Source organism: Hemicordylus capensis, chromosome 6, assembly GCF_027244095.1.
Source record: "Hemicordylus capensis ecotype Gifberg chromosome 6, rHemCap1.1.pri, whole genome shotgun sequence".
NCBI lineage: Eukaryota > Metazoa > Chordata > Lepidosauria > Squamata > Cordylidae > Hemicordylus > Hemicordylus capensis.
Genome location: NC_069662.1, coordinates 132,673,243 through 132,952,797, shown reverse-complemented (window position 1 = coordinate 132,952,797; position 279,555 = coordinate 132,673,243). Strand labels below are relative to the sequence as shown.

Genomic DNA, 279,555 nt, shown 5'->3' with positions numbered 1-279,555 from the left:
CTTTAAGGCTCTCCTGGAGGCAAATAATCCTCTTAATCCACAGGGAGCACATTCCACAACCTAGGGGCCACAACTGAGAAGGCACAATGCCAGCTTGCCACCAGATGAAATGCTGAAACAATGGATATCCTGGTGGCAAAATAATGCACAGCAGTATAGGGTTATTGCGGACTTGCGAGGCAGCCCCAGCGCTGCAGGAAACAAATGGTGGTGAAATCAGCCAATGCCGTTCCTCCCATTGTTGCAAATGCCGATGTACAATCAATCCATCTTTATTACAGTCACAGACCAGGGAGATCAAACAGCCAATAATCATCCATGTACACATATCAACTACCTCTGATATCAAGACTCAATGGACTGTCAATTGCAGGGGAGGGATGCTTTAGAACAAGAGTAAGCATTAGAACAGGAGATCTCTCTGGCCCTACAGGCAGCTCTCAGCTGTTTAAAATAGCTATCCGGGCTTTGGGGCTTGTTTCTGCCTCCCTAGTCAAATTGGCTGGCTGAGTAGGGCCACAGTTGTGCTGTTTTTAATCTTCATCTCTGACTGCTGAGTTGTTTCTCTCCCATTATTTTTTCTCCAGCTTCTTCCCACACAAAGCAGTATCTCTTGTTCCCCTCCTGTCCTACAGCTAAAACCTTGTGAAATCCAGGGGTTGTCAATGTAAACTTTTGTGCATTCTGTAACTAGCTCTGCAGCTATCCTCCCCAAGCCACCATCTTGGTAGCTCCAACACACAGTGGCTCCTGGCCTCCTTAAGTCTGTTTCCCTCTGCCTTACAATACATGTGTGTAGCCTATGGCTACAGAGCCAGGAACATGTATGCTGAAGATCTTTTCCCCCCAGTACATCTCCACTGCCACATTTGAACAACTGTCTTCAAAACTAACCCTGTTGGATAAAAAGGAGTATTGGTGACTCACTGTGAAGGCGGCTTCTTGCTGCTGGATTGGAGGACATTCATTTGGGTTATCCTTCCTCATGTGCTCCAGAGGCAAGACTAGAGTTAATAAGCGGTGAGGCATTATAAGCCCCAGGAAAGGTAACCCCTCCCAGTTTTGATCAGGCAAGTGTAAATACAGAATGGTAGAATGAACAACAGAAAGAAATCAGAACCAGTAGATGCAGGCACCTGGACAAGTGGGTCGATATCCTCCAATCCAGCAGCAAGCAGCAGCCTTCAGTGAGTGACCAATGCTCCTTTGACTAAGTGTGACCAACACTTCAATGTTGGCAAGTGTAAAGTGATGCACATTGGGACGAAAAACCCCAACTTCAAGTCTACGCTGATGGGATCTGAGATGTCGGTGACAGACCAGGAGAGGGATCTTGGGGTCGTGGTGGACAGCTTGTTGAAAGTGTCAACTCAATGTGTGGCAGCTGTGAAAAAGGCCAATTCCATGCTAGGGATCATTAGGAAGGGGATTGAAAATAGAACGGCTAATATTATAATGCCCCTATACAAAACTATGGTGCGACCACACTTGGAGTACTGCGTACAATTCTAGTCATCACATTTTTTAAAGGACATTGTAGAACTGGAAAAGGTGCAGAAGAGGGCAACCAAGATGATCAGGGGCCTAGAGCACCTTTCTTATGAGGCAAGACTACAACACCTGGGGCTTTTTAGTTTAGAAAAAAGACGACTGCGGGGAGACATGATAGAGATCTATAAAATCATGCATAGTGTGGAGAAAGTGGATAGAGAGAAATTCTTCTCCCTCTCCCATAACACTAGAACCAGGGATCAACCTATGAAATTGATTGCCAGGAAATTTAGGACCAAAAAACGGAAGTACTTTTTCACACAACATATAATCAACTTGTGGAATTCTCTGCCACAAGATGTGACAGCCAACAACCTGGATGGCTTTAAGAGGGGTTTGGTTAACTTCATGGAAGAGATGTCTATCAAGAGCTACTAGTCAGAGGGCTGTGGGCCACCTCCAGCCTCAGAGGCAGGATGCCTCTGAGTACCAGTTGCAGGGGAGTAACAGCAGGAGAGAGGGCATGCCTGTCTGTGGCTTCCAGTGGCATCTGGTGGGCCACTGTGCAAAACAGGATGCTGGTCTAGATGAGCCTTGCGCCTGATCCAGCAGGGCTGTTCTTATGTTATGTTCTTTCTCTGTTGCTGGAGGACATCTCACATGGGACATGCCACAGCTAGGAAGCCCAAGTGGGAGCATCCACATCTGCTGGGTTGCAAGAACTTGTTGAAGCACTTGTCTGCCAAAGGCTGCCTGGGAGGTGTGATGCAGATGGAATTTATAATGTCTAGTGCAAGTTGGAGACTTCCAAGTAGCCAATGCAGATTTCCCCATGGGGCCATTAGTGGAAAAAGCAGCAGAAGTAACAGCAGACTGGTTGAGTGCACCATGACCTTGAGAGAAGGCCTCAGATTCTGTATTTCATAGGCTAATGCTATACACACTTTAATCCATCTAGTACTGCACCCGTCAGATCCAGAGTTATTGTTCCGTTCCTTCCTCCCAGCCACCACCAGCCCTTACCATCACTAGATGGCTGTAGAATCCTGAGAAATTTGTATAGGTCCCACGAAGGGAACCTGTGCACCACTGATGGTGCCTAGAGCATAGCCCCTCTTAAGAAGTGTTTGAGATGGGGGTGAGAAGTCAACGCGTTCTTGTTGGATTTAGAAAGTAGAGGCACCAGGGCCGCTGCCTGTTGTTTCAATGTGTTAGCTTGAAGTCTCTGATCCAGGCCTTCCTGCAGGAAGAGTAGCAACTCAGGAAGGCCACAATGGTCCAGATGGAAGTTGTGTCCTTGACACCAGTGTAGGAACACCCACCGTATACATAGGTAGATAGAGTCTGTGGAATCCCTCCTTGAAGCAAGAATAGTGTCCAAGACTTTTGTCACATAACCACAGCAACTCAAGATGCCACATTCAGTTGCCATAAGGTAAGCCTGAACCATGCCAGGTCATGGTGAAAGTCTTGCCCCTGTTGAAGATCCTTCAACAGGTTACTGGAAGGAACCAGGGTCCCTCTACTGCCAGGTGTAAAATATCTACATACCAGGGGCAGCATGGCCAGTACAGTGCCATGAGGATCACTTGGGCCTTTAGCAGCTGAATCCGGAGGAGGAGCCTGCTGATAACTAGAACCGGCAGAAAAGCATAGAGTAGAACCTCTGGCCATTGGTATGAGAGGGTGTCCACGGCCTCTGCGGCCGCTCAAGGAAAATGAGTGAAAAATTGTTGGAGTTTCACATTGGCTGGAGAGGTGAAGAGATCTAACTCAGGGCTGGCCAAGAACTTGGGTCAAAAACTCCAAGGAGCTCAGGCTCCATTTTGACAAGTGAACCTCTGTCCAGATGAGTCAGTCCACCTTAGTGTTTAGACCTGCTTACATGATTAGTGATGACAGGTGAGACTCCCCAATAAAGTAGAAGGGTTGCCTCCAGGTGGAGAGATCTTGACTTGGCGATTCACCTGAGCTTTCGCCATTATGTTGCCTGTGTGGACAAGTACATGTTGGTGTTGTAGCAGTGGCTGGAAGGTTCTTCGGGCTAGCCAGATGACTCTGAATTCCTGCTAGTTTATGTTCTGCCTCCATTCTAGAGGCAGTAAGGTGTAGACAGTAGACCCCAACCCAATAGGCTGGCATCTGTGATCACTATTATCTTTGGGGGATCCAGAAACATCTTGCCCTAATCTAGATGTGACAGACGAGTCCACCAAAACAGAAACTACAGTACTGGAGGCAGGAGCTCCACCTTTGTCATAAGGCATTGGGTAATTTGAGCCTGGAAGGGGTGAAGAAACCATTGCAACACCTGGAGGTGGAAGTGTGCCCAAAGAACTGCTTCCATCGAGGCTACCATGAGTCCCAGAAGTTTGGCTAATAGCAGTAGCAGCACCTTTGTGATGATGAGAGTTGCTGTATCAGACACATCTTTAAGATATACTCTGGCGGTAATAGAAGACGATCTTTTGATGTGTCTATGATCACCCCTAGGTGATGGAGGCTCATGGATGGTATTAGGTGGCCCTCTCATGTCCACAAGGAAGCCATAGTTGGACAGTGCAGTGTCATGTCATCTGCACATCCCACCAACTTGCCTCCAAGGATAATTTTATGAGGTCGTCGAGGTAAGCAATAGCCCGTATCTTTTGTAGCTGGAGTGTGCCACCAGTGGTGCCAGGACTTTTATGAATACCCAAGGCATATTCCATTCCACCGGGCTGATGACAGCCCAAACGGAAGCGTAATGCAAGCCTGCATACCTGAAGTGGAGCACATGACAGCTTGCCTGGTGGACTAGTATGTGCAGGTAAGCTTCTGTCAGGTCCACAGAAGCCAGGCAATATGGTATGAAGAGCCTCTGCTATGGAGTGAAGGATCTCCATCCTTTATTTCCTGTCTTGTAAATATCTGTTTAGGTATTTGAAGTCTAAAACTGCCTTTAGCAAGCTATCTTTTTTGGTCACAGGGGAAATGACTTGACTAGCAAGCCAGAGGTTGCCAGTTCAAATCCCTGCTGGTATGTTTCCCAGACTATGGGAAACACCAATACCGGGCAGCAGCAATATAGGAAGGTGATGAAAGGCATCATCGCATACTGCGCAGGAGATGGCAATGGTAACTCCCTCCTCTATTCTACCAAAAAGAAAACCACAGGGCTCTGTGGTCGCTAGGAGTCGACACCCGACTCGACAGCACACTTTACCTTAAAGTAAAATAGAATAAATGCCTTTGCCCCTTTGGTGCACTGGAAAGTTCTGTTGCTGCTATGGAGATGAGGTGTTGAATAGCACTGAAAAGGTTTGTGTGCTTGGTAGGTGATTTTGATCAAGGAGTGGGAAGGAAGTGGTTGTTGGGGACTGCACTCAGCTCTAATTTTTAACCATGCTCTATTATACTCAGAACCCACTTGTTAGATCTGCTTGACTCCCAGGCATGGAAGAAATGTGATAGGCGACCTCCCACGCCTAGTCTGGGTGAGTCAGAAAGACTGTCTGGGTTTAGGTTGAGTCCCAAAACCCTGATAGGGTTGATTTGGTTGTCCATTGGCAGGGCACTGCTTGTTCCAATAGGGACGTTGTGGACGACTGTCCCTGTCCCAAGGTCTGAAAGGGGTACAGAAGGGATGAAAGGATTGTATGGACCTATTCATCTATCCTGTATTCCCTACATGGGAGTGCCTTTTTTTCTTTTGTCTCTACGAGCACCTCCTGGAGGGCCTCAACCCTGAATAGCTTCGTAGACGTGTATGGCACAGCTGCCAGGTTGTTGCGTGAGACAGGTTATTGCATGAGACAGGTTATTGCATGAGAGCAGGTGAAACACCTGCTAGTGCTTAAGCCATAATGAACACCTGGCCACCACCACTCAAGCTCAGCTAATGTGAATCTAATTGAATCTAGTGCATTATAAACACCTGAGTTTTTAGATTTAACCGTATTTGGTGTTGCCTGGCTAAATCTGTGGGAGGGAACTGTAAGGCCTGGCCTTCCAAGGTTTTAAAATTGTTTAAGTATTTTAACTGGTTTTAAATGGTTTTGAATTGTTTTTATATATTTTTAAGCAGTGTGTTTTAAATTGCATGTTTGTTTTTATGTCTTTTTAAACTTGTACACCACCCAGAGCCTTTGGACGGGGTGGTCTATAAATGTAATAAATAACCAATCAATCATCCCCCTGGCCACTAGGGGGTGGAAGGAGGAGTTCCTTTTGTGGTTGGGAGGGGTGCTCCCACCCCTCCCAACCTTGGGTGGGTCAGCTGGCCCCTTTGGAACCTTGATGGACTCAGCAGGCCCCTGTGGAGGATGGTTGGCCCCAGTTGTTGAAGGAGTCTGGGGCCTGTGCGGGCATTTGCAAGGCTGCGCAGGCGGGGCCACTGGGCTTGCTGGCTCCTCCACAGCGTCTGGTGGCTCCATTGGGGAGGTGGAGGAAACCACCAGCAACCGGGCGCTCCCAGTGCCAGGGGTGCAATCCTCTTACTCTTCTTCAGGCCCCAAGGGCTTTCCATTGGGTCAAGGGATTCAGTTCCTCCTCCTCCTCCTGTTTCCAGCGGCACCAGCAAGGACCATGTGGTCATCGATGGGCCTGCTGCCTGAGAGCGAGCGATTGCGCTCCTTCTCGAAGGAGGGAAGAGCGGGTTTCTCTTCTTTCCTTTGGGCACTAAAGCGTGCCTTAGTCAATTTGATTGCTCTACAGCGAAGGAGAAAAAGGAAACAAACTTTTTGAGTAGATGTTTTTTTTAAAGTGGTGAAGAGAATGGAGAAGGAACACTCTGGCTGGAAAGCCAGGAGTTAAAAAAAAGACAAAGACAAAGAGAAGGAGGAGGCTGTAAAGAAGGTCAGAAATGCAGAGAAGGCTTTCCTGGAGGACAAAAGGCTAGCTATATCTGGAGCAACCACAGGACTGGAAGAACTGGGCAGGGGGATACCCTTCCTGGGACTTATAAAGCCTCAAGCTAATTAACTGGAGCACATGAGGAAGGATAATCCACGTGAAATGTCCCCTTCTGACAGCAGAGAAGAGCTGTTCTGTTTAAAGATGATATTTTGGCTGCTACAGTTGCGCCCAACCAGGGCGGGACTGGGGGCACTGAGAGGGCAGGGGAATTTATGTGAGGAGGGCGCCAGGTTTATTATTTATTGATTGATTGATTTTATTTTTATATCGCCCTTCCAAAATGGCTCAGGGCAGTTTACAATTTTTTAAGCAGAATGGGTGGGTTTCACCATACTTTTTTGGTTTCATTTAATAATTATTTTTTTTCTGTTAACTTTTTATATCTGACCTCTGTTTTCTGTTACTTATAGGTTACTATAAATATTTCAAATGAAGTATCACTTGTAACTATTAAGAAGCACAATTCTATACTAATAAAATAGTTTAGATATATGTGTTCCTATGTAATCCAGTTCCTGCAAGTTTGTTAGAAAATGAAGTGGGTGGCATCTTAATAGCACTACAATAGCACTGTTTTAAGTTCCCTCTCCCCACCAATTTCCACAGGAAGCCTGCCCTCTCAGCCCTCAGCCCTATACACCTACCCAAGAGAGGAAAATTATTTTCAGTTCCTAACAATATATATAGCTTCATAGAATTTCAAAGCATTTAAGCATATCATTGCAGAGAAATGGGGGTGAAGAGAAATGACGGCAGGGGGAGAAAATAAATAACTGGTGGAAGGGAGTGGATAAAGAGGAGAGGAGAGCCTCACATCATGGCCAGGTACCCCAGCCAGGCCAACCAGCTCTGATTCCTTCCCTCTCCAAGCAGGGACTCCCCTCCAGCCTTGCTCCTTCCCCATCCAGCCTTCTGAGGCAGAAGTCTGAGATGTGTGTCTATACAATACAGAAAGAAAAGACACCATTTTGATTTCAAATAGGACAGCAGAATGTCATATATAGAGTAACCCCAATTTTGTAGAATTTAAAGACAACCAATCATGGTACATAAGAACAGCCCTGCTGGATCAGCCCCCAAATGGCCCATCTAGTCCTGTTTCGCACAGTGGCCCACCAGATGCCTCTGGAAGCCACAGGCAGGAGCTGAGGGCATGCCTTCTCTCCTGCAACTGGGATTCAGAGGCAAAGGAGTTTCATGGGCAAAGGGGTTTTAAAAATGAGTTTCTTGTGAACTGATTTGCAAAGCCTTGTTTTGAAGCAAGTGTACAAAAATAGACTTTTGGTGGGGGAGCCTGCTAGAAGCACAGAGCAAAATAAAATAAAAATGTTTAAAAGGGGAAACATGTTGAGAGAGCCATTTTGTCGTCTTTTGTTATTTAAGCCATTTTGAGAACTTTGTTGCTTGAAAAAGCTGCATATCAATATTTTTAATAAGGGTGGTGGTGGGGAGAAAGAAACCCACACACAGAGACCAGATTAGAGATAGGGGCAGGAACAAAAAGAACATTTTTTAAAAATATTATTATTATTATTATTATTATTACACCTGTTAGAGTATTGCTCCTCCCCCCTGCCATACCATTCTTTTCAAAGCTCTTAATACTTTTGCTTGACTAATTTCCTCACAAAAAGTATACTGTAGGGATGAGGATTTTTCTTAAGTTTGCACTCGAGCAGTTAAGCTTCACACACAGACTTCTGTAGCCTGTACAAAACACACACGGTTCCTGCGGGGGTGGGGAGAGCCAACACGGTACAATCAGCAAATAGTTGGGGTTTTTCTTACCAAATGTGTTGCTTGCATTTCCTTCTTGAACAAGACCAAGCAGCTTGGCGGGCTCTGTAATTACAAATGGGGGGGGGGGGAGGAGCACAAGACAGACTCCAGAAGAACCAATCGGGCTGGGAGAAACATTAACCCTTGCATTACTCTCTGCTACTGCCGATCTCCGTGAAACTCCACATTCATTCAGAGGGCGTGCAAATACACTCTTGCACCCTCCTGGCAGAATGCAGAGCAGACAGAGAGGGAAGGGAAGCCGCCCGATTGAAACAGCAGCCTGTCTCTGGCTGCAGAGATTCCCTGCAAGAGATTCCTTGCAGAGAGAGGCAAGCGCTGGCGGGAGGGAGCTCAGGAAGAGGGCGGAGGGCGCAAATCCAGAGGAAGCAGGGCGCAGAGGCGAGGGGTGCACCCGGCATCCGGCAGGCCAGTCTGAGCCTGCGCCCAGCCATAACATACTGCACCTGCCAAAGATTGCATAAACGTGCCACTCTGTGTAAACACACCTCACTGTATTTCATTAAAAACTTTATTGATATTCCAGCAGGTCATAAAGACATAAATGTTTAATTACGAATCCACACAGGAGTAAAGCTATACATGCTAAGTAGTTAAGTCATTTGTCATGTCCTTTATTCTTCTTGGTTCAGAGCTGAGTGATGCTGTAAAAAGGTATTCTCTCTAGTGCCTGAAACACCTTCAGTACAACAAACACCAATCACATTAAGTTCATACATACAGAGATCTCAGATGGTGAGGTGGGCAACAAGATTCATTTTAATCAGTAATTCTAAACATTCACCTATTAAACTGCAGAAAATGTCAAATTTCTAAAAGATACAGGAAATGTGTCAGTTCTTAAAATACTTGACACCTTCCAAGGCATGTATATGGTGCTCATAATCCATAACCTTTAGTTTAATCTTAGAGCATTACAATATGGCAAGTTTTACAAGTCATAATGATGTCAATTTTTACAGTCCTCAGTGAATCTCAACCCTGGTTTTTTCGTTTTTAATAGTGTAAAGGACAAGACAGATTGCTCCTATTCCTAATCAATCTATGTGTATCAAAAGGTGGCAGGTAATTTATGAACCAACCCAAGATTAGTTTTGTACACACATTAACTTTTATTTCCAAATTGACTATGTTTGAATTGTGGGGCTTATCCAAGTTTAAAAAGTTAGAAATATTAAGAAAGACAGGATAAGAATTCTAAGAGAAACATTTTCACATTTCCTCACAATACTACTGCCCGTGACCAGCTCTTCTTTAATCATCTTTGCATAACTAAAGAAGCATTTCTCTACAGTTTAGTTGGAGAAAGTTGCGTCTCAGAATGTGATCTCCTTTGGTATCTAATAAGTGGGTTTTGGGGAGTATGGATCATAGTTGAGTAGTTTATGGTAGGAAAATATCCATCCACCAAATCAAATTCATACAAACGCAGAAGAGTTGACCAAATAGTCTTAATTTGAACGTAAGCAAAGTTCTCTCCAATACACCGGTGACGACCTAGAATGAAAACCACAGGAGGAGACTAAAGTATATGAATATGACAAATATTTATACACCACTTTTCAATAAAAGTCCCCAAAGCAGTTTAGATAGGTATCAATAAATAAAATGGCTCCCTGTCTCCCAAAGAGCTCACAATCTAAAAAGGAAATATACGATAGACACCAGCAACAGCCACGGGAGGGATGCTGTGCTGGGAATGGATAGGGACAATTGCTCTTCCCCTGCTAAATAAAGAGAATCGCCACTTTTAAAAGGTGCCTCTTTGCTCTTTTAGCAGGGATAGTTAAGTAAACCAAGTCAAGTAAATCACTTGACTTAACACTACAGTTTATAAGCATATTCTATCTACTATGCTTATGGCCAGGAATTCAATGATTTGCTATAACTGTGGCTTAAAAAGGTAAAGTGTACCATCAAGTCGATTTCTACTCCTGGCGCCCACAGAGCTCTGTGGTTGTCTTTGGTAGACTACAGGAGGGGTTTACCATTGCCATCTCCTGCGCAGGATGAGATGCTGCCTTTCAGCACCTCCCGATACCGCTGCTGCCCAATATAGGTGCTTCCCATAGTCTGGGAAACATACCAGCGTGATTTGAACCAGCAAGCTTCTATCTCATGAGACATTCAAAGGCCTGGCCAGCTCCCTGGCAATCAGAACTCAAAATTATGGTGTTAAGAATCATAAGAATATGTTGCTCGATTCTTAGCCAGCAAGACAGATCTTCCACTTAGGTTAGCATGAAAACACAGACATGCATTCATTTAGGAGGAAGTGTCTAAAACAAACTGCAAAGCAGATTTTATTTTAAATATTTCTTGTTTAAAACCCCAATAGTGGTAATGCTATAACAACTGTAAAGTTAATTTAGGGCACACTTAATATAACCAACTTACCAGCACCAAATGGTACATATGCAAACTTCTCTCCGGCTGCAAGGTTTTCTTGGATGTAGCGGTCTGGTTTGAACTCTAAGCTTTCTGCCCAACAGTCCTTAAGTCTATGATTGACAGTTGGAGATACACAAACTTGGTGACCAGGTGGAATTGTATAGCCAGCTACAGTCTAAAAGCAACAATTTTTAATAAAGAAATGTTTATACACTGTTCTGCTAAAGATCACAAATTCACAGTTGTCCTTCAAATTCAGTTTTGTAAAGGCTTTTAATATTTTACATTAGTTAACATCTTTAAATGTTAAGCTGCCAATTATTTATGGAATTCATAAACAATCCTCTCCTGTGCTGTACCTACCTAGAAATGAACACAGACACAGCTGGAAAAATACTGAGGATTGAAGTCTACATTAAATAAGCCCCAGAGTACCCAGCACTCTACAAACTCACTAGCACTAGCAGCACTCTGCCCACTCTCACTAGCACTCTGCCCAGCAGCATTCACTGAAAAAGTGAAAAAAGGGGGTGAGAACTTTATTTTATGCCTCAGTCATCATTACATGTTATTATGTATAAACTGAAAATAAACTTCACAACTTCCCTATTTGGAGCTACTCTTGTGTATTTTTTCATACATTGTTCCTGGTTTCATACACCACTAAATTTAAACAAAGGTTCTTACTTGGGGAGTTCTAGCCATTCTCATCATAGTCATTATAGGAGGTCGAAGTCGCAAGGTTTCTTTCAAGCAATGGTCCAGCAAACTCATATCCTTGAGCTACAAATAAGATGGGCCTTGTTAGTTTCCTATATATTCAAAATATTTAACATGTTTGTGTAACATTATGGTAGTTTCCTACTGAAAACTCCTGCAGTTAGCCAGCCATAATTTGTGCTCTAATTATAAAGCTAAACACCACCTATTATAATTAAAGGAGAACAGAGCATTGGTTACTCACCGTGAAGGCTCCTTCTTGCTGCGAGGTCCAAGGGCGTCTGACTGATGGGTTATCTTGACCCACATGACTTCAAGAGGCAGGACAATGCAATTAGCAAAGCTTTAAGTTCGGGAGGAGCAGGCCCCTCTGCAGTTCTTTTAGTACCAGAAGCAACAGGTACAACGATGCGAAGCCATGTCTGGTAAACTAGGTGAAAAAACGAGTCAAAAAACGCATCCAAAACAGGAAAAAATGCCAACTAGGCCAACCTACAGTAAACACATGGCAGAATAAGGCACAACCTGATACCTGGATGGTAGGAGCTGGCACAAGGGAGGGTCAAGACACCCTTGGACCTCTCAGCAAGAAGGAGCTTTCACGGTGAGTAACCAATGCTCCGTTCTCTGCTGCTATAGGTCTGAGGACGTCTGACTGATGGGACATACCAAAGCTCCAGTACCAATAGGGAGGGTACCAGCAACTACCGTGCAGGGAGCACCTGCTGGAGGATGCACCTCCCGAACGCTGCCTGGGCAGATGCATACATATCTAGTTTATAATGTCTGGTAAAGGTAGAGGGGGCCCGCCAGGTCACCGCTCGGCAGATATCCTGGATGGGGGCGTTGGTAGAGAAGGCCGCTGAGGTGGCCACTGAACTGGTAGAATGGGCCAAAACCTTGGTGGGTGCCCTAAGGCCTTGGGATTCATATGCCAGAGAAATGCACACCTTAAGCCACCTAGCTAAGGTGGCGGGTGTCACTGGCTGGCCCATAGATAGTGGTAGAAAGGACACGAATAGGGACTCGGAAGTCCAAATCTGTTTGGTCCGCTTTATGTAGGCTTTTAAGCATCTGCGGACGTCCAGCTTATGCCACACTTTCTCAGCCGGGTGAGGGCAAAAGGAAGGTAGCACTACATCTTGGGACATGTGAAAAGGGGATGCTACCTTCGGGCGAAAAAAGGGGTCTGAGATTAACCTCACAGAGTCCTCAGAAAAAATGCAGAGGTTCTTGTGAACGGAAAGAGCCCGGAGCTCAGAAACTCTGCGCGCAGAGGTAATGGCTACTAGAAATGCGAGCTTCAGTGAGAGTATGCGTAAGGATATATAGGACAAGGGTTCGAAGGGGAGACCCTGGAGGGCCTTGAGAACAGTATGTAGCTTCCAGGTGGGAAAGCGATGAACCACCGGAGGGAACAGGAGAGTGGCACCCTGTAGAAAACGTCTCAGGTATGGATGGCGCCGGCCGGCACCCTTATATGTATCCGGAATTAGACCCACGAGGGAAGAAGCTTGGCGTTTCAGGGTATTTGCAGAGAGGCCCTTGTCCAGACCGTATTGCAAGAACTGGAGAAGGTGAGAGATGGAGGCTGAGCCTCTCGGAACCCCATGACAGTCTGACCAGCGTAGGAAGGCTCTCCACGTAGATTGAAATATCCGGTTGGTGGACGAACGTCTGGAGGCTAGCATAGTGTTTAAGACTGATGCCGAGTATCCATGGTGCTTCAGGAGGCGCCGTTCAGTTTCCAGGTGGCTAGCTTTAACCAGCCTGGATCCGGATGAGAAACCAGACCCTGCTGTAGAAGATCTGGTCGAACAGGCAGTGACAGGTGAGGTTCCGAGGCAAGGTTGAGAAGCTCTGCAAACCACGGCCTCCGTGGCCAGTACGGGGCCACCACGACAATCTGGGCTCAAAGGAGTTTTACTCTGCGAAGGATCCTCGCCAGAAGAGGGGTGGGAGGGAAGGCATAGAGGAGGCCCCGCGGCCATGGTGCCAAGAGAGCATCCACTGCTTCCGCCTGGCGGCAGGAAAACCTCATGAAGAAGTGGGGTAGATGAGTGTTGGCAGGTGTTGCAAATAGGTCCACTAGAGGAAATCCGAAGCGTTCCGTGATGAGAAGAAAGATCTCCGGATGCAGCCGCCACTCCCCTGGGAGGAGGTCCGAGCGGCTCAGCCAGTCCGCTACAGTATTCAGATCCTCCTGCACGTGGTGTGCCATCAAGGATGCTACGTGGAGTTCCGCCCAGTGGAACAGTAACGTCGTCTCCACCTGGACGGACCGGGACCTGGTACCTCCTTGTCGATTCATGTGGGCCTTTGCCGTGGTATTATCCATGCGGATCAGTACGTGGTGGTGAAGCAGAGAGGCCTCAAACTCCTGTAGGGCTAGGTGAATGGCTTTGAGTTCTAGCCAGTTTATACTGTGTCGACGTTCTTATGCCGACCATTTTCCTTGTGCAGAGAGGTGTTGACAGTGAGCTCCCCAACCAACGATGATCCTGGGGGTGGTCTAGGAACTCCTTTCCCATCGATAGGTGTGGGGTGGTGATACATCACTGTAGGGAATGCCGAACCGCTTGGGGAAGGCTCACCTGTCTGCTGGACTTGACCGCTATGTCTGCATGAAATGGAAGGAGGAACCATTGCAGGAGCCTCAGGTAGGAACGTCGCCAGGGGATGGATTGTAGGCTTGCTACCATCAGGCCTAGGAGTCTGGACAGGGCCATGATAGGAGTGTGATTGGATTTCAGGACCTGGCGTACTTCTGTTTCCAGGGTATGTCTTCAGTCCCTAAGCAGGAAGAGCCTGTCCAGCTGAGTGTCTATCAGGACTCCTAGGTGGAGAATCTGGTGCGCTGGTAGCAGTTGACTCTTTGCCTTGTTTATGCCAAACCCGTGAGCGTTGAGCATGTGGGGGGTGGTCTGTAGGTCCACCAGGGCAGACTGGCATGACTTCAGCCGAAGAAGAAGGTCGTCCAGATACCAAAAGATCCTCACACCCTGAAGTCTGAGGTGCGCTATCACAGGGGCCAGGACCTTCGTGAAAATGTGTGGGGCTGAGAGACCAAAAAGGAGAGCTTTGTACTGGTAGTGCACTCCTGCATACAGAAAGCGGAGGAGATAGCGACTGTCCCGGTGAATGGGCATGTGTAAGTAGGCCTCCTTGAGGTCTATGGACATGAGCAGATCTAGGTGATGCAGCGCCTCTGTGATGGATCTCAGGGATTCCATGCGGAAGGTGCGCTTGCGGACGAAGTGGTTGACGTGCTTCGGGTCCAGTACTGCGCGCAACGACCCGTCTTTCTTGGGCACGGTAAAGATGATCGAGTAGACGCCCAGACCTTGTTAATGGACTGGCACTGGTTCTATGGCGCCGATGGCCTGAAGGTGACGAATTGCCTCTTGAAGGCCCTGGCATTTCTGTTTTGTGTTTGGGGGAGGGTGTAGGAAGAAACCTGTGGGGGTGTTGGCTGGACAGTTCTATGGAGTAGCCCTCCCTTACGGTGGAGAGCACCCACGGATCTGATGTGGTGGCCTCCCAAGTGTGCCAGTGAGAGGAGAGGCAACCACCTAGGGGTACCTCTCCCGCCCCTTCATGTCTGCTGTTTAGGTTGCTTGGATTGGGATGAGAAGGAGGCCCGGTTCCCAAACTGCTGTCTAGAAGTTCTGGCTCTACCCCAGTAGGGGCGATGAGCCCTTGACCCCCTGTCCCTGCCCACGAAGGATGATCAAAAGGACTGAAAGTACCGTCTGCCCTGGGGACGGTTCTGTTTTTTTGGCTGCAGAGGGCATAGCCCTTTTCTTGTCCTTAAGATTCGATAAGGACCTCATTGAGAGCCGCATCCCCAAACAGCTTTTGACCATCATATGGGACAGAAGCCAAATTTGTCTTAGATGTGGCATCTACTTGCCAGTATTTAATAGGGGTGTGCAATTCGGATTGTCTGTGTTTCGATTTGTAACCGAATCGAAACAGCCCTGATTAGATTTGGATCCGAATCTGACCCATCCAAATCACCCCAAATTCAATTCGGATCCGAATCGCGGCTGATCCGAATCGAATCGATTCGGGTTTTGGATCTGTCCTATTATTTTCCCCCAATTTCCAACTTCCATTTTTTTAAAAAAGCTAAGCTCTAGCCCTTATATAAGTGGAGTTATGGAGCAAAATGTGTGGTCACTGTTTTTTAAGTGTTCGGATTCTTTGGTGTATAATAACTTTCACTCAATGAATCCTTATGAGGATTCAGTACACACCTTCATTTCTTCTATTCATTTTGACTGTCTTTTAGACAGTGTCAATTGTCAACTGCCATGTGCCAACTACACCCCACTCCCACCCACAAGGTAGTGAGGTAGTACTCAGTTTAAGATAAGTGCCTAATGGGTGGAGGATACCACCCCAATTGCAGAGGAATTGGACAAAGGGCTGATTTTGGGTGAATTGTTGAAGGTTTAGTGTCTTTGAGGCAGATTTGGGGCATAAAGTGGAATCTGGGGTGAAAGGGTGTGGTGAGGTGGTAGTGCCTAATGGGTGGAGGCTACCACCCAAATTGCAGAGGGATTGGGCAGAGGGCTGGTTTTTGGTGAATAGTTGAAATTTACTCATCTTTAAGGTTTTCCCCTATAAGGTATAATGGAGGTTTCAGCAGCCCCACAAGTGCACTTGGAGGGCGCTGGGGTGGCCCAGAGTGAGTGGTGGTGTAGTGCACATAGGGTGCCAGCCACTCCCATGGGATTGCTAACACATGGGGTACAGGGTTCTGTTTCTGAGGTGGTCTGAGTATAGATTCTATGGTAGCAAATGAGAGTGGATTCATGGTTTGTATTGAAAAATCTCATTTGTAATAATAATAATAATAATAATAATAATAATAATAATAATAATTTGCTACCAGAGAATCTACCTCTGTTGTTTCTAACAGAACCCTGAACCCCATGGGCTAGAAACCCATGGGGATGGCTGGCACCCTCTGTTCACTACACCACCACTCACTCTGGGCCACCCCAGCACCCCCCAAGTACAGTTATGGGGCTGCTGAAACCTACATGATTTCCTATAGAAAACTTCAACAATTCACCAAAAACCAGCCCTTTGCCCAATCCTTCTGCAATTTGGTTGGTAGCTTCTACCCATTAGGCACTTAACTTAAACTGAGTAGTACCTCACTGCCTTGCGGGTGGGAGTGGGGTGTAGTTGGCACATGGCAGTTGACAATTGGCACTGTCTAAAAGACAGTCAAAATGAATAGAAGAAATGAAGGTGTGTAATGAATCCTCATAAGGATTCATTGAGTGAAAGTTATTATACACCAAAGAATCCAAACACTTAAAAAATAGTGACCACACATTTTGCTCCATAACTCCACTTCTATAAGGGCTAGAGCTTACCTTTTTTAAAAAAATGAAAGCTGGGAATCTGGGGAGATTAATAGGAAAGATCTGAAACCTGAATCGATTTGAATCGAATCAGCCGCGATTCGATTTGTACCCTAATCTAGCCAATGGACCAGAGGAGTGATTTGTTTTGTCTCCGAATCACCCGAATCAGCTAGATTCGGGTACAAATCGATTTGTATCCGAATCGATTCGCACATCCCTAGTATTTAAGCCATAAGTGATGCCTGCCTACCACAGGGGCAGTAGCTGCCTTAGCGGCAAAACGCAGGCCATCCAGGGTGGCATCTGCCATGAATGCTTGCGCCTTATGCAATTTTAAGAGCGTCTGGCGCAGTCTGACTGAGTCTGAGGGAGGATCTTGTATCAAATCATCCAGCCAGATAAGGGAAGCCCGAGCTACCATAGAGGCTGCCGCCAAGGTCCTCATGCATAAGGCTGAAGAATCATGAATGCGTTTTAGGGACCCCTCCATGCGTCTGTCCGCCGGGTCCTTGAGGGCAGACTCACCATCTCTGGACAGGACCGAACCAGAAATCAATTGGACCATGGGCACATCTGTAGGAGGCGTATTGAATATTTCGCTACCCTCTTGCTGGAAGGTGTACAATGTGTTAGCCACAGCAGTAGCTGTTTTAAAGGAGGTGGAAAGCGACCACTCAGCCTTGGCCGCTTCCACAAACTGCTTAGGCAGTGGGAGAGAAATAACAGACTGCTTGGAGCCGGGGGAAACTAAAGCACTTTTACCAGTTGGTTGGGCCTCCTGAGAGGCAGGAGGGGCAAGCCCCAGGGCCATTACAGTTTTGGACATCAGGGGGGCCAACTCTGGGGTTTGAAAAAGCCTGAGGGGCGCCTCAGGAGAGTCTAGTTCAAGAGAGTCAGGCCATTCGCCCTCAGAACAAGGGTGGTCCTGGTCCTCATGGCCTATAGGATTTGCTGGGTGGATGGGATCCCCAGGAGAGCCAGGAGTTTGTCTTAGAGCCACACCCTGGGCAGTCTTGCTAGCCAAGTTCACCATATCCCTGAGGGAAGTGAGCCCGGGGAAAGGGGACCCTTGATCAGAGCCCTCGGAGGAGTGGGCAATGCTTTCCCGCTGCCTGGACCTGGATCTGGACTTTTTGGATTTTTTTAATATGTTTTTTCTTTTTCCTTGCCTATTTAGGGGCAGGAGTTTCAGAAGGTGATGATTCAGCACTGGAAGAGGCCCTGGAGGACTGCCTAGAGTGCTTACGCCTTTTTGATTGCAAGGCATCATATTTTTCAAAAGTGGTGGAGAGAAGATTCTTTATCCACAATCCCCATGAGGTAAGCATATCAGATGGCAACTGCGTTAGAGTTCTAGAAGAAGGGCTGCACGGGGTTGGGCTAGATGATCCCAAGGGGTACCCCGTTGAAGGGTCAGCAGATTGACTAGGCCCTGCATAGGCCGCGCTCATCACCTCCTGCTGGGCTGAAGCGGTGCTCTTGGTGACCACCCATTGCTGTGGCTGTGCCCTGGGAAGCACAGTATCTGCAGCCATGTCCTCTCCTACCGCTGCCAGCCTTGCCGAGGCTTTGTTGTTGTGCGGGCGCGGATGCCATTCCGGCGGGTCTGTGATTTGATGAGGGCCTGGGAGGTTCTGGGGTCGGTGTTCTTGAGGCCGGCTGCCCTGGAGCGTCTGGGAGCGGCAGGAGGGAGCCGGGGAACGCCGAGGCAGGAGCTCTCCCCAGCCCGCTTCCCCGCTCAGCAGCTGACCGCTAGAGGGAGCTGGAACGCCGCCAAACAGCTGACCGGTGGCATTCTCTGGCTCCGGAAGAGCTGCGGGCTGCAAGCAAACCGCCCACAACTGCAGGCTCTTAAGAGGGGTCGCGGGTGGCAGTGGAGGCAAATGGGCAGCCAAGGAAGACCCCCCCTCAGAACGCATACATGTAGTACTCTGGGGGTCTTGCCATTAAATTGTGGCCCAGGAGAAGCGGGGGGGGGGACAAAAAAGCGGGAGCTGGAAAGAGAAAACGAAAGTAGCAGCGCTGAGTGCTGAGGAGTCTGCCTGGAGTCTTTTGCAGGACAAAAAGAACTGCAGAGGGGCCTGCTCCTCCCGAACATAAAGCTTTGCTAATCACATTGTCCTGCCTCTTGGAGTTATGTGGGTCAAGATAACCCATCAATCAGACGCCCTTGGACCTATAGCAGCAGAGAAAGGAGAACCAGACATGACTTTACACACACTGGCCCTACATGGTGTGTGCAATGTTTGTTTTAAGTTAACAGTAACTATGGGGGGGGTGGAGCAATCTAGATCAAAGCACTAGAATGGGGGCGGGGAGGGAATTTAACCCTTTCACACAGCCAGTCCAGACACACATACAACTCGCCAAACACACTCAGAACTATTATTTCAGAACAAAAAAAACCCACTCAGAACAAAAAAACCCCCAAAGACAGGCCCAAATGACAGGTTTAAGTCACATCTAGTTTTCATAAATGGTATTTTCTACCTGTGTCTAAGAATGTGTGTACTAGTTTGGTGTGTTGAGAATATCTGCACCCATGAACATTATAATTCCAGTGTGGTGTTAGTGTGGTGCAGTGGTTAGAGTGTTGGACTAGGACAGGGGAGATCGGAGTTCTAATCCCCATTCAGCCATGAAACTAACTGGGTGACTCTGGGCCAGTCATTTATCTCTCAGCCTAACCTACCACACAGGGTTGTTGTGAGGATAAGCATAACCATGTACAGTTGCTCTGGGCTCCTTGGAAGAGTGGGATATAAATGTAAAAAATGAAACTAATTTTACATTTTAATGCATGTACACCCATTGTAAAGCAAGCTTCCTAAAATGTGCTTTATGTCATGACCTTTCCTATATGCATGCATGTCTTAAGTTATTTTCATTAATTACTTCTATTAATGGAGGGCCATTTTTTTATTTTAGCTGCAATCCCATGCATAATTACTTGGAAGCATGTCCTGTTGTGTTCATTGGGGCTTACACCCAATCATTCATAGCACTGGGATATGTATAATATATGTATATATGTAGTATGCATAGAACGTTATCTAGAAAGTTATGCACATTTAAACAGTCACTTTCCTCAGCAACATACACAGAAGTGGCAATTAGGAAAGAACTTAATCCCAATTGTACACATTTTCCTGAGAAAAGCAATGAAATGTGCAGGTATGTTATAATTTCTGAGTAGCTTTTGACTAAAAGGAAAGCCTGGAATACAACAACATATTTAATCCTACTCTAATTTTGATCACAGTATCAGTAGCGGAAGAACAATCTCAGACTTTGTTCTAAAGCTTGTAACACTTCTCAGTATCTGCTGGCCCAACATAGTAATCATTCCACAGCTGCTTTGATTAGGAATACATATTCACAAGGAATTAAAGATTGAAAGCTGCCAGAATGGTTTCAGAAGAAAACTTGTATTCTCGACTCCTTCCAACTATAAGACAATTTACAAATACACCACAACAGACATATTGAAGAGGAGGAATTACAAAATCTACAAACCTGGTCATAGTTTAATGGAGGCAAGTCTTTTCCACACACTGCTTTCTGCTCAGCATAACATCGCTCCTGGATGGATTTGTCTCTAGCCAAAAAGAAGCCAAGCCAAGTACTTGTAGTTGAAGATGTATGTTGGCCTGCTAACAGCAGGCCAATAAGCAATCCAGCTATTTCATCATCTGTCAGACACCGCCCATCTCTAGATTAAAAAAAAAAGTTATGTCATTTATGCACTCAAATATACTAATCTCATGCAGAATAAGAAAGTATCGTCACAGATTGGGCACAATCTCTTTTGCGGTTTTTCATTCCTTGTCAAACAAATTCAGATAATTAGAATCAAGTAAAACACACACTATAATTTCAGGATTGCTAAGAGAAGCTTAGTGCCACCTAATGGCACAGCGGGGAAATGCTTGACTAATAAGCAGGTTGCCGGTTCCAGTCCCTGCTGGTACTATATCAGCAGCGATATAGGAAGATGCTGAAAGGCATCATCTCATCCTGCACGGAAGGAGGCAATGGTAAACCCCTCCTGTATTCCAGCAAAAGAAAACAACAGGGCTCTGTGGGCGCCAGGAGTCAAAATCGACTTGACAGCACACTTTTCCTTTTAAGAGAAGCTTAAATATATCCAGTGAAGAGGTCTTCCAAGGTTTAACACACAGTCTTTAGCTAAATCCTACCCATAGGCAATCCTGGCTAATTAACTTCCTGTCGATCCTAGAGGCATTTGGGAAATACCTTCAACTACAGGATGGGCTCTGATTACGGTGGAAAACTGATAGCTTCTGACCATTTGAGGACATGATTGCATCAGAGAAGTCCCCCTTCACCTGTCCGCCATCTTTCCCTGAGTTAAGAACCAACCCGGAGAGGTTTGTAAAAAGAAAAGACTTTTAAAAACCAGTTTTATTCAAGTACTGCAGACTGCTTCCGACTGAGGCTTTCTAGCTTTTTTAGATACATTTAAGAATACATTAATTAGCAGATTTAAAAAGTAGGTTGTCTTAGGCATGTTTAAATGTTTATAGAGTATTTTGCAATGCCCTAGGTAGAATGGGCATAGACTAGTGTTTCTTATTTCAATTATATTGCAAGTAACTATAATAAAACACTATCAGAAATATGCAAAATACAAAGAAATATAGATTCTAATGCAAAGTCTGACTAAACTTCCCTTTTCTCTTCAACTCACCAAACTCCAGTTGAGAATTCAAGTTTCCTACCCTCCTGTCTTTCAAGGATCTGCAAAGTTATTATCCTGCAGCCATCCTGGATGGCCACATGTCATTCTCCCTAACAAAGAACTGCCATTCCTGTTCCAAGAATTCCCCACAACTGCTCTCTAGGTTGCACCCACCTGGTGTACTGATTGGCTGCCCTATAGTTCACCAGCATGTCAGTCAAGCCACGGGTTCACTCCCTGTTAACTCTTTAGGGGAGGGGGGGCTGATCACTACAAGGACAAATACTTCAAGTAGTGGGCCTGCACTCCAAAGTTCTAGTTAGATCAGAAACACCATAGTTTGGCAAGTAGTAAAGTGTCTCCAGTCTAACACAGCGACCTGTTCCCAGATGCACTTTGAGAAATATCTGCACATTTGCACAAAAATGCAAGACCATCAGAGGTCCAGTGTTCCCTCTAAGGCATGCACATGTGCGTGCACACACAAGTTTTTAAAATGTTAGTTCAGTTAATTTTAGATCCCACTCAGGTTGAATCAGGAAGGCCCCATTCTGCATGCATGTGCGCACACACTGCCTTGATGCTGCCACCCAGAACAAAAATCATTCTGTGCCCAGATGAAAAAAATTATAGGGAACACTGCAAAGGTCCACTGCAAGCCTGCGGCAGCACAGGTAAATTGGCATCAACCATGTTAACACTGCTCAACATGCCAGTCACTTGTTTTCCATTTTTGACAAGCATACATTACATTTTTTAAAAAAGAGAGAGAGTCAGACTGGCATCAAACTAGATGTCTGCATTCAGCACCCAAGGCAGATAACTCCTCTGTTTTGTTTTTAAAGTGAAATACCAGCCCTGGGTATATGACTTGGACCTGGACTAATTTCTGTTTTAAATATATGTCTGACTAGAGTCCTATCGTAATGTTAAGTGGACAAATTAAAATTGTTTGTATGTGTTAGTTCCCAAATGTATGCATATATATTTATCTATCTAAAATATGTACAAACAATTTAAAGTTAACATTTCCCATTTTGTGTTTATCCAGTATTGGAATGGCAAGTGCAGCCATATGGATTGTTCCCAGTGGAAAAAAAATACCATACAGGCAAACCTTGCTATCCGCAGCTTTGCATATCCACAGTTGGGTAATTAACACTCAAACCCGGAATACGTGGCCAAAAAAGGGTTCTAAAAGGAACCTTTTCATGTATCCGCAGTGTCGGGGTGGCCATTTTCTGAAAATGAACAATTTTTGCCTTGGTTTTTAACAACAAAATGTATCATTTCCCCCCACGATTTTTTGTGGAAAAATGGGGGACTTGGGTGGCATTCCTGGACTGCAGTAGGGCACATTTTTCCCTTTGGGGGGTGTTTTCCACTGATTTTTGCTTTAAAAAATCTTCCCACAGCTGTAAATAAAATAAAAACCCAATAACTCGAATAAATTAAAGAAAAAGATATAAAACAAGACACAATCAGCAGTATAAATAAAGCAGCAGAGTCAATAGAATGAGGATCTTTAAAACTATAAGAATTCAGCAAAATCAAAAGCAAAGTAAAGCAGAATAAAAATATCTGAAGAGCTCGTTTAGAATACTGAGCATGAGGGCTTGATGTACCTTCCTAGAGAGAGTTCCATAACCACAGCACCATCACAGAAATAATGCAAAAAACCATCTAGCCTAGGTCCATTGTGTGGGTGGGTGGCGAAGAAAAGGAATATCAGCAGTATAAAGACTGCAGAGATTTAGGTCAGTGACCTATAGTTACAATTAATGCATAGTGCCCTCTACTCTAGGAATTATGTCTGTAGATGCTCTTGCCTACCAGTCACATTCTTACTATTCCACATACTTGTAAGTAACATCCAGAAGCGTCTGAAGCATGTCGTCCTCTCTTCTCAAAGACTGACGCCGTTTCTGGATTACTTCATAGAAAATAGCTTTTACTTTATTGTGGGCTCTATCTCTGCGCCTGAAATGTAAAAGCATCTATGTATGTAACATTGAAGAAGAATTGTAAATACTTATCAGGTCTGTAGGAGAACAATTTTGAGTGACCAAAGTATGTTGCTTGAATTGTTAAAGCCAGTCAAAAAAAAAGAACCGCAGTAAGTAGCCAGACTGTCAGCTTAGCACGTGGTCCAACACCTGCCCAGGTATGACGTTCACTTGGGCAAGTCACCACCTCTCAGCCTAACATTCAGAACAGGCTTACTGAGATGCTGAACTGGCACTCCTAAAATACACTCCTCCTTACAGACAGGGTGAATACAAACTTAACAAAAATAAAATGAGAATCTAATACAAGAGTCTCCCTTGCTCCTTTTTACCATCCTATGACACAGTTTGCTTTCAATGAGCCAGTTGTCATCCAGTCCCCGACAGTCTGTGTCAAAGGCTGCACACTAAATGCTTGTTCAAATTTATTCTTCTGTCGCACATTCTGACAATACCTTCAAGGTGTGGAAGTCCCCCCTACATTGGTAAGGTCAGAAACCCTAGGTCACACAGAAGGATCCAAAACATTCCCCCTTCCCTTACTGCCAAAATTTAACTCTTCCCCTCCTGAAGACCAGGGCAACAGTGGCCTAGGAAGCAGCAGAACTATGGACTCCTCAGTCGGACTCTTGACATTATCTCCATAGCATTGGAAGGAGCTGCACTGCATAAAGGTAGCATCCAAAGGAGCCTGAATCAGGACTGATACATAGAAAATGCTGCTGCTGCCACCACTAAAACTGATGGCAAAGTAAACAAACACTAGGAAATCAATGCTATCAATGCTATATATTTTGGGAAGATCAAGTCTAACAATCTATTTTGTACTGGTATCACAGCAAAGCATTAAGTACTAAAGTTAAGCATCAGCATGGCAAATTTACAGAAAAAGTATTGATGCTTTTGAACTTTGGTGCTGGAGAAGACTTTTGAAGATACCATGGACAGCCAGGAAAACAAACAAATGGATCATAGAACAAATCAATCCAGAATTTTCCTCAAGGCACAAATGGACCAGGGTCAAACTATTATACAGGTGAAACTCGGAAAATTAGAATATCGTGCAAAAGTCCATTAATTTCAGTAATGCAAATTAAAAGGTGAAACTGATATATGAGACAGACACATTACATGCAAAGCGAGATAAGTCAAGCCTTAATTTGTTATAATTGTGATGATCATGGCGTACAGCCCATGAAAACCCCAAATCCACAATCTCAGAAAATTAGATTACATGGAACCAAGAAGACAAGGATTGAAGAATAGAACAATATTGGACCTCTGAAAAGTATACACAGTGTACTGTGCTTGATTGGCCAGCAAACTCGCCCGACCTGACCCCATAGAGAATCTGTGGGGCATTGCCAAGAGAAGGATGAGAGATATGAGAAAAAACAATGCAGAATTGCTGAAGGCCGCTAATGAAGCATCCTGGTCTTCCATAATACCTCATCAGTGCCACAGGCTGATAGCATCCATGCCACGCCGCATTGAGGCAGTAATGGCTGCAAAAGGGGCCCAAACCAAGTACTGAATACATATGCATGCTTATACTTTTCAGAGGTCCGATATTGTTCTATTCTTCAATCCTTGTCTTCTTGGTTCCATGTAATATTCTAATTTTCTGAGATTGTGGATTTGGGGTTTTCATGAGCTGTACGCCATGATCATCACAATTATAACAAATTAAGGCTTGACTTATCTCGCTTTGCATGTAATGCGTCTGTCTCATATATCAGTTTCACCTTTTAATTTGCATTACTGAAATTAATGGACTTTTGCACGATATTCTAATTTTCCGAGTTTCACCTGTACTTCGGACACATTATGTGAAGACACATCTCCCTTGAGAAGTCCATAATGTTGAAGGAAAGAGGAGAAGAGGACAACCAGCAGCAAAGTGGATGGATTTGATTATGACAGCAATGAATGCTCCACTGAGAGACCTTAAAGACCATGTTGAAGACAGATCATCCTGGAGAAAATCTATCTATGTGGTAGCTCAGAGTTGACATCAACTTGACTGCACTTAATCAAATTTATTCCAAAGTACTGTACTACTGCAGATGTCTTAAGATAATCAAAGGATCAGGAGCAGGTTGCAGGATCATATAGACCTTTCCCATCAGTCACCAACTGTCTCTCATGCAAGTTTCTCCTTCCTCTGAGCGGCCTTAAAGGAAAGGGGTATATCCATACCAACTGAGCACGATTACTAACCCTAAGGAGATTAAACCTTCACTTCAGAATCATAAATAACTAAACCATGAAAAATTCTCACCTATCCACTTGTTCAGGATTCCTGAGAAGGAGCTGCCGTATTTTACTTTTGCTCTACTGCCTAACTGCATCTTATTTCAGAACTGCAAGCATGATCCAGCCATAGTCCCATTTGTTTATTGTTGGCATTTATAGACCACCCCTCAAAGCTGTTTGCATCAAAGCATTCCAAACATAAGCATCCACAAAAACACATCCACCACGAGGCAGGAAATAGATGTTTCAAGTGCTAGATCTTTCCATATGAGCTCATCTGATGGGCTGCGTGGGTCTTTCCTCTCCTCAGAACAAGATGGTCCTTCAGAGAGCTCTGAGGTAGCAGCTGAGGGGAGGAAGAGGCCACCTCAGCTGGATCCTGGGGAACTGGATGATGGCATCTGCCCAGACTGCACTTGTCTCTCCTAGGAGCAAGATGGTCCCAGTAGCTCTGTGGTGGCAGCTAGGGGAGGGAGGATTCATGATTAAGAGGTAATCACAGTCAATGCTAAAAGGAGGGATTTGTGATGAACAAAGCAGTACACAGTCACTCAGCCCACTAAAGGGACTGGGAGCCTTGAAAACTTATTTATATTTACTTGGGAAACAGATTTTTATGACGTATCTATCATACATACATTCATTCAATAAGTTACATTTTCAACTGCTTGAGTGGTTTAGTACCTGAAGCTGGGCAAAGGCAGCCATCCTGGCAAAAGCCAAGCAGCATGGGTAAATCCTCCATCTAGGTCGGCATACAGTTGAGCCACCTTTTCATCGAGAATGCTTCTAATCTCCTTCCCATGTAAACAATGACTCGCTGTCAAAATGATTAGTTCTGAAAGTGCCTGAAACATGTCTGTGGAATGAAGAGGAAAACTGGTAACAAATTAGAGTGTTAAACCTTACAATAATTTAATTATCTACAAAATTAAATGAATCTGATGAACAGAAAAGGTCTAAATATCTGTATGGATTTAACTATTCGATCGCTGCTTTAGGAGAAACAGAACAGGAATTTCCTACCAAAAAAAGTATGCATGGGGGTGAGGGTTCATCTTTTTTTAGCCTACTTTCCAGTAGGCTTATAAGATCACCCGGCATTGTGTCTGTCCCATCAGCTTTGCAATGTCTGGACCAATATGAGCTATATTTGACTACAGTTGTAAGGACACATAGAGACACCTCAATGGCGTAGTTTGTGGTGATGTCATCCACCCCAATTCAAGATGGCGGATGCATAAATGTTTGAGGCACAAGTGGGCTAACTTGTGAACCGCCTAACCGATTTGGACCAAATTTGCTACAGCTGTAGGGACACCTCAACAGCATAGATTGTGATGATGTCATCCACCCCAATTCAAGATGGGGAACATGTGAACATTTGATGCGCAAGTTGGATAACTTGTAGACTGTCTCACTGATTTGAATCACATTTGGTACAGTTGTAGTGAATGACACATAGGGACACCTCATCAGTGTAGTTTGTGATGATGCCATTCACTCCAATCCAAGATGGCAGACGCATAAACGTTTGAGGTGTAAGAGGGCTAATTTGTGGATCGTCTAAACAATCTGGACCAAATTTGCTACAGTTGTAGTGAGTGACCCACAGGGACACCTCAAGGCCATAGTTTGTAATGATGTCATCCACCCCCGCTTCAAGATGGCAGATGCATGAATGTTTGAGGTGCCAGTGAGCTAACTTGTGAATTGCCTGACCAATCTGGACCAAATTTAGTCCAGCTGTAGTGATAGTGAAAGAAAAGTAGGCAGATTAGTTCTTACTAGAACTTGTTTCTTTCACACTGTCACAGAGAAAGATCCCAAATGGAGACATTTCCACCAGTTGGTCTTAAGCAAACAAATACTACACACATACACACACACACACACACACTTACTTGGAACCACCCAAAAAAAAACCCCCACCAAAAAAAAAACAAAAAACACCAACCAGCACAGCAGCAGCCCAACAAAACAGCAAATAACATCACAGATAAAAATTATATCATTACTTCCCAACAAAACAGATTCAACTTGATGCCTAGAAGACAATCTAAGTGATTATCTGACTAGGTGACTGGTGACTATGCTTAGGGAGGCCATTCTCATCATGGCATCATCACAGAAGAGGTCCAATCCCTAGTGCCCCTTCCCACCAAACTTCTAGAAGTGGTGGTTCCTGGAGAAGGATCTCACCAAAAGAGCTCAAACAGGTTACACTCAATTTGGGAAAGACAAGGAACCTGAATCAAAAGCCTAGATATGCGGAACCTCAAAACCAAACACTGATTCTTGTGTGTAGACACATATTTTTGTGAACATTCCATCAGAACTGAAAATGAGTATCAAGCATTATTAGAATGAATTTCTAATAATGGTCTATCAATGGCTACCAGTCGGAGGGCTGTGAGCCACCTCCAGCCTCAAAGGCAGGATGCCTCTGAGTACCAGTTGCAGGGGAGTAATGGCAGGAGAGAGGGCACGCCCTCAACTCCTGTCTGTGGCTTCCAGCGGCATCTGGTGGGCCACTGTGCGAAACAGGATGCTGGACTAGATGGGCCTTGGGCCTGATCAAGCAGGGCTGTTCTTATGTTCTTAGCAAATTATCGCTGGATCTTGATCCATGTGCATTTTCTGTTACAACAGAACATGTTCCAGGCACTCCTTCCACAGGAAAAAGTTCTAAAGTCACTTAGTGGGTAAAAATAGTATATCAGAGGTATGCCATATCAATGCAAGAATAGGTTCTGAAAATACTTTCAAACGAAGCATCAACTCAGACCAAATTAAAAGAGAAATTCACAACCAGTTTTGAGAGAGAGAGAATGTATATTTATTTATTTATTTTTATATTTGGTCTGGCCACCTCTATCTTCCAAGTAGGGGCATGCACAGACCGTGATCCAAATTTGGATCAGTCTCTGGTCCAGCAAAGTGATTCGGTCCAGTTTGGCCGAACCGCGGACCAGTCCAGCAGTTCGCGGCAGCAAGCAGCACCTTTAAAAGTAAAGCTGCTCCAGGCAGCTTCTTGCTGTGGCAGCACTGCCCCCAGCAGCCTTCCTCACACTGCTACTCCATCAGGTGAGTGACAGAGCCACACCATCACCGCACACAGGCTGCTGTTGGGAGTGCCACCACAGGGGGAAGCTGCCTGGAGCAGCAATCATGTGGGTAAGGACCTGCGGCTTTACTTTTAAAGGTGCTGCTCACTGCCGCCCTCCGCCCAGCACTACCTCAAACATAGATTATCAGATTATGTACTTACTTCTTTCTCCACTCTCTCCCCAAGCTTTAAAGTATTCCTCAGTTTCTTTTTCAATGATTGGTACATGGTTTTTAAATTGGCCAACATTCAGCCCAGTTTTTAGCATTTTCTTCTGTTCCAAAAATACCTTTAAGAATAAGCAAAGTCATAATTATAGAACATGAAGTTTTCGCTTGTATCCTTTATCCATGACCTAGACAAAGTTAAGCACTTTTAGATCCCATTTATTGGAGAGTCAGACTTTGAAAACTTTTGTGTTTAAAAGCGGTATATAGTATTGTTAATAATAATAAATGTTGGAACTATCTCTAATTAGCTGATTTGCATTTAAATAAGCATTATTGCAACACTGTTGGTTTAACTGTTACAGCTCAATAGCACTGTCAAAGCACAGAAGCCAGGGTACTGTGACTCAATACTATAACATAAAAAGGGGTCTAAATTAAGGACTGCAAGGTGGGCCTTCTTGTTGTCTTCCTTTGCACATAAATATGCATCTGGAAAGAACAAAATATTTAATCCTACATCTGTGCAACAGCTGCAGGGAAACTATGTGCACATCTGCCTTTACACTTTTCAGCAGACCAAATGCTACACAAGTTTGGCAAGCTGTCTAATTATTAGCAAGCCCAACTGTAATTTCTATTTAAGTCACAATTTCAAGCAAGTCTGGTATAGAAAAATCACAGCCTTTTCAGTTGCAGATAATTCATATGCTTGATCAGCAAGATCAGAAATAACAGCTCTGTTCAGGTCAAGGTATATATACCTGAATATACCTTAACACAAAGAACTCCAGAATAAGAGGCAGGCAAGATATAAATTAATTTACTTCTCAGTATATTAGATCAGGGTTTCTTAACCTTGGGCCCCCAGATGTTGTTGGACTACAACTCCCTGAATCCCCAGACATGGCCTTTGTGGCTGGGGATTCTGGGAGTTGTAGTACAACAACATCTGGGGGCCCAAGGTTAAGAAACCCTGTATTAGATTTTATCACTATATAAACGTGTGTATATACCTGTGCATAGATATACACACTTAAACTCACTGATATCAGTGGAACTCTGTGCTAGACTGCACCCACTAGTTAGGATAAATATACAAATATTTCACAGCAGTTGTTTGCAGGTTGAGAAACTCCAATGCATACATAGAGCTCTGAGGCTTGAAAGGGCTTTCCTCATTCATTTCAATGGGAGGAGGCACTGATGGATGTGCAAATATTTAAAGATCAAAGTGTGCAGCTCCTCACTCTACTGGAACCCAACAGGGAACAAGTCATTCAGTCCTTCATTTTTCAGCAGTGGCATGCTAGCCAGCCAATATGGAAACCTCTCCTCACCATAGTTCCATGCACACATTTTTCTTTAGGGAAACCATTTTAATATGAAAATAGAGTGTCTATAAAGAGGCACCAAACAATTTCTTGCTGAAGGTACTAAATTAATAGAATAGTAAATTATACAATGTCAACAGTAAATTAATACAATGTATGCCGACATATGGTATCAGTCATTTCAGAGCTGGTGATCATTCAGCGCTATTCTGACTGCTGCTTTTCTGGTTTCTACAACTAAATCCAATAATGTTATTAGCTTGAATGTTTCCAGTTGGACCATTCTGAGATAACTGAGGCTGTTTCTGTTCTTTTTGTTACTGTGACAGCCTGTTGCATGACAGTTGCATTTAGCTGTGATGCCACAGCTAAAAAAACTAATAAAACTGTTTCAGTCAACAATATACGTACTGGGTTAGGTACATCATACGCTACTCCTTTGCCAAAAACGGGTGTGGTTAACCGTGAATACACATCCTCTGCATTCATATCTTCATTTTTACTATTGAAGAGGAGAGCAGCAGCATCACTGCCCACAAGATAGGTAAATGTCTTTCCCACCATAGTGAAGCTAAATACAGGACCATACTGTAGAGAGGGGGAAACAAGTGTTAGAAAACAGAGGAAAGTCAGAAAAACTGTAGAAGCAGGGGCAGAGCCACCATTGGGCGAACGGGTTCAAAGAACCCGGGCCGCCAATGGAAAAGGCCGCCAAAGCCCCATGGCTCGGGCTCCAGAGGAGCCCAGAGCGAACTCCACGCCCAATCTAGCAATTAAGTATTGCCAAATGAATTCACCAGTATATCATTTGTTGTACAAATGTTTATTGTTGTTGTTCTTGTTGACATATTTTAATAAGGGTGCATCATGTATTTATTAAGGAACAACCTCCTTGACTATTCCCCTTAGATATTCTAGGGAAAATGCAGTACAGGTGAATTCCATCATCCATGGGGCACATGCAAAGGGGGAGTGGCCTGAGCTGCCAAGAGCCTGAACAAGCTCTCAGCACATCATTTCAGGCAGCGTCAGCTGGCTGATAGGACATTTTCCCCTTTCTCTTCCCTCCAGAGGGGAAGAGGAAGGGAAAAACATTCTATTGGGCAGTTTGTGCTGCCTGAAATAACTAGCAGATAGTTCGCCCGGGCTCTCGGCAGCCTGGGAGTGGGAGGGGGGAGTTTGCTCTGGGCTCCTCTGGAGCCCAAGCCATGAACCCGTGTGCATGACATAAAGAGCACGGGTGAACAGAGGGGGCTGCCGAGCGGGGCTGGACGCAGGCCACCGTTCGGCTGGCTCCACGCCTGTGTAGAAGAATGGCAATAACAGTGAGAATTTCAAATAACACACAACTCATATATCATCATAATCAACAAAAGCTGGTTCAATAAAGCATCACCTGATTAATCTACTGTGCTTAATAGTACAGTGGTCCCTCTACTTACGAAATTAATCCGTTCCGAATGCACATTTGTAAGTCGAAAAGTTCGTAAGTCGAAAAGCGGTTTCCCATAGGAATGCATTGGGAACGGATTAATGCGTTCCGGAGCCTAGAAAAAAGACCCAGACCCCCAGTAAGGCTTGCAAACTGCACAGGAACATTTCTTTTCAAGAATAAACAGGCAGTAAACAGGCAGGCAAGTCAAGGAAACCGCATGTAAAATTCGTAAGTCGAGGAAACCCCATCTAAAAATTTGTAAGTCGAGGAAACCGGATCTAAAACCGGATCTAAAACTGCCGTTTGTAACTCGAAAAATACTTATGTCAAGTAGTTCGTAAGTCTAGGGACCACTGTACTTAAATGCCAGGAATGATGAGCTCAACTTGTCAAATAGGCTTGCTGTCAACGGCTAGGAATACCCCAAGTTCAAACAAATGTAATAAAATCCTAGAAAGTCATAGTTATGTGAGACAAATACCAAGCTCAAATATTCAGAATAATTCTATCACTAAAGAATCACCAAGTTTACATTGCTAATATACAGGTAAACCTCGCAATTCGTGGACTCAGCATCCACGGATGGGTAACTGACACCTGACCTCAGCATACACAGGGGGAAAGGGGTTTTAAAGGGTTAATTCCTGCGTATCCATGGTTTCAGGGTGCTGGGAAATTGCCTCGGAGGTCATTTCTGGCCACTATTTTAAGGAAAGGAGTCATTTTGTGGCTCATCTGTTGTTTTAAATCCCCCAAGGAAAATCATGAGGAAATGGCAATTTTAGATGTTGGGGGGGGGGGCGCATTGTGGGACAGCTGCAAACTGGTGAAGCACAGCAGGGTACATTGTTTCCATTATTTCCACCCTTTTCCATCATTTTCTTCATGTTTTTGAAGCCTCAGGGAACCTAAGCCCCCACACCCCGCCCCACTGACTTAATGCCCCATTATTTGCGATTCTATCATCCATGGTTGTAGCAGAGAATGGAAGCCCCATGGATGATGGGATTCACCTGTACTGCATTTTCCCTAGAATATCTAAGGGGAATAGCCAAGGAGGATGTTCCTTAATAAATACATGATGCACCCATATTAAATTATGTCAACAAGAACAACAAACATTTGTACAACAAATGATATACTGGTGAATTCATTTGGCAATACTTAATTGCTAGATTGGCTACTGATACATTACAATTACATAACTTTGGGATGCTCTGTATTCTGCATTAGGCTTTGTTTGTAATGAAGTTCTTTTCTTTGTTTTGTTTTTTAAAATGTTATAATGCTATGAAGAATTTTCAATTAAAAATATATTTTTTAAAGCATTTACATTACTAATGCTTAAACTCACCTTGTCATATGCACTTTCTAAAAATTCGATAGGACTTTTCCCAAATGCAACTGCATGTCCAAAGAAGGGAATATTTGATGAAATATAAGGTGGATACTCCTGCAGAAGACAAATAAGCAACATTTTTGCTAAGTCTTGTAAAAAACAGTCCCCAGTAAATAGACTGCATGGCACCATCAGAGGGGAAGGTTAAAAAAAAAAAGCCAAACTGTAAGGTCCTCAGCATCATCAGTGAGGTCGCCATGATCAGGTGGGATCAACTGCTATTGGGCTCCTCTCTCCTAGAACTATCGCCTGTACAGTGTATTGATATTGGGGACATACAATAGGAAGAGAACCACAATAATCCCACAATGTATCCTACTGTGTTCGCAAAAGTCTACAGATGGGTGTTCAGAGTAAATTAAAAGTGAGAAATTATCCAGGAGCTTGCGGGGGGCGGGTGGGAGTTCTCCTGCAACATTAGTACGGTATTTTTTACAACAGTCCAGAAATGCTAATCTGTAAATAACTGACACAGTTTCTACTTCATTCATACTAAAACTTATTTTAGTAATTTTAATAATTTGTTTTAATAACTGTTGTATGCTGTTTTTATTATGTATTTTAATCATGTGTTTTCTAAATATTTTATATTGTGTACACTGCCTAGAGATGTACATATCAGGCAGTATAAAAATATGATGAATAAATAAATTTGTTATGGGGCAAATTGTTTTTTATTATTATTAGCATTATTGTTAGCATTAGCATTATTAAGGAAGCCTGACATCCATGCAAATTGTGATTTCACTACAAATGTTATATTGGCCTAAATATTACCTGAATGCTAAAATCCTGTGTATACTTATATGGGAGTAAGCCTGTTTAGATAGTTTTGAACTGCGCAGAACATGTGGGTGTATAATTTATGCAGGTACAATACTGCCTGTTTTGTTAAGGTAAGATATAAAAACTTAATTACACTATTATAAACCCTGAACATTCTTTTGGTCATAACATTCAAACCATTTATCCAATCCACCTTAAATTTGGCATTGGGCAACAGGTGTCATCTGCCCAGATTTGATGCAAATCTATTGAGAAATGAAAGATATACACAAGCTTGGAAATTGACCTCTAAGAAGCTCTTTTTAAACCTATATTTGACCAAGGGTGACCTAACCCACCAACCCTTGACTTTTTAAATTTTAAAATCCAGATCCATAGAACAGTATGAACTTATGTCATGGGGACATAGGAAGCTCCCTTATACCAAGTCAGATAATGGTCCATCTAGCTCAGTATTGTCTACACCAGGCATCCCCAAACTTCGGCCCTCCAGATATTGCTGAACTACAACTTCCAGCATACCCAGCCACAAAAAATTGTGTCTAGGGATGCTGGGAGTTGTAGTTCAGCAACATCTGGAGGGCCACAGTATGGGGATGCCTGGTCTACACTGACTGACAGTGTCTTCTCCAAGGTTTCAGGTAAGAGTCTTTCCCAGCCCTACATGGAGATGGAGGGATTTAACCTGGGACTTTCTGTATGCAAAGCAGATGCTTTGGGGCAGGGGGAAGTTGAGTATTTCTTTTGTTATTAACCTTTGAAATCTCCATTATAACAGGGTAATCAACTGAGAGTGCACATCACAGAGCATGTGAATAGCCTGATTGATTCTTCCCTGTAGCAATCTTTTCATGCAGTAAATAGGCTGCTGCCTGCCTTCATCCTTAGCTGTGTGGACCAGCTGAGCCACCATATCAAGTTTGAGCGGGGTGTCTAACTTGACCTTTGTTCAGATCAGAGATTGCTGGCTTACTGAGCCTCTTGTGTCTGCAGCTGTTTACTCCAGGGTAAGTCCTACTGTTAATGTGGGGCTGTGAAGTAATGGAGATCTCTCTGTAAAAATAGGGGAAACCTCTTAACTAGGATGTGGAGTGGGAGTAACAAAACAATCGCTGTAAAAATGAGGTGGGAATGATGGAAAGATCATTTTTTAAAACTTGGCAGGGAGACAGTTCAAAATGAGAGGGAAGATAATGGAAAGATCCTCTTAAAAATGAAGGATGAGAAGCAACAGTAAGATTAAAAGATCGGGGAGGAATTCTTGTTTAAAGTGAGGAAAATACCCATACCTTGCTCTAACCAGAACATTCCCTGTATTAATATAACTTCTCTACAACATCCCACAGGTTATGGGATCTGCTGAAAATGGGGTGGGGGGAGACCAAGAACCCCATCTCCCTTACTTTTTAAATGGTACAGCAAGGCAGGGTTTGACAGATCCCAGGCACCAGGGAGCCATGGTGCCTAGAAATGTAACAGTGGGACCTAGACTAGGATATTCAGAGGTAGAATTATTTAATAAAACTTTTGTCTCAGAGAGCCCCGTTTCTGTTCTAAGTATTTTACTTGTAAACGGGAGAAAGAGAGGCCCATTTACCCTCCCTGCTCCACAATGTCTGTCACTAAATCTGGTAATTTTTTCATGTGTGTGGCTCTTAAATATTTGGGCTGGCTGTTAGATCTAAATAAAATTTGTGGAGATCTGTGCCAAGAAAGAGATCGTAACTATGAAGCAGGAGCCTGAGGTTTAGAGGAAAGAAGTGTATTGTGCATGCTCGAAGACAATGTTTTCAGGTTTTACATTGTAGTACTTTGTGCCAGCCTTTCTTTCTAGTCTACTAGCACCATTAAGTGGTAGTCATAAGAACAGCCCTGCTGGATCAGGCCCAAGACCCATCTAATCCAGCATCCTGTTCCACACAGTGGCCCACCAATGCCTCTGAGAAACCCACAGCCTTAATCTCTTGCAGGGAAAGAGACACACCAATAAGCATTTAATAAAGGCTTTATTAAAACAACATTAGCGACCAAATAGCAGTGTGGAGGAAGTATCAGTAATTCCTTCTAAAAAGTTGCTAATGTATGTTGATATTGATACCTATCTGTAATGTACCCAGCATTAGTTCTCTGAGCACAATTTATATCTTTTTGGATTGCTATCTATTTTTCTTCTGGGGAAAGGAACATATGGAATATGTATGTATCTATATTTATTTATCTATCTTTTTAATAAATGTATAAAATTTAAAATAATATTTAAAAATCAGCACAGATTAAAATACACAAAACAATTAAAACAGTAGCATAAAACAGAAATAAAAATATTGCATAAAACAATTATAAAAAGAAATTATCTGTATATTTAATTCTCTTACGGCCGACTGCATTGGGAACTGTGTGGGGATGTGTCGGGATGGCGAACGGCGGCGGGAGAAAGGAACATTGGTCTTACCATGAAGGGTTCTTTTTCCCTGTAGTAGGAGATCCTCAGGATGAGTAGGAGATCCTCAGGATGGGTAGTGAACTGAGCATGCTCGAGACAGAACTGGACCACGTGACTTGTTTGTGGGCGTAGCCTCCTCCGTCCTAACCCCAGTTCCAGGGCTGTTGAGCGAGGTGGTATGTTGAGTGGAGAGAGCTCTGTGTAAGTACTCTGTAAGCTGTAGGTAAAGAAAAAAGTGGGAAGAACTCGGACAAGAGGTTAGAGAATAAGACAGACAAGTGCAAAAAACAGCCTAGGAGTCTACTCCTGAGGGACTGCCTCCGTCCCCAATCAGGCCCATCCTTCAGTTGGCCCCGTTAACCATCTGTGCAGCTCTACCTCCCGAAAATATATCCGGGTGGGGCTGAGGATCTCCTACTACAGGGAAAAAGAACCCTTCACAGTAAGACCAATGTTCCTTTTTCCCCTGAGTAGGAGATCCTCAGGATGGGACATGCCCAAGCTGAAGACACTAATCCCTGGGATGGGAAGGATGTATTCAAACCCCTTGTCAAAGCACTATGCGCCCCAAGGCTGCCTGTGCCGCTGAGTGGTCAGAACCTTATAGTGCCTAGGGGAACGGAGCAGCGGAAGGCCAAGTGCTGCTGCCCTGCAGATCTCCGATAGTGGGACGGGCTGAAAAAAGGGCACAAAGGTAGCTGTGCCTCTGGTCGATCGCGCCATGAACCGAATGTTGAGATCTGAGTAGGCCAGGTGAATGCATGATCCGATCCTGCCAGTCGAGGTGCCCTTAGAAACTCTGTTCCCCAAAGAGGAGAGACGGAAAAAGACAAGGAGGGTGTTGGACTTGTGAATGTGTCTGGTGCGATGAACGCCAAGCCCTGGGCCCATCAGGCTTGTGCTACAATCATTCCCCTGGCTGGACAGGGGAAAGGCAGAATGAAGGAAGAATGTCAACTCTGGATCTATGAAAGTGAGAATTGACATTTTTGGAGGGAGGTGGTGTTCAGGCCATGGTGCACTGCATCTAGCTGGAAGGTGCAATATAACTTCTGTGCCAAGAGGGTACCTAGCTCAGAAACCCTTGAGGCAAGGTAATAGCTACCAGGAAGAGGGCCTTATAAGACAAGAGCTTCAGTGGACTGGTAGCAATGGGCTCGAAGGAGTCCTTCGTGAGAGCATTTAGGAACTCAGTTGAAGTTCCAGGCAAAGAACGCCTGACTAGAGAGGAGATAGGTGTGTCGCTCCCCCAGGAATTTGTAAGAGAGTGGGCGCAGGTTCGGTTGGCCCAAGTCAGTGGAAGAAAAAATGGCAAAACCAAGGCTAGTGAGGAGGCTTGGTGCCTCAGGGTGCTTGGTTGCAGAGGAAGGTCTAGGCCAGCCTGGAGAAAGGTGAGGACCTTAGGCACCCCTGTGGGGAGTGGATCTCTCTTTGTGAGATCAACCCTCTGCGGAAGGCGAGCCAGGAGGCTTGATATATTCAATTGGTTGATTGGTGTCTGAAGCCAGAATGGTGTCTTAGACCTGTAGTATCTATCTTTTTCTTTCTTTCTTTCTTTCTTCCTTTCTTCCTTTCTTCCTTTCTTCCTTTCAGACAATACATACCCATAATAGTAAGACCGATACATAAAAACATCCATTAACCATCCTTCCAGATATGTAAGTAATTAGATGGAGGAGAATAATTACAATTATCTTGATTTGTGAACAGAATAAAACTGACCAGATCCTAAAGAAAAATCAGGAGAATTAGCTTGATCTGTTCGAAGATGAATAATATGAGTCAATTTTCCCCAGATATGGTAATGTGCCACAAAGACTGGTGCCAAGAAGTCAACAACATAGTTTTATGCTTCCAATGTAGTGCAATGGAAAATCCAGCCTCAGTTAACATAAAAACTATAAGCTCCTTAGGTGATAATGTCAAACTAACTTCCGAAAATATATGTAATAGAGCCAACTCTGCCCAAAAGCAGAACAAGACCAGCATAAACGGAGTATGTGCCCCTATCACAACAGCCATTCCAACATCATGGGGACCGACTCTGATTGATGTGGGCTGCTCTAGAAGGGGTCAAATACCACCTGAGAGAGAGCTTAACAAAATACTCTCTAATTCAGGAAGAGGTAGAAAACACCAGCTTCCATTTTGGTATTCCTTTCCACAGTAAGTCGCTAATAGTTTGCTGTAGGTCATTTTCCCAAGCCAACTTAAGGCCGGTTAATGGATCAGATGATTGGCTTATTAAAATCTCCTATAATCTAGAAATCAGGCTCTTAAGAGTCTTCTGAAGCCTTTAATATTAATTCCACAAACATAGTCAAACTCCTATTAGCTTGCTTAACTATATCAGGATGTAAAATAGAGGAGTGAAACTGAAGAAAATTTAACCAAGAGCAATGCTTATTCATAAACTTCTCCCAAAATGGTTCTAATCAATTGGCGTATTGAAATAATAAAAATCCTTTAATCTATTGTGTGACACCTCCCAGACATCAAGTAATCGGGAGGGAAAGTCAAAAGTTGGAAATTTGGGATGACTACAAATGGTTAACAAGCGGAAATATGGGAGGGCAAAAATTTTATGCCAAATCCCCCAGATCTTAAAGGTGGTACTTAAGGTGGATTTGTAACAGATTTAGAACTCTTAATAAATTCAAATATCAATAACTGGTTGTTGAAATTACCAAGATGTTCCTCGGGAACCTTCATCCTCACCCAGAACTTTTCCAGGTCTACTATTAACCACAAAATATCCCTAAGATGCGAGGCTTCATAGTAGGCCATTAAGTTTAGAACTCCGATACCATCCTGTTATACTTCCCTATATAATACACTATTACGAAATCTGAACCTTCTGGCAGAAAAGCATCTTTGTGGCCCTTGGCCACTAAGTCCGCGCACTCAGCCTCCCGGCAGAGAGCTGTACCAATGGAATTGGTGTGAAGTAGTGTCGCCTGTAAGGGTGATAGGGAACCGGACCAACTACGGGGGACCCATTGGGCTCTCTGTGAGGAGAAGACATAACCTACTCTTATCCTACTCTTATCCCAGACCAAAAACTGGGTCTAAGTGGGACCAAAAGGGGTAGCTCCTACAAATGGAGCAGTAATCAAAGGAAACATAGAATAATCGTCAGCATTTCAGGTCTTAAGCCAAGATGACCTGTATACAGCCACGCCCACTGCTATGGCTCGACTGTGTACAATCTAAGCTATACTTGGCTCTAAGAGCAGCAGTCTTGTTCATTTAGTTAATGCCCTGGTGAAACCTTAGGCCGGTCGGGAGGAACCATCTTGAACAGTGTCTTGGTCCAGAGTCGAACGCTCGAGCAAGATGGGGTTGGTGGTGCATAACTTGAAGGATGTGGCTGAAGGTGTCTCGGACCTTCAAGAGAAGGGAATGTCAGTGCCTGTCGTCCTGGGGCTAGAGAGGTCCCTGTCCTATGAGTGTAGGAGACCAATTGAGCCCCCGGAAGGGACAACCTTAGGCATGGCAAAAGGTTTTGAGGGGTCCCTGGGACTGGAAATGTTGCTTGGGGAGGTCAACCATCGGTTTGGCTGAGGCAGAGCGCTGCCACTCCGCACACATCACCCTGCGAAATAGAGGGGGGAATGTAACTGTGGATGTTACCGGATCAGCTGCAGGGAAAACTTGTTAGTCCAGGGGCGAAGACGGCTCTGCAGTTTCCGACGGGGAGACCACACTGATTGTGCACTGCGCCTTAGACAGTAAAACCTTCCGAGTTCTGTAGGGAAAACTTGTTAGTCAATGGGCGAAGACGTCTCTGCAGTTTCCGACGGGGAGACAGCACTGATTGTGCGCTGCGCCTTAGACAGGAAAACCTTCTGAGTTCTGCTAAGGGAAAAAGTCTGGCAGAGTTAGAAATGGGCGGCATCACATCCCCCCCGATAATTCCCCTTCCTCCTTGTCTGGCTCCAATGGCCCAGTAGGGTCCAGAGGCAGCGACTGCAAGGAGCCCCTTTTTCTGACTGATGGTCAGGTGGTTACTGGGCTGTAGGCCTCCCTGGTCTTTGGGAAAGGAGAGGGTATGAGGTGATGCCTTTCAGGCTCTTCGTAAATCACTGGTAACTGTATAGCTACCCGCGGGGATTTGAGCTGGCACCCTTCTGCCTGTTAATCAAGCATTCCCCTGCTGCACCACTTGAGGTGACTGGGGGGAAGGGAAAAGGGGAATGGTGCAAGTTGACCCGGTGTGAGACCGGAAGGCCGCCTTATTAGTATTATTATTACATTTATATCTCGCTCTTCTTCCAAGGAGCCCAGAGCGGTGTACTACATACTTAAATTTCTCTCTCACAACAACCCTGTGAGGTAGGCCAGGCTGAGCAAGAAGTGACTGGCCCAGAGTCACCCAGCTAGAATCATGGCTGAATGGGGATTTGAACTCGGGTCTGCCCGGTCCTAGTCCAGCACTCTAACCACTAAACCACACTGGCTCCACTAGGAAGCATGGGGTGTTAACAACTCCTGTTCCACCAGCAGGGGTCGGAGGAAGAGGGGAAAGAATCCCTGCGCCTTCTCTTGGTTTTGCATGACAAAAAATCTGGGCATACACCAACCACGCTCATATAGAGGGGAAAAACCCTGAGTCATGGGCTGGATTCAAACAAGGGTGGAAACAACTTGGGAGTCACGCGTGTCCCTGCGTGTAAGGGGTGAGGCCCCCGCAGAACTGGTAAGGGCCATGCTAGGAGAGTAGCAAGCGAGGCTGTAGGTGGCTCAATGGAAAACTTTCATATCTTACAGCACTCAGTCTCCCATTCAAATGCAAACCATGGTGGACCCTGCTTAGCAAAGGGGAAAAATTCATGACTGCTGCCACAAGACCACTTTCCTCCCACTGCTCCGAAAAAACTCACACAGCCATTGAGAATCCTGGGTGAGAAAAGGTCTATACTTACAGCCGTGACTGCTGAGGCTGTGCGGGGAGCGTGTGAGCAATCCATCATGCAGCGTGGAGGGAATGCGCGGACCAGCCGGTTCCCCCTCAAACGCTGAGGCCCCAATGGCCGGAGGATGAGACGCCAGGATAGTGCCCACCGGGCTCTGGTCATCTCCCTCAAAGCGAAGGCAGGGAACGTGTGATCAATCCATCATGCAGCGTGGAGGGAATGCGCGGACCAGCCGGTTCCCCCTCAAACGCTGAGGCCCCAATGGCTGGAGGATGAGACGCCAGGATAGTGCCCACCGGGCTCTGGTCATCTCCCTCAAAGCGAAGGCAGGGAACGTGTGATCAATCCATCATGCAGCGTGGAGGGAATGCGCGGACCAGCCGGTTCCCCCTCAAACGCTGAGGCCCCAATGGCCGGAGGATGAGATGCCAGGATAGTGCCCACCGGGCTCTGGTCATCTCCCTCAAAGCGAAGGCAGGGAACGTGTGATCAATCCATCATGCAGCGTGGAGGGAATGCGCGGACCAGCCGGTTCCCCCTCAAACACTGAGGCCCCAATGGCCGGAGGATGAGATGCCAGGATAGTGCCCAACGGGCTCTGGTCATCTCCCTCAAAGCGAAGGCGCTTGTTTGATCCAGCCTTCCACTTGGCGCCATTTGGTTGCTTTCGCTTTTGATTTCCAGCTGGCCACCTGAATCAACAGGCGCTCCCTTAAAAGTACGTTGGAAGGACTCACTCAGGCTGGCGCCTCTATTTCTTGGCGTCCACTGCGCCTGGACCTCTTGGGGGTTTTGGCTAAGTGCCCCCCCAAGGTCCCTGTCCCCATTATCTGAGCCTGAGGCTGCAGGGGGAATCTGAAGCAGTCATGCTGGACTAAGGCGCGGCAACAACAAGAGCTGAGAAAACACGTGCAGCTGAGAAGCCTGAGCCCTGAAAGAGTTCTTCTGACCAGGACCCCTCCAAACAAATGCAAATACTTTAGTAAGCAGCCAATCAAGCCGAATGCAAGCTAAAAGGATTAACTTGAGTAGGAAATTTTATCTGATTATTTGTTTGTTTGCTGGCTCCAAATAGAGGCAGCTCCCTTCCCCACCCTTGCAGAGCCAAGAGGAGAGGGGGGGGGGAACCACCAGGCAGGCACAGACCGAAGAGTTGTGACTCCTGTTTCCCTCAATAGCCAGAGGCTGGTCATTAAGGAGAATAAATAAAACAAACTGAAGCAAAGGCTTAACTGCATGAGCTCTCTCCTAAAATGTCCTATCCCGAGCAAGACAGAACTGGAACTGGGGTTAGGACGGAGGAGGCTACGCCCACAAACATGTCATGTGGTCCAGTTCTGTCTCGAGCATGCTCAGTTCACTACCCATCCTGAGGATCTCCTACTCATCCTGAGGATCTCCTACTCAGGGGAAAAAGTGGTTAGCAAGGCATCGGCAGAGTTGGGGAAAAGGAGGAAGGAGGAAACTGGACCCCTGTGAGGTAAACGTACCCAAGGAGCTTGTCCGAGGGCACAGAGACAAAAGACATCCGGTCTCAAGGAGCGTCCTCAAGGAGCAAGAGGAAATTTGGGGGCTGGGGGCATCTGGGAGGGGACGACTGGGGCCGGTAGCGATGACATGAGGGCCCGCAAAACAAAGACTGAGGGAACGCAAAAAGGCAAGCGAAGAACGCTGCGAAGTTTGCGTGCTTGGCAGCAGTGGGAAATGGGGTGCCCGGCAGAGGGCGGCGGCAGGGAGAGGAGACTGGGGCAGAGGGCGGCAGCGGGGAGAGGAGACTGGGGCAGAAGGGGTGGGGGAGGTGGGCAGAAAGTGGGGGGAGTGTACTGCTGCACAGATGCTCTGTGCAGGTTTAGCTAGTTAAGATTGATTCTAATTAAAAGCCTGTGAGAACAGGTGAGTCTTGTGGGTCTTCTTGAAAACAAAGAGAGAAGGAAATGCTCTTATTTCACCAGGGAGCATATTCCAAAGCCCCAGGGCAGCCATAAAGGAAGCGCGATCCCAAGTCAGCACCAGACAAGCTGGTGGCAACTGTAACTGGACCTCTCCAGAAGATCGTAACAGGAGGCAGTCTTTTAAATACCCTGGACGCAAACCATTAAGGGTTTTATAGCACCCAGAAACATATTGGCAGCCAGTGCAGCTCCCTTAAAACTGGTGTTATGTGGTCCCTTCAAGTTGTCCCAGAGACCAATCTGGCTGCCAGATTCTGTACCAATTGTAGTTTCCAGACTATGTACAAAGGCAGCCGCATGTAGAGTGCATTACAGTAGTTGAGCCTGGAGGTTACCAGCATACGTACCACTGGTAAGGTCATTTACCTCCAGAAATGGACATAGCTGTCGTATCAGCTGAAGCCGATAAAAAGCACTCCTGGCCAGTGCCTCAACCTGAGAAATCAGGGACAGCTTTGGGTCCAGGAACACTCCCAAGCTACATACCTGATCTTTCAGGGGGACTGCAACCCCAACCAGAACAGGCAGATCTAAACCAAGAGGAAGAGCTGGGGAAAGTTGTAGGAGCTGCTGGAGGGGTTTGAACATCTGCCTCCCTCCTGCCTGCTGTTTGGCCTGAGAGACTTAGGTTGGGAACATCCTTCTGGGACTGCAGAAGCTGATTCTCGTAGGCCTTGCTACCTCCTTCCTACCTGAAGCCTGCAGAATGCTCCTTTCCCTTCTTGAGTGGGTCATTGTGGCCAGCTAGGCCCTGCTGGAGAGAGCAGTGGGGGTGTGGCTCGCCCAGCTATAAAGCCAGGGCTGGGGCAGTGGTGCAGCTGCTGGCTGCAGCTGCCTGCGAGGCTGGCTGCCAAAGGGGGCTGGACTTTGGGGGTGGGACTGAGGATTAGGGTGGGATGTTGGGCTTCTGGATCTCCTCAATATATTGTTGATTCTGTTAACTCTTTCCTTGAAATAGTTTAGCCTTTCAAGATTGTTAAATATATTGTTTTGTTTTTTTTATTGTGACCTTATTGTGATTTTGCTGTGATTTATTATGACTTTATTATGAGTTTGTTAAATTTTGTTTTTATTTTGTTATGGTTTGTGCACTGCCCAGAGTCATTATGAGTTGGGCAGTATATAAATGTAAAAAATAATAAATATCTCAGGTCCCAACCCCACACAGTCAGTACCTCTGTATGATTTGGATTCAACTTCAGGTTGTTATCCCTCATCCAGCCCATTACTGCCTCAAGCAGTATTTGAGAGCAGTGGTCTCTCTTTTTTCATCTCTATGCAGAAAGAGTTTTGTTCTGGGCAGCAGTATCAAGGCAATGTGTGCGCATGTGCATTCAGAATAGGGCCTTCCTGATTCAACCTGAGCAGGATCTAAAATGAACTGAGTGGACATCCAAGTACTTGTGAGAGGGAACAGTGATTTGAGAGAAAATATGCCATTTCTCCATGTCGACATGAAGAAATAGATCTAGGTGTCATCAGCACACTGATGACACCCAGCACCAAACCTCCTGATGGTCTCTCCCAGTGGTTTCATGTAGATGTTAAAAAGCGTTGGAGACAGTATGGAGTCTTGTGGAACTCCACACTTTAGTTCTCGCTTTGCAGAACAGCATTCTCCAAGCAGCACCATCTGGAATCTAACAGAGAGGTAGGAACGGAACCACTATATAACAGTGCCATCCAATCCCACCTCCCTTAGGCAGTCCAGAAGGATACCATGGTTGATGGTATTCAAAAGCCACAGAGAGATCCAAAAGGATCAGCAAAGTCACACTCCCTCTGTCGATAGCCAGTTGGAGATCATCCATCAGGCTGACCATGGCAGTCTCAACCCCATAGCCCACACAAAAGCCAGTTTGAAATGAGTCTAGATAATGTGGATCATCCAAAACTGCCTGGAGTTGAGAGGCCACCACCCACTCAATCACCTTGCCCAACCATGGAAGACTGAAAACAGGTTTGTAATTAGCCAACTCCGAGGGATCCAATGCAGGTTTTTTCAAAAGTGGTCTAATAATAGCCTCCTTAAGGCATCCTGCCCTCCCTCAGAGAAACATTTATAATATTTACCAGACCCTCTCTGATAATATAATTACTAGATGAGATAAGCCAAGCTGGACAAGGGTCAAGAGAACAGGTTGTAGGATGCACAGTCCAAAGCAGTTTGTCCAGCTCCTCAGGAGTCTCAAACTGAAAATGATCCAATCTAATTGCATAAGAGGAGTTGCTGGACACCTCCACAGTAGACCCTTCAGTAGCTGTGGAATCCAGCTCAGCCCGAATCAGAGAAATTTTATTCGCAAAAAAAGTCATTTAAAACATCACAGCGAGTGACCAATGCTTCCAAGTTTAAATTCAAGGCAAATTGTGGCAGATAAGTCTTCCGTAAGACTTATCTGCCACACCAAATCATATCCTGATGCTGACTCTATGTAGCCTTTAGCTGCACAGTGTAGTAATAGAGTGTAAACCTGAAAATCTGGTCACTGCTCAGCCGTGAAGCTCACTCACTATAATTATTGCTCCAATTACAAGAGGCCAGTGTTGTGTGCCCCCCGCCTTAAATACTATATTAAGAAGATGATGCGAGGAATGATATAACTTGGGGTGTATTAGAAGGTGAAGCTTTTAGGTTTCATTTCAGGCCCCCTACCTATTTTTCTACAGTTCAAGCACTACTCAACTGCCTAACACATGGGATTGTTGCAAGAACAACAGATAACCATCCATATGCACTCACCCTGGATTCCTTAGAAGAAAAGTGGGATTCAAATTTAATATAGCTATATAATTAATTCTCTTAGCTGGTGTGTGTCCAGGATTTGGCGACGGAACTCTGGCGACATGCTGCAAGAGTTTCGGTGGAGTGAGGAGGAGAGGGGGAAGAAAGTGCCGGCGGTAGTCAGCCAGCAAAAGGATGGGGGGAGGCAAAGAATGGGGGGAGAGAAAAGCAGCGGAGGGCAGTGGGCAGGGGGAAGAGAAAAGTGGCGGCGGCGGGAGGGGGAGAGAAAAGCCACGGCAGGCGGATGGGAGGGAGAAAAAGATGGTGGCAGGGCCTTTCTTGGCCACCCACCGCGGCTCTGTGGGGGGGGGGGGAACGGGAGGGGAGGGGAAGAGAGGAGAGACCGGGGCAGGAGGAAGGAAGAGGGGGAAACAGCCGGCCCCAAAGCACCGCACAGATGCTCTGTGCAGGGTCAGCTAGTTATAAGAATATTTCACCTAACCTCCCCCCACCCTCTCACCCACCCACCCAAAACAACCTGACCTCAGATATTAGCTCTTATCCTGGCTGTTACGACTCCTTTTCTGAATTTTATTTTAGCAGACCAGAATGACCTTAGGTCTTACAATATGGCCAAGTTTTGCTTTCTAGCTAGTAACATTCGTTCAGAGCTTAATAAGAACTAATATCTTATGAGGTCCATCACTGCATTAGTTATTCAATTTCTCTTTGCTTTGCTCACTTCTTAGTCAATGTCATTCTATTTTTAGTTTTATTATAGGTTGGACTATTGTTTTATTATTATAGTATTAACTTTTAGCAGTTATTATACTAAGTAATCTTACAGAGAGTTTGTAGTTATAGGTTGTTTGAACTGTTTCTCTGTTTGCTTGGCTGGTCAAAGACCATAATAAAGACTATTCTATTCACAAAACAACCACCCATAAACACTCAAAGCATCATTCTAAGACCACATGCTTAGATCCCTTTGTTTGGTCAATATTGAGGACTCCCTCCAAGGTCCCTTCAGGGCCACCCAGAGGATTTATGGAGCCCAGGGCAGGTATGATGTTGGGGGCACTCTAAAAGAACTCATACATCAGTGTACATGGAGGCCATACATGAGAATTCTCGCATTTAGCTGTTCCTTATCTAGTTTATAATGGTCTGGGTCTACATTTTAGGGATGTGCACAAACAGAATCTGCATTCTGTTTTGAGCTCGGAAGGGAATGCAAAATCCCTAGATCGTTCCATCACAGCAACTAGTTGAATCAGTTGTTCTAATGGAACAACCCCATTCCAAGTCAGAACGTTCTGAGCGCCATTTTGGATTCCAAAATATTGCTCTTCTGGCCTCTGCACATGCACAGCAGCCTTTTGAGTGGTAGTGCTGACCACACAAATGGCTTCCGCATGTACAGAGGCCAGAAGAACATCATCTTGGAATCTAAAATGGCACTCGGAACACTCTGATGTTCTGAGTCAGAACAGGGTCTTTCTGTTCCAAGCTTGAAACAGGCGCTTCATTTGAAAGGTGTTTGTTTCCGAACTCAGAACACGTGAAATGCCATGTTTCAAGTCAGAACATTCCGAGATTGGAACGTTCTGCACATCCCTACTACATTTTGCAACCCAATGTAATAATAATGCTAATAATAATAAACAATTTGCCCCATAACAAACTGTTCTCAAATTGCAGCAGATAAGTCTTCAGTAAGACCGACGTCTGCAACACCAAATTATATCCTGATGCTATCTCCACATACTCTGTGCCAGCACATACATCATGGTGTAGAAATATAGTGTGAACTTATGTCACAGAAATCTGGGTTCCACTCCCTGCTCAGCCATGAAACTCACTCACTATCATTAGTACTCAAATTACAGGGGGCCAGGGGTGTGTGTCCCCCCCCCCCACCCTTAGCTATTAAGAAGGTGATGCAAGGAATGATATAACTTGGGGTGCTTTAGAAGGTGGAGCTTTTAGGTTTCATTACAGGCCCCCTACCTATTTTCCCATAGTTCAAGCATTGCTCAACAGCCTAACTCACAGGATTATTGCAAGAACAAGACATAACCATCCTTATGCACCCCACCCTGCTTTCCTTAGAAGATAAGTGGGATTCAGATTTAATACATTATAGAAATATTCCACCTCATCTCCCCGCCCCCACCCAAAAAACCCTTTACCTTCCTGGGCTCTTCCTGCCCAGTTTAACATGGTCTGGTCTGGGTTAGGGATGTGCACAAACCTGTTTGGAGGCCCTTCTACAGGCCCGCAGACAGGTTTGAACACAGGGCCGGTTCGAAGTTCAAAGGCCCCAGGGTTGGCTCTTTAAGGAGAGGGAGAGGGTGCCCTTATCCCTCCTGCCGCTTCCCCCCCCCGACATATTTTTTTTTTGTAAAAACCTTCGGGGCAGCAACATACTTCCCTGCTGCCCCGTTGCCCTCAACGGCCGTTAGTGGCTGGAAGTACTGGGCTCATGCACATGCACAGCAACCATTTACATGGTGCTGCTGACCACACGAATAGCTTCCGCATGTGTGAGGCCAGAAGAGCACCATTTTGGAATGGTGCTCAGAACACTCAGAATATTTCAAGTTGGAATCGTTCTGTTCCAAGCTTGGAACAGGCCCTTCATTTGAAGAGGGCTCTGCTCCAAACTCGGAACACAAGAAACGGCCTGTCCCACAGGGCAGCAGGGCATATTCCCAGTGTGCCCCATCCATGGGGTGCCCCTGTGCCCTGCCATACTCACCAGCAGTGAATATTCCCACCCTTAAGTACCCATTCTGCTCAAAACCCGGCGCCCTCTCCACATACATTCCACTGCCCTCTCAGTCCGGCCCTGGGCAGAACATTCCGAGGTCGGTACATTTTGCAACTCAATGCTATCTTTATTTATTTGTTTATTGTTAAATTTATATGCCACCTTTACCTTATACTATGATAAACCATTCCCTCTCTCCCCGCCCTTTAACTGAAACCTTTGTTGAAAACTGTGGCAGGGCTGTAGCAGAGATTAACAGCAAGCATAGGAGCTGAGGCAGGGGAGCCTTGGTTTGGCGACGGGCAGATTGCCCCAGTTGCCCCACCTTCTGGGCAGCCTTGGGTCCCTTCAAACCTCCACACCACACACCCATTTCTAAAATGAGGGTCAAGACTCCTTGCTAGGGAAACTGAGCCCTGTTCTAGGAACAAGAGGGGAGCGGCACACTACAGCCCTCTGCACGCGCTCAGCAGCCGCGATCCCTTTTCTTTACCACGGCATCCTTCTCAGGGCCGGCAGCGACTACGCCCCCCGCCTACCGTTTCCTCCTCGTGCCCACCCTTTCTGCGAAGAGACGCGACCCACCCGCCGCAGCCCTCTCAACCATAGCCCTCTCTGAGATGATGGAGCCGCGCCCCGCCTGCCACTTACCTGCCCGGCGCCGGGCTGATGTCGGCTGCGGGAGCTCAACTGCAGCAAGTAGCCCAAGCTGAGCACGAAGGCGGAGAGGGCCAGCAGCAGCGAGAAGGAGCAGCCGCCACTACCACCAGCGCCCGCAACTTTCTCCAGCAGGGAGCTGCCAACCTCCAGCAAGCTTGGTCCCTCCATCCTCGCCTCGGGCGAACAACAGGCGCGATTCCACCACCGGCCTACAAAGGCACTCCGGCTGCAGCATCCGAGCCGGCTGCTGGCTGCGAGGAGGGGCCGGGGGAGCGGAGCGGGGGGCGTGGCCTCTTCCGTGCCGCCTGTGCTGGGCCGATCTCTGCCCATCTGACGACCTCTGCAGGGCAGCCAATCAGCGAGCGAGCGGCAACGAGGTGACCGCGACAGCGAAGTCGGATTGGCGAAGACAACAGCTCGGAAGCGTTAGAGGCAGGAGAAAGGCTAGAGTGGAGAGCAGACATGATGTTGTCTGCTCAAGATGTTGTCCTTGCGGCTATCGTATGGCTTTGGGGATGTTTCCCTCGAAGGGTTACCGACCTGGCTGGCCAGATGGTTTGAACCTCTGCAACTGCCCTCATCCGGTCTGTGGCTGGGGACGAGGGGAGCTGCAGTCCAACCATATCTGGGGACCCAACAGCCCTGCCCTAGAGACCAGGGTTCAGTAGGATCCCTGTAGATCTCTTCCAGAGGAGGGCTCTTACTAGGAGGGCTGCTTCTAGTAACTCTTCCAGCCCTCCAGGACTGCCCTCTAGGAACTGGAATCAATATCCAGGTAACTATTGAAAGAAGACCTGGAGATGGGGACTTTCCAGACTGCTAGCTGTAGTGCGGGACGAAGTGGTCTAACGTCAGACAACTTTGGACAAGAGTAGAAATAAACGCTTTCAGGCATACAGCAATTCGGAGTAAAGCTGGGACCATTTATATTCCTATATATCTTCTTATTAGGTTTGGCTTAGTTCCCCCCAACCCCAAGCAGGGATTGTTCATGCTGCTGCATGTTCTCCATGCCTTCCTTCTGGTCCATCTGTGGCCAATGGGATTGCAGAGCAAGCTCCATCCTATTCAAATGTGTAAGTAGAGAAGAAGCAGGTATGTGGTGGAGACCCTGCATTCTTTTAAACCTTTGCTATTTAAATATAAGTCTGACTTTAAATAATAATAATAACAATAATTAATTTGCCATGGGTCTTGCACAAGCCAAAGCTAAGCCAACTACAGGGGCTACCATCTAGAGCGAGCTATAAGGTTGTTGTTTTTCATATAGAGGTCAATGGAATTTAGAAAGAATTCTTAAGTTGGGAAGGGCTAGCTATGGAGCTCTGAAACCAGGCACAGTTGTAGCACAGGGTAGCGGAATTCTGTGTACTAAATTTGAAGCTGATTGGTCAATTTGATTGATTTTTAATATTTTTTTAAGACATGAAGGTATTTCACTTCTTTGGGTTTTTTATTGTTATTATTTCCCCGTTGGTCTTGCATAAGACTGCAGTCGCCCAGCAGATGGAAGGCTTGCACAAGATCAGAAATACAAATATTACTTTTTTAAAAATAATTTCTAAAAATATATTTATATACATATTTTAAAAACAAAAATGAATGAACAGAAGTTGACTCCAGGGCATAGGGAACAAGTGTGCCCAGAGTCACTGCTATCATGTCAGCTGATACTTGGCAAAGCCAGACCTCCATCTCATCTTGATCTGCTTTATCCACGGGGTCTCTCCTCATATCAGAATCGTTTTCCACAGAATGATGGTGTATCCCAGGAAAACATTTTAGAAAGTGCAGCTATTTTTGGACACAGATATTTTGAGTTACGCTCCATTCGTAAAGATAAAACCTGAATAATTACTCTTGCTATATGAACAGTACGTTGCTGTCTCAGTACTGAATTCGGGCTAAATCCTGCCCTCATATGAACACCCCAAGCCTCACCATGCAAAAGTCCCGTGCAGAAAAGCTCCTTGATACTTTAATGGCTTGATATTGTGAACAATATTGGAAAACCGTACTGGAGGAAAAAACCATCTCCAGGGATAGCTTCTGCTAGATTTAGTAACCTCATGGGTTAGACTTGTATGGCACCATATTCTTATTATGACATACTATGTCATAATACTGTGTTGTAGTGTGTTGTAGTGTGTGTGTGTGTGCGCGCACATGTGTGCCCTGAGAGGAAGGCATGAAAGGAGGCACCCAGGCCAGGGGAGAGCTTAACGTCAGCCCCATAGAGACCAACTCTGGCCTTTGAGGACTGTTGGGACAGCCCCTCTCCCTCCTTCCTGGGAGTACTGAAAGACCAGTGTGCCCTGAGAGGAAGGCAAGAAAGGAGGCACCCAGGCCAGGGAGCTCTTGTCTTCAGCTCCTGAAAAGACCAACAGCCTGAGACGTTTTATTAAACTTCTGTAATTTGCTTCAATATTGTAAACCACTTTGGGTGCCTTGGTCAATGCAGAAAGGCGGTATTAAAATGTTGTAAATAAATGTGTGTTTGCCACTGATGTCTGTGAACACACACACACACACGCACCATTTTTACTCACTTTCTACAGCTTTCTCCAAAAGCCAGTCCAATGGCCTGGAAAAAGCAAACGTTCTGCCAGATATTTCTATGCATTGTAAGTGGTGTGTCCTCCCTATCGTTGTCTGAGGATTGCATCAACATGGCTGGCTGTTTCTCCTTGCCAGGTCAGAGAGTCAGTAGCTGCAGCATTGGACTTTCACCAGGGAGGCCTGTGTTCAAATCCATTCAGTACACAGGGCGACCCTGGGCCGGCCAGTCAGTCTCTCTCTCTCTCTCAGCCTAACCAACTTACCTGGATTGTACTGAGGATACACTGCCCTGAGTTCCATGGAGGAAGGGACAGCTGGTCCTGTAGCAAGCATGACTTGTCCCCTTAGCTAAGCAGGGCCCACCCTGCTTGCATATGAATGGGAGACTAGAAGTATGAGCACTGTAAGATATTCCCCTCAGCGGGTGTAGCCGCTCTGGGAAGAGCAGAGGGCTTTAAGTTCCCTCCCTGGCTTTAGGGATGTGCACGGACCTGTTTGGAGGACCTTTTAGGGGCGGCAGCGTACCTCCTTGCTGCCCTGTTGCCTTCCTCGGTCGGAAGTACTTCCGGCCGAGGAGGGCAACGGGACGGTAGGGAAGTATGCTGCCGCCCCGAAGGCTTTTAACAGTAACCAGCGCCAGTAGGGGGAATGCTGAGGGAGCGGGAAAGCGCACTCTCCCCCGCCCTTAAGGAGGCACCCCTACCCCTTCGAACTGCGGTTCCGTGCACATCCCTACCTGGCTTCTCCAAGATAGGGCTGTGAGAGATTCCTGCATGCAGCCTTGGAGAAGCCACTGCCAGTCTGTGAAAACAATACTGAGCTAGACAGACCAATGGTCTGACTCAGTATACGGCAGCTTCCTATGTTCCTATGAATGCTAAATACAGCATTCATTAGGCTCACTAGAACAAATGAGATAATTTGGGCTCCATAATATTGGTTTTCTTAATTAAATCTTGAGAAGAAAACAAGAACAGTGCACTAATTGTTTATTAAAAGATAGGTACTAGCCACTGTTCCCTCTAAGACATGCACACGTGTGTGTGCTCACAACTTTTTGGATGTCCACTCAGTTCATTTTGGATCCCGCTCAGGCTGAATCAGGAAGGCCCCACCCTGAATGCATGTGCACACACATTGCCTTGATACTGCTGCACAGAACAAAACTCATTCTGTACAGCGATGAAAAAAATTAGAGGGACCAATGGTACTAGCTTGTAAGAAGTTGTACATCATGTTCCAGGAAGTTGTTCTCCTAGGAAGAGTTATACTAAAAAAAAACCCCAAGATTTTAATTAAATCTTTTAATTAAAATATTACAAAATAGCCTTTTGAAATTTCTTGCAGTGTTCACACATGCAGAAGCCTCATTCCCCATTGTAGTGGTACATCTTAGTCAGGTAAATATTTCCATGTAGCTTCATTCAATTTGCACATTATGAGTTTTCAAAACCAAAACCAAATTACTTTTAAAGGCTAATTTCAGCTCACAGGAGTTTTTATTGAAAGCAATAATAAGTTTATTGTAAATTCCTGACTCCATGTGAGTTAACTTTATTCATTTTAAGTACCAAACAACTGCGCTTAAAATATTATTTGCTTTTTAGAACTTTACAACTCTTGAACAGAGTTTTAATGCTTTCACTTTGTTGGTTAAATAATACATGTCAGCCATGGTTAGCACTCTAATCAACTGGTCTGTCATTGCAGTAGAGGACAGATCTTGGTTTTCAGTTTTCCAGAAGTTCAATGCCTCAGTTACTTTATCTTCTAATACCATCTCCCTAATAGAAATATATGCAGAGAAAATGCTTAAGAACACAATAAGAGTCCTGCTCGATCAGACCAAAGGTATCCAGCACCCTGCTTCTCCCACTGGCCCACCTTTTGACATAATGTAATGTGTGCCATCAAGTCAGTGTCGGCCCTCTATGGTCGTCTTTGGTAAAATACAGAAGGGGTTTACCATTGCCATCTCCCACGCAGTATGAGATGATGCCTTTCAGCACCTTCCTATCTCTCTGCTGCCCAATATTGTGTTTCCCATGGTCTGGGAAACATACCAGTGGGGATTCGAACCGGCAACCTCTGGCTTGGTAGTCAAGCCATTTCCCCAATGCGTCATAAGGTGGCTCTCACCTTTCGACATAATTCAGTTTAATTAAGCTGTTAAGGGTAAAGTGTGCCATCGAGTCCCACACAGTATGAGATGATGTCTTTCAGCATTTTATTATATTGCTGCTGCCTGAAATAGATGTTTCCCATAGTCTGGGAAACATACCAGCACGGATTCGAACTGGCAGCCTCTGGATTGCTAGTCAAGTCATTTCCCCACTGCGGGGAAATTAAACCACCAAACACGGCTGAATTAAAGGAAGATAAAATACAATATTGTAATATTTCCTGCCTGATTTCTTTGAATAGACAAAAGATTGTTAATATTCCTCAGTGGTCAACAAGTTTCTTTTTAGGAGAGCCTCGTCATACAAGGATATGTCTGGAATATTTTGGAATGGGTAAGTCACCAAAGTTCCCTGATGTTTCATTCATACTAGCTTATCCTGCGCAGAGCATCAGAGCATCTGCACGCTAGTACTTGATTACCCCCCTTACCTCAGAGATCTCTCCACCCTCATCTGAGCTGCACTCCTGCTCCTCCTCCTCCTCCTCCATACCTTTACTCCATCCCCCTCACCTCTCTTGGTCGTGGCTGCAGCATTGCTGGTGCCTATTGGCCAAGCTGCAGCCTCCTATCTCCAGAGACCTCCCCACCCTAGCCCCGCTCCGGTTCCTCCCCACAGGAGCATCAGCAGTGGTTGATCGGGCCCTTCCTCACTGCCGCCACCACCATGGCCATTCCCTCAGGCTGCTGACAGGCCCTGGCCCGTTCGTTGCCTGCCTGGCTCCCTCTGAAAATGGCCTTGGTAACCCCAAACAGCAGTAGTGGTTGACTGGACTCTTCCTTGCTGGCAGTGCCACCATGGCCGCTCATTTCCCTCAGGCTGCTGATAGGCTCGGGCCCGTCCCTCACCCTTCCTTCTGTCTCTCTTCCCCTCCACTCGCTCTTCCCTACTCTTTCTTCCCCTTCCCTTCATGTTTTCGTTCGCTGTTTGTCTGTCTGTCTCTCTCTCTCTCTCTCCCTCCCTCCCTGAGTTAACAGATCTTGTTCATCATGTTTCCTCATCTAATTCATACAACAGCAACCTCCTCCTGAAGGGGCTCTTTCCTCCCTCACAACCCCTCTCTTCACAGACCCCTGCCTGCTATCCTTTTATTTATTATTTATTTATTACATTTATAAACCGCCCCATCCAGAGGCTCTGGGCGGTGTACAACAACTTTAAAAAGACATAAAAACACACAATTCAAAACACAGTGTTAAAAACAATATAAAAACAATTAAAAAACAATTAAAACCATTTAAAGCCAATTAAAATATTTTTAAAAAACAACAACACTTTACAAGCCTTGGAAGACCAGGCCAAACAAATGAATTTATATTCCTTTCCTCTACAATCAAGAACATCTTCCAACTAGTAACCGTTGCATTCCAACTGACCTTAATCATCACAGGCTTCTCCTTATCTGCATATGGAATCCCCACTGCCCAATCACCACGGTGCCACAGGCTCCTCCTCCCTATCTGCATATGGAATCCCCACTGCCCAATCACCATGATGCTTCTGCTCTCACAGGCTCCTTCTCCCTATCTTCATATGGAATCCCCACTGGCCAATTAAGTGCTTCTTGACTGCAAACTCTCGCGAGAGCTGCCCCACACAGGATTAGCCACGGGTATGCCTTAGAGAATTAAATATATAGAAGATATTTGTCAATACATATATTTCCAGTACCATATATTTCCAGGATCTCTTCTCTAAAAGAGGCCAAACCTAGTAAATGCTGCCCCTGGAATTTCTCACCATGTGGGGAAATAGTGAACATGTAACAATATTGTGAGGAGAAAAAATCCTGAGTGGAATTTATCACTAACCTGTTACTTTCAATAGATTTTATCACAGCACTTTTCAGCTGCAGTTTTTGGCAAAAAAATTCAAAATGTTCAAAGGGTATATTGCTAGCAATCGTCTTCAGTATGTTATCCAAGATCTTCTCTAGAACAAGCACATTGCAAATGTTACAGGACAGCACATTTATACAACCACTTTTATACAAGATGTTCAGACTTGGAACACATTCTAAGGAACTTTGCTTTTTAAAACACTAGCAGTAGCATTAACTCTGTATTGTGATGAGAGAGAAAGGATAAAACACTAGATACCCCAAAAATTCTGGTTTCTTAATATAACCAGAAATGTTTAGACTGAGACAGCTAGAAGTTACTAACACACAGTTATTTAGAAATCTGTTCCACTGCCGGAAATTATTTTATTTATTTGAAATATTTTTATACCACCCCAAACTTACATTTCTGGGTGGTTTACAGTAAAACAATACAAATTACAACAGAATAAAAGGTTAAAGTATGTATGCATGTATTAAACCATCTCTGTTCATGGTGCTCTACAAGAAAGGAAAAGCTGGGGGGAAATATTCTATTACTGCATGTACACATACCTTGGTTTAGTTAGAGTATGGTGACTAATAGGGGATTGGGCCAAGTCTTCATAGAGGTGGTGACCTTTAAGGAGAGACTTAAAGGAAATAATAAGAGTTGGCATCTCACCTCAACACAGAGAAGTTCAGAGAGACGGCTCCAGGCATAAGGGGCAGCAGGAGAACAAGGTTGGAGAGAGACTGACAAATCTAGGGATTACATGATCTTCAGAGACGTGGGCAGATATATTACAGAGAAAAAAATGTCATAATATTTGGGGGACTCACTGCTAGAAATCTATGCAAAACTTACCATCTCTTTCATCAGCACTTTCTAAGTAGCGTGTTATAGGGAGTAGTTGTTTTCCTTTGCAGACTTCCAATGGAGGTCTAACTAGATCATTTCTATCAAAATTTATATTCCTCAGTAACAGAAGATGGTGCAGATCACTAGGTAGATGCAGCAATTTATTTTCTGAAAAAATAAACACAGATAATTATATTTGCATGTTGTTACTCTGGAAATGACTGGCCACAAATCAGCAACTGAACTTTCCTCTCACTGTTAGCAGCCGTGGATATATTTCTGTGAAAGGAGTGTCTATTCAGGAAGCAGTTAAAGGACAATGTATAAAATAATCTGCTAAATTTCTTTTTTGGCTTCTGTCTTTATTATGTGTATTATAACATTTTCATTGGATATATCAGGTTATGGAAGATTGAATGTGATCTTTGGCTTAGTCCAGAAATCAGTTTTTCCTATGCATTTTAGTCTATACTGTTAATTGACTCACACATTTGCACACATCAGCACTTATTCTCAGGTGAAAATAACATGTAACTCATCTGTGCTTGGCAATATATATTGGTGTGGACATAACAAACAAGCAATGGTTTCATAGTCAGGCCTGACCCTCAGGCTCATGCACAAATAAAAACTGGTAATCACTTCAGAGTGTGGTTCCCGATTCTAGTTTACACACAAACTGCAGTTTGGCTTCCTCATACTGAACAGTTTGTCATGAACCAACAAGTCAGATTGGGAATCTGAACAAAGGTTGGAAGGAAAGAGGGCACCAGCCTGACACTCAAACCCAGTGTCCAAACCATGGCTTGAACATTACAGCTGAACCAGCTCACTGAGATATGTTGATGTGCAAGAAGTCAGTGTGTGGCATGGGACAACAGATATTTGGGGAAATGCAGCTTTGCTGTAATATGCACTTTCCCGAAGCCATTTGAAGTTAGAAAAGTGCAGTGAATGGGGAGAGGGTGCATGTACGTGTGTGTGTGTGTGTGTGTGTGTGTGTGCGCGCATGCACACTTATGTAATGGAAAACTGCAGGAACAGTTACTACATAATAGGCAGTGGTTTCAAGATGGATGCTTTCTGTTCAAGGGTGTAATTTATATTATTTGACTTTCCTTCTAGCATGGAGAATGAGTGTCGCTGATAAAACAGTGCTAGGGAAAACTTTGTCCCCGGTGCCCTTCAGTGGTTCAGCCCTGATTTGAACTGGGGCCTTCTGTGGCTATTTGCCAGTCATGGAACTCCATTAACTGGTCTTGTTATGCCCTTAATCTGTGTGCTCACGCATGGTTATTAAAAAAAAATTGTTTAAAAACACAAAAAACTAGGAGAGCAGCAGAAAGTGAACTCAACTGTAATGAGCAAGCACCCCCACTCTAGGATATGCTATAACATCATCCAATTTCTTCTCCCCTAAATTGCAGGGGGGGTAGAATAAGGTGATTTTCTGAGGAAATGCAAGACTCGGAAAATCCCATGCATCCCTCCAATACACTGTCTCTGGCATCCCCTCACCCTTCAAGAATCCACTCTTCCCCGCTCCCTTTTACTTACAGTCCACAGGCAGCTAGTGGGGGAAACACCAACTTCTCTGGAAACCGTGCTAACTTCTGTGGCTTGTCAAACAAGCAGGTGACTTCCCCCAGCACTATGTAGCCTCCTCCCACAGGGATCCTTAGGATTTGTAGTATTTCCAAAAGCTACAAAGAGGAGGGTGAGGGGTTGCTGGAGATTGTCCTGGAGACAAGAGTATTGCTGGTGAATTTCCCCAAATGGAGAAGAATATTGGGTGCTCAGAGATAATCTCTTTGTTATTTCTTTTGAACACCCAACATTGTATTCAGAGACCAAACCTAGATAATTTCACCATCATAATTACTCATATAACTTTTCCGCTGGGCTACCATACAGGGATCAGAATGAGTAAAACACACACTTCTGGATGCAACTGGATGCAAGCTTCTAACTGCAACAGAGAACCATTTTGTGCCTTCAACTAAAGCCAGTCTTCACATGGAAGCTTAGTTTTGCACTGGTACCATTCTCCCTGGATTAGAGTTGTGTTGTTTTTGTGGCTGCATGTTCCTATATCATATTGGACATTTAAATGCTTACCTCTTAGATTCAGATGCTGCAAATTCTGGAGAGATGAAAAACTCAAGGGGAGCTTAATTAAACAATTGTCATTTGCTATTAAGGTGACTAAACTTTTCATTTCCCCTATGCCTTCTGGTAACTCTTGCAATTCATTATAAGATACATCAAGCTCTTTAAGATTTTTCAGCTTTGATATCAGTTCTGAAAGTTGTTTTAACTGAGAATAAAGGAACAAAATAGTTACAGCAGTGCCACACACATTCATACAGAGAGGCTATACAGTGATCCCTTTCTCACAATTTGTGAGAAAAGGCTTGAAATGGGAGGGGAGGAAACCTCAAAAAGCTTACCTCCCGTGCGAACGATCCTCACTGTTGGTCTGGACATGGAGATCACATGCCCATACATGCAGCTGCAGTCTCGGGCAGTGCATAAGGATGTGCGAACTGACTCAACTTTGAGCCAGTTTAACAGTGAACTGGTCCGGCTCAAGGCCAGTTTTGGGGTTCTACAGTTTTTTTTAAAAAAATTAACACCGCTGGGTTCGGTGGCCTCAAGGGGTGCTGCCACGGCTGGTGGGGGTGTCTCTGTGTGGTTCAGCTGGGGCTGGCAGACGATTAAAAAATGGGGCTAAGGGAGTGCTAGCTCCCTTAACCCCGTTTAAGAGGATGGCTCGCTTGGCAGGTTTGCCACCAAAGCACCGCCAGGATCAAGCATGATCCCAGCCTGCTTTTGCCTGCACGTGACAACAGCCTCATTATATGTGAAGACTCAAACCCACAGTGGCTCCTTGCTCTGACGTACCAGATAGATAGGCAGTTTCAATTCTGCACAAAAGATGGACCTGTAAGATAATTGTCCAGATCTGCAAATAAGCTGATGAAATAATAGGCCAGAGTATGTTATGTGATATAGTCTGATCCACGGAAAAGCTTCCAGGTCAGACTTAGTCTACGGTCTGCATGTGGGTAGCTTTTCCTCCTACCTTACTTCCACCCAATCACTTCTACCCAGGTTTCTCTCTTACCTTGCTTCCACACAACCAAACATTGGGAGCACACTCAGCTCCCAAACCTGGGTAGGAAACAGGTTTTGATTGTGTGAATGACCTCAGTCTTTTCTAAGAAAGCTGAACATAATTGGAGAGAGGCATTGCTTCCTATGGTATATGTATATATTTATTCTGTTCCACCACCACCACTGCTGCTGCTGCTGCTGCTGATCAAACAGATTTTGCAGGGTTTTGTACACATCAGGGGCAAGTGTACACATCAGGAGTAGGATTCCTTTTTTCAAACTTTTCAGAAGTAGAATTATTCTTTCCGGAATAAGAATAGTGGCTTACACCCAGATTTAGTGCTTGGGAAATACTTCTACTCATGCACACAGGAGAGTGACAGTTTATTCCCAGCCCTCAGGGACATTTTTTTGAGGAGGCGCAAGTGACTACAAAGAGAGGCAGAACTGCCAAAAACTGCCTTTCCACTCAGCATGAATAGAAGCACTCCCACACACAACTCTTCATTTGGTTGTCAGCCAGTATTTCTCCAGCCTAGCAACATTTTATGTCATAACTGGTGTCCTGTAATGCACTTTCTAGTCCAGAGAATGTAATTATATTGCAAATCATAGTTTTTATTTAAATTATATAGAAATAATACACAGCTTTGACTGGCTAATAGCAATAGTGGAGAAGAACACACATGTTGGTCTCACAGAATTCTGCTCTGCAAACCAGCTAGGCTGGAGTACTTTATTTAAAAACATTTTGCTTCACTCACTTCCTTGGGAGTGAACTAATTTAGACCTATATTCTGGACCTGTTTTTGCAGATAAGAAATGCTCTTCCCTGACACACAGAGATGTCATCACTGTTTCACTAAGCACACTCTGCATGTATCTTATTACAATGGAAGCAAGCAGCCTTCCTTTTCCCATCCAATATCTCATAGAATTCTGGGTAATTTGGAGTTAGTTAACTCTTCTTTCCAATCACATGTGAAAGGACTCTTTTTCAGTGTGATATTAGCATGTGTTGTTTACATTATGGTTAATACCATATTTAGCTGAATCCAAGACTACATTTTTTCCAGATTCTTTTATATTAGAAATTGAGGGGTCATCTTAAATTCAGACTCTTCTTCCTTTCGGGTAAATACAACGGCAACCTGTACTTAAGCTCTATACTAAAAGGGGGTCATCTTAAATACAGAGTAATCTTCTATTCAGATAAATGTGGTATGTCAAACAATTACAGAGAGTGTTACTTTAATAAGATAGAACCAGGGTGGCCCAAGATAATTATTTTTACATTTATATCCCACTCTTTCTCTAAGGAGCCCAGAATGGTATATGTGTTTATGCTTATCCTCACAACAATCCTGTGAGGTAGGTTTGCAAAGCCTTAGGTGGAGCACCACACACTGCCTTTCCTTATGACCCTGGTGGGGGCCAAATCCCTTTCAAAAACCAACAATTGCAAACTTTGAGAGAAGCAGGGGTGGCAAAGGAGGAAGGTTGCCTGCAGCCTCCTCTTCTTTCCTCCTACTTCTTGCAAGCTCTGCAAGGAGTATGAGGAGAGGCGCTTCATGAAAAGCCCATATTGGCCCTGAAGAGCTGTTCTGATGGCATCCTGTCGCCTCATTGAGAGTCATCTGATCGCCCTTCTAGTGCCCCAATAATCTGCTGCTTAAGACAACTGCCTCACCTTGCCTAATGAAAAGGTCATTCCTGAACATAACTATAGCATAAAATGGAGGCTGTGACCTAGGGCTTGATCGTTCTTCAATCTGCACAAGAATGTTTTGATCACGATGCACCTCTAAATGCTGAAGAGAACAAGGTAGTCTCTCTTGGTGTGGAGATCTGTGTAGTGTGAGCCCTTAGGGACATATTTCTGGGTGGCACAGAGGGCTTTCTTGGGGGAGGGGGAGAGGGGAGGGGGGAATTGCCCCTTTCCTGTTGTACTGGTACAGTTAGTTGAGAAGTTCTGTTAGGCTTTTCTCTTGCTGCAGTAGTGCATCCTTGCTCTGTATGTCAGCCCCTGTGTTGAACATAATGGAGCTTTTCTCATGATCAGGGAGAAGAGTGGGTTTGATTCACCCTCCCCACAGACAACTGAGCTCTTTTCCCTGGACAGGCAGATTGCCTGCCCAGACCGGCTGCGCTCCAGGCAGCTCTGGGGTCAGGCTGCTGGGATGTGCCACCTCCATGCCCTGCCCCGCCCTATCCCCCCCCCGGGAGCTCCGATAATGCATTGTGCAAGTGTGCGATGCATTATGGGGGTCCTTCTACCTCCACCCAAGTGTGTCAGCTGTGACTGACACAATTACAAAAATGAGGTTAAGGGAACGCTCACTCCCTTAACCTCATTTAAGAGGATGGCTACTTAGGTGGGTTTGCCGCTGTGTAGCTGCCAGGATTGGGCCCAATCCCAGCGGTTCACATGTGCGTGTAAAATCAGGCTGGGCTCCCTTAGCCCAGTTTTGCACGCTCATGTGACTAGTCTCAATGTGTAATTTGGTCTAGGTGTTGTTGGAGATGAACTTCCAGTGCATCGACCTTTTGCACCACTGTCCTAATGACCACTAGGGGCATTGGGAGTAGAGACAGTGAGTCAGGGTCTCCCTGTCTGTCCCTACTCTATGACCCCTGAACTGACTCTGCAGCACTTCCTGTGCTGAGTCACAATCCTTCCTTTCCTCCTAGAGAGCAGATGGAAACATCTCTCTCTCTCCTTACCTATCCACTATGTAGTCCTTTAGATTAGAGATAGGTCTTTCCTATCTAAGTGTATTTAACCAATAAATGTTTAGTATTTAGTCACACAAGGATCTCCATGTGTTTTCTCTAAATAGCTGCAATATCCAAACCATCCTCTGCTACCTACTCTGTAACTGGAGTGTGTGCTCATTCCTTAGTGCTCTGCTGTTTTACCTATTGTGGGTAAAAATCAACAACCTCTAACAGGTGTGTGTAGGATTGAACGAATCCTAACCTTGTTTTTCTGCTTTTATGAATACAGTATAAACTTTGTTACAAAAGGGGTTGGTTTAGACTTTAAAACAAAACCCCACCATAAATGTTAAGTGATGTATGGCAGATACAGTTACCTTTTAAATTCCATCTTACCTTTAACCCATTGCTTTGGCACAATGTTAACTTCTCCAATGATGCAAGGTAGCATATTTCAGTTGGAAATGATTGAAATTCATTGTTAGACAGATTTAGTTCCGTTAGTTCTTGCAGATGATTGATATCTGAGGGGATTAATGGTATCTTATTCTCTGAAAGATCCAGCGTCTTAAGTCGATGTAGTGCACACAGCTCTCCAGGAAACAAAATAAATTTGTTGTGGTGTAAGAGCAGAACCCGAAGATACTTCATTTTTTGCACATGTGCCGGAATACTGCTTATTGCATTGTAACTTAAGTCTAAGTAACTTAGCTTGTTAAGAGTGCATAGATGTATGGAAAATGAGGGGAATTTGTTCCGACTTAAATTAAGATGCTTCAGGCTTTTAATGAATGAAATTTCAGTAGTTATTTCTGAAATGTGATTTCCACTGAGATTTAGGTGTTTAAGCGCATACAGCGCACACAGTCCAATTGGAAAGAAAGACAACTTGTTGTAACTCAGGTCAACTGTAGTGATTTCTGTACAACTTTTTATTTCAACAGGGATGTACATTAATGCATTTCCTGATACTTCAATAACCGAGAGATCTTTAAATAATGCTATTTGTTCATCTAACAATATCAACTGGTTTCTGCTTATGTAAAGTTCCCTTAAATATTTTAGTTTGTACAGGTTTGGGGGAAGTTTCTTTAACTGGTTGTCATTAAGATTGAGCTGTTCCATCATGATACAATGGCAAATACTATCTGTTATGCTTTTGAATAAGTTTTTGGCAAGATTGAGTTCCCGAAGATCCTGCAAGTTCTCTACTAGATCTGATAGAGTTTCCAGCAGGTTATCATTCAGTCTCAATTTCTCTAAATGTATCAACTGAAAGAGCTGTACAGGCAAAAATGTAAGCTTGTTGTGACTCAGTGTAAGTTCTTTTAATGTTTTGAGCTCTTTAATCTCCTTTGGTAAACTTTGGATCTGATTTTCTGCCAAGCTGAGCTTGCTTAGATTTGGAAGGTAACAGAGAACCTTAGGGAATATTGAAATCTGGCTAGAATTTAAGAAGAACATATTCATTTTTTTCATGTTAATCATAGTCTCTGGCAGCGTTAGTTTATTTCCACTGAGATCTAAAATTTCCAGGCTTTCAAGTTTTTCTAAAGCAGAAGGAAACACTTGAACATTATTATACCTCATCAAAAGGCACCTAAGACTTGAAAGGTTTGAAAAAACATCAGAGATGGATGAGATTTCATTGTGACCTATGTTTAAAGTTCTAAGTTTTGGAAGCAGAGATATTTCAGGAGGCAATGATGTTAACTGATTTCCTTCCATGGATAATATTTCCAGGTTTTTCAATAACTTTATTCCTTTTGGTATGATTTTAATTTCATTGTTGTTTAAGTACAAATATTTTAACATTTTTGTATCAAAGACCCCTGTGGGCATTTCAGTCACTCCTCTAGAATTTAATTGAACAGTGAAGTCATCAATCATCATTTCTGACAGCATATCTGCTGATATCTTTTCAGGCACTCTAGCATTTTCTATAGATTGTAATAAGCTTCTTTTTACTTGCCCTTCTAAAAAATCTGGAGGAATATCACTTATTCCCTCAGCATACAGATATGCAAGGAGTTCAGGATCCCTTGTATCAGGTGTTAAAACTGTTGACACATCTTTATGCTTTTCCAGTTTCTCTTTGGAATGCAAAATATCTTTTTCTGAACCTTTTGTAGAAACCTCTAAAGAGCTTTCTGCCAGTATGAGGCCGTCCTGGAATTCACTTGATTTTTCCTCATCCAATGTACTCATTGATGAACTCAATATTGTTTCAAAAAATGACCGTGATTTTCTGGTATCTGGTTTTGAATCTGTATCAGAGACTTCTGAGGTGACTTTTTCCATTCCACTTGCATTAGAACTAGATCTATTTTTATCCTGGTTTTCTTTAGGCAATGTACTTGGTGATTTTTCAATTGTATTAAGTTGTTCATTTGATTGTGTTCCACCATTGCCAGTATTACTTTCAGAAGCCTTTGGAAAGACTTCATCCACTCCTTCCTCTTTTTCATCAGACATACTTTCCAAAAATAATGTTTCAGTCAGTAAGTTCACAGGTCTTAATAGGTTCTTTCCAGCATTTTCTCAAAAACAAAGCACCAAAAAGGAGCGTGAAAAATGTACATAGCAGATGATTAAGAAACAGAAGTCAAAGTGATGTAGTGAAACAAGCTAATATAGATCTAAAACATTTACCACACAAATCTCATTCATTTTGAAGAATAATGCATGTTTAGAAACCTAGTGTACCAACGTTTTGAAAATCTTACTTATTATTTCCTTATATTAATCAATACATTGTTTCAAGTGCCCAAATTACAAGCCTATGGCAAAATGGCAAAATATTTGCCTAGAGAGCAATTAATTTCTCTCTTGTTATTACTAAAAACCAATATAAACTGCAAGAACAGTTCCTTCATAATACCTGACAGGATTCCCAACTGCCACTGGCATTTGAAGTGGGAGTTCCATCCTGGCACCCTGCTCATTTCTCTCTTATAACTGGCAAGCACTTACTCAGGTGCAGCCAATCTTTATAATTAACCTTCACAACTTGTAAGCACATCTAAGAGAAGGAGTATCTTTGGCAAACAGCAAAGACTCCTGTTGAAACTTAAAAACTAACAAATGTATTTCAACATAAGTTAATGGGTTAGAATTGACTTCATTGGATGTATGATGTTGGTTGACAGGTATGTATACACATACCTGGGGAAAGAGAAAGAGAACACCGTGAACAGTGGAGTGAAAGAGCTATGGATGGAAGAGGTACAGTAGTGAGTAAATTGTTTTAATGTTGGCTGCTTTTAACTTTCTAATTTAAATTGTATATAAACCACCTAGAGATCTATATATCAGGTAGTGTATACATGTGATAAATAAAGAAAATTAACATGCAAGAAATAGATGATTCACAACAGCAGTAATAGGAGATTGCAGGGGAGTTGCAGGGGAGTAACAGCAGGAGAGAGGATATGCCCTCAACTCCTGCCTGTGGCTTCCAGCGACATCTGGTGGGCCACTGTGCGCTGGACTAGATGGGCCTTGCGCCTGATCCAGCAGGGCTGTTCTTATGTTCTTAGATAAAATTGTCTTACTGGCTATGCTAAGTTAAGAAACCATGGTTTCCCGTTAAAGCCTCAAGGGTGGGACCCAGACCTGTGAACACTGAGAACCAAATGTCTATGGAAAAGAATGTAAGAGTTACTGTGGGTGACCATTCTTAAGTGAAACTGAATAAAGACATTGGTAACAGCAATAATAGGTGATAATACAGTCTTCATGGCTGAATGAAGTTACTTTGACTCTCTGGCCAATGTTGATATTTTCATCAGATATTTCTTCTGATTTGCTATCCCTTTATGACAATTTATTATTATTATCTATATATTTAATTCTCTTATGCTGACTGCATTGGGAACTGCGTAGGATGTGGGGATGCATCTGGATGCCTGGTGGAACATTGCCTTGGGAGGGAACGGTGGCAGGGAGAGAGGCAGGCGGGAGAGAGCGGTTAGCAAGGCATCGGCAGAGTTGGGGGAAAGAAGGAAGGAGGAAAACTAAAGAGGAAAGGAGGAAACCGGACCCCTGTGAGGACCCAAGGATCTTGGCTGAGGGCACAGAGACAACGAACACCCGATCTCAAGGAGCGTCCTCAAGCAGCGTCCTCAAGGAGCGGGAGGAAATTCGGTGGTTGGGGGCAGCTGGGAGGGGACGGCTGGGGCTGGCAGCAATTTATTTATTTATTTATTTATTTATTAAAACTTGTATACCGCCCTTCCAAAAGGCTCAGGGCGGTTTACATTAAAATACCATTAAAATCAATTAAAAATTAAAGCAGAAATTATAAAACAGCACAAAACAATAATTAACAATTGAAACATCATAAAACAACAATTAAATAGCCAAAACAATTTAAAAACAAGTTTTAAAAAGCTGACAAAGCTTGGTAGGAGAGATGTGTTTTCAGAAGTTTTTTTTAAATTGCTAGAGATGGGGAGGCTCTTATCCCAGCAGGGAGTGCATTCCACAGTCTTGGGGCAGCAACCAAGAAGGCCCGTCTCTCCCTGTGTAGCCACCAAATGAGTTGGTGGCAACTGGAGACAGACCTCCTCAAGTGACCTCAATGGGCGATGACATGAGGTACTGCAAAACGAAGACTGAGGGACCGCAAAACAGCAAGTGTATCTGCCGTGAAGTTTGCCTGCTTTGCAGTGGTGGGGTGCCTGGCAGAAGTGGGGGGGGGAGAGAAGGCTGGGACAGAAGGCGATGGGGGAGGAGACTGAGGCAGAAGGGGCAGGGGAAGTAGGCAGAAGGTGGGGGGAGTGTACTGCCACACAGATTCTCTGTGCTGGTTCAGCTAGTTATTATTATTTCTTGTTTGCACAGTCAAACAGGTGTTATTGACATGTTTGTTTTAGTCAGACATTGAGTCCTTCCCAAGGACCTAGGATGCCAGAATTTTGTTATCAATATTGTTGTTGTTATAGGTATCGCCGCAAAATGTAGGCTGTTCCCAGTAAAGTGTTTTTTTGTAGTTGGCTGATGGCGATTTCTGTAGCCCCTATGGTGTTGAGGTGTTCTTCAAGATATTTTGGAATTGCACCTAGGGCACCAATGACTACTGGCATTATTTTGGTCTTTTTCTGCCACAGCCTTTCAATTTTGATTTGTAGATCTTTATATTTTGTTATTTTTTCTGTTTCTTTTTCTTATATTCTGCTGTCACTTGGTATTGCTATGTCGATTATTTTGATTTGTTTTTCTTTCTTCTGGACTACAGTTATATCTGGTGTATTGTGTGGCAGATGTTTGTCTGTTTGTAGTCAGAAGTCCCATAATACTTTTACATCTTCGTTTTTGACAACTCTTTCAATTTTATGGTCCCACCAATTTTTGGCTACAGGTAGCTTGTATTTTTTGCAGATGTTCCAGTGTATCATCCCTGCTACTTTGTCATGCCTTTGTTTGTAGTCAGCCTGTGCGATCTTTTTACAACAGCTGATTAGGTGGTCCACTGTTTCATCTGCTTCTTTACAGAGGTGGCACTTGCTATTTGTTGTTTATTTTTCTACTTTTGGTCTTATTGCATTTGTTCTTAGTGCCTGTTCCTGTGCAGCCAGTATTAAACCCTCTTTTTCTTTCTTCAAGTTGCCTGTCTTGAGCCACTGCCAGGTCTTGGTGATGTTTGATTTTCCACTTATATTGTGCAAATATTGACCATGCAATGGCTTATTTTTCCATTTTTCTGCTTGGTTCTTGATTTGTTCTTTCTTGTAGGCCTGCTTTGTTTCACTGGTGTTGAATAGTTTCTCGTTATTGACCATTTTAAGTGCATCTTCTTCACTGTCCTTTATATATTCTTCAAGGCCTCTTTTCTCCTCCTCTACTGTTTGATGGACTTGCAGCATTCCTCTTTCACCTGAGCTGCGAGGGAGGTATAGCCTATCTACATCATTGCGGGGGTGCAGAGCATGATTGATGGTCATTATTTTCCTGGTCTTACAATCTAGCATCTCTAGCTCTGCCTGGGTCCAGTCTATTATTCCTGCACTGTATCTGATAATAGCTATAGCCCAGGTGTTTATGGCTTGTATGGTGTTCCCGCCATTGTGTTTGGACTTGAGGATTTATAGAACTCTCCTGATGTATTCACTTCCAATTTTTCTTTTAACTTCAGTGTGTGCAATGTTATCAGCCTGGAGAATGCCCAAGTATTTGTAATGTAGAATGCCCAAGTATTAGTAATTAATTAAGTTGTTATTATTATTATTATTATTATTATTATTATTATTAGTTACACAGTCAGACAGGTGTTATTGACTGGTTTGTTTTATCCAGACATTGAGTGCTTCCCAAGGAGCTGGGATGGCTGAATTTTATTATCAATATTGTTGCTGTTATTATTATAATAGATATCTTCGTAGAATATAGGCTGTTCCCAGTAAAGCTGCTTTTTGTAATTGGCTGATGGTCATTTCTGTGGCCCCTATGGTGTTGAGGTGCTTTTCAATGTGTTTTGGAATTGCACCTAGGGCGCCAATTACTACTGGGATTCTTGTGCCACAGCCTTTCAATTTGTAGATCTTTGTGATTTGTTATTTTTTCTATTTCATTTTCTTCTATTCTGCTATCACTTGGTATTGCTATGTCGGTTATTTTAACTTGTTTTTCTTTCTTCTCGATTACAGTTTGTCTAGTTTGTCATCGGAAGTCCCATAATATTTTTGAATCTTCATTTTCTACAACTTTTTCAATCTTATGGTCCTGCCAATTTTTGGCCACAGGTAATAAATAAATAATAATAATAATATTTACATTTTATATTGTGCTCTTCCTCCAAGGAGCCCAGAGCGGTGTACTACATACTTAAGTTTCTCCTCACAACAACCTTGTGAAGAAGGTTAGGTTGAGAGAGAAGTGACCAGTCCAGAGTCACCCAGCAAGTATCATAGCTGAAAGGAGATTTGAACTCGGGTCTCCCCGGACCTAGTCCAGCACTCTAACCACTACACCACGCTGGCTCTCACTAGACTGGAAGATAGAATTACCTGGGAAGTTTTAGGGATTTTGGAGGATTTGTTGACTCTAAGGCTTCCTGGAGAGATCCCCGAGCCCGGGGTGCTGCGGCACTGCAGCAACACATGAGCAAAAAGCTGAGGTAAACGGAGCAATCACTCTGTTAACCTTGTCTAAGCGGAGGGGTATTTATGACCGTTAGCTGCTGGGAGTCATGTGGCTCCCGTTGCAGCACACAATTGCCCCAAAGCAGGGTAGGCTCCCTTAGCCCACTTTGGGGCAATCGTGAGAATAGCCTCATGGTCACTCACACCCACTGACACACCACCGTCAGCTTGCCCCCACTCTGGCCAACCCCCAAACCAGATATGTCACAGTCTGCCCATTAGTTCTGTTGACACATATGACACACACCACTTGGCCTATGATGATGATGAACTGGTGCCCTGAAGCCGAGCACCAACTGGAGGCTGTGGTGGAGCAAGCAGGAGGTTTGATTTTTTGTGTTTTAGTGTTAACTTTTGTTCCAAGCAGACATGTACATATGTGGCCCATGATGATTGTGGACTGGTGCCCTGACATGTGTCAGCCAGGCATGCTGTCAGCCTCTAAGGCTTAGGCAGATCCAGGAAGAAAGGTTGAGTGGCTTTAATGCCTAGATAGGGAATGTGGAAAGGGGCTGAAAAGGGAGAAAAGCAATGGTACCCAGTTTGAGAGTCTCAGGAATGCTGAAGAGAGGCTATATGTTTTGGGGTGACAGGGAGCCTTATGCAGATTCCTATGGAGATAGGATGCGGTGGCCATGCTTCCCTCCTCACCAGACTCCCAAAGCTACTCTTAGCTTTAGTTCTGAACACTGTTCTTTTCCTGGACTCTTTTCTCTCAAACAAAAGTTATAGCAGACCAAGTACCTCTGTAGGAGTGCCAAGGGGGTGTACAGATAGTCACATTTCTGGACCCTGTAACACTATGAGTCTACTACTAGTTTTGCTTGGTTGATGTATGCACTACATAACAGTTAGATTGCCAAATAAATGTCATAATTACATTACAATAATCTTACAATTTAATAATTTATTGTGATGCATTGTTTCCCAAGTTCAAGGTGTCAGAGAAATAACACTGCACAAGAATTAGTGCTTCCAGTTCGATGTCATCAGGTCACTCTGCCCAGCGAACATCCTAGCTCTCATTTATAACTCATAATCTGTGGAAGATCATTGGGAGGAATCCTGTTGCTGTGGTTCAGAGGCTGACATACCCATTAACATAGCCCATGGGCTATGGCTATACCCTATATTGGGCTATATTGTGGCCAATATTGTGGAATGGGCTATATTGCACCCTATATTAACAAAAGGGAGGTCTGAGGATCATGTAGCTGCTTTGCAAATATCTATCATGCTTATGCCCGACATATGAGCTGCTGAAATGGCCATAGCTCTAGTAGAGTGTGCCTTGACTCTAGAAGGAGGCTTGACATGTTGAAGTCATTCACACTATCACAAACTGTGTTCTACCCGGGTTTGGGAACTGTGTGCTCCCATCCTCTGGTTGTGTGGAAGCAAGGAAGAAGGAAAACCTGGGTAACTTTTCTACTACTACTAGCCAGTGCTATAGTCTCTGCCTTGAAATAGTCTGTACCTCTTCCTTCCCTTTATAGATCATTTATCTGACTTTCTGAATAGGGATATGCAGAACCTGGTTTGATTTGAACTTGCCCGGTTCGAGCTTGAACAGGACTGGCCCCGTCCAAGTTTGAACTCAACTGGGCCCAGTTCAGATTGCATTGGTTTGGCCCGGTTTGAGCGCCTTGCTCAAAGGAGAATCTGGTAAGGATTGCAAGCAAAGGGGGATTTCCTCCCTAAAAAGGCTCCCCAGCAGTAGTGGTCCATGCCGGCAGCAGCCCCTCTCAACCCCACCAGTGCTCCCCTCGTGCACCTCTCCATGCCTGCACGGCAGCCGGAACTAGGCCACCCGCCAACCTGCAGTGTGAGAGGGTAGAACCGGCAGGGCCAAGAGGGGCCACCACAGCCTGTAAGGTACGCTCTCACCCACCCTCTGAACTTTTTTAGGTAAAGAATCTCCCTTTGCTTGTAAAGGGGAATCCTTACCAGATGCCCCTTTACAAGCAAGGTGCTCGAACCAGGTTGACCCAGTTCAACAGCACGAACTGAACCGCCAGCTAATTCTAATGAAATGGTTAATGGACTGGCAGTTCGGCTCCGCTGCCAGTTCTATGCACACCCTTATTTCTAAGCTCCTTCGTTCTGACCATAAAGCACAACATGGACCTTCTGACATCTAAGGAGTGCACTGACTTCTCCAAAGGAATAGAAGGGTTCATGAAAAAGGAAGATAAGACTATGCCTTGGTTCAAGTGGAATTTTGGGACCACTGTGGGTCTGAAGGTTGGATCTGTCCTTAGGATGACTTTGAGGCTGTTCTCACACACACCCTAACCCAGGCTATGGAAGCCCAGCCTGGGTTAGGCTGCATGTGAGAGCTGCTGGAATTGGGCCCAATCCTGGTGAGGCAGTATCACCTAGCCCGGCTTTTAGCTGGGGTTAAAGTTTTGAGCAGGCCCTTAACCTGGACTCCGGGATCATGTGTTCACTGGGGCTGCATTTGGCCCCAGGGGAAACAGAGACAGGCTCCTAGAATGCCTGTCTTCTGGAGGAATCCCCCAACACACCGTGCATGTCACACAGTGCATTTTGGGATATCTGTAGGCCAGGACAAGTCCTGGCCTCCAGAGTTCATCTGAAAGTGTGATCCTTGCTTCCAGAAATGTTCCAGCAATTGTCCGGAGGGGAGATGAGTTGGACCAGCCTGTCCCCCGCCCCCCCCCCCCCGGTCACCTGAATGGCCCCTTTGTTTGGAAAGAACATTGTGTAAGGGGAGTCAACCCTGAGGGCTGTTTGTTCACTGAGTCTCCTTGCCGATGCAATGACAACCAAGTATGTGGTTTTTTAAGTGAACAACCACACTTAAGGAGATGAGAAGGGCTAGCAGTTCAAATGAAGGCTCTGTAATTGTGGATACAACGAATGAAATGCTCCAAGGTTCAGTAGGCTTTCTGACTGGTGGAAATAGGTTACTGATTCCTTTCAGGAATCTTTTTGAGTCAGGGTGAGAGAATACAGAGCATGCATTCCATCTAGGATGTCTTGCTGAGAGTGCAAAAATATGAGGCATTGGATAGGCCTGAGTTTTTTTTAGAGTTGTCAAATAAAAGGATTCAGCAAATAGAAGCCTTATAGGGATCAAATTCTTTAGCAGCAGCATACTGTGTGAATCTCTTCCATTTTCATTTATAGTTACATCTTGTTCATTCCTTTCATTTAGGAGGAAGCCATCTAAAAGTTCAGTCTCCAAGCTGTCAGGTTCAGCATCTGGATACTGTAATAGAAGATCTGAGCAGCTCCCTGAGCTAACACATAATGGACCTATGTCACCTGAATAAATTTATGAAAACAAGAAAATTCAGAATGCTATCCTTGCAGGATATCCTTTTGAGGAGGTTGAGACTGGGGACTGAAGGTCTTTTAAAAGGAGGTTCTCCAGTAGGGAAGACGGGTTGAGCCCAGTCCTTGGTGGAATTTTTCGAGATTGCCCTTTAGTTTCTTTGACTTCCAGAGTCTGTACTCTTCAAAATCCTAAGGGAGGTCCAGGAGATGGCAGATAGTATGAATCTCTGAAACCTCTTGGGTAGCCAGGGTCCAATGTGCCCAGAGAGCTCCAGTAGTCTATAGGGTGCATTATGGTTGAATAATGTGGAGCGGAGTGGTGGAACCTTTCCCTCTAGCAATAGGTTGGTGTGTAAGATGGAGAGGGCATGGACAGGCAAGGCTTCGGACTCCTAATCTTAATCCCGTTCATGCATGGAAAATCCCCTAAAGGTGGATCCTGAGTTGGTAGAGAGCGTAGATCCCTTTAGCAATCCCAAACGTTTTTGGAGTCAAGTTGTTTGGTATTGTTACCTTTGGGGAAGTTTCCTTCAAAGAGAGACATCTGCTTGAATCAGGCCTGTTGTCATGGCCTGAATTAGTGAGTTATCTGGTAACACATCCACCACTATAGGGGAGGTGCTATAGAGGTGCCAGTCACATTTTTCTGAGGGCTCACTTGGTGAGCCTTGTTTGCTGGCATCAGGATCAGTATTGGGTCAGATCAGATGGGGTGTCAATGGCATCGGTAGTACAACCAATGCACAGTGGTTGTGAAAGTCACGGTGGCCGATCTTGATGGCATCAGCATCAAGGCTGATGTTTCAAATGATCCCGTAGCATCCAAAGAGGTCTGAAAGCTCTCCAGCTCTTTTTGGACCGTTGTCGGAGAGAATTATGTGGGGATCGCATCGAGGTCAACATCATCTGTGTTGACAATCCCGATGGTCATCAGCATCAAAGTTCAATAAACAAGTCATGTTTGTCAGAGGAAGGGAGAGTTCCCCAGCAAGAAGTACGCTTCTTAAAAGTCTTTTAAATGTCTATTAGAACAATAACTGAAACAAAATCTAAAGAGCAAACTTAAAAGGTCAGTTGTCCGAAAAGACAGAGTAAAATAGCCTTGTATTCTTTCAGGAACTGAGGAAAGAGAAGCAAATCTTTCACAAGGTAAACACCATTGTGGTTGGGAAGGAATTGAGAAGACACCCTCCTGCCAAAGACAACAGTCGTGCCTCACGTACGATTTGGAGGAATTGAAGAGTACCTCAAGAAGCTATGGCATTCTCTCACAGAAATTACTGTGCAGGCACAGAACCCATTTTGTGAGGGAAAATAGATCACCTCAAAGATCAACTGTTAGGGTAAAAACCAATAACATTTTAAAATGCAAAAAAAGATCAACTGTTAGGTGAACTTTAAAAAACAACTCAACCAGGTCACTACTGCAAATCTGTTTATTTGATAGTAGTAATAAATAAGAACATTGCAATTATGTATGTTTAAGTGAAACATAAGCAGTAAAACCTATATACATGCATGAAGCGCTATGGTATACAGTTCCTGGATGTTAAATAACAACCGTATTTATTATTATTTATTTAAAAACTCAGCTCAGAACAGCTGCGGGGGGTTGCTTCAGGTATAGGCAATACAATTCAGTACCATTTGCAAATACAGCTCATTTGCCAGTAGAATAAAGCACATATTCTGCAGATATGTTTAATTTCAGTAGTGAACCTTCTTGATGGTATTTCAGCTTTTTAATGGTTGGTTTTTGGGGGGGTTTGTTTTGTTTTTTTAAGGTTACTGCTCTTCTTGGAGCCAAGACTTTATTCATGGGAGAAACTTACAGGAATGCCCTCATGAATTAAATTGTAATATCAGAAGCATTCCTATACCCTTCATCATACAAGATTAATTTTGATTCATAAAGGCACAGACATGAGTATGCATACTAAAATCAACAATAATGGCTTATTCAACAGAATATTTTTTTAAGCAAAAACCAACTAAAGTCTAAGCTTTATACAAATATATATATTTAAAAATCTGTTGTTCATAAACAAAATAAATTATATATATAAAACTAACATTTTGTAAGTATAAAAATGCAATAAGTACACAACACATTGGACCCAATTAAAGGTGGACAGTCTCCATACAGTATTCCAAATCAATATACAATAGTGGTGTGCACAGAACTGGCGCCTGCCAGTTCGGTGGGGGCGGGATATCTTTAAGGTTGGGGGAGGGTGCTCTTACCCCTTCCGTTGAGTTTCCCCTGTACGTGCACACACACCAGGCACTTCCAGTCTGAGGAGACACCGGGGCAGCATGGAGGTACACTGCCACCTCGTCAGATTGTTTTAAAAGACAGTGCTGGCGGGGGAAACACAGCGGGAGGAGTAAGAGCACCCATCCACATCCTTAAAGATATCCCCCTCCCACCTTCGAACCAGCTGAACCGCCAGACATTCAAACCAGTTCATGCACACCCCTAATATACAGCAGTATATATTTTGTTATATCTTATACCCATTATTTTCAGTTAAGTGATGAAGAAACTCCAATTAAAAATAAAATAAGTCAGATTTGAATGAGCTCTATACACAAGTGTATAACATTCACAACATTCATTAGGAGGATTTGCTGATTTCCCTTTCTGGCGTCAACCACTTGCACAGGATTCAATGCTGCTCTGGAGGGCTACCCATGCTGTCAGCATCCCCCCCCCTTTTAAGAGCTGCACTGGGAAGGGAGTGAGAAATGCCTGGTGTGTATATGTTGTTTAATCCCAGCCATGGAGTTCAGTTTGTAATTATTAAATTGCACTATGCTCAATATAGGATGCTTACTGCCTACTACAAGTTACTGTATGTACATTAATCCAAGACTTGCAAGTTTTTGATGTTAGTAATAAGGGGGCGATCTTAAATTCAGAGTCCTCATTTGGTAAATAGAGGTAAAACCTGTATTTTTTTAAGGGGCTTGTCTTAAATTCAGAGTCATCTTATCTTTGGGTAAATATGGTATGTTTCTGTAAATTTCATGACATTTTTCTGATTATGCTGTATGGTAATTGTACTCATGTGCAACAACAGAAGAATGTTGACAATGTATCCGGAACAACAGTATACCTGGTTTTCTTTAATACTGGTCCAACTGAATGTATATACATGCTTTCTACACAAAATAAGGGCTGACATCCAGAATAATGATGTGCATGTGGAAGAACATTCCACATATAAAACGGGCAATGAGCGATTTTTGCTAAGCCCCCCTTTCAACTGCAGCGCACTGTGCCTCCTGAAAATATGTCACTGAAGAAACCTATTTCTGGGCAGGCCTAGTGGGCTGCAGAGAAAGGGCAAAATGGTGAACAGCACCTCTCCCCTGTTGCACACACAGAATGTTTTTCCACACATGCAGTGGTAATCTGGATGTCAGCCATGATTTCATCTCATGGCTTTGCAAATGAAACCTCTGAAAGGTTATAGCAAAACAACTGCAATACAGTTTTACAAACAAACAATACAACTTCCATTGTATTGAACATATTTCAGTCTGTACAACTCACACACATGCAAGGCTTTTATTTATAATACTTTGGGTTTTGCTTCACACAAATCACTGCAGAACCATTTTCAATTTATTTCAGTTGCTTCTTTCACTAGGTATCAACTGGCTGCTCAATTTCATCAGCAATTTTACAATGAGACCTGCCTACAAAAAGAAAAGCAAATCAGGATTTTCCAAACAACAATAGTAATTACTGCCAGCTTTGAAAAATAAACACCTCAACTTCTATCTTAATACTCAACATTAAAGCCAGAGTTTTCAACTTTTTAAAAACAAGTGCACCCCTTCTATGTCAAAGCTTCAGCTTAGGTACCCCATAAAAGCAGTCAAGAATTGTGACTCTCCCAAAACTAAATCTTGCCAAAGTCTGTGAGAAATAAAATACAAGCTAAGTGACTATGCCCTGGAATCAGGCAAAACCAACCAACCCCTAACTCGACATGGTGGCTTCCTTCCTCCTCCCATCCTCTGGAATCTCATGGCCAGGGCTCCACAGCATACCTGTGACCTGACCCCACCCACCTCTCCCTCTCCTCTTCACTTGAGTGGCTGGCTAGGTGCTCAGGTTCAGCCTACCCCTCCCTCATCCGGACTGACAGCCAGGCTTGGCAGCAAGGACAATGCCAACAATGAGCTCCAGCCAGCATTTCCATCATGGCTGAGCTTGTCAGTCCGGCTGAGAGAAGGGTGTACTGAGCCTGAGCACATGGCCAGCCAGTCGTGTGAAGAGGAGGGATGCTGCCTGACCCTCTCTCATCCTAGATGAGAGGAGCCAAAAGTGTAGCATACAAGTCAGTTACGACTACATACAAAAATAATTATGCCCACTCCCCACTTTTGGTGGTTAGCCAATTTATATGCGGTACAAGAAACTTAAAATGATTTCATTTAATGTACTATATATTTAATGTTAACATGAAGCATCCTAAGACACATGATGGTAAAGGCAACACCAAAGTTTGACCTTTGGGTCTCGAGTACATCTAACTTGTCCTTTTAATTTCAATGGGATTAGTTAAAGTGTGCCTTCGAGTCGATTTTGATTCCTGGCGCCCACAGAGCCCTGTGGTTTTCTTTGGTAGAATAGATGATAACAGGAGGGGGTTTATCACTGCCATTCCTGCGTAGTATGAGATTATGCCTTTCAGCATCTTCCTGTATCGCTGCTGCCTGATCTAGGTGTTTCCCATAGTCTGGGAAACATACCAGTGGGGATTTGAACCGGCAACCTCTGGCTTGCTAGTCAAGTCATTTTCCTGCTGCACCATTAGGTGGCTCAATGGGACTACTATGAGTAATTTTCCTCAGTATGTCAGCCAGTATTGATGCATATTTTGAATGTGAGCAAAGAACTATTCAGTAAACTATTGCTTACCTGCTTGGTATGAACTATAAAGCTCATTTTGTTTTCCAGACTATGTATTTGAAAACAGGTATTTGCATCTCCCAATTGCCACATAAAACAACCGTATTTTAAACTTATGAGCAAAGCCTGTAATATAAAAGTAAACAAACTGAAAAGCCAAATAATCTCTAAATTGTCATTAAGCAAGGATGCTTTTCTCAGTAGTGTGTGTATCTGGCCCAGTTTTTCTAAAATGGATGTCTGACATCCATTTGGTTCTGGAATGCTGATCCCTGCCACCCTGATTCTCAGTAGGGTAGGGGCCAGGGTTGTGTTCCCGGCACCGAGGCAGACATGCGGGCCGCCATTTTGCCTCCCCCTGCATGTGGTCGGGGCTGACCAATCAGGGCAAGGATCAGCCAGTTAAAAGGGATGGCCTGTTCTCATCCTTGCCAGTTGCTCTTTTGCAAAGCACCCACCCACCCACCCGTGCTCAGTGAGGGTTAGGCTCAGTTAGGGCCCAGTAGGAATTTTTTGGGCTGCGGCAGATGTGGCCTTTTCACCTACTTCTTACTGAGTTTCGAGATGCAGGGGTTTAAAAGTATTTAGAATTGTTTGGTCTCTTGGCAGGAAAGTGCAGGTTGGGGTAAGTTGTTTTGGTAATAGTGTTAGGCTGGAGGACCATTTAAGGTGGGCGAGGGCCAAGGAACAACTCTTCAGTGTTTTGCGGCCCGGAGGGTTGATGTGGAGCAGTCCTCTTTATGATGCTGACCCACACTTTGGTTAGTTAGGTTCCTCACTGCAAGTTTTGGTTATGTATTTTTTATCAATAAAGTAGCCCTAGTTTATTCCAGTTATGTGTGTCCTGTCTCCATTGTGGCCTGGGGGTGCAACTGAATGACACAGAAAAGGAGGTCACATAACCTAAACCAAGAGTAATTCTTTCAAAGAGAGCTCTAAACAGGGTGGATTTGATTTAAATCAAACGGATTTAAATTGTGATTTAAATCACGATTTAAATCACTAGCAGGGTGGATAAAAATAAAAAAAATCAGATTTAAATCAAAAAAATCAGATTTAAATCAAAAAAATCGGATTTTTTTATTTAAATCGGATTTTTTTTATTTTTATCCACCCTGCTAGTGATTTAAATCGTGATTTAAATCGTGATTTAAATCAGTTTGATTTAAATCAAATCCACCCTGGCTCTAAATAAATCTCTCATGGAGAGAGGAGTTCAAATCTTTCAGAGCCATCTGGAGCTTTTTGGAACTTGTCATATGAATTCTGCATTGGTTGCATTAAATCCACTTTTGCAAAAATTATCCAAAAGTTATGACAAGCAGCTTCGGAAGCTGTGTGGACAGGATCTGGAGGACATGGAAACAGCAAGCCTGCATCTCTCTTGGAGGTTCGACTCTCTGGGCTGTGTGAGCCGCTGATGTCATTTCCCATTTGGCCCGATAAAATGTTCCCAGGAACTCCTATCTAAATTACCCTCCATTTAATAAGCAGTTTAAGAATATAGCATGAAAGCTCCTGATATTGCCTCTGGTGCATGCACACTGGTATCTTTTCAAGAGAGTCTTTGTATCATTGGCATTTGTCCCAGACTTGGGGAAGCTAAAATGCAGTCTGGGATGCCCAGGGAGGAGCATCTTAAAATACCTGTGATATGCTGAATGCACAAGCCTGTATTTATGTTCACAAGTAGTGTTTGCTACTTAAAATAGTAACATGGCCAAACAAACCTTGGTTTCCATATTGAGAAGATGCAGTCCTTTGACGTTTACTCCGACGTACACTCTGATGACTTTATGATTACTTGAGCTTGCCTTTGTGAATACTTGTCCTGTGAAAAAAGCAGCTCCATAGGTGGGAATCTCCCAGCAGTTCTGCAAAAACATGCGCTGCAGGTGATGCATCTCTTTACTCACGCCCTCACTAGTACTGAGACTCTAGAAATACAAGTTGACATAGCCACAGAAGATAGGGTTTTAACTTTAATCTGGATTAAGTTTATTTAGTGCATTTATATAACACCCTATACAAAAAGCCCCTGGGCGGTTAGGGCAGGATAAAATGGCAAGCATACGTTCTTTAAGAACACTGTGATGTTACGCAGTCTACCAGCATACGCAAAAAACTAAAAGGAATTCAGAACTCCTATTTATAACCATTTGTGCCACTGACTTTAATAAGATCATGCTGGAGCAAATGCATCATGCTTCACAAAATTTAGTAACAGCTGAGTTGGCACACAAAAAAAATAAAACAAATGATTTTGACCTCTGAAGATTTTTGAGCTCTTAAGACAAAAGATTTTAACCTTGCAGTACCCCATTTCATGTATACATAATCTTGATTGGTACTGTTGCCAAGGATATGCTGTTTCACAGCTAAATAAATTTTTCAGCTCAAATCTAAAAATAAAACAAACATATTACCTAATATCAATGACTCAACAATAGTCATTTAATGATATTTTGTCTTTTTTTTTTTTACTGTCAGCATAACGTTTCCAGAAAATAAAGGTGAGTATCCAGACAAGTTACTAGTTACTATTGAAATCAATGAGACAAATTAGTTGGAATGAACTTAAGTCCTATTAATTTCAATGGCTGACATCCAGCACAGCATTAGGAAGGGTGAGCTGGAGCTGTGTCCTCACAGAGAGGCTGCTTTGGAGCTCAGCCACCATGCTGCTGAGCAGAAGAGAAACCACACAGCAGGAGGGGAAGTAATTTTTGCCTTTCTCCCCTTCTTCCCAAAATGCTATTTGGCTTCTAGGAATATGTCCCTGAGGGCTGTACAACCCTCAGGAACAAATTCCTGGAAGCCAGAAAGTACTTTTTGGGTGAAGGGAGTGCACACCTCCTGCATATGCTCTGCTGCTCAGCAACAATGTGAGGCTGTTCACATGAGCAGCTCGACCTGGACTTGCACAGCCCTACCTGGGTAGGGCTGCTTGTGTGGAGCGCTAGTATTGGGCTCAGTCCTGAAACTGCCCCACCAGGTAGCCCGAGTATTCTCCCCAGGCTTTTACTGAAGTAGAAGGATGTGCACCCTTACACCCCAGTCTCCAATCATGTGGCTGCTTCGGCTGCCTTAAGCCTGAGCAGCCACAAAGCCGGGTGGCTAGAGTGCCTGGCGATGGGGAAATTCCCCAATGCACCATGCTCCTTGCGGGGTGCACTGTGGGATGCAGGAGGCTGCAGCCTACATCCCCCCCCCGCAACTCCCTCATCACTCTCGGAGCCATAGCATGCTGGTTGTGTGGGTGTGCTACATTTGTAAGCCCAACAGTGGCATAGATCGTGTGGGGAAGGCAGGATGGCTCCTGCCTCCCCACCAGCCCTCCCCAGGCTGGGTAAGCTTTGGTCGTGTGAATGATCTTACTGGTTGAGCTCTGAAGCAGCCTCTCTGCAACAGTGCAGCTCCTACACCACCGTCCAAAAGCTGTGCTGGATGTCAGCCACTGGGATTTAGTCATGACTAACTTAGTCTGAGTGTTGCCCACTGCACATTTTAAAGCAAGGTTTTTCCACCCCCTTAAATTATGTTGCTGGTAACCTTCTCACCTTGTATTCATGAAGTATTCGATTTGTCCAGTGCGGTGCCTTACTTTTTAATTTGGTGATCGGTACTATAGATTTTAAATTTTCTTCACTGGAAATAAGTCAAAAACATTAACTGTTTCTCAACACAACAGATATAACACCACAACATGAACAAGTAATCTTTCTATGTGTTGATGGTTAACGTCTATCCTGCTGCATATGATAATCTTGCTAAATAGGTGGTCATCAAAGTAAGGTTTGACTACACTGCTCAGCTAGACAAAGGGGAGAAAGTGTCCAGAATCAGCCAGCATCTCCAAGCATCAGTTTGATGGTGCACATTTCAGGTGCTGACTTATTCCACCAAGCAATATCCTTATTTTGTTTGTATGTTAATATGTATACCCCACTTTGACTGTAAGACAAATTAAACTGGCTTACCACAAATTCATTTAAGAAGCCAACAAAATCTACAACAAATCAACCAAAATGTACAATACAACTACCAAAACAAAAATAACTAAAGTAAAAACCAGCTATTTTTGTGCACGTGGGACTTTGTGCATATCTTTATTAGCTTAGTTTATTCATCTTTATTAGCTTAGTTTATACAGTAATATTGATGCTTGGTTACAATAAAATATGACCTCTGTGTGTTCTACTGAGTCATTATAACCAGTCAAGGGTGTGTTTTCTTGGTTGGCTGGTTTCACCTTTGTCTGACTACAGGCAGTAGTTTTTAACAAAGCTCAGGAGTTTTGATGGCATTCTAAACTATCCACACATAAAAGTCCTGTCCAATCAAACTAAAGCAGAAGGATCTCTGCAAGCAAAGCAATTTAGAGGAGCCTACTGGGTTAGGATTGGATGGGCCTATCTGAACATTTTAATTTCTGTATTTTAACTGGTTTGTTTAAATTGGTATAAGCAAGGAAAATAGGAAGGTTCCAAAGAGCTCAGTATAAAGAAGGGTCTGAACAGGATCACAGAGAGCTGGCTAGGGTATCAAATGGAGAGCTTTGGAGGAAGAAGAGCTGACGAGAGAAGCAGCAGAATGAAGAAGGCAGCCTGGGAAGGCTAGTAGGAGGGCAGACACCGAAAAGCTGGTCACTAGGAAGGCTGAAGAGGAGTAGAAAGGTAGGCTCTGCTCAAAACACTTTTTAAAAAGCTGAGTGTCTAATCTGAGCACCTCACCTAAGAAGCTCTGCCCCTATACTTTCCGCTGAGGGAACAGCTGGCTAGCAAAGCTTCCTCATCTTCAGTGAGCCTGGCAGGTAACTGGCCAGCAACAGAATGGAGAACTAGGTGGAGACAGCTTTGTGTCCAAGACAGCAGTCAAGGCAAAGACCCAGGACAGCAGCTGGGCAGCTACATCAGAGCTCTCGGGGCTCCACATTTCAAGGCTATCTGCCTCAACAGTTACCAGAAGTCAGTGAAGGGGGGGAAGGTTCCTTTTATTTTGAGGTTCCCAGTGAGTGAGTGTTTTTGCAGTGGAGAAAGGGAATCTGGACCAAGGCTTTGGTAGCAATTAGGACTAAGCCCAGCATCATTAAACAAATCCTTCAGTCCCTTTAGTTTATTTTAAGCTACCTTTGAATCGCCCAGCTTAAATACATTTTAAATATTCCCTTATTAATAATACTAAACTAAAACCCTGACTTAAAAATCCATTGACAGCAATCACCAAAAACTGAATTGAGACAGAATGAATACATTGTGTGGATGCATATAAGGAATAGATTTCCCTAGAGGTTCTTATTCTGTCACCAGATACCCACATTTCAGACAGTCTCATCTGAATACTTCCACTACAAAAGCAAAAATGAAAACAGAAACTTAAAATTCACTTACTTTAGGAAGCCCTGTTTGTGTTTTTTGCTCTCATAATTTCCATAAACTATCTGGAGCAGCAGACTTGCAAGTGTTATCAGCTGGGCATCAGGTGAGGTATAGAAACCCTTCAACAAATTGTACCTGGCCTCATCAAATAAGATAAGAATAGTCAGAGGATCTTCAATCTGTAACATAAAAAGAAATAAATTACAAAACTAGAAGGTAACTAGTTGCCAAACCTGAGATGCTGAAGTTTCCCCTGAAACAGACAACCTTTATTGTTTTGAACTTAGAAGCAGAAATGATGGCCAACATCCAGACTAATGAGGAAGGAGTGATTTTTGCCAATATTCCCTCTTGTCTTCTGTGCCACCCCAAAATATGTCCTTGTGGGTTGTGGAACCGTCAGGGGCATATTTTCAGGAGGCACTGAGATCTGCAGAAAGAAGGGGAGAACTGGTCAAAATCACCCTCCCCCTAAGATAATGCAAAACATTGTTCAGCATGTGCAATGTTAGTCTGGATGTCAGCCAGGGTATTTATTTAAAATGTACACACACTGCATGAGGATCCACAACATGTTTCTAAAGTGCTTCTAGAGTGCAGGCACAGGCAACAGCACACATGTAGAGGGACTGGGGGAGTTCTGCAAGAATCCCTGTTGCATCCCTGCAGTAACATGTGCACTTCATTAATCACGATGTCAGCCACAGATTTTAAGTGGCTGTCTGTCTTCTAGTGTTTTCTTTGACCTGTCTTGGGTCCTACATGAAGATGAGGCACTTCTAGTGTGTTCTACACCAAGCTTTATATACTGTAATTTATTTTTTATTTTTAATGGTTGTTGCAACCATCTTTCTTTTTTTAGTTATGCTTGGAAAATAACCTCAGAAAATTATACCTAAAGAATTCAGAATAAGGTCCAAATAAACCTTATTATATTGGCCTCTGGTTTTGTCCCTGTATTTGGTATAGAAACAATGCAAACCTTTTTCTCAACCTCAAGAGGTAGTCTCACATCCCTCCTCAGGAAAAGCTGTGGCGTCTCCCTTTGAGGATCCAGATTTGTCAGTTCAGTGAGTATTTCTGGCCAATCACGAACATGCTGCAGAGGCTTGTGATATGGCTTCAGCTGAAGACCTGTACAACAATTATTTATTTTACATATTTTTATACCGCCCAAAACTTACCTCTCTTAAAATACATCCAAGTAAAGGAATACAGTATAGAGTTTAATTTGAGGGAAGAGATTTTTTAAAAATTAAAACTTCATAAATATGAATTGAGTGTAAACTAAATGATGCTATACCATACTATCAGTATCAGTAAGAAAAATGAATTTCCTTGCATAGAAGAGGTGTCAAAGCCAGGTTTTTTTGCAGAAAAAAAGGGCAGCATCCAGATCTGTTCACTATGACTTAGCACCATTGAAATCAATGTGACAAGTTAATCATGACTAACTTAAGTTCCATTAAATTTTAATGAGTCTTAATCATGACTCTTGTAGTGACCAGCCTCCCCTCCCTCTAAAGAGTTAACTGGAAGTGAACCCTTATCCTGACTGACAGGCTGGTGAACTCCAGGGCTCAGTCAATCAGCATGCCAGGTGGGTGGGACCTAGAGAACTGTTGCCAGGAAGAAGGGAATTCTTTGTTAGAGAAGAAGCTTGGCTGGAGGTGCACAGGAGGATATGTGGCCATGGAGGCTGGCTGCAGGAGAATAACTCTGCAGATCCTTAAAAGACAGGAGGGCAGGAAGTGTGAATTCTCGTCAGGTGTTTGGTGAGTTCAAGGGAATGAGCCAGGGCTTATGGCTTTGGGGAGTTTAAACTAGGGAAAAGTTTGTTTAGTCAGACTTTGCTTTAGGGGTTGCTATATTTCCTTGGTGTGTGTGCTTTTACATATTCCTGATACTGATCTATTATTGTTTACCTGTAACATAATTAAAATAAGAAACATTAGTCTATGCCCATCCTATCTAGGGTGTTGCAAGAGACCCTATAAACATTTAAGCATGCCTAAGACAACCTATTTTTGTAATCTACTAAGTACTTTTGAGTGTATTTAAGAAAGCTAGAACGCTTCAGATAGAAGCAGTCTATAGTAATTTAATAAAACTAGATTTTAAAAATTCTTTTCTTTTTACAAGCCTCTTCGAGTTGATTTTTAACTCAGGAAAAGAGGGGGCTGAAGTGGGATTTCTCTGGTGCAAACATGTCCTCAAACATTCAGCAGTTATCAGTTTTCTCACCATGTGTAGGCTGGCACGTGGAAGATTTTTTTACTTGTCCCATAGCAAAATTAAGTAAGTTTCCCCTGGGATTCCACCCCGAGCCCAGGGAGGTTCAAGCTCTGTTGATAAGAGGGGTGGTGGTGGTGGCAGCATTTTGAACCTACCAATAATACAGAAGAGTTTTAGGAGAAGCCTAGCCAGGCAGCTCAATTTCTTTCCCTCACATGAGCTTGCTTTGAGACAAAGGCTGTAATCCACTACAACTCTAAAGAATACTCACTCAAAAGATCCGTAAGGGATGGATAGAAAGACCAGGAAGGGATGGATGGATGACCTGAAAGAATGACTAGAAACAGACACAGAAGATATCATCCATGATTCTAGGGACCATGATTTATGGCTTTTGCCAGCTGCCAACCTCCTAACCAGAGAAGGCACATGAAGAGAGAGCAGTAAACTGGAGATTTCAGCTACTTCAGAGTCCAAGTAAAAACATTAGTGATATCAGCAATGCAGTGTGCCTTACTGATTCCTGTTATTTGGCTTAAAAGAGGATCGGATCATCTACTGGGGCAGAGCAGGAAGGAATTCAATCCTGTTTTCTGCTAATCTCAAACAGATCACCTGTGAGAACTATGCCTCTGGATAGTGTTATCACTAATTTGATAACATTAGATCTGGATCTAGATCACATCAGTTACAGGTGAGCAACCTGTTTTTTGATTGTCTGCAAAATTATTTTAATAGAAGTTAAAAGCTTAGTTCAGTACATCCATGCATGTAGTGGAACATGTTTATAAATATTAACACTTTACATTAAATCCTAAATACTATGTTTGGAAGAAAAATTCACATTTCCTAAGATGACTTCCTTCCTCCTTCAAATTACTGCCAGTGAGTGTCAAAGCAGATTCTAGTTCACTTTTCAGTGAGCCCATGTCTTACCAAGGACTTGATTTCCTACTATCTCCTTCTCCCCGCCTGCCCCCCATGTATATAGCCCTTTTAACTTGCAGTTCTGTATTGTGTTTTGCCCTCACAACAAGCCTATGAGGTCTTTTTACTAATGGTGTGGGAGATGATGACTTTCCCCAAAGTCTGACAATACTTCCACAACAGAAGAGGGACTTGAACCAAATTTCCCCAAAGCTAAGACCCAAACTATGTGTTATGGGGAGATGTGTGGGTGCCAATGTCCTATGGCTCCTCAGTAATGTGTAGTTGGTGGGGGAAGAGGAAACAGATGATGTGATCTGATTAGCTTTCCCAGTCCTGACAAGTGGCAAAGCAGGGGATGGGGAAATATTAATATAATAATGACATCCCGTTACACTGTTTTCCAACTATATATTGCCAAGTAGATGGATCCAACTGACCCAACAGGACCAAGTGACTTTATCCAGTTGCACAGTCTCACATATTAGGAAGGTTCTCTTAGGTCTTACAGTTCCTCCTGCTGATGAAACAAGAATGGAGGTGCCAAAAGAAATCTGAAGAAGTCTGCTTTATTGTCTTGTCCCAAAGCCAGGAACCCATGAAGCAAGGTGAGGTGAAATGAGGTGAAGCAGTTGGGTTGCAGCACCCTGGATAGCTCCAAGTGAGCAACTTGATCCAACCAGAGTCAATCTATTAAGTCCCTCTTGGCCTGTTGCAATGTTGCTGTGCAGGCTTTAGGGAGAGCAAAGTATGTAATGAGAAAGAGGCCAGTTCACTGGGTCTCTGCTTCCATTGCCTCCACTTCTGGGTCTCCCAGCTGGCATGCTCAGGATCTAGTCTGGCATCAGGGCTTGGGGCTGGCTACTCTGGTCTGACTGTTCCCCCCACAGGATCGGACTCCATGCTACTGTTCAGAGCTCAGGCCGTGACATATACTAGATGTTTCCATATTACCAGCACTTCACTTATTTACTACTTATGTAAGGCAATAATCATGTTCTAAACCTTCCTCCAAACATTCTTAAGATACCAATTTTCTGGTTACTTACTAAGGTTTTCAGAGCAGATCCAAATAGTGAAGTACGGCTGTTTTTCCTGGGAAAGACGCATTCCTTCCATTATCTGTTGCACAGTAGTGTTGTTTCCATGCTTCAGCTCCACAGAGCGGTATGATCCATCCATTCGATAAATGCGCACTTTTTCATACTATGGGAAAACATGAAAACAGGTTTCCACACATTTTGCTTGGCCTTGCTATCCTACTACTCACTAAGCTGAAGAAGCTGTGAAAAAGGCCAATTCCATGCTAGGGATCATTAGAAAGGAGATTGAAAATAAAACTGCTAATACCCTTATACAAAACGATGATGCGGCCACACTTGGGAGTACTGCATACAATTCTGTCACCACATCTAAAGAAGGACACTGTAGAACTGGAAAAGGTGCAGAAGAGGGCAACCAAGATGATCAGGGGCCTAGAGCACTAGAGGCAAGACTACAACACCTGGGGCTTTTTGGTTTAGAAAAAAGATGACTGTGGGGAGTCATGATAGACGTCTATAAAATCATGCATGGTGTTGAGAAAATTGATAGAAATTTTTCTCCTTTTCACATAACACTAGAACCAGGGGTCATCCCATGAAACTGATTGCCAAGAAGTTTAGGATCAACAAACGGGAGTACTTTTTCACACAACGCATAATAAACTTGTGGAATTCTCTGCCACAGGATGTGGTGACAGCCAACAACCTGCATGGCTTTAAGAGGGGTTTGGATATCTTCATGGAGGAGAGGTCTGTCAATAGCTACTAGTCAGAGGGCTATAGGCCATCTCCAGCCTCAGAAGCAGCAGGATGCCTTTGAGTGCCAGTTGCAGGGGAGTAAAAGCAGGAGAGAGGGCATGCCCTCAACTGCCTGCCTGTAAGCTCCCAGTGGCATCTGGTGGGCCACTGTGTGAAACAGGATGCTGGACTAGATGGGCCATGGGCCTGATCCAGCAGGGCTGCTCTTATGAAGTGGCAGGGTCTGAGCACTTCTGAGGTACAGAACAAATTCAGGGTTGATCCCTGCACTCCTCACCAGTTCAAACTCAGGGGAGTTGGAGGTCATCTGTGTCATGGAATGCTTCTAAGACACTTGGAGTGAAAGTGAAACATAACAAAGATGAACTGGAGCAGGAAGTGGGGGGAATCATCTCTATTCTTACCTAAAAGATCAGGAAGAAAGCTGGGGCTCTTCACATTTGCAAAGATAAGGGGGAGGGAGCAATACTCATCACGGCGTATATGGTAAGCAAATATGTGTATCTCCGATTGAAAAACAACTTTAACATGCAAGGCAAACTAGCATAAAGATAAAATATTACCTACTTATGCTTAAGTGGGAGTTTTCATGTCACTTTGGGAGCACCAGGCTTTTAAGAAACTTAACTTGCATGCTGAACTGACATTTAAAAATTTACAAGTTTCCAATTCTTCTATTGCATAAGAACTTACATAAATTAAAATAACTCTGAGGGGGAAAGTGAATATTTTAGAAGGCCAGCAGTCATTAGGAATTAGATAAAAAATGGAAATGCAATCCTAATTATTTTGCAGCCCAGACAATAGGGCACTTGAATTTTAGTGACTACCCATGAGATTAGTGTTTCCTTCTGCTTTTTAGTATCTTTTCACTAACTGTAAACATGTCTCAAAGGTGAATGCATACCGGCTTATTTATGGCCTCCTTCAGCAAGTTAGCTGTTTTCTCCCATTCATTTTGTTTGTTCTCTTCACAGACATTCAATGGGGTTCTTCTTTGTTGATCAGTAATGTGCTATAAACAAAAATATGAAGGAGTTAAAAATACAGCTTTCTAAATACAGGGACCCCTCTAAGGACTGCACACCAAACTACCCTGTCTTGGAAAGCAGCCTCCACTCATGAGCTAAAATGGCTGTGCTGTAATGAACTGCATTTTCCAGTTGCAGTACAAAAGACTGGCTCATGTCCATTATTAGGAAATTAATGTTTGAGGGCACTCCTAGCCAGGACGGGCCTTCTCCATTGCTGCCCCAAGCCTTTGGAAAACACTTCCTGCTGAAATAAGAGCCTCCCCATCTCTTACAGCTTTTAAAAGGGCAGTCAAGATGCATTTGTTTACCCAGGCTTTTAATTATATATTGTTTTAATTGTGTTTTAAATGTTTTAACTTTTAAATTTTAGTTGCTGAAATATGTTAATCTTTTTATTGGTTGTTTTTATTGTCCTGTAAACTGCCCAGAAAACTTGCGTTTTGGGTGGTATAGAAATATGCTAAATAAATAATAATACATTATGTATTGTGGGTGATCAGAGCTCTGAATCAGAGCACATCACAACCCATACTGTCAGGTTGCTGTTCCATTCACTGACTCTGGGATCAATCACTGCTAGTTCAAAATAACAATGGTCAGTCTAAACCAGTTGGTCCCTGCAACTGTGGAAAGAGGCACCTTCGAAAGTAGTGGCTCTCACATTTAGCAGAGGGAGACTAACTGTCCCTATTCATCCCAGCATAATGCTCCTCTCAGTGGTCATTGCTGGCGTCTTCTTTGTGTTTCTTTTTTGACTGAGAGCCCTCTTGGGCTAGGCAACCATGTTCTCTTCTTTTTTGCTATGTAAGCTGCTTTTGCTGAAAAGTGGCATATAGATAGTCTACATCATAAAATAATAGTAGTAGACCATGATCATAAGAAGTTCCTCTTTTCTGCAGTAGTTCCTCTTGTGCTTCCTGCCCTGCACTACTTTTGCTGCTGCCAGTAACACTTAGAAGCACCCTGATTGTTTTATCCTTTACAACTGGAAGCATCGCGCATTTTCAAAGGCAGACTGAAATTGCAATTACAAAAGCATCTTACCCGGTCAATTTCTGGATGGTTTAGGAGTATCTGAACAATATCGGCATGCCCACCGCCAGCAGCAAAATGAAGTGGGGAGCTAAGCTGTCCATTCAGCAAGTTTGGATTGCATTTCCCTTTGTCTAGCAGCATTCGGGTGGCTTCAACTTTTCCATACCTACACAGAAAGCAAACACAAATGGGAAGCGTAACAGCCAAAACAAAGGTAAGGTTGCATGTGTTTTATTAAATCCTTCCAGCCATATGTACAAGAAGTGAAACTTTCTTGATAGTCATTTTAGTTCAGGCTGCATGACTGCAAAACTAAGAGTTTTCTGGAATAAATTCATGCTCCACAAAATATTATTGCTATATGAAATTTGGCAGGCATTATAGGCAGGAACCAGACTAAAATAGTTATGTTTTGATTGTGAGCCCTTTTGGGACAGGGGGCCATCTCTCTATGTAAATCTTTCTATGTAAACTGTGTTGAGAACTTTCTTTGTTGAAAAATGGTATATAAATATTTGTTGCAGCAGTAGTAATGAACGATGGCTATGTACCACTGAAATTAAAGAAATTTAAGTTAGCCGTGACTAAATTGTCTCATTGATTTCAATGGTACTTAGTCATGACTTAGTCTGGAACCTGCTCAATAGGGGCTGAGTTACAGATGGAGGGGGAAAGTTACAATTCTAAGCAAAGTCATTCAATTTATTTTTTTCAAAGTTGAAAAATGTGAGAATTTTTTACTAATTCCACAATAGTGAAATTTTTCAATTTCAAGGATACATTTTAGAAAGGTTGCAACTCTCAGGTGTAGTGCTAAGATTACGACTAGGAATGAAGTGACCTAGTTCAAACCCCTGCTTAGCCATGACCCTCACTGGTTGATCTTGGGCCAGTCACTCCCTTGGCCTAAACCAGGGGTAGGCAACCTTGGCTCTCCAGCCACAATAAATTGTGGCTGGGTATGATGAGAGCCATAGTTCAACAACAAACATACAAACAAACCACCAACAGCAACAGGAGAGCCAAGGTTGCCTACCCACTGTGCAAATAACTAAAGCTGACCTATTCAAATGGAAAGCCAGTTACCATAGTGATCACAAAGTTTCCACAGAGTCTGGAAGTTTCAGCTGCCCAAGCCCCCTTTAAAAACAAACATGTAATAATTATTATAGGTGAGTGAAATGCCCATCATTATAGTGTGTGGGAGTGGAGGTGGTGGAGGGAAAACTGCCACCTGGAGGGAGTTGCAGAACACCACACTGCATTTCGGGACCTTGTCAAAGGAGGCCAAACCACCCACTATGAGAGGTAGAACATGAGCTTTGTTGCCACTGCAAAAAACGCTCCCTGAGTTCAGCACTTTATTCTTCCAGGGTAGGAGAGAATGGCAACCATCACTTGTGTGGGAGAAAGTAAAGGGTTGCATTTAATTTGGGTGGAAGCCAAACTTGCTCTTGATAATCCCAGTGTCTGGAACAAGGTTTTGGCCTCTCCTAGACTTCAGCTTGTTCACTATGTACTACAGAACTCAAGGGGGGGGGCGCACTGAGAACCGAGCTAACCCTCAGTTTCATGGCTATACCCTTTCATCTGCATCACCCCATCCAAGGTTCTGCTTCTTACTCGAATGTGATGAAACCTTGGGGATGATGCTTATGCATACACAAACCATTAACTTTATAAACAATCCTACATTCTTCAAGTGCTACTCTGCTCACCAGCATGCATAATGGATGGGTGCCCAGTGGTCACTGTCCAGCTGGTTAACTGAAAAGTGGTCATCTAGAAGTTGGCTCAATAACTCAGAATCTCCTTCACAGGCACTGCGATGAAGAGGGAAATCATCAACCCACTGACGTTCCCTAGGAGGAAAATTCAAAACAATAGAATATTTCAGTCTTGTTATACACACTGAAAGCAATTTGTGGCTCTTATACATAGGTGAGATCCTATTAACGTGCATAGAATTGCAAATGAGACAGTTTTCCTTCCATGAATATACTTTTATAGATTGCACTTTAAGGCTGCAATTCTGTTCACACTTCCCTTGGATTGAGTCCCACTGAACACAATGGGATTTACTTAGGAATAAACATGCATAGGATTTTGCTGTACGCTTCCCCCATTTAAAGTTCGTAAGAATCTTTGAGGTTCAGAGAACAGATGCAACAAGGACTGTAAAAAAGAAAAATTAATGAAATATATCACAGTACTTGTCTTCCATGACACTGCTCATGCTGCGTTGCCACTTTTCACGTTTTGGGATCTGTATTTTTGAATAGTCTGGGGCTCCGAGTCCAAAGTATGGATTTATAACCACTTTGTCAACCTGAAAATATCATATAATAATAATTTTTGAAAATTGGCTAAAATGGACACTAAGGAACGTTAACATCTAGCATTGACACCAAAGCCCTCTTAAATTCATAATTTCCCCCTCTTACCCTGTTAGTATACTGAAGATCTGACCCAAACAAAGGGTTGTAGATGCACATGTCTGCCCTCTCAAGTGCCAGCATTTTACTTTTGATTTCTAATGCAGTATATCCCATGTGAAGTGAGCTCTCTGTCTGACCAGGTTCAACAGCATATGCGGGGTTTGTGACATTTGTTTTAATTCGCTCCAAGGGAGATGGTCTGAATAAAGCTGGGATAGAATGCGATTGTGAATGTCGTTCTTCCAGCCATCTGCAAAACAGAATGGCCTCATTAGCATTTTACTGAACATCACAGCACAGTGTAACACAAGATACTACATTAAAACTACAGGCAGATCCAATGGTAAATTTCTTAGGATCAGCAGCCTGTCGCTGCTTGAGGCAAGTCACAAGGTGTTGTCCCATTCCCTCGTCAGTCCTGCCCCCTGGGTGAGCCTGAGGTTGATGCCATCCTACCACCACCTTGCCAGCCCTGCCCACGGATGTCACCCTGCTTCCCATCACTGGCCTCACCTTCCGGGACATGCTTTGTCATCTGCCCCGGCACTGCTACTTGCCGTTTCAGGCAATAAGCATCTGGCTTTGCTGACCTGTCCATTTCTCAGTGCCACTGCTGCTCTAGAACCACTCCCTTCTCTCCTGCTGTCGATCCCCTGCATCACCAAACTTTCCCACTTTGTCTCCTCCTGAAATGAAGGAGGCAAAGCGGATAGTTTTGTTGCTGGAGAGACTGGGGGGTGGGGGGAGGAGAGAGCAGGTGCTGGAACAGCAGCGCAGTGGCGGTGGCGAGAGACAGATCGGTCAGCGATGCTGGATGCACAATGTAAGGAGTGCTGCCAGCTGGAGAACAAAGAGCACCCTCGAAGGTGAGGCCAGTGAGGGGAAGCAGGATGGAAACAGTGATGGGCTCTGGCCCCTGGGAGTGGGGCCAGTGAGGGGGGGGCAGCAGAGAGGAGGTGGCAGAAACAGCGGTTGCGGTGACACCTGAAATAGGGAGCCCACACTCACAGCTCAGTGGCTCACTTGCTGCCTGAGGCTGTCACTTTATATAGCCTCATGAGAGAGCCGCCCCCGAGAATCAGAAAATAATATATTTTGGCCATGACCCACCTAACGCTGCAATCCTATGCGCCCTTGCTTGGGAGTATGTGGAACTGAACTGGGGCCTGCAAGTCCCACTGAACTAATGAAATGAGTTAATCATGACCAACCTAACTCCCATTGCTTCACTGCTTTCAACAGGATGGTCACGACTAACTTTAACTGCAGTGGGTGCTTTGCATGCAATTTAGAGGATCAATCGAGAGCAGAGAGCATCATCTGCTGAGATTTTCCCTTGCTCTTCTATAAGAAGCAAAGTAATTGATTAGCACAATGGGAAATTCCCATGAAGTGCACCAAAGAGTTCGCACATAGAAAAGAACAAGAAACCACTTTCATGTTCTGTTTCATGGCCTTTGTTCATAATTCATACAATAGAAGTTCCATACATAAAAGGCTGAAGATTTAGCTTCACTGATTTCAGCAAAACTATTCATATTGCACACTGTCCTGTCCTACATAGACCTTAGTACTTTGAACATCTGAATGATGAGTGCTACACATTTTGGAGCAAATAAGCTGTTTTTTGGCAGACAGAAAATGCAGTTGAAAGTCCTGCACATTTCATGAACCATGAAGATCATTGTGCTACAGCAATTACTTTACTAATCAACATATCTCATAAAAACGGTATGCAGGCAGCTCAGATATTACTCAACTGCAGAGGAAAGGGGGAAATATTTGAAAGTTACTCCCTTTCCATGCACCACAGAAATGTTCCCTGCATGCAGTGTTTAGTCTGGAAGTAAGTAAAGTGTGCCAACAAGTTGATTTCGACTCCTGGTGCCCACAGAGCTCTGTGGTTTTATTTGGTAGAATACAGGAGAGGTTTACCATTGCCTCCTCCCACGCAGTCTGAGATGATGCCTTTTAGCACCTTCCTATATCACTGCTGCCCGATATAGTAGCAGCGGAGATTTGAACCGGCAACTGTTTGCTTCTTAGTCAAGCATTTCCCCGCTGTGCCACTTAAGGTGTAGGCCACTAAAAAAGCATAATTCTTTAGTGTTATCTGTTTATTTTTAAACTTAAATAGTTCTACTGAAACATTTTATTTTATTTTATTTTACATTTATATCCTGCTCTTCCTCCAAGGAGCCCAGAGCGGTGTACTACATACTTAAATTTCTCCTCACAACAACCCTGTGAAGTAGGTTAGGCTGAGAGGGAAGTGACTGGCCCACAGTCACCCAGCAAGTATCATGGCTGAATGGGGATTTGAACTCAGGTCTCCCCGGTCCTAGTCCAGTACTCTAGCCACTACACCACACTGGCTAACATGACTTACTTATCCAAGTAAATTAACATTCTAGCGGTAAGTGTTGCAAAGTGAGTGCTGGATTCACTGCAGACCCTCATGATGTCTTGTAAGCAGTAGAAAATTGGACAGCCAGGATTGTACGTATACTTTGTATTATCTACAAAGAAAAGCAGAAATAAAAATGCCCATTTAAAACCTTAAAAAACTCTTTTACTCCATTGCAGAGACAGAGTGCTGTAGTGGTTAGAAAATTGGCCATTCTGGGCAAATTCCAAGGCTGAAATCTCCCTGGTTTCTTAAAGGGTGAGAAAAGGGAAAAGATGTCAGAATATGGAGACAGGAAGCCGTCTGCCTTACTGGAGTGTAATGTTCCATATGAGAGCAAGATTGGGGAAAAGCCAAACATGGAAGTTTATGCTAATAAGAGGCCAAGGGAAAACAGAGGCCAGCGCCAAAGAAAAAGGGAGACCAAAAGGTCAATTGGTGCAAAGAACAGCATGGAAGAGTGACTACTGATATCAGAAGAATATTTATTGGACGGTACCAATGCATTTTGAGCTGTGGCTTGTTCATCGGCGGGGGGAGCAGAACAGAACAATATTCTAATAATATTGTTGCTAATAAGAGTCCTTCATTTCTCACACAAATGTGGGACAGTGTGAACTTAAGCAACAAACAATTATTCTATCTATCTATCTATCTAGAGCCCCTGGTGGCGCAGTGGTAAAACTGCCGCCCTGTAACCAGAAGGTTGCAAGTTCGATCCTGACCAGGGGCTCAAGGTTGACTCAGCCTTCCATCCTTCCGAGGTTGGTAAAATGAGTACCCAGAATGTTGGGGGCAATATGCTAAAATCATTGTAAACCGCTTAGAGAGCTCCGGCTATAGAGCGGTATATAAATGTAAGTGCTATTGCTATTGCTATCTATCTATCTTTATTTTTACACCACCCAAAACATAAGTCTCTGGGTGGTTTACAAGAAGATTAAAAGTAAAACATTAATTAAAAACAAAAACAAAACATTTAAAAGCAAGAAATTTAAAACACAATTTAAAATTTTAAAACAATATTCTAAAAACAACATTAAAACAATCAAAACAATATCAGTTAAAAGTCTGGGTGAAGAAATGCATCTTTAGAGGCTTTTAAAAAGATGTCAGAAATGGGGATGCTCTTATTTCACTAAGGAGCGCATTCCAAAGCCTCGGTGCAGCAACGGAGAAGGCTGGGCAGCAACGGAGGAGGTCCCTGCGAATGCAGATGGACCTCTCCTGATGATCTCAATGGGTGGTGGGGTTCATAACCAAGAAGAGGTTCTCTTAAAAACCCAGGGCCCAAGCTGTTTAGACAGAATCCTGAAGCTACTTGACACCCACGAGGTAGTCAGACAGAACATTTTTTCTGGACCATTTAAAGAACACACAAGGTTGATGCTACATAGGCAGGGAAAATGTTATCAGACTGTCTCCCTTCAAGATCTTGGAATTCAGCTTTGCACTTGAGTGAGTGAGACTGTTACAGAGACAACTGTTTGGTGCCCGGAGAAGCAAGCTTTCATTTCGACCAAAACAGCAGTCATGCAACCTGAACTGGTGCAAACAGCATGAAAAGGCAAAGCATATCAAATCCTTAAATAAGTAATGAAGCTGAATGACTAAAGACAAGCCCTGAGAAATTGGGTAACAGTACCCTAAAATGCAACAAAGGCAAGCTCTAAAACAGTTGACTAGATGATTCAATGTACTAATGCCCTTCATCTTGGCAATCCACCTGGATAGCAACTCCCCCCACCCCATTGCTTGCACAATAGAGATCCCTAATTATCTCCTCTGGCTTGAACCTTCCCATCCTTGCAGCTCTTGCAGAGAGGACCCCAGAAAGACAAACCTATAAATAATCTCTGCTTTAAAACACAAGTGTGATCTGAAAACATGCAATTGTAGCACTCACTCTGTTCCTGCTTTGCCCTGGTCTCCACCTCATCAGGCACTTGGTTATTGTACTATATCCTTATCCAAATGTCCCCTCAGAAGCAGTCATATGCTTGATGCTCCTCTCATAGTTCCCCAAGCAGTCCCTATTCCTTCTTATTCCCTCACATGGTTGAGTCTCCAAGTTAGAGATCTGCACATATCGAGATTCATGTACAGATTTGAAGCACAGATCCAGCACCTTTAAAAGTGAGGAGAGCAGGTCTATACCTGCTCCTTCTCCGCTCCATGCAGCTTCTTGCTGTGGCGGCTCCCTCCCCCGCACTAGCCCTCGGGTGGCAGTGGCACAGTGATTGCATGCACATGGCCTCTGTGCATGCTGATCACGCAAATGGCTGTTGTACATACATGGAGGCCATGCGCATGCCACCACGCAAGGTCTGCTGGGGGTGGGGCGTGCCCCCGCAGCAGGAAGCTGAGTGGGGTGGTGGAGGAGCAGGTATGGACCTGCTCTCCTTACTTTTAAAGGTGCTGAATCTGTGCTTCGAATCTGTGCACAAATCTTGATATGTGCAGATCCCTACTCTGAGTTGCTCTCCCCACAGGCAGAGAGATTGGTATGTACATTGGTGCTTGACCAGATACCAATTAGACTTGGACCTAAGGCGCCTGCCTAGTGCTTCTCAGTCCCCCAGTGAACATAGCTGCAGACTATTCCTTGTGTTAGGGATGCGTAAGGAACCAGCAGGGGCCGGTTTGAAGGCAGGGGTGAGACAATTTTAAGGGCGGAGGAGGGTGCACTTAGTCTTCCCTCCGCTTTCCCCCCACCAGCAGTCGCTTCAAAACTGGTCTGGAGGGACAGCAGCATACCTCCCTGCCGTCCTGTCCACTCTTCAGACCAGAAGTAGGCAGAAGTAGCTTGCGCACATGCTTGAACATGAACTCTCCTGCAGCCAACCTCCATGGCCACATGTCCTCCAGAGGACCTCCAGCCTAGCTTCTCTGAACAAAGACTACCATTCTTGTTTCCAAAATTTCCAGCAACCACTCTCTAGGTCCCACCCCCCTGGTGTGCTGATTGGCTGAGCCCTGAAGTTCACCAGCATGTCAGTTAAGAGAGGTTTTACTTCTGGTTAGCTCTTTAGGGGGAGGGGAGGCTGATAACTACAAACAGCATTATTTTATGCATATTTTCTCAGAAGTATATCCCACTGAAATCAAAGGGGCAATAATTACTCTGAAGTAAGTGTGCATAAGATCACAACCTGAGACATCATGGGAAATATAGGCTGGTTTATCACATTGTTCTTACACACTTGCTGTTCTACTCACTCCAGCATCGGATGTTGAACTGAAGTCTCCAAAAGTTTATTCGCTTAAAATGAGGTGTCTGCAGCACTTAAATACTAAGTATTTTCTTTTTAAATTAAAAATAATCAAAGACTAAGCTTTGAAACTGAATGTGGTGCTGGATCAGATGCTTTATAAATAATGACAACAACATTTATGTTTTCTTTCATCTGAAACAGGCCATAAAAGCTCCATTCCAGAAACCACTTATGAGAGTACTCCTTACTGGAACTGTTTTGGTGGAGGTGGCATTAGGCTTATAGGACTTATGCAAATTTTAAGGGAAATGATACTGATATCTTCTAAATGTGTGTAACTTCAATATTTATATTTTAATTTTACCTTTGACAACTGTTGGTACAACAAAAAGGGACACATCCTTGCCTGTCTTCTCGCCATCAAGAGGAAACTTCTTCATTAGCAGAACTCGCTTTCCTGAATAAAAAAAAATACTACAATTAAATAGCTGAATAATGTCTCCTTACTCATCATGAATCTTCCTTGCTAACACATAAGATACTAAAAACTAGGTGTATGCTTATGTCACATTTATTTGCTCTCAGATTCTACACTGGGCATCAATCCTTGAATAGGATGGACACTCAATGTCCAAATGGCCTCGGTCAGTCACAATTGCTTGAATGAGCTCAATGTGATTTCACCTGAAAAAAATTATTTATTATTAAACTTTTATACTGCCTTTCATTAAAACAATCCCAAGGTGGTTTACACAAAAATTATAAACAAGACTATAAAAATGACATAATTAAAATATTAAACTAAAATATAAAACAAATCTGACTACTAAGATTTACAATACAAGCATAAAAACTGTACAAAACGTGGACAATCTTTGGAGATAGCTAGCTAGCCATGTGCATATTTGTTCTTTGCCCTTCCTGACTGGTTATAGCCAATTGGTCCAAGTTGTGATCAATGCATCCATTCAGGAGAAGTTAGTTTTTGTCCCTATGAAAACTATTACAAAACCCTGAATAAGTATTAGCACTGTGTAATCTACAATTTGGCCAGTTGATTAAGCAAATGATAGCAATGTAGTTCATGGCATTCTGAATGACAAAGATTATCTAGCTCAGTCGTGCCTCAGATCTGATTTTAGTCCTGATACTGCCTTCCTAACCATGGTGGACAATCTATGCCAGGACTCCAACAAGAGAGTGACTCTCTGGTGAGTCTCCTGGATATCTCAGCAGCTTTAGACACATTGATCAAAGAATTATTCTGGAGCAGCTGGCTGGGTTGGGAGTTGGAAGCAACATGCTGCAGTAGTTCTGCTCCTATCTGACTTCAGAAGGTGGTGTTGGGGGACTGCTGCTCTACCCAGTGGGTTTTGTCCAAGGGCTTCTTCAATGCTCCATCTTGTTCTCCATGCTATTTAGCATCTACATGAAACTGCTGGGAGATGGGGTGGAGATTTGTGAGGTGTCATAACAACATCCAGCTCTATTTTTCCTTTTCAGCATTACCAGTTGAGGTGGTGAAAGTCCTGAATAGGTGCTTGGGAGTAGTGATATTCTAGATGAGAATGAATAAACTCAATTCAGGTAATGTGAGGAACTGTTAAAAATGGGAGGAGTAACTGGCCTCGGAGTCAGTGGCTTCCCTATTCTGAACAGGGTCATGCTCCCCCTTGAACAGGTGTGCATTTTGAGATACAGTTAGACCCAGCATTGTTCCTTGATTTCCCAGTAGCTGCTCTGACCAAGAGCTACTTTTACCAGTTTTGACTGCTGTGCCATCAGTGGCTACTCCTAGATTCTGCTTTGGTAACCTCCCAGCTGGACTACTGCAACACAACACACTACTGTGTGGCGCTGCCTTTGAAGACTGTCCCAAAGCTTCAATATGTGCCATATGCAGCTTCCTGTCTGATTACAGGAATTAGTGGCAGGGAGAAAATGACACATATGCTAGAACAATTGCACTGGTTCCAAGTTAGATTCTGGGCACAATCTTAATCCTGGTTTTAACCTCTGAAGTCCTAGGTGGCATGGGCCCTGGTTATCTAAGGAAGTACCTTTCCCTGTACCAGCCTTTTCGTACATGGAGATCTTCAGGGAAAGATCTTCCCCAAATTTCCCCTCTTTCTGAGATTAGATTGGCAGGAACAAGGGACAGGGCAGTCTCAGCAGTAGCAACATCTCTGTGTCACCACCTTCCTAGGGAAACCTATTAAACTAAAATCCTCTTCACTTACTAGAAATAAATGAAGTTGCTTCAGTTTCAGTAAGCATTTGAGGAATGAGAACTATTGTTCTAGCTGCACTAAGTGCCACAAGTAGGATATAAACATGAAAAAAGCTTGTTCTGGCTATCTCTTTTAGACTTTGTAGTTTATGGCTGTTTACAAGAAAAACCACAGAGCAAACAGAAAAGGCTATTCTTTACCTTTAATACCTTGATTTCCTGGTGAAATTGGTTTAGTGGTTTCCAGTATATAATCCAAGATGCTCTGTGTTACATCACTGCCTCTTTGAAGTTTGGTTTCCAACAACATTTTCCTTCTCTTTTTCTTATGTCCTTCAATGGGAACTTCAAGCAACAAAATCTGGTAACAAATTAAACATTAGTTAGACAAAAAGGACAGCATCTATATTGAATGAAGAAAAAAAACTGCAATCTAAACTCAAGCTGCACCAGCACATGCACAATTAGAATATGCTATAAAACACATGCTATATACTTATGCTATAAAACACAACTGTACATTGCAAGCAACACAATGGTGGTGTCAGAGGCAGATACTGCTGGCAAAAACGTTTAGGCTTATTATGCAAGTGTTTTATTCAAAAGTTGTGTACTTCTGCAGCAAATACCCTGCATAACAAAAAGTATCTGGAAACATAAAAATAACATAGTTCAGTATTTAAACTGTGTTCATGTGCAAGATCTTTTCAGAATGCATTACTGCTACTGTGAACCTTTCCTGGTGGAACCATTTCATTATTCTTTGACTACTTACTTTGCAAGAACAGCTGTGTGGGGGAGAGGGAGGGGGGAGGGGGAATTTGAGTCAATGCTTATTCTGTTGCAAATTCATGCATCTACTTTTTAAAAAATGATATAAATCTACAATTTTACAATCACAGTTAACCATAAGGTTATAATCACATTTAGCATGAGTATGTAGCTATGATGACTATATAATAAAATAATACAGTTCCTCACTAGCATGTCAGAATGTTCTTACTAGAAATATATTTACTACCTGTTTACAGTTTCAAGAATTATTAAGAGGTGTTTCTTTGTTTTTCAAGGTTTTTAAAAAAACAAAACAAAACATGAAAGATCAGCCCAGTTCAGTTGTCATAATTTAATCACAGTTTTACATAATGTTCACAAGCTTTGTGTGATTTTCTCTCTCAATGTTTAAGCTTCTAGTCCTGGTTTAGAACAAACTAGAATTTGCTATGAACCAAATCCCAGTTTGTTCTAACCAGAGTGTATGAACAAGACAGAATATGAAACTGGGATCCAATACAGGGGTGAGGATTCAATTCCAGTTTCATATTCTAACACTCTGGTTAGAACAAGCTGGGATTCAGACATCATGACAAATCCTGGTTTGTTCTAAATCAGGACCAGAAGTTTAACACTTCTTTCCCTTGCACAGAAAATGGAGTGCATGAGGCTGAGGCTTGTGAATGTTCTGCAGAACCATGATTTAATCATGTCTCATTCATCTGATCCAAGCCAGCACTCCTGACATGTAAGGTGAGCAGAATCCAGCTACACGCAGTCATGAGAAAGATTTAGTAGCAACTTGTATGATGACTCGATCACCCTGCAGCTATCACAGTATGGCTTTTGAAGGCAGCAAGAAACCCTTTGGAATGCTGAGACAGGATTCCAAAGGAACAATTTCCTATGCAGAAAAGATAATCCTGTAGGAAATTCAAGAGGTGAGAAAATGCAGAAAAGATAATCCTGTAGGAAATTCAAGATGTGAGAAACTGTCCATCTCAGGGCACTTCCAGAGTTTCCATCTGCACCGTGAATGCTTGTAGGACTAGGACACCATTCTTACTGAGGCTCAGTTGTCTACAATTACACCACCTCACTACATTTAATGCCACTTCAACCCATCCTCCCAGAAGAAAAGTAATTGAACCTCATATGATTTAGCCCGATATTCACGAGAATTCAGGCTCGCAGTATTCTTTGGACGAATGACAGCCACATAAGCTTCATTTATTATTTCTGGGTTTCCCATGGTTTGCTGGGTTTGTTGTTACTGAAAAAATAAACAGAAAACATTAAATTAAGAAAAGCTCACAAAAAACAGCAATTATTTCATTAATTTATATAGCAAGTTTATTGGCCGCCTGACCTCCTTAGACTTGAGGTGGTTTACATAAATTAAAACAACAACAATGAAGACAAGAGAAGGGGGGGATAAAAAGAAAAAGGAGGGAGAAAGAAAAAGACACCCCCCCCCACACACACGTTAAAAACTAAAAGCCTGGCAAAATAGATAGGTTTTCAGGAGCTTCTTAAAGGACAGAAGGGAGGGGGCATTACGAATTTCAGGAGGCAGAGTGTTCCAAAAGGAGGGGGCTGCAACAGAGAAGGCCCTACAACGAGCCTGGGCCCCATGTACCTCCCCCAGGGCCTGGAACTCTGAGAAGGCCCACCTGAGATGACCTCACAGGGCGGGTCAAAGTTGGATGGGAGAGGTGGTCCTGAAGGTACACAGGCACCAAACCCTAAAGGGTTTTATAGGTGATAACCAGCACCTTAAATTGTGGCTTTGTTTACTAAATTAAACATATGTGGATGTTTTCCTTAGTTTAATTCATGCTAAAAGAAGTCTGAAATGCTGGTGAGCCACTGCCAGTCGGTGTAAAAAATACTGAGCTGGACAAACCAATAGTCTGGCTCAGTAGGTAGCTTCAAATGTTCAGCTTGACTCTGGGCCAGTCACTTTTCTCTCAGCCTAACCTACTTCACAGGGTTGTTGTGACGAGAAACCTAAGTATGTAGTACACCGCTCTGAGCTCCTTGGAGGAAGAGCGGGATAGAAAATGTAATAAATAAATAAAATAATAAATAGCTTTCCTGTGCTTGAGGTATGGACACTATCAGAAGCCCCTGACTCAAAGCATCTGAGGGTGGAAGGAAACTGAATCAACCACCTGCCCAGGGCTGATAGATTATTATTAGTAGTAGTAGCAGTATTTATTAGTACCACACTTTTCAAAACAAAGGGGTTTACAATAGACACAAACAACAAGATTAAAAAAAATATTAGAACTAAACAATACAGAAAACACCAGCAATTTAAACTGAGCCTGGAAATAAATAGTCAACCAGTGCAGGTGGAACAGGGTCAGAGTTATCTGCTCAGAATGCCAAGCCCCAAATTACAATCTGACAGCTGTATTTGGGACCAAATGAAGTTTGCAAAGGTTTTTTAAAGGCATCCCCATACAGAGAGAATTACCAGCCTTCAGGCCAGGGCACAAATGATTGATGCCAGAACTGTCAAGGACCACAGGTAGCAGGGCAGATGAAGAAAAATACACCTTGGCTACCACCGCCACCTGTACATCCAGGGAAAACTCTGGGTCCTAGAGTATCACAGAGCTGCATACCTGCTCTTTTATGACAAGTGCAACCCTTCTAGAACAGATTGTAGATCCTGTCCAAGATTACCAGAACCCCTAACCAACAGGTCTTCCATTTTGACTGGATTAAGTATGTTATCCTCAGTCCACTCCTAACAGCCTTCCTGTGATCAGAAGACACATGTCACCAACAAACTGACATTTCAACCAAAGCCTCTCCATAACTTCTCTCAGTGTTTTATGTAGATGTCCGATAGGTCCCACCACACTGAAAAAGACCCCTAGAGCACCCTCTCAGCACTTGTGAGAAAATCACAAAGTGTTCTTGGGTAATTAATCTGAACTAATTACCAACCCTGGACTCATATTCAGAATCACTGCTATGGAGTGGAATCCCCATGCCTCCGCAAATCATGCATTTAAGAAGGGCCAGCATTGGCATTGCTGGTACTTGCTGAGGACCCATGGCTGATCCCCAGGACCACCTTGGAGCCCCTAGCCTTCAGGGCAAATGGTGGTGGTGGAACAACTCCTCCTCAAGTCCACCCAGGGGACCCATGGAAGGCAGATTACCAAGGGCCCCCAAAGCATAACTTTACTGGTTGCAAAGTGAGAAAATCCACCCTTCAACGTCTTGATGTGGACCAGACACCTTGGTTGACAGTTCTGCAAGACCAGTAGACAGCACCTTCCTATGGTAGCAGCTTTACTCAGGAGGGAGGGACCAGCTTATACATTCACCAGCAAGTTTTCCCTAGACTCTACCACTTCCGGCGGCGGGCGTAATCCTAGGCTTGAATACTCCCCCGCACACCCCTGAAAGACTCCTTGCAAGTAGAAAACCAGCAGATCAAGATTCAGCTTAAGCTTCTCCTATACCTACTGTTTGACGACGCAGTGAAGTTTCGCCCCCTCGGGGAAACATCCAGACAGGCAGCTCTTCACCTACCAGCGGAAGCGGTGCAGTCCTTTACCACCACCACTGACTGCACCAACCAGCCCTTCGGCGGCGGTGGCGGTGGCGGCCACACTCCCCCGCCCGCAGGGACCTTGCGCCCCAGGACCGCGAGCGCAGGGCGGGCGCCTGAGCGGAGCCTCTCAGCGGAGGGAATCACGGGAGAGCCGCGTCCTTGCTTCTCCTTACCGGGTCGCCTCTCCGGAGCGCTCTTTTCCCCTCTCTCGCTCCGGGGAGAGCCGCATCGCCCAGCCCCACCCGGGGTTTCGCTTTCCTCCTCCGTCGAGGCTCCGCCCAGCTTCCCTCCCCCCCTCCTCCTCCTGAGCCGGTGGAGCAGCAGATCCGCTTCCAGTGCGGCTCCGGCGGCGGATGAGTTTCCGGGTCGGAGGCCTGACTGCTTGTTGCCGCCGTTGTGCTGGTTGGTGGCGGCGCGATGCCTCGGCTGGAGCTGGGACCGTGAGGGGTGCGGGGCGGCCGGGGGAAAGGCGCAGCGCAGAGGCGGCCGGCGCTCGGAGCGGGAGAGACGCCGACGGGGCCCGCCAGCGGAGAGGAGCCTCGGGGAGGCGCGCCGTCGTCGGAGCTGAACAAAGGGGGCAGGAGGAGCGCCGAGCGAGGGGGAGCTGCCGAGCCCGCCCGGCGGAGACTTCCCGGCGGGCTCACTGCTCCGGGGCATCTCGTCGCCCACAACAGCCCTGCAGGGAGCGCCTTGCTTGTCATCCCTTCTCCTGGGGGCGAGGGGATTGCGCGGGGTGGGACCATCAGCAGCAGCGGCGTCCTCCCAGGCGGCCAGCGAGTGCCTCAGCCCGGGCTCCTCGGGACGGCGGTGGACTGAAGGCATGAAGGCGCCGGCTGTGTGAAGAGAAAAGGCGTTGGGAGGAGGCGAAGGGTGGCCCCCTGAGGAGCCGGTGAGTGTTCCTGGGACGCCGGGTCGAGGTCTCTCCCCACCCCCCGGTTTTGAAACGGGAGAGGAAAATAAACCTAACAAGGCCCCATCCCAACCGGGTTGCCGCAGCTCGGGCTGTCTGAGCGCCAGAGGCGCCCAGAAACCTTCCTTGCCCCATTTCTGGGGACTGCGGGAGTATATATGTTGGAGAGAAAGAGAGAAAGAGAGAGAAGGTGAAAGGAAGGAGGCGCCGCGGGGCTCGGCGACTGGCAGGCAGAAGTCCTCTCCGGCCTTCTGCTTCCCGGGGATTGGAAGGGATCAAGTTGCACTGACCTGATGGCTCTTCCGGAGAGGCCAGAGATGCTGTGCCAGCAGCAGGGGTGAGTTTGTGCGCCTCCTGGGTGACCCGTTCGAAGGAGAATGGAGATGCTTCGTTGCGCCTGGAGGTGTGGCAGAGGCCAGCCCAAGATAGGCGGTGCCACACACACGGGGCTTTTGAGGCAGAAGGATCCTTTGGAGCCCGTTCAGTTGCTCTCCTTAATATCCTTTAACTGCTTTCTTCATGCTTGTAATTCTCAATTCATAATAATTGTGGGTGGAGTCTCCCCCCCCCCAATCTCATGCATTTGATGTAGGTTTATGGGGGGTTCTGATCTCTGCATTGGCGGTTGTGAGTGCAGAGTGAAAAAGAGACAAATTCTGGATCATGTTAGAGTGTCGGGGTGTGGACTTGTGGACACATTGGGCCTAAAACTAAACTGAGTTCATCTAGAAAAATATCGTCCATTTCATAGTTCCTAACCAATGAAGACTACCTTATATAATCAGTAGAATGGGCTGGCAAAATATTACTTGGATTGTGCCATTTCAGGATGAAAGTGCTGATTGAATGTTCTAGTGTTCCCTATTTGGGGGAGGGATTCCCTGCACTTGGAAAACTATGTTGGGGAAAGGGGGTCAGCTTAGCCTGGCTTTTTGACTTTTTTCTAAATTTATAAAAGTCCCTCACCGTAAGGAAGACCTGAAACACACACAGTTGGAAGTGGTATATTCAGGGGAAGTCTTTACTACTTGATTGTGCAAATAAAAAAGTGGCCATGATGCAGATTGCCGCTGGGCTAACTTAAAAAAAATGCTAGGCCTATCCTTCAATAGCTACATATTTCACTCAATAGCTACATATTACATACATGCCTGTAGTAAACATCTGGAATCTGCTTTTTCCACCGGGGGGGGGAGCGTTGGGAGGAGTGATGATGTGGGTGAGTGGGGAAACAGTTAAGCATTCTCTCTTCCTTCCAAAGCTGCTTATGCTAAACAAGTTTGTGTAGTTAGGTCTTTACTTAGGAAATAATTAAAATAATTTTGTAACTTTTGAGACTTGTTAGAACTTGGGGAACAGTGTGTTTGGTTGTGTCAGGATCTTACGATCCAGTACTAGAACTTGGGGAACAGTGTGTTTGGTTGGGTCAGGATCTTACGATCCAGTACTATTCACTAAGTTCTTTTACTCTTCAGTGTAGAAGCTTGAGGCATGTGCATTATTAGGAGAGATTATATTGTGACTTCATAACTTTGAGAATGTATGGTTTGATCTATAAGGCAGTAGCTTCAAGCTAAAATCAAGAAGTCTGGAACATTTCAGCCGAAAATCCTGATCCTCTTAGGTGTGCATAAAGGTTTGTAAGATAAGCTCTGGAATGTAGTATTGACTGAGGCATTGTGGAACAGCATACTGTTGCTACACAGTCATTCAAAATTGGTGGAAAATGTGCAGTACTAGCAAACATACTTGCATCTCTTTAAATATTAAGCTATTTATTAAAATGTACAAGTTGGTACTGCTAACAGTATTGTGGATGCTAGCAACTTCCATTTAATGAGAATTAGTGCTGTTTGATTTTGTGTGGGTTTTTTTTAGCTGAAATTGTTGCTGGAAATACCCTAACTTTTCATTTGATATAGGTCAATAAGACCAGGCCAGTATGGTCTATTGCTTAATTGCTGCTAGAGAATTAAAAGAATAGCTTGCAAATAGATCCATCTGGAATCCAGGGCTAATAATCTCTTCTTGGAGGGTGTTACTGCAGTAAGCTAAATTATTTTTTAGATATAACTTGAAACATCTGTTAAATATTTCAAGCTTAGCTGTGAATTGTAAAAGTCTTAAAATACATGAAGTAAGAAAATTCTAAATAATAATTCTCAGATATTGTGGCCTGTTTTAAAATACTAGACTGTATAGTGGGGGAAATGCGTTATTGATGCTGTGCAGATTCAAGCTTGCTTATCTTCTAACCAAGATTGGGAGAACAGTATGGGTAATGTTAGATCTGCACCAATGTATTTGCTAATCTTGGTTAGTGCCAAGCCAGTATGCAAACCTCTTTCTGACCATAACTGCAATATATGGCTTGATGTTAACTATAGTTTTTGAAAACTGTTGTGCAGGTGTAATACTGATCTTAGTTTAAGGCCAAAAGTGGGAGAGATGAATGCCTGCGATAAGGGGGAAGAATGTTTTGTTGAGGAATTAATGGGATATTGACCATATTATTGTAGATATCATATCTGCACTTAATGATATAACTCTAACTTTTTATCCCTTAGTTTTTACTCTTCTCTCTTAGTTCTTACTCTTAGAACTATTTTCTGATCCAGTAGCACCCGGATCTTTCATTGAAAAAATGTTGCAATAGATGTGAACAGTTCAAGTGTGAGGTTGCATGAAAGAGAATGCATTCTGTTCCATACCTAAACAGTGCTGTATAGTAAACCTTTACTATATTATTGCTTCTTGACCTTTTGACCAAGGTCAGGTGTAATAAAACAGTCTTTGGGGCCTCAAAAAGAACAAATTGGAGATCATAGAACATCATAGGAAGAGAGCCCACTTCATCATAAGTATGAAATCCTGTCCTGTTTTAGCAGATATACACACATGGGAACAGATAGGGTGGATGGGTAGTGACGCCTGAAAGCCCAGCGATGCAAAAACTAGGTGTCTTATTACCATACAGAGCAGAAATGAAAACAAGATCCATTCAGGAGCAAAAGATCCAGAAAGGGTTTGACCAGTTTTCCTGTATCAGGAAATCCCAGATGTTGTTGACTACAACTCCCAGGATCCTCAGCTGCAATGGCCTTTGGCTGGGAATTGTAGTCAACAACATCTGGGATTCCATGTTACAAGGAATGCTGGGTGTGACCCAGTTCCAATTGTTGATGACTTGGTAAAGCAAGTTGAATAGTGCACATTAACCCCAGAAGAAGAGCAATTGCTTCCTTGAGTGAGCTAGCTATTACAACTTCCTTTTGAGCCAAAGTCTGATAGTGTCAAATCTGCAAATGAATTTCAACTTAGTAGCTTTGTGCTGGCCTTTCCCTTGGAAACTTTCTTGTTTTAAGTGTAGTAACTTGCAGATCTGTTACAGAATGTTCAGGGACACTGAAATGCTCCCTCACTGTTCTCTCTTAATATGGCTTAAAAACTCATTTTACAGTTAGTTAAAAATCAGATCAAATCTGAAAACCCCAATTTAAAACGCCTGGGTGAACAAAAAGGTCTTTACCTGACATTTAAAAGAACAAAGTAATGAAGCCAGGCAAACCTCGCTGGGGAGGCTATTCCATAAATGGGGTGCAACCACTGAAAAGGCCCCCTCTTTGGTAGCCACTCATCTCATTTGGCAGGGGCATCCGAAGGAGGGCCTCTGAAGAAGATCTTAAGGTATGGGTAGGGACATATGGGGCAAGGCACTTTCTCAGGTAACCCGGTCCCAAGCCATTTAGGGCTTTTAAAGTTAAAGCCAGCACTTTGAATTGGGCCCAGCAACGGACTAGAAGCAAGTGCAGCTGATGAAGCACTGCCGTAATATGATCAAAACGTCCACTCCCAGTTATTATTATTATTATTTTAGTATTATTTTACATATTTTTATACCACCCAAAACTTACGTCTCTGGGCGGTTTACAACAAGTTGTTAATCATGCAGCCCTATTTTGTACCAGCTGCAGTTTCCAGACCTTTTTCAAAGGCAGCCCAATACAACACATTGCAGTAATCTAAGTGAGAGGTTATCAGAGCACGAGTAACTGGCCAAGCTATCTCTTGGTTGAAAGTGAATCAGTTGTGTGCAAAGGAACATAGAGGGCTGGCTGCCCTACACCAAGTCTGATCATTGGTCCATCTAGCTCAGTATTGTCTACACTGACTGGCAGCGGCTCTCCAAGGTTTCAGGTAGGAGTCTTTCCCAGCCCTACCAGGAGATGCCAGGGATTGTGCTTGGAACCCTCTGCATGCAAAGCAGATGTTCTACCACTGAGCTACAGCCTCATCTTGATTTGACCATTTGCTGAGACTTGGTTTGCTTCATTAAATAGTGTTTACCTTTACTCTTTTAACCTTTCTAGAAAATTTTATATTTTTAAAAGTAACTTTAAAAAATATATATACTGTTAAAGAAACTTTTTCAGTCTAAATAAGAACTTCTCTGCATATAATATTTGTGTCTGGTCAAAGGACACTGAAGTTTAGTACTTATAGGTTTGCTGGTCGAATGACCGTAACAGTAAAGATTTGACTTGAATACTGAAAGGTGCAGCTTTCCTGTTCAGTAGGCTGGGATGGAGCATTAGCAAAGCAATTGTAATTCAGGTCCTTATAATTCCCATTTAATACAGTGAGAGAATCTTCTCTATTAACAGAAGACAATCACATGACAGCATGCTCGGAGACCAGGGAAATGGGAGCAAGAGCCACATGAGTCTAGTACAATACTGCTAACTACAAATATAGCTTGCTTGTTAAACTGAGTGAACATTCTAGTACAGAGGAAGTGGATAACTTCTTTATAACATAAATATAGCTACTGACCTTTGAACATTCATCTGTTTTGTGCTAACCATAACACTGCAGTCTCATGCTTTGCATTTTTGTATAACTTAATACAGGCCTTAACAAATTTTCTTTGGATCTAGCAGCCAGCCTCCAAATTAGGAGCTGGACTTTCATGACTGACATTATGTGTTGCGGGTGGGGAGGGTAAATGGGCTTCTCTTTAGCCCCTTGGCAAGTGACATACAGTACTTTAACACAGAAACAAGGCTGCCTGGGACAAAGAAAGATTTTTATTAAATGACTCAGCCTCTGGGTATCCAAGTCTAGGTGCCACAGTTAAAGTTCTAGGCACTATGGCTCTTTGGTGCCTGGGATGTGTCAAGCCATGATTTACTATTTTTCCTTTTGTAAGCCTAAAGTAAAGGCTTATTTGCAAACCTGCTAGAGTGCTGACAGATTTAGTCAGTAAGTGCACTTACCTTTCTGAAAAGGTACCTTTTATTATTAATTTCTTCACCCATCTTGTAGGCTGAGGAGTAGTGTAAGATTCTTCAGACTTTGTATATATTATGCTACCATGATAAGAATGACACACCTTCTTTCATGGTAAGACTGTGTTAAGTTGTTTTGAAAGTATTAAAAATAGTAGCGCATGTAACACTTGTATTCCGCTCTTCCTCCAAGGAGCCCAGAGCAGTGTACATAGTTATGCTTATCCTCATAACCCTGTGAGATAGGTTGAGCTGAGAGAGCTGTGACTGGTCCAGAGTCACCCAGTGAGTTTTATGGCTGAATGGGGATTTGAACTTGGGTCTCCCTGGTCCTAGTCCAACACTCTAACCACTGTACCACACTGGCTCTACACTACTATTACTGTAGTAATAAACTTTATTTGTTAGCTGCCCCATAACAAACTGTTCTCTGGGTGGCTCACAACACAACATAAAAACTCCATTAAGATAAATACCTATATGCTTTTGTGCATGGAGACATGGACCCTGGATTGGATTTACTTAGGGGCAAATGGAACATGGAACTTACAGATAAAGTGTCACCAGCGCAATGGGAAGATATTTTAGGTAGAGTTAAATGCAGCTCAGTGGATCTTAAATTGCGCTTAATCCAACAGAACATTATTTTCAAGGCCTATTGGACCCCTCTACATCTTAAGCGATTAAAAATGGCCTCAAATAGTAACTGCTGGAGATGCAATAATCCTCGCGCCAACTTAATGCATATGTTCTGGGACTGTCCCATAGTGCAAGCGGAGGGAGATTACTAAGTGAATTAACTTAGTGATGGATTCATCTCTTGCACTGAAGGATTTGCATGTAGCGTTAGGGTATATTTCCATCTGACTGGGGACTAAAATCCAGTTCTAAACAATGGCTATGGGGGAGCTTAATATTAATATTAATGGCTATGGAGAGGTTAGTATTGAGGCAATGGAAATCTCCCAATGCCACTAGGAGTGAGGATTGGTTACATGACCTGCTTGAGTTAGCCGCACATGAAAAATGGGCCATCATAAAAGTAAATAAATCAGATAAATGGTCAGAAATCTGGGACAACTTCCTTGAACTATTCTTAGAATAAAAACCCCTCTGATCTCCCCACACCTACTGGTGCAATGATGAGTATCCCTTCTCCTCTTCCCCCGCTCCCTCCCCTTCTGCTCTTCTTCTCCCTCTTTCTCTTTCCATCTGTCCTTTCTTTTCTCATCTCCCCCCAACCAGCGCTGAATTGGGAAGGTAAGTTTGGGCTCAGGGGCAGGGCAGGGATGACAACTGGGAAAGATGTTTTTAAAATACAAAATGTCAAAAAATATTAATTTAAAAAATGTTTCCCCGTGCAATGTACTGTAAAAAGGTAAAGTGTGCCATCGAGTCAGTTTCAACTCCTGGTGACCACAGAGCCCTGTGGCTGTCTTTGGTAGAATACAGGAGGGGTTTACCATTGCCTCCTCCCACGCAGTATGAGATGAAGCCTTTCAGCATCTTCCTATATCGCTGCTGTCCGATATAGGTGTTTCCCATACTCTGGGAAACATTCCAGCAGGGATTTGAACCAGAAACCTAGGGTTTGCTAATCAAGACATTTCCCTGCTGCACCATTAGGTGGCTTGTAGTGTAGTCATGAGTATTTCTTAACTCATGAATGTGTTGGTTGCATGTGGTTTCCGTGTTAACTAACTAGTAACCTAAAAAGGACAGAGAGAATGGAAAGAAGAAGAAGGGAGGGGGGTTGCTAAAGGAGCGGGGTGGCAGAATGCCAGAGTTTTAGTGGGGGATGAGAGGGCAAAGGTTGAATTGTCTTCCAAGACAGCATATTACCGAGTCTCGTTGTGGCCCATAGGTGTGAACGTTGCTTGGGTCCGATGCTAGTGTGGAGCAGACAGGTTTCAAAAGGCATACTGGTTTGTAGATAGAAATAGACAGAGGTAGTCCCAGCTTACTTGCCTTGTGGCAGAAGCTCTGAACCGTCTCTTGTCTATCAGAGGAAACTCCTGCCTTTTTGCTACGCAGCTTGGCAGAAGCTCTTAGCATGAGCAGAGGGTTTTACATGAAGCCATGTTCAAAAGCTAAGTTCTTATACCCATTTTGATCCTTGGATCTGGACATAAAGTTCTTTCAAAAAAAGCTATATTCGTCATGTACCTAAAAAGTGTCCATTAACTTGGGTCAGAAAAACTTTCTCACTCAGGACAATTGTTTGTTTGCCAGAGCTGGGTTTCAGCAGATTGAGCCATCTCCTGTGTGCGGTAACCTATCAGAAATGAATTGTTTCTTCTTGTGTTCTCAAGACAATCTGAGCTTTGAGACAATTTCTGAGCTTTGCAGATTTGCCTCTACTGTGTGAACAAACTTGAGCTTGAACTCTCTGCCCCAAAGAGGTATTATGAATTTAAAAAACATGTCAAGGGAAACAAATGCTAATCCTATATGTGAGAAATATCAATCTGAATAACGTACGTGTGTGTGTGTGTGTGTGTGTGTAAATAATACTTAGTGTGCATTTCTAAAATCATTCCAAAGTGATTGCATGTAAATATATGTGAAACAAGAAATCAGTGGTGACAATTGTAGCAAAATAGAGCAAGCTGCATGAAAGACAGGATTACTCCTAATTTTCCCAAGGTAATTCACAGTTGTAACATAGGACAGACGATCTGGCCCTTTTCCCAGGAATTAACCCGTTCACTCACGAGTTCACTAATGCCTGGCATAAAGGAATCTTTCACTGAAATGATGATTTCAGACACAGGCTTGAGCCTGGCCCTTTGGGCCCTCAACTCCTGTCCAATTGGGATGACCTGGGTCACAACAGTACAGTTGTGATTTGCATATCAGCCAGAACTGATAAAAGGTGCTCCGAGTCACAGAGGCCACTTGAGCCTCTAGCAACAATGCTGAATCTATGAACACCTCCAGATTGCAAACGTGGTTCTTCAGGGGGAGTGCAGCCCCATCTAGAACAGGCTGGACATCATTCGCTCAGGCACAGAAACCACTGACCAACAGTACTTCTGTGTTGTCTGGATTGAGTCTCTACTTGTTTAAGAACATAAGACAAGCCCTGCTGGATCTGCCCCAAAGCCTATCTAGTCCAGCATTTTGTTTTACACAGTGGCCCACCAGAGGCCTCTGGGAAGCCCACGGGCAAGAGGTGAGGGCATACCCTCTCTCTTGTTGTCGTTGCTCCCCTGCAACTGGTATTTAGAGGCATCATGCCTCTGAGGCTGGAGGTGGACTATATGAGGTTTACCCTCATCCAGTCCATTACTGCATCAGGGCACTGATTCAGGACAGTCACTGCCTTTCCTGCTGCCCAAAACACTCAGAGGAGTGCTCCTTTCTGTCAAAAGGAAGCTATTACATACCTGGAGCAATTTATCTACAGAGCTCAGCTGGGCCCCTTTCCCAACATTGCCTCCCTGGAGCTTATCCAGTCCAGATTCCTAAGAACAGTATTCCAGGTACCCCACTGTGTCTCCAGTGCCAGTCTGCGACTAGAGGCAGGCCTGGTGAAAGTGGAGACCAGAGTATGGCTGTTGATATTCAATATCTGGCCAAGACTATCCTCCTTCCCAATGGGCCAACCCCCACTAATGCTGGAGGATGGATACCAATCCACATGGAAGCAAACTCTGTTGGCAGGCTCTCCCTGCCTCACTTACTTTCCCTGGGATACGAGCAGGCCAGGGCACTTCTTAAACAGTACATCATGGACGCAGAGTGTCAAACTGACTTAGGTAGGGCCCCAAACCTCCCCATCACTGAAAGCCTAAGGTACATGGTGTCACCCACTGCATATCTTATGCAGCTGGAGGTCCCTAACCACAGAAGAGCTTTCACCCTGACCCGTTGCAGCGCCCTCTCTTCAGTCATGTTTTATGGGAGATATAAACTCCCATAAATACAAACTTCCTTTTTTATAGAGACATCCACAGTACTTTCATCCTCCCACTACTTACAAGGTTGCCAGGCCACTCAGGCCAGTTCCGTGTATCATTACTACTCTCTGACTGCAATCCCCTCACAACACATATTGTTGCCAGGTTCTGCATGGCAGCATGGAAAATTCACCAGGACCTGACCACCAACAAGAGTTAATCAGGCCCGACATGGCTCATGCCTGTACTGATGCCTCTAATCTCCTGCTCACCTGTCCTGCAGTTCTTATCTTAATTTTAACTTAAAATTTTATAGTTTTTATAGATCTAAGTTTGCAGCAATACTTTGAGGCTGTTCACACGCGTGTGCAAAACCGGGGTAAGGGAGCCCAACCCAGTTTTGCTCGCGCGTGTGAACCATCAGCATCGCACCCGATCCCGGTGGCTACACGGCAGCAAACCCACCTATGAAACCTCCTGCTAAAATGAAGTTAAGGGAGCGAGTGCTCCCTTAACTCAGTTTTTTTTAAAAATTGTGTGGTTGGCACACTCAAGGGGGAGGGGGGCAGTGTTCCCTCTAACATGGATTCCCAGATGTTGTTAACTGCAACTCTCAGAATCCCCAACTGCAATGGCTTTTGCTTGGGGATTATGGGAGTTGTAGTCAACAACATCTGGGGATCCTGGTAATGCACTGTGCACTCGTGCGGCACACTATTGGGGCTCTGGGAGCAGGGTGACATGGGGTGGCGCATCCCAGTACCCTGACCCTGGGAGCTGCAGCAGAAGCTGCTGCTTGTCTGGGCAGGCGATCCATCCACCCAGAGACTGACAGCTGATTGTCTGCAGAAAAGGTAAGCTTAATCCTCCTTCCCCTCAGACAGCCCATGAGCTCTTCTATCTCCTTCAAACTGTTGTTATATACATGGGCTGTTTTAGCTGTTAATCTCTTAGCCTCTGTGTTTTAGCTTCCATGTTTTACCTTATCACATTTTAAATTTTTAACTAATTTTCATAGTTTTTAGTTTTATAGCAATATGATTTTAGTATGCTATAGTCACTGTCTTCACAGCCCTTATTTAGACTGTCTAAAATTATAATTTTAGAGTTTTAATCTTTTGCTTCTGATGATAGTTATGTTTGCCTTATGCTGGTCAAAGACCGTAATAAAGATATTTATATTAATATGATCGAAAGAGAGATACAACTGAATGTTATCCACGTACTGATGATACCTCAGGCTAAATCTCTGAATGACGTCTCCCAGCGGTTTCATGTAGATGAAACCACCTCCCCCAGTGGTTTCATGTTTCACCATAGGAGAAAGAATGGAACCTTGCAGAACCCCAAAGCACAACTGCCAAGGGGCTGAACAGTAATCCCCCAGCACCACCTTTTGGAAACAGGCCTCCAGGTAGGAGCAGAACCATTTCCAAGCAGTGCCTCTCACACCCACCCAACTTGGCCAGCCTATCCAAAAAGATACCATGGCCAGTGGTGTCAAATGCCTCTGAGAGGTCCAAGAGAGTTAACAGGGTTGCACTCCCCCTGTCTTTCCCCCTCTACACAGGTTACCCCACAGGATGACCAAAGCAGTTTTTGTTCTAAAGCCAGGCCTGAAGCCTGATTGAAATTGATCTAGATAATCTATTTCCTCCAAGAATGTCTGGAGCTGGTCAGCCACTACACAGTCAAGCATCCTGACCAGGGAGGGAATATTGGCTACAGGCCTATAATTATTTACATCCTCTAGATCCAGACTAGGTTTCTAGGAAATCTGAAGATCAATTTATCTCATTACAAATTTATATGAATTTTGAATCAATATGCTATGAAACACAGACTTTTGAAAAGTTTAACACTTGTTTGAGTTACTGCAAGATAGTCCAGACGGCATTGATGTTGGAGGTAAAATTCTACAAAGAGTTGCTATCTCTTCTCTCCTGGGAACAAGTGTATTAGGGCTTGTTTCTGTTTCCACAGGCAATCTCTCAATTGAAAATGACTTTGAGCACCTTGGCTAGACATACACTAAAATACAACTGAATGGAGAGAAGTGATGATTAAATCAGTCTTAGGCCATGGCGTTGATCTCCTATCAGATCTATCTATCTATCTATCTATCTATCTATCTATCTATCTATCTATCTATCTATCTAAAATATTTGTGTTCTGCCCCTCCAGTGCAATACTGCTCAGGGCGGCTTACAACAATAACAGACACAAACACAAATAATAAATTTTTTTAAAGTCAGATTAAAAACAATTATTAGGTTCAAATTAGAACTGAAAATTATAAAAAGCTAAAGAAATTAAAGAACCTACAAGATATAATAAAATAATGAAATTAAAAAGCCTCCTTTAAAAGGTGTGTTTTAAGATGTTATTTAAAAACACTGAGGGAGGGAGCGTGGCGAAGCTCTTCAGGGAGGGCATTCCAAAGCCGAGAGGCTACATCCGAAAAGGCCCTGTCTCTAGTCCTCGCCAACTGGATCTCTGTTAGTGGTGGGATCATGAGCAGGGCTTGAGATGATGATTAGAGGGCCCTGGCAGATTCTCATGGGCGAATGTGGTCCGATAGGTGCCCCAGCCCCAAGCCGTGTAAGGCTTTAAAGGTCAATACCAGCACCTTGAATCTAGCCCGGAAGCAGACTGGTAGCCAATGAAGCTGAAGCAGGATGGGTGTAATACTCGTGAAGCGACTCACACCCACGAACATCCTTGCGGCAGATTTACCCATGGTTTTAGTGTTTGCAATTGACCTGTGGGGGAAAACTCCATCCTGGTTTGGACAATAATAGAACTAGTAGATTTTAGTCCTTCACATTATTTTTTACAAAATATTAGAGTCGGATCACATGGAGGCCCTTCCTCACCACAACAAATGTAACTGGCAGAGGTAGTCATTAATTACTTAGGCATTTGCAATAAGAGCAACCTTTTATTTGCATTCTGATTACCTGGGACTGTGAGTATCTGAGCACATTCGGAGGTCTTCCTCCTGGGAGAAAAGAGATCTCAAAACACACAAAGGCAAAGTGTTCCTGAGCAATTATAAATAACTTGCTTTTGTAGAAGGACTTCTTCCTCACCTGTTTGGAAACTGGAGTCTAATGTATGTCCCATCCTTGTTCTGCCTCCTTAGGCTGAAATTGGCATCATAGGTGCTGAGTTGCCTGAGGTAGCTGTCATTCATCAGAAAGGCAAAAGTCCAAGGTGTACTGCGGAGCATGGGACACTCTCCTGCCATTTATCGGCTCATACCATGATCCATTGAAAAAGGCTGCCACTTTTGGATAGCATTTTTGATGTTATGGAATTTAAATCGACAGTAAAATAATAGATGATCTGCTGATAACAACTGACTGGCATGTCCTAGTCCAGCACTCTAACCACTATACCATGCTGGTGTAGTGTAATCTGTAACTGGGCAGAATAATTGCCTAGCTTGTTCCTCTTGTGTAAGCTACTGTTTCATTATATTTGAACTCTCTCCATGTGTCAGGTTTGTATATTTCTGTGCGGGCGGGGTTGCAGAATAATTGCATAGCACTTGTGCCAATATACATTTTGTAACTGATTAGAGGGTGGAGTTCTTCTCATGATCAGTGAGAAGAGATCCGGGGTGGTCTGTGCGGAGAGCGGGTTTCATTCAGCCTCCCTGCAGATGAGCAGTTGTCGCTCTTTGGGTGGGCAGATCGCTTGCCCAGATGAACACCGGCTCCTCCTGGTAGCTCCGGGGATTGGGGTGCAGGGAAGTGCAGCCACGTGACCACCCCCCCCCCACGGAGCTCCAATAATGCACAGTGCATTATTGGGAAACACCTTCCCCCGTGTGTCTGCTGCGGTTGCAAGCAGCCGTGGCTGACACATGAGCAAATAAATGAGGCCAAGGGAGTGCTCGCTCCCTTAACCTCATTTTAAAGGGAGGCTACTTAGGCGGGTTTGCCACCATGTAGCTGCCAGGATTGGGCCTGATCCTGGTGGTTCACACGCTCATGGAAAACTGGGCTGGGTTCCCTTAGCCTCTCTCTGGCCTTTACCCTTGACTCCTATGCAGTTTGCTACTATATGTTTCTCTCTGAGTCAAGGAGCCCTTTCTCACGACCGATGAGATGGGCTCCAGGGTGGGCTGTGGGGAAGGCAGGTTAGATTTACCTTCCCTGCAGACTGCTCCTCCTCTGCTGTGACTAGCGCTTCCCGCATGCCCAGACAATTCCCCTTGCGCCGAGGCAGCAGAGAGGGCCGGGATGTGTTGTCCCAGCCCCTGGAAATACCGTAATGCACCATGTGAGTGCGCAGTGTATCATGGGGAGCCCCCCTCCCCTCCTCGCAGTCTGGCAGTCTCAGCTGCCAGACAATTTTTAAAAAATGGGCTTAGGAGAGTCTTTGCTCTCTTAACCTTGTTTTGGAGGGAGGCTACTTAGGCACGTTTGCTGCCATGGTGCCACCAGGATTGGCCCGATCCTGGTGGTTCACACGTGCTTGCAAAAGTGGGCTGGGCTCCCTTAGCCCGGTTTTGCACGTGCGTATGAATAGCCTCCCTGTCTAGTCACATACTAGCCAGTTGCCTGGCTGGAACTGTTTAAAAGTGGTTCACTCAGTCACTCTTGCCATCTTCTGCATTAGGCTCAGACTTGCCATCTCTTGTATGACTTGATTGATAAGACTTCTCATCTAGTGATGAGCCACGCTTGATTATATGTTGACAGCCTTCAGATGAATTGGGATAAAGGTAAGGAACCATTTTCCTAATTTTACTTTTCATTCCCTGAATCTTAGTCTTATTTCCTAAATATCTGAACCCAGCAATGGGGAAGAAGCAACATTGTAGCAGCATCTTCTCTAGGCACATTTAAGATAGCTAATGATGGTAGCAAAGTTTGAAATTAGGGGGCTAATTATAATTTGAAATTAGTGTTGTAGAGGCAACTTGAGAGTTTGCACATACACCTAAACTCTATTTCCACTGAAGTTCCCGCCCCCCCCCCCGCGTATCCCCCACTGGCGCTTGCTGCAAAATTGGTCTGACAGGGCAGCATCGCACCTCCCTACCGCCCTGTCCGCTCCTTGGACCGGAAGTGACAGGAAGCAGTGTATGTGCTTGCGCACACATCAGGAGCACGCTATTTCCTGTCACTTCCAGTCCAAGGAGTGGATGGGGTGGCAGGGAGGTATGCTGCTGCCCTGCTGGATCGGTTTTGCAGTGAGCACCGGCGGGGGGAAACGCTTCCGGGTGTGTGTGTGTGTAAGTGCACCCTCCCCTGCCCTTAAACATATCTACCCCCCCCCCCGCCGTCAAACCGGCCTCCGCCGGTTCCATGCACATCCCTACTAATAACTTTGTGGGGAAAGGAAATGGCAGTACTGTATAGAGCTTGGTGGGGTTGTAGGAGAGGTGTTCCAGCACCATTGCACTAACAGTGTTTGCAGAACAGCAAGGTATGGACTTGAAAACCATAAATTGGGCTCTGACTCTTCTGTTTTGTGGCAAAATAACTTTTTAGCTGAGTGAATTCCAAATAGAGATGGGGGAAAGAAGTTGCCTATTGCTACATACTGTGTTTACCTGAATCCAAGACTAGTTTCACCCCAAATTATTTGATGTTTGAAACGGTGGGGGCACATCTTAAATTCAGGGTTATCTTCCTTTTGTGTAAATAGTATCCTCTATAATAAAAGCCTAAGTGTGTGCCCGTGTCAATGCCTGGCGTGCGTCCGTGTCTCCCTCGGCATGTTCTGGGCATGCGCGGGAGCGCATGACCAGAACACGCCGAGGGAGACACGACCACCAGCACCAGGCGGCCATGTTGGGCGGTTGATTGGCCGGCCGCGGAAAGGCCAGAAGCGGCCGCCACAAAGAAGCCGGGGAAGCCCCGCGAAGCCAGGGAAGAGGCGGTGGGGGAAACTGGTCGAGGCGCGGCTGAGGTGGCGGCGGAGCCATGGCCGAGGCCTGGCCGCGCCGCCGAAGCCGGGCGGGGGGAAGAGGCGGCGGGGGAAGCCGCCCGAGGTGGTGGTGGAGCCGCCGCCGAGGTCTGGTGGCGCCGCCGAAGCCGGGCGGGGGGGAGACTTTGGGGCCCTTGCCCGGCCGGGGAGACCAGCTGCGGCATGGAGACTGGCGGCGGCGGGAGGGGGAATGGTGGCGGGGGCCCCGGAGCGCACAACTCCACTAGCGCCCGTTATTTAACAGGCCAAAAATCACTAGTAACTTATATTTAACCCATATTTTTAAAGGGAGTAATCTTAAGTTCAGGGTCGTCTTGTATTCAGGTAAATGTGGTATAATTGAAATTCTAAAGCAGGTTTTTGCAGATGTCATTTTTGTAGACTGCTTCTGCCCATGGAATGCATAGTGCATAAGGGTTTCCATGCTTAACTTCTTATAAAGACAGTAATGTATTGACCAAATTGTGCGCTTGTACGTCTTAGTGGCTGACATACCTATCATGCAAGGGTAAGTCAGTCCAGTAACCTTGTGTGCACAAGTATGCGAGCACAAAAATTCATTGAATTGTGCAAAAATTTCACAGCTTGCATACTCTTGTAGACATATGTAACTCTGCAGACATACTCTTGCATGATAGCTCAGCCACTGTCTTGTACATCTACAGTCTCTACTGCCATTGCCACCTAAAGCAGTGTGTAATCATCCTAAAACTAACACATACTTATACCATTATAGTGTTTTCCTTTGTTTACTACAGGAACAGAATGAGGCTGGGAAGAGGTTTTTAACACTGTGTTCCCCAATTTCTCTTAGTTGCCCCACCACTTGAGAATGGAAGCCATGTTCCGCCTGGCCTGCAAAGAGGAGAAGCCCTGCACCTTTTTGGCAGTTGTATGTAATGCTGCCTGGCAACATGCTTGGAGAATGTGTGTTATTTCCTTGAGCCCACTGCAGGCCCCTAAGAGGCGCTTCAGCAAAGAACACTAGAATGCTAGGGAAACGCTTCAGCATTGCATCCCTCTAATATTTCTCTTGGCTAAAGAAAGAGACTTTGTATTGTAATCTGTAGGCTGCCAGAGATCATTTGGCTAAAAGATGGAGTATAAATATTTTAAATAAATAGAACTAAACCTAGCCATGGGTAACAGCCTGAATGTATACTGAACCCTGTTATAGTGAGGTGAACTGGCTGCATCATCACATTCTTTAAGATTTGGCTATGGTTAAGTGGGCATCTCAAGCTACTGACTGACTTTCCCCCCACCCTCCAGGAATAACATCACAGTGGTGAACTATACTAAGAGCTCTAGACTCTTCTTGCTTTCGTATAGCATATGATAGCTTCATTCTTCATTGAAGAGATCCTTTAATCCGATATTTTATTTGGCACGAGTTCATTGTTTCAAAGCATCTGAGACTTGTATAATTCAAATATTGAGAGGAATGTATTCAACTGACACCTTGTTTTCAGAGACTTTATATGTTTGAAACTTTCAAGACAGTATGTGATGCAACTCGCAGGAACATATGACATTCTGCACATGTACATTTGGAAAACAACTTGTACGATTGACTGTGGCATTGAAAAAATACCATATAAGCTACACTGGTGTGTGACTCTTAAAAATGTGTTTATGGAGTAAATTAGTACCTTTGTGGGCAGGACCTACAAGACAGGACTTGTGGTAGCAAGCATGAATTGTTCCCTTTGCTAAGGAGGGTCTGCTCTGGATTGCGTTTGAATGGGAGACTGCATCTGTGAGTACTGTAAGATATTCCCTTTAGAGGATGGGGATGTTCTCAGAAGAGAACCTGCATGGTTGCATGCAGAAGGTTTCTGGTTCCTCCCTGGCATCTCCAAGATGATCATGATAAATAATAATAAACTTTGTTAGCTGCCCCATAACAAATTGTTCTCTGAGTGGCTCGCAACACATAGTGCTGAGAGAGACTCCTGTTTGCAACCCTGGAGAAGCTGCTGCCAGTCTGTGTAAACAATTCTGAGCTAGATGGACCTCAGTATACAGCAACTTCCTATGCTGCAGCCTAACGTAGGGTATGGGATAAAAGTAGCTAATTCTTCCCCTTCCATGGGGGAAAAAGGAAGCACCACAAAGTTATATCCCAACCGTTGTCTTTTAAATTGCAGCCCTGCAGAAAAAGTTTCTTAAAAGAATCATGGAGTTAAACACAGTCCCTTGGTTCCTATTAGACCCCAAGGTCTACCTCTGTATGGTATGCTACCACCTTGTCTTCAGGGATCCTGATGTGCAGTTTTGTTCATTGTTAAACTCGCCTGCACAGAACTGTGTGTCCTAGAAGGCAGCTATGCTTGTGTCCTCTCAAATACTAATCCTAAAGCTCAGTGATTCAGAGGGCACACTAGCTTTTGAGGGCATACTTTTTCATAGAAATTCAAGTGGTGTGTGATTAATATTGCATATATTCATTTGGCTGCATAAATTATTGTATTTTTAAAATTTATATCCTGCTCTTCAAGGAGCCCAGAGCAGTGTACCTGGTTATGTTTGTCCTCACAACAATGCTGTGTGTAGATGGGACTGAGCAATGAGTGATTGGCCCAATGTCACCCTGTAAGTTTCATGGCTGAAGGGGGATTTGAACTTGGGTTTCCCTAGACCTAGCCCAACACTCTAACCATGACACACCATGCAGGTTTTAATATAAGGTTTTAACTTCATGCCAGAATGACATGAGAGAGGGTTTGAGCCAAATGGATCTCCTAACCTAGAGAATTCCATAGCTTGGACAGAGAATATACTATACTCGATAGACACACTTCTGACAGCAGTTTAAAACTCAGGTTGGCACAGATTTTGTCCAGCAAGTGTCTTGCAAATTGGTTGCAGGGGCCTGAAGGACTAAGATTTAGGCCCTTCATCACCTGGAGCAGGAGCGTGGGAAACTGCCTTATACTGAGTCAAAGCATTGGTCCATCTAGCTCAGTATTGTTTACATAGACTGGCAGTGGCTTCTTCAAGGTTGCAAGCAGGAGTCTTTCTCTGTTTTGGAGATGCCGGAGAGGGAACTTGGAACCTTCTGCATGCAGGTGCTCTTCCCATCCTCTGACGGGGAATATCTTACAGTGCTCACACATGTAGTCTCCTATTCAAATGCAAGCCATGGTGGACCCTGCTTAGCAAAGGAGGCAATTCATGCTTGCTACCATTAGACCAGCACATATTGCTGTCTGTATAGATACAATGGTATGGCAAAATCTGAGGAAAACTGCTTCCATGGATTAGACCCTAAAATGGGCTCTCCCCTGTTTTTGTATAGGGCTTGTTGCTAGTTTTCCTTCATTGTCACTATAGCCCTTGTTCCTGATGTATTATTCCTCCCAGTTACCTGGAAAAACCACAAGGCCAGCTGAGTTCTTCCAAGCAGCAGAGCATAGCCTAGAGCAGTGTTTCTCAACCACCAGTCCATGAGGCATCACTAATAAATGCCCCCCCCCCCCAATCAGCTTGGCGGAGGCCACCAGGAGCTCTCCAGAGCTCATTTCCAGGCAGCCCTCACTGCTGGATAACATTCATTTCACTTCCTTGAAATGAAGTGCCTGGGGGTGGGATCAGGGGCAAGGGGGGTGACCCCCTTACTAACTGATGGTTTGGGAAACTGCATATGAATAATGTACTGGTCCATTACTCCATAAACGTCAAACACTAGTCTAGAGAGCAATTATTTTATTTATTTAAAATATTTGTATACTGCCTAAAACTTGAGTCTCTGGGCAGTTTACAATTAAAATCATTTGAAACATCAAATCAATTACCAATTAAAATCATTTAAAACCAATTATGGTTTTAATCAATTATGCCAGTGATTTGAGTGGCTAGCCAGTTCTTTGACAAAACTGTCACAGCTATAGGCAAATCTGCCAGAGCCATCTGAAATCCATCCATATCCATCACTTTCCAGCTAGCCTAACCGTTCTAATAGCAAGGGCCCCAGCCTAGAGGACTGCAGTACGATCCTGGGACTACCCTTCTTGGCTCAGGCAAGGAGATGGTTGGCAAAGGGGTGAGCAGTACAGCAACAGAATCCCATTGAGAGTCAGTGTGGTGCAGAGATGAGAGTAGTGGATTAGGGTGACCTGGGTCCAAATCCCCTGTTGGCCATAAAGTTCAGTGGGTGACCTTGGACTTATCACCTGTTCTCAGCCTAATCCTTCTCACAGGGTTATTATGGGGTAAAAGGTGGTGGCTGGGAGAACCTTGGATTAAAATGTCATAAGCAAACTACGTTCAAAATCAGATGACTTGTGGATCAGCTACTAGAACTAGAGAAGGGTATCATGATTGAGTGCTGCAACCTACTTCCTTACCCACTGGATCCAGGCTCCTGCTCTCCAGAAAAACCTGGTGGTCCAAGTGAGGATAAATTAATTGCATCTGCCTCATCCAACCAGGTCTCTGTAATGTGTGTGAGCTCAGTGTGGTCATCCAAGATCAAACCAGTCTATCATTCAGCAGTAGTATTTTAAGACCAGATGGTTGTTGCCATGGCAACTAGGTCCCCATTGGTTTGGAGGAGAATTGGAATGGGAGATAGCCCTCAAATGTCTAACCTCCCGCATAACAACCACATCTCTGCTTTTCATCATATGCCTGCTATTTCTGACCTTCACTTTTGAAATGGCAGTACCCAGACCATCTTACAGCCTTCCCATCATTAAAAAAACAACAATTTCATTCACTCACAGCTGTATCAAAATTGGCAGGGTGTTCCCCAACAGATAGCTAAAATTTGATATGCGCATGTTTCATGACACCCTGATTACTAGAAGTGTCTGAAAAAGAAGCATTTTTTTGCCTCTTGTAAAAAATGCACAGCATGAAGCCAGGTCACACAAACAAGTAATTTGGGTGTAACCCTCACACTCAAACCAACCTAGAATTTGAGACATTTGTAGTTGGGTAGTTACCATATATGTAATATAGTGGAATGCTACAGAGTTTTGAGAAGGGAAGAGGGCATGACTGGTCCAGTAGCAGCAAGGAATGTCACTAGTCTTCCAGGGTGCAAGCTGTAGTTATTAGTGAGACACATATATGTATCTGTCCAGTGAATGTCCCATTCTGTAGAAAAGGTTGGCAATCCCACTCACGTCTGGTGAATGTCTGGGAAAGAATAATAATAATGAATGAATAAGAACATCTACCTAATGGTCAATGGCAGCGATTGCTAGTGTAGCTCCATAATGCCATTCCTAGTGTTATTCAGATGTCTGAGGGGTTGTTGACGGTCACCACAGTTTGGACATTCAGAATATCTATCTATATCCACAGCAGGGGTTCTTAACCTTTTTACACCTACAGATCCCCAGATCCTCAAACATTACCTATGAGCCCCCACCTCACATATTTTCATAAGGCTCTTGTAAAAATTAGAGAGGGAACATTACTCTGGATAGTTATTTTCAAGGACTGACATCTTGACAGCTGAAGTGTACATGTTAGTAAGGTCTTCAGGAACTTAGTGGGAGCCCTTACACAACTCCCCTGACCTCTTGTGCAATGTGTTTCTGACTCTCAGCAATGTGTTTCTGCTCTTACAGAACACGTTGGAAATGCTGGCAGCACTTAGAAGTATTAGCACTCTTGCACATGAGGACTAGGGGAATTGGCAGTGTTAGCTAACAAAGTGCTAACACTGCCATCCTGGCTAACATTAGTAGGGTCTGTGGGTAATGGTTCCCACTAAGTACCCACAGACCCTACTAATGTTAGCCAGGATGGCAGTGTTAGCACTTTGTTAGCCAGAATGGCAACCAAGAACTTAGATACTGGCTGACGTGATGTACAACAATAGGTTGCCACAAGAAAGGGTGTGGGTCTTCAGGGAGCCACCAGCGTCCCCATGGTGGGAGTGCATTGTGCAGCTGAGCAGGAATGGAGGAGGAGTGGGGAGCAATTCTGCTTCTCTTCCTCCCTCCAAAAGCCCTTTCTACTTGCAGGAATATGTTCCTGAGGGCTATGCAACCCAAGCATGTATTTCTGTATATAGGCAAGCTTGATTAATAAGGACCAGTGCAAACATAATACTCTAACAGCCTAACCATCGTTCAGTGATTTGAGAGGGTGCCGCAGGATTGGCACCCAAAGGGAGGGGGTTACCCCTTTGAGGGAGCCACTTTGGGGGACAACAAGGGCGAGGGCCAGGTATTCTTATTTTGGCTTCTGTTGTTTTTAGGCCCTCGGTGTTTCAGATGTGTCTTGGTTTGTTTTGGGATGGAAAGATGAGGCATGTCCACTGACTATGGGATGGCTATTCCACTGGTGGTGGGGAACTGAAGAAGTAAAGCTGGCAGGTCAGCGAGTCGTTACAGGGGAAGGGAAATCAGAAATCTATTCGCCGTTTCCCCTTCTGGCTGTTCTGCCAGCTTTTTGACACTGGCAAGCAGTGCCAACCTCCCACAGACTTCACCTTGCTCCTCTGTAATGCCAGATCTGTCCAGAATAAGTTAGACACCATCCATGACTTGATTCTGGATGAAGGGGCAGACTGGGCATGTATTACAGAGACTTGGTTGGGGGAGGCTGGTGTCCCAGTCTGGTCCGAGCTTCTCCTTCCAGGGTGCTCTGTTGAATAGCAGGTGTGGGGATGTGGACGAGGAGGTGGAGTGGCTGTGGTCTATAAGAATAACCTCTACCTGACCAGGATCCCTGTTGAAGTGTCTGACCATATTGAATGTGTAGGGGCGTAACTACAATTAGGCAGGGGGAGGCCGTTGTCTTGGGGGCCCCCGCCTTGGGGCTCTCCCCCACCCAGCGCCTACCTGATCTTCCGCCTCCGAGGAGGCAGCCCTGGAAAGCTCATGGCAGGTTTTCGAAATCAAAGGACAGGAGTGTGCACAAGAGAGACGCCCCCACCCAAGCCCAGGGAGAAGCGCAGAAGGCGGCTTCCTCTTCGGTGGGCTGGCATTTTTCTCTCCCGGGGAGAGGGGTGGAGTGCTTCACGGCTGCTTTCCCTGCGTTCCAAGGCTGAGCCTCTCTGTTCTCTAGCTCGTAACGAAGCGAACTTCCTTGTCCTCCCTTCTGCGACCGCTTTGTCGATACTGCGCGGTGCGCGCTAGGTGAAGAGGCTGCAGCAGTAGCCGCGCCAAATTCCATGTGGAGGGGAAGCCCAGCCTTGTTTGCACAACCCTCAGCCAGCCAACCAGTCACGTGAAGCCTGTAGCCTGCCTCTCCAGCCTTCCCCTTTTCTCTGAATGTGCGGTCCCCCTCCCTTTCCTTCAATGAATACACACAAGATTTCTCCTTAAAGCAACACTCCCCCATTTTAGTATCTCAGTCAACATCAAACTCCTGCAACTTTTGGGGCCTGAAAACTGGGAGGGGGGAGGAGAAAATTAGCTAACGGTGGTGGCGGGTTGGAGGAGGAGGAGGAAGACACACACGACTACAAATATCGTGCATTCTTTCTTCAGGCAGAATTCTTTCTATACCCATTCTAAATCCTGCACAGCGGCGGGAGGGAAGGAGAGAATCCAATAACCAGGATGGGCACGTGTGAAATTGTACCCACGCGCAAACACCATTTAAGGCTTGTTAATGGAGCGGGGGAGATAATTGTGGTTCAAACAGCAATTGGTATCAATACACCATCACAAATCTGTTGTATTAGTTGGTTCTGCTTTCGTGTTCTCTGTACCTTGCAACTAGTTGGGATAGTTAGCAGAGACATCCGGCCAGAGGAAGGAGAGGTAAGCGGTGACGGTGGGGGGAGGGGCATTTAAGAATCTTGTCTCAGGGCCCACTCCAACCTAGTTACACCCCTGTGAATGTGTGTACCTAAGTTTGGGGACCAGGGATAGACTTGGACTTCTGTTGGTGAACCCATTGCCCCGCTGCCCAATGGAGTCCCTGACTGAGCTGATGGACTTGGTCTTGGGTTTGGCGTTGGAGTCCCCCAGGCTTGTAGTGCTTGGGAACTTCAGTGTCCACCTTGGGGCTAATCTGTCCAGGGCGGCTTAGGAGTTTATAGCAGCCATGACAACTATGGGCCTATCCCAAAGGGTCTCGGGACTGACGCACATTGTTGGTCACATGCTTGATTTGGTCTTTCACTTTGATCAGGGTAGTGTTCCATGGGTGGGGACTCTTGTGATTTCCCCACCATCTGGCTAAGGTTGGACTTACAGTCACACCCCATCTTCACAGGGGCAAGGGGCCCATTAAAATGGTCCTCCTGAAAAGGTTATTGGATCCAGTAGGGTTCCAAGAAGCCTTGGAGGGATTTAGTGTTGGCTATGCAGGTGAGCCTGTTGATGCCCTGGTTGATAATTGGAACAGTAAATGCACCATGGCAGTAGACACGATGGCTCCTAAGCATCTTCTCCAACCCGCTTCAAAATCGACCCCTTGGTATACGAAAGAAATACAGGGGCTGAAGCAGCGAGGTAGGTGACTGGAGCGCAAGTGGAGGATAGACTCGATGCGAATCTGACAGATTACAACATAGAGAACATTTGAAGATCTATGCTCTGGCAATACAGGTGGCAAAGAAGCGATTCTTTTCAGCTCATATTATGTCCGCAAGTTCATGTCCAGCGATGGTGTTCAGGGTTGTGAGAGGGCTAGTAAGTGCCCCATCTCCTTTGAATCTGAATTTGGAACCATCTGTTTTGGAACCATCTATGAATCAGAATTTGGAACCGCTGTGACGTGTTTAATGAGTTCTTTGTAGATAACATCTCGTATTCAAGAGATTTGGATTTAGACCCCACATGGATTTAGACCCCACAATTACTGCAGTATCTGAATCAGAGGTGTCCAGCGACTCTGATGTGATCAGGCTGGATCAGTTCCAGTTTGTGACTCCTGAGGATGTGGACAAGCTGCTTGGAGCACTGGAGCCTACCACCTGTTCTCTTGACACTTGCCTAACATGGCTTATATTATCTGGCAGGGAAGTTGTTGTAGAAGGCCAAGTAGAGATCATAAATGCTTCTCTGAGGCATGGCAGGAGGCAATTATTAAATCTCTTTTGAAGAAGCCTTTGTTGGATCCCTCACAGTTAACCAACTATAGGCCTGTCTCCAACCTTCCGTGGTTGGGCAAGGTAATTGAGATGGTGGTGGCCTCCCAACTCGAGGCAGTCTTGGATGAAACTGATTATCTAGACCCATTTAAGACTGGCTTTCGGACGGGCTATGCGGTAGAAACTACCTTGGTTGGCTTGATGGATAATCTCCAGTTGAGAATTGACAGACGAAGTGTGACTCTGCTGGTCCTTTTAGACTTCTCTGTGGCTTTCGATACTATCAACCATAGTATCCTTCTGGAGCGTCTGAGGGATTTGAGCTTGGGAGGCACTGCTTTGCAGTGGTTCTACTCCTACCTTTGGGCAGATTCCAGATAGTGTCCCTCGGGGACTGTTGTTCTTCAAAATCTACACTTTGGTATGGGGTCCGTTAGGGCTCCATATGGTCTCCAATGTTGTTTAACATCTACATGAAACCTCTGGGAGAGATAATCAGATTTGATGCAGGGTGTTATCAGTATGCTGATGATACCCAATTATTATTTTTTTGCCATGTCAGCATCATCAGGAGAGGGCATAACCTCATCATACTGGTATTCTTAAGTGTACCAATGAGTATCTGTATTCTTGTTTTTGTGTTTGAATGACAGATTAAAACTATCCCTATCCACCCCCAGCACAGTACCTCCAGTGACTGTTGCTGATGTCTATCTTATGTTTCTTTTTAGACTGTGAGCCCTTTGGGGACAGGGATCTATCTTATTTATTTGTTATTTATCTGTGTAAACTGCCCGGAGCCATTTTTGGAAGGGCGGTATAGAAGTCGAATAAATAATAATAATAATAATAAATAAATGCTTGCCTGGTGATGGTGATGGGCTGGATGAAGATAACAAACTGAGACTGAATCCAGATATGACAGAGGTACTCATTGTGCAAGGTCGGAGCTCAGGAGATGATTTTGATCTGCCTGTTCTGGATGGGGTCACGCTTTCCTAGAAGGAACAGGTACACAGTCTGTGGGTGCTCTGGACATAAACTTCTCCCTGGTGTCCCAGGTTGAGGCAGTGGCCAGAAGTGCCTTTTATCAACTTTGGCAGATACTCCAGCTGCATCCGTTTCTTGAAATATATGACCTTATAACAGTAGTACATCTGCTGGTCGACTCCAGACTTGACTACTGCAATGCGCTGTATGTGGGGCATGTGGGGCTGCCATTGTACCTATTCCGGAAACTGCAGTTGGTTCAGAATGCGTCAGTCAGGTTGGTCTCTGGGTCATCTTAGAGAAACCATATCACTCCTATCTTAAAAGATCTACACTGGCTGCCGATAAGTTTCTGGGCAAAATACAAGGTTTGGTTATCTCTGTCTCTATATATAATTCTCTAAGACGTACCCATACCTAATCCCATGTGTGGCAGCTCTTGCGAGAGTTTGTAAGCAAGCTGCTGGGAGGCGAAGAGGAAAGCGATGGTGTACAGGCATGCGGGCAGAGGGGGGGAAAGAAAGCGGCGGGGGGAGAACTAGAGTTACAGATGCTCTGCGTCAGTCTGGGTCAGCTAGTAACCTATAAAGCCCTAAAGAGCTTAGGCCTTGCGTATTTAAGAGAATGTCTTCTTTGCTATGAGCCACACCTCCCATTGAGATCATCAGGAGGGGAGAGCTGGTCTTGTGGTAGCAAGCATGACTTGTCCCCTTAGCTAAGTAGGGTCTGCCCTGGTTGCATATGAATGGGAGACTTGATGCGTGAGCACTATATGATATTCCCCTTAGGAGATGGAGCCACTCTGGGAAGAGCAGAAGGTTCCAAGTTCCCTCCCTGGCATCTCCAAAACAGGGCTGAGAGAGACTCCTGCCTGCAATCTTGGAGAAGTCGCTGCCAGTTTATGTAGACAATACTGAACTAGATGGACCTGTGGTCTGACTCAGTATATGGCAGCTTCCTATGTTCTGTGTTCCTATGTTCGTCTGCAGCTGCCACTGGCTCGTCTGGTGGCTACTCAGGGATGGGCCTTTTCAATTGCTGCCCCAAGGCTTTAGAAGTGCACCCTGCTGAAATAAGAGCCTCCCCATCAGTGTTCTCTCTAATTTTTCCATCTGTGTGCAGAATGAATTTTGTTCTGGGCGGCAGTATCAAGGCAGTGTGTGCGCGCATGTATATTCAGAGTGAGACTGTCCTGATTCAGTCTGAGCGGGATCTAAAATTAACTGAGCATACATCAAAAAGCTTCTGTGCACACACATGTGCACACACCTTACAGGAAACACTGCTCCCCCTCAGTTACAACTTTTAAAAAGGCAATCAAGACACATTTGTTTATCTAGGCTTTGAATTTTATACTGATTTAATAGTTTGATGGTTTTTAATAGTTTTAACATTTTAAGTTTTAATTTGTTATAATGTTTTAACCATCTTACTTGTTTTTATTGTTTTTTTGTAAACCGCTCAGAGACTTGCGTTTTGGGTGGTATGTTAAATAAATAAATAATAAATAAATAAATTGTGTGCTCCTTTTGCCCAGCTCTTTCCCCATCCCCTAGCCCTGCCAGCCGTAAGGCAGTGACGTTGCTGTATTTACCTGAATACAAGGCAACTTTGCATTTAACATGAGCCCCTTCAAAATTAGAGGTTAAGTACAGGTTATACTCTTATTTATTCAAAAGGAAGAGTACTCTTTCTCCAGGGAGGTCATCTTAAATTCAAAGATGACCTCTCCAATTTCAAACATGAAAAAACTTGGGGGGAACCTAGTCTTGGATTCAGGTAAATACAGTAACTGCATTTCAGGCTAACCATGGTGGATCTGAAACCAGCCTGAAACCCTGGTTTCAATTTTTGGTTAAATGAGAATGAAATTAGTATTAATTGAGCTTGATGTTGTTGCAGTGTGCTGAACTGCAGTTATGGTAGTGTGTCTGCAGAGGATACACTACAGAAGGAATAAAAGGTTAGGTGAACAAATTAAATTACTCTTCTTCCCTTCTCCTAATTGCATAACTGTAGTTAAGCTGTTGGGAATGTTGCATCTGTTCAGTATCTTAGGTCTTTGTTGTTGTTTTTAAAGCTGCTTTAGTGTTATTTTACATTGCTGGCTCATCCACTGGAAATATAGGATATTTTGTTCCTGAAGAAGATGCAGAAGACTCCAGCTCAATATCGCTACTATTCTTAACTTCCCAAGTGACACTGCTAGGCAACTGCAGGAAATGCTACTAGATGTTCATGGATGCTGGGAGATAGTTGCTTAGTAGCTGTAATACTATTACTATCATCACTAGTAGTAGTATATTTTGCTCCATCTCTTGAGCCTAGCAAAATGACTAGTATATTTGTTGTTTGAAGAAGGATTTTTGCATTTCCAATTATTTTATTTATCATATTTTTATACCGTCTGATAAGTACATCTCTAGGCAGTGTACAAATTTTAATATTAAAAATTACAGATTAAAATATATAACACAAAAATAATATAAAACAAATTATTAAAATTAATTCTAATTAAAAGCTTGCGAGAACAGGAGAGTCTTGAGCATCTTCCTGAAAACAAACAGAAGGAGATGTTCTTATTTCAACAGAAAGCTCATTCCAAAGCCCTGGGGCAGCCACAGAGAAAGCCCAGTCCTGAATCGCCACGGGACGAGTCGGTGGCATCCGTAACTGGACCTCTCCAGAAGATCATAAAAGGCGGCAGGTTTCATGACAAAGGAGGCACTCTCTTTAATAGCCTGGACCCAAGCTGTTAAGGGCTTTTTAGGTAATAATCAGCACTTTGTATTTCACTTGGAAACATATTGGCAGCCAGTGCAGTTCTTTCAAAACCGGTGTTATATGGTCCCTTCATGTTGTCCAAGAGACCAATCCGGCTGCCATAAACGTTTGTTCTCCCTCTTCAGGACTTTCTGTTGTGAAAAAAGCCTGTTACTGGTTTAGACATGTACATATGCCCAAATGCATCTGCAAGATCTTCTTTCCCTTATCTGAAGAATCATTTACAGGAGGGAGGAAATGCCTGACTTCTTTCTCCTTCCTAAGTGGAAAGCATTGAGACCTTCGTGTGTGCATCAGTTTACTGTGCCTGCAAATCTCTCGATCACCTACTGAACTGAGCAGGAGGTTGGATACATCAATCCATCCCCTGCAAAGCATGTTTTTGCCGCACAAATCCCCTCACATTACCCCCCGCCCGGGGTTTGGTAATATCTAATTATATGTTTCTTACATATATAATGATGTGCTTGAGTGAGAACTTGGGTTTTGAAACTAAAACAGATGTATACAATAGTGACACACATCTAAACCTGAAAACACAATTTTCAGTGTACATCTTAGTCATTTGGCCAAGATCCTAAAAATTAAGCAACTAGTTGCATATGCTAAAGGGGCCTTTGACACTGTGTTTCTCAGACAGCAGTCCACTATGCCAGATAGCAAACTTTTTGAACCTGAGAGGAGTTTCAAAAGCTGCTTTTAATATTGCATAGAGGCCTGCTGTTCAATCAAATAAGTGAAAAATCCCACCGGGAATATCTACAATATCTTTTCAGTCATGAAAAAACTGCAGTTTCTGTCATATTAAAATGGTTATTGTATTGCTATAGAAGTAGAATAATTTTGGATTTGGAAGGAAATCTTGGAAATCGGCTGATTCAACCTCCTGCAGGAAACTATTACAGCATTACCATAAGTAATGGCATCTTCTTAGTTAAAACATTTGAAGTCAGGTTTTCTAGCCTTGAAGTATTCTAGTGTTCTAGAGAGTGTTTTTGTATGCATTCTCCCTAAAAATTCTACTATGAGGGTTCTGTTTTCAGAGCATTCTTTAAAACAACTTTCGTAACATATAAATTAGTTTTCCAATCATATCTGTAGTATTGATTGAGTATTTAAATTTTTTTTAAAAAGTTTTGTTTTGTTTTGTAAAGATGTCAGTAATCTTTCTCAAAAAACATTGTAGCTGAGTTGCTTCATCATTGTGTTTTTATATGTGAATACTGTAAGATGTAGTACTTGCCTGCATTAAATACACGTATTTATGTGGCAAGCTGCATGTCACATATTACTTCTGGTATCATGTAAACTAGCCCTCAAATATATGGATATTGCATCCTTTTGTTCTTTCTTTCTTTCTCATCCTTCACCTCTGCCGAAGTTTTGCTTCCCTATGTACAGCTTATTGTCAGTGATAGGCTAATTAGCCATATGTTCCATAATCTAATCAGAGTGCTCATGCTCCAGGCATTCATCCTTTTTTCTGCCTTCTGTTTCCTAGATTATCTTTCCTGTGCCTTTTCTTATTTCTATCTGCAGTCTGCATTATTTTAAAGTAAGATTTTTGAGCCAAATACTTTAAATCTTCTTAACAACTACTAAAAACAATTGTAGCTTCTTTATATTTAAAACAAAAAACCAACCATAAGTTATATTGGGCCAGTTCGTATGAACAACATTCCCATTGCCTGACCAGGGCAGGGACGTGTCTGCCCTGATATCACTAAAGGACATCCCAATGTGCTGTCGGCCCGGGACATCCTTTAATTGCATGAAGGAGCAAACATCTAAAGTGCCTCTGTACACACACGTGGAGAGGCGATTTAGATGAATGTCCCTCTCATGTGATTAAAGTGCATCGGGATGTCCTTTAGGGACATCAAGATATTGGCACATATTGGCTCTTCCCCACCCTAAACATGTATGTTTTTTGTTTGAACTGGCTCATAGTCAGATTTTCATTGTTGTGTTTGTAATAATGGTTGGGCCCTGTAAGAATAGGGTTTTTTTTAAAAAAAAGAAGTGTTCATTAGACACCTGTTATCTAACTGGTGGAGAGGAAACTAGTTGGTAGAAAGAATTACAACAGAAACTTTTTCCATAATCTGTTCAAACTCATCTCTGCAACCATTAGGATTTGACATTTTATTAAAAGAACAAAAGTGGAGATTCTCGAGTCAGTAGAAATGTACAAAAGAAGAGTGTATCAAGCAATTTCTCTATAGTTGTCGGATTCTTAATTATCTGGTTCCGAATAAGTCGATATGTTGGTGATGCATATTAACTCCAAACTCTCAACAAAAAGACCTTTTTATTGTGTACACCAAGAAAAGCTAAACGTTGGTAAACATAAAAACATAAGACGTTTAGGTGTGATACACCATCCTCAGTTAAGTAAAACAAATAAGCGCAGATGAAAACCTTGGCTGCCCAGCTGTTAAATTCCTTAGATGTGATAATTCCCTGACTGGTGGAGAGATGATGGGGTGGGGGAGGAGTGAGAAGGGGGAAATGCCTGATTCTTCTCAGAGGCTTATAAACTTTATAGCATCGGCCAGTGCCTCCCGAGCATTAATGTCAGGTCTCAGTTTTTCTATAAATAATGCTTCCTTTATTTTCCTTCTTTGTAGGTTCCTTTCAATCCCTAAAATAGATATTTTAGCGGGCACCATTTGGCCTTCATGCTTAATCCTCATATGCAATGACCAGGGTTTCGTTCTCTTTGCACAATGCCTCATATCTGCTCGTTCTTTATAACTATCTTTCAATGACCTGCCAGATTCCCCAATATAGAATGAAGTGCAACCTAAGCATTGAATTTTATATATTGTACCTTTCTTTCCACAATTTCCGTCCCCCTGTTCACAAATTTCACAATCTTGTACATCACATCTCCTATCATACCGTCTAGAGTTAACTAACAATTGTTTAAGTGTCATTGTTGCTGTGCAAACCACATTCACCTTAATTCCCTGTCCTTCCAAGATTCTCTGGGTTTGCCATGTAAATCTATTGGTAATGCTCTTTTTCAGCTCTTTAAAACAGGCAATTCATACCCATTCTTCCTAATTAGGTTTTCAGCTTTCTCTCTAGATTCCTTTTGATGTTCAGCTGTGGAAACATCCTCTGCCTTCTTTATCACATTTTTCATAGTTTTCATTTTCACTGTTTTGGGTTGTGCTGATTGATTCTTTAATAAAATGTCCTTTTTGGCTGATTTTCTATACCATTTGGTCTCTAAATGATTATTTTTAAATTTAATTTCCATATCTAGGAAAGTAAGCCAGCTCTCCTCACTTGGTTTTTCCCCTCGTGAGTCTTACACTCGCCCCCATATTCAAGTTCTCAAATATTTCATCTGCCTGCTTTTCTGTAGAAGTAATAATAATCAAATCATCTGTGTAACTTTTATACAAAATTACATCAGAATTGATGCTCCTTTGCTTGATGGTATTCATATATGAAATAGCCAGTAAAGGTGTTAATCTATTACCCATTGCTAGCCCCTGTCTTTGCACATAATACTTTCCATCAAACTTTAAGGTGTTACATTGCAGGCATTCAGTAATCACTGCATTAATGTCATTAATAGAAAAACCACATTTGTCAATGACATCACTATTCTCTTCCAATAACCATATTCTCTTCCAAAAACCATTGGCAAAGAGGCACCTTTTAACATGGTGATTCTCTTTATTTAGCAGGGGGAGAGTAACTGGCCCTATCCACCCCCAGCACAGTACCTCCAGTGACCGTGGCTGGTGTCTATCTTATGTTTCTTTTTAGATTGTGAGCCTTTTGGGGACAGAGATCCAACTGATTGATTTATTATTTCTCTGTGTAAACCACCCTGAGCCATTTTTGGAAGGGCGGTATAGAAATTGAATAAATTAATAAATTAAATAAACCATATCTCTTGCCCCTTCATTATCTACATTCGTGTACAGTTCCTCAACATCAAAACTTTCAAAATGTACCTGGTTCTTAAAACAACTACTGAGGAATAACCAAAAAGACTGATTTTTAAACTAGGAATAATCAGAAGCATTTAAGAAACAATTTTAGGGGTGTGCAATTCGGGTTTTCGGGTGATTCGGCTCGGACCCGAACCGAATCACCCCTGTTCTGTTTTGTGCCCGAATCTGGGTCACCCGAATCACCCTTGATTCGGTTCGGATTTAATCCGAATCCAAATCCGAATCGATTCGGGTGGGTAAAAAGGGGCCCAGGGGCAAAATTTTGGGGTGGGGTGGTAGTGCCCAATGGGTGGAGTCTACCACCCCAATTTCAGGGGGATTGGGCAAAGGGCTGATTTTTGGTGAATTGTTTTAAGTTTTAGTGACTTTGGGGCAGTTCGGGGGCATAGCATGGGATCTGGGCAAAAGGAGTGGGGTGGGGTGGTAGTGCCTAATGGGTGCAGGCTACCACCCCAATTTCAGGGGGATTGGGCAAAGGGCTGATTTTTGGGAAATTTCTGAAATTTTCATGTCTTTGGGGCAGATTGGGGCAGAAAGTGGGGCCTGGGGCAGAATAGTGGGGTGGGGTGGGGTGGTAGTGCCTAATGGGTGGAGGCTACCACCCCAATTTCAGGGGGATTGGGCAGAGGGCTGATTTTTTGGGAATATTTGAAGTTTGGGTGTCTTTGGGGCAGATTGGGGGCAGTAAGTGGATCTGCCCCAAAGGAGTGGGGTGGGCTGGTAGATAGTGCCTAATGGGTGGAGACTACCACCCGTCCCCAATTTCAGAGTGATTGGGCAGAGGGGTGAATTTTAGTGAATTTATGAGGTTTGTCTTCATAAGGTGAAGTGTGCTAAATGGATTACTTCCTCATATTATTCATAGTAATTGAGGTGTGAAAAAGTGAAAGTGGGGTCATGAGAGTTGTTTAATTGAAAAAAAATCTCATTTGCTATGATAGAATGAGAATTCACACCTCAGAAAAAACTTCTGAGGTGTGAATTCTCATTCTATCATAGCAAATGAGATTTTTTTCAATTAAACAACTCTCATGACCCCACTTTCACTTTTTCACACTTACTATGAATATGAGGAAGTAATCAATTTACTTCCCCAAAGTCACTAAAACTTAAAAAAATTGCCAAAAATCAACCATGAACCGAATCACCCGAATTTTCGGGTCCGAAATTCAGGTGATTCGGCTCGTGCCCGAAAAATATCCGGGGACATCGGGGGTGATTCGGTTCGGCCCCGAATCACCCGGAATTGTTCGTTTCGGGCACAGATCATTCTGTGCCCGAAATTTTTTGCACATCCCTAAACAATTTATAGCATTGCTAATTAGTGCATAAATCGTAGATTTTCTGATTCCAGAACCTCACTTTTGTATCAAGTCATTTTAAAATCATATATTGTTTAGCATATGGTTATCTATCTTAAGTATCAGCCTCATAAAGTGTCCTCATTCTCAAATATCTGATATCTCCCTGGCCTATTAAAATGTATGCTTTGTGAATTAAAACTCCCTTCGATTCATATCTTTTATATCGAAGAAGGTGCAGTGTTTCATACCAGTCCTCAGATATATTGTGAGTGGAGAAGAATAAATATATTTTTCACAATCCGGTTGATAGTTACTGCATTCGCAGAAACCTTGTCTGCAGACACAAAGTTATGAGCTTAAATGTTGCTCCATTAAGGAAGTATGAGTCCTAATAGATAAATTAACAGACTTTGAAGGACCAAGGTTAAATTTGGACTCAGGCAAGCTCGGGGAGAGTGCACTATATTCTCTATAAACATGAGATCCCCCACCCCATTTCAGAACTTGTTTGGAGGGGAAGGGTTCCCCTCATTGTTCTCACTCTTGGTTTGGCTTTGTGGTGCCACTGTTGAGCTGTAATATTTGACCTGTTATCGGCTGGTAGCCTATTCACAATGAGTGTAGTAATTCCTGTCTTACTCTGATTTAACATCATGACTAGGCTTTGAAATACCCAGTAGCCTCCTCCTTTGCCCCTCCCATCTGGCCAGTGAAAGATTCCTCTTCACTGTTGCTGGGTGGGAGCTAGACACATCAAGACTAGATTATGTGGGGAGAGGAAGGAGTCTGTGTTTTCTTGTTATGTTTGTTCCTGCAAAAGCCCCGCAGAAGGGAAAGAAACTACCTCTCCCTTTTTCACAGGCAATTTATTCACAGGCAATTTGGGAGTGGCAAGGAGAGGGACTTTTCTCTCTCAGTCTGAGGTAAAAATGGAAGTAGCAGCATGCGGATGGGGTCATGTCATGTGCGCTTCTCTGTGTTGCTGTATGAGAAACCAGACTCTATATGCAGCAGTTTCCCAGCCCAGAAAAGGGAGGAGGGCAGATTTTGCACTAACTCCCTCCAAGTTGTCTTCCAAAGCTGATTTAAAGAAATAACTTTCCAAGAACAGAGCTGCTGTTGGGAACGTGGGTGGGCACAAAAACCTGGAGTGGATTTCTTTTGAAGAGGAAACGGTATGCTCATTAGCCTTCTTAGCTCCTAACCTGCCTATGTCAAGAGAGTTGGAAAGTTTGGAGGAGAAGGAGGAAGAAAGCAGTAGTTTAATTGTGAAGAGCTGCTGGATGTAAAATACAGAACTGGATCTTTTGGGGGAAGGAAGGTTCTTGTGATGTGTGGTAGAGCTGCTAGGGAGATAGGGGCAGGTTTTAATTTCTAGAAGGAGGTGTGTAGTAATTCAGACTAGCACAGGGGAAAAATACTATTTGTTCTTAAACCTGTATTAATTCTGTTTGGGAAGGAGAAGATTGATCTTGTCCATGGAAAGGGAATGTCACTTTGCTTGTGCTCAGATACATCTGTAGTATATTTCCACTTTCTCATAGAAATTAATCATTGTCTACCAAGCCAAAGGGACAGTTTGGTGCATATGTGTCAGTTAAGGGACAGTTTGGTGCATGTGTGAGTAGGGAGAGGTCGAGATAGCGATGTAAGCTTAGCTATTAAGCCACATTAATATTTATGGATTCATGTTTATGACATAATCATGAAAAAGGTAAGCTTCAAATACCATTTCAAGCCTATACAAGTGCCTTTCCCATGAAAATTCCATGCAGTCCTAATTAAGATTAATGCTGAAGATTTCATCATTGTATATTGAAATCTTTCTCTACAGAGGAAGAACTTCTAATCATAACACAGAAGTTACTGGTAAACATTGCTTCTGTGTGATTGAAGGAGACTTCACTATGATTTAAGCAGCACATTATTTACAATTATATATATATATTATATATATATTATATTTGAAGTACTTTATCAGTCGCAGATCTGTCTCTAACTTCAATGCCGGTTTCCCCCACCACCAACTTTTTTGTTTGCTGTATTTTGTTTGGTTTAATTTGGTTTGCTGTATTTTTAGTTTACCATAAAAATACTACAGGTTGAGGTTTATCTTGCATGATTTCTATTTGTATTTTTATTCCCCGCCCCCTCCCAATAGTTAAGGTCCAAAGTGTGTCTGTGGAAATAATGTTTTACTATGTTTATGTAGTAAAGATGTTATAGTTTAACAGAGCAAAAGTTAAAATATGTAGGACTAGAGAGCTAGAGGAATTTCTTTCTGTTCAAATAAAGGCAGGCATAATTCACATGAAATTGTGATTTAGGTTTGATCAATTTTGGATGAATTCCTAATATAGAATCTTTAACACTATTTGAAATACTGTTCATTTCTTTCAGAATGTAAAACATGTTGCTGACCTACACAGCAAGTGATTGAAGGAGAACAGAAAAGCACCAATCCGTTGATAACAAAATGGGAAATACAACTACTAAATTCCGCAAAGCACTCATAAATGGAGATGAAAATTTGGCCTGTCAAATATATGAGGGTAACCCTCAACTAAAAGAATCCCTGGATCCTAATATTTCTTATGGTGAGCCCTACCAGCATAATACTCCATTACACTATGCTGCTAGGCATGGGATGCACCGAATATTAGGGTGAGTATTGCTGTATAGTGTATTTAGATATGCTTAGTCTTGTAATTTGTGGTTAGTTACAACATTAGAGTCTTCTATAGAAGCATTTTTGATACACAAGCTTTTACATTTTGTTTTGGTTTTTTGCTTGCTATAATATATCTGCATTATGGCAAGGATCCACAAAATAGTGCAATTAGTTTGTGTGCCTAAGGGGAAGTTGGGCTTATTTCTCCAAAATTTCAATTCTTGATATGGCATGGGTTGATCTTCTGTTGAAGGTAAATAAGTTTTTAAAAAATTCTGTGGGGAATGCCCAACTCCCTAGGCTTGTCAAAAATAGCTCTGTGGAACCCAGTCACTGTTATAACAGCATTTAGTTATTTAGAAGAGTTACTTAATCTTCACTTCTGTCACAAAATGTTGTGTGTACAACTAATTCCTGAAATCCCTTATTCATGTGTTTTTTTACAGTGTTTGACACAGCACGTTGATTGTCTCATTACTCTCTAGTGCTAGATGTGTCTACTTTGCAACTGTTTCACACGCATACAGTTTGTCATTTGAGCTAAAGATTATTTAAGGGCTTGTTCAGATAATCATTTAGAGTGAGTTAAGCTTTGAAATTGCCTGGAAATTTATATTAAGGTTGCAAAATTTTGTGCTACAGTTTGTAATATTAGACAAGATATGTTTTAAAGTTAGATATTACTGATTAGTTGGTTTTTTAAATTTAGTTGGTTATGGACTGGTGGATAGTTTTTGTTTCATGTTAATTTTAATTAATGTTAAATTCAGTTATTAGACATGTATACTTTTATTTTTTTTTAAAGTTTGTTTCTGGTCATGTACCGAAATAAAGCTGCTGCTGCTGCTGCTGCTACTACTACTACTACTACTACTTCTTGAAACTACTTGAAATTCCCTTTCTGTTGTCACAAGAAGCTAGAATAGGGTTGCCTTGCCCCTCGGAATTCTGGGTATCACCTAGATCTTAAGCATCTCACCCGGATTGCTTAGCCCAACTGGATTCACCTGGATTTCAGCTTTTTCTTCTTTTTTTTTAAAAAGCTAAGCTCTAGCCCTTGTAGAAGCAGAGTTATGGAGCAAAATGTGCAGTCACTATTCTCCTCAACCGCTGGACTTGGATTAAGAGAGGAAGAGCAGCACAGGAGGCTAGCTGAGAGGGTTTCATTTTCACAAATACAGTAATCTCCTGAGGAATGCTGCCTTGTTTGTTATCAACAGGGGTCTCTATTGGGCAGTTGAGAGGATAGCTTGCTTTTAAGTGAATCACTACCTGCCTACCAGGCTGTCTATTGTAATGTTTAAGGACTCTCTTGACTTTACATTCAGTGCATGCCTACTTAGAAGTAAGCACTGTTGGTTTCAATCAGATCTTCTCTCAAATAAGTTTGTACTGAATTGCAGCCTTAATTAAAAAGCTGTGCATTTTTTTTGGTTCTATTGCTGCTGTCAATATGTCAAGGAAAATGGTCAGGCAAAGATATGTTCCCCAACTATTGTTGGTAGATATCCAGAGCAAATACAAGTCAACTGGAAAGTGTAGCTGCTAATTTTCATCTGCAAATTATTTGCAAGCCCATTTACATAATATGCAAATTATACACCCGGGTTTGGAGAGCCAGAATATGGCAACCCTAAGCTAGAGCTAATTCAAAGGCCTTACCTTGTTTTTGTTTCCTTTTGTGAAGCTCTAGATACCCTCCCTGTCCCCTTTACTCCTCCCCTGTTATCAACCCCCTCCTGGTAAATTACCTGGTCACAAAAGAAAAGGAGGAGAAGACTGCAAGAGATGAGCTTCAATTCATAGCATCAGTCGGGGTTTACAGCCCCTCACTTCCCTTTAATATTCATCACCAAGGAGGGGGCACTCATCATTGCTTTCATGCATGTTTGCTCCCTGGAAGCTGGAGTCCAGCCAGTGTTTTCTGGGTCCTAATGCCCTTCATTTATTCTCACACTTTTGGACTCCCTTGTAGTGAGGAGGTATTTGGTGGGATAGGTTAAGGGAGGCTTCAGCCCTTTCACCTCCCATTTTCTTTCATTATTATTATTCTTATTATTATTAATTCGATTTCTATACCGCCCTTCCAAAAATGGCTCAGGGCGGTTTACACAGAGAAATAATAAATAAATTATTATTATTATTATTATTATTATTATTATTATTACTACTACTATTTTTGCATTTATATCCCGCTCTTCCTCCAAGGAGCCCAGAGCGGTGTACTACATACTTGAGTTTCTCTTTCACAACAACCCTGTGAAGTAGGCTAGGCTGAGAGAGAAGTGACTGGCCCAGAGTCACCCAGCTAGTATCATGGCTGAATGGGGATTTGAACTCAGGTCTCCCCGGTCCTAATCCAGCACTCTAACCACTACACCACGATGGTTCTCTGTCCCCAAAGGGCTCACGTTCTAAAAAGAAACACAAGATAGACACCAGCAACAGACACTGGAGGTACTGTGCTGGGGGTAGATAGGGCCAGTTACTCTCCTCCTGCTAAATAAAGGGAAACACCATGGTAAAAGGTGCCTCTTTGCCCAGTTAGCAGGGCAAAGTTTCCCTCTTTATTGGAGGGAAACTCCATTGCATAAGACCCTCCCTAGTCCTTGACACATTACTATTATTTATACACCAATTCAATAAAAAAGTCCTCAAAGCAGTTTACATAGAAAAAGGAGGAGGAAGAAGAAATGTCCCCAAATACCAGCAACAGCCACTGGAGAGAGGCTGTACTAGCTGAATAGAGCCAGTTGCTCTCCCCCTGCTTTATATGCCTTCCTATATCCACCCAAAGTTGGTTGTCTGCCTTCCTGTTTTGTGGATCTGCTCTGAGCATTTAATTAATTAATTAACATATTTTTATACCGCCCAAAACTTACATCTCTGGATGGTTTACAACAAGATAAAACATTAAAACATTAGTTAAAAACAAAAACAAGGAATTTTAAAAACAGCAGTTAAAAAATTTTAAAACAATATTCTAAAACAACATTAAAAACAATAAAAACAGTATCAGTTAAAAGCCTGGGTGAACAGATGGTCTTTTTAATTAAGGCTGCAATTCTGTACACACTTACTTGAGAGAAGATCTGATTGAAACCAACAGTGCTTACTTCTAAGTAGTCATGCACTGAATGTAAAACCAAGAAAGTCCTTAAACATTACACTACACAGCCTGGTAGGCAGTTTCTTACAGATTCGGTAAGATCGGAAGCACATCACTTACTCTCAAGCAAATGGGGGAGTTGCACAAGGACTCCCGTGCCCTCCTTATGTGCATGCTTAATTTACTCTATCATCCAATTTTCTTAAATATGTGCTCTTTAAAAACCTCTACTCACATTTTCTTATAATGTTTGTTAATCATGTGCTACTTATACTCCAATAATATTCCCTCATAAAATACCACTATTATGAGGCATTATGGAAAATGCTTTGTGTGATTATTGCTCTCATGTGCTGAGATGAATAGATTCTGCTGATACTGACTATTCCACATGTAGTTATTGATGCAGTAAGTACCCGTGTTTCCCCGAAAATAAGACACTGTCTTATATTTATTTTTCCTCAAGGAGACACACTATGGCTTATTTTCAGGGGATGTCTTATTTTTATTAAGTGTGGTACAACAATCTACATTTATTCAATTATAGTTAAGTCATCTTCTTCTGGAACATCGTCATAACTCTCATATGATCCATATAAGACCCACAGACTGTTGCTGGTCAGTGTTGGGGAGCAGCAGCTTTACTGGTGTGTGTGTGGGGTAAGAGAGACCCACAGACAGGGGTGTAACGATACCGGTAGGGGTGGCAGGCTGCAAGCTGAGGCATACGGTAGAGGGAAGTACGGTAAAAATCTCCTCAGAAAATCTCCTCCTCAAAAATCTCCCCTCCTCCTGGTGGTGGCGGGCAGCGGCGAGAGTAAGCGCGGCGATGGCGGGAGGCAGCGAGAGTACGCCGGGAAGCGACGCCGGGCCAGACGGCAGGCCTCGGCGTCGCTCTGCGCACTCCCGCCCTCCAGTGCGCAGAGCGACGCCGAGGCCCGGCGTCACTTCCCGGCGTACTCTTGCCGCCTCCCGCACAACCGCGCCAGGAGGAGGGGAGATTGAGGAGGAGATTTTCTGAGGAGATTTTTTACCATACTTCCCTCTACCGTATGCCTCAGCTTGCAGCCTGCCACCCCTACCGGTATCGTTACGCCCCTGTCTGTGGGTCTCTCTCACCCCACACACACAGCAGGGGGATGGGGAAAAGCTTCAGCAAGCAGCCTACTACTGAGCCAGGAGAGATCACCACTATGTCTTATTTTCGGGGTATGGCTTATATTGCACAACTGCTTAGAAATCCTGCTACGGCTTATTTTATGGGTATGTCTTATTTTCGGGGAAACAGGGTACCTCAGAGCCACTTAATGGCACACCAGAGGCTTGACTACCAAGCCAGAGGTTGCCAGTTTGAATCTCCACTGGTATGTTTCCCAGACTATGTTTCCCAGACTATGGGAAACACCTATATTGGGCAGCAGCGATATAGGAAAATGCTGAAAAGCATCATCTCATACTGCGCGCAAGGAGGCAATGGTAAATCGCTCCTGTATGCTACCAAAGACAACTACAGGGCTCTGTGGTTGCCAGAAGTCGACATTGACTCGACAGCACACTTTACTTTACTTTACGTACCTCAGCATTAGCTTGAGAAACTGCAGGCACAATTATATGGACTGACTGTTATTAGTTTATGTCAGTTAACTGGAAAGAAAAAAGAAGACGCTGCAATACACATCGTTAAAGAACGTTGATGTGTGAGATTTCTTGCACAGTAAATAAATTAGGTAAGAAAAAACAACAATTCTTTGAATATATCTTATATGACTTGTGTGACCCACTGAACTTATGGAAACTTCTACCTTTCTTTCTTTTTGAAAACCCTTCTTGTTCATTCAGTCAGTGTTCAGTTTGCTTTAATTAGTGCCATTATTCATAATCCTGCTAAGAGCAGCCTCCAATTTACAAGAGATTGAAAAGTGAGATAGCACTTTGTGTATTTCAGGTCTTTTAAAAGTAAGCCCTTCTATCCTTGTTTGCAGTCCCTCTGGGAGTTTTCAGTACCTGTTGTTTGTGACCCTTTCTCACATCTTTATGGAAATTGTCTAAGGCCTGCCCAAACCCATCAGGAATGGGGATAGAAAGCTGCCTGCATTGCTTGTCCTTTCCCTGGATTAAAGACATTGAAGTTTATGACAGTTTTTCCAGCCAATTGCAACCAGTCAATACTGATTTGTTTCCAAGACTATTCCACAGAAGTGAATTACTGGAAGACTGAAAGCCTTGTGCAGTGTTGCATATTATGGTACACATTGTGGAGTGGAGACAGAGAAGAACAGAGTCTTAATGGAGAGTGGTTTAGAGAGAGTTCCAGTAGTGTACAGGGAGAAGAGCAAGCGAGCAAGCGGATAGAAAAGAAGATTAAAAGAGAATGGTATTAAACTTGTCAGACATGACTTTCCATGGTTAATGTAGCAGAGTTGTTCTCTTTGAGTTAGTGAAATTGTAAAAGTAGCCCTCAGGGTGATTTGAGTTGTGCAACCCCACTGTAGGCTTAATACATTATAAAGCATGTTTCTATCATAAGGAAACTAGTATTATTATTTTTTGTCCCTTTCTAAATTGCGTGAAGCTCTGTGCAGTATCATTTATCAGTCAGTCGATTCTTCAGTAGAAACTGTGCCTAATCACCAAACTGCCTCATGAGTGATCTTAGAGGGGTTTAAAGAGTAGCTGGGGGGCCTTGGAGGCACTTTCTAGGGGAAAAGATTACACAGCAGTCTCCTGGAGATCCTGACTTTGCCTTTTCTTTGTAACCGCCATGTTTGGTAAGTCATGAATACTTCCAGTTTGAAGAGGGAAACTGTGCTGGGGATGAAAAGGCACAGTGGTGGGGCTTTAACCCACATCTCCCAGTTGAAAGTTCTTTTTTTTTTAACCTACTTACAGTATATATGATAGAAAAATTGTTCTCATTTATATGCCCTTCGTTCCAAAGCCTCACAGTACTCTCTTTATGAGTCATAGTGATATTTTCTTACTATGCTGTGGAAACTGCCCTTCAATCCAGCTTGTTATGCATATATTTAGAATTTTGTGGCAATATTGACTTCTTAGAATGAAAGATATACAAATGAAGAAAGGTACAAGCTTCCCTGGTTTCCTTTGGGGAAGTTTCCTAGCTTTAGTTTCCCAGAGTGATTCTTAAAATGATACAATTTTTGGTCTGGGGAAAAACACTACAAAACAAATAGCTTCCTAAGCAACTGGAGATTGTAGGTGGCTCTCCAGACACTACCATCTAATTTATTTGTTAACTGATCAAGGAGCTGGTACAGGGTTAGGATTGGCTATTAGCTAGCAACTGCTAGCAATTTCACCTCAGGTGCTGCCCTTTGCCTTTAAAGTCACTCTTTAGTAGAGCACTCCTGTTTTTGTGAGTCTAATTTAATATTTTATGTAATTTTAACTGTTTTATCTCTTACATAACTCACTTGAGCCTAAAACATTTGTATAGAAAGTATGGACAAATGTCTTAAATAAAATATCTAATGTATACGAGAACATTCATTGGATCCTGAAATATTTTTCAGTTATGTAGGAAGCTGCCATATACAAAGTTAGACCGTTGGTCCATCTAGCTCAGTATTGGCAGCAACTTCTCCAAGGTTTCAGGAAACAGTCTTTCCCGACCCTACCTGGAGATGCCAGGGATTGAACATGGGACATTCTGCATGTAAAGCAGATGCTCAGCCACTGAGTCACTGGATGAGGTATAATAAACTGAAGCTCAATCCATCTAGTTCATCATTTGTGTTCTACATTAATTATTTTTCAAGAAATCTATATTAAAACTGTCATTATTTCACAACTAGGATAATGTAAAGTGGTAGCAAAATAAGGTATCCATTAACAAGAAAGTTCATAAAAGGAGACCAGATACTGATAAGCAGATTTTGATTACATCTTCTGTATGCCATTACACCAAATGCTAATAACTTTGAGGTCTGAAATAGCTAAGATGTAATGGTTGGCTGCTTTCTAAGCTTTAAAAATAATCAGTTCCCTATTCAGATAATCTTTAAATAAGAAACTTCTTTTTCTCTGATATCATCCAATAACCTGAAGTAATCTTTAGATCAAGATGAAAGGAAATAAAAGTTATAAGATTACTTTAGTTCAAAAGGGCATTGTGATACTGTATTGCCACAACATATGGAAAAGATCAACACCATCATAAATGTATTTATAATTTTGACTGTCAGATACCTACCAGTAATAAATGGATTTTATGAAATCTATTCAATTTCATTCAATTATTGAATTTCAGTTCCCTCTTTATTGAAGTGTATTTGTAGGTTGATTAAATTCTATTTTTGGATTTTCACTATGTCTATAGATCTGATTTGCTGTCCTGAATTCTGGTATTTTTATGCATGCCTTATCTACCTTAGTTTCTCATAGGTTCCAGAGGTTTGTAATATCCTGTGAATGAATTGCTAAACTACATTTCATATTATTGCTTGATTTTTTATATATGTAAGTATTAGATCTACTAAATAAGGGGAGATAATGTGCTATAATCTCAAAGCAGACATAGATTTGTTGACATAAATCAGAGACCCATTCACAGCTACCTAAAATAAAGAGTTAGGTGCAGCAAATAAAGCTAAACATTTTTGAACAGAGCATACAAATTTTGAGAAAGCTGCAAGGCAAGGCACAATGTTTTGCAAAAAGGCTAGAGTCTTGTAGAACTTGTAATGATGCCTGGAAGATAATTAGAATAAAGAAAAATTATTTTCTTTATTCAGTACGGTAGTCATAAGTAAGGTGGTAGGGACTGATCTTTCAGACTCAGTACCCATCTTTAACACCAGCTTGTCACATGGGACTTGGGTTGTCACATATCTAGAACTGGCCTGGACAGTCCAGGGATTGGGCGGGGTGGTATATACTCTAAAATGTTTGCAAAGTGAGACCATGAGTATATGGTTTCTCATTTGCATAGCTCCAAAAGACTTTCAGAGGTAGGGCTGACCAAGGCCTCATGTGATTCAGCTCAGCACTCACTCTGTGTTGACCAGTGCTGAGATAAGTGCATAGACAATTATGCTTCCTCCTGTTTTATGGAAGAGTGAAAAAAGCACAAAAGCCCAGTATGTCACAGGTGCCGTTTGATACTCAGGCTTGGTTCACACACTATCTAATGAAGAAATGCATTAAGAACATAAGAACAGCCCTGCTGGATCGGGCCCAAGATCCATCTAGTCCAGCATCCTGTTTCACACAGTGGCCCACCAGATGCCACTGGAAGCCTACAGCAGGAGTTGAGGGCATGCCCTCTCTCCTGCTGTTACTCCCCCGCAACGGGTACTCAGAGGCATCCTGCCTTTGAGGCTGGAGGTGGCCCTCCGGCTAGTAGCCGTTGATAGATTCATACAGTTACATCTCTGCCTGCTTGGAATTTTGAGGAAGAAATGAAGCTGCCTTCTACTAGTGGTCAGAACCATAAGTGATGGAGGGGTATGCTGTGGGGCGTGCTGTGCCATGCTCCCTGAGAGGAGGGAGAAGCTAACCTTTTAAAGCAACAGTTCCTTGCTTCTCTAATAGCAGTCGATCTCCCCTGACAAGGCAAAGGCGGATGTTTATGGAAAAAACAAGGGCCTAATTAAGCCAGCCTAGTTAGGAAATAATGTTCTTCTGGGCACGCCTTATACTGTGGGCAAGCATGCCCTTTTGCTTTAATGTTGTGTGTTGCACATAGATTCTAATTAGTAGCTACCAGGAAACATTAATATTATCAGGAGTATCTTATGTATAAAGCTTCCGGTATTTATAAACATTGGTGCACACCATCATCTAAAACAGAGATACACTTCATCCTGATTCAGTGAGTCAGAGAAGTAAGATTAGATTATGCCATGTATTATCAAATAGTTATTACAAGATTAAATTTTTGAAATGGAAATGTAACGTACTCTAATATCATAAAGCCTAGACAGCATTGATTAGGATTTCTGCCAGGCTTTATCAAATAGGTTCAGTGGAAGCAAGGAAGAGGCTTCTGAAAATATTATTTTTATTTAAAAGTTTGTAAATGGAAAATGCCTCAGTTTGTATTTGGTTTGTTAGAGCTGTGATAGATATTTTATTCTGCATGTATTGTGATTTTGTTCTGCTTGTATTGTGTCTACAAGTTTTCATCCAGCAGAGCTGTTCTGGATTGTTAGGGGTTTAACTCAAGACCCTTCTGTTTCAAATTTGTTTCCAGAAACAGTGTCTCACTGTGACACATTCAATGAGTTCTTTGCAGATAAAATCTCTTGTATCCAGATTGATCAGGACTCCATTATTTCTGCAGGGCGAGTTAGGGAGGTGTCCAGCAATCCCTCTTGCAAGATTAGATAGGATCAGTTTCAGTTTGTGACTTCTGAGGATGTAGACAAGCTGCTTGGAGCGGTAAGGCCTACCACCTATTATTTGGATCCTTGCCCAGTATGGCTGCTTTCATCTTGCAGGGAGGTTGTTGTAGCTGGCCTAATTGATATCATTGATACCTCACTGAGAGAGGACAGGATGCCACCTTGTTTGAAGGAGGCATCTGGATCAAAACACTGATGGTGATTGAGAGTTGCAGAAGGAAATCAGAGAGGCGTCAAGGAGAGGCAGGGCAGTAATAAAGGGTGACTTCAATTACCCACACATAGACTGGGCACATTCACAGTCAGGTAATGACAAAGAGGTCAAATTTCTAGATACACTGAAGGACTGTGCCCTAGAACAGTTAGTCATGGAACCAACCAGAGAGGAGACAACCTTGGACGTAATCCTGAGTGGCACCCAGGACCTGTTGCGTTACGTCAGTGTTATGGACCCTTTAGAGAACAGTGACCATAGTGAGATCAAATTCAGCATACATGCGGGGAGAGAATCACCAAGGAAGTCTTAACATAGACACTTTGAATTTCAGAAGAGGAAACTTCTCCAACATGAGGAGTGTGATGAAAAGAAAGCTGAAAGGGAAAATCAGGAGAGTCACTTCACTGCAGAATGCATGAAGTTTACTTAAAACCACCATACTAGAAGCCCAGTTAGATTGTATACCCAAAAGGAGGAAAGATACCACCATGACCAGGAGGATGCCAGCATGGCTAACAGGTAAAGTCAAGGAAGCTATAAAGAGTAAGAAGACATCCTTCCAAAATTGGAAAGCCTGCCCAAATGAAGAGAACAGAAAGGAACACATATTCTGGCAAAAGAAATGCAATGTATCAATAAGGGAGGTGAAAAGAGAGTTTGAGGAGCATTTAGCTAAAAGCATCGAGGGGAATAACAAAAGCTTCTTTAAACACATTAGAGGCAGAAAACCTGCCAGGGAGGTGGTTGGACCGTTAGACAATGAGGGAGTGAAAGGGATTATTAACAACAACAAATATTTATATACCGCTTTTCAGCAAAAGGTTCCAAAGCGGTTTACATAGAGAAATAAATAAGATGAACCCCTGTCCCCAAAGGGCTCATAATCTAAAATGAAACATAAGATAGACACCAGCAACAGTCACTGGATGTACTGTGCTGGGGGAGGATAGGGCCAATTACTCTCCCCCTGCTAAATAAAGAGAATCACCATATTAAAAGTTTCCTCTTTGCCCAGTTAGCAGGGGTTATTAAGGTTATTAATGAGGATATGGAGGTTGCAGAGAAGCTAAATGAGTTCTTTGCATCTGTCTTCGTGGCAGAGGATACTGAGCATATACCTGTTCCTACTTTTCAGAGACGGAGGCTAAAGAACTGAGTCAGATAGAAGTGACAGGAGGTGATGTTCTTAACTGTCTAGAAAGCCCAATAAAACAAAAGACGGTTCTTAAAGCGATGCTTAAAGAGAACCCTGCAATTACAACTTTACAGGAAACACATGGTTGGGGACTGGATAAAAAGGATGAGTTTAGACACCCTCTTGTGGGACAATAGTTTAGGGCCCCTGGTACATCTAAGGCTAGGGGGGTTGCAATTATACTCACTAAATCTTTTGATCTTCATCTGGTAAAAGTTAAGAAAGATCCAAAGGGACGATATATTTTATCAAAAGGCAATCATAATGATACAACTTACACCATAGTATCTCTTTATTGTCCTAATATTAGTAAAAACATTCTCCAGATTGGAAAAATTTAGTGAAGGTATTGTAATAGTTGGTGGCAACTTTAATTGGGTTGCTGATCATGGACTCGACAGAAGTTCACTAGGAAGGCCTTTATGTAAACAACAGTTCAATTTAGGTAAATTATTTAGACAATTTTCTCTTATAGATGTCTGGAGGGAAGTTAATCCATCTGTTAGGAATTATACTTATTATTCCTCTAGGTTTAAATCCTATTCAAGGATCGAATATTTTAATTTCTGATTTTTTAAAGTCATCAGCTATTACAGCAGATATTGGGTCAATCTGTTTATCAGATCATGCCCCAGTGGTTGCCTCTCTCCAGATTTTGAACGGTCATTTATATTTGCCAATTTGGCGGTTTAACCCTGTGTTATTGGACAAACCAGATAGTTATGAGAAGCTTTATAATGTGTTGTTGGATTATTTTGAACAAAATGAGAATGTAAATAAGTCTAAAGCGATTATTTGGGATGCAATGAAAGCTATGTTAAGGGGTGAATGTATTAGAGAATTTTCGAATTTTAAAAGGAAAAATGTTGAACAAATTAATATTCTTACTACCACAATAAGAGAATTGGAGACAACCCATAAAGCCACTGGCTCTAGGAAATTTTATAGGAAACTTCTACAGATAAGGAAAGAGCTGGAGTCTTTAGAATGCCAGAAAGTTGCCTCAGCCATGGCCTATACTAACTAGACATTTTATTAATTTGGTGATAAAAGTTCTAAGCTATTGGTGAATAGGTTAAAAGGAAAGGTGAAACGAAATCTGGTAGACTATATTAAAGATGCTAATGGCACGAAAGTTACTCACTCCACCAAGATTTGTGACGCATTTGTAAAATTTTATTCTAATCTATATAGTTCAGATGCTTCCGAAACTGGCAATATAGAACTGTACTTAAACAACACAGGAATGTCCCCTTTATGTGCTAATCATAGTATGGTTTTAAATGCACCTTTTACAGTAGAAGAGTTGCAAGAGGTTATTAAAGGATTAAAATCTGAGAAATCTCCTGACCCTGATGGCTTTACAGCCTTAATATATAAGAGGTTTGGGGATATTTTGATTCCTCGACTTGTGACTCTTTTAAATTCTATTTTAGATGGTCATTCGATCCCTGAGTCGTGGAGATTTTCCAGACTAGTAATGATTCCGAAAGCTAATAAGGATAAAGAACTTGCAGAATCTTATAGACCCATTGCTTTACTTAACCAAGACCTTAAGATATTCACAGCCTGTTTGGTGAAAAGTTTGAATAATTTTATAGCTCAGTATATAAACCTTGATCAGACTGGCTTTATCAAGGGACATCAGATTGCGGACCCTATATGTCGTATTTTATACTGTATTAATTACTGTTGAGGGCGGGGGAGTCTCCACTGGCTATTCTTACTTTAGATATCTTTAAAGCCTTTGACTGTCTACAATGGACTTACTTAATTAAATTAGTTGAGAAATTACAAATGGGTACAGGATTTGTCAACCTTATTAAACAACTTTATTGTAAATCATCCGCAATAATTGGCGTGAACCCTTTAGCATATTAAGAGGCACAAAACAAGGTTGTCCCCTTTCCCCTTTATTATTTATACTCTCTATCGAGCCTTTGGCTCAAGCCATCAGACATAATTCGATAATTAAGGGCCTTATTATAAAAGATGTAGAGCATAAAATCCATCTATATGAAGATGATATTGCATTAATTTTGACGGACCTTTTGAGGTCTATCTTTGCCATACAAGAAGAGTTGGAAAGATTTGAACAAATTGCTGGTTTGAAAATAAATTTGACTAAGTCAGAGCTTTTGTGTTCCGGAATGGGTTCTAAATCTCAAGATTGTTTGGCAAAATCCTTAGGGGTTTCTAAAATTTCTAAAGTTATTTGATATTTAGGGGTATTTATATCAATGGATTTATCACAGATTTATCACAAAAGATTGAATTATTCTCCAGTTATCAGTCAAATAAAAAGGAAAATCAGGAAATGGGAAGGTGTTAGGCTATCTTTGATGGGTCGGATAGCTGCCACAAAGATGCATTTACTTCCAAGATTATTATTTCTATTTCAGGTGCTGCCAATTAAACTTTCAAAATCTACTATAGGTAGATGGCAAAAGATTTTAAATCTTTTTATTTTTGCCGGGAAAAGATCTAGATTTTGTAACAATGTATTATATAGGAAAGTACAACAGGGTGGTATTGGAGTTCCAAATTTAATGGCCTACTATGAAGTCTCGCATCTTAGGGATATTCTTTGGTTAATAGTAGACCCGGAAGCTAAATACTGAGTGAAGATGGAGGTTCCTGAAGAACATCTCGGTAATATTAACAACTTAGTATTGATATTTGAATTTGTTAAGAGTTCTAAATCTGTTATAAATCCGTTTTTAAGAACCACTTTTAAGATCTGGGGGAAATGGCATAACATTTTTGCCCCTCCCCCCCATATTCCCCCTTGTTATCCATTTGTAATCATCCTAGATTTCCAGCTTTAGACTCACCCTCTCGATTGCTTGGTGTCTTTGGAGGTGTTGTAAATAGATCAAAGGATTTTTATTATTTGGATAAGCCAATTGATTTAGAACCAATTTGGGAGAAGTTTATGAATAAGCATTACTCTTGGTTAAATTTTCTTCAGTTTCAGTCCTTTATTTTACATCCTGATATAGTTAAGCAGGCTAATAGGAATTTGACTATGTTTGAGGAATTAATATTAAAGGCTTTAGAAGAGTCTAAGGGCCTTATTTCTAGATTATATGAGATTTTAATAATTCAATCATCTGATCCATTAATTGGCCTTAAGTTGGCTTGGGAAAATGACCTACGGCAAACTATTAGCGACTCACAATGGAAAGGAATACGGAAATGGAAGCTGGTGTTTTCTACCTCTTCCCGAATTAGAGAGTATTTTGTTAAGCTCTCTCTCAGGTGGTATTTGACCCCTTCTAGATTGTCCCACATTAATAAGAATTTGTCCCTGCTATACTGGAACGGCTGTGGAAATAGGAGAACATACTTCCATTTATGGTGGTCTTATCCCACTATTTTCTGCTTTTGGACAGAGGTATTTTTAGAAATAGATAAAATTACACAACAGAGGTTAGATATGAGACCAGAGTTGGCTCTATTAAATGTATTTTTGGAAGCTAATTTGGCATTATTGTCTAAGGATCTTATAGTTTTCAAGTTAACTGTGGCTAGATTATCAATTGCACAATACTGGAAGCATAAAACCATGTCTTTGACATCTTGGTATCAGTCTATGTGGCGTATTACTTACTTACTTACTTATTTATTTGATTTCTATTCCGCCCTTCCAAAAATGACTCAGGGTGGTTTACACAGAGAAAAAACAAATAAATAAGATAAATAAAATTCAAACAATATATGAAAAACTGACCCATATTATTCATCTTCAAGTGGGTCAAGCTAATTTTAACAATTTTTTCATGATATGGTCAGATTTTGTTCTGTTCACAATCAAGATAATTTTAGTCATCCTCCATCTAATTATTTACATATCTGGAAGGATGGTTAATGGATGTCATTATGTATCAGTATTACTGTTCATGTTTATGTATTGTCTTATTGAATAAAAATAAATTTTAAAAAGTCACAAGCAATGATGTTCTGAATTGTCTGGAAAAATTAAAAACTAGCAAATTGCCAGGCAACCATCCAAGAGTCCTTAAGGAAATCAAATGTGAAATTGCAGACCTCCTTGTAAAAATATATAACGTATCCCTACAATCAGGCTCTGTACCAGAGGTCTGGAAAGTAGCAGATGTAACACTGATTTACAAAAAGGGATCCAGGGGCGATCTGGGAAATTATAGGCCGGTTAGCTTAATGTCTGTTCCAGGCAAATTGATGGAAAGCATTCTCAAGGATAAAATTGTGAAGCACATAGAAGAACAGGCCCTGCTGGGGGAGAACCAGCATGGCTTCCGCAAAGGTAAATCTTGCCTCACAAACCCTTTGGAGTTCCTTGAGAGTGTCAACAGGTGTGTGGATAAAGGTGATCCGGTTGACATAGTAAACCTGGACTTCCAAAAAGCTTTTGACAAAGTTCCTCAAGAGTTTTCAAGACTCTTGAAAAAACTTAGCAGTCATGGGATAAGGGGACAAGTACATGTGTGGATTGGTAACTGGTTGAGGGTCATTAAATAAAGGGTGGGTATAAAGGGAGAGTTTTCAAAATGGAAGTAAATAGAAGTGGGGGTCCCCCAGAGATCTGTACTCGGACTGGTGCTTTTAAAATTTATTCATAAATGATCTAGAAGTCGGGGTAAGCAGCGAGGTGGTCAAATTTGCGGATGACACCAAACTATTTAGGGGAGTGAAATCCAAAACAGATTACGAGGAACTCCAAAAGGATATCTCCAAACTGGGTGAGTGGGTGACAAAATGGCAAATGCACTTCACTGTTGGCAAGTGTAAAGTGATGCACATTGGGATGAAAAACTCCATAGGATATGAACTGTCGGTGACTGACCTAGAGAGGTATCTTGGGGTCATGGTGGACAGTTTGTTGAAAGTGACGACTCAATATGCAGCAGCTGTGAAAAAGGCCAATTCCATGCTAGCCTTTCCTTATGAGGTAAGGCTACAATACCTGGGTTTAGGAAAAGGTTTTAGGTTTTAGTTTAGGGGAAAAACGACTGCGGGGAGATATGATAGAGTTCTATGAAATCATGCATGTTGTAGAGAAAGTGTATACAGAGAAATGTTTCTCTCTCACACATAACAAGCTGTTTAGGGCCTTATAGGTTATATCCAAAACGTTGTATTTTGCCCGGAAACATATCGGCAGCCATTGTAGCTCCTTCAAAAAGGGAGTAATATGGTCTCTCCGAGATGACCCAGAGACCAACCTGGCTGCCAACTGTAGTTTCCGGACTACATACAAGGGGAGCCCCACATAGAGCGCATTGCAGTAGTCCAGTCTGGAAGTTACCAGCAGATGTACCACTGTTTTGAGGTCATTCATCTCATTAAAAGCCAGGCTAAAAAGATGAGCCTTTATGGCTCTCCTGAAGGCCTCCAGAGATGACAATCCTCTTATATCCATGGGGGGGGGGTGCGTTTCACAACCTAGGGGCAACAAGTTTCTGAAATACATACAAACCCTGCATAGAGTACATTGCAGTAGTCCAAGCTGGAGGTTATCAGCTGGTGCACTATTTCCAGGACACTGTTCTCAAGAAACGGGCGGAGTTGTTGAATCAGTCACAGCTGGTAAAAAGCACTCCTGGCCAAAGCCTCAATTTGAGGCACCAGGGTGAAACCTGGGTCCAAGAGCACTCCCTAACTATGAACCTGCTCTTTTTGGGGGAGTGTATCCTCATCCAGAACAGGAAATTATATCCCATCTTGCAGATTATGACCCCCAACAATGAGCACCTCCATCTTGCTTGGATTCAACCTCAGTTTATTATCTCTCATCCAGCACATTACTCCCTGTAGGCAGGCATTTAAGGGGCCAATTCCATTTCCTGATGTTGATGACAAGGAGAAATAGATTTGGGTGTCGACATATTGATAACACCTAGCACCAAATCCCCTGATGACCTCACCTAGCGGTTTCATGTAGATGTTAAAAAGCATTTGTGCCCTCAGGGACTCCATATAATTACTCCCGCTTTGAAGAGCAACTGTAGCCAATCATCACCATCTAAAATCTATCTGAGACATAGGAGTGGAACCACTGTAAAATAGTGCCTCCTATCCCCATATCCCTCAGGCGATCCAGAAGGATGCCATGGTTGATGGTATCGAAAGCCACTGAGAGACACAAAAGAACTAGCAGAGTCACACTCACACTCCTTCTGTCAATTCTCTGGCGAAGGTAATCTATCAGGCCAACCAAAGCTGTCTCAACCCTATAGCCTACTCTAAAGCCAGTTTGAAATGGGTCTAGATAATCAATTTCCTCCAAGATTTCTCCAAGAGTCCTTATATTTTTCTTAACTTTGTTCTTGTTCTTAACTTTCTTTGTATAGGACTTTTCTTTTCGTTAGAGATGGCAACCCAAATAAACGAAATGTGCACAATGAGACGTCTATGCACTTGCTTTGTATGGGACCTCAGATTATGATATCTGATGGAGCTCTTCAACCTCGCTTGGCACGACCCTTTGAGGATGATTTTAGAAGAGCGGATTGTCTGCAGATGATCCTGAAATGGAAAGGAGCAAAGCTTGACCAAGGCGAATATGAAAGAGCAGCTATTGATGCTGTTGATAATAAAAAAAATACACCTTTACACTATGCTGCTGCCTCAGGGATGAAAACCTGTGTAGAGGTAACATGTGATTGAAGTATTAGTTGAAATATATGCATTGCATATGCATGTCTGAAAAAGTAAAGACAGATAAAGTGGTAAAGAAGACCCACACTAGTTAATAATGTTCCTATCTTAAAGGCATTTAATATTGCTTATTTTAAAAAGAGAAAATGTAGTAGTAGCCCATAGTGTTTTGTTTATGTGAAAATGTCTACATGTTTATTTATTGCACTTATATTCCGCCTCTCTTCCACAATGGAACTCAAGACAGCATATGCAGTATTCCTAAATATTCTCCCATCGAGGTACAGGTGGCCCTCATTATCAGTGGTCCACGGTCGGGCCATGTATACCTGGCCTCATTATCCACATGATTGAAAAATAGTTCAAATTTTTCTATCTGTAGTTCCTAGGTGGCTGGAAATTAACTCAGAGATAATTTCCAGCCACCATTTCGCTGAACGGAGCCATTTTATGCCCCCCCAAATCCCCCTATCACAATTTTGCACGGAAAATTGGAGGAATGAGGGTTTTTTGTCGGGCATTGCTGGACAGCTGGAGACCAGGAGAGCATGGTATGTTACTTCCTTTCTCTTATTTCTGCCTTTTAAAAGCCATTTTTTTGTCCACCAGGAACCTAACCACCCAATTCTCATTCACTCAGTCTTGTTATCCATGGTTTCATTATCCGAGGTTGAAGGCAAGAACGGAACCCCTGTGAATCACGAGGGCCACCTGTACCGACCAGTCCCAGCTTACTTAGCTTCAGCAAGGTTGCTGTATCAGCATTGGTGACTGTGCTTTAAAACAATCCATATGTCTTGGTATCTTAGCCTCTGTTTTGCGAATGCTGGCTTTGAAGTTTGTGCTATAGTGCAAACAGTTAAATCTGGGAGTTGCCAATGAGGCAAACTGTAGTGGGTTTGAAATTAACTGGAGGATATGACACCATCAGTCTATTGTTCTTACCACTGAAGTCCACAAAGACATTTGGTCTTCCATAATTGTGGCTCTCGAATGTTTTATCAGAGGGATAAGCAGTGGTATTTTTGTCTGTTTGTCCTTCTTCCCTGTCCTTGATGCCTTCACTTGAACCCTGCAAGCTTTAGCTATATCTTGCACTCACTGCTTGACAACTTAACAGCCCACTTGCATATTGAAAGTGGATTCAGCAAAGCTATATGCAGTACAATCTGTTCAAACATTTGATCCAAAACTTTCAGTTGCATTCCTTCCAGATGGCAAAGCCAATTGGTCTGTTTTATTAGACTTGCCTTAATCTATCAGTCTTGACAGTTCCAGTTCCTACAGACCTGAATAGCTGCAGTGACACAGTCAGCTGCCTCTGACCCCTGCCAGTGCAAGCTCTCTCTTGCCCTCTTGCCAGCACTTGTTTGCAGAAAAGCCAGGCAGAGTAGTGACAGACTTTGATGGAATTGGATGGCCCACAGAAGGGGTTTCATGGAATTGCAGAGGAAGAAACAATTGCTGCGAAGTTGTGGTTCTTGTGCTATTCAAGCACCAAAAGAATTATTTCTTTACACACACTTTTCATTTCTAAATAGTTTTAAGGGTTTAAACTATTTAAAAACAAAGAAAGGATGACTGACAGTTGGTTATAGCTACCTAATGAAGCACCAGCACTTCTATTGAAGCTCTTGCACTTTGTGTGCGCTGTTGCCGCCTCCCAAACTAAAGGAATGGGGGGAGGAGTCAGTTTTGCTGACCTCCCCTGCAACCTGGAAGTGAATCCCTGATGGTTGCACAACCTTCAGGAACCAGCTTCTGGGGGCAGGGGATATCTGACAAACCCTGCCCTACCTATGCAACCAACAGAGTGCTGCTATTCTTCAGTGTTCATCGGAATGTCAGCCTATGCACACACAAATATTAAAAGCCAAAATGATCCTACATGCTAATCAGTTTAAACAAGGGTTTCTTAACCGTAGGCCCCTAGATGTTGTTGGACTACAACTCCCATCATCCTTAGCCACAAAGGCCATGTCTGGGAATGATGGGAGTTGTAGTCCAACAACATCTGAGGGCCCACGGTTAAGAAACCCTGGTTTAAACCTTATTTTAATCCTATGCCAAGGATTAACTTGGATTAGCTTGGGTTGGGTTCATAACTTCTACAGGAGCAGTGCTCAAATTTTCATGGTGGAGGAGGAATGAATCCTTCTGACCACTGTACAGATATTTTACCATGACCCAGCACACACACAAATACATTACATGGTGAAAGAAGAATCACATGAGCAGGCCATCTTCACATTGTCAAGCATTCATGTTAACGTGACTAGTTCACATTAGATGTTATCTGTGTCATGGAGGGAAAAGGTTCATGATGTTTCTTGGCTGTATTAATTATGTACTGGTAACGGGGAATCTAAGAACAGGATAGACATACCAGGAAAAGCTTGTCTATTTGCAATGGATTCTCCAGTCTTTAATCATTATCCAACAGCAATGTAATATGTTTTAAAGAGTATTATACCTTTTCCTGCCACTTGGAATGTGCTTATTTTTATTGGATTTTTGAGAGCAATGGGGAGTATTCATGCAGAATTATGAAGGTTGATCTAACAAGTGCAATGTGAGGACTTTTACAATCTCTTAAAATTAGGGCTCTTACTGCACAACTCTTTCCCTGCCCTGACTATCATGGCACTGAAACCAATCCTTTTGAAGCAGGTCCTGTCTTGGACAAATGTTTGGTCAATATTTTAAAACTGCAATCGGTGACATTTTTCATCTAGAAAAAGAATATGCTTGGCTTCCCCAGACTGAAGACCTTGAGGAGAGAACAAGAAAAGGACTAGTGTTTGTGAGCTGCAATGGAGGGCGGGGGGAGTTGGCCTGAGATGACAAAATATACATAGCCTCTTATCCAAAAATTGCATGAAAAATAAAGTTATCCATGTGGATGAGATCTTGCAGGCACACTGGCTTAATTCTCAATTCTGGTGCCAGATGTTGGAATTGCTTCTAAAAGGTTTTTTTGCTTTAGTCTGAGCGGCTTATTATTTATTATTTCTGTGTATTTTTCTCTGTGAATTAGTAGAAATATTTCTGATGAGGAGCCATTAATATAGTATTTTTTTGTGTTGAATTTCTGGTATTATTTACCTTTTTTAATCCTTAAGTGTTCACTGAAGGATAATATGTTGATTGAATATTCACCTCTTCTCCAAGTGGACTATATTTATATAACCTTCCTCATGTTTGCTTGTCTAGTTGTTGTTGTTTTTAAGGGTTTTTTTTAGCATCTTCTAGGCTATATAAAAGTATGTGACGTATGTAGATTGAAAAATAATTTCCAAGGAGATGTGTGAAAAATAGCTCTCAAAATTCTTCGTCGATGTTACTTATCTAAAATACCAAGGGACTCTTCACATTTATGCTTTTCTTTAACTTTTAGCTTCTAGTAAAACATGGTGGAGACCTGTTTGCCGAAAATGAAAACAAAGATACTCCCTGTGATTGTGCAGAGAAGCAGCACCACAAAGAGTTAGCGCTTAATCTGGAATCCCAGATGGTGTTTTCGCGAGATCCCGAAGCTGAAAGCATTGAAGCAGAATATGCCGCTTTAGACAAAAGAGAGGTGAAATACAATTTATTGATTATTCTTACTGTAGATATGCAATGCAAGTCTTAAGGAGCCTGATCCACTGGGATAATGACAAATATGTTGAGCTCTTGGGTTGTATCTATTTCTGGGGATGAGCACTGTCAGTTGCTTTGAAGATTTAATCAAACAGCTCTAGAATGTACATATAGAAGGAGATGGCATTAAATGCTTTATTGATTGGCAATATAGGTGGACCTTGTTATCTGCGGATTCCACATCCACGGATTTGCACATCCATGGTCAGGAAAAAAACACCTGAACTCAGCATACGTGGGGCAGGTGGGACCATGCCAACCTTGTGTATCTGCTGGTCGGAGGTGGCCAGAAAAGACTGCAGAGGTCATTTCCAGCTGCCATTTTCTTCAATGGAGCCACAAAATGGCTTCCGTCTTTGTAAAAAAAAATAAAAAAATAGAGGGAGGGACAAAATGTCAATTTTCAGCCGATTTGGGGGCACAGCACAACTCAGGGGGAGCAGCAGAGCACAGTAAGAACCCCCCCCCATTATATTCGGCCATTTTTGGCTAACTAGGAATCTAACCCTCGTGATCCCATAGGCCCAATGATTCGATATTTGCAATTTCCAGATGCACGGCTGCAGCCCAGAACGGAACCGCCGTGAATATTGAGGTTCTCCTGTAATTGAAATATTGTTGCAAATCTGGTGTTACTGAATCCTCTAAGTTGGGAAATTATTATTTTCCCAAATGAGTTACTAATTTTTCAGGGTGAGCTTTGGATATATGAAGTGCTTTTTTTGTTTTTAAGATTGCTTTTAATAATCTATAGAAAATACTATGCTTTAATAAGTAATTTAGGATAACACGAATATGTATTTTGTTATATTCAGAAATACAGAAATATAATGAATCCTTCAGTGTAAAATACTAAAATATACAAAGCTTATGGCTAGTGTTCCCTGTAACAAAGTTTTCCAGATGCTATAGACTACAACTCCCATCATTCCCAGCTGAAGTGACCTTTGACTGGAGATAATTATTTATTATTTGTTACATTTTATATCCCGCTTTTCCTCCAAGGAGCCCAGAGCAGTGTACTACATACTTAAGTTTCTCCTCACAACAACCCTGTGAAGTAGGTTAGGCTGAGAGAGAAGTGACTGGCCCAGAGTCACCCAGCAAGTATCATGGCTGAATGGGGATTTGAACTCAGGTCTCCCTGGTCTTAGTCCAGCACTCTAACCACTACACCACGCTGGCTCACATAATGGGAGTTATAGTCAACAGTATTTGGGAATCCCTGTTAAAGGAGACACTGCTTATATTATGACCAAAATTTGTTTTGATGCTGTTATATTTAATTTCAGCAAAGGTGCTAAAATGTGTTATCTAGATTGAGGAGGAGTTTAAATTGTCTGCTTTGATTCTAATTTTCCATTATATTATTTAAAGTGGCTTTTCATTAGATCATACACAATAATAAAGCCCAGTCAACTATAAAGCCCACTTATTTGTTGTACTACCACTCACTACTCTATGCATTTTAGTAGAGACAGTACAGCTGGATTGCCCCGCTAGCCGATATTTCCTCTGGTTGGTGTAATCAGGGGAACCTGCTTTTCATCTGTATAGAGATCGCTGCTGTAGTATAGGAGTTAAAAGAGCACAAGTTACCATCTCACTGAACTAAACTTAATATCAGGCCTCTCTTGGTTCACCTCATTGAATTAAGTTTGACTCCAGGGGCTGTCTGTATTACAGTAAAGTGTTAAAAAAAACTAGGTTTAATTTTGGAAAATGTGATTGTTAATCTTATTAAGCTAATGAAAGACAAAGAAAGCTAGCTGTAACCCAATTAATATGAAATGCAATTAAATCTTAAGCCACTGTTTTTGCACTATAGTTGATTGTTTGACCGTCATGATTGGTTTTTCTGGTTCATTAGTTAGTCCTTAAATAGAAAATGGCTTATCTTTACATTCTAGACTTATGAAGTAAAAGGCACCTTCATGTAAATTTCTAATTATCTTGAATAGCTTTGTCCTGAAGAAATACTAGGAGATTTAAATACAGTGCAGAGAGAAAGCCATATATTCGATATACAGTAAGTTGTGGATCTGGAAGTGATCCATTGTCATCATGAGAAATGGGTTACTGCGCCTGCGCAGGGACCTTCCAGATGGATTAATTAGCTCCTCTTTGGCGCCCCTCCCTGCCTTGCACGTCCTCCATACCTTCCTTTTTTCGGCATTTGGGCACCATTTTGTCTCAGTTTCTTTTCAACTGCTGATGTCTTGAGACCTGTGGTTTATTGCTCCTCAGTTTATAGAAAAGAAAACGTTACTCGGACATATTTTCAGTGTTTTGGACTTTGTACAGTAACTTGACTATTCTTAGGATTTTGGACTTTGGACTTGGATATTACGGTTATTTCGGACAGATCTTAGTGTTTTGGACTTCGGACAGTGAGTTGACTGTTTGGACTTTGGACTTGACAGTTGTGTTTCCACAGCTTTGCTGTTGGAAAAGACATGTCTGAGAGGAAAAAGACTACAGTGGTCCCTCGACTTACAAACTACTCGACATAAGTATTTTTCGAGTTACAAACGGCAGTTTTAGATCCGGTTTTAGATGCGGTTTTTTCGACTTACAAATTTTTAGATGGGGTTTCCTCGACTTACGAATTTTACATGCGGTTTCCTTAACTTGCCTGCCTGTTTACTGCCTGTTTATTCTTGAAAAGAAATGTTCCTGTGCAGTTTGCAAGCCTTACTGGGGTCTGGGTCTTTTTTCTAGGCTCCGGAACGCATTAATCCGTTCCCAATGCATTCCTATGGGAAACCGCTTTTCGACTTATGAATTTTTCAACTTACAAATGTGCATTCGGAACGGATTAATTTCGTAAGTAGAGGGACCACTGTACATTTAAGCATTGCTCTCAGTGTAGGGCTAAACTGCCTTCAACTGATGAACATGATCTCTGTTTGCTCTGCTTGGGTGAACAACATGTTCCAGCTTCTTGTAGGTTTTTACGATCCTTTTTGAAGCAGACTTTAAAGAATTGCTCGTTGCGCCTCAGAGCAGCACTGTATGGAGACACGCTGCGTCCACCGACGCTGAGGCCAGAATCGATACCTATCTCGGGATCGACGTCGACATCCATCTTCTCGGTTTCTGCCCCAGGGTCTATGCGTGAACAGTCTTAAACCCTGTGGGATGATCTCGCAGAGATTGTCTTCAAAAAGCCCAAGTCTACCAACCTTGGGCATAAGAATCGTAAACAACATTGTGTTACATCAGATAGTGATTTACTGCCTCCAAAAAAGCACAAGTCAAAGTTGACTCACTCACTGAGGTTAAGGATGCCTTCGCTGTCGACGGTTCAGTATTGACCACCTCTTCCACCTTCGGACCCATCGATACCGTCACCTACTCTAACGTCCTCTGGACTGCTCGTCCTACCATTAGCATCGACGCATACAGTGACATTGACACTTCTGTTGATACCAACAGCAAGCTTTTCATCAACATCAGTGTCGATGCTGATCTTTCCGGTGCCATCCACATCGATCTCCCCCCTGACTTCCTTGATGTCGACCTTAGATACCGAGGTTGGCACACTTCATCGTACTTTACCAACCTCTCCAAGGGCCACTGTTGTTCCACAACAGTTTTCTAAGACCTTCTAAATATGATTAACATAGCAAGTTTCAAGCTAGTTCAAATGACTGACATCAGCATAGCACAATGCAAAACAACTCCAAGGCAGGACAGGGTAAATTACCCTTCTCATCAGGCCTTGTCTACAGAATAAACAATTCCATTTCAGTTACTTTGGCTCACAGAACCAAAGTTCACACTTCAGTTTCTTGCAAACCAGCCATCTTAGACACAGGCCTGGACAGAATAATTCTACACAAAGTAATGTCATCCAACTAAAATAATATTTTCAAAGACACAGAAATTATAACAGAAGAGAACACATTCATTTGCCTTGTCCTTCTTTACCACCCCCCTCCCCTTTGTTCTCTTCTGTGACTGAAATCAGGATGCGCTGGAAGCAAAATGTCCCCCTCAGTGGTGTCAGGCAATAGTCTAACTTCTTTGATGCTGGGGTGTGTTGTCTAAGGCAAAACAAACAATGTCCAGGTTCTGTGAAGGGGCGTAGTCTTCAGCAAAATAAACTATATGGGATGCATTGTTTCAGGCAGACAGGCCATCTGGGGGAGACATTGTCTCAGGCAGTGGCACTTGGAAAGCGAGGTGGGCAGTTGCTTTTGACATCTGAGGGACCCTCATGGATGTTGCACACAGGGTGGTCTGCTTGACAGGCGGAGAATCAATCAGGACAGATGTCATCAAGAGCAGATGTTATCAGAGGACATGTGTCAATCAGGAACATGGCTGGGCAGTAGGTGCTTTGGAGCTTGCCTCTCAGATAGGCAGACTGTCGGCATGCTTTTGCAGTTAACTTTAAGTTCAGTCTGTCCATATGCCAATAGGTTTAAAGAGGCACTACTTTTAAAGTCTCTAATTCTTCCTGATTTTCTTCTCTGTTCTGTGTTTTGTTTTGTTTTTTGCTTTTTGCAATAAACTCAGTCCAATCTTTCTATGTGCCAACATAGAAGGTTTAAAAGGTTTAAAACTCAAGTCCAGTCTGTTAATGTGCCAGCAGGTTTTTAAAAGGCACAGCATTTAAAGTCTTTTAAAATCTTCCTGATTCTCATTCACTCTGTTCTGGCTTCTTGCCTGTTTCAGCCATCCAGTGTTCGGTTAAGGAGAAGGAGGGGAAGAGTGGGGGATTTCAAGAAAGCAGTTTGTCTCATGCAACAGAGAGCAGAGACGAGGAAAGAAAGAAAGAAAGAAAGAGAAAGAAAGAAAGAAAGAAAGAAAGAAAGAAAGAAAACAAACAAAGCAACAGGGCAGCAGAGAGAAGAAGAAGAAATGCTTCCGTCCTACTGTATTTTAAAATGTGGGCAGTGTATGCCCCACTTTGTCTATTATTATTTTTAAAGCTTCTTTCTAAGTGTTTCTAAGCACATCCTTGAAGTGCTTTTGCTTCCCCAAACCTGCTTTCTCTATCTTATCAGCTGGCCGATTGCTCCGTATTTTCATATCAAAATTCAGGACAACCATTGCAAGTTCTTGAAATTTACAATAGGGAATTTATCGTTCCAATACAGAGTTCTGCCTTTCAGCTTATCAACAGCGCCGAGAGTCTTCACCAAGTATATGTCAGTTATCATAGCTTATTTATGAACATGAGAGATCACTGTATTTCTGTACCTAGATGATTGGCTCTTCTGAGCGGGGCTACTTTTGATTCTCCAACTCCGATGCTGTGTGTCATGACAGATGCTTCTCTGTTGGGTTGGGGAGCCCATTGCAGGTCCCATCAAGTTCAGGGTCTGTGGACAATGCAACAACGTATGCACATCAATTTCTTGGAATTGATGGCAGCTTACCTGGCGCCCTTAATACAAGACATGATTGTGCAGTTACTAATAGACAATACTATGGCAATCACCTATGTAAACTCTCAGGGCGGCATGGTGTCACGCTCCCTCTGTGCTCTGAGCACCCAGTGGTGGAATTGGTGCATATCCAGGAATGTTTTCCTAGTTGCTATCCACATCAAGGGACTGGAAAATGCCTTGGCGGACAACCTCAGCAGGACTTTCGGAAACCAGCAACATCACGAATGGGAACTGAAACAATTGTGCCTAGACCATTTGATAAAAAGATGGGGTGTTTCTCAGGTGGATGTGTTTGCTTTGGCCACAAACAAGAAATTTCCTCAATTTTGTTCCAGAGCGGGCGTTGGGCAAGGGTCCCTTGGGGATGCTTTTCAACACCACTGGGGGAAAGGCCTTCTCTATATGTCGGGGCATTAATAATCTTTACCCCCCAATAAGACACCCAGCTGAACAATGGAGCCTATCTCTAGTCTTGGCCTCCCTGATGGAAGTCCCTTTTGAGCCGCTTTGTGAAGCAAGCCTACGTTACCTGACACTCAAAACTGTCTTCCTAATCACTATCACTACTGCCTGGCATGTAAGCAAACTAACTGCCTTAAGGGCGGATGCCCCGTATATGCAGTTTTATCCTAATAAAGTAGTTATGCGTACTGACCCAGCCTTCTTACCAAAGGTAGTAACTGACTTCCACTTGAATCAGAACATCATTCTTCCGTCCTTTTTTCAAGAGCTGGAATCACACTTAGAGAAAGCACTGCACTCTCTAGATGTGCGGAGATGCCTTCTGTATTATCTAAAAGGAACAGAACGTATTAGATGAACTAAAATGCTCTTCGTCATGTTCAAAGGCAAGAATAAGAGCTTGTCTGTGTCTAGACAGAGGCTGTCACACTGGTTAGTGGAGCCCATTTTCTTAACGTTACAGAATCAACAACCATGTTACATCAACAACGACGTTACAGAATCAACAAAGTTACAGAATCAATAATCTCCCAACCTGATAAAGGCACACTCCACGAGAGTACATGCTACTTCCGCTGCACATTTATCCGGTCTTCGCTTTAAGGACATATGTGCGGCTGCCACATGGTCTACACACTTAGCTTTCATTAAGCACTATGCCGTAGACTTTCGTATGGCGGTGGAGGCCAACTTTGGAAGAGAGGTACTCAAGAGAATTCTTCAATAGTGGGTGAAATGGCTGCACCCTCCGCCATGGAGGTAAAAGCTGGCTAGTCACCTATTTCTCATGATGACAGTGGATCACTTCCAGATAGACAGGTTGCTTATATGTAACTTATGATCTGGAGGTGATCCGTTGTCAGTCATGAGACCCGCCCGTACCTTCTCGCTGCAGCATTTAAAGAACAAGACTGACTTACCTACTTGCTTACTGAATCACACAACATGTGGATTGTCTCTCATCAGATGGATCTTCAAGAAACTGAGACAAAATGGCGCCCAACTGCCGAGAAAAGGAAGGCATGGAGCACATGCAAGGCAGGAGGGGCGCCAAAGAGGAGCTAATTAATCCATCTGGAAGGTCCCTGCGCAGAGGCAGTAACCCATTTGTCATGACTGACAACGGATCACTTCCAGATCATAAATTACAGGTAAGCAACCTGTCTTTAGAGTATGCATAACCACTTACAGTTATGTTCTGGCTGTTTCCTCCCCTATTCCCTTCATTATTAGGATAAATGAATTGTTGAACAGGATATCTTGTGGTAATTTGAATGCAAATGTCCTCTAAACTCAGTAGATCAAATTTTATTTAAAGAGGATTCCATTTCCCTGGACCTGAGAAGATCCTGCATTCAAATAACCACAAGAACTCCTGTTCAGTCATTCACTTCATGCTATTTTCTTAAACAGTATGCAGATTTTACAATATGAAAAAATAAGCACTTTGAAGTCGTATTGATTTCAATTATAAAGCATGTACTTAACTCACTCTCCTGTTCAAATTGAGTAATTATGATCTGGGTTGTGTATCTTTTAGTTATATTATGCTGTATATTTATCTATGGTAACAGTCTAAAGTTTTAATTTTGATTGGCTTACAGCCGTAAATAAAATGATTGATTGATTGATTGGTGGTCTGTGTGGTGTTTTTACTTGATAAATAGGTACCACAAATTGCATTTACCTGATTGAATTGCTCTCCAACAAATGTAATAGTTTAAAAATAGAAACACCCCTTATAGCAGGCCTGCTCAACTTAGGCCCCCCCAATTATTTTTGGACTACAACTCCCATAATCCCCAGCCACAGTGGCCAATAGCCAGGGATTATGGGAATTGCAGGCCAACATCTGCAGGAGGGCTGAAGTTGAGCAGCCTTGCTTTACAGTGATGGTGGCATTAACAAACAAATTGGTTCAATCTCAGACTAAAAGGAAGATCCATTTGATAATAAAATTGTTCATAGGAGGTTTATTTTGTATGCGATTCAAAGTGTAAAATATGCCCATGCATATTCATAGCAGATATGAAAACTTAAGGACTGTAAAGGATAATAATAATACAAATTAGCTTAAGCCATGCAGAGCATCTGCACGCTAGTACTTGATTTCTCCCATTACCTCCTGCCATAGCCCCCCCACTTACCTCAGGGATCTCTCCACCCTCACCTGAGCTGCACTCCTGCTCCTCCTCCTCCTTCCCATTGTTTCCATCCCTCTCAAGCATCTTGGTCACTCCTTCATCCCTTTACTCCATCCCCCTCACCCCTCTTGAGTGCGACTGCTAGCATTGCTAGCGCCTATTGACCAAGCTGCACCCTTCTTTTCCCAGAGACCTCCTCATCTGAGCCCCACTCCTGCTCCTCCCCACAGGAGCAGGAGCAGCAGAGGTTGGCCAGGCCCTTCCTTGCTGCTGCCACCGCCATGGCCACTCGTCGTTCTTAGGCCGCTGACAGTCCCGGGTCTGTCCCTGGCCTGCCTTCTTCCCTCCGCCAATGGCCTCGATAGCCCCAAACAGCAGCAGTGGTTGACTGGGCCCTTACTTGCTGCCAATAGGCAGCGCCATGGCCGCTCGTTCCTCTCAGGCCGCTGATAGGCTCGGGCCTGTCCCTTGCCCTTCCTTCTTTATCTCTTTCCCTCCTTCCTTCCTTTCTTTCTTTCTCTCTTTCTCTCTTTCTTTGTTTCTTTCTTTCCTTCTTTCTCTCTCCCTTCCTGCCTTAACAGATCTTGTTCATCTTGTTTCTTCCTCTAATTCACACAATGGCAGCCTTCTTCTCCTGAAGGGGCTCTTTCCTCCCTCACGAGCCCTCTCTTCGTAGATCTCTGCCCACTGTCCTTCTATAGATATAGAAGATTCCTCTTCTCTACAATCAAGAACATCTTCTGACCAGCAACAGTTGCATTCTAACTGTCCTTAACCATCACAGGCTCCTCCTCCCTATCTGCATATGGAATCTCTACTGCCCAGTCACCACAGTGCTTCTGCTCACGAACTCTTGCAAGAGCTGCCACGCACAGGGTTAGCCACGGGTATGCCTTAGAGAATTATCTTGCCTTAGAGAATTATATATATAGATAAATCTCTCTATATAAAAGACTTAGGTGGTCCATGACAAATAGTGTATGGCAGGCCCTGCCCACACAGTGCTTTACTAATCAGAGGTAACAGAGCAGGAACACATGAAGAGGAGCCTGTGATGGTTAAGGTCAGTTGGAATGCAGCTCTTACTGGAGGGAAGATTGCAGAGGAGAGAAGAATATCTATCTAATCTATCTATCTATCTGTCTGTCTGTCTGTCTATCTATAAAAGGATAATAGGCAGGAGTCTGCAAAGAGAGGGGTTGTGAGGGAGGAAAAAGCCCCTTCAGAAGGCTGCCACTGTATGGCTGCCACTGTGCAAACTAGATGAGGATATCTGTTAACTCAGGAAGGAAGAGAGAGAGAGAGGTGGGAAGGGCAGAAAGACAGAGGGGAAGAACAAATGGAAGAGAGAGAGAGAAAGAAGGAAGGGGAAGAGAGAAAGAAGGAAGGGCGAGGGACAGGCCTGGGCTTGTCAGAGGCCTGAGGGGAATGAGTGGTCATGGTGGCAATGGCGGCAGCGAGGAAGGGCTTGGTCAACCATTGCTGTTGCTCAGAGCTGCAGAGACCATTGGCAGAGGGAGGCAGGCAGGCGAGGGACGGGCCCAAGCCTGTCAGCATCCTGAGGGGAATGAGCAGCAATGGCAGAAGCAGTGAGGAAGGGCCCATTCAACTGCTGCTGCTACTCCTTCAAGGAGGAGCAGAAACGAGGCTCAGGTGAGGGTGGGGAGTCTCTGGGGTTAGGGGGCTGCAGCTTGGCTAGTCACACCAGAAACACTGCAGCTGTAGCCAAGAAGGATGAGGGGGGTGGAGCAACAGGGTGGAGGAGCAACCAAGAGGAGTGAGGGGATGAGGGGGATGGAAGCAATGGGATGGAGGTGCAGGAGCACAGCTCAGGTGAGAGTGGAGAGAACTCTGAGGTGAGGGGACTGTGGCAGGTGTGAGGGGAGCAATCAAATACTAGCGTGCAGATGCTCTGTGTTAGTAATCAATAAAACTGTATTTGCTAGCCACCCAATAACAAATTATTCTCTGGGTGGCTCACAATTCAGCATTAAAACATAGAGTTAAAACACATGAAATCACAACACATAAAACCCAAACAAAAAACCAAAAAACAATACAAAACAATTTTAAAACTTATTTAAAAATCTGTTTTAAAAATCAAATTTAAAAGTCCTGAGTAATAATAATAAACTCTCAATGCTCTCAAACCAAGTGCTCAAACCAAGTCATGGCTAACAGCCAGATATTTTAATGATCTTTGTGGTGGTCCAGTATCACTCCAAACATAGGCTCTGCGCCTGTACAGTAGCTCCCGTGGAAGGATTCGTCAGCTACTAAAAGCACTCGGAAGCCACACCTTTCGTTCATGGAGTGCACTAGATATATTTGGTGCCAGAGTACTGTTTCCCTCAGTTCCTTTCCATCTGCCATAGTGTAAACTTCCTCAGGGATTCATTTGCTCTGTCGACACAGTTCCTGGTGGGCGGGCGGGTGGTGGAAACATTTGTATACTTGGTTATTTCGCTTTTTGGACTGTTCAGACTGTTTCTGTGACTTTGCTTTTGCCCTACGTTTGGATTGTTTGCCTCCGGTCTGGAGGACACGAGAAAAACCTTTTAAGAGGTGTTCCTCATGCTGCGGTACTCTGCCCTTGTCCGACTGACACAACTTGTGCCTTCTTTGCCTAGGGGAGGATCACATTGTTCTGTAAAATTTTCTTTTTGTTCTCCAAACAGACCCGGAGAAGTCGGGAGTTGCGTTTGAGGGCCATGCTGTACGAAACCACCTTTTGCCCACCAACCCCAATGCCATCAACATCATCATTGATGACGCTTTCAAAGCCAAGTTCAGCTACCAAGACTTCATCCCAGTCTTCATCTGGAGCTTTCAAGAAACCACAGGAACTCAGCATAAGGAGACTGGTGTTTCGCCAATCTCGAAACGCCAAAAAACACAGTTGGTGTCTTCGGCATAGGTGTCAACACTGCTTTCAGCTGTTTCGACAGCGACCAAACTGGCTCCTCCATTGACTATGCCACTTTCGGCTCCGGCTTTGACTTTATCTTCTGCTTTGACATCAATGACTGTTGAGCATCGCTCCTCATCAGTTAGATCTTCTGCGTCGCTGCATCCATTACCCTCATCGGTACAGCCAACGCCTTCAGCCTTCCAAGTCATTAGTTCATATTTATCATTGTCTTCTCTTGTGGTCACTGAGAGAACTTCATCCGTGCCACCATCGGCATCGGGTTTTCTGCCAACTCTGACATCAGCGTCCTTTGCTGATCTGACTTAAACACTGGTTTCCACAGTCCAGTCTTCTCCGTGTCCAACTCTGCCATTTCTGTCTATTGTTGACTGGGCCCTTCAACCTTCTTCATCTGTGGTGTCACCAGCTTTCAGTACTAGTTTACTGTCAACATTGACAATGTTGAAAAACTTCCTTCCAATGCTGGACAGACTTCATCTTGGATCCTCCTTTGACTGTATCTGGATCCACCTTCACGGGATTTCCGCAGCAAGTACTCGATATCAAGGAAGAGTCTGACATCGGGATACCGTGAGTGCCAAAGACACTGTCTGTCTCCCCTGCCAAGAGTAACCCTCTCCTTCTCATCTCCCACCTCTCTGTTTTTCATCTTTTTTTTCCTTATCGAAGGAAATTTGATTACTGGAACTCTCCTGGCGCCCTCAACCCATGCTGTATCCACAGACTGGGAAGATTTCAGGACCACATGTATGGACACTCACCATCTCTTCCTTATGACTACAAGGAGTTTCAACTCTGGAAGTCAAAGAAAGGAAGTCCTCTACTGCATCTCCAGAACAGCACTCTGAATCCTCTTCGTTCAAACACCCCATGGATCCTCCTCCTGTTCCTCAGCCTCCGCCATCCCAACCTACAGCTCTGCTTCCTCCACCTACACTTCCATCATATACTCCCCTCTAGCATCCCATACTTCTCTTCCAACTGCTTCCCATAATTGCCTCAGGATACCCCTACTATCCCTGACAGAAGCCTCTCAGATGAGGATCATGTCTCAACTTCTGAACCTGATGATGATTCTGCTGTCATGGAAACTCCTTCAGCAACTTCATCCGATAATAATGTTCCAAACAACCCTTCAGACTCTGCTGCCCAAAAGACCAAATCTTACAGGATCCAGTTCTCTGAGATGGCTAAGGTTCTTGGGCTGGAGCTGAAGTCTTCTGTCTTCAGACTAAGACTGTCAGCAATCCAGTATATGACTTCATTATCTTAATCTACTCCTGCTGCCTTACCCATGCCTGGTTAATTCGGCAAAGTCTGCTTGGGAGGCTCCTTCCTCTTCTGCATCTACTTCTCACAGATCAGAAAATTTCTACAGGGTGCAAGAGGAAGATTGTAAATTTTTTGTTCAAGCACCACCCAACTCTTTGGTGGTGGATTGTGCACTCTTCTCCAAATCTGGAAGGAAACATTTGGCTTCTGTCAATAAAGAGGGTAGGAAGTTGGATTCTTTGGGATGTAAGATCTGTTCCTCTTCTTCCCTCTGCATGAAGCTTTCCAACTACATGGCCTGTGTGACCAGATTCCATTATTCTGTATGGGAGAGCTTTAAAACAGACATGCAGAACGCTCCTGCACCCCTACAACCTCGGTTTAAGAAGCTTATCACCAAGTCTGCTGATATAACCTGCCAGTCTCTCAGTACAGCTAAATATCTCACCGAGACAATCCCATACACTGGCCAGTGCCATTTCTTTGCGAGGACATGCCTGCCTTCATTCGTCTTCCTCCAGTAGGATATGTGGGACAAAATTGAAGATTTGCCCTTTGATGGCAAAGGTCTTTTTAGTGCCGAAACAGATGATGTCATGGAGTGCATGAAATAGTCTAGGTTTACTGCCAGGACTTTCACCTCTACCACTACAACTTGCTCCTATTCACAATACTTCTGTAGGCCTGACAGGTTCAGGAAGTTTCAGATGGAGACATTGCGGTAGCTCCTTCCCCTGCTGTCCAGAGAAGAGTGGTTCGCCACTCTAGATCTGAAGGACTCCTATTTTAACATCACCGTTCACCTGTGTCACTAGAAGTATCTATGATTCACCATGGGGGACCAGGTTTTTCAATACACTGTACTTCCTTTTGGCTTATCCACGGCTCCTTGCATGTTCACAGAATGTGTGAGTGCGATCATTGCACACCTATAAACCCAAGGAATATCCATCTTCCTTTACTTAGACAATTGCCCCCTTCACATGACAGAGGTCTTCTTTTGGACCATGTTGCTGAGGCTCTCTCTCTATTAGACACCCTGGGCATCCAGGTCAACTGGAAGAAGTCCAACTTGTTTCCTCAGTGCTCCCTTCCTTACATAGAAGCTGTGTTTGATTTGAACTTCAAATATGCCTTTGTTCCTCAAGGCCTTCAACTGGCCATTCAGAACATGATTTGCTCCTTCCACTCCAATCTGACCCAGACTTCACAATCCATACAACGCCTCTTGGGCCTGATGGCTTCTTGCACGTGAACAATGAATTATACCAGGCTACATATTTGTCGTCCACAGCTATAGCTGCTATGTTCAAACCAAATGTAGGTAATCAGGGTCTCCAGCTACTGATTTCCCAGCCTTTCTTGGACTCTCTTCACTGTTGGACTCTGCCAGAGAACTTCAATACGGGTCTGCCCTTCCAACCACCTTAGACCCTCAATTTCCATCACAACAGATGCATCTTCGATAGGCTGGGGTGTCCACTGTGCAGGCCTTCGCACCTGGGGCCTTTAGAATTATCAGCAGGCCTCTCTGCATATTAGGGATGTGCAAATTGATTTGGGTACAAATAGATTTGTACCCAAATCTAGCTGATTCGGCCGATTTGGAGACAGAACAAATCACCTCTGTAGTCCCATTGGCTAGATTCAGGTCCAAATTGAATCACTGCGGATTCTATTCAAATTGATTAGAGATTCAGATCCCTTCTATTAATTCCCCCAGATTCCCAACTTTCTTAAAAAAAAAAAAAAAAAACTAAGCTAGCCCTTGTAGAAGTGGAGTTATGCAGCAAAATTTGTGGTCACTATTTTTCAAGTGTTTGGATTCTTTGGTGTATAATAACCTTTTCCTCAATGAATCCCTATGAGGATTCATTTCACACCTTCATTTCTTCTATTCATTTTGACTGTCTTTGGACAGTGCCAACTGTTAAGTGCCATGTGCCAACTCCCACCCGTAAGGCAGTGAGGTACTATTCAGTTTATGTTCTAGGAATTTTTTCAAGTGTTTAGACTCTTTGGTGTCTAATAACCTTCCCTCACAATGAATCCCTATGACGATTCATTACATACCGAAGAGTCTAAACACCTCAAACATTCCTAAAATAAGATAGTGTGAGACATTTATATTAATCAAGACATTGTCCTACCCACCTTTTTCTCTAACCCCTGAACATTCCTTGCATTCCTTGGATGTTCAAAGAGCCCCTTTGTTTTACATGGCCTGCACTAAATACTTTAGGCGTTCTAACAGGTTGTTTGTGACATTTGAAGGTCCCACTGAAGGCCAATCTGCCTTCAGACAGAGATTGTTGAAATGGTTAGTTTAAGCTACTCTGCCCTGTTATAAGAAACAAGGTCTCACTCCACCTTCTGCTATCAAGTCTCATTCCACAAGGGCGATGGCCACTTCCGCTGCTCACATCTCTAGAGTTAGCTTCTCTGAAATCCGCAAAGCTGCCATCTTGTCTTCTGACCAACCTTTTATTAAACATTAACATCTGCTCTAAGGCTGGTTTCGGACGTGCAGTCCTTAAGAAGGTTGTTTAAATCCCGCCTCTTCTTTTGGGAGCTAGCTACTCACCCATGTTGTGAATGATACCAGGCCACAACAAAGATAAACAGGTTTCTCACCTGTCACGTTTGACCTTTTGATGGGCTGGCATAATTCACAACACCCACCCAGCCTCCCCACTCATTGGATGCTCGTACCTTCTTTCTTTACCTATCTCTTCAGAAGAAGCTTCAACTCAACCACTTCCATCCAGGAACTGAGTGGAACAGCTCTCTGTCAAAGATAACAAGTGCGCTCTGTGTGTGAAGGGCATGGCTTCAGAGCAATTCAAGGCGCTGACGAATCTTTCCGTGGGAAAGAGCAGGTGCAGAGCACATATTGTGAATGATACCAGGCTACCAAAAGATCAAAAGGTACAGATGAGCAACCTGTTTTTACTGTATAGGAAATATGCCACTGGGAGCTTTGTTAACCCCCAAGGATCCGTTTTCCATTGCAAAACTTTGTTCTAAGTTCTGTTCTGTTTAAAGCAATTTAGCAAACCCTGGCTAAGGGAAAACATTCTTAGTCTTAATTAATAGTGGTGCTGATGAGATTGACTTATTAAGGTGGGTGGTAGTGGCAAGAGCTCAGTCCCACTGTAAATTTAAGAGAGTGGCCCTGTTACTTAGTTCTGGCCTTAAGAAGCAATGCTTGGTTGACTGTAGTGAATGTGATCAGATGTAGGGAAGCAACTGTTCTCAATCTAAAGTATGCAGGGCAGAAACTATTGCTTAAGGATGCAAGAAGAAGTCATTATTGAGAGCTTGCAACCCCAGAGTTCAGAGGACGTTTTGTCACTATCTTCTTTTTCCTCTGGACTGGTGTTGTTTCGAACCTGGCTGCCCTCGCAAAGCTCCAGATCCTTGCTGTCCAAGTCCACCTCATCCCTGGCTGCCGACCGCTTAAATAAAGCAGTGCATCTCCTGCATTGCTTTATTTGCCTTCTGGTTCTCATGCCCATTTCCATTCCTTCCCCACGCAACCCTAGCCTCATCTCATCTCATCTCATCTCATCTCATCTCATCTCATCTCATCTCATCTCCTATCTACCTCCCGAACCTTCTGCTTAGTAGCTGCTCTTAGACAGGGGCCTCACAGTCCTGGAAGCTCCTCCCGTGCTCTTTCAGCTGGAGCCGACAGCATGGAGGGAAACTCATGGCTGCCAGAGGCAGCCCATGCCAAGATAGTGCTGCTTCATAAGTTGGGCAGCTAGGGTAATGTCAAAACAGCACCTTGAATTATCTGCTGAGAGTAGTTAGGCATGCATATTCCAGAACACTGATGTAAGTACAACCAATTGCTCAGTCTTATCAGAGGGAAGTCTGAGAAACGTATTTCCAGTGCAGCACCACTAATCTCTCTCTGCTTTCTTTCACAGACATATGAAGGACTAAGACCTCAGGATCTGAGAAGGTTGAAGGATATGCTGATAGTAGAATCTGCTGACATGCTTCAAGCCCCACTGTTTACTGCAGAAGCTTTGCTTCGAGCGCATGGTAATTGGGACCTATATAACATTCAGACAATGTTAATAACAAATTTTATAAAATATGTTCCATTAGCAGATTTTTCTTCCTGTGCCTTTAAAAAATAAAAATTTAAAAAACCAGAAATGACAGTTTATGGTAAATGCAGACTGCTAAAATATAATATTGTTTCATCTTGCAATTACAATTATTTCAGTTAGACCCTGTATTTCAGAGAATGGAATTCTTTTGTGTAAGCTAGGTCCCTAGTGAGATTGTACTTGCCATTCTGTTGATCACGAACGAAGGATAAGAAGGTTCTGCTTTAGAACCTGAGCACTCAAAATTAGCCAGGAAATGATTTTTGTTGACGTTAGAGTTTGACCTGTTACCTATGCTATATAGATGTCTGCCTAAACTATACCTTGGATTGCACAAGCACTTCTGGTATCAGACTCTTTGTTCTTGCCTTTCACATGTTATAATCTGGAGATAATGTATGGGACAAATGTGAGGTGGTATGTACAGGATCTTGTGGCATGGAACGAACTAGATCGAGGCTTTCAGACTTGAGGCCCAGGTGCCTCATCAAGCTCATTGGGGCCCTCAGTGTGGCCCATGGCACTCCATGCAACTTTTGAACCACCTTCAGGGCTAGAAAGCAACGCCCTTAGTAGAGCAAAGGAGTTAATGTAGAGGGTTGATGTAATAAAGCAAAGGGGTTGATGACTAATGGCTGCTACCAGAGGTGTACCTAGGTAATTTTGGAGCCTGGACCTAAAAGCCTTTGGAGCCCCGCTCCCCTTCCTGGAGGCCTCTGCTGCAAGTTAAGCATCATCCCCCTACACACACACACACACACACACACCCATGAAGCACACAATATTTTTAACATGTGGGTTCTTGAGGGCACAAATGGCAACTGAACTCACACACATGTAATATAAAACAAGTATATTTATTCAAATATGCATTAGCAGATTCATTCAAATATATAACTTATATTCCCACCCCACATATTTCTTTCCCCCACTCCCCCCTCTGTCTCTAAAGTACCCAGCACAGGTCACAGTCACACTTGGCCACCCAGTGCAGTGCAGGCCAGTGGCAACTATACCACCCAGGACAGACTAAATAGGGCCCCCAGGAGATGTGGAGGCCCTGGACTTTGGCCCTGAAGTCCAGGGGTAAGAGCACCACTGGCTGCTCCTGCATTCCATTTTTATCAGGAGAGTGGAATTTGCAACATTGTGTTTGAGAACTTGCGTTTGAGAACATTTGAGAACTTGTGTTTTGGGCGGTATAAAAATATGCTAAACAAACAAACATTTATAGCAAAGTTTGTACCATGAATAGCTATAGTTATGTTCAGTGGTGAAAGAGACTTAGATGGTAGGGGTTGTGCTATCAGGATAGTCATAGGAGCAACTGTTTTGACATATGAGAAGATTTAAGTGGCATGTGACAAGGAGACGTAGATGTTGAGAGCTACAGGTGTGCTTTTGAACGGGTTTTTGGCAGACAGAATGTGAAAGAGTGGCATATTGGCATTGGATGTTGAGGAGAAGACTTGGAAACTACTTGTTCTACATATTGTCAAAACCAGTATTTTTTCTTTTCTTTTTTTAGTGCGGCCCCTTGTGGTGTGGTCATAGCTCAGTGGCAGAGCACACATTTTTCAGGAAAAGGTCCCAGGTTCAAGCCCTGCCCTGGCATCACCACTTCTCTCCCTCCATTCCTCCCTCCCTCAGATCCCAAAAAGCGAACAGTCAGAGTAGAAAATACTGGGTTAGATGAACCCATAGTCTGACTTGGTAACGGTAGCTTTATATGTTCATATATGACATTTGCTCATTGGAAGTTTGGTTCCCAACCCATTTAAGTTTGTCTCTGAGCTAGATGATATCTGGACCATGTAATCTACATTTTTATTTGTTTTAAGAAATGTATTACTTAACATTTTAAAAATGCTGTATTAAGCCAAATAATCCTGAGTGGATATAATTGGTTGGTTGATCCCTTTACTGTGTCACCAACTCTGCAGTTTCTAGGTAGTGATCCAGGTGGTAACCAGATCAGGAAAACAAAGCTTGTGGCTGTTCTCATGAATAAGTACACACCTGAATTCCATGCCCACGCCTAGTGAACAGTAATTGAGACTTGAAAAAGACTGAATTGCAGAGGTCCATTTCCTGGTAATGAGCTGTAACTTAATGCTTTTAGCTGCTCCCAAGGGGACATGTACAGAGTTTGTAAATAGAAAAGTAGAAATTTCCTGCTTTTATTTGCCTTCACTTAAAAAAGAAAATTATTTAACTACGCCAAACTGAAACTGTATATGGTCTAATTCAATTTGCACTTTATTATTTATTTGGGATGAATACACTGCAGCTTAGCTGAAATTATACTACTTTTATGTCTGCTATAAAAGAGAGCAGCTGAATGCAATAATCAGGAAGTTTTGCACATACATGTATTAAATAGGATATTATAGATATCCAACTCCTTCCAACTTCCAGCTGTGTCTCCGTGTCAGCAAAAAAATCACTTAGCAATTATAACTAGAAAATAATATATCTGTATCTCTGTATAATATTTATGCATACACACATATCACACAGAAGCTTAGGCTGGTAACAAAGTTAAAAAATATTTCTTGTTGCCAAATACTTATTTACTCCAGTAAAGAAGGTCTTGAATTTTGCTGTTTGTCAGGAAAATAAGCAGACTTGGTTCTTGTTAGGTGAAGAGGTTAGGTATGCTCCCAAAGTCTCGAATTGAAGGGTTTGGAGTATGAACTTCTCCAGTTTGGGACTCCTGGGTTTTGTTGTGAACTACCTTGAACTGTTTGGATTGTTCATACATACATAACAATCTGAGCCCACATCTCTCCAAAGTTCAGTTTGTAATTAGTTTAGCCTTTTTTCGCTTTCACATGTACCTAGCTGCATAATGAAAAGGGCTTTAATGGGTCCTGTAGCAGCAATATGGGTACTATGATTGCTGGGTATTGTAGTTTTCCAGAAGGTCTGGGTACTTTGAAACTATGGAAACCACAATTCCCCCAAAATGCTGGTATTCAAGAGCATGCTCAACAGTGTCCTGCCACCAGAATTGCTGGGAATTGTTTTACAGGACTTCCAGATATTTAATCAGGACTCAGAAGCCTTGGGAAACTATCAATCCTCATAGTCCTGGTGCCCAGGATGCTGTTTCTGTAGCATTCCAGAGCCTAATTAAGACTACAGTAGGGATGTACACAAATCACGGTTCAAACCTTTTGGGCTGGAGGACTGGGAAACAAGCAGCCAGGGATGATGTGAGTTGTGTTTGGCAACAGCTGGAGAGCCAAGGGTGCCTAACCCTGCTCTAAAGCCTTTTAGTTCCTTCCTCTGCCCTCGTTAGAATTTGAAAATTTACTGCAGGTGGATCTCGTTATCCATGGGGTTTGCATTCCCACAGATTTCCATGGGTAACGAAGCAATGGATAATGAGACATTAAGTCTATGGCAATTGGGGTTTAGGTTCCTGCAGGGCAAAAAACCAGTGGAAATCAGAGAAAGAAAGTTCCATACCATGCCCAAAATGCTAAATTTTGATGATTTTCCCATGAAAAATGGCAGGGAATTCTTTTCCTTCTTTTTTTTAATACACAAAAGACCCACAAAATGGCTCTGTTTAACAAAATGGTGGGTAGAAATGATCTCGGGGGTCATTTCGAGTGCCCCAAAACTGTGGATATGTGAAATGTAGCCCCTGTCCCCTGCATACACCAATGTCGGGTATCAGTTGCTTGGCAGCGGCTATGTGGAAGCGCGGATGTTAGGGCTGCGAATGGCAAGGTTTGCCTATATGCACAAGCAAAATTAGGAGATGTTTTTTCCAAATAAAATAACATGATATGTGTATAGGTGGAAAGAAATCTCCACTTCTATTGGGTGGAAATTTCATGACACACCAGGAACAAGTACCAAAAAGAAAAAAATAGGCATTGTGTACCCATTATTCAGTACAGGAGAACCTCATTACTTGCTGGGGTTCCATTCCTCACCTATGATGGCGAGTAATGAAATTGCAAGTAACAAGGCATTATTCCTATAGGGAAAGGGGGATTAGGTTCCAGAATGCAGACAAAATTTGTAATAATGCCAAAAACTGGGGGGGGGGCACAGCAAAAAACTATTGCAGTGCTCCACGGGGTCTCCTTATGCCCAGCCATATCCCCCAAACCGGGAAGAAAAAAATATCTTGAAAATACTTGTTTCATTAAGAAAAGAGGTGGAAATCGGCAGAAACCTGCAAAAAAGCTGCGAAAAAGCACTCTACCTTGCTCCATGGGGTCTCGTGCCTAGTAATGCCCCCCAAACGGTAAAAAATTGCTGGGGGAATGTTTTTTCCTCAAGGAAATGAGCCACAAAATGGCTCCTGGTGACAAAATGGAGGGCGGAAGTGACCTTGACAGTCACTTCTGGCCCTCTAGGAACTATGAATACATGGGTTTTAACCCTTTAGTATCTGTGGATACATGTTGTTGCATGTGTAAGGACATCTGCAAGCAGTATGTTTTTCTCATGGCTTAAAAATCAATATTTGAACCTATGACAACGATGCTAATGACATCCAAATTATCTCTTCCACCTCATTACTGTTACTACTTCTAACAATTGCTCTTCTGGTTTTGTTTAAGACTGGGACAGGGAGAAGTTACTTGAAGCCTGGATGTCTAATCCAGAGAACTGCTGCCAACGCTCAGGTGTTCAAATGCCAACTCCACCTCCAAGTGGCTATAATGCCTGGGACACCCTTCCTTCACCAAGAACTCCTCGGACGACTCGTTCTTCTATCACTTCTCCAGATGAAATCAGCCTGTCACCGGGGGACATTGAGACAACTATGGTACTTGGAGTTCATGCAGTAACTTCCTGCCTCTGATACATGAATATCTTCCCTATGAATCATGAATATTATGAAGGAATTGATTGATAACTGTTAAGAAGTTACCTCTGTATGTTATGTTTCTGGGTGGGTGGGTAGGTGGGTTTGTTTGTTTGTTTGTTTGTTTGTTTGTTTTGGGGAGAGTCTTATTCTATGTATTGCTGAATTTTCAGTATAATTTTTCAGCATGTACTTGGCATTTAAGTATTCCTGAAAACAACCAAAGAATCAACATCACCATTGAGTCACTACTGTTGATAGTGGGCTGTGTATCATGTCACCTAAATCCCCTTCATTTCAAATTTGGTTTGCTAAGTGGCATGAAGGGCTGCTTCTTTGAGAAAGATAAAATCAAGGTTCCCTTGGGCATATGGAACTAGAAGCATTGTTATGGAGAGCGAGGGAGAAGGAGAGAAAGATACCATGTAGGAAACCTTTCTTTAACAGTTTAAAAACAATAATGTATTAACTGTGGGTTATATCCTGAGTTGGTTTTGTGCAACAGAGGGCACTTCAGTTAGTGCAAAGCAGATTCATTCATCTGTCCTTCCGTTGGCAGACCCCATACCACATGCCATCGAGCTCTGGAGGGTCCTCCAACTCTCAGGAGAAGGTTTTTTGGATTCATTGGGGGCCGCTGGTGGAAAGAGAATGTGAGCCAGTTTCCTTGCAGGAGCTTCCTTCCATCCATATACAACCAGTGTTTTCTCTAATTTTTTTCATCTGTGTGTGGAATGAATTTTTTGTTCTGGGCAGCAGCATTAAGGCAGTGTGTGCACATGGGCATTAAGAGTGGGACCTTCCTGATTCAACCTGAGCGGGATCTAAAATTAACTGAGCGGACATTAAAAAAAGTGTGAGGGAACACTGGATACAACCCTGTGTTTTCTTCCCATCTGTGCAAAGAACAACATATTGGATTTTGTTGGCACCAGAGAGAGATGGTTCAGAGCTGACAATTTGTATAAGAAGAGGTGCAAGTTGTTAAATTGTGATGGGTTCTATGACTGAAGTTGCACTCGTTATATAAAGTGTGTTAGCAGTTCTATAGAGAATTGGATTTTCACTTCAACTGTAACAGTTTCCTTGACTATATTTAAATTATTTCTGCTCTGCTTTCTGTAATTCTTCCCCCTCTAAGGAAACAACATGCTCTTTGTCTACATTTTAAAGGTCAAATCGCTAATGTTCTGATAGATTATAAGGAACTTTACTATGCGGGATTGTTTGCACCAGTCCATAAGACCAGCACAACTTTAACATATGAAAGCCCTTTTCATTATAATTAGTAAAGCTCTTTTGGAAAACAGAATCTCTTTTTAATAATCTGCAGCTGTAACATTATAAGATTTGTACTCGATGATCAAGCTATTTTTTGAAAATACATTTTGCCTCAAGATTTGCTTTGTTTTTAGAGTAAAATTTCTTTGATCTTAAATGATGATAGAAATGACATATATCAAGAACTTTATGTTGTCTTGTGTGTTTTAATTTATGGTGTATATTACTATTAATATCCACCAAAATCTCTGCACCAGCCCTATTGAAATGAAAGAGAAGTCAGTAGACATCCTTGGTGAATGTAGAACTGGGCTGATGTGTAAAAGAATGATTCATCTATAGGGTTGCTATTTCACACCTCTATAGACCTAGATACTGTAACTTATATACAGTATTTGACAAATTTATTACCGTGCATGCAGATTGAACATGCTAGATTAGTGTGCTTTAATTATATAATAGCCAATTAGGTGCTTTGTCTCTGTTCTAGTCAACTACAAGATGCAGTAAAGGGAATGGGCAATGAAAAGTTTGCCAATATGACAATTTTTAAAGTCTGACATGACGGGCAGCCCTCCATTGATAGTAGGGTTCCAGCAGGGCTGCTGCGCAACATAAAACACCTGACGGTGTAGCTGCTTTAGGAGCACTGTGCTGCTGCCTGGAAGCAGTTGAAAGTCATCCCACAGCAGCTCTGTAGCGACACCATCAGATGCCTTTTAAGCTGCACCAAAGTCCCAGCAGATCCCTGCAGTTGAAGGAGGGCTGCCTGCCATGTTGGCCAGAATTCTCACCATAGTTCTGTTTCTCTTCTCCAGAAGTATAGCTATGTGTGCTAGTGGTGAGGTAGTCTGGCCCACTTCCACTGCTAGGTAGTCTGGCCCACTTCCACTTCCAGTTTTGAAACATTTTGAAACAGACCTACCCTTTCTCTGTCATTTAATATGTTTAGAACAAGCCTTTTCTCCCAGCAGAGTTAGGTAGACTTGCAGTGGTGCATAATGAGTGGGAGGGGTAATAACCCATCAGGATACCTTCCATCCACTGGGGAGAATGAGCCCTCACAGTTAGACTAGTGCCTCATTTAAATCTTAGTGTATAATACAAACCCTTAGAGTATAATAGATACTTTAGCATATATACTCTCAGAAATAATGAAGAAATGCAAGTACAAAAAGAAACAAAAAAAAGAGTCATGTGCTTAACCAGGCTGTTCTATATATATAGCATGCAAAAATGAAATTTTCTTACCCAGTTATTTTCTTTATCTGCAGTGTGAAATTTGTATGTGTAATATTTCTGTATTTGAAGACCCAGTGGATATGCCTTGTGGACATGAGTTTTGTAGAGCATGTTGGGAAGCGTAAGTTTTCATTGATATATTTTTATATACAAATTATTTCTACATGAGAGAAAATGAGAATAACCATGAAAATAACCTACTACTAATAGAATGTGATTTCTTTTAAATATTGGTTTCTTCTTAAAGAAACCTTAGTCTCTGGGATTTTATTCTAAAGATACGTTGTGCTTTTGTCTTCACCAAAGAGAAGTCAGAAGTCCCAAATGGAAGCAAATGGAAATCCAGAAGTCTCAAATGGAAACACAAACCTTATGCAAAGATCCTATGCTTTTTAGAATTAATTAATCACCTTGCATGTTGTCCCAAGGCAATGCACATAGTAGAAGTTACAATAAAATCAAAAATATAAAACCCACAATTTTTTTAAAAAAAGAATAAGAGCAGCAGTTATTCAAAGTACAGAAGCCAATTTAAAAAGAGCAGATGACCACATTAAACATCTAGGTAAAAAGCAATGTCTTTGAGCAGTATCTTTAAACTGAAAGGGTTTGCAAGGTATAAACATCTCAGAAGGGCATCCCAGAGCTTATGGGCAGTCACTGAAAAGGCCTGGTCTGTGCATGTTAAATTAACCTCAACTAGTGGGATTTATCTGTGTGTCAGTAAGGGAACCAAAGTAGACACAGACTTAAAGAATAATGGATTATAATAGTGGAGAGTGGGAAGTAGAGGACATGGAGACTACAATTTTTACTCTGGTGCTCTCTGTTTAAAACAGCATTGTGACTCATTCTGAAAGTTGTAGACCTGTATGGAACAGTTCACCTTCAGTAACAGGAGTGGTCAGGAAAGGACTGCATCTTATACAGACCATCTCACAGGAGACAGAAACCTGAGAACAAAACCTAGAAATATTGGCTGACATCCAGACTAACAACCTCCCATGGTTGTGTAAGATGACTGAGGGGTGGTGGCTGACCAGCTCCAAGCGGTTTTAGAGGAAATGGATTATCTAGACCCATTTCAAATTGGCTTTAGGGTGTGCTGTGTGGTTGAGATGACCTTCAGCAATGAACTGACAGAGGGAGTGTTACTCTGCTGGTTCTTTTAGATCTCTCAGCAGCTTTCAGTACCATCAACCATGCTATCTTGGATTGCCTGAGAGATTTGAGGATAGGAGGCACTGCGTGATTCTGCTCCTTTGTCTCGGTAGATTTCAGATGGCAGTGCTTGGTGACAGTTGCTCTTCAAAACAGGAGCGACTATATAGAGTCCTTCAGGGCTCAGTTTGGTCACCAGTGCTTTTTAACATCTACATGAAACTGCTGGGTGAGGTCATCAGGAGATTTGGTGCTGGGTGTTATCAATATGCTGATGACACCCAAATCTATTTCTCCTTGCAGTCGTTATCAGGAAATGGCATTATCCCCTTAAATGCCTACGTGCAGGCAGTAATGGGCTGGATGCGGGATAATAAACTGAAACTGAATCCAAGCAAGATGGAGGTGCTCATTGTTAGGGGTCATAATCTGCAAAGATGAGATAGAACTTCCTATTCTGGATGAGGTTCCACTCCTCGAGAAAGAACCGATTCATTGCTTGGGAGTGCTCTTGGTCCCAGTTCTCTTGGAACCTAGTACCTCCAGTTGAGGCTGTGGACAGGAGTTATTTTTACCAGCTGTAATTTATTCAACTACTCCACACATTCCTTGAGGAGTATGACCTGGAAACAGTGGTACACCAGCTGGCAACCTCCAGGTTGGACTACTCCAATGTGCTCTGTGTAGGGTTGCCTTTGTATGTAGTTCAGAAACTTCAGTTCAAAATGAAGCAGCCAGATTGGTGTCTGGGGTATCCTGGAGAAACCACACTATGCCTGTTCTCAAACAGTTGCACTGGCTGCTGATATCTTTCTGGGCAAAGTACAAAGTGCTGGTTTTATTACCTTGAAAGCCCTTAGGTCCAGGTTACCTGAGAGACCGCCTTTCTCTACGAGATCCCCACCGCTCATTAAGATCATCGGGAGGGGTCCGGTTGCCAGTTCAGTTCAGTTCAGTTCATCTGGTGCTGACCTGGGATCAGGTCTTCTCAGTTGTTGCCCCTGAGTTGTGGAACGTGCTGCCTGTGGATATGAGGATTATCTTCCTTGGAGGATATGAGGATTATCTTCCTTGGAGGATATGAGGATTATCTTCCTTGGAGGCCTTCAGGAGAGCCTTAAAGACCCATCTCTTTAGCCTGGCTTTTAATGATATCTAGTTTTTGATTTAAATCTGGTTTAAATGTTTTTTTCTATTTTAATTTGTTTATTATGTGTGTTTGAAGGGCTGTATATTAATTGAATAAATAAAGCATAGGTGAGAAATGCTGATTCTGAGCTCCCAATTAAAGCTGTACCAATGCTCATATAGGGAAGAGGAGTGAACTTCCATGATCTCCCTTTCTCTCAGAAGTGCAACCCTCAGGGAACGTAATACTGAGTGTGTCAGAGTGCTTCCATGGGAAGGGGAGGTGATCAAAATTGCCCCACTGTGTGATTGCGGGTGCTGTCTTAGTCCAAAACTTCAGTAGCACTGGCACCTCTCACTTAGCACGCCCAGTTTGTTAATCTGGATGTCAGCCATTTCTGGCAGTCATATGGCCATTTGCATTGCCCTCTTGTATCATCTAGTTGTAACAGCACTGGTGCAACTACTCTTTGGCACTGCAGAGGGAGCTGACAGAATGAAGTATGTTTTCGCAGGGGATCTCAATGAGATATTAGAGTAGAGACGGTAACCTGGCAGCTCAAAGTAAATCTCTGCCCATAGTAAGGTGGATAGAGTTTCTGTCTAAAAGGGACATGGCTCTCTTTTTAGTAGGAACCGTACCTATGTGCATGAGAACCATGTCTCTTTTAGACAGAAACCCTATCCACCGTACTATGGGTAGAGATTCACTTTGAGCTGCCAGGTTACTGTCTCTACTCTAATTTCTCATTGAGATCCCCTGTGAAAACATACTTCATTCTGTCAGCTCCCTCTGCAGTGCCAAAGAGTAGTTGCAACTCAAAGTTGCCACTAAATGCCCCGTGTTGCTTAAGAGCAGTGAGGTGCTTTTTGACCCATGCTACATACAAACCAAACCAATATAAGGGTTCCTGTAATTGTATTGCTTTGGATAGGTTTTACTTCATACTTATTTTGCCACACTCCTGTGTACAGACATATGCTCAGAGGCTGGTCTGATCCCTCCTGTGTTGCAGAATACTCTGGGGTGTGGGATGGGGTGCACACTCAGAGCATTTCCCAATAAACAAAAGTAGAGGGCATCTCCTACTTGCACACACACTCATTGCAGAGCCTTGCAGGGCTTTGCATGGCAGCTACTGTATAATCTCTGTCAGCTGTTTACCTGTAGAATTAATACTTTGAGGTTGTTCACACGAGCAGCCCTAACCAGGTTAGGGCAGCGAGTCTTATGCCCAGTGGAAATCAAATGATCATCGAGGGGGAAGGTAGGTTCAACCCTGACTTCCCCATGCCCCACTTGCCCTCCCCATCCCAGTAAAAGTCATGAGAATCACTTTAATATGGTAATTTTTCCTACCTAATTCCACGGATTTAATATTTCCTTTTCACTACTGCTTTACATTTAACAGGTTTTTGAATATGAAAATTCAAGAGGGTGAAGCCCACAATATTTTCTGCCCAGCATATGATTGCTTCCAGCTTGTTCCAGTGGAGATCATAGAAAGTGTGGTTTCCAAGGAGATGGATAAACGTTACCTACAATTTGACATTAAGGTAAACTGTCAGATTGCCAGCATGTGGCTAAAGCATCTGCCTGAGTTGATTATTCTAACTCCAGTAAAAAACGTCTTAGAAAGGCAGACACAGATGGCTGTTTTAAGAAATGTTAAGCAAGAATTTATTTTGAAATTTGTAACCCACTTTCTTTAATTGTTCCGCAATTGACAGTCGTAGCGACTCCTGTATTGGGAGGTAAATTGCCATTTCCCTCAACTACTTTGGCATGTTGCCAAGTTAACTGAATTAAATCAGCTCTAGCGGTCTTAGAATTAGATCAGTTCTAGAGGTTCTAGTGTTCAGTCTGTCATGTTGTGATCACATTTCCAGCTTCGACCCAGGGGTTTCTTTATATCTGCAGAAGAAGAGAAAATAATACCTTACTGGACTAGCTTGAGACCCATTCATTAGCCAAAGCAACTCTCTGGATGCCAACCATTTCTATCAGTTGTGGCTCCCCATTTGGAAAGTTCCCATAAAAAATTATCTATTTGTGGCAATGTTTTTACCTTCACCTCTTCTAATACCTTAATCATATCACTACTTAGAATTACGGGTACTTAATAATGAAATTCTGCAATTAGTACTCTACAGCAAGGTTTTTTAACCATGGGTATTTGAACCCCTGGGGGTACTTTTGAAACCTTGTAAGGGTTATATGGGACACACAAAATCCTCCTGCCTTCCTGACTCACTTGCATGCTACATCATGCTACATCATGCATGCTACATCATGCTACATCATGCATGCTACATCATGCTACATCATTGGCTCCCTCTCCAGTAGAGGGAGAGGAGTGTCAAGCAGTATCCCACCCTCCCTTGCCCTTGCTGCCAAACCTGTTGTCAGACTGAAGTAGTGATGGTTAGAACCTGAGCATCTAGCCGGCCAGTCGTGGAGAGGAGAAGAAAGAAGCAGGATCAGGTCAGGGATTTGCTGTGAAGCCCTGGCCATGAGGTTCCAGAGGATGGCAAGAGGAAGGAAGCCACAGTGTAGAGTGAGGGGTTTAGGTGTTCTGTTGTTGCTGTTTTTTGGCTGATTCTAGGGGAAAATTCAGTTAGCTTCTACTTTTCCCCCCAAGAACTCCGTCAAGATTTACTTCTGTGCATTACAATATGATCCTTTCTTATATGTAGGGTATCTGAGCTGAAGCTTTGAGTTAGAAGGGGTAGACTTTTTAAGAAACAATGAAAACCCTTGCTCGACAACAATTGAGGACTATTACTTTTCATATCTACATTCATTCCCATGTTATGATTTTCTTTGGGAAAATTAGTCCCTGGCAATGAATCCATGCCTCCTTCAAGTAAACTTCACAGGACATCAATAGTGGGCAGAAGTTTATTTTTTGAATAATGTGATGTTTGTTCCAATTTTTTTAAAAAAGAATTTTATTAATTTTATAAAAAAACAGAAAATCCAATTAAATTCCAATTTTCAATTACATAGATTAATTGAAATATATATATATATTGGATTATTAACCTATCCGACCAAAATTATAGCCAGAAAAACTCCTCACAAGGGTACATTCTCATTAAAGAAAACAATGAATAGGGATGTACATCATCACTAAATTTATCATTCTGAAAAGATACAAAAAGTGACAATTTCTTCATGAAGTGAGAGTCATACATCTGACTCTCCGTGTTCCAAATATTTTAAGCAACATTTAGTCCCCTGTAGTTTTTTGGCTACGGTTTACGTTGCTATAGCAAATAGCTAAACTTGTCTAGCTAGTTATAACATCATTATCTTGTATAGCTATTTTAGACCGCACACCTGTTTAAATGACAAAGGTTTGCATCTTCAAATTAAGCTTTATATCTTTCAGAAGAGTCTGATCAAATAATGGTAACTAATTCCCATCTTTTTTGTTCCCAGGCTTTTGTTGAAAATAATCCTTCTATAAAATGGTGTCCTACACCAGCCTGTGAAAGAGCAGTCAGACTAACAAGACAAGGATCAAATACATCAGGTTCAGAAGCACTTAGTTTCCCATTGCTAAGAGCCCCTGCAGTGGATTGTGGGAAAGGGCATCTCTTCTGCTGGTTAGTGGCACTTATTCATACTTTAGAAACAATTGCTGACCCTTTAAAAGCACCAGAGAGCAAACCTGTTGCTGAACTTAGTACAAACTTTAAAATAATTAACTTTTGTGGGACTTGACATAGTAAATAATGTTTAGTAGGACTGTGCAAACAGGTAAAAGGGGATTTCTGATGTCAGAAATCCTGGCCCCCACCACCAGGAGGCATCAGAATGCAAGGCAAGTGCCCCAGTTAATGCGGTGGTGGTGGTGGCAACTTGCCCTCCCAGGACTGTTGCGGGAGCAACTAGGCGGCACAGCGGATCTTGGGAGCTTCCGGTGGGTGGGCAGGGGGTGACTCAAGGCAGCCTGGGAAGTCTGCGCGGCTGCTAGGAGGATGCGTGGACTCCTGGGTATGGTAGGTCTTCTCAGAGCTTTTTCCCATGAAAACGGATGTTCTGGATGCTTCTGAAATATGTCTGGTCTTCCTGCCTGATTGTCTTATGCAGTTAGAGGAAGTATAAATCATTTACTGTCATATATAGAATTGCCTTGCCTAAAAACAAATAGATGTTTTTATTGTAAGGTTTCATTGCTACATGAATTTGGATTCTGAGTAGGCCACACACATTAATGCTGAATTTGGCTCTGTTTTTTTCTTTCCAATTTAACCCCATTTCCAGTATACATAATGTATACCAATGGAAGAGACTCTCTTGTGATTTCTGGAAACATTATACCATGGATACCTAACTGAATGTAAACTAGACATACATAAGTTCTGCATCTTCTCTGCATTTTTCTTGTATTGTTATAGCATAAATTGAGGACAAATACATGGGTCACTTCAGATGACCAAACTTTGTTCAGTCATGAATGCAATCTGAATCCTCTCTAGTCTGTATATTCCTTCTTCCACTTATCTCCTCATCTCATGCATATAGTAAACCTTGGTTTTGTTTAAACAAGGGCTCCACTTGTTATAAGAACCTGAGAGCTGTTGTTTGACTGTTGTTCACAAACTGGCAGTTGTTTTGGGACTAGAACACTTAGCATTCCTGGCCACAATGGTTGAAGGCCAGGAATGATGGGCGCTGTAGTCCAAAAACAACAGGTTACCCAAGACTGCAAACTAGGATGAGAAACAGAGATTTAACAGTGATTTTTGCTTCCTGGTTCATAAACTGCAGTTAAACAACAGCTTCCAGGTTTGGATGACACATGGAGCTCTTGTTTAACCAAAGTAGGATGTCTGTGTCATCCTAATTGTGTTGAGGAGGGAGCATGTGACCTCTGGAAGCTTGAAGGTACAGTTGTCCAAACCAGCCTAAAGAGCTGAAATTGACTTTTATTCTAGCACAAATTCAAAAGTGGGCAATATACCCAAGGCTGGTTTTTACATTTTGTAGTATAATAGACTGGCTGAAATTTTTAAGTTTTCATTTATGGTTCTGGTCCTTGGTCTGATGTAAAAAAGATTGATTATGTGGTCCCTGTTTTACTTTAAAAAGCATTTCAAAAGGCATGTTGTCATTTGATCTAAAGAATACTCCTTGTCTTCATTTTAATACAGCAGGTTCTTTCATGAACCTATGCTTCTGACATGATGCTAATTTTAGTTGTTTTGCTTTTTGTATGTTGGATGTGTAGCAGATGTCTAAAGCTCTTTTGCTGTATTTCCCATAAAAAAGAGTGAGTCGTGACCACTCTGGAAATCATGTTGACACATCTACACCCAGGCACCATCTGGATTCATGTTTCTGCTGCTCTAGGAATCTGATTGCTGCTCTAAAAACTAGCAGTAGTAATGTGGGATGTATGTAAAGAACTCATGGGTTTTTCTGGGCAAAGTCTCTTCATTCCTAGTAAAGGTCTATGTTTAGTCAAGAGCAGAAATGGACAGCGGAGTAAGGATCTTGTATTCATTGTGGTTCTATGACTGACAGTTGCTTATCATTGTCGGTAATTTTAATTAAGTGAAATTTACCTCAATTAATAGAAGACCCTTCCTATTCTTTGCTAACTGTTCAAAGCAGGAACAGATGTTTTGTAGCTCCTTACAGAGCATTCAGAACACTGGCAGCTTGGACTTTTGAACATATGAATACTAGAGCCCTCCTTTTCAAGGACCTACATCACTGTCTAGTTTGACAGCCAGGAACATGCAGCACACATAGTATATTCTAGAGCAGGGTAGGTAACCTTGACACTCCAGCTGTTGCTGAATTACAACTTCCATTGTCCTAAGCTATAATAAATTGTGGCTGGGGATGATGGGAATTGTCATTCAGCAAAGCTAGGGAGTCAAGGTTGGCAAACCCTGTTCTAGAGCCTATCTTCTATCCAATATGAAGCATGGCTTACTACCACAGGGAGGCTGAGTCAAGATTGCCATTCCTCCTCTTCTCTGCTTTTCTGCCTCGTTCTTGCACTAGTTCTTGATGTTGCTTATGGCGCATGTTCTGGAGGAGAGGAAGATAAAACTGTGCCAACTCATCACCCTACCACTTCCAAATAACTAGGCAACTTTTAGCTGCGTTATCCTTTGCCAGAACGAGCCTGTAACTGCTGTAGTCCTAGACTATGACAGTCTGCTGTAGCCCAGAAAGAGGAGAAGGAATTCAACAGGGACGGGCTGTTGGCTGTGGGACAGGAGGTCCCTTGTACAGCAACCTCTGTCACTGAGTCAACTTCTAATGGACTATTTTGTCTTCTGAGAAATGGGAAGTGACAGCTGTGTGACATGTGCAATGCAGAGAGCTTCTCATGTCCTGCCAGTGCTCAGAAGCATTTGTAATATCATTTTTTGATATTTCAGGAAAAGATAAACATATCCACACATGTGTATGAAACAGAGAGAGTAGTTCCTTGAATGGGATTTAGGAGCCATGATTAATAGCAGTTTGGTTTTTATTCGTGTGTGTGTGTGTGTGAGTGTGTGTGTGTGTGTGTGTGTGTGTGTGTGTGTGTGTGTGTGTGTAAGGCAGAGAAAACAAAATGCTCTAAAGTTAAATCGGTTCAACTTGACTGTTAACCCAAATCAGAGGCAAGCTCATTCTGAAGTAGCCATAATAATGGGGAGGAATTCAAAACACAGAAGTAGCAATTATGCACCAGAATATCACTGCAGAAATTGAGAGTTTGGTGTTTAATTGCCATTCATGCCTTGGGATATCCTTTCTGATTTGTTCTAAATATTTCCATCAGCTCTTGAAAGCAGGCATGTGAGCAAAAGCAAAGGTGAAGCTTTGTAAAATGAAACAAATTTTCCTGCCATAATTAAAACTCATATTCTTTAATCTGAGGGGGAAACTAGTTTTCGCCTCATAATAACTCAATGTATTTACTTGGCTCAATTTTTCAGGGAGTGTCTTGGTGAAGCACATGAACCTTGTGACTGTGAAACATGGAAAAACTGGCTGCAGAAGATTACGGAAATGAAGCCCGAAGAGCGTAAGAATGGCTATTAGGATATTTTGGTTTCGTTTGTAGAAATTCTGTGTGATTATGTAATACAAGATTAGTATGTGCCAGTAAGAACAAATAGTCCAAGTCATGGTTCCCATAACAGGGAGCCTGATCTCCTAAGGGAATGTAAACAAGCTGTAGATAGGATGGAAGAAGTAAGGAGAGATGGCAGTTTCTCAAACTTGTCTAATCAAGTGGAGTAAAATTAATCATGCAGAGGTAACAACTGGGAAGTTTGAATTGATCTTGTATGGTTGGGTAAGGTTTCCTGAAGACTATGCTTGTGAGTTTCCATCCTTGGGTAACTGAATTTCTGAATCATTGAATATTGCTGATCTGTTGTTGTTGTTGTAAGTTTAATTATGAAAAGGATGTGGCCTAAATTGTTGAGAATTTGAAGAGGCAACATGTATTAAATTGAAAAGGAATTAATCTGATATTGATGAATCTTTAGTTACTACAGAGAATGAGAATTTAAAAAAATTGAGGAGAGTTGAAAACTAAAATGGAAAAGCAACATTGCAATTACTCTTTACTAATCTATGCATAATAGTTGTTCTTGATATGAGTTTCAGAAATGAGATGTGAGCAATATTTTTGAATAAAGTAGAATGTAAAGAGTTTGGTAAAATATATTTAGCAAATAATGAGAAAATATTTTGAAAAGCTCTTAGGCAAAATGGGTATGCAGCTAACCTTAGAGCTGTGTGTTGTCCAACTATTAGATTTGCTGTAGATTTTTGTAGTACCTGCCTCGTGGTATTGGTTTATGAAAAATCACGATTATTTTTTATCCTAAAAATTTATTTTTCCATTTTACCCTATATCAAGGGCTGAGAATGAATTACAGTGTCTTTTCAAATAACCTAATTCTACACTTGCAAGGATTTAGGAAACATGGTGATTGCTTTTGCTTTTAGCATACTTAATTTAATGCACAAAACCTTAATGTTTCCATTTTCCCCATTCAAAGTTGTGGGAGTTAGTGAGGCTTATGAAGATGCTGCCAACTGCTTATGGTTACTGACAAACTCCAAACCTTGCGCCAATTGTAAATCTCCAATTCAGAAGAATGAAGGCTGCAACCATATGCAGTGTGCAAAGGTAAGCAAAGACCATTAAGAAAAGGCTGAGTTATTCTAAAACAGAGGTGTCAAACTCAATTGGGTAGTGGGCCAGGTTTTATTCCAGTGGACTTCTGAGGGCCGCATATAGCCTCATGCCACCTTCTGTCGCCTCGCGCCTGCCTCGCTCCCACCTTATGTCTTCCTCCCTCCTTTCTCTCACTCTCTTCCTTTCCTCCTGCCTTGGCCTGCCACTTAAATTAGCGGAATACACTACTTTTTACACCACAATATGCTTGGTGAAAACTTTATTTTTTGGTAGCTCTTTGAAGAAATTCTGAATATCTGAATATTTCTGAATACTTCCCACTTACCTACGGATACCAAGTTTTGCATGAATAATCCTGCCACTTAAATTAGCTGAATACACCACTTTTTACACCACAATATGCTCAAATATTCCCCCCCCCTATTTTTCAGCAGGGAAAATTGAATATCACATTTTAACTGTTATTGTTCTCAACAGATGCGCTCCCTGCTGAAATGAATGCCTTCCTATCTCTGACAACTTTTTAAAAGTTGTTAAAGATGTATTTCTTCACCCAGGCTTTTAATTAAACACAGTTTTAATAGTTTTAACACTGTTGTCATTTCTTTTGTTTTATTGTAAACCGCCCAGAGATGTAAGTTTTGGGCAGTATAAAAATATGTTAAACAAATAAATAAATAACTGCAAAACAACATCATGTCCAAGAAAGGCAGAACCTCTCTTTCCCCGCTCCCTTACCTTCCACTCACTCTATCCATCGTGTGGGGAATATACCTCCCGCCGTCTACATTCTTCCTCCCTCCCTTAGAGATAATTTGCCTCCCTCTTTCTCTCACTCACTTCCTTACGGGGGCAGGGGAAGGGGTAGCTCACCAGTGGCAGAAGGTTTGTTTTTCCTTCCCTGCCATGCACTCCATTGGCTTGCCGCACAGTGGGAGGGGGGAAGGAAGGAGCGGCTTGCGGTGGGGGAAGGTTCAGTTCATGTCTCCTTCCCCGGTTCCTCTGGCATACCATCATCGTGATGCACCAGGAAACAAAGGAGAGAGGAAGGCTGGGAGGCTTGGGGCAGAGGAAGGAGCTCCACGAGCCAGGGAAAAAGGAAGGAGCGGCTTGCAGCTTTGCCCTGCCTTCCCGGCATGCCATCGGTGTGGGAGAGGAAGGAGCAATGCGGGTAGGGTTGCCAACAGTCCATCATTACCCAGAATGTCCCTGTTTATGGGGGGGAAATACTCGCCCCGTTTGGGACTCAATTCCTCCCGCATTTTGACTTAAAAAAAAACTTTTTAACTTTTAGAACTGCCGCTGCGTGATGGCAGGGATGGCAGCAAGAGCTCCACCCGCCTCCCAAACCATGACGGGTTGAGGTCGGGGTGGGCATGCTGGCCGGAGGCAGACGGAAGAGACGGCAGCGAAAGAGCTCCTCACTCAGGCCTGCCTTCCTCCCAAATGACACAGATCAGGTCAATTTCAGACAATGCACACGCGTGTGCCCGACCTCACCTGTCATGTGTATGTCAGCTTCCTTTCTTGTACTCTTCCTTTACTTAATAGGTTATATCCAAAGCACTACCATCCTTTATTGACATGAAGTGCTGTTTCATGTATATAGGTCACTTAAACTCCACTAGATGCTAAACATGGAACTTGTTTCGGGCAGGATTCTGGATTTTTTTGTTTTTTGTTTTGGTCAAAATGGGTTCTCCTTGTATTAGCCAATGAATGTTCCTGTGAGCTGAACTGAAATTCTGGAGAGATGCAATTCATAAGCTCATCTGTGAACAAATTGTATAATGTTATGTGTTTCTGTTATTGTCATGTCCTAGATCTCATTGCAAATCTTTTAACAGAACTGAAGAAATGAGTTCTCTTTTTCCTTTTCAAGTGTAAATATGACTTCTGTTGGATTTGCTTGGAAGAATGGAAAAAACACAGCTCTTCCACTGGAGGTTATTACAGATGCACTCGCTATGAAGTCATTCAGCATGTGGAGGAGCAGTCAAAGGAAATGACAGCAGAGGTAAGAAACTGAACAATACTGAGAAACTACATAAGGATATATCTCTTTGTCCTCTTTCCTTATTTTTGAATCTGTAACCATAAATAGAATTTACATATTTTAGTTGCATCCTCTTTCACCCTAGTCTTTAGACCTTATATTACTCACTAGAGCTCCACAAATATGGCAGCTGTCTTTCTCGCAGACATCCCCTGTGAACGTTTTTGTTGAAAAATGGTACATAAATATTCCTGATCACAATAGTATCTTTTCCATCATTTCCATTTTAACACTATACTTTGGAGGCAGAAGGTCAGTGCAGAGTTAGAGATCAACCCTCTTCTCTCTCCAGAGGCTCAAAATGGAGGACCTGGTGCTCACCACTCTGGACAGGACCTTGTGCTCTCTGCAATCTGGCACAAGGTCCTGTCCTTCCCCTGCTTTCTTTGTGCATGCTGGAAGCAGGACTCTGTGGAGTCCTGCTGCTGAGCCAATTTAACAATTGGGGAATAAAAGCAGACCTGAACTGAAACTGTGCCAAACACACACACACATCCACACCTAACCAAAACAGAACAAAACCCAGTAACTGCAGCTTCTTTGACGTGGTCTCTGTCTTTTACACAAATGGGCTTCACACATGCACAGAGGCCAGGTCGGTACCTTTCAAGCTTCTGTTCTCCTGTTTTGGTGGAAACCCCACCCCAAACTATATGCAGCTGTGCCACTCCTCATCCACTTAGCCGTTCGTTGTCTGCGCTTCACTAGACATCATTGGAACCTCTGAATTTCGAGCTGCAAGTAGAAAGGATATTCTTATCAGTTCTATTTGTTTTATCCTTTTGTTTCCTCAATGTTATTCCATAGTTATTCTCATAGTTCTCATTTTTTTCTCCACCCCACCCCACCCCAGCTCCCACTCCCAGACAGTTCTGCTGTGGAGCAAAATTACCACCTTCAGATACCCACAGCAGATGCTTATTGAGAATCACACATTATTGGAACTTGTGTACATTGTCAGAAGTTCACTCAGCAGGCCAGGAAAAATAGAGCTTCACGCCTGTGTTCGGTGTTGTGAGAGCAAGTATTGTGCTCCTCCCAAGATCTAGCCACCACGAGTGCTGGAAAAATGTCCAGTGACAACACCTCAATCCCTGCACTACTGGACACTGAAAAGGTGACCCCTGCTTTTGCTGAAGTCTCAGTTGGTACTGAGACCGCCAACTGTCACTGTCCAAATCTTGCTGCCGGCTATACCTTCATCTTTTTCAGCATTGTTACTGCAGACCCATGTGCCATTGGGGTCAACGCCAAAGCCTTCAACTCTGAAGCCCCCGCTCCCCAGGGCTACGTTCGGCTTGATACCAGGATTGCCTCTGAAAAAGAAGGGGTCACAGCTACAGCTTCCTTTGCCAGTGGGCCAACATCTGCCCTTCATTCCAAAAAGGAAACAGCCACTAGATGCCAAGGCTGTTCGAATAGAGACAAAAAAGAAGAAAAGACCTCAGGAAGGTGCTAAACCACTTCAGACTCAACCATCGGTCCCGAGAGGGGATACCCCAGGCACGAGTACATTGGACCCATTACAGCTAGAACCTAAGGAGAAAGCTCCACCCGCAGTCTTGCCGGAGACAGAAGCCTCTCCGAATTACATAACAACATGGCCACACTCTCCAGACCATGACAATGACCTGGAATACTCTCCTTCAGACGCGAGTGACTATATCCCTGATGACCAGGATCGTACCTCTTCACCATTGAAACCTAGGCAACTACCACATCTAGAATCCAAGGGCATTTCTACTCAGTATTGGGACACATATCATCGGGATTGAGACATCTCTTCGGAGCAACAGCCAGCTCAAGGTTGGGACAGATAGCATGCCAATACGACAACACATTTTGCTCCATAGACCCCTGGAGGGAACTTTACTAACCAAGGTACTCCCTATATTCAGAAAGCCATGGGGAGGAAACTCATCGAGGTTGGGACTCAGGCCACCACCCATGATTCCAGGGACTCTTATACTAAATACTGGCCAATTTATTACTCAAACTGGTGTCGTCAGTAACGAGAGGACTTGTATCATGACCATGAATGGGGCCGTACGGACCATTACAAAGATTCACGTTGAACTCAGTCTTGTTCTTTGGATTGCAGAGCAAGCCCATGTCGCCACAGACACTTGGAGCAATACAACCCTACATGTCCACATGAGTACCTGACCTCCAAAACCCACACTCCACCAGGAAAGGGGCATCCTCCAAAGCTGCATACTTGGTGTCCCATGCTCCTAAGGCTTCTTTGGTACTGACAGAACTGCAAAAGCTACCCAGGACCCCAAAAGACTCAGAACCCCTTGAACCCAAGTGCTTGGGTTCGAGCCTAGAGAAAGATTCTGAAGAGGAGGCACAATCTCCATTCTCTGAGTTGACCTCTATTGGATCCTCTCCACAAGATTTGTTGGCCAATCTGAAGCTGGTTTCACCTTTGGAGGACTTAAATTTATACTCCAATTGTGTGTCCAGAATGGCTGTGGCACTGGGTGTTAGCTTGACCAACAACAAAAAGGTGAACTGGATCCCTTGTTTGGGTTAATAGATGCTGATGCTCATATCCCAGTGTCTTTGCCCATGAATATGGCCTTACTTGAAATTGTCAAAGCCTACTGGAAGAAGCCTTCATCATTACCCCAGCCTACAAAATGTCTTGATAATTTCTACAGGGTCCAAATGGAGGAGGAAGCATCAGCCTTCTTACATTGCCACCCATCTCCAAATTCTATAATTGTGGAGGCTATGTTAACAAAGACATGGAGAAGAACTACTGCAAACCCGGACGATGGAAAGGGAAAGAAGTTAGACATGTTTAAGAACATAAAAACAGCCCTGTTGGATCTGGCTCAAGGCCTTTCTAGTCTAGCATCCTGTTTCACACAGTGGCCCGCCAGATGCCTCTGGGGAGTCCACGTTTGACGCCTTTATTCACCTGCTGCCCTACACTTGAAAATCAAACTACCAAGCTTATAATGCCTGGAACAATCACTTCCTTTAGGGGGAAAATATCACCATTCATTGAACAGCTACCCCTGGATAAGAGAGACCTGGCTAAGATCTTCTTGAAGGAAGCAGCACAGCTAGTAAAGCAGGAGTTATATTCAGTTAGACTTTCCATGCAATATGCTGCCAAATAATGGCAACATCAGTAGCCATACGTAGACACGCCTGGCTCTGGTCCTCAGGCCTTACGTAAGAAACCCTGTTCAGGATTAAGGACTTGCCCTTTTGAAAATCAAGCCCTCTTGGGGGACAAGACTGACAAGACCTGCCAAAAGCTGTAGAAGATGAGAAGCACAGCACGCTCTGTGTCCTACCAGTCTACAGTGTCTAGACTGCCAAAGATGGCAACTGGCCATGCTACCAGTCCTCACACTCATCTTCCCAACAAACCTCATCCGACCGCTCCTTTCATCCCCCAAGGTTTACTCCTAGGACAAAGCCACCCTTCACGTCAGGCAAGCCAGCTCCTCAAAAGCAGAGGACCTCAGGTTACCTGAAGAAGCAATTACTTCCCATCTTGGGTGACAAGTACCCACCTAGCCCTATTTTGCTCAGCTTGGGACAACATCACTTCAGACCAATGGGTTCTCACAATAATATGCCTAGGCTATGCTCTGGAATTTGTACACAAACCAAATCACTCACACATGCTTACCATACTTCCAACTCTTATCCTCGAGGTGGTGGTCATCGCCCTCGTATGTGATAGAGGAAGTAGCTGCAACCGCAACACCAAGTTTTTAATCCTGTTACTTTGTAATCCCAAAGCATGATGAAGGCCTTTGTCCCATCTTAGATCTCGGAGAGCTCAACAAATACATTTTGTACAAACGTTTCTCATGCTCTCAATTTCAACCACCTTGTACCCACTCAAGCACAATATGTAGCTAGCATCCCTGGACTTAAAGGATGCCTATTATCACATCTCTATATGGCCACAGCACTGAAAGTTTCTGCGCTTCAAAGTGGGCAAGGTCATGTCCCAATTCAAGGCTCTTCAACTCGGCCTGGCCTCTGCCCCCCATTCACGGAGTGCATGGCCCCTGTGGTAGCCTTTCTGCAACAAAAGGGCATCCAGATATTCCCTTATCTAGATTATTGGCTCATAGCTGCAGACTCATCTCAGGAAACATCCACAGCTCCTGAAAGGACCATAACTGTCCTGAACTGCTCCTGAAAGGACCATAACATGGCTGCTCCCACCTATGTGCTGCCACACACTCGTCTACACATGTGTGTGTTTCAGAGGTAGTTCCTTGACACCTTCAATCCATACAGAGACTCCCCCGATGCCCTTCTTCACCCTCCAGAGCATATCCAGACGGTTGTCAACTGGTGGACTCATCAAGGCCACTTGTACAGAAACCCATTCCATTCTCCTATGTCAGAAAGGATAATCATCATGGATGCTTCTGAGATGGTTGAGGCGTGCACACAGGGATCCTGTATCTGAGTGGCGCCACTGGACTACTGCAGAGTGTCTCAGGCACATAAACTACTTAGAACTCCTCACGATTTTCCACACTCTAAAAAGCTTCCTGCCTCTCATACAGAACTTGTCTGTCACTGTCCAAATGGACAATACGACAGCCAAGCCTTATATAAACAAGCAACAAGCCGTATATAAACAGATCTTTGCTAGCCTTGACCTTTGGTGATGGTGCATCACCCTCAAGGTGATGCCACAGGCAGTACATAGCCAGTGGGTGGAGAACCTTCGTGAAGACACTCTAAGCAGGTCAACTGCGACTTCCCACAACTGGGAACTTGATCAAAGGACTGTGCTCCACATTTTCCATTGCTAGGATACCCCCATGCTGGATGCCTTTGCCTCGGAGGAAAACGCAAGTGCGAAGTGTACTGCTTGAGAGCAGGGAGAAGGACAAATTCTTTAGGGGATACATTTGCAATTCCATGGACAGAGCACTACACTTACCTCTTTCCACTGATTCCATTGCTCCTGAGGATTCTCCTGAAAATCAGGAGGGAGAAGGTCAGTTGTGTTTTAGTGGCACCATGGTGGCCCTGGAAGCCATGGTTCCCATGATTATGGCAAATGGCCAAAGAGTTCATACATCTTTAAATGCATATGCACCTTCTCTCTCAGGCCACAAGGAAAATTCTGCATCTGGACATGAAATCCCTCTATCTGATGTCTTGGAGAACCTTGCCTCCTTCTCCATAGATTTGCATGTGGTTCTTTGGGCATTGAGGAACCTTTAATGGCAAAGTCCTGCACTCACAAATGGAAAAGATTTTGTTCCTTTGCAAACCAATGTAAGTTTGATGTTTGTTCCTTAACTGTTCAGCAAATCTGTTCTTGTTGCACCTGAAATGCTCAGGTTTAAAGTTATCCTCATTGAAAGTTCACCTTGCGGCAATCATCACACACACACACAACCAAAGACTGAAAACTCTTGTTTCCATAATCCAACAGTCAAGCAGTTTCTCAAGGGACTATCTCATGTCCTCCTTGATGACCCTGTGATGGCCCCTACTTGGGATCTCTCATTAGTGTTGGCCTGTTTGCTGAGCCCCCCATTTGAACCCCTAAGCAGGATGGACCCTCACCTACTTACCTGGAAAGTTGCATTTCTAGTGGCCATCCCTTCTGTGTGTAGGGTAAGTAAACTTCGCAAATTGAGATGGATGCTCCCTACCTGATTTTCCATGCTGAGAAGGTGGTCCTATGACCGGACATGCAGTTCTTACTAAAGGTGGTCTCATCATTCCACTGCTCACAGCCAACTAACTTGCCTGCATTCTTCCAAAATCCGAACTACACCAGCAGAGCGCTGCCTGCACCTTCTAGATGTTTGGCAGGCCATGGCCGCCTAGCTTCAGCGGTCCGCAGCATGGAGACAGTCCAAGATCCTGTTTGTGTCCTATGAAGGTCAGAGCAGGGTTGCCAGATCTCCGCACAAATCCTATTGAGGTAGATCATTTCTACAATCAAACTTTGTTACAAGCTGGTGTGTAAACAGCTACCGCCAACTATCAAGGCACATTCCACCAGAACAATGGCTTCATCTGTTGCCTTTGACAGAGCAGTACCACTAGAAATGATCTGCCAGGTAGCCACCTGGGCATCACCACATTCCTTCATCCAGCATTATGCCATCAATGCCCAGACTCACAGGAATGCTGCATCCGGCAGAGCTGTTCTTCAATCTATTTTTGATTAGACCCACCACCAGGTAAGATAGCTTGCTATGCACCCATTTGTGTAAAAGACGAAGACCACATCGTAGAGTGACAGGTTGCTTACCTGTATCTTTGGTTCATCTAGTGGTCATCAGTCCTTTTACATGCCCATCCTCCTTACAGGGGTCTCCTGAAGGCAGACTCCCAAGACTGAGGGGATGAGGAGTGACGCAGCTGCGTATAGCAATTGGGGGCAGGGTTCCTGCCAAAACAGGAGCTTGGAAAGTACCAACATGGCCTCCATGCTTGCATGAAGCCCATTTTTGTAAAAGGACAGATGACCACTAGAAGAACCAAAGTTACAGGTAATCAACCTGTCAATCTCTATTAAATCTGAACCAGAGTAGAAACTAAAAACTATAATAATTCAGGTTACCAGTTCAGAATAAAAGTTTGAACTCCCCACCTCATATGAATGATGTTGTGACTCCCTTACTGACCTTAACCAAGATGAATCATGACAACATAAAACGAAGGATTTCTATATATATCTAGGTTTTGTTTTCTGCTATCTCCAAGGCCTGAAATGCGGCAGGACTGGGGTAGGAAGACTGCTGCTTGAAGGCTGGCTGCCATCAACTATTCAGGGGAGAGAATAACATACTTCAGTGCCCTACTCTAGTGCTTAATCGGTATCTCTTATCGTTGTTGTTACAACTATGTCACAAGTGGAAAAGGCGCTGTCTTCTATTCATTTTATTTAAAATGCATTGATATAATGAGAGAACTAATCAGACATTATTTCACATACTCCCTTATTATTGGACATATTTAAATGTTATATACTCAAAAAATAATGGGCAATGTGCTGATTACATTGTGGCTGAGGGCTGAGAATTTTCCTAACTCACACCCAGGTACCCAAATTTGCCAGGTGTGATAAAAAATCTCCTTAATGTTTTCCCTACCACCAGCAGCCATCCTTTATGGTAGGACAAAACACTGCCTGAACCCCCAAAGTAGTGTGATGTTTAGCCACTTAGGGGAAATCTCCTGGAGCCAAAGGAAGATTCCAAACCCAAGACCTCTTTTAAGTAGCTTTTAGCCTCATAGGTAAGGCTAGCGATAAAATCCAGCTCAATCTAGTTTATAATAAAAAGATTAAAAGCTTGTTTTATTGCCAAAAAGGAACATAATTTACAGGCAATAAAATTTCAGAATGGAGATGGAAAAAATAGTATGAAAAAGCATGATACAATCCAACATATAGATCATATGGTTGTTAAGATCAAGAGACTTTCACAAAGTTGCAAAACTAGTTTAAAACCTAAGAATCATGGCTGCTACTCTCTGTCAGAGAGAGTTCTTCCTTGCTGGGAAGGAATGCTTCTGTCCCGCCTCAGTGGGGAGGAAGCTGCAAGGGTTAAAAGGCTCTCATACCCAAAACATGAAAGGGAAATGCTTATGCATAAAAGATATCCCAGCTATTCTCACCTGTATACTGGAAGTCAGCTGGATCCAATAGTTAATAGAATTTCTCCATCTGGTTTTGGGAGATCTTCTGTGTATATGTGAGGTGGGCATGGTTGGAGATGGGCCAACTATTATCACTCCCCTGTTCAATAGGAAAGCAATTACCTTAGCTGGAGTTATCCTTTTTGCATCTCTTAATTGATGGCTTACTTGGACATTTCCTTGGTAAGCATTAACCAGGTGTGAATTCCTGACAGGAAGAAGAATGTGTCTGTGTGCTTTCCTTGGCGCCATGAAATGACACCTCTAAAGAGAAAAGGGGTTGATTCATGTCAGCAGCGGTCTGGGCGGGTGGGGTGGGGTGGCGGGAGACATCTTAAACTGTAAATTAGTAGGTGCTTACCTCTCCTCCTGCCGCACATGACAGCTGTTCAGAACAGCGGTGCGCCACCCAGCACTGGCTGCAGCAGAGGATCAGCTCTGCCACTCAGCTTGCGGAGACCATTTGCGTGGCCAGCAAATGGCCTCCATGATTGTGTGGAGGCCAGCTGAGTGGCAGAGCCAATCCTCCACCACAGTGGGTGCTGGGTGGCATGCTGCTGCTCTAACAGCTTTCAAGTGCGGCAGGAGGAGAAGTAAGCACCTACTAATTTACAGTTTAAAATGCTTTCTGCTGCCCCCCCCCCGTCAGTGCCAGCAAAGGCCACCGCTGACTCATGTCAGGGACTTTGGAGCCTTGGCAAGAGAAAATTGTAGATCTGTAACCAAATTTTGGGCAACCAAACCCATTTCTCCACAAGCAGCATCTAGACTAGTTATTCATGGCTAAAACACAAAATTAATTGAAGTCAATGAGACAAGTTAGTTGTAACCAATTTGTCCCATTAATTTCAAGGGGACTAACTTATGATCTTTAAAATAAATACATAGCACACAAGACCAATTCATATTTGCCGCAAGCCACTAGACAAGTGCTTGGGGAGCATGTGGGGCCTTAACTGTAAAATTATTTCATTCTTTAAAAAAAAAATTAAAGGAAAATGGTTTGGTGGAATCATTTATCAAATCAAGTCTTGGGATTCAATGATCCTGTGTCTCATATTAGAATTAATGTCACGTGCGAGAGGGTGAGGGGATGCACTGGGAAGGCAAGAGAACATGACTTCATGAGCGGAGTATCCTGTTCCTTCCCCTCCTCCACACCACCCCAGAGTAGAAAACAGTGTAGGAGTTTCTTGTTAGTCACCTGTTACTGGCTCTGAATATTTTCCCTGCCTTGGTCCTTCTGTGAAATCAGATATATTTGGTTTTATAATTTATTATTGTAACTCCAAAGTACAGTCAAATAGAGCCTTTGCATTGTACTTACCATGGCTTTAAGTCCCCCCACCCCATTGACAGTCTTTATACAAATTAATCACAGCTCTACCTTATTCTACTTCTGAATTGTGCTAGTTATATTTCTGGCTGGCCAATTTGTTCATATGGTAATCATCACCATTTTGTTTGTGAATAAAGTTCTACAGTTTGCAGCTTAAATGTTTGATTGCATACTTGCTTTTGCTTATGAGTAAATTAAAATGAATTATGAGTAATTAAAATGAACTCAGTAAATGTTAATCCCCTCCCCTCCCCTCTTATTTCCTACATTTATTTTCCAGGCTGAAAAGAAACACAAAAGATTTCAAGAACTTGATAGATTTATGCACTATTACACAAGGTTTAAGAATCATGAACTCAGCTATCAAGTATGACTGGAAATTTTATAAATTTGTTTTTAGCTTTATTAGTAAAAAAAAATCAGGTTGTTTATTGCCTTTTCTTTATTCCCCCCCCCGCCCCCGTGCTTTTAGTTAGAACAGCGCCTTCTTAAAACAGCCAAAGAAAAGATGGAGCAGCTGAGTAGAGCTCTCAGTGGAAGTAAGTGTGTTAGTATTTTCTGTGTTACTTCTAGCCCTTAGAATAATGTACTTGTATTAAACCTTTCAAAAGCCTGAGTGTTTTATTGCTTGCTTGCTTAACTTGGGTTAATTTTATTTATTTATTTATTTATTTATTAGATTTATACCCCGCCCAAACTTGCGTCTCTGGGCGGCTAACAACAGTTAAAACACATATAAAAGTTAAAACAGTTCAACATATATATTGCAATATATGCCATTGGGTTTATAACAAAACTATTTGATCTCTGCAGGTATCCATGGTCCCTCACAACTGGGTCTTCTGCGCCTGCACAGGAGTCCCTCAGAAGAATCTTAAGCTCCGTTTAGGCACCCCGGCCTTTTAAGGCATAGTGATATTGGAGCCTTCAAGGGAGCCTATAGAACTGGCTGTGGAGCGCCTCCCTCTTCAGTTCCTTCTTGTGTGCTGCTCGCGTTGCCTTGTGAAGGATCTGCTACTGTTTTCCCCCTGTAAGAGATTGAAATCATATATCTTTCTGGCTGACTATGGACTGTTCTTGACTATTCTTTCTGTGTTGTTTTTTGACTGATTTTAACTCAGCTTCTCTGACCTTGGACTGTTTCTGGACTTTGATTAGTTTCCCCCTTTGGCTTAGGCATCTTACTTCCGAATTTTTGGCTGACTCTGGACTTTTTGTGGGACTTGGCTCCTAAGAGTTTTGAGCGCTGCACTACTTGTAAGAATACTATGCCTTCCTCCAATGGGCATTCTGATTGCCTCATCTGCTTGGGTGACTTGCACAACACCAGTGCTTGTAAAGTGTGTCTATCTTTTTAAAAGAAAACCCGCCTAAGTCGAGAACTTTGCCTTAAAGCGTCTTTGTATGAAAATATCCTTTGCCCGAGTCCCTCATCCCCACCAAAAACCACAGCGCCTGGACTGTCAGCACTGTCAGCATTGGCCTTGACTTTGGCACCATTGACCTCTGTGACTCGATTTCCTTTTAAAAATCTCAAAAAAGAGGACGGGAGTGACCGCATAAACATAAGCACGATGTCCATTGTTTCTTGTTGGGGGAGCCCCACAAGGAAAACGAAAAACATACTCCCTCTGCGACCTTGACCACAACGGCATCGGTGCTGGCCAGGTCTCATTTGACACTGAGCTTGGTGCCGAGAGGCTCGACTCCATCCTCAGCTCATCCTGGGACCTTGTACTCACCTCATTCCTCATTTTCGAAGACTACTGCTCTGACATCGTCAGCACCGGGACCTTCAAGCTCTTCTGCTTCGACTTCAATTGGCTCCGGTTCTGCGTCCCAATCTTCGGCGCCGCTTCGCTCAGCACCGTTGACTTCTTTGCATTTGGCTCCGGCTCTGCCTTTGGCTCTAAGCATTCATCATCTTCAAGAGTTCTGACCTCGACACCCACTACCTCTTCGACCCCATCGGCACCCATTGCCAATATGACTGCTCTTCGCCTTTCATCTGTTTGTTCGATGCCACCATCACTCATCGTTATTTCACAAACTTCAACACCTGCCCAGTCACCTTCTCATCACTTTCCGAATCATCCAGAAATGCCTTCTATAGACTCCCCAGTGTTGCAAACCCTCTTTTGTCAAGAGCTGGAGCGCCTACTCTGATCTGCAAACTACTCCGTCGGGCTCTACTTTTAAGAGGTTCACCCTGTCACAAGGACTTGATACTGATGAACCAGAGTCGCCTGTGCTAATTCCTAAGACACCGAAAGGTGGTCTCTTGACTTTGACACCAAAGTGCCCTTCAGCTTTGCCCTGGAGGGAGAGGTTCCACTTCTCTGACTTCCATGTTCTTATTGACCCCCTCAACTATAATAGTTCTCTGGGGGCCTTTGACTTGCCACATCTCAGAGCTAGAGAACACCTTCACTCCCGTTTCCTGTATAATTCACCTGCCTTACCATATGATTTTCAGGAATACAGGATCTGGGGCGTGATCTGTTGAATCCATTAGAATGGGTTCTGCACCTGCATGGAAGCCTCTTGTGTGAAGTACCACAGCTCGCATTTGCGCCCCCCTGCCACGTGGCTATTTAAGGTGGAAGGAAGCGCCAGCACTTCAGTTCTTTTGTGACCACCATCTCAGGGGGGGATATACCAGACCCCTTGAATGTGCAACCTTCTGACCCCTTCAAGAAGCCATCTATACCACCTGTACCTTCACCGGTCTGCCACACCATTGCCTAGGGCCCTGCCGCCCACACCAGTGCTGCTGGTGCTGCCGGTTTCTGAGCCTCCTAAGCATCCTCAGACGCCTGCCCTTCCAGTGGCCTCTGACCCTATACACCCAGTTCCCCCACCTGTGCCTGCATCTCCTGCTCCTTCTTCACACCCGGTCCCAAGGGACCCTATGCTGGATGACCCTGATTCCGACGGAGAGTCCTCGTACCCCTCTGAGCCGGACTCTGACATCACTGATGTGCTGCTGAACACTTCTCTCGATGATACTGTGAGGACTTAACCGTCAAACCCGCCTTCTGAAGAAACTAAATCTTATTGGGTGCAAATCTAAGAAATGGTGAAAGCTTTGGGCCTGGAGGTTCATCCTCCTGAAGATGCTGTTACAGACCCTGTATACAGTTACGTGGCTACCATGTCTGTAGCACATCCCACTGTGCGACCAATGTTTCCGTCCCTGGTGGCTGCTTCTAAGGCTGCTTGGTTGACCCCAGTGACTTCTACTCTCTCTTGTAAAAAGATGGAGAGCCTATATCAGGTCCAGGAGGCTTCTTGCCCCTTTCTTTTCAAACATCCAGTACCAAATTATCTGGTAGTGGACTGTGCACTACAAACCAAGTCTGCTTGGAAACATTTGGCCCCTGTAGATAAGGAAGGTTGTAAACTGGATTCTATGGCGCAGAGGTTTTACTCCTCAGGATGTCTTTCTCTCAGGGTCCAAGTCTTGGGAACAACCCAAACAGTCGTTTTAATGTTTCGGACCTGAAAGTTTCTCTCCCTATTTCTTCGCCTGGCACCTGTTTGCCCCCTTTCTCCCTTCCTGGTGTCAAGTGACATCAGATGCCTGGGTTTTGTGCATAGTGGCCAGTGGCTATGCTATTGAATTTGACTCTCTACCTGCCCATGTGAGCATAAAATAACACCCACACAACTCTTATCCTTGAAGAGGACGTTACTTCGCTGCTTCAAAAGGATGCCATAGAAACAGTTCCACCTTCCTCGATGCACACTGGTTTCTACTCCAGATACTTCCAGGTCCCTAAACATGATGGTGGGCTCCGCCCCATCTCGGATTTGCAAGAACTGAACAAGTTTGCCCAAACGTCCAAGTTTCGTGTGATTTCTCTACAGTCGATTTTACCACTACTGTGCGAGGAGGAGTGGTTTGCATCCTTAGACCTGAAGGATGCTTACTTCCACATCTCCATAAGGCTTTGACATCGTCTTTTCTTGTGCTTCTGCCTGGGCACCAGTACAAAGTGCTCCCGTTTGGCCTCTGTAGTACTCCTAGAGTTTTCACTAAGTGCATGATGGCTGCCATTGCCTATCTCCGCATCCAGGGTGTCTCTGTTTTTCCCTGTCTAGATGACTGGCTTTTTACAGCAACGGAAAAGTCTACCCTACTGTTCAATCTACAGTTTCCCCCCTCTCTCTCTCCTGGCAGATCTGGGGCTCAGTGTTAATCTGAATAAATCATTCCTGACCCCCCAGCGTGCCATCCACTACATCGGTGTGATCCTGGATGTGGGCAAGAAGCATGCATAATTACCCGAAGAACACATTCAGGCCATCTCTTCCATGGTGGTTGCTTTCGAGGCAGCTCCCCAACAATGGGCTCAGTCCATCCAACGTCTGCTGGGCCTTTTGGGCTCATGCACCATGACTGTGGAGAATGGATGCTGAGACTGCAACTCTGGCTGCTGTCTGTCTTTTGGCCGAACCTAGACAGTCAGAACAAGTTAGTCTTGCCAGAGACTGTTCTCTGAGACCTGCTCTGGTAGTTCCTGCCTGAGTCCCTTTCGCTAGGGGTCGCCTTTCAGGAACTGAACCCTACGATATCAGTCACTACTGATGCTTCCATGCAGGGTTGGTGTGCTCACTGTGGTTCTCTCCAGGAAAGGGTCCTTTGGAATTCCCAGCAGCAGGAGCTGCATATTCACTTTTTGGAGCTCTTGGCAGTCTTCCTTGCTTTCAAGGCATTCCTACCCTTCCTTGAAGGCCAGGTGGTTCAAGTTTACATCAACAATACTACGGCTATCACCTACTTCAACCATCGGGGGGCACTGTCTTTAAGTCCCTGAATAACCTCACGTTACAGTTGTGGGAAAGGTGCCTGAAATTTGACATCTTCCCCATGGCTATACACATTAAGGGGGAAGATAACATCTTGGCTGACTCCCTGAACCAAGATTCTTCCCTCCATGAGTGGGAGTTGAATGACTCTGTTCTGTCAGATGCCTTCCAGCTGCAATGGGAGGACAGACTGTTTTACCTCTTCCCCCACTTTTCCGTTAATGTCCAGAGTGGTGGGGAAGATACTACAAGCACGTACACTGTGCGTCCTAGTCTGCCCTTCGTGGCCCAGGCAGCCCTGGTTCCCAGCTCTCCTTCAGCTATGCAAGGGCTCTTACCTTTGCCTTCCACTTCAACGGGACCTTCTCACGAGGGACAGGAGACTAATCTTGCACCATGCCCTTTGGACCCTCTCGTTGACAGCGTGGAGGCTGAACCTTTAGACAAGATCCTAATAAATGAGAGAAATGCATCAACGAGACAGGACTATATGCGCAAATGGAAGCATTTCATGTCCTGGGCTTTGACCCGTTCCAAGCTTTTACCCATTCCCAGGCACGGCTCGTGGACGCACCTGCGGGGGGGGGGCAGGCAACTTCTTTAAGGTAAATGGAGCCAGTGCTCCATGCCGCCCAGCAGCCCCCGTGGTGGGGAATTGCCTTCTCCACTCACCTGGCTCCTGCGGAGGCGAGCCCCCGCCAGCGGCCAGGTGAGTGGCGGAGGTGATTCCCCGCCGCGGGGGCTACTGGGTGGCACGGAGCACCGGCTCTGTTTACCTTAAAGAAGCCACCCGCCGCTCCCCCCCCCCGAGGAGAGTTCACAAGCTGCGCCTGCCCGTTCCAAGCTTCAATATGCCAGTATTCCTGTACCTCGCCTCTCTCAAGGGTTTCAGTCTCTCAAACTCCTCCCTTAAGGTTCACCTCACTGCCATCTCCGTTCGCCACCTGGGCTGGGACGGCAAGTTGATTTTTGTCCACCCTGACTCTAAACGTTTCTTGAAAGGGGTTAACAACCTGGACCCCCTGGTGTGGGCACTGGTTGAGCCTTGCAGCCTTGTGCTGTCCACACTCACGGAGGCCCCCTTTGAACTGCTGTTATCACCAACCATGAAGCTACTGTGCCTAAAGATTGCCTTCCTTTTGGCCATCATGTCTGTGAGATATATAAGTGAACTTACCGCTCTAAGGGCGGATTCACCATATTATACTAGATTTTACCCAGACAAGGTGATCCTGCGTCCGGATCCTGCCTTTCGCCCTAAAATTGTGTCGGACTTTCATATCAACCAGGACATCATGCTGACCATGTTTTCCTGTAATCCATCTACGCCTCTTGAGCGTTCTCTGCACACCCTGGATGTCCGCAGGTGTCTCCTTTATTTTCTGGATCACACAAAGGCATTCAGGAGTTCTAACAAACTGTTCATCCCCTTTGCAGGAGTTAGTAAAGGTTTTGCCATTTCTAGACAAAGATTGTCCAACTGGCTAGTGCAGCTGATTTTCTTCTGTTATAAGAAGCAAGGCGTTCAGCCACCCTCCAAGATCAAGGCGCATTCCACTAGGTCCATAGCTACCTCGGCTGCCCACATGTTAAGCATCAGTACGAAGGACATTTTCAGGGCTGCCACTTGGTCCTCAGACCAGCACTTTGTCCATCACCATGCTGTGGACTTGCATTTTGCTTTAGGGGCCAGTTTTGGTCGGGCAGTCTTGAAGAAATTGCTGTAACTGTTAGCACCCACCTCCTTTTCATGGGAGCTAATCACTGACCCAATTGCGAGGGCCCATGGATCCCTACAGAGATAAACAGGTTGCTTACCTGTAACTTATCTCTGTGAGGATCCATGGTAACTCACAACACCTGCCCAACCGTCCTCTCTGCTAGCTTATTTTTGACATTAATAACTGTTTCCCTACCTGTGCTGCTGTGATTGCTGTCTTCTTCTATCTCTGGATGTTATCAGTCTCTCTTGCAGCTGACTATCAGGAACTGAAGAGGGAGGTGCTCTACAGCTGGTTCTATAGACTGCCTTGAAGGCTCCAATATCACTATGCTTTAAAGGGCCAGGGTGCCTAAACGGAGCTAAAGATTCTTCCGAAGGGCTCCTGTGCAGGCGCAGAAGACTCAGTTGACTGTGGATCCTGACAGAGATCATAAGTTACAGGTAAGCAACCCGGGGGTTTTTTATCTCAGAAAAAGTGATATTCTCTGCAGTGACACTGCACCAGAAAGTATCTTCCCACACTCCAGCTGTCATATGTTTCCATCTTACATACCAAATAAGCTGATGTCAAACTGCTGCCCCCAACCTTCACTCTCTTGCAGGTCTTACCTAGCTTACCCATGCTTGACTACTCAGGCCTTCCTCTCTCCTGGCATTCAGCTGCTCTATATAATATGACTTTCCATCACTTTTATCCACTGTGGTGTGTAAGAACTTTCCTAGCTTCATATGATGTAGACGGAAAGTGGAGGTACCTGTAAAGTAGCTGGTGCCCTATCACTTAGTGGTTGGCCCTGGTTGGGCATAACCCTTAGGGCCCATGTCCATTGAAGGACTGGCCCAGGACCCTGATGCCTGTCTGCTAAAGCTCCCCATTGGGCCATGGCTTACTGGGTGATGGTGAGTGTGTGGTAGCAGCAGAAGCTCTTCTCAGCTGCAGCACCATTTAAAATTTTCTGTGCTTCACCCCCACTCTGAATGGCTAGTAATTTGTAATTTGGCCACCATATTCTGCATCATCTGTAATTTCCAAATATTTTTCATTGGTGGCCCATGTAAAGCATGTTGCAGTAATCCAACCACAATGTGACAGTAGCCAGAAGTTTTTTTTCATGCAAGGGTTACAGCTGGGTGCACTAGCTAAGTTTGGACTAACCTACTTCACAGGGTTGTTGTGAGGAGAAACTTAAGTATGTAGTACACTGCTCTGGGCTCCTTGGAGGAAGAGCAGGATATAAAATGTAAATTAATTAATTAATTAATTAATTAATTAATAGTTTAAAATGCTATTGTCAACAACTCCATTCTTTGCATTCAGGTGCATGTTGCATAATTTCCACAACTGGAACTTTTCTTCATATGTTATCTACTTAGGTATAAGTCCTATATATAGTTGACCACTCACAACCCACTCTTAAAAGGAATTAAAAGTAATACATTTATACATGTGTACAGTGGCAGCCAAGCCACTCCCGCCACCCACCCACCTGCCATCTTCCCTTGCTCCTCCCCTCCTGGTGGGGCCTATCTGGCTCTCTCCAGCAGTGGCACAAGCCATTGCCTTCCTTGTCCTTTTCCTTTGCTCCTGCTCTGTCTTTGAAAAGGAGCAAAGGAAGTGTGTTGAGCGCTGGCCTTCCATGGAGGTGCTGTTAGATCAGCACTCTACTGGCCGCAATACAAAACCTTCTGCTCCTTTTCAAAGATAGATCAGGAATAACGGAAGAGGGCGAGGAGTGGCTAGCACACCACTGCTGGAAAATGTTTGGGGGCCTGGCACCAGGCTGGTGGAGGTGGCCAGTCTGCCACCTGAAGCAGTTTTCTCAGTCTGTGTAACAGGCAGGCCACCCCTGACTAGGTATCATTGAATCACTGAAGCTAGTGATAAGCCAATATTACGTTCTCAAAGTTTAAACTCTGTAAACCACCTTGAAATGCATCTTTAGGCAGTCTACAAAGGGGTTGTATTTTTAGCAGTTATGCAGGGCATTATACAAACTCCACCACCACCACCAGTCTGCTTCTACCACAGGGTCAAGGTCAAGAATGTCTTTAGTTTCTGCCTTTGTTGAAAGGCAAATGCATTCATCTATAGCAAAATGACTATGTCCTTCTGAAAAGTGCATGAAGTCTAACAATGGAGCTATTTATAGACCTCTGCTTACTATCTGAAGTCTAGATTGGGATTTGTTTTAACGGTTTTAATTTTACACAATCATAATACTTTGTACTTGTTTGGAAGAAATTCTAGTGCTGTTGAAACACTCGTCACATCAGCAAATGGCAGTGGGGGGAAAAAACCTATTTGCAATGCCTGGAATTTTCTTTGCAGCTGAAGGAGGTTGTCCAGATACCACATTTATTGAAGATGCAGTACAAGAACTCCTCAAAACCCGTCGCATCCTGAAGTGTTCTTACCCATATGGATTCTTTTTAGAACCCAAAAGCACAAAGAAAGAAATATTTGAGCTTATGCAGGTAAAAGAAGCTTTGTGGCTGCTGCTTTCGCAATTTTTTTTAACAGCTTAATAGTTGTGTGTTTTGAACTAATATTTCAGTAAAGTGCACTTCCATTTAGTGGTCCCTAGCTTTGCATTCTTAGGGCAAGAACTAGCCAAAGTTAGTACATCTGACTTCTTATTGTGAGAGATTTAAGCGTATTCTTAACTCTCCTGTGGAAAACAGTGGGGTTTTAAAAGGCTTAACTTTGGATGGACTGTACCTTTAATGTGTTGAATTTTCTTCATTCTAAGCATCAGATGCCTTCCAGTGGCATAGTAAGGTGTACACTTTATACAGCAAGCCACAACATAAAATTTTTAACTTGAAAATGGCTGCTGATTATAGGGGTGGGGGGAACTGAGGTTGTACTCCAGTTTGAATGTGTGTGATTTTCAGTTCTGCCAATTCTAGTGATCTAGAATGCTACCAGAATTATTTTATAGTGTAACACTTCATTTCAGCATTTCATAAAAGAAAAATACAGAAGTGTCAGTGCAAAAACTGAGCAGGAACATGGAAGTCTTACTGTGGCCTTAAGCCATCCTTTTCTAGGCAATAAAGAGAACGAGGGCTGGTGCGGATTTGTCACATAACTGTGGCCCTTTTGGGGTTTAAAGGGATCAGGAGCAGGTGCTTGGAGTCTCTGAAAGCTGGGGTCAGAGTGTCCAAACTTTGCACTAACCATGGTTAATGTTGGTCAGATATATTGCCTAACCGTGTTTAAAAGAGTGTGGAAATTTGTATGACAGGTGAAGCTTGGAGCACATCTTCTCGTAACTGATGCCTGATTCCTTAACCCTAGTTCAATGTATGTGAAGTCCTTTATTTAATTCAGTGATGATTAAAAGAAAACATTTTAAAATGCTCACACACACGTACCCTTTTTTAAAAAAAATCACAGCCAGCAAATGCATCTCTGCTAAAAATGTGTTGTATTTCTGATTGAAATAACTTATGCCTTGATTGTTTTGTTTTCCCAGGGCAAGGCATTGCAAAACCATTTAGCTACTGCCAAATGCCCCTGCCTTTCCACTTGTCCTTACTTACCATTGATATCTGACAGAAGGTTATTTTGCAGCACCATATTGGGCAGGTGCTGGAAATTATACTGTGCTTTACTTTATAAGGAATTGATAGCGATATTTATTTTCTATTATAGACAGACCTTGAAATGGTCACAGAGGACCTTGCTCAAAAAGTGAACAGGCCTTACCTTCGTACTCCCCGTCATAAAATTATCCGTGCAGCCTGCCTTGTACAGCAGAAGAGGCAAGAGTTCTTGGCCTCTGTGGCCCGTGGAGTGGCTCCTGCAGATTCTCCAGAAGCTCCAAGGCGCAGGTAACCTAATCATATCAGAGATTTGCATGCCCAAAAGAGGCGCAATTTATAACCACCAAGCCTGGTAAGCCTGCCTTACAAACACTCATTTGCTTAGAGATGGCCAGTCAGATATAGAGTGATCGCTGCAGTAGCTTGTTCCTTTAAAAGTTTTTTTTTTTTTTAAACTAAGATCTTGGTTTCACCACTTCGTACTTTACAATTTTAGGTCATGGACTTGCAGCTATGCTTGTGACCAAAATTGTAATGTGGGAAAGGTTTGTACATGTGACAGTTTGCAAGAAATGTTTGTGGTGGGCTGCTCCTTTGCTACTGCAGAATACTGAAGGAATTTTAACTGCCAGATGTCTACTGCCTCAGCTGAGTTGTGTGTCACAAAGCTATCCAGCAGGCAAAAGTTGGTTTACTGCTTGCTGATCCTTTTACATGGATGCAGTAACATTGTCAGTAAGGTGCTAGAGCCCTGTGGAGTTTGAGATAGAATAGATGCTTGAAGTACCAGTTACATTATCCAGTTGCTGCCGTAGTAAAATTAAGATTCTGCACTTAGAGGTAGGTTTTTAGGGAACAACGTAAGTTAATTAAAATGTGATGTTGCAAAAGTGTCCTGGAAATGGAATGCCAGAATAAAAAGGCAGCATAGGTTGGTCAGTCAATGAAGTTAACTGAGGATATAACACATAGTTTGTTGAACTAGTTCAGAGACATGATATTTTAATTCTGAATGTGCAGTAGACCTCTATTTTTTTTAATACATGCGCACACGTGTGCACAAAATCTTGGGATGTGTGAGTGTTTCTGAACCATGTAGGTACAAAACTAACTTGAGTAGACCTGTTTAATCTATGGTATTAATTCTGTAGCTACCATTTCCCAAGCTGATTTGGGTGGCAAAATATATTTTTAGTCAAGATGGGCAAAGAGTGTTAGCTGTTCACAATTACCACAAGTGTGGTCTAGTTGATAGAATGCCAGGCTAGCAGCAGGAAGACCTAGGTTCAAATCCCAGCTCACTGGATAGACTTGGATAAGTCACCGTCTCTTAGCCAAACCTACATCATAGGGTTGTTTTGAGGAGAACATGGATAGAGATTTGAACCTAGAATTCTGTCCATGCTGGTGGCAATTATGGATAGCAATAGTTCTTCTACCCATTCTGTTCAAAACTTAATTACAGTGCTCTGTTGTAGATCCTGGACTAACTACAAATTTTTAACTTGTAAGATGTAAAGGATAGAATCCCAAACAGCATTGTATCACTTTAATTCAAACAAATGTATTATGTTACTGTTCATAATGGGCAGTCATGGAACACAAGTCAAATTGAAATCAGTGTAGGCAAAGGCTGTATATCTTTTAGTGGGAACTGGGTAAAAAAGCCAAGAGGAATTATGCCCTATATTTTGTAATGGGCCCCTTTTGCTGCTGTGCTTTCTGCCAATCTGTTGATTCAATGAACAGCATGGTTCTGTGCAAAGAATCATGTCTAGTTTAGTCGGCCTGCTAGATATGAATTATTACACTGTTACTCACATCATCAGTTGTGCTACATTTGTGAAGTGTTGCTAGCTTCACACTAGATTAAGCTACGGTATTTAGCCACTCCAGAATGTTGAGTAATTTTATAGTTCTCCATGTGCTTCTTTAGATGAGTAAAATTATAACATCCATAACTAACATTTAAGTATCAGTTTAGTTTTGTTCGTAGTTGTTGGCTGAAGAGGCCAATTTATAGTTTATACTATTCTCCAATAACAAAGTCTGTTTAATTTATAGCTTTGCTGGCGGAACATGGGATTGGGAATATTTAGGATTTGCATCCCCAGAGGTAATTTTTGGTCACTTTTAATTATGTACATTGCATATTAAAGAAATGATGATGGAATTTCACTTCGCATGATTTCTAATGTTGTTGCAAACTGCACCAAGGTTTGCAAGGTCTGGATGAGCTTTCTATTTTTGCTGCTTTACAATAGAAGGAAATATATTATTTTAAGTTTATACTCTATTGGCCAAAATTGAATATTCTAGGGTCAAACAATATCTGTCCTCATTTGGCACACTGTCCCCCAGCAGTGCTTTAGCTGGGCAGGGCAAGCACTAAGTTGATTGTATAGCTAAAGTAGCTTTCTTTTCCTCCTAAGTGGGGAAGAGTCTTCCTGTTCTGTCTCTTGCGAGGAATACTCCCTGTCTTGTTCCTTCTTATCAAAGAAGAAAAGAGGTGCACAGGCTTATCATGACCAGGAGATCCTTTCCAGTACTGCAACATCAAGATCTGGATCGAGAGCCGTTCAGATCCATAAGAATGGGCTCTACGCCTGTGTAGAGACCATGCGGTAACCATGCCGCAGCTTGTTGAGGCATCCAAGTCCCGCCTCCATGCATGCAGTATGCTGTTTAAACGTGGCTGGATGTTGCGTTCCTCAGTTCTTTTCCTACCACCTTAGCATTTGGACCTCGGTCTGATACTCCTTCATAGGAAAGTTTCTTGTGAGTTTGGGGAGAGGGGGGGACAAGAGGTGTGAGGGCTGCAAAGCAAAACTCCCCTCGAAGGATTTGCACAATCTGTGCCTGATAAGTTTGGGAGAGGAACATAACATTTCGGCATGTAAAATTTGCCTCTTTTTCTCCAAAGAAACTCACAAAAACAGGGCTCTGAGATTACGAGCAGCTATTTACAATGACGTGTTGAGTCCATCTACTCCCGGGGCACTGCATAAAACACTGCCAAATTCAGCCTTGGCCTCGCCTTCTAAATTGCCTCTTTCAGCACTGGCATCGACTTCAATGAAATCGACGTCGAAGGGGCACACCTTGACATTTTCAGTCTCGAAGAAATCTTCAGTGTTGGTCTCGACACCGAGACCCCAGAAACCATCAACGTCAGCCTCCACATCAAGTCACCAAAGATCTTAGACGTCAACGTCGACATCGTCAGCCCACCACAAATTAACCACGGCATTGAAGCCTTCGACTGGGAATCGTTATAAACATTGTTGCAGTTCTAGTAGGAGATCCGACACTGCGTCATGATCATCGAAGCGTCACAGGATCGGGGACCCTGCGATTCCACCCGAGAAGCGACAACGCCTCATTGACTTAAAGGGGGACCGAACACTATCACCAGTCTTCAGCAGGCTCCTTTGCCTACGGATCAATCGCTAGGTCCCAGTCTGCCATCGAAATCGGCTGTATGGCATCGACAGCATCCCCTCGATGTTGACACAACCTGCCTTCGATATCGGGATTGTCGATATTGAGGGCTCTATCACTTTCACCGGCATCGACCCCTGTATCTTCGTCTCTGCCTTTGATGCCGAGACGTCCTTTTCCACAACATTGACTCTCCACACACTGATAGTCCCAATGTCAAAGCAAGTGACTCCAAGCCTCCAGGCTCCTTTGCCTGTCTTCAAGATCGAAGATGATGATGACCCACATACAGATGTGGACGCTGGTCTTGACCCGTCCACTATGTACACACTACTCTCCATCTTGGACTCTTCCTCAAGCACCCCTTCGACGGCCACTTTCAAGGGGTTCTTGCCCACAGAGGTTGATGTGCCTCCTACTGCGAGCACGCAGCCCGCCCCTCTCACGGCGGAACGTCTACGTACTCTTCCATGGCACACTTGCGGCTTCACACGTGTTCCTTCAGCGGCGGCTGAGGACTCAGCCCCTGTTTTAGGAGCCAGCACTCCGGCTGCACCCTACCAACAGCCATGGAAGCCATTCGTGCTGCTTTCCTCATCCTTGGCAGTGCCCTCCTTGTGGACATCGACTGGCACAGCATCACAGACAGGACCCTTACCAACATCACAAAAAGCAGTTCAGGCTACAGGCCCATCAATTCGCTTCATCGCTACACAGACTGGACTGGTGGCCCCCGTTGTCTTCCACACATACTCAAATAGCCTTTCCAGCTCACCTAGTGGCTTGGCATCTGAACACTATGGCTCCTCTGACTTTGAATCTGACCCAGAGGGGGAGGACACTTTGGTAGAGCCCCCTACAGATGTAGCTCCATCAACTTATGTTTCCCTGAATGAAGAGTTAAAATGTTACCATAAGCACGTCCATGCAATGGAGGAGGCATTGAGTCTCGACCTGTGCTCTGAATTGCAGACTATTGACGACCCACTCTACAATTTTATGATAAAAACTCAGAGTACTGCTCCGGTAGCATTGCCCATGCTCCCGGTTATCACTCGGGCGGCAAAGTGCGCATGGGAGGTTCTCCACACATCGATCCCCATGTCTAAGTGACTCGAGCGTTTGTATAGAATACAAGAAAAGGAAAATACATATCTTTTAAAGCACCAAGCGCCTAATTCTCTAGTGATTGATTGTGCGACTGCCTCCAAATCTGGAAAACAGCATGTGGCTCCCCCTGAAAAAGAGGGTAGGAAGTTGGATTTATTGGGACGAAAAATCTACTCGACCTCCTGCTTATCCATCAAAGTGGCGAACTACACTGCTTGCACAGCCAAGTACACACAGTGTCTGGGAAGACTTGCAAGAGGACTTGGATTCCTTGCCTCCTGAAGACTTCAAGCGGAAGTTCCACCAAACCCTTGAACGATCGGTGGAGCTGACTAAGCAACAGCTGAGCATAGCCAAACATCTGGCAGAGTCAGAATCCAGATTGCTGATGACCGCTGTGACCTTGCGCAGATATGCCTGGTTGTGCTCTAGGAATCTTCAGGCAGGCATGAAGAACAAAATTAAAGGACTCCCATTCAACAGTTTTGGTTTCTTCCGTGAGTCAACAGATAGTACCATGGAGTAATGAAAAAATCAAAGGTTACGGCAAATACTTTCACTGCCCAGCTGTCAACTTCATCCTATTCATCCAGGTTCTGCACTTCCTATTCAAAACAGCGGCCACCCTACCACCACCAAGATCGCCGGGACTTTAGATGGCAATTGTCCCATACCATAAGTGAAATTACTCGGGCAAGGCCAAACAGACGCAACCCCGTGTGACCAAGATATCAGACGCCCAGAAGCGTTTTTGAGATTCAAGCCTGTCCACCAGAACCACCCTTCTCCCCATTCCTGCCTGCGGGGGATCCAGTATCTTAGACAATGGAACACACCATTGATCTGTGCCTGCCATCTCCTTCCATCAGATTGGCAAGCCATGTCCCCGCATGGCTCCATATAACATTGGACCTCTGGGTCCTGAAGATCATATCCTCAGGATAGGTCAGGAGAGCTGGTCTTGTGGTAGCAAGCATGATGTCCCATTAGCTAAGCAGGGTCTGCTCTGATTGCATATGGATGGGAGACTACATATGTGAGCACTGTCAGATATTCCCCTTAGGGGATGGAGCCGCTCTGGGAAGAGCACCTAGGTTCCAAGTTCCCTCCTTGGCATCTCCAAGATAGGGCTGAGAGATTCCTGCCTGCAACCTTGGAAAAGCCGCTGCCAGTCTGTGAAGACAATACTGAGCTAGATGGACCAATGGTCTGACTCAATATATGGCAGCTTCCTATGTTCCTAATTCAGGGAGACACCACAGTTCACAGGAATGAGATTCACCCTTCAGTCTGTAATGTCGCAGGAAGAAATGAGGGAACTGTTGGAGAAGAAGGCAATCACTCCGGTGTCTCAATGTACCCCTCTCTCGACGATTGGCTCCTGACATCCAAAAACAAAAGCGAGTTACTTTCACAGATCCTATATGTGTTGACTCTCCTTCAGGACTTGGGCATCCAAGTCAACTGGGGAAAGTCCCATTTGGATCCAGTTCCAGTCACCACCTATATGGGAGCTGTGTTGGACACGACAAACCAAAGGGCATTCTTGCCAGAAGAACGATACCTCTGCATTCGGAGCCTAGTACTTCACTTTCAGTAACAGCCTTTACAGCCCATACAGTCCATCCAACGACTTTTAGGACTGATGGCTTCCTGCGACATGGTGATCCGGTATGCTCAGCTGAAGATGCGGAAACTCCTGTTATGGTTTCTGTCACTGTTTCACCCAATCAAGGACAGCCAGCAGAAACGCCTACTTCTTCTAGATCCTGAAATCACTGTCATGGAGGTCAGACTGCAAGAACCTTCTAGAGGGCGTGCCTTTCCAGACTCCATTACCATCTGTCTGGGTAACAACCGATGCCTCCCTTATGGGTTGGGGAGCACATTGCGACGGTCACCAGATTCAGGGGAAATGGACATCACAACAGAGTTGTCTGCATATCAGCTTCCTGGAACTGCTCATTGTTTTCCAAGCATTTCGGGCGTTTCTGCCCCTTATACAGGGCAGGACTGTCCAGATACATCTTGACAATACAACTGCTCAGGCCTAGATCAACCGCTAAGGAGGGACTGTGTCATGCACACTGTGCACTCTCAGTGTGCATTTGTGGCACTGGTGCATCCAGCACCAGGTATCGCCAGTGGAAGTTCACATTAGAGGCCTGGACAATGTCTTGGCTGACAATCTGAGCCATGTGTTCTTCCAAAAACGACAACACGAATGGCAGCTCAACTCGGAGTACATAACTCCTGTGTTCCACCGTTGGATGCAGCCAACAATAGACCTGTTTGCGACTTCCGAAAACACAAAGTGCACCCGCTTCTGCTCCAGAGAAGGGCATGATCCCTGTCCTTAGGGGATGCTTTCCAACTAGATTGGTCAAGGGAGACGCCTTATATGTTTCCACCTCAACCCCTGATCGCCAGGGTGGTAGCTCGTCTCCTATCCAAACCAACGGCTTTCAATCTCGTAATGCCGTGGTGGCCAAGGCAACCTTGGTTTCCACAAGTACGCAAACTGTTGAAGAATCGGTACCACTATCTACTCCAGGTACAAGATCTCCTCTCTCAGGACAAGAGGCTCATCCTACACCCAGACATCCACACTCTTCGTCTGACCACCTGGCAAATAAGCTCTTAGACAAAATACTACTCAATCATCTGAAACCCTCTACCAGACGGAATTACCTGGGTAAGTGGCTCAGGTTTAAGGCATACGCCAAAACCCATGCTTTTCTGCCAAGACGTGCTTCCATCCGAGACTTACTCCTATATCCGTCCAAGTTAAAGTCACAAGGCCTGGCTAATCTTTCACTGAGGGTCCATTTAGCCACTTTCTCTTCAAAACATCCAGGGTGCGAGGGAAGGACCTTGTTCTCACACCCTCAGTGCAAGGTGTTTCTGAAAGATCTGACTAATTTCTTTCCACCAATCAAAACACTTGTAGAACACTGGAGCCTGTCTCTGGTACTGTCATCACTGACGCAGGGTCCTTTTGAACCAATGGCAACGTCGAGCCTGAGGCTGGTCTCCCTTAAAACAGCCTTCCTAGTGGCCATCACCACGGCAAGGCAGGTGAGTGAGCTCACAGCTCTGAGGATAGATTCGCCCTACACAAGGTTCTATGCGGATAAAGTCCTCATACATTTGGACCCGTCCTTCTTACCGAAAGTGGTCTCAGACTTCCACCTGTACATTGTCATCCCAACTTTTTTCAGGGGACCTTCATCCGCCTTGGAACATGCCATGTACTCCTATACTACCTGGATCGCACTAAGGAGTTCAGATCTACACCACATCTCTTTGTGGCCTACAAAGGCACTACCAAGGGCACTTGTGTATCCAGACAATGTCTGTCAAGGTGGCTGGTTGAGCTAATCATACGTACCAGCTCCAGGACAGGTCTCCACCAGAAGCCATCAAGGCCCATTCCACTCGGGCTTACGCTTCCTCAGCAGCACACCTCTCGGGGATCAACTTCCTGGACATCTGTAAAGCAGCGACATGGTCCTCTGAGATGCTTTTCATTAAAGCACTATGCCATAGATGTGCGCTATGCTGCAGAGGCAAGCTTCGGGAGAAGTGTACTTAAAAGGGTTTTGCAATAGCACTTCTGCACCTTCCTCCTTGGGGAGCTTGATTCCTATGGATCTCGACTGATCTCAATCCAGATAAACAGGTTGCTCACCTGTAACTGATCTGGTAGAGATCCGTTGACATCCATAAGACCCTCCCAAGCCACACCTCTGTAGTAGTGCTCTGCTATATGCATTCTTGTGTGCTTGCCGTTTGCTCTTGGTTCTACATGTTAACATTGCAAACTCACCTGTTCAACCAGATGGTCGTCGTCCTCGGCAGTCGTCCAAGAACTGAGGAACCTAGTGTCCAGCCGCTCTTAAATAGTATGCTGCATGAGTGGGGGAGAGGCTTGGACGCCTTGACAAGCTGTGGCATGGCTACCGTGTGGTCTCCACACAGGTGTAGAGCCCATTGTTACGGATGTTGATGGATCTCTACCAGATCATCAGTTACAGATGAGCAACCTGTTTTTCTGCTATTGCTCGTTCCATTGAGCTAGATCCTAGATTAGTGGCAGCAATCAGCTGTGAGCTCTGTATTGGTCTAGTGTATGAACAGTGCTCCCACTGTTTCCCTTGTTGCTGCCTTTCATTGCCTCCAGTTGTGTTTTGTATTGTAATGAAATGCAGATGTAACTGAGTGCAGGATTGCACTTCTAGTGATGCATTAGGACTTGTCTATGTACTAGTGCCTTATCACAGATGTATTCCTCTTTAGCTTACATTTAACATGCAACTTGTCATCATCTGCACAACATGCAGGAGAAAAATCAGTGTAGCCACACAGTTGTCATGTTAAAAACTGTACCAGATCAACTAGAAGTTGATTTTCGCATTTTGCCACTTTTTTGTTTCAGTTCATGCCTCTAGTATCAAAGGCACTAACCAAGGTGAGAGAGATTTCCCCCATCACTCTGATATTTTGAAGTTTTATTTTATTGGCTCAGTTTTGCACCCCTGAAAATTTTGCAGCATCAATAGTTACCATCATTTGTAGACATAGTCTGTATGCAGATAGTGAACAAGTAAAATTGGAGCAACGTTTTCCCCCAAGGACCATTTCCTTGACTGAGGAATAACATAAAAATGAATTGCAGCAGTGTGTTTTTGACATTAACTAGTAGTTTATATTAGTAGTAGTAGTAGTCTTAGTTATGATTAACTAGTCTGGATGGTGCCCAAGATATTTTGGTTGACATCTTTTTTTGGACTAACTTATCAAGAGAGTATGCAAGCTTTTGGAGCACAGAGGGGCATTCCTCAGTCTAGTGTAGGGGTGTGCACGGAACCGCCAACTGCGGTCCAGCACTGGGGTGGGGGGTAGCTTTAAGAGTGGTGGGAGGGTTTACTTACCCCTCCAGCCGCTTTCCCGCTCTGGCGCTGTAATCTTAAGAGTAATTGGGGCGTCAGGATACCTCCCTGCCACCCCTTCCCCGCTGTTGCTGAAAAACCTCCCAGGAGTGCTTTGTGCGCTCGCACGTCACAGAGACATCGTGTGCGCGCTTCACGTCTCCGTGACGTGCGCACGCGCAAAGCACTCCTGGGAGATTTTTCGGCAACATTGGGGAAGGGGCGGCAGGGAGGTATCCTGCTGCCCCAATTACTCTTAAGATTACGGCACCAGAACGGGAAAGCGGCGGGAGGGGTAAGTAAACCCTCCCGCCGCTCTTAAAGCTACCCCCCACCTCGAACCAAACCACCCAGGTCCGGAATGGTCTGGAGGCTTTTTCAATGGCCTCCGGACCGGTCCGGGCCCATCCCTAGTCTAGTGGAAGGAAAACACCAACATTTGAACAAGGAAAATGGAGATAATCAGAGAATCTTAGAGTTGGAAGACATCTTGAGGTCCCAGCTTCTGTTCTGTGCAGGAAACTACTACAGCATACCTGATGGATGGCTTTCCAGCTTCAGATTTTCCAGAGTCCCAGCTTCTGTTCTGTGCAGGAAACTACTACAGCATACCTGATGGATGGCTGTCCAGCTTCAGATTTTCCAGAGTGAAAATCTCTAGAGAAGGAGAACCCAGCACTGTATGAGAAGAGCACTTAAAGTTAGGAAATTCCTCCCAAATGTCTAGTCTAAAACATCTTCCTTGTAATTTCAACCCATTAGTTCTAGTCCTGCCCTTAGGAGCAACACATATGTGTGGCAGTCCTTCAGATATTTGAAGACAGTCAGAAACACATAAACATGTTACCCTTTTATTTAATGTACCTCCACATTATTTCCTCTAACATAGATTTTCTGATCAAGCAAATGTTCCTTTTAGACTCCCACCCCCACCCTCCCACACACACACACACACACACACACTCTAACAAAAACCTTGTGGAAACATAACTGCTGAGCCTTGGAACCAGGTTGTTTACTATACTGCTCCAAGATAAAACAGCCATCCACAGATAAGAGTTGAATAAAGACTTGGAAGATGAGACATAAACAGATTCCTTTCATGCAACTGGGACAGCCCAAGGGATGTCAGCCTAACCTGCTATGTGCAAACATAGGAATGAATAAAAAGAAAGTAAACAGACAATTAACATTGAAAATTGCAACCATAGGAAGTAAACTGGGAATATCTTGCAACCCAGAAGTAGCATTGGAAGCCTTGGGGAATAATAAAGAGAAAGGTCTTTCTTCAGTCTTTCCTATGAATTTGTTTGTTTGTTTTAGTACGCTAGACACAATTCAATATACCTAGAATTTCCCCCTTCCTGTCCTATAAAATCTATGCATTTCTGTATATTTCCTTTTCTATTGTTGCTGGGTAGCACAATGCTTGCAAGAATATAGTCTGCTTGTTGAAGGCAAATCAGCTTCTTTGTTTTTGCCCAGTTCTTCCTATAAAGCTTTGTTTCCAATAGAATGTATATAATTTATTTATTGTTGAATTTATAATAAAACATTGTAATACTTATTGTAATAATTATAAAAGGGTAACATGCTTTCATATAAACAATGCATATGATTTGAGGCCTATATTGTGCTACGGGTAGTGTGAGCCATTCCAATCTGCTGCTGTGTCTGCTTTTATGACACAGCATAGGAGCATAGGAAGCTACCATATACCGAGTCAGACCATTGGTCTATCTAGCTCAGTATTGTCTTCACAGACTGGCAGTGGCTTCTCCAAGCTTGCAGGCAGGAATCTCTCTCAGCCCTATCTTGGAGAAGCCAGGGAGGGAACTTGGAACTTTCTGCTCTTCCCAGAGTGGCTCCATCCCCTGAGGGGGAATAGGTTACAGTGCTCACACTTCCAGTCTCCCATTCATATGCAACCAGGGCAGAACCTGCTTAGCTAAAGGGACAAGCCATGCTTGCTACCACAAAACCAGCAATATCATGCTAGATGGTGACATGATTGCCTAGTGCAAATTGGGTCAAGCTCCACTGTCATACTCGCAGTTTAGCTACTAGACTTAGATTACGGTTTTTAAAGCCCTGTAAAGTTGACCAACAAAATTGCCTGAGCAGCATTAGACCATAGCATAATCTAGCCCAGCACTCTTGTCATCAACCATGGGCAACCAGTTTTTTCTAAGAAGCTCATGTGAGTTATCCCATGTAGTTTATTTCAGCATATATTGATCAGGTATGCTGGAAACATGGGCTGACATCCAGAGCAATGGACCAAGGATGCAGCAGGAGGCTGAGAGTTCCCCCCCAGCAGCAAAGCACATGTGTGTGTGGAGAGGGAGCAATTTTCACTGATCTTCCCAGCCTCCAGAAGTGGTCTATGCTTTCCAGAAGTATGATCCTGAGGGTTGTTCAGCCCTTGGAAGGCTTAGAGTACTTCTGGAGGCATGGGATATTAACAAAAATCATTTCTCCCTCCTTGAGTGCACTCCGCTATTGAAGACGCTGTGAGCTTGGTCTGTTCTGGATGTCAGCCACTGAAAATATTCTTAATTAATCGAGCCATCTAGATTAAGAGTTGTGTATATGGAATGCTTCTACTGGTGTACAGAGGGGAGGGGCAGTTTTCAGCAATTCCCCCTCCCACTTTTTGTTATGTAAAAGCCAAATTATAAAGAATATTGAGTTTGAATGATTGATGTTTTTGCCTGGTCTCCGATAGCTGTTTACTTCTTGAGATCCTGTGTGAATAAGTTATTGCTATTCCTGCCTTGCCTGTCCCAAGTTGTTTTTCAAGCAGGCTTCCAGCCATCTGGAAATCCCCAGAATGCTGAGCCTGTGGCTGCTTCTTTGAATTCTTCTGTACTTGAGCTTCTAGTTTTCATGTACATGAATAACTTGGGATTTCATGGTTAAATTTCTGATGAGCTTGTGGTTGACATAGGCCTCTTTGCTTAATATGTAAATAGAGTCACTTAGGATCCTGATTAAGTCATTTTTTTTTACCTCTTATGAAGAATGGGGAAAGAGAAAGGGGGGATTTCTTCATGTTATAGGATGCAGCCTTGCTAGTAGTGTCCTGTGTCCTTGCCTTGTATGACAGGGTTCAGGATTCCCCTTCAACATTGTGTGGTCTTCCAAATAATTGATTCTGGTTCAGCCATAATCTTTAAAATTACCCTTCTCCAAACATTTGAGAAACTGGATCATATTGTTGTTATAATAAAATAACTATTGAGAGTTTTTGTACCTAAAAATATGTACTTCAGAACACAGATGCAATCAAACAGCAGCAGCTTTATAGAGAATCTTGCTAGCTTAGTTTAGTAACTGTGTGCATTTGGGTTTATGTGGTATATATATTTATTTTTTAAAAGCTTGCATGGTGTAGAGAGCTGTTTATTTTGTATGACAACAGGTGATTTTATAATGCATAAAATCACAGGCATCTTTTTCCCCCCTTTCACTGTGCTGTTTGTTATGCCCAAAAATATTATTGCATGCTCCCCTGTATTTTGTAACCTTTGGTTTATGCAGGAATATGCTGAATTTCAGTATCGGAGGAGGCACAGACAGCGCCGACGTGGAGACATGCACAGCCTGCTTAGCAATGCTCCAGAGCCTGATGATCCTAGTGAGAGCACATTAGGTGAGCTTTGCATAAAAAGTCTCCCTCTCAAGTAGTTAGTGATATTCCTTGTATTTGAGAGAAATTCAGTGGAGATATAGTGTTGGAGCCTTTTTCCAGCAAAGAACTTGTTTTTAAAATACAGTCAGTAGTCTGAGTGAATTCATTTAGTTAAAAGCAATAATTTATGAAAAGCAATATTTAAATTCATGAAACATATTCAAGTAGGCAACATAAGAAAATTTATCTAGCCACAATCTGTCCTTGTGAACCAGTTTAAAAGATAGGCATTGGGTTTTTTAGTGGGTGGGGTGGGGAGAACCTGCTTTCTGCAGTACTGCTTCAAGACCCACTTCATATGTGGCTACTTCAATAAGAGAATTTGTGCAACCTTTCTGTATTTTGTGGTATCACTGAGTGTGTCCCTAACAGCATATATTCCTCTTTCCAGGTTTCTTGTGTAATTTTCTTATCTCTCCTTCCACTGACAGTTGCTCTCTGAAAAGTAAAGATTTTTATATTGATTTTATGTGTTTACCGTTTTTCCTTTGAGCAGACACTCAAGAAGCTGGCAATAACAGAAGACATGGCAATTCCATGGTGAGTTCAGCTTCAATGAGCATTCTTCACAGCTCTTCTCTTCATGACTATACCCCTGTCAGTCACTCTGAAAACCAAGATTCTCTGCAGGTATATTTCTTCCTTCCTTTCCTCTTTGCTGTGCTGTATCTTTACCAGGGGCGTAACTATAATAGGGCAAGGGGAGACAGTTGTCTGGGGGCCAGCTGCCTTGGGCCCCCCCCAGAGGCAAGTCCCATGACTGACTCCCCCAGCCACGCACCCGCCCGGGCTTCCTTCAGTTGTATTCATCCTCCGAAATTGATGTGAGTGTTAAGACCTGGAGCTACCAGAACAGCATGTCTTTCTCTAGTACCATTAAATGACTTGCATTGTCCACAATTTACAAAACCTTTTAAAAAATAATTTAAGATGATGTTCTATTGTGGCACATTTTATATTTGTGTGTGTGTGTGTATGCTTTTTGTTACCACTATTCAGCCTCATTTAAGATTTCTTTACTTCATGAGCTGAGCTTCAGGGGGGGGGGGGGGGCATTTGAAAATCTTGTCTCTGGGCCCACTACAACCTTGCTACGCCCCTGATCTTTAGCTTGAATGGCTCTACCTCTATTGGTTAGCTGACTCTGGTTATTGAGAGATGATGATCTTAGCACCTTATTCCTAAACATGTGTAACTGGAAATAAATCTATTAATTTGTATGAGATTTACTTCTACGTTGGGATGCTTTGGATCCCGACCCGATGTGAATAAATAAACTTGATATAAAATTTGGATTGAAAATGAACTTGGAGATGATTTGGGTAAAAATGGCAACAGTATATGGACATATCTTAATTCTGAAATGGCTTTTTATATTTGTCATAGGCTCTGAGTTCCTTGGATGAAGATGACCCAAACATCCTGCTTGCTATTCAGTTATCATTACAAGAATCTGGCTTGGTTATTGATGAGGAAACACGAGACTTTCTGACTAATGAAGCTTCCTTGGGAGCTATAGGTACTTCTTTGCCTACCAGGTTGGACTCTGGCCCCATAAATATAGATAATCCGAGAGCTGCTCTAAGTAGCTCTGAGCTTTTAGAACTTGGAGATAGCCTGATGAAACTAAGTGCAGACAGTGATCCCTTTTCAGCTGACCATCTTAGTTCTCAGACCTTCAGTGATGCACGAAGTGGATTATATTCAACTTCTAGTGAAGCTGATTCAAGTAGCCAAGATCCCAATCTAAATGAAAATCTCCTTGGAAATATTATGGCCTGGTTCCATGACATGAATCCTCAGAGTATTGCACTTATCCCTTCAGCAAGTACAGAAACAGATGATGATTTGCAGCAACCCAGTACTGAAGAGGGGTTAGTGGAGCAACCACATCTTCCTGGTGTAAGGCAGGACCCTCTGGAGGAACATGCACTTTTTGAGGATGCGCTCAAAAATGAAGGCAGAGGCACCCAAACAGAAGAGACTGCTGCTGCCAGGGACATTCTTCCGGGAGAAGCAGTGCCACAAAGTGGGGACTCTACTGGGGAGGCAACTAACCAAGTTGATACTTTAGGAGATGTTTCAAGTCAGACATCTCAAACCTCCACTGAGTGGACTGAACATGTACATTTGGTGTGACTATTTAAAAAAAAAAATCTGAACACAGAAATTGTGTAAGAAGCCTAAATGGCTAGGCAGTTGCCAGAGGTACACTATGTGGAGTCAGCATTCTGGAGATTTTGGCCCACGTAAGCAGAGCTCAGTTGTTTACCTGTGGTGTTGAGAGATGGAATACATAGGAGTTCCCTTGAAGTTCTTTATGATTATTATATGAACCTTTCAGGGAATTTCCATTGCATTTGACAAAAAGTGTCTTGCTTGCTTTGAAGAGAGAGGAATAAATAGTTTGTACTCCACATTCCTAAAACAATGCAGCATCTATTTAGCCTTAGGCTGTTGATCCTTAACTTGAAAGTATGGATTAAAAGCTATTGAGAGTAATTTGGGTTATTGATCCTAAAGGGGGGGGAATCCTCCCCCCCTTATTTTAATTATCTTTTAACAGAACAATGTTTAGCAGTATTTTTTTAGTGTATGTGTGTATGTATGTGAATATATATATATATATATATATATATATGCATGCACACATACACATCTTGCTTTTCCATAGCCTTTCTGCAACTAACCTCTAACTAGCAGTGTGAATTGAGGTATATGATACTTCTATTTAGTGCTGCTTCACAAACCAAGGAGTGGGATATTATTTTCTAATTAAAATCAAAGGGTTTTTTTAGGTCTATTGGCAGTACAGACGTGCCAAACTGTGAATAGCAAACCAACTTCAACACAAAGTATACAGTGTTTCTCTTTTAAAGCTAGCCCATAATTCTTAGAGATGGAAAGACCACTTGAAAGCATTGCTTTTTCATATTTAATTGGCATTCATTGCCATAGTGACTGCATTAATACAACCTGTACCTTACGTTAATTAAGTGGATGAGAACAGTTATTTTAACATTGAAATACAGTTAGCAGCAACTATGCTGTATTGAAAGGACACTTTAATGGAAGTGCAATCATAGTTGTTTGTTTTTCATAATTAACAATGCATTCTGTGCACTAATGGTGCAGTTGCTTTTAATGGTACCATATAAAATAAATATGAAATGTCCTTAAGTTAGAGTCAGTCCCATAATAAAGTTTTAATAATATATATTACATGCAACATGTTACTGTGCCTTTGCCTAACCCAAATAAATAGTTGCCACAGTTAAATGAGTAATTAAGTTCAGTTATCTGTTCTGGAGTTACTATGCTATGAATTGCAAAGACCTCCATAAAAACCACTCATGGCCTTGCCTTTACAGTAAATAATTACATAGGGTACAATTCTTCCCCACAAGGGTAGAGCACCAGCCACAGAGCCCTGTTTCCCCCCTTCCCCACCATGGCATGTACATCGGAGTGCTCTGGTATACGGGCAATCGCAGTTATATATTAATGTCTTACCCTCATTCAGCCCTCCTACTCCACTCCATCGGGTTACATTAGCTCCAACTTACATAATTTGACTGATGGATGGGAACAGTGGAAGTGTGCACAAGCTTCCCATTCCCAGACGGCTGCTGTGCCTCCTGCATGCACATGCTGAGGAGAGGAAAGAGGCAAAATGGGACTCTGTAGAGGGAGCCTTCAGTGTGCAGATCCCTCTGAGTGCAGACACTGTGCCCAAGCAGGGAAGTATCGTACCGAATTGTTCAAAGTTTTTATATAGATAACAAACACTACTGTGTACTCTTTCAATTGCACAATATTCATTTGGTGTGTGGCTGCTGTTTAATGTAAAAGGAAGAAAAAAAGACCTTCCCTAGTGGTGTCCTACTGTGAAGAAAATTCTTGTTGAGATTGGCTTAAAAGCATCAAAACCTCATTGTAAGTTACAGTGATGCAGTTTGTAATTTTAACTAGAAGAAATTGTTTAAATTACTGTTTTGCTTGCATATAATCAAAGCCTAGAATAACACAAGCAAAATAAGTGAAACGCTCCATTTTTACATTTGACTTGATATGAGAGATATCTGATATAAAGGTTTCTTGCTACTGAGTGTGTATAGTAAAGTATTATGATGGCAAATAAGGTTGTCTGTATATTGATTATTGTGAGTTATAAGAAAAAGTGTTTTAACTCTCCTTCATTCAAAGATTAATGTTGGAATCTTGCAGTCCCTGTGGCTCATAATACTAAACAACTACATATTAATTATTTATTCCAGAATTCCCAAACAAATTTGTTTCTTCTAAAAGTTTCTTTAGAAGGATTAGTCCGCCGCTCTGTTACTGTATTCTGTAGATCCATTACGTTTTCTAGCTTGGCTTCTAACTACCCTATCCTGAAAGTATTGATGCTGAACACTTTCCCCAAGCTTGGAACATTATCTATTTAAACACCTGTCTGGTATAAAATCCTCTTAACCTAAAATAGGACTTGAAGATTCTGTCCTCATTAATTGGTCTTATACGTAAATTAATTTGAGACGCACATTCAGCTTCCCTTATAATTTCCAAATAGGATGAATCTCACACAGATTTTGTGTATTGCATTAAGATGTCTTGCAAAGCTAAGATAAGATATGTACGAGTGCTCTCTGTGATGATAGTGAAGTTTGTGGGTTCTGGTTTTTCTGTAGCTTGGTTTTAGATTGTGCCGTATATTCCATTGTTTCTGTGTTAACTTTATTCTGAGCATGAAATTTAGCATATTAAATTTGTTTTTTCTTGGTACTTATTTAAAGTGTAAGACCACCCCAGTAATTGAATTTACAATTCAGAAAGAAAGTTTGGCAAGCCTATTTTGTAAACCAATTAATTTTATAATGTAAAAAAAAAAATACTCTAATCTTGAAAATGCTATTTGCACTTTCATAGTCTATACTTGATACATTCCCACTTTATATACAGTAGGATATTACACCCATGTAGATGTTTGGCCAAATGAATGCTGTTAATAATATGTAAAATTCTTTGATTAAACATTTATTACTTTAAACTAATTTTATTCTGTCTCATTACCTGTATGTCTCTTTAGTAAATTTTGGGTTCGGTGCAAAGAAAGTCTAAGGAAAATTAGCAGCTACCACTGTACTGTTTGACAAGCACTTGCACTAGAATTCACATAATGCTAAAATAGGTTCAATAGCAGATCTTGCTGCTGTAGAACATTGTTGGATTTGCTTTCATTTTTCTAGGGCAATTGTCCATCATTAAATATAAAACAACCCTTTAAGCAGAAGGAAGCTTCTGCATGTAGAAGGGAGCTTTTGAATTCAACCCGCTATTTTTTTTAAACACCCTGCAACATTAAGAGTCAATTTTTTGTACAGAGATAATTCAAATGGTATCATTAACCAGGGTATTTATCCAAGTAGCTGAATTCTATAGTGAAAAATTGGCAACAAACTCTTCACTAACTGCCCAATTTGAATCCCAATTATATTAATGGGTAGTAAGGGAAATGGGTGGAGGAGTAAGGGCAGAGAAGTCTAGGCCATCACTTTGTGTATCCCCACCCCTGGCTCTGTGGTCGTCATTTCAATCCTGTCATTATGATTTACTTAAACATGAGTTCACATATCAATGATCATTAACTAATGACAAGTAAACAATGCAGGTAGGAAATAACTAGAGATCAAACACTGTAGACAAAGCTTTCAGATCACTTGCTACCCAGCAGACACAGTACAGTCCTTTTCAGCACAGTAAAGTGTGCCATCGAGTCGGTGTGGACTCCTGGCAACCACAGAGCCCTGTGGTTGTCTTTGGTAGAATACAAGAGGGGTTCACCATTGCCATCTCCCTCACAGTATAAGATGATAGACCGTGTCTCACAATCCGTGAGACCCGGTTTGGGTGGTGAGCGGGAAGAGCGGGCTCGTGACGGAGCCGGCGGGGTCTGGGGATCTTGGGGGCTGCGTGGCCCCCGGAAGCCCCAGTATGCCCTGTGCGAGTGTGCAGGGCATACTGGGGAGACCCCCGGAGCTGGGAGGCAGCTTTTTGCCTCCTGGTTGGGGGTCTACTCGTGAGTAGCCACGGTGCGGAGCCCCACTGTGGCTACTCACGAGCAGATAGCCCGGGTTTGCGGAGCACTCAATCCACAAACCCGGGCTAAGGGCAGGGGTTCTCGAGCGGGTTAGCTGCTCTAGAACCACCGGGCTCGCAGCCAAGCCTGGTGGTTCTGACGATCGACAAAAATCGGGCTAGGCTTTCCTAGCCTGATTTTTGTGATCGTCAGAATAGTCCCGATGCCTTTCAGCATCTTCCTATATCAGTGCCGCTTAATATAGGTGTTTCCTATAATCTGAGAGACATACCAGTGGGGATTCAAACTGGTAACCTATGGCTAACTAGTCATATAGGTTGGCCTAATCTAAGTAGGAGCCAGGACAAGGCAACTGCATGCACGAACAGCTGCCATATGCACAATTCCCTCATCCATTTTAGATTGTGAGCCCTTTGGGGACAGGGTTCTATCTTATTTTTATTTATTATTTCTCTGTTTAAACCGCCCTGAGCCATTTTTGGAAGGGCAGTATAGAAATCGACTAACTAACTAACCAACCCAGTAGTCATGACTGAATGCGCTAGCCCCATTAGATGAACGGAGTAAGAATGTCCCAATCAGCTGTTCAGAATAGGGACCAAGGGACTGAATTTAATCCCTACTCTTCCCTCCCCACCAAAAAGCTGATCGATTCTATTCAGAGTACTAAACTGGGGCAACTTGTGTGCATCCTTGGATTGGGTCTAGATACTAATGTACATCTGTATTAGAATTATTCCCAAAATATCAGCTACTCAGTCACTACTCAGTCTCATCTTTACCAGACCTAATGAAGAGCCATTGAGGAGCAACGGTAGTGACTGACATCCAGACTAATGTAGCACTAGTGTAAAGATATTGCACTAGTGCAAGGATGATATGCTGGCTGGTTCCACAAAGTTGAGAGCTTGTGTTTCAGATTAGTGTTGCACCAGTGCAACTTATGGTGCACCTCCTGCTGGGAAACTGTCTCAAGTCCTCTGCTGTTCTCTACATGCTGTCCCTGGGTAACCTAATCAAATCTAATTACTTTCAGTACCATCTATATCTGAGGACACCTAGTTCAACCTCTCTATCCTAGAGCATTCAATTCCACATCTTCAGCCTGTTATGCTTGAATTTTCATATTCCAATATATCCCCACCTGAGAGTGAGACCTTTGCTCTTCCACCCCTATGATCCTTGCTCTCTTAAACTATTCTGCCTGTTCTTCTTTGCTGTTCCTTACACCTGAACCCAGCCACCTAATGGCGCAGCAGGGAAATGACTTGACTAGCAATTCAGAAGTTACCAGTTCGAATCCCCGCTGGTATGTTTCCCAGTCTATGAGAAATGCCTATATTGGGAGGCACTGATATAGGAAGATGCTGAAAGGCATCATCTTATACTGCACCAGAGATGGCAGTGGTAAGCCCCTCCTGTATTCTACCAAAGACAACCACAGGACTCTGTGGTCTCCATGATGTCGACACCAACTTGATAGCACACTTTACTTTAGACCTGAAACTTCCTTCCAGAAAATCTCCCCCTTCAAATCCTTTTCACAACCCACATTCTGTTAAGTTTTGCTTCATCCCTTAGTCACATCCCCAGTTGAACTAAGCCTAAATATGTGTAACTAATATATTAGGAGCATCCCGCTACCAACACACCCCTGTCTGTCTTCCTGAGAGGGAAGACCATGGTTTCACTGTGCCTTAGCCATGAAATCAGAAAAGAATGGATGCAAGGAGGAGGAAACCCACAGCACCCTTCTTTGTGTTAGTAAAGGGTTTAAAAAGATTTCTGGCATGCAAGAGATAGAAGTATGATTCAATCTAACGACTGTTTTAGGGGAAAGCTAACTTGATATGCATTACACTTCTCAGATATTTCCAAATTCTAATCAGAATGCTGCTCCATTCGGAAAGATTGCTACCATCCACTCACTGAAAAGTTTAAACTTAATCAAAGACATTAGGACCTTTCCCAGCGGGGCAGGAACTGTGGAAATTCCTAAGTCAATGACCCCCCATCATGAGTCCAGGAATCTTCCTAGGAGAAGAGCTGCCACACTTCTTTCCCTAATCTACGAGGTATCGTCAAAAACAACTTCAGCTTCCCCAATGAAAAGGCTAACCCGTTACCCAATCAAATTTCTGGACAGAGCAAGGAAAGGCTATTGTCGAAGCCTGCGTCTCAAAAGATTTGCCTTTGCAAAACAATCATTTCTTCATAACTCTCATTATCCAGGAAGAGTATAAGCATCAGACCACTAGAACTGAGCACAACTATTCCAGAAAGCAAGAGATAAACAAGGGTTGCCTCCCAGAGGCTTTTGGCTGTGCTAAAAGGTCGCTGTCCTTTATACTGCTTCCACCTTCTCCATGCTTGCTTCCTTACTCTTCGCAGACTAAGGAAAGATATTCCTCCTGGGTGAAGTTCACACATTTTGGTTTCAGCCAAGCTCTCCCCCACCACACACACACACACACACACTTCTTTCTCCCCAACCCTCTGTCCACCCTGTATTGCTCCCAGTCCTCTCCCCACAAGAGCTGAACTTCTTTCTACGTTTGGATCTATTTTCTTTCTCCTCTGTTCTTTTACTAAACAGAGACAGAGCCAAGAAGTTCCCCTTTTGTTTTCAGTCTCTCTTCCTTAGTCCTGGCACCTAAAACCTTTCTTTCTCCCAACAACAAACTCTCCATCCAAGGAAAAGCCCTCTCTTCTGGACTCCTGTGTCTTCTCCCACCCTTCCTGCTTTCGCACATAACTTCTGCTTATTGCCTTCCAGCAGGGGTGGATCCACAGTTTAACGAATGTGTGCTCTACACATGGGTTGCTGGGGTGGGTGGCGAGAGCCACTATGCTTACGCCACATCCCCTCCCATTCCCATCTGTGTTGCTGTGTAATGACATCACTGCCCCAGCATCTGTGATGGCTGGGATGGGCTCTTGCCAAGGGTGTGATGTCATTATACCACATCGCAGCTGGCAAAAGGAGGGAAGTCAGTGGTCACGGCAGCAGTAGCCTTGGAGGCCAGCAGCAGGTGGGCGGGTGTCTGCGGCAGGTGAATGGTGGCAGTGGGCCACCAAAATATCTATCTACAGATAGCCATTGACACTACACCATTGCCTTCCAGTGCAGGTAAACTCCTTTCAGCTAGACAGAGTCTTTTATTCCTGTCATTCTTCTGCTTCATTTCCCTTCTCTGTTTCTCTCCAAATCCCCGCTATGTTTCTGCCCATGGCTACAAAATATTTCCACAAAGCTCAGGTAACTAATTACTTTTGCTTCAAACTCGCTATGCCTCCTTGCTTTTCCGTTCAGTATTATTCCATATCCTAGGAGTTCTACTCCCAATAACTCGTATGATCTGAGTGGATTTCTCTTCATTGCATTACTACACTTAAAACTGAAAGCCTTATCACTAATTCCCTTACTGTTTCATAATTATTGCATTATTTACTGTTTCATAATTACTGCATTATAGCTGACTGCTCCCACACCTAATCACTGTGTAATGTTTAATTCTTAATAGATATTATTTGTTCATTAGACATTTGTCTCACCTCTACTTTGTTCCAATGCATAGTCTAGTCCCTTTGGTTTAAAAGATCTCACAGACCCGTGCATTCACCACGTGTCCCATAACAGAACACATATTCTTCCAACGTTATCTTTCTCTCCATCTTCCTCTCCTCCTCCTGTTAATGTGTAACAGAATGGAATTTTACACAAGCTCCCAATGGCAATGGTCTGTTTTGGGGTTTTTGTTTGTTTGTTACTCTGTAAAGCATCACTGATTGTGCTAACCTGATAGATAGACAGACAGACAGACAGACAGATGCTCTTTGGTTTAATGCAAGCTTGCTCAATTAGGCCCCCCAGTTGTTTTTGGACTACAACTCCCATAATCTCCAGCCACAGTAGCCAATAGCCATGCCAGGGAGTTGTAGGCCAACATCTGCAGGAGGGCCAAAGTTGAGGAGCCCTGGTTTAATGGATGTTCAGCCAAGTTGAATGTGACCTCAACTGCATTTGTAACATCAAAGGCCGATACAATAAAATCAAAAGTAATTGTAATGTGAAAAAAGTGTAGCGCAGCAAAATGTGTCTTACTTGTCAGTGACTGCAGGATGGCATAAAGAGTCCTTATAACAATCATCACAAAATGTAAAACTAGCGTAGCAGGACTCTAGATGTAATGGTGATATCCCATTAATGAGAGAAACAAGATTGGAATCAACACTACCTACCATGCAGAGGTGATAAGAATAGGAGTATCTCAGTATGGAGGACCTATGGAAGGGAAGGTCCTCCATCCCTTCTACAACATTCACCAAGACATTTTAACCCTTTGTCCACTCCTACAATTAAAAAAAACACAAGTGTTTTCTGCCAAGGTTGATGACCCAAATTATTTATTCTCCTAGCTGACACAGTAATCAAAATGCTTCCAAAGTTAGTTGAAAGAATAAGGGATCCCTTTCTAGTAGCAGAAAAAAACTCTTAAAGCTCACTGCTGCTGTAGGTGACCTGGAAGAGAGGTCTTTTTCTCAAGGCTATAGCTTAATTTTACCACACAGGAGAGCATCTTGCTGGAAAAAATGTGCCATAATTTTCCGATTATAATACACCCTGCTGCCAGCAGTCTCCATCTATGGTGCATATAATACATGGAGATATGCATTTTAGGAGGAAGGAGGCATTTTACAAGTACTACCTGCTTCACAAAGGTGTTTCTTTCTTTGTCCTTCAGCCACATGTGCCCACCATCTCCTCTCTCCGAACCAGTGGGCTCAAATCAGCTCTGAATGATTGGACAACCATTCTAGTCAGTGATCTGCCTTCCTCCCCCATCTCAGTGGACCATCCACTGTAAAATAAGTGCAAGTAGTTGCTGACCCTGCCAGCAAGAAAACAGTTTCCTGTTTCTTGCTTCCTGCCAAGGCAAATTATAGCGTTTGAACAAACTAGCTGCAGCTTTCCTTGTCCAGGTAACTCAAGGGCAAAGAAACAAGACCAAGTTTGATGGTGCATTTGGAAAACAATTATTTTCCTTCATTTTCTTTTAAAAGTTCGTACTGCATACAATATACAGGGTGTGTATTATATTTGGAAAACTACAGACAAATTGTAAACTGGAATAGAGGAAGGATTAAAACAAATTCTTAAAAACTGGCATATTAGTTTACAGCTCCTATGCCATGATAGCTAATCAAGAAGCCAATGCAAAAGCTGATACACATAAAGATTCATCCAGCACTTCTGAGTGTGTATGGAAGACATCAATTTCTGTAACCTAGAATGCAGAGCAGTAGCTCAAAGAGCTTTCTCTGCTGCAGAATTTTTTGTATTGTTTTGTTTTGTTGCATTGCAAACAAATCCACTGCTGGGCAGCACTTCAAAAATTTTATTTTTTAAAAAATCTGCTTGTAACTGATTACAAAAAAAAATTAAAATTGTTTTTGTATTGTGTATTGTATTTTATTTTCCCCACCTTTTTTGGTCTGTTATGATTTAATGTGTTTTTATCTCATGTTTTAATGTTTTGTTGTAAGCCTCCCAGAGAACAATTTGTGATATGGAGGCTAACAGATAAAGCTTATTATTATTATTCAACAACTGCGATGAAACACATGGTATAGATGGCTAGGACTGAGACTCCATGTGAATTATTATCCTGTCTTCTGCCATCCACCAGCAGGCTTAAAGTCTCTACAACATTAATAGGATTTGGTGGGACACTGTTATCCCTGGATATAAACTCTATAGAAAGGTCAGGGAGGGGTGCCTTGGAGGTGGAGTAGCACTGTATGTTAAAGAAGGGATCGACTCTAACAAGCTTAGGCTCAGACTGGGTTACAGGGCAGCGGCACAAATTCCTTGTGCACCCCATCGCTGTCGGAGTGTGAGCACCCCTCCCTCTTCCATGGTCGCAGGCGCCTGCCATCACACTCCAACGGCGACAGGGCGCACCAGGTATTTGCGCCGCTGCCTGGTAACCCTGTCCGAACCTGAATAAGCTAGAAAACCTAGGAAGACCGGAGTCCCCCACAGAAACCATGTGGGTGACAATACAAGGCCTAAAAGGAAATGTGCTACTGGGGATGTGCTATTGCCCTCTGGATCAAAAGGCTGAAAGTGACTGGGAGTTGCAGAAAGAAATCAGGGAGGCATCAAGAAGAGGCAGGGCAGTAATAATGGGTGACTTCAATAACCCACACATTGATTGATTGATCGATCGATCGATCAAGTGCCGTCAAGTCAGTGTTGACTCTTAGTGACCATATAGATTCTCTCCAGGATGATTTGTCTTCAACTTGGCCTTTAAGGTCTCTCAGTGGTGCATTCATTGTTGTCGTAATCAAGTCTATCCACCTTGCTGCTGGTCGTCCTCTTTTCTCTTTCCTTCAACTTTTCCCAGCATTATGGGCTTCTCAAGAGAGCTGGGTTTCCGCATAATGTATCCGAAGTATGATACTTTGAGCCTGGTCATTTGTGCCTCGAGTGAAAATTCTGGACTGATTTGTTCTATGATCCATTTGTTTATTTTCTTGGCTGTCCATGGTAGCCTCAAAAGTCTTATCCAGCACCAAAGTTCAAAAGTGTCAATACTTTATCTAATTTGCTTCTTCAAGTCCAGCTTTCGCATCCATAGAGTGTCACGGGAAAAACCATGGACAGAACGATTCTAATCTTTGTAGTTATAGACATGTCACGGCATCTAAATATCCTTTTCAAGGCCTTCATTGCAACCCTACCAAATACTAGTCTGCGGAGTATTTCTTGACTGCTAGATCATTTACTGTTGGTGGTCGATCCTAAAAGGCAGAAGCTATCCACCACTTCAGTGTCTTCATTATCAATTCTGAGGCTGGTTGCTGTACCCGTTATCATTAGTTTAGTCTTCTTTACATTTAGTCGTAGTCCAATTTTTTCACTGTGCTCCTTGACTTTCATTACTAGAGTTTGCAGATCATCCGCATTCTCAGCTATCACAGTGGTATCATCAGTGTAGCGCAGGTTATTGATGTTTTCCCTCCAACTTTAAAACCACACTCATCTTCTTCCACTCCAGCTTCTCTCAGTATACGTTCAGCATATAAGTTGAATAAATAAGGATAAAGTATACAGCCTTGTCTTAACGCCTTTTCCAATCTGGAACCAGTCTGTTTCACCATGTTCTGTCTGGACTGTGGCTTCCTGTCTTGTGTATAGGTCTGTCATGAGAACAATGAGACGTTCTAGGACACCCATTCCACAATTTGACATGGTCGATGCAATTGAAGGCTTTTCTGTAGTCAATAAAGCACATATTGACTTATTTTTGGTATTCTTTGGCTCTCTCAATTATCCAGCATGCATCAGCAATGATGTCTCCTGTTCCTCGGCCTTTTCTGCAACCAGCTTGAACATCCGGCATTTCTCTTTCCAAGAGGTCAAATTTCTAGATATACTGAATGACTGTGCCCTAGAACAAATTGGTCATGGAACCAACCAGAGAGAAGGTGACCTTGGACTTAATCCTGAGTGGCACCCAGGACCTGGTGCGTTATGTCAGTGTCATCGACCCCTTAGGGAACAGTGACCATAGTGTGATCAAATTCAGCATACATGTGGGGAAAGAATCACTAAGCGAGTCTTAACACAGACACTTCGAATTTCAGAAGAGGAAATTTCTTCAAAATGAGGAGTATGGTGAAAAGAAAATTGAAAGGGAAAATCACTTCGCTCCAGAATGCATGGAGTTTACTCAGAACCACAATACTAGAAGCCCAGTTAGAATGTATACCCAAAAGGAGGAAGGGTACCACTACATCCAGGAGGATGCCAGCATGGCTAACAGGTAAAGTCAAGGAAGCCATAAAGGAAAAGAAGACTTCCTTCTGAAACTGGAAGGCCGGCCCAAATGAAGAGAATAGAAAGGAACACGAACTCTGGCAAAAGAAATGCAAGGTGACAATAAGGGAGGCGAAAAGAGCGTTTGAGGAGCATTTAGCTAAAAGCATCAAGGGGGATAACAAAAACTTCTTTAAATACATCAGAAGCAGGAAACCTGCCAGGGAGGTGGTTGGACCGTTAGACAATGAAAGAGTGAAAGGGACTGTTAAGGAGGATATAGAGGTTGCAGAGTGTTGGAGGGTGTAATTTACCCATGATGGGTTTTGTGATTAATTAGTAGAGCACTATGGAAGCTACCCACTCTAGTTACAGAGTAGAATGCAGAGTTTAGTTGTTGCAGCTATTTAGAGAAGATTCATGGAGATTCTTGTAGAATCAAATACTAAGTAGATTTATTGGTGAAGTACACATTGGATAGGAAAGACCTAATCCTAATCTATAGGCTACATACTGAATAGGGAGGCAGGAAGAGAAAAGTTTCCATCTACTCTCTAGGAAGAAAGGAAGGAATTCTGACTCTCACAGGAAATGCCTGAGGAGTCCTATCAGCTGTCATAGAGTAGAGATAAAGCAGGGACAGGTAAGGAGACCCTCACTCACTTTCTCTACTCCCAATGCCCCTAGTGGTCATTAGGATAGTTGGTACAAAAGGTCAATGCACTAGAAATCCATCTCTAACACAGAGAAGCTAAATGAGTTCTTTGCATCTGTCTTCACGGCAATGTCTTCACTGAGCATATATGCCTGTTCCTGAGCCAGGCTTTTTGGGGACAGAGGCTAAAGAACTGAGTCAGAGGTGATGTTCTAAACTGTCTAGAAAAAGAAAAAAAAAAACTAGCAAATCACCAGGCAAGATGGCATCCATCCAAGAGTCCTTAAGGAACTCAAATGTGAAATTGCCGGCCTCCTTGCAAAAATATATAACTTATCCCTACAGTCAGGCTCTGTACCAGAGGACTGAAAAATAGCAAATGTAACACTGATTTTCAAAAAGGGATCCAGGGGCGATCCAGGAAATTACAGGCCAGTTAGCTTAACATCTGTTCCAGGCAAATTGATGGAAAGCATTATCAAGGATAAAATTGTGAAGCACAAGGAAGAACAGGCCCTGCTGGGGGAGAACCAGCATGACTTCTGCAAAGGTAAATCTTGCCTCACAAACCTTTTGGAGTTATTTGAGAGTGTCAACCGGTGTGTGGATAAAGGTAATCCAGTTGACATAGTATACCTGGACTTCCAAAAAGCTTTTGAAAAAGTTCCTCATCAAAGACTCTTGAAAAAACTTAGCAGTCATGGGATGAGGGGACAAGTACATGTGTGGATTGGTAACTGGTTGAAGGACATTAAACAAAGGGTAGGTATAAATGAAGAGTTTTCACAATTGAAGTAAGTAAGAAGTGGGGGTCCCCCAGGGATCTGTACTCGGACTGGTGCTTTTTAATTTATTATTTATTTATTTTATCGAACATATTTTTATACCGCCCAAAACGCAAGTTCTCTGGGCGGTTTACAAGAAAATAAAAACAACCAATAAAAAAATCAAAACATTTCAACAATTAAAATGTAAAAAGTTAAAACTATTAAAACAGTATCTAATTAAAAGCCTGGGTGAACAAATGCATCTTGACTGCTCTTTTAAAAGTTGTAAGAGATGGGGAGGCTCTTATTTCAGCAGGAAGTGTGTTCCAAAGCCTCGGGGCAGCAATGGAGAAGCCCCATACCTGAGTAGCCACCAGACGAGCCTGTGGCAACTGCAGACGAACCTCTCCAGATTATCTCAATGGGCAGTGTGGTTCATAGCAAAGAAGACGTTCTCTTAAATACCCAGGGCCCAAGCTGTTTAGGGCTTTATAGGTTATAACCAAAACCTTGTACTTTGCCCGGAAACTTATCAGCAGCCAGTATAGATCTTTTAAGATAGGAGTGATATGGTCTCTCCAAGATGACCCAGAGACCAACCTGGCTGCTGCATTCTGGACTAATTGCAGTTTCCGGATTACATACAAAGGCAGCCCCACATAAAGCGCATTGAAGTAGTCAAGTCTGGAGGTGACCAGCAGATGTACTACTGTTCTGAGGTCTTTTAACTCAAGAAATAGATGCAGCTGGCATATCAGCCGAAACTGATAAAAGGCACCTCTGGCCACTGCCTCAACCTGGGACACCAGGGAGAGTTTTGTGTCCAGAAGCACCCCCAGACTGTGTACCTGTTCCTTCTGGGGAAGTGTGACCCCATCCAGAACAGGCAGATCAAAATTATCTCCTGAGTTCCGACCCCACACAATAAATACTTCCGTCTTATCTGGATTCAGTCTCAGCTTGTTACCTCTCATCCAGCCGATCACTGCCTCCAGGTAGGCATTTAGGGAGGTTATGCCTTCTCCTGATGATGCTGACATGGAGAAATAGATTTGGATGTCATCAGAATACTAATAACACCCTGCACCAAATCTCCTGATGATCTCTTCCAATGATTTCATGTAGATGTTAAACAACATCGGAGACAATATGGAGCCCTGAGGGACACCATACTGAAGTTCAGTTTTGGAAGAACAACAGTCCCCGAGAGTCACCATTTGGAATTTGCCTGAGAGGTAAGAGTGGAACCACTGTAAAGCAGTGCCTCCCACCCTCAACCCACTCAGACACTCCAGAAGGATACTATGGTTGATAGTATCAAAAGCCGACGAGAGGTCCAAAAGGACCAACAGAGTCACACTTCTTCTGTCAATTCCCAATTGGAGGTCATCTATCAGGCCGACCAAGGCAGTCTCCACCCTATAGCCCATTCCAAACCCGGTCTGAAATGGGTCTAGATACAGAGGCGTATCTAGGATGGAGCAGCCAGGGCATGTGCACTGGGCACCACTTGGGGGGAGCCACTGCCATGCTGCTTTCCACCCCCTCCCCAATTTTCAATTTAAAAAAAAAAATCATAATTTTTTTTAACCTGTAGCTCCTTCGGGGGGCTTCCTAAAGGCCGCTGGGGGCCCTGCAAAGGTTTCTCCTCCTGCCACCATCCTCTTAGATTACTGCAGCAGCCCGTCCCAGCCTACAAAGATCAACGTGGCGGCCATTTTGGAGGTCTTTATACAGAGCTCTATCTTTATCTGCATATTTGTCAAGCAATCTGATTATAAGGTTTGTGGGATTTCATACTTGGAAAGTGCCCACCTTTAACTTGTGTGGTGCTTAAAAAAAAAAAAACCTGTTGTAAGAATGCACACCCAGAAATGTTGCATTTGCAGTGTATTGTCATCCCTGTGTTGTGCAGTTTTACCATACTGATAAATGGCTTGTCTTTTGAAATAAGCGGTTAACGTGCTACAAATTATTCCCTTCAAATTAGCTGAGTTGTACTCGGGTTTTTATTGCCTGTGCACCCCAAGTAGATTTGCTCAAGTTTGTTGACGTTCAGCAAGGACACTATGGCAACATGATGTGCAGAAGCTTCAAGCATCGGAATTCTAAAAGTGACTGTTGATAAAAGAGAGTCAGATGGCTCAAAGAGAAGACATGGGAGAAAAAGGTAATGGCAAGAACAAACAAAACAGAGATGGCTCCCTTTCACTACATACCACAATCATACCCTTAAACGCCATGTTAATTAATCTGGAATAATAATAATAAGGAATTATTATTATTACATTTATATCCCGCTCTTTCTCCAAGGAGCCCAGAGCGGTGTACTACATACTTAAGTTTTTCCTCACAACAACCCTGTGAAATAGGTTAGGCTGAGAGAGAAGTGACTGGCCCAGAATCACTCAGCAAGTATCATGGCTGAATGGGGATTTGAACTCGGGTCTCTCTGGTTCTAGTCCAGCACTCTAACCACTACACCACACTGGCTCCCATATGGTGGGATTATCCCCCTGACAAACACATATAAAATTTGTCTTTTGATCATGCCAAATCAGATCTTCACAATTTGTGACATACCAAGCAGGTCCTGCCCAGCCAATGACTGTTCAAAAACTACATTCACCAAATGCTTGACATATTGCCTGTTTTTGCTCCCTACCTGCAACTGCAGAAATGGGATTGATAAGCAGCTGACAGAAAACCATGTATGGCCGATGGGGCTGTGCTTAGCTTGGTGGATCACAGGTTGTATAGATCTGTGCTAGGCAGAAGCCAGAACTGGCTTGTGGAGAAGGTAATGCAACTAATATTTTCCTATTCTCTCATCCTTGACATCTGAAATGGAAGAAAGGAAGGATGTGGGTGAAGGTGTTCTGCAGGCCCCTGCCATGGGAAGAACAAGAGCAAGAATTGACCTGAAGAACTATATCTAGTCTCCATTCTTCCTCATCCAGTGGTGGCATCATCCTGGATGATGGGCTAAGGCTGTTTCACTGGATATTAGAATCTATGCATAAATATATACATTTGACACTTAATTATTCTGAGTGTATGACAAGTTGGTTAAAAGATATTAATACAAATATGATAAATATTAAGGAATAACTAATCTACAATCAGTAATCTTGCATGTGTCTTCCAAGAGAGCTTACCTCCAAGACCCTGGAAAGAGTGATTAAGGAGATCTGGAGGACATTTTCAGGGGTTGGGGGAGTTAAAAAGATAGGTCCTTATATCTGTATAACACTGCATATGTTCTTCTGTTCTGTTTGCATGGATGTAGTTATGTTCACCATTCCAAAATTCCAGTCCTATAAAAATTATAATCTCAAAGACGCAGTCAATCAGTTTCTATAAAGAAGACTTCATAGCTTGGAGTCAGTGGGGTATAATAAAAGTAAAGTATGCCGTCGAGTTAATGTCGACTCCTGGTGGGTATATGTTGCCATAACATATGACATACTACTTATGTTTTGACTGCTTTATGTTTGACTGACTTCCACGGCACGGCTGCACAACTTTGGCCCTCCAGCTGTTTTTGGACTACAATTCCCATCATCTCCAGTCACAGTGACCCATATAGTCAGGGATGATGAGAGTTGTAGTCCTACATCTGAAACTTGTTGGAAGTGTTGACTCAGTGTGTGGCAGCTGTGCAAAAGGCCAATTCCATGCTAGGGATCACTCAGAAGGGGATTGAAATAAAATGCTAATAGCATAATGCCCTTATAAAAATCTATGGTGTGGTCACATTTGGAGTACTGCTTACAGTTCTGGTCACCATATCTTAAGAATCAATCAATCAATTATCTTTATTACGGTCTAAGACCAGCATAAGACGGAACAGTAAGGCATGATTCATAATAATAAAAGCAAGTTATGGAGCCATAAAACTATACTACTTTAAAATTGCTACTCTAATACTATAAGACTACCGTATTTTATGGACTATAAGACTCACTTTTTTCCTCGAAAAATATCTGCCAAAATTCAGGAGCGTCTTATATGTTTTAACAGTTTAATATGTTAAAACTCTGAAAAACTGGATTAAAATTAAGGTGCGTCTTATAGTCTGTAGCGTCCTATAGTCCGTAAAATACGGTATATTATAACACTATAAAACTGCTACACCTTAGAAAAGAGGGCAGCTGTGAAATCATTAAAACCTTTTATAAGCAGCTATATTTAAAGAATTATGAGCATAAAATATATAAAACTCAAAAAGCAGTGGCTAAAATGGAGTATGTAAAATAAATTAGCTAAATGGGAGTAGCTTAACAAGAACAGAACTGGAAAAGGTGCAGAAGAGGGCAACCAAGATTATCAGGGACCTAGAGCACCTTCAAGGCAAGGCTATAGAATCTGGAGCTTTTGGAAAAGACGTGACTATGGGGAGACATGATAAAATTATGTATGGAGTAGAGAGAGTGGGCAGAGATAAACTTTTCTCCCTCTCTCACAACACTAGAACCAGGGGTCATCCCATGAAACTGAAGGCCTAGAAATTTAGGACCAGCAAAAGGAAGTTCTTTTTCACACACCACATAATTAATCTATGGAATTCTCTGTCACAGGATGTGGTGATGGCCACTAGCCTGGATGGCTTTAAAAGAGGCTTAGACAAATTCCTAGAGCACCTTTCTTATGAGGCAAGGCTACAACACCTGGGGCTATTTAGTTTAGAAAAAAAGATGACTGCGGGGAGACATGATAGAGGTCTATAAAATCATGCATGGTGTGGAGAAAGTGGATAGAGAGAAATTCTTCTCCCTCTCACATAACACTAGTAACAGGGGTCATCCCATGAAATTGATTGCCGGGAAATTTAGGACCAGCAAATGGAAGTATTTTTTCACACAAAGCATAATCAACTTGTGGTTGCAATGGTAAGTATTTATCATCACAATAATTTACTTGCACACAGATCAGGATGATTTGCTTTATTTTAACTACTGATTATTTTTCATTGTATTTTCATTCAAAGTTCTTTATTTGTATCTCTGCTCTTTTTGTGGGTGAATTTAGAGCTGATGAAAAATATTGGATTGGCAACCTTGGATTCTGAATCCCTTTACTTGTCCACAGAACAGGTACTCTTTAGCACCACTGTTTTTGGCCATCGTTTCATTTGCACTGTGATGCTAGAAACATCATTCTGCAAATGCCCCATTGAGATATCACATTTATGCTTACTTAGAAGTACATTATATTGAATTAAGTGAGATTCACTTCTGAAGAAACATGAACAAGATTTAGCTGTAACCTTAGTACATTTGTGGGCCCCAAATTAAACTCTTACATTCCCCCCACCCCCATACTCCATCTTCAGTTGCTCTTCTGAACAGGTCGCTTAACAAACAAGCAGATAATAATTGGCCAAACACAAATTATGGCCCCTCTCTGCAACCTTCAGAAAACTATGGCTAAGGAGCCCAGATCTTCTGACCTCTCACATCTTCCATTCGAGCACTGGAACTGCGGGGTGTGTGTGTGCGTGCATGCACACGTGCACAGAGGTGCTCAGGGGCATAGCTAGGAAAGAGGGGGCCATGTTCGCCCTTCTCCCCAGCAGCCCCCTTGGAGTGAGGGAGATAATGAGCTGAGGGGCCGAGTTCTTTGGACCCATCCGCTTAATTATAGCTATACCCCTGCTGGAGGCACTCTTACCCCTGGACTTCCAGGCCAAAGTCCAGGGCCTCCAGACCCCCTGCCTCCGCCCCACATCCTCTTCCTTCTGTCCCAGGTGGTGCGGTTGCTGTGGGCCAAGCAGCACTGTGACTTGCGCTGGCCACGGAGTGTGACCTCTGCTTGAGACAGAGTGGGGAGTGGGGGAAAGAAATATGTGGGTTGGGGATATGTTGTGTGTTGAAATGTTTCTGCTAATGCCTATTTGCATAAATATACCTGTTTTATATTCTTAGTGAGTTCAGTTGCTGTTTGGCAGCATATGTAAAAAATAATAATACTGCATGTGTCACACAGTGTGTGTCTGTGTAGGGGGATGATGCTTAACTTGGGGGGGGGCTGGACCCCAAAGACCTTTTGGTCCAGGCTCCAAAAAATTACCGTGTGTGTGTGTGTGTGTGTGTGTGTGTGAACAGTAGCTTATTCCAACTGCGAGAGGAGACCAAGCCATTTGGGCACCTGCCTGAGGGGAAACAAACTCCACCTTGACCACCTGCTTCGCATGAATGGCTCTCGGGTGCTCCGGCCACCACCTCCCTTTGGGGGGCCCCGCAGAAAAGGACTCCCTGATTGGCGTCCTGCTCCCACCCCTAAGGAGTGACAGGTTCCGCGCGGGGAGTCCGCGTCCAGCCGGGCCCGCTCAGGCCTGCAAGCCCGCCGGGCAGCCAGGAGAGGGCAGCAGGGGCCCGCTCGGGGCTCCGCTCTTTCCCTGCCCGCTCGGCGGCTCCCGAGTCCTGCTGCTCTTCCGCGCCGCCGCCGCCGCCGCTCTCACGAGCAACATCCGCCGAGCGAGCGACGGAGCAAACAGGCGGGAGCTAAGATGCCGCTGGGCCTGAAGCCGACGTGCAGCGTGTGCCGCACGACCTCCTCGTCCATGTGGAAGAAGGGAGGCCAGGGCGAGATCCTCTGCAACAACTGCACGGGCCGCCCGGGCCCGCCCGGCGCGGGGGGAGCCGCCTACGCCACCACCTCGGCGGCCTCGCAGCATAGCAACGGCGGCGGCGGGAGCGGCGGCGGAGGAGGAGGTGGCGGCGGGGGGAAGCAGGTGAGGCGGGTTCCCGGCGGCCGCCCCCGCCCCTGCCCAGACGAGAGCCCTCCCCGCGGCGCTTCCTCCTTGGGGCTTAGCTCTGCTGTGTGGGCCGGAGCAGGGAGGCTGCTGGGGCTGTCAACAAGTCGGGCTCTAGTGGTAGTAGTGGAGCGCCTCCTAGTACTGTAGAGAGGCATCTGTCAGGCGGAGTGGAGACATGGCCAATGAATCAGGGCTGCGCTCCTCTAACGGAACTGGCCGCCGCGGTTCTGTGCCAGTGTATGTGGAGGAAGTCAGTCCCATTGATGGCGCTGCGGGGAAGCGTAAGGAATCCAGACCATGGCTCTGTGAGTCTGGCTCGCATGGCTCTGTGGTCTCCTGCCTAGAGAGCAGGCGGCAGCCGGTTCGAATCCCCGCTGGTATGCTTCCCAGACGATGGGAAACTCCTATATTGGGTAGCAGCGATATAGGAAGATGCTGAAAGGCATCGTCTCCTACTGCGCGGGAGGAGGCAATGGCAAACCCCTCCTGTGTTCTACCCAAGACAACCTGTGGGCGCCAGGAGTCAACACGGACTGGCACAACTTTTCTTTTCCTTTCCTTTCCTTTCCTTTCCTTTCCCATTCATTTCAGTGTGGACTTGATAGTTAGAAAATGTGCCTAGGATCGCAGCCCGGGCTTTCCAGATCCTCAGAAGAGGTCATATAACCCGCTCATTTCTCTTCGAGAAATTCGGGAGTGCAGCAGTCCTAACTGTTGGGGAGTACATCCCATTGAATTAATTGGGGTTTATTTTGTATTGCAACTTTTTGAGGGAGGTGGGAAACAGTCACGCTACTTCATTCGATATCAATATTAGCAAATTACATAGGGGTCTGTGCTCCCGTCCCTACTGATAGCATACTTTCCCCCATAAATATGCAGTGAAAGGATATAGAAAAAATAATCTTCAGCACTAGGGGTGCAAATCAAGATTAATCTGAATTCAATATGAATGAATGGATGAATGAATGCATGATCAGCAGTTTTTAATTACCACTGGCCTACATGGTAATGGGGGCAATGACTTGTTTCTTCTGGGATATTAAATTCTTAGGCTTCGTGCTTGGAAGTAAGCCCCATTGCATTGCAAGACTTACTTGTAAGTAAGCATGCATGGAATCAGGTTGGATGTACCTAAATTAATTTCTGCTATGACTTGAAATTATAATTGAGAGCTGCTGAAATTCTTTCGTCTACTATCTCCATATTTCTATTGAAACCAGTAGGGTTTACTTCTAAGTAAATGGATCTAGAATCAGGGTACACAATAAGCTGAATGATAGTTGATCCTACAGTCCCTTTGAAAAATAATATAATTATTATTCCATAATTGTGTGTATCCTTATGAGTTATGAACACTTTTTATTTTTGTACACCACAGAGTAAGCAAGAAATTCACAGGAGATCTGCTCGATTAAGGAACACAAAATACAAGTCTGCTCCTGCGGCTGAAAAGAAAGTTTCTACTAAAGGAAAAGGGCGAAGGCATATTTTTAAGTTAAAAAATGTAAGATGATGATTATGGAGTCCTGCTACTGTTTAGTGATGGCTAAATATTGATGGAGTTATTAGTGTTGAACAAACATGGGAAGGCTTGCAACTTAAGGACTGCTGCAGATACAACAATTCTTGCCTGTAACAGTTCTGTGCAGGCAAACAGCAAATGCAAATCTGTATGTCTATTTGCCTTCATATACACCACCTGTTGAATTTGAGATTTGAAAGGGCAAAGGGAAGTAGCAGTTCTTATGTGGTATGCGGTTGGTTCTTCTTATGGAGTTTTTTCAGTTCTGCTAATTTATAATTACATGTAGATCGCTGAAAGTGTGACATTAGATTTAATAGCCTTGCTTTAGAGTTAACTCGCTGTTTTAAATATTAGAAATGTTGTAATGGAATTGGACTAATATGCTAATTAGTTAGTTTAGAATAATCTTGTATTTTGCATTTTTTGTTAAAACCTTGACTTTTTAGTATGCTTCATTATTTCAGCTTCTACTTTGATTTGATTTTTTTAAAAAGGATATCAATGTAAAGAAATCATGTATTTCTTCTGGAATAAATTTTGTTTAACCCCAGTTCTACAATCCTTTCGCTCCTCTTCTAGCAGGCCCAGCCCATGGACTTTGCATAAACGCTTCATGCTGACTCTTGAATGTTATTTCATTTTTGCCATCTCTGTAAACAGGTTAGGAAAATGTTAATAGAATACAGTTAAAATTCAACATGCAGTCTATTCAGATTTTTACTAAAGACATTGCTTCGCAGTACAGTTTTAACTTTCCTTATGTGTATGTAAGGGTTGCTTCACACCTTATAGGTTAAGAGTACACTGTCATGTTTTGAATTGCATATCTGCATCTGTTCTGCAACATGTATTATTTGGCAAGCAACTGTGATTGACAGCTGCTTCCTGCCAATCTACAGTGCATATTCTTGCATTGAAATAGATGCATGTAGCCATTCTAGATGTTTTGGTATATACGTTTAAGCCATAATTTGTGGAATGGCTCTCAGGCAGTGTTTTTGAGACATATTTTCTATTGCTTCTAACTCAGTATAGGTCTTTAATATTCTATATACTACTGACTTTGAAGTACTTTCTGGTTAAAATCAATGTACAAGTTTAGATGCATTTTTATATCTCCAAAGGAAGTGAATCCTGACTAAGTCTCACTGCAGTTAATGGAATTTTAGTTGTGACTAACTTGTCTCCACTCATTTTAATGGTGTTTAGTCAAGATTCATTTTCTTTGGGTGAAGAATGACAAGGTTTTCTGGTACTGAAGATATTCATGATAGCTATCCTGATATCATATTCGTATCTAGTAATCCAAAGATTGTCCATTAATGTTTCTATCAAAATTAACCTACAAAAACAATAATATATTTTTAACAGTGATGTGTTCTTCACACAGTTGAATCATTATAACTTTTTTTTAGCCCATCAAAGCTCCAGAGTCTGTAGCCACTATAATTACAGCAGAGTCTATTTTCTATAAGGTATGGCTTTTCGATTATTTTAAATCTCACAAATTATATTAACTAGAGCTGATTTTGGAAGTATATTTTAAACAAGTAGAAATGTTTTTAAAATTTCACAAAGTTGACTCCAAATCAGTGAAGGTGTATGTACTTAGAAATAGTCAGAAATCTCACTTGTGAGAGTTATGTGCCTTCTGCTTGCTCAATGGGCTTTGTATCTACGCCTATCATAGCTCTGTAGTTCTTTCTACAATAATTGTATAGCAGAGACCATTATTGGATTGTAACCCGAACATGTGTCTTTAGTACTATTATAGTAATGCTGCATGTGCATGTATATAACTTTTTTTACATTGTTACTGAAAGTGTATCACAGCTGTTTTCTAAAGAAATACTTTCCAAAGGACAACTGACAGGTTCAGCGCTGAGTTATGGGCTGAGCACACAGTTTGTGCTCTTCAAGAGTGTAATAGTTTTTTTTGGTTCAAGATTAAAAAGCTGCTTCATCAATTTTTGTCGCATTGGATGCTGTTGCAATTAAAACATCATGCTAGCAAGATTGGCACAGGTCCAGGCTGAACTCAAAACAGCCAATTCATACTTTTGAGGGAAGGAAAACATAATTCAGTAATCAGATACTCCTGTATGTTGTGAGGGGATGTCCTTAGACAAGACAGTATTTGCCCTCAGTAAGGGGAAGATGCAGACATGGCTTTTTGTAAATAAATTTAACATCTACATTTTTTTAATTTAACATTTACATTTTTTTGTAAATGTTTTAAAGGGATAATCTGCATATATCTAAGCAGCAGCTATCAATGTATCATCTCTAATATGATGATATCAACTCTAATATCTATGTCTTTTCTAGGGAGTTTACTATCAGATTGGAGATGTTGTTTCAGTGATTGATGAGCAGGATGGTAAAACATATTATGCTCAGATTAGAGGGTTTATTCAAGACCAGTACTGTGAAAAAAGTGCAGCTTTAACTTGGCTCATTCCTACTACAGCTAGCCCCAAAGACTGTTTTGACCCTGCAACTTACATAATAGGTAAGTTCCAAGGCCTAAAATGTTAAAATTCCATTGGTCCTGAAAAGCTGTTGTATAATGTGCTACATGTGGTGTAGCCCCCACAACCATAGATTTGGTTTTAGCACTAGCTAGATGGTTATGTTATGGTGCCATGCAAGCCTGCCTCTTGTTTTTAATATTGATATAGCCATTCTAGAAATATGTTGAACAGCAGCTGCATATTGAATAGCAGCCTGTTCTTGTGCACGGTGTTGATACTGGTGTGTCTCATTGCATGTCAGGCAGTAATGCTATTGATGTCATTTTTTGAACATACACTTTCTGTGAGAAGTTTGAGGTGCACACACAAAAGAGCCTCAACACAAGTGAACCTTGTATGCCTCCTCTTCTAGAAGCCAAAAGAAACTGTGATAGAGGTGAAGGCCTTGATATCTGCAGATTCACATATCCGCAGTTGGGCAAAAGACACCCGGCCACGGTATATGTGAAAAAAGGAGTGGGAAAGTGTGTTGACCTCATGTATCCATGGGTCGGGGGTGGCCGGAAATTACGGTGGAGGTCATTTCCGGCTGCCATTTTTCATAATGGCTCCATTTAAAAGAAAAGAGAAAACTGGTGATTTTTGGCCAATTTGGGGATGTTCCAGGGCACAGCGTGATTCAGGGGAAACAGCAAAGCATGGGAGGGAGCTTCCCCCTGCTTTCCCCCCAGAATCTGGTCAATTTTGGGCAATTTTCTGACAACAGGGAACCTAACCCCTGTGATCACATAGCCCCCCGTGACTCGATATTCACAGTTTCCATATCCGTGGTTGCAGCTGGGAACGGAACCCCCATGAATATTGAGGTCCTCCTGTGTTACAATATGCTGATGGGTACTAAAATATGAATGCTTGTTACAGAGATGCAGTTTCGTGAATGCATGCTGTTTCTTGTTCTGCTGTTGCCAAGAGTAATCATTAGTATCGTGACGCAGCCTCAAGCAGAAAACCTCTTATGGAGATGTTGCTTAGCAAATGCCTTTTCAAGTCTCCCAGATGTTTCGGGCTTTGAGCCCAAATCAGCTAAATAAAATCCATTGCTAGAAGGGATGAGAAATCCCTGTTGTGCTGCTGCATTTTATGAGGGTATATCTGCTTGGCACATTGGAGACTAAGTCCACAAGTGAGGAGGATTTCACATTAGACTGATTTTCCCCATCCGTGTTTTATGGAGAAAATTCCAGGGCTAGTTTACACAGCCTGCTTCCTGCTATCTATATGAGAGTAAAGTACTTTAGCTGTGGCAAAGAGAAATCAGCCATCTGTATAAGCTATGCTTGTGGGATAAAAAACTAATTTTTCCCCTCATTCTTAAGGGCCAGAAGAAGACCTTCCAAGGAAAATTGAATACTTAGAATTTGTTTGTCATGCACCTTCAGAATATTTCAAATCTCGGTCATCTCCTTTTCCTACCATTCCTACTAGACCAGAAAAAGGCTATATCTGGACTCATGTTGGGCCTACTCCAGCAATCTCAATCAAGGAAACTGTTGCTAGCAGCTTGTAGTCTGTCTTGATAGACTCGTTTTTGTATGTATATTAAACTCACTAAGATGTTTGTATATTCAACTATACAGCTAGCCCTATGGGTAGTGTTTATTTATTATTTAAATTTCAGTGCCTTTGTCAATCAAGTTTTTCACCTTATTTGAAACTTGCTTTTCTTTCCTGTCAAAAGTAACTCTTCTCACACAAATTGTATGTTTTGTAGTTCTTTTTTGTTGCCTTATACAAGAATATACAGTAGTTGATCACCTTTGTGGAAGTGTTATTTCTATTTTCCAGTTCTTCTTTATCTAAATATGTGTTCATCTACATTCTAGTCCTAAATAAATACTGTTGTGAAGCCCATAATCTTCTAGAAAAGCAAACATTTCAACAAGCAAGCTTGTAAATGGTTGGTTGTCTACAGTGCATCAGAATTGTCTCCAGTTGCCCAAGGTAGGATGTATGCAGTGTTATGTATAAACTATACCAGAGTTTCTTAACCTTGGGCCCCAGATGATGGGAGTTGTAATCCAACATCTGGGGGCCCAAGGTTAAGAAACCCTGAACTATACTTCTCCTAAGGTTAAGCAGTACTGAAGGATAAATTTGTTTTTGACAGCTAAGGCAATTAGAAATTTGGTCAATATACAATATAGCAAACTGTATATTAAAGAGTAGACTATGTAATTTATATATCTGCTCGACCTTTGAAAACTATACAATAAACAAATTTTTGATAAGAGCTGGGAAGCTACTGGCTCACAGCTGAGTGTAGAACCTGCAGTGTTAAGGTGTCTATCTATCCCAAGCTCTCAGTTCAACAGAAAAAAATATAAAATTGTAGTAAAGAGGGAGGCTTTTAAGTGTATGGCTATGCAATAGTCCCTGAACACTTTGCAGAGTGGTTAAACAACATGAAGTGTTCAAGGTTATGTAGGCTCTAATTCTATGAAACAGCATTTCCACTTAGGGACATTTATCTATACTGTACTGGCAACAAAAATGATGTAGCTTCTTAAAAGGAAGTGGCTACAACAGGTCTGGGAGTGTTTAAGCTGGCAGCCAACCAAGAGAGTTTTTGGTATAATAGCAGCCTATAGATTATGTACTCAGCCCTAATAAGAGATTGAGTGTACAGACATCTGTATACTTTATATGTTGTAATGTGAATGACTGTGCCTGTGTTCATTTATACACAGGCCCCTCAAATGCACAGTACAGATTGGAAGTGTACTGCTGTACTGTGTTTAGCATGTGAATAACTCTGCCAGTGTATACTTGTATGAGTGTTGAACATAAGGTGAATAGGGCTTATGACATTAGAAACAGACCTTCTGAACAGAGTTTGTATGTGTAAAAAGGAGTAGACTTTTGAAAGGTATATTTGAAGGATGGACATCAAGAGAGAAAGCCAGCAGAGTGATAAATTTAGAGACAGGACTAGCTGCCTACAACAAGGGGGTGTGTGTGGTGGTGGTGGTGAGTTTCCTTTTAAAATAACTTCCCCTTTAAGGTAACTACTACTAGAAAAATCAGCAATAGATTATCCTGTTATGTCACAATGCTGTAAAGCTGGTGGCTGCCAGAGAATACAAGTGTCCCCCATAGCCACTGGTTTCCTGCACCATCATGAAGTGGTCTTAATTATGCAAATACAAGTTTCCTATTTACATCCACTCCTTCCCCAAATTAATACTACCACAATCCTGCATGTTTATAAAGTGTATTTCAAAAAAAAAATGTGATTCTGCAAGAATGGTACAGCACAATATACAAATAAACCATTTAAGAACAGAACAAATTTTAACTTTCTTAGAAAGTATTTTAAGTAGTGCACATTCAGAAAGCTCAAGCTCTTGTGAATTATAGAAAAAATTCAATAGCAAGCTACCAGTTGGCTTGCTGTTTTGATTTATGTACAACATGTATTGCTTCTCTTAGTGGACCAAAATTCATAGACTAATTGAACAAGTTGACACATTTAGAACACTGATTTTGATATCTGTGATATTTAAATATTTGAAAATGTGGTAATGGCATGACAGCTTGTTCCTATAGAAGGAGAAAAGCATGAGGGAAAGAGGAATGCCCAACACTAATACCTATAAAGTGCAAGGAAGGCGATTTGAAAAGCACATTGGGAAAGATGAGGCTATTCCCATGAGCAGCCCAGCCGGGGTAGGCTGCTTGTGTGGAGCACCAGGATTGGGAGTGATCCTGGTGCTTCTGCCCCATCCAACCTGACACTTTACCAGCACCACCACCCCCCACCCGGGTTAAGGGTGCAAATGTGCCCTTACCCCCAGTGCTGTATGTTTGGGCTGCATGGAGCCCGAGCACACACTCATTGTGGGATTCCTATAGGCCAGAAAAATGAGTCCCAGCCTCCAGTTATCTGCATTGCATGGAGCAGCGTGCATTGTGTGGGGACAATGCCGCTCACTGAAGGCAACATCTCCAACTGTTGGGGGCAGGGTAGGTCCATCCTTGCCTTCCCCCCACCCTTCCAACAGTAGTGTGCACGACCTCAAGGAGTGCTAACCTTACCCCTGCCTGTGTTTTGCCCCAATATCACTTTCCCTGCTGTTGTCACTAAGGAGATGCTTCCTGGTCTTGGAATACTACTGAGTGAAAAAACAGCAGGGGAGAATCAGTTTGAGTGGGCAACAAAGGAAGAGTTCAGTATTTAAAAGGAAGAGTTCAGTGCACTTTAAAATTGCCCACTCTGTTTTACGGCCATTGGACCATGACCCAGCTCCAACACAGAGGAAAAATAAACCAAATGCTTTAGTGCAAAGAAGCCAGGAAAGAAAGCCTGCTGTGTTCCAAAAAAGGAAAAGCCCTCATTCTAATAGTTCATTTGTAAAGTTAGTAGGTTAACAGGTTAGAACAAAGGGAAATGCCTCTCAGACTACAAGTGAACAAAAGGGATATCATACAGTTAAGGAGAAACATGCCACACTTTGTTTTAGCATTTAAGTTCTTAAAAGACAGCTATTTTCTTCAGGTGCGAATATCCATCTGAAGCATCATCTACTGATGTGTTTATGTAGTTAGCTGAAGGTTCATCATCTGACTCAGTAGACTCATCTTCATCCGACTCAGTAGACTCATTTTCTACAGCAGATGAGCTGATAGGAATAAGTTCATCCATTTGTTTACACAGCATTTGCTGAAGTCTCTGAATACCTACAAAAGGGAAGATAATGCAGTCTTGTGTTCAAGGAACCACAACAGAAGATTTTGTTAATAAGATCTTGATTATGTCATCAGCTAGGATTTCAGTGAGATAAAACAACCTGTTTGTTCTCTACTCAGATACAGGCCTGATCATACTAGTACAGAGGCATTTAGAGAGAGGTGCCACCACACAGTTCTGCTTTACTATTGGAACATCCATATGCCTGTAGAACTCTGCCGTCCTGAAGTTGCTCCTACACACCCAAATTGGAGTTGAAATTAACAATATTTGGCACTTATGCTCTGAATTAAAGACTGTAGTGGTACAAATGCAAAGTGAAATTCTGATCACTTTCTCCTCTGGTTGACCTGCTCCTCAGCCTTCCAGGACAGGAGGAAAACTTCAGGTTGTGTGACACTCAGAAACAGATTTATACTAGTGGACAGGGCTTTTGGAGGGAGGGGAGAGGGAGAAACTAAAATTGCTTTCCCTTCCCACTCCATGCCTCTTCTTTGCAAAGCAGATTTCGGTGCAGGAACTATTGCCAGAGGGCTGCAGATCATATTGGCCCATCTCTAAGGAGGCATTTAATACAGGGTGTTGTTTAATCTACTTTTGTTCAAGCCCCATTGGCTTATTTTAGTGCAGAGTCCAAATAACACTTTGGCAAGTATGCAAAGCTGAGATAACCAAATTTGGATAGCTATCTACAGTACTCCCAATTCTCACTATATCCCACATGTCCTACAGACTTTTTCCTTACTACTGAATGGTTCTGTTCAGCAAGAAGAGCCAAATACACTGTGGAAAATCCTCTGTAGGAAAATGTTCAGTAAGTCACATTGTGCTAAAACAGACTTATTTTATTTGGTAAATGAGCTCACAGAACATGTGGAGAGATATATAGTATTACTTGGTTATATATCCAGCCACAGTAAATAAGAGGTGGGGTAAGAGATCATATGAATCTTAAAAGAAAATGAAACTTACATAAGGAAATGTTATCTAGAGAGTCTGAGAAGACCAGTCTAAACCATCCAGGTTCATAACAGCAAAAGGCTTTTCCAGGACTAATGAGAATCTTTTCATTCAGAATCTTCCACCATAATTCAATTTCAGCTTCAAATGTCTGCGATTTTAAGAACTGAGAAAAATTATATACATTGTAACAAAATGCCACATAAAACCACATTACTACCAGAACAGAGAGACACTTCCTCCTCCTCGACAAAGATCAGAAGTATGAAAGCGTAAAACTAAAATATTATTTAGAACTGGATAAGATGTTATCCAAAATATTTTGTATATGTTATTGACTAAAATTGAAAACATTACTCCGTTTAGTCAATGTCCCAGCCCAAATAATATAGTTTAGTTGCTCCGAGAGAGAGGGGTGGGGGTAGGTGGGGAAAGGTTCAAGGCTCATATTCACTATGAATTCAGATTTCATATCTAAGAGGATACTACTAGTGGATTATGTTCAAGGCATAACATAATCTTGCTTTGAGCACTTGATATGTACTGTATGAATGCCAAGGATTAAAATTCAGCTACAATTTCCCTCTTTAAACAGCCAACAGCACTTATTTTCTTCAATCCTCCCTCCCTGATCCCTCTAGAACTTTCCACGTACTTTCCTGAAGTCAGCCCATACATATAATCCTCCTGAACTTTTTAAAACAGGTATTCCTATCTCTGCAAGACCATCCACAAGAATGTTCTGTGCCTCCTTAAGCCTTCTTTTATTGGTTGGAAAAAACACATCATCCAGCCATTCTGTCAAAATAAGAACACAATTGTGACAACACTGCTTTGATGGCAAATGTGTATCATCCCCCTACCCCCTGCAATTTTATTTGCTGGTTATGCCAACCTCTGTCGCTAAGGAATTGGCTGAGAACATGTTGCACAGGTCCAGGGCATCCATGAAAGACAGCCAATCGATTAACAGCTTTCCTGACCTCATGATTTTTGGTATATAGTACTCCAACTCTGATGCCACACATGCCAAAATCCTGGAAAGGGAGAGAACAAACAGAAAAAGATGATGATTAAGATATCCTTGACAGACTAACATGCTGTGCAAATTTCTATCCAAATTTGTGTTGATCAGAGCAAACTGAAGGAAATGAAATAAATTCCTCCTGTGATAAAATATAGTGGCTGACATCCTAACAAAACATGTAAATAGCACACAGCAGGACCATCTAGGTAGGTAAGGGAAGCGACAGAGCTGCACATTTTTGCACAATGGAGCCAGCAGGCACTTCTCCCAGAGCTCTCTCCTGTGCCCCCAAAGCCCTCTGTCGCAGCAGACACATGATGCCAAGTAGACAAACTTGTAAATCTGTACACTGTGTGAATTTATAACACATCAGTGGCCAATAGAGATTCTAATAGGGGTGGAAGTAGTATGCCACAGTTGGGAAACTTGGCCTGCTATGTGGTTGCGGTCAAGACAAACTTTCAATCCATGATTTGTGCTATTGGTTAGTGTCTACATAAAGTTACTCTACATAAAGTTACTACATACATTTAAGTGTCTACATAAAGTTACTCTGGGACTGGAGAAGCACACTCTGCCATTGGCCAAAGGACGAAGGGCCACTGGGAGATTGCACTCCTTCCCTCCAAGAAGATCACGTCAAAAGGGAAGAACTGCCTAGTCCCAACAGGAAATAAATGCCCACTTACAATTTGCCACTTTATTCTGTCATTTCCAAACTTCTCTCTCTCCTCTGCTTTTGACTCTGCACCCTCCCTCATGCACCTTGTCTTTTAAATCAATAAATAAAATAAGCAAGCAAGAAAGCCGCCCAAGGGCAGAGCCTGCATCTCGTTGCATTCAATCGCCATGCTCCATTCTGGAAGATATGTCTGGGTTATAAATTATTAGAATTAAAGTATTCCTAAAAAGCAAAGTATAAATATGGAGGGAGGGTAGAATAGGACAATGACAGCATAAACAGTTTCAAATATTGATTTGGAAGAAACACTAGTAACAAACATTCCTAACCTACCTTGCTAAATCCCCACATAAAGTGTGTCCGGTCTGGATCTGGTAAACTAAAAATAAAAGTTTTCCAGTGAATGTGTGTCTTGTGTTTAATGAACCACCACATTATTTTTAAGTCACAAGGGCAATGATGATTACTGGCAAAATCTGCTGCAGGGATAGAAATCTAATTTACATACAAAGCATGTGCATGGAACTGAACCTTCCACTGAAATGTGAAAATTGCTCAGTGCAGGACTCTGTGTGCTCATGCATTTGGAATGCAGGACACAGAGGGATCTAGATCAAGGATACCCATGTTACAGCTAGAAATCAAATAGGAGATGTTCTAAATAGAACAACATTAGCAGATATCAGCCTCTAAGTATCCTAACCTACTGTAGTTTGGGAGCTGTATCCCATCCCATTTGGTGATTGTGTGCAACGGAAACAAGTTATTTTCTGGGAGAGGTTAGGAAGAATAATTGTCCGACCCAGTACCTATCTCCCAGACAAATCACTCCCCCTCCCCGCCTCCATCCGTGCTATTTCCTTCACACATGATCACAAAACTAAGGTAAAGCACTTCTATTCTAATTATAATAGTGTTTACAAGTTTTTGATGTACTGAAGTAGGTATCCAAAAAGTTTATAAGGTTGAAATATTGACTGGATTATTTTAATTGTAGATACACTACATGGCAGGAACAGATCACAGCTGGGTAAGATCTTGGAAGGAAGAAATACAGATCACAGGTGGAGAGGGTGGATGCACTCCAGCACAACACTGCACACACAGCTTCTTGTCACACTAAAGCAAGACAGGCTATTGACTGCAAAAATTAGTTCTCTCATGTCTTGAAACCTTCCAGAGACCACTTCCACCACATCCTCCTCAATACTGCTTTTCAACAAAAGTTTCCAAAGTGGTTTACATAGAGAAATAAAAAATAAGATGGATCCCTGTCCCCAAAGGGCTCACAATTTTAAAAGAAACATAAAACAGACACCAGCAACAGTCATTGGAGGGGTACTATGTTGGAGATGGAGAGACCCAGTTGCTCTCTCCCAGCTAAATAGAGAGAATTACCACATTAAAAAGGTGCCTCTTTGCTCAGTTAGCAGGGGTTAGGGATATGCACTGAACTGGTGGTCGGTCTCCCTTTAAGAGCAGGGGAGGGTGCACTTACTGCTCCTACCACTTTTCTGCCACCGGCGCCTGTGTTTATTAATGGCCATCGGGGCGGCAGTGTACATCTCTGCCGCCCTGTTCTTCCGGATATGACTGGAAGTCGCCGATGAGCCCCTACTCTTAAAGGGAGACCCCTGCCGCCTTCAAACTGGTGGAACCGCTGGTTCCGTGCACATCCCTAGCACGGGTTTAAAAAGCATGTTTACTTTGACAATATGACTGCCAACATACAAGAAAGGAAAAATATTTCACACTTGCAAAATGTTTGGGTCCAAAGGCAGCACAGAGGGGCATGGCCGTGCTAGAATTCTAAGAGGAAGTTCTCTACAGAGAGGGAGCAAAATCACAGCCATAGTTTTTAGCATAAAGCTTCACAAATGTGAAATAGTTCACTAAAAATATGACACACAAGAATTTGTCAGATGGTCAGGGTGGTGGGGGTGGAAACAACGGCAAGACTGAAAGCCCTCTTCTGAAGCTACCAAATCTAAAATACTTGTTTTTAAACAAATATGTTAGGAGTCTGCTAATTAGGTTTTTTAAAAAACACATTTTTTACACTAGCAAGAAGTTATACATACCTATCTAAGCTAAGGATGCTTGTGAACGTGGTATCATCATATACAGACAACATGTAAATTTCATCCATTATCACATGTAATTTATATCTATATGCAGAAAGAGAAATGTGTAAGAAATCTTCAAGATGTTTTTGGTACTGCAGTTGCTGCTTAGCAAATACCCATTTTTAAATTAAAGCTGCTCTTCCCAACAGAATATCTACATATATTTAGCAGGTTTTTGCTCACATATATCCTCCCACCCATTATTTTGACATCCATACCATGAGGTTAAATGCAAATATAGATAATTTAAATAATATGCAAATCACAGATTTAAGTACCTAACAACTCACCATGCACTTAACATTTACCTATTACATTCCTACAGTGAAAGCCACAAACACATATAAAACTGTATTCTTATTCCCAATATTAGCAGGCATAGATGTTCAAGACTGCAAGATACCCAAACATCCTAAGTGGCAGTAAACTGTTACAAATTTATATAAGCTTTTTCCTGGAAAAATAAACTTTGAAGTATGTAAAAGCAACATCTAGACAGAGTCCAATTGACATTAAATGGCACTTAATTCAGTCATGACTAACGTTTCACAGATTTCAATGGCATTTAGTCATGACTAGATTAGTCTGGATGTTGGTCAATATTCTTAGTTTACATCTCCAAACTTCCAGAGGCAGACTGGAGCCCTAAGTCTACATGGTCATGCTGAAGAGGGGAGAAGATCTTGGAGACCTACAAACACTGAGAACTATAGTTGTTTCCATTATAAACAAGAGTCACAGAACTTCAAAAATTAATCCATTTCATATAGATCTGAAAAGGTTTGCGAGAATTTGGATATATGATGGCATTCTTCCGCAGACAAAACTAGTTATGAAGTCAATGATGTTTTGCAGTCAGATGCACATTCAACAAGCCTTACTTGGGTGTAACACCCATTGAATACAGTGAGACATACTTCCAAGTCTTTATAGCATTTAAGGCATTACAATGCATTGTGTGTAGACATTACAAGACTGTTTCGATGGATAACAATTGCATCTTAGAATGTGACCCATACAGCAATAATTGAGGCAACAGGAGAAAAGGCAATGAACATTTAGAGGAAAGATAAGGGATCCTTCTTTGGGAAAACAGCTTCTCATTTATGTACTATGGAGACTTCTACAGACTGGGTGGTGGTGGGGGAATATCAGATATCCCTGTCAGAAGCTTCATTTCATAATACCCACTTAATAAATTGATACTGAGGTACTTTTCAAATCAATACTTCTATCCATATTGTACACTCTTACTAATATTGATTTTGGTAATCATCAGTTTTCATATAATTAAGATACCCAGCTTGACACATACACATTTTTGTTTTTTAATAGCGTAAAGTCAATTTCATAATGGGTTATATATTCAGAGATAGTCTGCTAATTTAATTTTTCACCCTCACCAAAAACCACGCAAAGATTAAATTATGGCATAAACATATTTTAAACACACTTAGACACATATGCCAAATGAATGAGATTACCAAAAATCAATTTTATAACTAGCATACTGCATAATAGAAACTTAAAAGCCCAAACAAATAGCACTAGCACTCAAACCTGTGTGCAAACTCTAGACATTCTTTCAGTAATTTTGCTGGGTAAATGTCCCCTAATGGATTGTGAGGGTTGATCAGGATTAATGCTCTGACTCTGATGCCCTGAAAAAAGAAAAACTGGTAGTCGGAGATGCCAACACACAGTCAAGCAGAGGACTAGCAAGCTTGCACATTTGCCATCCTTTAATAAGATGCAAAGTAGTGAAGTTATGTGACTGCATATGAACATACATGTTCTTGCAACAGCAAGTCTCTGTAATTTAACAGAAGAAAAAATCTGCTGTTATGTAAATTCTTGCACTAGCAACACGATGTATTGCAGGTGGAAGGGGGCCAGTGTTACAGTACAGAAAACATAGGATGGTATCCCAAGAAAGTCAATCCTGATGAAAACCCACTGAAATTAATGTGACTTAAGTTATTGCAATCAATCGTGCTTAGTCAGAATTAACTTTCTTTGGATACAATCCTATGTTTTGTATACTGTAACACTGGCCCCCTTCCACCTGCAATACATTGTGTGGTTAGTAAAAGAGAGCTGTTAGTCAAGAGTTCACAGAACATTTTTTTCTTCTGTTCATCTTTTATGAATCTAAGCCAATTTTTGAAATAGAACTACTTAAAGTTATAAATTTTGGTAGCTATTTTAAAGTCACTGTTGCAGTTCCTATGATTCCTCTTAATGTGAATCCTTCTGAAAATCCATTATCAACACAACTTTGCAAAAAAGGTTTAACTGTTCCACTGTACTCTACATGTTTTCTATTAATACTGAATTTTTATATTTGCTTGTAGACAATTCTTTGTCTACAAGAATTTAGAGGGATCATCTTACAAAGTATGTACCTCTACATTAGAGTGATATGTTCAACTACAATGGAATATAGTATTTATGTAATACTATCTAATATGGAAATACATTTTCCCACAATCTAATTATTTTATAATTTCACTGTGGCATGTTTTCCCAACATCTTTCTTCTAAAAGGTGGATTCTAAAATGAGTAGTTTCAAACTATGTAGGAAACCAACTGTATGGCCACCTTCTAAAGATCTGTGAAACTGGCAAAGTGCTTGGGAAACAAAGAGGGGATTCCAAACGGTATGTGAAACTGCATGGGCAGGAGGAGAAAGTATAAGCTGTTCAACAAAAAGAAAGAGAATCAGTAGGAATAGCAGAAGATCCCTGCATGAACCTCTTGGACCACAACTACTGCAAATTAACCAAAAACTAGCTGATCCGGCATAGAGCATCTGTGCCCCTATGTTCTCCCTGTCTCCCACCCCTCTCTTCAACACCAGTCCATTCTCCCCGTCCCTGTCTGCTTTCTCTCACTGCCCTCACTCACTCCCCGCCCGCCAGTCTGGCCGCCTCTTTCCCTCCCAGCCAGGCGACCTGGCTGCCGCTATCCGGCAGTTGTTTGCAAACTCTCACGAGAGCTGCCACACATGGGATTAGCAACGGGTACGCCTAAGAGAAATATAGATAGATTTGTCACTAATTTCAGTATGAAGTGAATGACCCAGATTATTAGTACCATATACTTTGTGGGACCACACATTTTCACTGGAAAGGTGACAGTGAGTTACACAAATTGTATTTAGCCAAAATTACAGCTAATTGAGTTGGTTAAAAATATTCCTACCTGCTCCTCAGCTCTCTGAAGTGCAGTTTCTAATTTTTCAATTGTTAGCTGAAAAGGCTGACTTTTCTCATCAGTCACCTATGTAAGAATTTTAAAGACTTGATTATTTTAATAGGAATTCCTTAACAGATATGATTAGGGTTAGGGGGAAAGTAGCAAGATCCACATATGAACAACAGATTGTATTTTGAGGCGAGCTCAGCTGGTATTGCCTTCCAATCTTTTGTTTAATGGGAGAGAAAGTAGGTTCAATGAGCACCACAGTCTTTGTGTACCCTCAGGGACATATTTTTTCAGGAAACACAGTGGGCTTCAAAGGGAAGTGGGGCAGGGATCAGTGAAAATTGGCCCTCCCCTGTTGGTCCAGTGCTGCATCAATCTGGATGTCAGCCACTCAAATTAAAAAGCCACTCATACTTCTGGAGGGCAACAAGTTACCAATTCTTAAGTATAAAGTTGTGCACAAAACAAAACCTTTAGTATACATGTTGCATAGCCCTGACACTGTATTTTAATCTGGTTAGTCTCAATACCATATGAGAAAAAGATCTCCAGAGTCTAGTTTCCATCATCACCGATTCATGTAATTGTGTGAATTCCTAGGCAATACATCTGAGCACGAGTTTAGAGGATGGGAATCTTTAGTAAAATGGAGTTTTACCTCACTGAATAAGGGCACGTGAACAGGTTGCATTTCACCATAAAGCCAGGTTTTGGAATTTAGACCTCCATAATATGGAGCAGGAATTAGATATCCATCTACAATAAGAATGCACATGATTTATCCATTACCACTGGCTATTAGCCCAAAGGAAAAGATGCTGAGGCATCAGTAAATCAGTTGCATATACATATTATATACCCAAGTTCACTTACCTCCAGGATCACACAACACAACGGAAAGAGTTGCAAAGGCAGCACAACATCCATTCATCACAATAATCTAGAAATTTAAGAGAAAAAAGTCTGTCAAACCACAAGATTCTTTTTTTTTAAAGTTATGAACATGTCTAAGATAGCCAGGTGTCAGTGACTCAGGTCAGTTCTAAAAATGCAGCACTATTATATCAACCTAACAGCAAATGGATGCTTAATCCTGCCCCCACCACACCCCAATGCTCCTGTCCTGTATATATGTATTCTATTGGCTGTAATCCCCATCAGCCATTGAGAAATCTTACTGGACAATTATATAACTGGAATTATGAATGCGTATATCATTCAGATCAACAGAAAAACTCGCTGACTGTTTAGTGGTTCCAGTTTCCCAAGGCTACCTCCAGAGTTGAGTGATTTTTTCCAGTTAGGTGCATCCCAGGCAATTAAAGTATGAAAAGACACCAGGCACTGTGGCTGACATCCAGACTAGCACTGCACTTGTACAGCAGTGCCAAGATCCAGTCTACTGCTGTGCTATTATGCAAGAAGGAGAAAGGGGAGTTTTGAACTATCTTCCCTTCCCTCTGAAGCCCACTGTGCATCACAAACATATGTCCTTGAGGATTACAAGAACCTCAGGGACTTACTGAACGTAAGAGGGAAGAGGAGATAGTCGGAAAAATGACCCCAGTCATTGCTTGCGCGGTGCAATGGTAGTCTGGATTTCAACACTGCCTCACAGGCACAGTGCTAGTCTGGATGTCAGCCAGTATAAATGTCTTCTGAGAAGGACAGTGTTCCTAGACTACTCATTTTACATCAAGGACAGCTAAAAATCAGCAGTCTGTCAGCTTAAAAAAATAATAATAATGGAAGTGAGAAATTCAAACATATTTCCAGACAGGAATTTTCCTGTTAATATACCCAAACTGAGAGTCATTAAGCAGCTGATGAAAAAGAATTAATCATGCTGCTACTCCACAAGACTTGGTTAACCTTTATTATAAAAATGAACATTTTGAGGCAGTTGGAAACCTTATGAAAGATGATCTGAGTACCCTGAAACAGGAGTAGAAGTGTAATACATAATTTATCTTAAGTACCGATTCTATCTAGCCTAAATTTTTATAAAAATAAAACAGCAGCTAGATTCTCAGAACAGTACTGCATAGTTTGCAAAACGATTCAGAAGTGATAAGACTCAAGAAATCTTGAAAAAGCCTCACTGGAGAATGTATTAAAAAGATCTAACAAATCTTCACAAAATATTAAATAAAGAGAAAATACTGTGGTTCCTTACATGTTCTGGGTCCAGTGCTGTTGGAGCTTTTGCATATATAGTAAGGAACTTGGCAATTTCTTCTCTGAATCTGAAGTGAAAAAATACACACACTCTGCAATATTGTTTTAATGTAAATTTTATATACATACACACAGGAGATTTTACATTTGAATGTGATGAAGCATAACATGTGTTTGACTTGAGGCAACAGAAGCACAATGCTGGTTGTACCAATTTTAGCTTATTCTAAATATTATTTTGAATATGTATATACCACCTTCTCAACAAAAAGTTCAAAATGGTTTACACAGCAAAATGTATGAGAAGACAGTTTTCTGCCTCAAAGAGGATCACAGTCCAAAATGAAACACACCAGCCACCTGGTGTGAGACAGAGACACAATAGCACCAGCCACTGCTATGGATGCCAACTATAAAGAGCCACCACTTTAAGAAGGTACCACTTTACCCAGTTAACAGGGGTATTGGTTTCTCCAAGTAGCTTATGAAACATTAAGTCTAATGAAGGACATTAGCGACAAGACAGAAGTTTAACAGCCGCAATTTAACTCAAGGGTCAGACCTGTTTGATGATGATATCCCGCTTTGGGGATAGGGATCAATCTTTATTTATTTTTATTTCTCTATGTAAAAGTCTTTGGGGACTTTTGTTGAAAAGTGGTATATAAATATTTGTATTATCATTATTTATTCGATTTTTATACCGCCCTTCCAAAAATGGCTCAGGGCAGTTTACACAGAGAAATAATAAATAAATAAGATGGATCCCTGTCCCCAAAGGGCTCACAATCTAAAAAGAAACATAAGATAGACAACAGCAACAATCACTGGAGATACTGTGCTGGGGGTGGATAGGGCCAGTAGTAGAAGATTAAATATGCCTTGAGAGGCAAGGAAATTTGCTATTAAAATGTGAAGTCATTATCAAATGGCATCATGTCACTTGATAATTATAAACATAAAATGTTGCCAATGATTGTTTAAAACTCTGGTAGAGTGTGCTTATATATTTAAAAAGGCAAAAATGGAGTTTAAGGAGTAACACTAAAAGAAATTGTGCTAATCTACAATTGTTCCTTTTACAAGGCCCTCCTCAGAAGGACATGTTTCCTACTCATATCTGCCATATATTCTGTGAAATGTATAGAAAGAAGTTTTCTATACATAACACCAGAAACTTTAAGGACTGTATCGCAAACTAGTGGTATTCAGCCGCTTATTAGCTACCTAGTTTGAGAAACCACCCGCAGATACAAAACAATCTAGGAATTCTTGATACCTTTTAATGCCTTGTGTATCAGAGTACCGCAGTAAATCAGGTTCCAGATAGTACATGTCAGGTTTTGTGAACTATCAAATTTAAAAAGAGAGAGAGATAAATCAATACTTTTCCTTATATAAATATTCATTCTCACCAACTGATTCTCTGCTGTCAAGAGAAATTAACCATGTTCAGCTGTTCTCTTTCATGTTAATTGGAAACACCATACATACAATATTACACTGTAGGACTCCCCAGTACTCAAAATATGAGACTGAAATGAAAAAAGACATACCTTCCTGACCGTTCTATTCAACAAGAGTAGGACTGTGCAGGACGGTAAAGTCGGAACTCCCATTCCCCACCACCAGGTGGCGTCAGATCGTGAAGCAAGTGCCCTGGGATAGCGTGCTGGTTAAAGAGCCATCATCATGCCATCTAATGGCGCAGCAGGGAAGTAACTTGCCTAGGGAGCAAGAGGTTGCTGGTTCGAATCCCTGTACATTTCCTGGACTATGGGAAACACCTATATCGGGCAGCAGCGATATAGGAAGATACTGAAAGGCATAATCTCATACTGCGCAGGAGATGGCAATGGTAAACCCTTCCTGTATTCTACCAAAGAAAACCACATGGCTCTGTGGTCGCCAGGAGTCAACACTGAATAGATGGCACAACTTTCCCTTTACCATGCTACCCCAGAACTCTTGGCCGCAATCTGACGCCCCCTGATGGTGATAGATGGGAGCTCCGACATCAGAACTCCAACTTTATCAACCTGCACAGTCCTACACAAGAGTCAGCCACCAAAACAACAGTAGGGGTGTGCATGGTCCGGAGTCCCCCCCGGTCCAGCAGGTAGTACTTACCTGTACTGTACCTGTGGTAGTACTTACCCCCCCCCACCGCTCTTCCCCCTCTGGCGCTGGTCCGTTGAAAAATCTTATTGGGGCGGCAGAGTTCCTCCCTGCCACCCCTGCCGCCGTCGTCATTAGTTAAGGCTTAAGAGACGAGCGCGCGCGCCGCGCAGGACGCATGCGCACCGCTAGCGCTCGTCTATTTTAAGCCTTAACTACAACGATGGGGGCAGGTGCGGCAGGGAGGAACTCTGCCGCCCCAAGAAGATTTTTCAACCGACCAGCGCCAGAGGGGGAAGAGCGGTGGCGGGGGGGTAAGTACTACCACCACCACCCCACTTAAAGTCACAGTCCCCCACCCATCCGGACCGGTCCAGCAGTCTTTCCCATGGGGCCGGACTAAAACCATGCATACCACTAATCAACAGTCCATCAGAAGGCAAGAATGTGCTGATATTTTTTCTTCTCCTTGCCATGTACTGAACCACTGAAATAAGTGTACCAGCCCTATTGGCGTGTTGTATCAAGATGATATATGCTGTGCTTATTCAAAAGATCACAAATCCAAAATACTAACCCACACTATTATTGTTTGTAGTCTAACTTACCCTGTCTTGTATCAAATCAAAGCAAAGCTTGTTCTCACTCGTTCCAAAATTCAAAATGCCCTGAAAACAAGCATGAAACATTAAATAGCTACTATAAGAGCAGGATATAAAATGTAAAAAATAATAAATAAAGATATTTACTAGTGCTGTGACTATTTTTTAAACTTTTCTATAGTAACATACCAAATTGAGTATTTAGCTATAAATACCTAAGTTACTAATCAAAGAACAATATGGAAATATATTTATATATTTTACTATAAAACCAAAATGAGCAAACACTTAGTCAAGGCTTTTTTTATTTGGTTCCTCAGTTCTAGACATGGCTTAGGATAGCTGGTGTAGTTTACCCTATGCCTAACTTTTCATGTTAAAATCCATACATCCCTCTAGAGCAGGCCTGCTCAACTTAGGCCCCCCAGCTGTTTTTGAACTACAACTCCCATAATCCCCAGTGACAGTGACCAATAGCCAGGGATTATGGGAATTGTAGGCCAACAGCTGCAGGAGGGCTGAAGTTGAGGAGCCCTGCTCTAGAGTGACTTTCCTTTTCCTACAAGCAGTTCGTGAAGGCAAGACACCCACACCCCCATATAAGCCTACAGTAACTACGTCCCATACTTGGTTGTTCTGCAGACCAGGCTGTAAGAGCAAGAAAAAGCAATACATGCATCCTTCTAAGAAGGGGGATTTCAGGTCAGGGGATAACATCCATTGGTACAAACCAGACTGAACTACCTCCTCCCTCCAGTGGCATCCCAACACTGGACACCTTCCTAAAGCTGTCATACAGTTGCTGCTGTCATCACATCTTCCTTCTCAAGTTCCTGTCCTATTACAGTTTATTTATTTAGAAGCATCCTTCACTTCTGAGGGCTGTTGCAGAGCTTTGACCCAGCTTCAGAGGTACTTAGCAGATGCTCCTCAGAGCACTTCATTCCCTCCATCTTCTCACATACAATGATTTGCTTCCCGCACTTTTCTCCACTCACATTTTTCTAACACACCCCATTTTCTATTGTTCCTGCTCCCCTCTGCTCATAAAGCTCCAACTTATCACCTTTGTCCAAGGTAAGCCTCCCCCAAGCACTTGTGGGGGCTTACTTTGGCTCCAAGCCACCAGTATTCTCTTCTTCACCAGCCACCATCTTCCTTTATCCACAATGCAACACACCCTCACCACTGCATTAGTGAAGGGGTAGAGGGAGCATTGTATTATAGGTTGAAAAAAATGGCAGCCAGAAGCACAGCTGCTTGCCACCATAGGGGCCCTCAAAGGCACTTGTTCAAGGGCCCCTGCAAGTATGGTGCTGGCAATGCCCTTCATTTCAGCTTTCTGGAGCGCCAATTCAGAATGCACTTTCCCACAAGACCCTTTATTCCCACACCCCTCCCACAGCCACAGGATGACCCATTTCCCCATGTTTCCCCATTCCCCATTACCCCAATCACAAAGCATCCACCCCATCAGTTCCCACAACCCTCCTAGAATGGCACAACTCCCATCATCCCCAGCCACAGCAGCCAACAGACAGGAATGATGGGAGTTAAAATCTCTGGCACGGCCCAGAGCCTCTGGATGGGACAGTTTATAAATGTAATAAATAAATAAATAAATAATCCAACAACAGCTGGCGGCTGAAGCTGTGCACCCCACTGCAAGGCACCAGAAGAAGGGATCTCCTGCCCCACCCTGCTTCACGCAGACACCCATTAACCCACCCCCTTCCCCACAAACAAGGATCATACAGTTTGTTGCTGCCTCCTCCAAAGGGAGAAAGCTCCGGGGGGGGGGCCTCCAGGGAGTGGGGGCAGGGGGCAAGCTCCCAAAAGTGGTCCGTCCCTTTTCTGTTTCAGAAATCGAGTATGGGGGGCACAGCAGCTCTCCCACCCATAAATGCACTTTGCCCCTTCTGTGTCCCCCTAGTGCCGCCACTGCCCCCCTCCTCCCAACCCAAGCCCTGTGTTATCACCATCCCTCCCTCCCTCCCTGCAACCACTTCGGCCTGATCAGGGCCGCGCCTCAAAGCCGCCGCACCGCCCGGGCAAGGATGGCATCGCCGCCGCCACCACCACCGCGTCCATCCAGAGAGCTGCCGCATCCCCGGATAACGAGGAAGAGGAGGAGGAGGCCGCGCCCCAGGTGCAGGCGAGGAAAGGGGGGCCGCCCCGCCCCACTCACGCACCTGTGGGTTGTGGTCGGCGTCAAAGGGGTCCCTGAGGTACAGGTCGAAGCCCTTGTGCAGCAGCCCCTCGGCGCCGCCGGCGATGCGGGCTCCTCGAGCGGAAAGGCCCCGCTCGGAGGCCTCTCCATCCTCGCCACCGCAGCAGTCGGCCATCGCAAGGCAAGACGACGATAAAGCAGCCAGGCCCGCCCGCCGCCTCCGGAGCCTCTCTCGCTCGCAGGTGGAGCGAGCCGCGGCGGCGGAGAAAGAGAGCGACGACACCGCCGCCTCGGCCAGCCGTTGCCTTTTGGAGCCCGCCCTGCCGGCTTTTCCCCGCCCAGCTGGAGTGAGTGACTGAGCCAGTCGGCATCTTTCGCCTCCCTCCCCCTCGCGCTATTTATTTTTAAAAAGAAGTCCTATTAGTCTTGCGCCTTCTTGCCCATGCCGTGAAAAAGGCAGCTGGCCGGTGTCTAATCCTCGGCTCATTTTAGGCGACTGGGCAATGATCCAAGATCTCTCTCGGCTGGTTTACTGGTTACCTCAAGTGCAAGATCGGACTTCTCTCCCTTACTCAACATTATGTTCCACCCCACTTAATAATAAGGGCGGGAGGTGGGGAGAGACACCTTTAGGCAGTGGGGAGGATTCACTCACTGGCCGTCAATCCAGACGAGTGTTGCGCTTGCACAAGATGCTGCACTTCCCGTTTGACAATTTTTGCGGGGGTGGGAGGGTGGCAAGTAAGAGCTCTGGTGGGGCAGCACAGCCATTGGCGCAGGGGTGGAGCTAGGGGAGAGGGGGCCCATGGTTCACCCCTCTCTCTGGCAGCCCCTTGGAGTGAGGGAGATAACGAAGAAGATAGGGAGAGGTGGAGCTGGGGGGCCGGGTTCTTTGAACCCATCTGCTCAATCATAGCTACACCCCTGCATTGGCATGGCTAGTCCTGGGCACAAGAGGCACATGCCCCCAATGTTTGGATGGGTGCCCTGGAACCCTTGCCTGTCAGCCTCCCCCTCAAAAATCAAACAAACAAAATCTTGTTTGGACAAAATGCACTGAAGACGGGAAATTCCAGGCCAGCGGGTGCTCACCGCCACTACCTCATCTGTTGTTGAACCTCCACCCCACCCCCCATGTGCTTGTAATGGAAAGGGGCAGTGATGCAGCAGAGCACCTTTTCATTTTCTCTTCCATCCTCTGTCCCCTCCCATTTGATTTGGGCACAAAGGATGCGGGGGAAAGATTGCCCTCAGTCTTATGGTGCATCTGTCAGCTAGAGTTGTGTCTATGTAATTTTGTAGCCTGGACCCTAAAGGCCTTTGGAGGGCCACCCCCTTGCTGGAGCTCCCCCACCCCACTGCAAGTTAAGCATCAACAGCAACTGAACTCACAAGAATGTGAAAATATTAAACAGGTATATTTACACAAATATGCATTAGCAGAAACATTTCAACACGCAGCTCAACATATTCCCATCTCACATATTTCTTCTTCCACTCCCCCCTCCTCCCTCTGTCTCTAAAGCAGAGGTCACACCTGGCTGTCTAGCACAGGTCACAGTCACTGTCAGCCACCCGTGGACCACACCACACGGGACAAACTTAAGGATTTGGGGGCCCCCAGGGGGTGTGGACTTGGACTTCCATCCAGAAGGCCAAGGGGGGAAGAGTGCTTCTGTGCCCAGCAGCAAGAGAGTTGCTGGACTCAATGGAGGGGGTGGCGGTGGCATCCTTAAAAAAGGCTTTGGATAACATTCCCCCCAAAGGACAGTTCACCACCTCCAAGCTCCGTTTAAAACTGTGTGGCAACAAACAAAGCCACCACAAAAACAAAGAGAGGTTGAGGGATGAGATATTAATGGGCACAGTAACCCCCCACCCCCATTTCATGCCATGGTAAGGCCAAGGCAAGAAATGATTACAAAGGGATGGAAACTTTGAAAATTAAAGTGCTATGGGCCAGCAGGGACCCAATAAGAGGACCCTAGCAACATCCCTGACCAAAACATGCCAGCTGTAGCAAGGATATACTGGTGATTAATGGCTTCAAAAACTGAAATAGAGACTTGTATTCCTTGAGAAAGCATGACAAGATTTAATTATCAAAATGGCTGGGGAGGCTGTGGATCTGAGCCAGGCCCCAGATCTTTTAGATACCAATGCCCATTGTAACTTCAAGTTG

At 43.3% G+C, this 279,555-nt stretch overlaps 6 protein-coding genes and 2 long non-coding RNA genes across 29 annotated transcripts; 3 read left to right on the top strand and 5 right to left on the bottom strand.

The window, feature by feature from the left end:
* Positions 1–8,680: 8,680 nt before the first annotated feature.
* Positions 8,681–49,661, bottom strand: LOC128330079 (lanosterol 14-alpha demethylase). 2 transcript variants are annotated; one of them, XM_053262345.1, is made up of 10 exons: positions 49,337–49,660; positions 33,046–33,144; positions 30,668–30,844; positions 28,918–29,044; positions 26,331–26,505; positions 23,245–23,364; positions 20,199–20,394; positions 11,266–11,361; positions 10,585–10,753; positions 8,681–9,684 (listed from the first exon to the last, which is right to left on the bottom strand). In XM_053262345.1, the coding sequence occupies exons 1-10, from the start codon at positions 49,511–49,513 to the stop codon at positions 9,476–9,478; spliced, it is 1,545 nt and encodes a 514-aa protein (XP_053118320.1). In that variant the 5' UTR covers positions 49,514–49,660; the 3' UTR covers positions 8,681–9,475. The 2 variants fall into 2 exon arrangements, with proteins under 2 accessions (XP_053118320.1, XP_053118321.1); XM_053262346.1 differs by lacking the exon at positions 8,681–9,684 and having other exon boundaries at positions 10,585–10,688; positions 49,337–49,661.
* Positions 49,662–53,384: 3,723 nt separating this feature from the next.
* Positions 53,385–65,524, bottom strand: LRRD1 (leucine rich repeats and death domain containing 1). The gene is made up of 5 exons (XM_053262332.1): positions 63,000–65,524; positions 58,887–59,085; positions 56,775–56,936; positions 55,899–56,019; positions 53,385–53,688 (listed from the first exon to the last, which is right to left on the bottom strand). The coding sequence occupies exons 1-5, from the start codon at positions 65,076–65,078 to the stop codon at positions 53,508–53,510; spliced, it is 2,742 nt and encodes a 913-aa protein (XP_053118307.1). The 5' UTR covers positions 65,079–65,524; the 3' UTR covers positions 53,385–53,507.
* Position 65,525: 1 nt separating this feature from the next.
* On the top strand, positions 65,526–74,746 carry LOC128330081 (uncharacterized). Of its 2 annotated transcripts, none has more exons than XR_008309946.1 (3): positions 65,526–65,828; positions 69,251–69,346; positions 74,165–74,746. It is a non-coding gene; the product is annotated as an uncharacterized LOC128330081 (long non-coding RNA). The 2 variants fall into 2 exon arrangements; XR_008309947.1 differs by lacking the exon at positions 74,165–74,746 and adding an exon at positions 72,927–74,156.
* KRIT1 (KRIT1 ankyrin repeat containing) lies at positions 74,471–113,086 on the bottom strand. 11 transcript variants are annotated; one of them, XM_053262343.1, is made up of 17 exons: positions 113,068–113,086; positions 102,601–102,723; positions 100,878–101,037; positions 98,811–98,903; positions 95,214–95,343; positions 92,831–93,074; positions 92,600–92,715; positions 92,105–92,248; positions 90,396–90,552; positions 89,225–89,332; positions 87,565–87,721; positions 84,336–84,487; positions 83,366–83,532; positions 81,536–81,623; positions 79,706–79,912; positions 77,985–78,101; positions 74,471–76,753 (listed from the first exon to the last, which is right to left on the bottom strand). In XM_053262343.1, exons 2-17 carry the CDS (start codon positions 102,700–102,702, stop codon positions 76,685–76,687), a joined length of 2,211 nt encoding a protein of 736 aa, XP_053118318.1. In that variant the 5' UTR covers positions 102,703–102,723; positions 113,068–113,086; the 3' UTR covers positions 74,471–76,684. The 11 variants fall into 11 exon arrangements, with proteins under 11 accessions (XP_053118318.1, XP_053118317.1, XP_053118313.1 ...); XM_053262342.1 differs by lacking the exon at positions 113,068–113,086 and adding an exon at positions 106,228–106,344; XM_053262338.1 differs by lacking the exon at positions 113,068–113,086 and adding an exon at positions 105,006–105,319.
* ANKIB1 (ankyrin repeat and IBR domain containing 1) lies at positions 105,779–236,498 on the top strand. Of its 6 annotated transcripts, none has more exons than XM_053262330.1 (21): positions 105,779–105,916; positions 141,536–141,799; positions 159,028–159,328; positions 162,732–162,914; positions 179,124–179,241; positions 183,899–184,107; positions 186,702–186,790; positions 190,371–190,515; positions 192,404–192,570; positions 195,913–196,001; positions 196,990–197,120; positions 199,012–199,146; positions 208,464–208,550; positions 208,656–208,722; positions 217,048–217,193; positions 218,377–218,555; positions 220,332–220,383; positions 227,257–227,289; positions 231,293–231,404; positions 231,940–231,983; positions 232,830–236,498. In XM_053262330.1, the coding sequence occupies exons 2-21, from the start codon at positions 141,612–141,614 to the stop codon at positions 233,580–233,582; spliced, it is 3,228 nt and encodes a 1,075-aa protein (XP_053118305.1). In that variant the 5' UTR covers positions 105,779–105,916; positions 141,536–141,611; the 3' UTR covers positions 233,583–236,498. The 6 variants fall into 6 exon arrangements, with proteins under 6 accessions (XP_053118305.1, XP_053118299.1, XP_053118304.1 ...); XM_053262324.1 differs by having other exon boundaries at positions 231,940–232,073; XM_053262327.1 differs by lacking the exon at positions 105,779–105,916 and adding an exon at positions 105,957–106,274 and having other exon boundaries at positions 231,940–232,073.
* Positions 208,516–215,132, bottom strand: LOC128330082 (uncharacterized). Its single transcript, XR_008309948.1, has 4 exons — positions 214,912–215,132; positions 213,334–213,446; positions 212,472–212,643; positions 208,516–209,211 (listed from the first exon to the last, which is right to left on the bottom strand). It is a non-coding gene; the product is annotated as an uncharacterized LOC128330082 (long non-coding RNA).
* A 12,391-nt stretch (positions 236,499–248,889) lies between the features above and the next one.
* GATAD1 (GATA zinc finger domain containing 1) lies at positions 248,890–259,371 on the top strand. Of its 3 annotated transcripts, XM_053260877.1 has the most exons (6): positions 248,890–248,963; positions 251,825–251,889; positions 254,935–255,060; positions 256,497–256,556; positions 257,410–257,593; positions 258,932–259,371. In XM_053260877.1, exons 1-6 carry the CDS (start codon positions 248,933–248,935, stop codon positions 259,120–259,122), a joined length of 657 nt encoding a protein of 218 aa, XP_053116852.1. In that variant the 5' UTR covers positions 248,890–248,932; the 3' UTR covers positions 259,123–259,371. The 3 variants fall into 3 exon arrangements, with proteins under 3 accessions (XP_053116852.1, XP_053116850.1, XP_053116851.1); XM_053260875.1 differs by lacking the exons at positions 248,890–248,963; positions 251,825–251,889 and adding an exon at positions 253,127–253,529; XM_053260876.1 differs by lacking the exons at positions 248,890–248,963; positions 251,825–251,889 and adding an exon at positions 253,584–253,858.
* Positions 259,372–260,812: 1,441 nt separating this feature from the next.
* LOC128329514 (1-aminocyclopropane-1-carboxylate synthase-like protein 1) lies at positions 260,813–277,966 on the bottom strand. 3 transcript variants are annotated; one of them, XM_053260872.1, is made up of 14 exons: positions 277,396–277,962; positions 275,210–275,269; positions 273,763–273,833; positions 272,482–272,551; positions 271,179–271,245; positions 270,964–271,061; positions 270,303–270,380; positions 268,658–268,758; positions 267,053–267,139; positions 265,305–265,350; positions 264,158–264,299; positions 263,918–264,060; positions 263,275–263,428; positions 260,813–262,292 (listed from the first exon to the last, which is right to left on the bottom strand). In XM_053260872.1, exons 1-14 carry the CDS (start codon positions 277,546–277,548, stop codon positions 262,087–262,089), a joined length of 1,476 nt encoding a protein of 491 aa, XP_053116847.1. In that variant the 5' UTR covers positions 277,549–277,962; the 3' UTR covers positions 260,813–262,086. The 3 variants fall into 3 exon arrangements, with proteins under 3 accessions (XP_053116847.1, XP_053116849.1, XP_053116848.1); XM_053260874.1 differs by lacking the exon at positions 263,918–264,060 and having other exon boundaries at positions 264,246–264,299; positions 277,396–277,966; XM_053260873.1 differs by lacking the exons at positions 263,918–264,060; positions 265,305–265,350 and having other exon boundaries at positions 277,396–277,966.
* Between the last annotated feature and the right edge of the window lie 1,589 nt (positions 277,967–279,555).

What these genes read in the sequence shown, in the direction of transcription:
- LOC128330079 (XM_053262345.1), bottom strand. Translation starts at nt 49,513, where the DNA reads ATGGAGGGACCAAGCTTGCTGGAGGTTGGCAGCTCCCTGCTGGAGAAA. An exon ending in GGGAGAGAGTGGAGAAAGAA is followed by an intron (nt 26,506 to 28,917) that starts GTAAGTACATAA and finishes TTCATTCCACAG; the next exon opens with ACATGTTTCAGGCACTTTCA. An exon ending in ATATGTACCATTTGGTGCTG is followed by an intron (nt 9,685 to 10,584) that starts GTAAGTTGGTTA and finishes TTTTCATTCTAG; the next exon opens with GTCGTCACCGGTGTATTGGA.
- ANKIB1 (XM_053262324.1), top strand. Translation starts at nt 141,612, where the DNA reads ATGGGAAATACAACTACTAAATTCCGCAAAGCACTCATAAATGGAGAT. An exon ending in GGGACATTGAGACAACTATG is followed by an intron (nt 184,108 to 186,701) that starts GTACTTGGAGTT and finishes CTTTATCTGCAG; the next exon opens with TGTGAAATTTGTATGTGTAA. An exon ending in TGTAGAGCATGTTGGGAAGC is followed by an intron (nt 186,791 to 190,370) that starts GTAAGTTTTCAT and finishes TACATTTAACAG; the next exon opens with GTTTTTGAATATGAAAATTC.
- KRIT1 (XM_053262333.1), bottom strand. Translation starts at nt 105,770, where the DNA reads ATGGTCCCACCCCGCGCAATCCCCTCGCCCCCAGGAGAAGGGATGACA. An exon ending in CGCTCCGGAGAGGCGACCCG is followed by an intron (nt 101,038 to 105,200) that starts GTAAGGAGAAGC and finishes ATTTGTTACCAG; the next exon opens with ATTTTGTTGCTTGAAGTTCC. An exon ending in ACCATCCAGAAATTGACCGG is followed by an intron (nt 89,333 to 90,395) that starts GTAAGATGCTTT and finishes TTTTGTTTATAG; the next exon opens with CACATTACTGATCAACAAAG.
- LRRD1 (XM_053262332.1), bottom strand. Translation starts at nt 65,078, where the DNA reads ATGTCTGATGAAAAAGAGGAAGGAGTGGATGAAGTCTTTCCAAAGGCT. An exon ending in GCCAAAGCAATGGGTTAAAG is followed by an intron (nt 59,086 to 62,999) that starts GTAAGATGGAAT and finishes CTTTATTCTCAG; the next exon opens with TTAAAACAACTTTCAGAACT. An exon ending in AAATCTATTGAAAGTAACAG is followed by an intron (nt 53,689 to 55,898) that starts GTTAGTGATAAA and finishes TATTTCTATTAG; the next exon opens with GGAGATGGTATTAGAAGATA.
- GATAD1 (XM_053260875.1), top strand. Translation starts at nt 253,305, where the DNA reads ATGCCGCTGGGCCTGAAGCCGACGTGCAGCGTGTGCCGCACGACCTCC. An exon ending in GTGGCGGCGGGGGGAAGCAG is followed by an intron (nt 253,530 to 254,934) that starts GTGAGGCGGGTT and finishes TGTACACCACAG; the next exon opens with AGTAAGCAAGAAATTCACAG. An exon ending in CCCTGCAACTTACATAATAG is followed by an intron (nt 257,594 to 258,931) that starts GTAAGTTCCAAG and finishes CTCATTCTTAAG; the next exon opens with GGCCAGAAGAAGACCTTCCA.
- LOC128329514 (XM_053260872.1), bottom strand. Translation starts at nt 277,548, where the DNA reads ATGGCCGACTGCTGCGGTGGCGAGGATGGAGAGGCCTCCGAGCGGGGC. An exon ending in GATACACAAGGCATTAAAAG is followed by an intron (nt 272,552 to 273,762) that starts GTATCAAGAATT and finishes TTTTCACTTCAG; the next exon opens with ATTCAGAGAAGAAATTGCCA. An exon ending in TGTGTTGTGTGATCCTGGAG is followed by an intron (nt 271,062 to 271,178) that starts GTAAGTGAACTT and finishes TTCTTATTGTAG; the next exon opens with ATGGATATCTAATTCCTGCT.